The following is a 251,361-nucleotide window of genomic DNA, read 5'->3' as shown; positions in this document are numbered from 1 at the left end:
AAAATACAAAAATTAGCCAGCCATGGTGGTGGGTGCCTGTAATCCCAGCTACCTGGGAGGCCGAGGCAGGAGAATCCCTTGAACACAAGGCGGAGGTTGCAGTGAGCTGAGATTGCACCATCGCACTCCAGCCTGGGTGACAAGAGTGAAACTGCATCTCAAAAGAAAAAAAAATGATGTTGCCACCTTAATGCCATTACATGTATGATAGTGTTCAAATTTTTGTTTCATAAATGTCAGTTTTAGAAAAAATTCCCAGGATCCAAATGATGTCCTCAAATTGCAGTTGATATGTCTCGTATTTCTCAATCTATTCTCCTTTACTGGCTTTTTTTGCAACTTCTTGTTTTTGAAGAAACTAGATAATTTGCCTTGTGGACTTGCCTTCTCCAAGTCTGGTTTTTGCTGGCTGCATCTGCATGGTGTAGTTTAACATGCTCCTCTATCCCTAGTATTTCCTGTAAATTAGTAGTTGAGATTGAGAGGACTGGTCAAATTGAGGTTCTTTTTTTGTTAAGATGTATAAGTGGTTAATATTAGGAGCCATAATATTTAGGTGTTGCTCTTTTTGTGATGTTGGCAACCATTGATGTTTAATTGATAAATCTGTTCATTAGAGGTTGCAAAATGTTATTCATTCTTTCCTTATTAGCTAGAATATTCTTTGAAGAAAAACTTTCTGGCCTTGTGTGGTGGTTCACACCTGTGATCCCAGCACTTTGGGAGGCTGATGCAGGTGGATCACTTTAGGTCAGGAGTTTGAGACCATCCCGACCAACATGTGAAACCCCGTCTCTACTAAAAATACAAAATTAGCTGGGCATGGTGGCGCATGCCTGTAATCCCAGCTACTTGGGAGGCTGAGGCAGGAGGATCGCTTGAACCTGGGAGGCAGAGGTTGCAGTGAGCCGAGATCGTGCCATTGCACTCTAGCCTGGGCAACGAGTGAAACTCCATCTCAAAAAAAAAAAAAAAACTTTCCTTCAGCTACTATTTAGTAACCAATGATAAAGTAAAGAAACACAGGAGGCTGGGCGTTTTGGCTCACCCCTGTAATCCTAGCACTTAGGGAGGCCAAGGCGGGCGGATTGCATGAGCTCAGGAGTTCAAGACCACCCTGGGCAACATGGCCATCTCAACTAAAATACAAAAACTTAGCCAGGCTTGGGGGTGTGCGCCGGTAGTCCCAGCTACTCAGGAGGCTGAGTCAGGAGAATTACTTGAACCTGGGAGGCGGAGGTTGCAGTGAGCCGAAATCGCGCCACTGCACTCCAGCCTGGGCGACAGAGTGAGACTCTGTCTCAAAAAAAAAAAAAAAAAAAAAAAAAAAAAAGGAAAAAGGAAAAGAAAAGAATTGCAGGATAAATGCTTCCTTCTCTTTACTGGTTTTCATAATAATGAGTTGAGGTCAGTCAGGGTGGCTCATGCCTGTAATCTCAGCACTTTGAGAGGCCAAGGCAGGCAGATTACTTGAGGTCAGGAGTTCGAGACCAACCTGGCCAAAATGGTGAAATACTATCTCTAGTAAAAATACAAAAATTAGCCAGGTGTGGTGGTGCATGCCTGTAATCCTAGCTACTCGGGAGGCTGAGGCAGGAGAATTGCCTGAACCCAGGAGGCGGAGGTTGCAGTGAGCCGAGATCGCACCACTGCACTCCAACCTGGGTAACAAGTGTGAAACTCTGTCTCAGAAATAATAACAATAATGAATTGGCTCCCCCAGCATTCTGCCATGGTAGCTGATGCATTTAGATGCAGGTATGTGCGTGTGCGTGTGTGTGTGTGTGATGTTTAATGTGTTTCAATCCATTTAAGTTGCACCCTCAGTGATGCTCAAATGCCTCCATGTTAGGTGTGGAAGAGCCTCTTCCAGTTGGCTCCTGTGTCCTTTTGCTATGACCCAGTCGTCTTTGATCATTTGCCCCCTGTGTGCCACCACAAGATGTTCCAAGCTCATCTTGTTCATTTCCTGTCTCTCACCTTTAAGTCGCCATTTTCCAAGGAGCCCTCTTCTTTCCTTTTGGTGTTTTGGTACTTTCCCAAATGGTATTTGGAAACCACAATCAGGTTGTTAGGAGTGCTTCCTGCTCCTGGTTGGCCATTTTTAAGATGTGTATGCATTTTAAGCCATTCTATAGACATTGCTCAAGTGCCTTCAGGAAGATTATGCACCTGTGCATCTACCTACAGTAGAAGAGATCCCAAAGCCACGCTCATCCAATCCTGGAGAATCATTTATTTTGAACATAGACCATTGAATAGGTGAAAAATGGAAAAGTGACTTTTGTCTACATTTGCATTCGTTCAATAATGATTAAATTACCATTTGTTCACATATTTGTTGACCATTGGAATTGATTTTAGCACAGTGCCTAAAACATAGTAGGTGCTCAATAAATATTTGTTAATTGAATAAATTACTTGTATGTTCATATCCTCTGTTCATTTAATATGGGGAGGGGTCATATTTTTCTTAAAAGAGCTATTTTTGAAAGGATTACATGTGTATAAAGTTCCTAGCACCATGCCTGATGCATGCATTGCCATTTGTGTCTCTGGTGGGTGGCTTTTTTTTTTTTCTACTTTAAAAGAGAAGGGGCTGGGTGCGTTGACTCACACCTGTAATCCCAGCACTTTGGGAGGCCAAGGTGGGCAGATCACCTGAGGTCAGGAGTTCAAGACCAGCCTGGCCAACATGGTAAAACCCTGTCTCTACTAAAAATTCAAAATTAGCAGGGCGTGGTGGCGTGTGCCTGTAATCCTAGCTTCTTGGGAGGCTGAGGCAAGAGAATCGCTTGAACCTGGGAGGCAGAGGTTACAGTGAGCCGAGATCGCAGCACTGCACTGCAGCCTGGGTGACAGAGCGAGACTCCGTCTAAAAAAAAAAAAGAGAATAATAAGGAGGTCAGGTGCAGTGTCTCATTCCTATAATCCCAGCACTTTGGGAAGGGCCAGTGAAAGGATCGCTTGAGGCCAGGAGTTGAAACCAAGCTGGGCAACACAGCAAGACACTATCTCCAAAAAAATTAAAAATTGGCCAGGTGTAATGGCACACCTGTAGTCCCAGCTACTCAGGAGGCTGAGGAGGGAGGATCACTTGAGCCCAGGAGTTCGAAGCTGCTGTGAGCTGTGATCCTGCCTCTTGTACTCCAACCTGGGCAACAGAGTGAGACCCTGCCTCAAAAAAATAAAACAAAAAACAAAAGAAAAAAAGAAAAAGAGAGAAAGAAATAAGGACAAGGAATTTGGCCAGGTGTGATGGCTTACGTCTGTAATGCCAGCACTTTGGGAGGCTGAGGCGGGCAGATAGCTTGAGCCCAGGAGTTCAAGACCAGCCTGGGCAACACAGCAAAACCTTGTCTCTACAAAAAATACAAAAATTAGCCAGACGTGCTGGCATGCACCCGTAGTCCCAGCTACTCAGGAGGCTGAGGCGGGAGGACTGCTTGAAACCAGAAGGCTGAGATTGCACCACTGTACTCCAGCCTGGGCAATAGACCAAGACCGTGTCTCAAAAAAAAAAAAAAAAAAATGATGTGTATGTGCAGCTCTGCTTCTGCAAGAAGGGCCTAGACTCACCACCGCTTGAGAAGAGAATGGCCACTTCCTGGGGTGTAAACTTTTCGTGCTGGAGGTAACCTGTGTTTGCAGCAGGCTGGGTTTAAGAGTATCTTCCTGTCTTCCATGCATTCCATCGAGGTCAGAGCCAGGGCCTTGTATGGAATTCTGTTGGATGCAGAAAGCACTGGAACTTAAATCTATGTTTACACTTTTGTGCAGAAAACACCAGAACAGCTTCCAATTCTGGAAGGGACATTTTTGGTTCAGTGAAGCCAGGACTTTCTGCTTTGATCATTCAACCTAAGCAGCGGGCTGAGACTGTTCAAGGACTCTGAGAGGTGGCCAAAGACTCAATCCCCTGAAGTGACTGGAACAGACCCCAGTGGTCCTGAAGGCAACTGAAAGCAATGATAGACCTGTGCTTACTGCCAGAATGGAAGAGCCAGACTCTGTTCTTTGAGGTAAGGGAGAGCTTCAAGAAATCACATTTGGGCCAGATGCAGTGGCTCACATCACTAATCCCAGCACTTTGGGAGGCTGAGCCAGGCAGATCACCTGAGGTCAGGAGTTTGAGACCAGCCGGCCAACATGGCAAAACCCTGTCTCTACTAAAAATACAAAAATTAGCCGAGTGTGATGACACACACCTGTAATTCCAGCTACTCAGGATGCTAAAGCACAAGAATTGCTTGACCCAGGAGGCAGAGATTGCAGTGAGCCAAGATCGAAACACCGTGCTCCAGCCTGGGTAATGGAGTGAGACTGTCTTAAAAAAAAAAAAAAAAGAAGTCACATTTGACCAGGCACAGTGGCTCACGCCTGTAACCTCAGCACTTTGGGAGGCCAAGACAGGAGGATCACTTGAGCCTGGGAGTTTAAGACCAGCTTGGGCAACACAGTGAGACCCCCATCTCTACAAAAATAAAAATAAAAAGATTAGCTAGGCATGGTGATGTGCACCTGTAGTCCAAGTTACTAGGGAGGCTGAGGTGGAAAGATCACTTGAGCCTGGACATCAAGGCTACAGTGAGCTATTATCGCACCACTGAACTCCAGCCTGGGGAACAGAGCAAAACCCTGTCTTGGAAAAAAAAAAAAAAAAAAAGTCCTCCTGCCTCAGCCTCCTGAGCGGCTGGGACTATCGTGATGTGCCACTATGCCTGGAACAGTATTTCTTGATACTGATTTGAACAAATAATCAAATGATATATTTATGTTTTGAACAAACAAAAAATATATATGACCCAATGGAAAAAAATGGGTATTGAACCCCGACTAGATATTTAGTTGTATTAAGGAATTCATGTTAATTGTTTAGGTGTGATATGGAGTTGTCTCTTAGAGATAGAATTTGAAGTATTCATGGATGAAAGGATATGATGATGCCGTGGCTTTGATTTAAAAATCCATTGGGGGAAAAGGTGGGTGGGGTGTAGATGAGGCAAGTTTGCTGAGGCTCGGTGATAGGTACAGGGGGTTCATTATTCTACTTGCTGTGTTTTTGTGTGTTTGACATTTCCCATGATTACGAACTGAAATATATTTCCTGAGCATCTACTGTGTGTCAGGCACTGTTCCAGACACTGGAGATCAGCAGGGAACAATACTGAAAAACTCCACACATTCATGTAGCTGAGATGCTGGCAGGATCATAATAACTAACCTTTTTTTTAATTTTTAATTTTTTTTTGAGACAGAGTCTCGCTCTTTCACCCAGGCCGGAGTGCAGTGGCATGATCTCGGCTCACTGCAAGCTCCGCCTCCCGGGTTCACGCCATTCTCCTGCCTCAGCCCCCCAAGTAGCTGGGACTACAGGCACCGGCCACCACGCCCGGCTAATTTTTTGTATTTTTAGTAGAGACGGGGTTTCACCATGTTAGCCAGGATGGTCTCGATCTCCTGACCTCGTGATCCACCTGCCTCAGCCTCCCAAAGTGCTGGGATTACAGGCGTGAGCCACCGCGCCCAGCCTTATTTTTTATTTTTGAGACAGGGTCACATTCTGTCACCCAGGGTGGAGTGCAGTGGTGCAATCCTGGCTCACTACAACCTCTGCCTCTCAGGCTCAAGTGATTCCCCCACCTCAGCCTTTCCCAGTAGCTGGGACCACAGGCATGGGCCACCATGCCCAGCTAATTTTTTAATTTTTATTTTTGTTGAGAAGGGATCTCACTATGTTCCCTAGGCTGGTCTCCAATTCTTGGGCTTCAGTGGTCCTCTTATCTCAGCCTCCCAAAATGTTGGGATTACAGATGTGAGCCACGGCACCTGGCCAGGAACAAATTATCCTTTTACTACTGGGAAAGGCTGGGCATGTTTTGGGGGGTGTTCTTGTTGTTGTTGGTCATGTATGTGTGGGTTGTTTGCTTTTGTATATACATGAACTTTTCCCAGAAAGATACACAAGAAACAAGTAAGTGGCCGGGCACGGTGGCTCACGCCTATAATCCCAGCACTTTGGGAGGCCGAGGCGGGTGGATAACCTGAGGTCAGGAGTTCGAGACCAGCCTGACTAACATGGTAAAACTTCCTTCTCTACTAAAAATACAAAAAAAGAAAAAAAAAAAGCCGAGTGTGGTGGTGCACGCCTGTAATCCCAGCTGCTCAGGAGGCTGAGGCAGAAGAATCGCTTGAACCCGGGAGGCGGAGGTTGCAGTGAGCCGAGATCGCACCACTGCACTCCAGCCTGGGCAACAGAGCGAGAATCCGTCTCAAAAAAGAAAAAGAAAAAAGAAAAAAAGAAATAACATAGAATAGTTCCCCTGGAAAGAAACCTAGAGTCCCCAGGGAGAGGAAGATCCTGTTTATCCTCATGAATTTTAAATCATGTGACTTTATCATCTGTTCAGCAACTGGGAGAATAAAAGCTAAAAATTTTGAAAAGCAAGTTCTAAAATACCAAGAATGGTTAGAGTATGGGAAGGTCCATTTGGAAAGGGCGGTTGTTTCTGTGCCTGCCACAAGATGGCAGCAGAGCGGCACCAAAGTCCGCCCGAGGGCGGGTCCCGTTCCCACCCACAACCCGCAACTCCTGCGGTCTTCCCACCCGCTGTGTGATTGTGGCAGGGCTGAACCATCCACACATTCTTCACTCGCAGAAACTGAGATAATAAATACCTATTGTTCTGACCTGCGTGGCCGGGCACCGTGGCTCATGCCTGTAATCCCAGCACTTTGAGAAGGTGAGGCTGACGGATCACCTGAATTCAGGAGTTCGGGACCAGCCTGGCCAGCATGGCAAAATCCCATCTCTACTAAAAATACAAAAATTAGCAGGGTGTGGTGGCGGGCGCCTGTAATCCCAGCTAGTCGGGAGTCTGAGGCAGGAGAATCGCTTGAATCCGGGAGGCGGAGGTTGCAGTGAGCCAAGATCGTGCCTCTGCACTCCAGCCTGGGCGACAGAATGAGACTCCCTCTCAAGAGAAAGTCAGTTGAACTGCTACATTTGGGGGTAAAATTTGTTACTTAGCAATAGATAGCTAATACACTATACATTATACCATTCCACCAAAAAAAAAAAAAAAAAAAGAATATGTGTTTATGTGTTTCTAAAACATAAGGACTCTTTTTTTTTTTTTTTTTTTTTTTTTTTTGAGACACAGTTTCACTCTGTCACCCAGGCTGGAGTGAGACCTTGTCTTGAAAAAAAAAAAAAAAGGCATAAATTTTAAAATATTTGTTTATATCAAGATCCAAGTAAGACCCCTATATTGAGATCCGTTGGTATGTAAATTCTGTTTTTATTTAGTTAGTTATTTATTTATTTTGAGATGGAGTCTTATCCAGGCTGGAGTGCAGTGGCTCGATCTCACCTCACTGCAACCGCCGCCTCCCAGGTTCAAGCGATTCTCCTACCTCAGCCTCCTGAGTAGCTAGGGTTATAGGCACCCGCCACCATGCCCGGCTAATATTTTTGTATTTTTAGTAGAGACGAGATTTTACCATGTTGGCCAGGCTGATTTTGAACTCCTGACCTCAAGTGATCCATCTGCCTCAGCTTCCCAAAGTGCTGGGATTACAGGCGTGAGCCACCACGCCTGGTGATTCTGTGTTCTTTAAACCACATATGTTGGTGCTTTTTTGTTCTAGCAGCTAAGTCCTCATGTAAACCGATACAGAGCAGCAGAGATGGCATCCCCCAGCTGGCCATTTATACTGAGTTTGAGCTCATTTGTCCCGCAAGTTGACAAAACCATTCCTAAATGAGACCTGTGCTATGTATGGCAGCAGCAGTTTTTGTTTTGTTTTGAGACAAGGACTCGCTCTGTCGCCCAGGCTGGGATTACAGGTGTGAGCCACTGTGCCAGCTGCTTCATTGCTTTTGACATGGAGATATTTTTCCAGACTTCCTGGCACCTTGGAGCTTAACCCAGGAACCTTGTGCAGGCTGTAACCAAAGACTTTGTGTGGAGATAAGAGAAATTTTATTACTCTCTTGAGTCAGAGCAATTAACTAGATAATGATTACAGCTGTATACACGGAGAACAGAGAAGAGACGGGTGCAGTGAGCCAGAAGTGAGAAGATGATGGTGGGCAGGACCTGGGGAAGATGCTGGGGAGGAGAACTGGGTGGAATGAGACCGGGGATTCCCTCCCAGGAATTGGGATTGGAGGGTGATGGTAGGGAGCAGTGCTGAAGGTCCAGGCAGTTTGCCATGCCAGGCCCTATCCATGAGTGGCAAACTCAAATGCCTACAAGGACCACACAAGAAACAGGAGTAAGTGAAATAGATGGAAGGCAATAGGGGTTGGTGGAGACTTTGGTGAAGTAGAAATGCATGTCCCTATGTCAATTAGCTTTTGTTATATTAAAAAACACCCAAGGCCAGGTGCGGTGCCTCACCCCTGTAATTCCCAGCACTTTGGGAAGCCGAGGTGGGTGGATCACTGGAGGCCAGGAGTTTGAGACCAGCATGGCCAACATAGTGAAACCCCATCTCTATTAAAAATACAAAAATTAGCCGGGCATGGTGGCACATGCCTGTAATCCCAGCTGCTTGGGAGGCTGAGGCAGGAGAATTGCTTGAACCTGGGAGGAGGAGGTTGCAGTGAGCCCAGACGGCACCACTGCACTCCAGCCTGGGCGACAGAATGAAACTCTGTTTCAAAAAACAAACAAAAACAGGCCTGGCACAATGCCTTACACCTGTAATCTCTGCACTGTGGGAGGCCGAGGCAGGTGGATCACCCAAGGTCTGGCATTCAAGACCAACCTGGCCAACATGATGAAACCCTGTCTCTATTAAAAATACAAAAAATTAGCCGGGCGTGGTGGCAGGCACCTGTAATCCCAGCTACTCGAGAGGCCTGAGGCAGGAGAATCACTTGAATCTGGGAGGTGGAGGTTGCAGTGAACTGAGATTGCACCACTGCACTCCAGCCTGGGCAACAAGAGCGAAACTCCATCTCAAAAACACCACCACCCAAAACAGTGGCTTAAAATAATAAGCATCACGGCCAGGCAAGGTGGCTCTCTCCTGTAATCCCAGCACTTTGGGAGGCTGAGGTAGGCAGATCACTTTAGCTCAAGAGTTCGAGATCAGCCTGGGCAACATGGCGAAATCCCATCTCTTTAAAAATACAAAAGTTAGCCAGGTGTGGTGGCCCATGCCTGTGATCCCAGCTACTCGGGAGGCTGAGGTGGGAGGGTCACTTGAGCCCAGGAGGTGGAGGTTGCAATGAGCCAAGACTGCACCACTGCACTCCAGCCTGGACGGCAGGGCAAGACCGTGTCTTGAAAAAATGAATAAACCAATTAAAAAGTGTGTCAAAAAAGAATAACTTGAGGAATGACTGTGGGCTATCGTAAACATAATCAGATAGTTATTCTAATTGTAGCTGCTGTACCAGATGTAATATGCTTGCTGGAACAAATCAACAGAATCTGGTATTGGTATGTAGCTATTAACCTGCCTAATGCCTTTTTCTCCATATCAGTTTTCAAGGACCACCAGAAGCAGTTTGCTTTTAATTGGCAGACCCAACAGTATACCTTCAGAGTGGTATTTCCAGGCTACAGCAGTTCTCCTGCTCTTTGCCCCAATATTGTCCACTAAATCTTGATCATTTTGACACTTCACAAGCCATCACATCGGTCTGCTACAAGAGTGACATTATGCTGATTGGTCCTGATGAGCAACAAATAGCAAGTACTTTAAATGCTTTAGTAAGGTATGCACGAATGACAAAATGGGAGAAAGTCACCATCAAAATTCAGCGACCCCCCCCACCTCAGTGAAGTTTTGGGGGGTTACAGGGGAAGAAAAATATATATATATATATTTTTTTAGACAGAGTCTTGCTCTGTCGCCCAGGCTGGAGTACAGTGGCACAATCTCAGCTCACTGCAACCTCTGCCTCCCGGGTTCAAGCAATTCTCCTGCCTCAGTCTCCCAAGTAGCTCAGATTACAGGCGCCTGCCACTACGCCCATCTAATTTTTTGTAGTTTAGTAGAGACGGGGTTTCACCATGCTGGCTAGGCTGGTCTCGAAATCCTGAGCTTGTAATATGCCTGCCTCGGCCTCCCAAAGTGCTGGGATTACAGGTGTGAGCCACCATGCCTGGCTTTTTTTTTTTTTTTTTTTTTTTGAGACAGTCTCACTCTGTTGCCCAGGCTGGAGTGAAGTGGCGCAATCTCGGCTCACTGCAACCTCCGCCTCCCGGGTTCAAGCGATTCTCCTGCCTCAGCCTCCCAAGTAGTGGGACTACATGTGTGTGCCACCACACCCGGCTAATTTTTGTATTTTTAGGAGAGACGGGGTTTTGCCATGTTATCCAGGCTGGTCTGGAACTCCTGACCCCAGGTGATCCACCCGCCTCAGCCTCCCAAAGTGCTGGGATTACAGGCGTGAGCCATGGTGCCTGGCCTGAAAAATACTTTTTCTTTAATCCTCATAAGTTCCTAGTTGGAATGTACTCCTATAACAAAAGATAATAAGAGAAAAACAAACAGAAGCTTATTAACATGTATATTTCTTATACACATGGGAGACACCCAGGGAATGAGTAGTTCTCAAAGAGGTGGCTTCGAATTACAGCTTATACAGCATCTTCAACAAAAAAACAGAACATTTTTAGAGAAATTATAGAACAAAGGAAAAGGGGTAGTAACTTGTGAGAAGCCAAATAAAAGCAGAGGAAGCCTAGTTAGAAAACTTGTTGGCCCAGCATGGTGGCTCACGCCTGTAATCCCAGCACTTTGGGAGGCCGAGGTGGGCAAATCATCTGTGGTCAGGAGTTCAAGACCAGCCTGGCCAACATGGTGAAACCTGTCCCTACTAAAAATACAAAAAAAAAAAGCAAAACAAAAAAACTAGCTGAGCATGGTGGTGGCGCCTGTAATCCCAGCTACTCAGGAGGCTGAAGCAGGAGAATCACTTGAACCCGGGAGGGGAAGGTTGCAGTGAGCCGAGATTGCACCACTGCACTCCAGCCTGGGCAACAGAGTGAGACTCTGTCTCAACAAAAAAAAAGAAAACTTGTTAATGTAGATTCCTCTGGTACCATCTCCAGGCTGATAAGGATCTAAAATTATCTTCAGGCCAGGCACAGTGGCTCATGCCTACAATCTCAGCCCTTCAGAGGCTCAGGCGGGAGGATTGTTTGAGCCTAGGAGTTAGAGACCAGCCTGGACAATAGAGTAGGACCTCATCTCTATAAAATTAGCCGGGCATGGTGGTCCACAACTGTTGTCCCAGCTATTCAGGAGGCTGAGATTGGAGGATCGCTTGAGCCCAGGAGGTTGAAGCTGCTGAGCTGTGATTGTATCACTGCACTTCAGTCTGGGTGACAAAGTGAGACCCTGTCTCAAAAAGGAAGAAGAGAGGGAAAGGAGGGAGGGAGGGAAATAAAGGTATCTTTTCCACTTTTTTTTTTTGGAGACAGAGTCTCGCTCTGTCACCCAGGCTAAAGTGCAGTGGCATGATCTCGGTTTACTGCAACCTCCATCTCTGGGGTTCAAGGAATTCTGCCTCAGCCTCCCAAGTAGCTGGGACTACAGGCGCACACCACCACACCCAGCTAATTTTTTGTATTTTAGTAGAGAAGGGGTTTCACTTTGTTGCCCAGGCTGGTCTCGAACTCCTGAGCTCAGGCAATCCACCTGCCTGGGCCTCCCAAAGTGCTGGGATTTTGGGTATGAGCCACCACACCCGGCAAGAAATAAAGATATTTTTTCTTTTCTGTTTTCTTTTTTTTTTTTTTTTTTTTTTTGAGACAGAATTTCGCTCTTGTTGCCCAGGCTGGAATGCAATGGCGCCATCTCGGCTCACCGCAACCTCCGCCTCCTAGGTTCAAGCGATTCTCCTGCCTCAGCCTGCCGAGCAACTGGGATTACAGGCATGCGCCACCATGCCTTGCTAATTTTGTATTTTTAGTAGAGACCGGGGTTTCTCCATGTTGGTCAGGCTGGTCTCGAACTCCTGACCTCAGGTGATCCACCCGCCTCGGTCTCCCAAAGTGCTGGTATTACAGGCGTGAGCCACTGTGCCCGGCCAAGAAAGGTATCTTTTCTAAGGTGAAAGACAAGTTGCTGCAACTTGCAGTACCTACCACAAAGAAAGAAGTACAATGGTTGGTAGGTTTTTTTATTTGGGAGGCAACATTTGAGTATGCTGTTTTGACCCACCTGCAAAATCATCCAGAAGGCTGCATGCTTTGAGTGGAGACCAGAGCAAGAGAAGGCAATAGGGTAAGAGCAGGCTGCAGTAGAAGCTGCTTTTTTTTTTTAATTTTTTTTGAGACGAAGTCTCACTCTGTCACCCAGGCTGGAGTGCAGTGGCACGATGTCAGCTCACTGCAACCTCCCAGGCTGGAGTGCAGTGGTGTGATATCAGGTCACTGCAACCTCCGCTTCCCGGTTTCAAGAGCTTCTCCTGCCTCAGCTTCCCAAGTAGCTGGGACTACAGGCATGTGCCACCACACCCAGCTAATTTTTGATTTTTAGTAGAGACGGGGTTTCACCATGTTGGTCAGGCTGGTCTTGAACTCCTGACCTCAGGTGATCCGCCCGCCTCAGCCTCCCAAAGTGCTGGGATTACAGGAGTGAGCCACCGCACCCGGCCAATTTTTTTTTTTTTTTTTTTTTTTTTTTTTTTTTTTTTTTGAGATGGAGTCTCACTCTCTCCCCCAGGCTGGAGTGCAGTGGTGCGATCTCGGCTCACTGCAAGCTGCACCTCCCGGGTTCACGCCATTCTCCCGCCTCAGCCTCCCGAGTAGCTGGGACTACAGGCGCCCGCCACCACGCCCAGCTAATTTTTTGTATTTTTAGTAGAGAAGTGGTTTCACTGTGTTAGCCAGGATGGTCTCGATCTCCTGACCTCGTGATCCGCCCGTCTCGGCCTCCCAGAGTGCTGAGATTACAGGCGTGAGCCACCGTGCCTGGCTTTTGAAGCTGCTTTACCTTTAACAAGGTCAGAGTCCTTCAACACTAACCTCTGTTGCATTGGTTCCTAGACTTCAAGCCAAACTTGCCCTCTGGCATGTTCCTTATGCCCAATGAAATGAGAAAGAAGAAACTTGGCTGGGCGAGGTGGCTCATGCCTGTAGTCCCAACACTTTGGGAGGCTGAGGCGGGTGGATCACAAGGTCAGGAGATTGAGACCATCCTGGCCAACATGGTGAAACCCCGTCTCTACTAAAAATACAAAAATTAGCTGGGCATGGTGGCGGGCACCTATAGTACCAGCTACTCAGGAGGCTGAGGCAGGAGAATCTCTTGAACCCAGAAGGCGGAGGGTGCAGTGAGCCAAGATCACGCCACTGCACTCCAGTCTGGCAACAAAGCGAGACTCCATTTCAAAAAATAATAATAATAAACTTGAGCCTGGCTTACTTTTCATGCTGGTACCACTCGAAAGTGGACAATGGCAGCATTACAACCTCCCTTAGGGATGAACCTACACGGCAGTGGTCAGAACTTCATGTAGGTCGGGTGTGGTGGTACACACCTGTAGTCCCAGCTACTGCAGAGGCTGAGGTGGGAGAATCGCTTCAACCTGGGAGGTGGAGGTTGCAGTGAGCTGAGATTGTGCACTACAATCTGCCTGAGCAACAGAGCGAGACTCTGTCTCAAAAAAAAAAAAAAAAAAAAAAAAAGAACTTCATGCTGCACATTTAGTTGTACAGTATGTCTGGAGGGAGAAGTGGCCTGAATATAGATCTATACTAATTTATGGGCACTTGCTAATGGTTTGGGTGGATGGTAAAGTATGTGGAAGGATAGAAGATTGAAAGATTATTGACAAGGAAGCTTGGAGAAGCATATGGATGGGCCTCTCAGACTCTGCACAGACTGTGAAGATATTTATGTCCCATAGGAGTGCCCACCCAAGGGCACCCACTGAAGTGAAAATTCCTTTTTTTTTTTGAGAAGGAATCTCGCTCTGTTTCCCAGGTTGGAGTACAATGGCACGATCTCGGCTCACTGCAACCTCCGCCTCCCGGGTTGAAGTGATTCTCCCGCCTCAACCTCCCAAGTAGCTGGGATTACAGGCACCTACCACTACACCCAGCTAATTTTTGTATTTTTAGTAGAGATGGGGTTTCACCATGTTGGCCAGGCTGGTCTCGAACTCCTGACTTCAGGCAATCCACCTGCCTCAGCCTCCTCAGCCCACCTGCACCCAGGTGAAATAAACAGCCATGTTGCTCACACAAAGCCTGTTTGGTGGTCTCTTCACACAGACGTGCGTGAAATTTGGTGCCGTGACTCAGATCGGGGGACCTCCCTTGGGAGATCAATCCCCCGTCCTCCTGCTCTTTGCTCTGTGAGAAAGAGCCACCTATGACCTCAGGTCCTCAGACTGACCAGCCCAAGAAACATCTCACCAATTTCAAATCTGGTAAGCGGCCCCTTTTTACTCTCTTCTCCAACCTCTCTCACTATCCCTCAACCTCTTTCTCCTTTCAATCTTGGCGCCACACTTCAATCTCTCCCTTTTCTTAATTTCAATTCCTTTCATTTTCTGGTAGAGACAAAGGAGACAAGTTTTATCTGTGGAGACAAGTTTCATCTGTGGACCCAAAACTCCAGCGCCGGTCACGGACTGGGAAGGCAGCCTTCCCTTGGTGTTTAATCATTGCAGGGACACCTCTCTGATTATTCACCCACGTTTCAAAGGTGTCAGACCACGCAGGGACGCCTGCCTTGGTCCTTCACCCTTAGTGGTAAGTCCTGCTTTTCTGGGGGAGGGGCAAGTACCCCAACCCCTTCTCTCCATGTCTCTACCCCTTCTCTGATTTTCTGGGGCAGGGGCAAGAACCCCTCAACCCCTTCTCCTTCACCCTTAGCGGCTAGTCCCACTTTTCTAGGGGGCAAGAACCCCCAATCCCTTATTTCCATGCCCCAACCCTTTCTCTGCTTTTCTGAAGGGCAAGAAGCCCCCACCCCTTCTCCGTGTCTCTACTCTTTTCTCTGGGCTTGCCTCCTTCACTATGGGCAAGCTTCCACCTTCCATTCCTCCTTCTTCTCCCTTAGCCTGTATTCTTAAGAACTTATAAACCTCTTCAACTCTCACCTGACCTAAAATCTAAGCATCTTATTTTCTTCTGCAATGCCGCTTGACCCCAATACAAACTCGACAGTAGTTCCAAATAGCCGGAAAACAGCACTTTTAATTTTTCCATCCTACAAGATCTAAATAATTCTTGTCGTAAAATGGGCAAATGGTCTGAGGTGCCTGACATCCAGGCATTCTTTTACACATCAGTCCCTTTCTAGTCTCTGTGCCCAGTGCAACTCATCCCAAATCTTCCTTCTTTCCCTCCCACCTGTACCCTCAGTCCCAACCCCAAGCGTCGCTGAGTCTTTCTAATCTTCCTTTTCTACAGACCCATCTGACCTCTCCCCTCCTCGCCAGGCTGAGCTAGGTCCCAATTCTTCCTCAGCCTCCGCTTCTCCACCCTATAATCTTTTTATCATCTCCCCTCCTCACACCTGGTCCGGCTTACAGTTTCGTTCCGTGACTAGCCCTCCCCCACCTGCCCAGCAATTTACTCTTAAAAAGGTGGCTGGAGCCAAAGGCATAGTCAAGGTTAATGCTCCTTTTTCTTTATCCCAAATCAGAAGCGTTTAGGCTCTTTTTCATCAAATATAAAAACCCAGCCCAGTTCATGGCTCCTTCGGCAGCAACCCTGAGATGCTTTACAGCCCTAGACCCTAAAAGGTCAAAAGGCCATCTTATTCTCAATATACATTTTATTACCCAATCTGCTCCCGACATTAAATAAAACTCCAAAAATTGGAATCTGGCCCTCAAACCCCACAACAGGACTTAATTAACCTCACCTTCAAGGTGTACAATAATAAAAAAAAGTTGCAATTCCTTGCCTCCACTGTGAGACAAACCCCAGCCACATCTCCAGCACACAAGAACTTCCAAACGCCTGAACCGCAGCGGCCAGGCGTTCCTCCAGAACCTCCTCCCCCAGGAGCTTGCTACAAGTGCCAGAAATCTGACCACCAGGCCAAGGAATGCCTGCAGCCCAGGATTCCTCCTAAGCCGTGTCCCATCTGTGCAGGACCCCACTGGAAATCGGACTGTTCAACTCACCTGGCAGCCACTCCCAGAGCCCCTGGAACTCTGGCCCAAGGCTCTCTGACTGACTCCTTCTTGGCTTAGCGGCTGAAGACTGACGCTGCCCGATCGCCTCGGAAGCCCCGTAGACCATCATGGACGCCGAGCTTTAGGTAACTCTCATAGTGGAGGGTAAGTCCGTCCCCTTCTTAATCAATACAGAGGCTACTCACTCCACATTACCTTCTTTTCAAGGGCCTGTTTCCCTTGCCTCCATAACTGTTGTAGGTATTGACAGCCAGGCTTCTAAACCTCTTAAAACTCCCCAACTCTGGTGCCAACTTAGACAATACTCTTTTATGCACTCTTTTTTAGTTATCCCCACCTGCCCAGTTCCCTTATTAGGCCGAGATATTTTAACCAAATTATCTGCTTCCCTGACTATTCCTGACATCTCATTGCCGCCCTTCTTCCCAATCCAAAGCCTCCTTTGCGTCCTCCTCTTGTATCCCCCACCTTAACCCACAAGTATAAGATACCTCTACTCCCTCCTTGGCGACCGATCATGCACCCCTTACCATCTCATTAACACCTAATCACCCTTACCCCACTCAAGGCCAACATCCCATCCCACAGCATGCTTTAAAAGGATTAAAGCCTGTTATCACTCGCCTGCTACAGCATGGCCTTTTAAAGCCTATAAACTCTCCTTACCATTCCCCCATTTTACCTGTCCTAAAACCAGACAAGCCTTACAAGTTAGTTCAGGATCTATGCCTTACTAACCAAATTGTTTTGCCTATCCACCCCATGGTGCCAAACCCATATACTCTCCTATCCTCAATACCTCCCTCCACAACCCATTATTCTGTTCTGGATCTCAAACATGCTTTCTTTACTATTCCTTTGCACCCGTCATCCCAGCCTCTCTTCGTTTTCACTTGGACTGACCCTGACACCCATCAGGCTCAGCAGATTACCTGGGCTGTACTGCCGCAAGGTTTCACAGACAGACCCCATTACTTCAGTCAAGCCCAAATTTCATCCTCATCTGTTACCTATCTCGGCATAATTCTCGTAAAAACACACGTGCTCTCCCTGCTGATCGTGTCCAATTAATCTCCCAAACCTCAATCCCTTACGAAACAACAACTCCTTTCCTTCCTAGGCATGGTTAGTGCGATCAGAATTCTTACACAAGAGCCAGGACCGCACCCTGTAGCCTTTCTGTCCAAACAACTTGACCTTACTGTTTTAGCCTAGCCCTCATGTCTGCGTGCAGCGGCTGCCACTGCTTTAATACTTTTAGAGGCCCTCAAAATCACAAACTATGCTCAACTCACTCTCTACATTTCTCATAATTTCCAACATCTATTTTCTTCCTCATACCTGACACATATACTTTCTGCTCCCTGGCTCCTTCAGCTGTTCTCACTCTTTGTTAAGTCCCACAATTACCATTGTTCCTGGCCCGGACTTCAATTCAGCCTCCCACATTATTCCAGATACCACACCTGACCCTCATGACTGCATCTCTCTGATCCACCTGATGTTCATCCCATTTCCCCACATTTCCTTCTTCCCTGTTTCTCACCCTGATCACGCTTGATTTATTGATGGCAGTTCCACCAGGCCTAATCGCCACACACCAGCAAACGCAGGCTATGCTATAGTACAAGCCACTAGCCTGCCTCTTAGAACCTTTCATTTCCTTTCCATTGTAGAAATCTATCCTTAAGGAAATAACTTCTCAGTGTTCCATCTGCTATTCTATCTGCTATTCTACTACTCCTCAAGGATTATTCAGGCCCCCTCCCTTCCCTACACATCAAGCTCGAGGATTTGCCCCCACCCAGGACTGGCAAATTAGCTTTACTCAACATGCCCTGAGTCACAAAAACTAAAATACCTCTTAATCTAAGTAGACACTTTCACTAGATAGGTTGAGGCCTTTCCTACAGGGTCTGAGAAGGCCACCGCAGTCATTTCTTCCCTTCTGTCAGACATAATTCCTCAGTTTAGCCTTCCCACCTCTATACAGTCTGACAACAGACCAGCCTTTATTAGTCAAATCAGCCAAGCATTTTTTCAGGCTCTTAGTATTCAGTGACAGACTAATGGTCTATTAAAAACACACCTCACCAAGCTCAGCCACCAACTTAAAAAGGACTGGACAATACTTTTACCACTTTCCCTTCTCAGAAGTCAGACCTGTCCTCAGAATGCTACAAGGTACAGCCCATTTAAGCTCCTGTATAGACGCTCCTTTTTATTAGGTCCCAGTCTCATTCCAGACGCCAGACCAACTTACACTGTGCCCCCAAATAACTTGTCATCCTTACTGTCTTCTGTCTAGTCATACTCCTATTCACCGTTCTCAACTACTCATACATGCCCTGCTCTTGTTTACACTGTTTCTCCAAGCCATCACAGCTGATATCTCCTCGCCATCACAGCTGATATCTCCTCATGCTATCCCCAAACTGCCACTCTTAACTCTTGAAGTAAATAAATAATCTTTGCTGGCAGGACTGTGCCGAACCTCCTTAGGCACTTTCTAATTAGATGTCCTAGGTCCTCCCAATTCTTAGTCCTTTTATAACTGTTTTTCTCCTTCTTTTATTCCATTTAGTTTTTCAATTCATACAAAACCATATCCAGGCCATCACCAATCATTCTATACGACAAATGTTTCTTCTAACAACCCCACAATATCACCCCTTACCACAAGATCTCCCTTCAGCTTCATCTCTCCCACTCTAGGTTCCCACACCGCCCCTAATCCGGCTTGAAGCAGCCCTGAGAAACATCGCCCATTCTGTCTCCATACCACCCCCCAAAAATTTTCGCCACCCCAACACTTCAACACTATTTTGTTTTATTTTTCTTATTAATATAAGAAGGCAGGAATGTCAGGCCTCTGAGCCCAAGCCAAGCCATCGCATCCCTTGTGACCTGCACTTATACGCCTAGATGGCCTGAAGTAACTGAAGATCCACAAAAGAAGTGAAAAGGCCCTGCCCCGCCTTAACTGATGACATTCCACCATTGTGATTTGTTCCTGCCCCACCTTAACTGAGTGATTAACCCTGTGAATTTCCTTCTCCTGGCTCAGAAGCTCCCCCACTGAGCACTTTGTGACCCCCTGCCCCTGCCCACCAGAGAACAACCGCCTTTGACTGTAATTTTCCATTACCTTCCCAAATCCTATAAAACGGCCCCACCCCTATCTCCCTTCGCTGACTGTCTTTTCGGACTCAGCCCGCCTGCACCCAGGTGAAATAAACAGCCATGTTGCTCACACAAAGCCTGTTTGGTGGTCTCTTCACACAGACACGCATGAAATAAACAAATAAAGAAAATAAAGAAAAGAAAAAGAGGACGGGCACAGTGGCTCAGGCCTGTAATCCCAGCACTTTGGGAGGCCGAGACAGATGGATCACCTGAGGTCAGGAGTTCGAGACCATCCTGGCCAACATGGTGAAACCTCGTCTCTACTAAAATACAAAAAATTAGCCAGGCGTGGTGTCGTGCACCTAGTCCCAGCTACTTGGGAGGCTAAGGCAGGGGAATCACTTGAACCCGGGCGGCGGAGATTGCAGTGAGCGGAGATTGCGCCATCGCACTCCAGCCTGGGCGACAGAGCGAGACTTCATCTCAAAAAGAAAAAAAAGAGGCTGGGCGTGGTGGTTCACGTCTGTAATCCCGGCACTTTGGGAGGCCGAGGCGGGTGGATCACGAGGTCAGGAGATTGAGACCATCCTGGCTAACACGGTGAAACCCCGTCTCTACTAAAAATACAAAAAAAAAAAAATTAGCTGGACGTGGTGGTGGGCACCTGTAGTCCTAGCTACTGGGGAGCCTGAGGCAGGAGAATGGCGTGAACCTGGGAGGCGGAGCTTGCAGTGAGTCGAGATCGCACCACTGCACTCTAGCCTGAGTGACTGAGCAAGACTCCGTCTCAAAAAAAAAGAAAAAAGAAAAGACAGTCAAAACCATGGTATTAAATTTTTTGTTTGTTTGTTTTGTTTTGTTTTGTTTTGAGATGGAGTCTCTCTCTCTTGCCCAGGCTGGAGTGTAATGGCGTAATCTCTGCTCAGTGCAACCTCCGCCTCCCAGGTTCAAGTGATTGTCATGCCTCAGCCTCCCGAGTATCTGGGATTACAGGCACCCACCACCACGCCTGGCTAATTTTTGTATTTTTAGTAGAGACGGGGTTTCACCATGCTGGCCAGGCTGGTCTCAAACTCCTGACCCAGGTGATCCACCTGCCTCGGCCTCCCAAAGTGTTGGGATTACTGGCATGAGCCACAGTACCCGGCCCCCATGGTATTAACTTTGTGTTAGAGAATCTGTGACTACGTCTACAGCCATACCACCCTGAACGCGCCCGATCTCGTCTGATCTCGGAAGCTAAGCAGGGTCGGGCTTGGTTAGTACTTGGATGGGAGAATCTGTGAATACTTGGTATTTTAAGAATTTGTAATATTTAAGGTAAACTGGCCTATTTAAATGACAGGTCAATCTTGTAATTCCATTGTAAAATGTGGAATTCAGCTGGTGACTAAGACTTACTTGAAATCTGTTTATGTACAGTGTATGAATTTTTTATTCATAAAAGTTATTTAAGAATTGAAGAAAGAGTCATCTGTTCATCTGGTAAGTCAGCTTTTTTTTTTTCTTTTTTTCTGAGACAGAATCTCATTCTGTCACCCAAGCTGGAGTGCAGTGGTACAATCTTGGCTCACTGCAGCCTCCGCGCCTCTTGGGTTCAAACGATTTTTGTGCCTCAGTCTCACAAGCAGTTGGGATTGCAGGTGCCAATGACCACACCTGGCTAATTTTAGTATCTTTAGTAGAGACAGGGTTTTGTCATGTTGACCAGGCTGGTCTCGAACTCCCAGCCTTAAGTGATCCACCTGCCTTAGCCTCCCAAAATGCCGGGATTACAGGTGTGAGCCACCACGCCCGGCCCTACTTGTGGCTCTTAAATGGAAAAACCTAACATTAAATTTACAAGCATAGTTTGAAAGTGTTAAGGGAATTTAATAATTATAAAAGCCGTCTTTAAAAGAGACAGTGGCTGGAAGCGGTGGCTCAGGCCTGTAATTCCAGCACTTTGGAAGGCCAAAGTGGGCGGATCACCTGAGGTTGGGAGCTTGAGACCAGCCTGGCTAACATGGTGTAACCCCGTCTGTACTAAAAAATACAAAAATTAGCTGGGTGTGGTGGCAGGTGCCTGTAATCCCAGCTGCTCAGGAGGCTGAGGTACAAGAATTGCCTAAACCCAGGAGGCAGAAGGTTTCAGTGAGCCAAGATCACACCACTGCACTCCAGCGTGTACAACAGGGCAAGACTCTGTCTAAAAATATAAATTAAATAAATAAATAAAAGAGATTGTTAAAACCTTTTACAAGCTGGGTATAGTGGCTCACGCCTCTAATTCCAGCACTTTGGGTGATAGAAGTGGGAACATTACTTGGAGGAGTTGGAGACCACCCTGGGCAACATAGCAAGACGCTGCCTCAAAAATAAGCAAACAAACATTGTCTATTGGCTGGGTGCGGTGGCTCACGATGAGGCCGGCAGATTTCTTGAGCTCAGGAGTTCGACACCAACATGGGCAACATGGTGAAACCCAGCCTCTACAAAAAATACAAAAATTAGTCGAGCATGGTGGTGGGCGCCTGTAGTCCCAGCCACTCAGGAGGCTGAGGCAGGAAGATCGATGAACCCAGGAGGTCGAGGCTGCAGTAAGCTATGATCGCACCACTGCACTCCAGCCTGTGCAACAGAGCAAAACCCTGTCTAAAAAAAAAGAAAAGAAAAAGAAAACCTTGTAGACTAGGCCAGGATCTTTCCTGGTTGCTAAAACCATTAGGACAACTGTGCTGCACCCCGCTGCCTGCCAGAATTAGAGAGCTATAAATAGATATGATGTGTTTCTTAGGGTAACATAAAATACCGTTTTACTCCCAAAGACTTCAGCTTGTGTTTCCTAAAAACAAGGTCATTTAATGTCTCAACAAATCTCTGAGAAAGATCCTGCCTTAGCCCTCACGTTACAGATACGGAAACAGGCTCGGAGGTGCAAACTCTGGCTGTGTAGACAGAACAGGGAGTTGGAACTTGGCCTTATGCCTTTCCTCACTCTCACATACCAGCGGGCAGGGAGAGATCCGGGGAGGAGTTGCACTTGCCCCCGGCGGAAATCTCCAAAAATCTGCAAAAATGTATTCCCTGGTACCGCTTTGGGCTCCGCTGGGACCAACCGAAATTCCGAGACCGAAACGGATGCGCGCTGCGGCCCAGGGTGCGGGTCTGGACCGCCTCCTCTGCGGTGGACGAATCCGAGGAGCAGAACTCCCCCCAACCCAGCCCCAGCCCCAGCCCCGCTGCGTCCCCAGCTGTCACGCTGCGCGCAGCGGGTGGGGCCTGGGGTTCCTGGACAGGGGAGGACCACGCGTGTCCTTGGGCGGAGAGGGGAGGTGACTCCGGCGGAAGAGGACAGGCAGAATGCAGGCCCTGCGGGTGAGGCCCCCATGGGCTGGGCTGGAGCCCCCCACCCGGAAAACCCTGCCCTGATACGTGACTCTCCAAGTGCCCCCGCATCTGGGGCCTTGGAACGTGAGCCCCCTTCAGGGCCTGGGACTCCCCGCTAAACAGCCTGGGTCCCCTCCCCCACAATCCACTCTTGGGAGACCACTGGGGACCCCCACCCCGGCCCAAAGCCCCAGGTTTGAACTTAACATTTCGGGAACCCTTAACACTGGGAACGTAACACCCTGGCCTCACCCGGGGCTTCTCAGGTAGCCTGGACGCTCCCGGGGACCTCCATTACGGTCCCCACGTTCCCAGGACCTGGTTTCCTCCCTTTAATCCAGGAAACCCTCCCCCAACAAAAATCTCAGGACTTAGATCCCCCAGAATAAAGTCCTTCTGGGTCCTCTCCCTTCCTGGACCCTCTAGGCAGCCAGGTCACCTCCAGGCCAGACTCTAGGGCGAGTCCCCTCCCAGCCCAGGCTGGCAGCTCGCGGGTAACAGAATCCAAGCTATTACCCTCCTCGCCTTTGGGACGCCCGCTAGTGATGGGGCTGTCCCCACGTCCAGGCCTCAGAGAGCGGGGTCCCCTTTCAGGACACCCCTCCAGGTGCCTCCAATACCCCGCCCACCTCCCACTCCGCAGGTGTCCCAGGTGCTGATCCGCTCCTTTAGCTCCACCGCCCGGAACCGCTTGCAGAACCGAGTGCGCGAGAAACAGAAGCTCTTCCAGGTGGGTGGGGCGGGCGGCGGGGATCCGACGCGCCAGCCGGGAGCGCACCAAGCCGGGGCAGGCGGGGCGCGCTCTAAGGAGCAGCCAGCACCCCTTTTTCATCAGACACCCCCACATCCAGGAGGACAATGACATCCCGTTGTACCTGAAGGGCGGCATCGTTGACAACATCCTGTACCGAGTGACAATGGCGCTGTGTCTGGGCGGTGAGCGCCGGGCCCGTCGGGGCTGCGGGGGAGGCGGGGCTGGACCCAGGGTAGGAGGCGGCTGGTTTCTGGGCAGGACTGACAAGGATCTGGTTTGGGGGTTGGCGTTTAGGAAGGGGGTCGAGTACTGAGCTGGAGTCGGGCATGTAGGGAGGGGAGTAACTAAGGCTTGGGCTCCTGTCCCAGGAGGGTGGCTGGGTTAGTGGTGGGGCTGAGGCCCAGGGAGGAGTTGGGGAGAAAGCTCCCAGCCTGGTCTAAATCAAAGCCAGGGGGCTTTACAATAGGAGTCCAATCTGGGAAGGGAGCTGGAGTCCGAACTAGAGCTGGGGTCCAGGCTGGAAACCGGGGAGCCTGAAGAAGGCCTTAAAAGCCCGGGATGTCCACGGAGGGGATTAGGTCTCATTCTGTCTCCAACGCTTCCCCTTTCTAGGCACTGTCTACAGCTTGTACTCCCTTGGCTGGGCCTCCTTCCCCAGGAATTAAGACCAAGAAGCCTGAGGGGGCCTGAGGGACTTGGAAAGTGTCAATAAACGCTGGCCTCTGTGTGTGTCTGTGTGTGTGTCCACCCCTCCCCGCCAAGCCCATCCTCCCGCCAGCCAGGGATCTCTGCCCTGTGGACTGCCCACTACCCCCAGCCCTTGGTGCCTCATGCTGGACCAGGGCTACTCCTAGGATGTTGCTACCTCTGGGCCCTCTGCTGAGTACCCCAAACAGCAGCCATAGGCTGCCCCTCAGGACCCGGGGACGTGAGGTGGTGTCCTCAAGTGGGAAGGAAGACACTGAGAATGGTCCATGACACAACAGAGGCGGAGGCCAAGTGTGGATGGAGCAGCTGCAAGAGGGGCAAACATGGCCCTGGGGGACAGGGCCAGGAGTGGCACTGAGACCTCCCTCCAGCCCGGACTCTGGAAGCAGAAGCAGAGATCACTGGGGCTTCTGGGTCCTGTCTCAGCCTCCACAGCTCAGGATGAGAAAAAAAATGCAGACGAGAAAAAGACGAGGAGATCCACGGATCCAGCCCTGGGGACGAATCTACTACCTCCCCTGCTCCCCAGGACCCAGAGCCCGAGCCATCCCTCCTCTCTCAGATCAGATCAGGAGGCAGATCCCATAGAGATCAGCAACTGGGGCATCTTTATTTCCTCCTAGGCCTGGCAGGCTGGGAGCAGCATATAGACGAAGGCACTGGGGCACCTGGGTCTGGCACGGTCTGGAGCTTGGTCGCCTGGGTGGCAACTGTGAAGGGTGTGCCAGGGTGTACAGGGACTGGAGTCATCCTCCCAGAACTGACAGAGGGCCCTCGGGGCATGGAAGCATCACAAGTGCTAGGCTTGGCACAGGTACAGGGGAGAGGTTATGGAGCGGGTGTGTGCAGGGCCTGGTGGGCGTGGGGAGATCCTTGGACAGAGCTTGTTAGTGTCCTAGAGCCAGGGGGAACTCCAGGCAGGGCAAATTGGGCCCTGGATGTTGAGAAGCTGGGTAACAAGTACTGAGAGAACAAAAGCTTGTGGGTCAGCAGGCCCCACAAAGATGTGACTGCAGACAGGATCGGCCCTGGGAGAGACCGAGGCTCCAGGTGACTCCTATAGCAAGGCGGTGAGGGGGCGGGTCTGGGGCTCCAGTTCAGGAATACATAGTCAGCTGCAGCCACTGGGGAGAGGAGGGTGGAGAGTGAGGACAGGGAACCCCAGAGCACCAGCCCCTCTGCCCTCACCCAGGGACTGCTGGCAAAATAGGAGGGAGGGGACTGCAGCTCAGAGCTGGTATGGAGGGCTGAGGGGTGGGGTCCCCCCAGGCACCCATACCCCAGTATGGGGGTTCTTACCTCCTGGATGTTCACCTGGATTTGTCCAGTGCCATCTTTGTCAAGAGATTTGAAGGCACCTGGAGGAGGAGATGGGGAGGTTTGGCGGTAGGGAAGGAAGGAGACTGGTTTTTAGCATAATAACATTACACAAATATATGGGATAACAATAATAGCAGCTAGCACTTCACTGAGTATTTACTGTCTGCCCAGCATGGTGTAAAGTGCTTTCCAGTTATTAGGTTATTTAATCCAACTCTGTGAGCTAAGTGTCATTTTAAAATGAGGCACAGGCTGGGCGTGGTGGCTCACACCTATAATCCCAACACTTTGGAAGGCCAAGATGGGAGGATCACTTGAGCCCAGGAGTTCGAGACCAACCTGGGCAACAGGGACCTCATCTCTGTTTTTTAAAAAACTAAAAATTAAAAACAGGGAAAAAAAAAAAAAATGAGGCAGAGAAGGGAGGGGCCATGCCCCAGGTCACATAGCAAGAAAGTGAAGAAATCAGGATTGGAATCCAAGCTGTTACCCTCCTCAATAATGGCCTCTGTGTACTGATATCACCTCTGCCTAGCCCCAGCCTCCTACTGACATCTCTGCTCCATCCTCTCCAGTTCTAAGCCTAACAGGCTACTAGAGGGAGGCTCCGCACACTCTACTTCCTGCCCCTAGTGTCTTACTGGTAGGTCCCCACGCCTGCCCTGAAACTTGACTCCATGTTCCCCACACACAGGGAATCTAGACATGATGACTACACTATCTCCACTCAGTTACCACCACCCTCAGGTGTCCACACCCACAGCGTCCTGCACGCCCTGGCTGCCTTTCTTTTTTTTTTTTTTTTTTGAGACAGAGTCCCACCCTGTTGCCCAGGCTGGAGTGCAGTGGCACGATCTTGGCTCACTGCAACCTCTGTCTCCCAGGTTCAAGTGATTCTCCTGCCTCAGCCTCCTGAGTAGCTGGGATTACAGGCATGCACCACCATGCCCGGCTAATTTTTTTGTATTTTTAGTAGAGACGGGGTTTCACTATGTTGGCCAGGCTGGTCTCAAACTCCTGACATCAGGTGATCCACCCGCCTCGGCCTCCCAAAGTGCTGGGATTACAGGAGTGAGCCACCATGCCCAGCCCTTTTTTTTTTTTTGAGACAGTGTCTGTGTGGCCCAGGCTGGAGTCCAGTGGCAAGATCATAGCTCACTGCAGCCTCACCCTCCCGGGCTCAAGTGATCCTCCCACCTCAGCCTCCCGAGCAACTGAGACCACAGGCATGTGCCACCACGCCCGGCTATTTTTTCCTTTTTTTTTTTTGTAGAGATGGAGTCCTACTACATTGCCCAGGCTGGTCTCAAACTCCTGGACTCAAATGATCCTCCCGACTATCAGCCTTCTTGCTGGTAGATCCATTGGCTATTTCCTGGCCCCTCTTATGTGATTTGTGGCATCAACCTTGTCTGTCCACTCCCTTCACCTCCCTGCTATATCACATACCTGCTTCTTTTCCTCTGTTACTCTTCATGCATTGTGGGTTCTCTGGAGGCCAAGGGATCTTTTTTACTTTTCTTTTTCTTTTTTTTTTTTTGAGATGGAGTCTCGCTCTTGTCACCCAGGTTGGAGGCTGGAGTGCAATGGCATGACCTCTGCTCAGTGCAACCTCTGCTTCCTGGGTTCAAGCAATTCTCCCTCCCTAAGCCTCCTGAGTAGCTGGGATTACAGGCACGCCCCCATGCCTGGCTAATTTTTGTATCGTTAGTAGATACGGGGTTTCGCCATGTTGGCCAGGCTGGTCTTGAACTCCTGACCTCAGGTGATACGCCCGCCACAGCCTCCCAGAGTGCTGGGATTACAGGCGTGAGCCACTGCACCCGGCATGGAGGCCAGGGGATTTTTTTTTTTTTTTTTTCCAAGATGGAGTCTCGCTTTGTCGCCCAGGCTGGAGTGCAGTGGCGTGACCTCCGCTCACTGCAAGCTCCGCCTCCTGGGTTCACGTCATTCTCCCGCCTCAGCCTCCCGAGTAGCTGGGACTACAGGCGCCCGCCACCACACCCAGCTAATTTTTTGTATTTTTAGTAGAGACGGGGTTTCACTGTGTTAGCCAGGATGGTCTCGAACTCCTGACTTCGTGATCCGCCCTCCTCGGCCTCCCAAAGTGCTGGAATTACAGGCATGAGCCACTGTGCCCCGCCGAGGCCAAGGGATCTTTCTAAAGCCAAACCTGACCCTGTCCTCCCTCTGCCTAGAAACTGCCATGGCTCCCCAATGTCCCTGGTAGAGCCTGAGCACCCCCAAACTTGGCACCCACAATCCTGCATGACCTAATCATGCTCACTGCTCCTACCTTCTCTTACTTAGCTCAGATCTCAGATAGATCCAAGTTCAAATTCTGGCTTTACAACTTCCTAGCTGGGTGACTATGAGCATGAAAATTTGCCTCCTTGAACCCTAAGTTCCTCCTTCACAAAATAAGGACAGTACTCCCCACTTCCCAGCCATGTCTTCAGCATTCAGTACACTAACACTCAGAAGCCACATGCAATGGCTCACGCCTATAACACCAAAGCTTTGGGAGGCTGAGGTAGGAGGATTGCTGGAGCCCAGGAGTTCAAGACCAGCCTGGGCAACATAGCAAGACCCTCTCTCTACAAAAAATTTTAAAAATTAGCCAGGCATGGCGATGTGTGCCTGTACTCCCAGGTATTCGGTAAGCTGAGGCAGGAGGACTGCTGGAGCCTAGGAGTTGAGGCTGCAGTCAGCCATGATCGTGCCACTGCACTCCAGCCTGGGCAACAAAAGCAGCAAGACTCTGTCTCAAAAAGAAAGAAAGAAATCTAACAAAAAGCATCAGAAGCCCCATCTTCTTTCCCTTCTAGGCCTTTGCACAGGCTGTTCCCTCAGCCTGCAACAGTATTCCCTACCTTCTCACTAAATTCTCTCCTCATCCCTCAGGTCTCAATGTTCCCTCTCCAGTGAGCCCTCCCTGACCCCTTGGGCTGCATCAGGTTCCTCCTGGATTGGATTTGCCCTCTAGGCTTCCCCAAGCACAATCTGAGCACGCTCTGCTCACTCTTTCCCTCACCAGAGCCCTAGACCCTCGGCCTGTGCTGCCCGCATCACAACCCATCACTCTGCCCTGAGCTGCCCCTCTCCCAGCCATCACCAGTCTGAACTGTCACTGTCTGGGGACTTGTGTCTCCTCCACCAGACTGTGAGCTCCATGAGGGCAGAAACTGGAACTGATTCAGTCACCACTGTGCCCCTAGCATTGCCCACCTCAAAGTCAGGCTTAGAGGAGACCTTGGCCCATAGAGGTTGTAGGAATCCCTACCCAGGAAGATAGCTGGGGTGTCACTCACGGAACATGGCGTCCAGCCTGACCAAGCAGCTGATGAAGTTGTCAAAATCCATGTTCCCACTTTCATCTGAGTAGCGTCGGATGATCATGTTATAGAGATGCTCATTCAGGTGGAACCCTGAGACGGATTTAGTCTTTCAGTTGTGGGGGCCACATGGCCCAACCCGCTCCCATGCCCTGGAGTCAGGCCCAGACCAGCTGAGTAGAGGTTTTCTCACCCATCCCACTCCCAGCCCCAGCATGTCCCTGCCAGCCATACCTGCTGCCTCAAAGGCCCCTGGGAGTTCACTACTGCAAATGGTCCCTGATCGGTCAGTGTCGAACTGTTTGTATATGGCCTGTGGGGACAGAGAGATTGGGTCCAAGTGAGCATTGTGGGGCATGGTGTCTCCGTGGCTTGGGGGTCTGGGTGCCAGGGATTTCAGAGGTTGCTACACACCTGCCACCTTTTGATGTTGTTCCACAAGTACTTGAATTCCTCAAAGCCCAGCTTGCCTGTGGTGTCGCTCTGGTGGGAGGGTGTTAAGAAGAGTGACAGCTACACCCAGATGCACGCATCACATGCACTGTGGACACGATGGTGATACAGCAAGCAGGGCAGCCAGGGCTGAAACTCCAGCTCCCGTTTGGTCCTAGTCATATCACCTGGTGTGCGGTTTTATTTTTCATTTTATCCATACATATTGCCACTTATATTTCTAAATAAGGATTCTCTTTAAACATAACCATGAGGAATTACATTCAACTACTCTAAAGTACAAATTCCTTGCCTGAAGAGTTGTTAATTGCTCATTCAGAAAATTCTTAATAGGCCACGCACGGTGGCTCCCGCCTGTAATCCCAGCACTTTGGGAGGCCGAGGTGGGCGGATCACCTGAGGTCGGGAGTTGGAGACCAACCTGACCAACATGGAGAAACCCCGTCTCTACTAAAAATACAATAATTAGCCGGGCGTGATGGCACATGCCTGTAATCCCAGCTACTCAGGAGGCTGAGGCAGAAGAATTGCTTGAACCCAGGAGGTGGAGGTTGCGGTGAGCCGAGATCGCGCCACTGCACTCCAGCCTGGGTAACAAGAGCGAAACTCCGCCTCAAAAAATAAATAAATAAATAAATAAATAAATAAATAAAAATATGCATGTATCCAAGATCAGCTAATGGCTGGCCCATGTACAGATACACGTGTGTTCCTGTGCACACTGCCTCATACACCTTCACGTATGTGGGTGTGCTCTTAGGTGTGTGTGTGTGTATATGTGCTGTGGCTGTTATAAACATGGGTTCTCAAGCCCAAAAGACCTGAGTCCACAGGCTGGAGTGCAGTGACGAAACCTCTGCTCACTGCAACCTCCGCCTCCCAGGTTCAAGCAATTCTCCTGCTTCAGTAGCTGGAACTCCCGAGTAGCTGGGACTACAGGTGCGCACCACCACGCCCGGCTAATTTTTGTATTTTTATTTTATTTTAATATTTTATTTTATTTTATTTATTTTATTTATTTATTTTATTTTATTTTATTTTTTGAGATGGAGTCTGGCTCCGTCGCCCAGGCTGGAGTGCAGTGGCGCGATCTCAGCTCACTGCAAGCTCCACCTCCCGGGTTCATGCCATTCTCCTGCCTCAGCCTCCCGAATAGCTGGGACTACAGGCGCCTGCCACCGCGCCGGGCTAATTTTTTTTTTTTTTTAGTAGAGACAGTGTTTCACTGTGTTAGCCAGGATGGTCTCGATCTCCTGACCTCGTGATCCGCCCGCCTTGGCCTCCCAAAGTGCTGGGATTACAGGCGTGAGCCACCATGCCCGGCCAATTTTTTTATTTTTAATAGATATGGGGTTTCACCATGTTGGCCAGGCTGGTCTCAAACTCCTGACCTCAGGTGATCTGCCCACCTCAGCCTCCCAAAGTGTTGGGATTACAGGCATGAGCCACCACGCCTGACCTTTATCTATAACTTGAGACAAATGACTGCTTCTTTCAGGGAACTGAGCCTCAGTTTCCTCATCTGTAAGATGGAATATAATAATTGTGCCTGTCCAACAGGGTGGTTGTGACAGTTCGGTCACTTTATATAATTAAAGTGCCAGCTGTGACAGCTGGCATTATTATGATTTACCGCCACATGTCTGTAGGTGAGTGTGTTCTGATGAATGCATTTCCACATCTGTGGATATGAAAGCTACACGTTGGCTTCCCAAACATACTGTCAGAAAACTCCCTGTGCACCCAGGACCTCTCGCACACTGCCCCCAAGGATACATCCATCACGGCCACCATGCTGCGACATGTGTCAATGCCAAAACCATCAGTCTTCAGATCAGGGTCTGTGGGCAACAGGTTGAAAGTCAGAGGCCAGAGGTCAAATCCTCTCTGGCCCCTCTGCCTCTGAACCTACCCTATTCCTTGACCCCGGTCACTTACGTCGTGTCACAACCTTATTGAGAATGTTCATGAGTTCTGTGGCGCTGACCTCCATGTCCTGCGGGCGGAAGTTAGGGGCAGGTCACGGGTGACTGAAAGGGGTCTGAGAATGTCATGGAGAATGGGAACACTGGGATTTTCACGGTCAAGGGTGTGTATGCAAGGGCAGCCACAAGGGAAGGGATGGAAGGGTTAGGACGGGGCCAGGGACCCCAGGTTACTTACATCTCCAGCCAGCTGGGCAAAGAGTCTCCGGAACTGCCGGACCTCCTCACTCTCGTTCGCCTCAATGTTGGAGTAATGTGTGCGTGGGGGCTGCAAAGGGAGGAGAGCTCAGAGCAGGGGGAGGGGAACCCGGCCAGGACAGCTCCCCAAACCCAAGCACCCTGGGTGGGGAAGTCAGAGTGGGCTGGGCAGCTTGATGAGAAAAAGAATGAGGGGTGGTAGTGAATGGGGTGCGCGTATGTGGGGCATGGCTAAGACCCATGGAGAAGCTGCGGACACGGCATGGGAGGAACTGGCAGAGGAATTTCACAAGAAGGGGAGGAAGGTGGGGCTTCTCTACAGGGACAGGGATGGGACCTCGAAGAGGCCTTGGCAGGAGAAGGGGGTATGGTTGCAGAGGGGGCTTACCGGGGGCTCCGGGTTGTACTGCGCAGCCGCCTCGCTGCGAAGAGATAAGGGGGAGGGGTTAGTGCCAGGGGCGGGGCCTCCAACGGGCAGCACTACAGAACCATCAGCCCAAACGCTCCAGACCCCAGCCGCTATCTTCCTTACTTGGTTGCTGTGCCCTTCATTTGTTCTTGTCCTCATCTGTCCCCATCCACACTGCCCTGGTCGTGCCCCTCTTCTCCCTTCCTCAGGCCAACCCCACCCTTGAGGAAACCCAGAGACCCGTCCCCTGGGAGGCTCCCCTCCTGCCAGGCACACCTACCCAGTGGCAGATTCCAGTCATCTTGGCCACCCTCAACCTAAAAATCCCACGTAGAATCAAAAGACCCCGCCCCTTGGAGGGCTCACTTCATAGAGGCTCTGCCCCAGCTTCCCAAGGCCTCATCCTCCTCAGGTGCCATCTGCCCAAGACCCTACTCCATGGCCCCCTTCCTAAATGCCCGTCTTCCCAACATCCTACCCCAGCCATTGGTCCCCGCCCCTTCAAGGGATCACTGCTAAGTGGCCATGGCTAATTAAGCCAACCTGCTCTACCCCTACCGGGGCATTTTTCTCCGTTAATCCAGCCAGTTCCCAGCAAGCCCAGCCCATTCTGGGCCATTTCCCCTATCCCATTAGGTCCTGCTTTCTCCTGGGCTCACCTCCTCATTAACCCACCTAAAACCTCTGTCCACACTCATAAGTCAAGCCCCGTACGTAAAATGTCACTCAGACGCATTGGCTCCGCCCCTTTAACGTTCATCTCCGGGTTAGCCAATGCAGGCTGGGCCCAGACCCATAAGCCCCACCCCCCAAAACTCCACATCAGTCCCCTCAGGACCACATTGTCCCGGTCCCACACAGACTACTCCCATATCAAGCCCCGCCCCGAAGGACTGATATCCGCCTCACTGGGGTCCACCCCCTTATAGCAGGACTCTCATACCAGGCCTCTCCGGCCTGATTCAGGTACCCAGGTTAGCCTCCAGGTTAATCCTATTCTATTATTGTTAGACCACGCCCCTCCCAGACCACGCCTCATTGAGGCTCCTCCCATTCCCAGGCCCCGCCCCTCCGATAGTCTCCGCCTTACCTGATGGCGCTGATGACTCCGCCTAGGATGCGCATGGCCGTTCCACCGCCACCGCCGCCGCCGCCGCCGCCTCCACCACCACCGCCGCCGCCGCCGCCCCCGGCCCCGCTGATCAGGCCTCCAAGCACATTCCCCAGGCCCCCACCCAGGCCCCCGCCTCCCCCGCCGCCGCCGCCGCCGCCGCCCTTCAAGAATGAGTTAACCAGGAACATGGCTGCGACTCACTGCTGGGGGGAAAAAAGGGGACCAGTGGGTGCTTCGCCCCTGAGCCCCACACCCTCCCTTCAAACACGCATTTCGGCAGCTGGACGTGGAGGAGGAATCTGAGGCCTCCGGGTGGGGGTCTGAGTTTGCGAGGGCGGGTTGTCCTCGGATGGGTGGGGCAGGTATGGGGGATCAGGTTTGCAACCTCGTCGGGTCTAAAAGGCACCCGTGGGGCTTGAGGAAGCCTGGACTGGGTGCACGCGTTAAGGGGAGGGTGCAGATCTGGTGGGGGTCCTCTTGGTGGGGACCCCAAGTTGGCGTAAGGCGTGCCAAACGTGTCTGGGCGCTAGAATGTGAGATCCAGAGCCCAGCCTGAATGTAGAGGTCCTTGGCGGGTCACGGGCGCGGAGCAAACATCCAGGGCCTAAAGAGCCCTAGGGCGGGGGTTTAGGAAATCCCAAATGTGGGCTTGAGAATTTAGGTATTCTCAGCGGCAGGATTCCAGTGTCACCTCTGGCTCTGTGGGCTCGGGTCTAAGATCGTGGCTGTGAGCTCTGGGTTCCCGGACAATGGGGTTCCCCGCTGGAACTGGGGGCACAGATCTACGATCGCGGTTCAGGACACCCCAAGGAAGAATTCACAGGGTATCTCTGAAACCTATGGGCCTGTATTTTGGATCATGAGACAGAGGGTGAAGAAGGGTCCCCGGGACGGCATAAAAGGAGATCGAACAGGTCTGAGGGTTCGAATCAGACCATGGATCTGGGGGGCTCCTGAGGCCGAGACTTCACGGTTTCGCTGGGTCTGGGGGCCGCCAAAGTCGGAGTTGCGGGGTGCGGAGGGGGTACGGGCCGGGCGCTTACCACCGCACACGTCCGGAGGTCTGGGAGTCCTTTCCGCTGCCGCTCCCGGGCCTCCCGCAGCGTCCGGCTCCGGAGGGCGGGGCCGGTGACTCAGGCCGCAACTCTCGGGTCGGACACTGCACCGCGGCCCTGCTGTCGCCCGCGCGGTCCTAGAGCCGAGGCGGACACTGCGCATGCGCACCCCACACCGCCCCGCTAGCGGGATCCAGGTCTGGGCCCCGCCCTACGCGTTTCCAGCGCCGAAGGTCTTAACCCCGCCCTGACTCGGTAGGCTGGGGTCTTCCCGACACCCCTCAGGTCTGGGTGGAGGCACCCGCGGACGAGAACTCGGAGGGCACCCACCCCCCCGAGTGTCGTAGTGTGAATTTTCACCCTAGGGCCTGCCAATATCCTACCAGGGTGGCGGTTTTCGGTCCGCTCACTAAGGGACTCTGCACGGGCCCTCTCCAGGTGTTGTCGCGACAAACACCTCCTGGAGGCCTGGAGTATGGTTTGACTCACACGCTGGGGGACAATCGCCCGTGTCTGTGGCGAGGATTGAGGCTGGATTGCCTTTCCCAGTGCCTGCAGCAGCCCGGATGGCAGTCAAACCGCAGGCAGCGCCTGCGCCGCCTCCCAGGCGAACCTTACCACGCCCCCGCCCCAGTCAGGGGCCACCAGAATCATTCCTTCCTGGACTGGCTCAAAGGGTGTCCTCAGTATGCTAGCCTCTAAAGAAGGCCCCAGACACAGGAAGATTCCTTTGGCCACGGCCTGGTTTCTTTATTTACTTAAAAAATATTATTGTTTTTACATAATAGAGACGGAGGTCTCGCTATGTTGCCCAGGCTGCTCTTGAACTCCGGGCCTCAAGCCATCCTCCTGCCTCAGCCTCCCAAAGTACTGTGAGGTACTGGGATTACAGGTATGGGCTACCGGCCTTTTTCAGATTTAATTTAATTTTTAACAATAATATTTTTACATAGCCTGGTTTCTTTCTTTTTCTTTTCTTTTTTTTTTTTTTTTTTGAGACAGCATCTTGCTCTGTTGCCCAGGCTGGAGGGAGTGCAGTGGCGCCATCTCAGCTCACTGCAGTGTCTGCCTCCCAGGTTCAAGCGATTCTCCTGCCTCAGCCTCCCAAGTAGCTGGGATTACAGGCATGCACCACCACGCCCAGCTAACTTTTGTATTTTTAGTAGAGACGGGGTTTTGCCATGTTGGCCAGGCTGGTCTGGTCTCAAACTCCTGATCTTAGGTGATCCACCTGCCTCGGCCTGCCAAAGTGCTGGGATTATAGGCGTGAGCCACCGGTGTCCAGTACTTTTTCGGGACTCATCAGGGGGAGCTAAATCTGGTCCCCAGGCAGGCTGGCTGGCTCTTATCCCCTACCCTGCAGGCTGGCTAGGCTTGAGTTGAATCCTGGCTGTGCCCTGTAATAACTGCACAACCCCAAAAGAGTGGCTTGATATTCCTGAGCAGCGATTTTCTCATCTGTAAAGTGGGAACATGGGTTGCCCCATACCACTAGGCCCCCTATCAAAATTAAATGATATCTGCAGCAATACTGATTATTAAAAAAAACTTAAGTGGTGACTGGGTGTGGTGATTCATGCCTGTATTGTCTGCACTTTGGGAGGCTGAGGCAGGAGCATCTCTTGAGCCCAGGAGTTTGACTCCAGCCTGGGCAATATAGTGAGACCTTGTCTCTACAAATAATACAGAAATTAGCTGAGTGTGGTGGCATGCGCCTAGTCCCAGCTACTCTGGAGACTGAGGTGGGGGGATCACCAGAGCCCAGGAGGCGGAGGTTGCAGTGAGCCGAGATCATGCCAATGCACTACAATCTGGGTGACAGAGCGAAACTCTATCTCAAATAAATACCGGGCACAGTGGCTCACGCCTGTAACCCCAGGACTTTGGGATGCTGAGGCGGGCAGATCACCTGAGGTCGGGAGTTCGAGACCAGTCTAACATGGAGAAACCCTGTCTCTACTAAAAAATACAAAATTAGCCGGGCGTGGTGGTGCATGCCTGTAATCCCAGCTACTCGGGAGGCTGAGACAGGAGAATCGCTTGAAACCAGGAGGCAGAGGTTTCAGTGAGCCAAGATTGCGCCATTGCACTCCAGCCTGGGCAACAAGAGTGAAACTCCGTCTCCAAAAAATAAATAAATAAATAAATAGGTGATAAATGCTTTGTAAATGCCCCCTATTAGCTCTATGTCTATGCCCATGCTGTTCCCTCAGCCTGGAGGCCACCTGTATTCCTCAGCTGGTAGACTCTTAGTCTTCCTTAAATACTACAAAAACAGGCCAGGCGTGGTGGCTCACGCCTGTAATCCCAGCACTTTGGGAGGCCGAGATGGGCAGATCACCTGAGGTCAGGAGTTTGGGACCACCCCGACTAACATGGTGAAACCCCGTTTCTACTAAAAATACAAAAAATTAGCCAGGCGTGGTGGCGTGTGCCTGTAATCCCAGCTACTTGGGAGGCTGAGGCAGGAGAATCGCTTGAACCCGGGAGGCAGAGGTTGCAGTGAGTCGAGATCCTGCTATTGCACTCTAGCTTGGGCAACAAGAGCGAAACTGTCTCAAAAAAAAAAAAAAAAAAAAAAGATGCAAAAACAGGTAACCGTCAACCACTCCTCCAAGTGCTTGACGTCCATCAGTTCCCTTGTTCTCCTAACAGCCGTGTGACATACATGCTATTTATTATCCCCATTTTCCAGATAAGTAAACCGACTCTGAGCTTAAACCCAAGCAGCCACTCTCCCTAGCCTGTATCCTTAACCACTCCACTTATGCGTTAATAATATAATTAATATAATAGCTCAAAGAACAAGATCACAACAGACATAACTAGTCGCAGCTGATGTTTCCTGAGGCCTTGCTGGGGCCAGGCCAAGGTAACTGCTACACAAGCCTTGTCTGCAGGGCAGGAGAGAGAATGGAGATTCTGAAAGGCAGGGTCACGGAGGGTGGCAGAACCAGATCTGAACCCGGGCTTGGCACAGATCTTTTGGTGATGACTAATCCAGATTCCCTTCTCACCACACCCCTCCCTGCCAGACTGACTGCTCCAGCTCTCTGCCTTCTCCTGAGGCTCATTTGCTGCCAGCCCTCATGCCCTCGGCCAGGAACTCTCCTGCCACCTTTTTTTTTCTGGCCTGGTTGTGTAGCTACTCAGGCTGCAGGTGTCACCTCAGGAGTCATCTCTTCCAGAAAGCCCTCCCTGTCTCCACCCAACCTGAGACTAGGTGAGGCTTCCAGTTATATGCTTTCAAAATGACTTGTACTTTCTCATGGCACTTACTGCCAATTGTAACCATATTGTCATCTAGTTCTGGCCCCCAACCCCTTATTCCCAGCCAGCCCCAGGTGTTAGGTCTCTGTACCACTCATGCCATGGGGTGCCTCCCCTACATGCACAGCTTAAATCCCGTCTCTAGGCTATCAACGCCCAGTTTTTTGTTTTGTTTTGTTTTCGAGATGGAGTCTCGCTCTGTCGCCCAGGCTGGAGTGCAGTGGCACGATCTCGGCTCACTGCAAGCTCCGCCTCCCGATTTCACGCCATTCTCCTGCCTCAGCCTCCAGAGTAGCTGGGACTACAGGCACCTGCCACCATGCTGGCTAATTTTTTGTATTTTTAGTAGAGACGGGGTTTCACCGTGTTAACCAGGATGTTCTCGATCTCGTGACCTGTGATCCGCCCGCCTTGGCCTCCCAAAGTGCTGGGATTACAGGCGTGAGCCACCACGCCCGGCTAATGCCCAGTTTTGTGTTGTTCTTAGAGACAGGGGTTCTGTCACCCAGACTGGAATGCAGTGAAGTGATGTAGCTCACTGCAGCCTGTAACTCCTGGCCTCAAGGAATCCTCCTCCTGCCTCAACCTCCTGAATAGCTACTGCTACAGGCACAAGCTACCACACCCGGCAAACATCCAAATTTCCTTTATCTTTTTTCTTTTTTAATTATTTGTAGAGATGAGGTCTTACTGCGTTGCCCAGGCTGCTCTTGAACTCTGAGCTCAAGTGATCCTCCCACCTCAGCCTCCCAAAGTGCTAGGATTACAGGCATGAGCCACTGCACCTGGCCCTAACCCTAACCCCCAAATTTCTATCTCCAGCCCAGGCACCTCCTGCAAAGTCCAGGCTCCTACATCCTGCATCATATTCACCATTTCCATGGGAAAGGATGGAAGATCTCAGAGGCTTTTTTTTTTCTTTTTTTTTTTTTTTTTTTTGAGACGGAGTCTTGCTCTGTCACCAGGCTGGAGTGCAGTGGCGCGATCTCGGCTCACTGCATCCTCCACCTCTGAGGTTCAAGCAGTTCTCCTGCCTCAGCCTCCCCTCCCGAGTAGCTGGGACTACAGGCATGCACAACCATGCCCAGCTAATTTTTGTATTTTTTAGTAGAGACAGGGTTTCACCATGTTGGCCAGGATGGTCCCAATCCCTTGACCTCGTGATCCACCCGCCTCAGCCTCCCAAAGTGCTGGGATTGCAGGTGTGAGCCAATGTACCCGGCCGTTACAGGCATTTTAAGCTTTTACATATCCTAAACTGAGCTTCTGACCTTCCTCCAGAACCTGCTCCCTCACCACCTTCCCCACCTAGGCCAGTGGCAGCTCTGTCCTTCCAGTGACTAAGGCCAAACACTCCGGGGTGGTCCTTCACCTCTCTCCTTCACACCCACTCCAACCTGTCAGCAGATATTATTGGCTCCACCTACAGAAACTAAACTTTTCCCCTCCACTGTCCCCACCCTGCCACAGCCTCCATCCTTTCCCACCTGGACACCCCACAGCCTCCTCCCTGGTCTCCCTGCTCCCTTCTGTCTGCTCCCCGCTGTCTGCTCCTCTTGTGGAGCCAGAGGAAGCCTGAGACCACCTGAGTCAGGTCAGGGCCGTACTGGCTCAGACCCCTGCCCTGGCTGCACCCCACTCCAGGAAAGAGTCAAAAGTTCTCACAACAGGGCCAGGTGCGGTGGCTCATGCCTGGAATCCCAGCACTTTGGGAGACCGAGGCAGGAGGATCACTTGAACCTAGGAGTTTGAGACCAGCCTGGGCAACATGGCAAGACCCCATCTCTACAAAAAATACCAAAAACTAGCCAGACATGGTGGCATGTGCCTGTAGTCCCAGCTACTCGGGAAGCTGAGGTGGGAGGATCACTTGATCCCAGGAGGTAGAGGCTGCAGTGAGCCTTGATTGTACTACTGCACTCCAGCCTGGGTGGCAGAGCGAGACCCTGTCTCAAAAAAAAAAAAAAAAAAGAGTACTCATGACAGCCACCAAGTCCCTAGTGATCTGTCCTGTCACCTCCCTGTCCTCATCTCTTCGCCCTGGAGAAAATGAGAAGATGCCTGCCTGGCAAGGTCACCTGCATGTTCGCAGCTGAACACAGACAAAACTCAGCATGGAGGCCCTGCAAGCACAGCAACATCCAAACAGCCTGTCTCAGGGCAGACATGAAGACATGAGGCCGCCACTCCCTTACCAAGACCTTCTCCAGCCCCAGGTCTGGGGAGCAGATCTTTCATGTCTACACATCTAGTGATCACGGGAAGGTCCTGTCTTTTATCACCCGCTCACATACTGTGTCCTCTTTTTTTGTTTTATTATTATTATTATTATTGAGATGGAGTTTCATTTTTGTTGCTCAGGCTGGAGTGCAATGGCACGGTCTTGGCTCACTGCAACCTACACCTCCTGGGTTCAAGCGATTCTTCTGCCTCAGCCTCCCAAGTAGCTGGGATTACAGGTGTCCACCACCACACCTGGCTAATTTGTTTGTATTTTTAGTAGAGACAAGGTTTCACCATGTTGGCCAGGCTGGTCTCGAACTCCTGACCTCAGGTGATCCACCCACCTCAGCCTCCCAAAGTGCTTAGATTACAGGCATGAGCCACCACGCCCAGCCCTGTGTACTTTACATATTGATCCAGATTTCTGTCTCCTCCGCTAGAATGTGAGCTTGCCACGGACTGGGATTTCTGTTTTTTTTTTTTTTTTTTTTTGAGACGGAGTCTCACTCTGTCGCCTAGGCTGGAGTGCAGTGGCTCGATCTCGGCTCACTGCAACCTCCACCTCCTGGGTTCAAGCAATTCTCTACCTCAGCCTCTCGAGTAGCTGGGATTACAGGCGCCTGCCACCACACCCAGCTAATTTTTGTATTTTTAGTAGAGATGGGGTTTCACCATCTTGGCCAGGCTTGTCTTGAACTCCTGACCTCAGGTGATCCATCCGCTTGGCCTCCCAAAGTGCTGGGATTACAGGTGTAAGCCACTGCGCCCAGCTGGACCGGGATTTCTATATGTCTTGTTCACTGCTATGTACTCACTCATAGGTATGTATCCAGTTCGTAGAACAGTGGTTGGCACATCATAGGTGCCCAGTAAACATTTGTTGAATGAATGAATATGTTTTGTGTGTATTTCAGCACCAGCAGTGAGACAGTAGGGCAAGCATCACCAATGCCCTCCGCCATCTCCCAGGCTCTGCTGAACTCAGGAGTTATGTGACTTACTTTGGCCAATAAAATGTAAGTAGAAGTGTTGGATGTAGAACACTTTAAATGCTCCTTGTAGAAGCATTTAAAAACCAGTGCAATCATTGCACTCCAGCCCAGTGGACAGAGCAAGACCTTGTGTTTGTGGCGGGCGCAGGGGAAGGCAGTGCAGAATGCTCCATGCTCTGTTTTCTCCCGCCCGGGCCATACTAGGAGCTGAGCAAACCTGGAGGTGCCACATGAAGGAAGAGGGCTGAGCCCTGGCATCGAGCACTTCTGCCCTCGATAGTCACCCAGACCCACAGCTGACTTTGTAAGAGCAAGAAATTTTTTTCTTGGCCAGGTGCAGTGGCTCATGCCTGTAATTCCAGCACTTTGGGAGGCCAAGGCGGGTGGATCACTAGGTCAGGAGATGGAGACCAGCCTGACCAATATGGTGAAACTCCGTCTCTACTAAAAATACAAAAATTAGCTGGTGTGGTGGTGCGTGCCTGTAATCCCAGCTACTCGGGAGACTGTGGCATGAGAATCACTTGAACCCGGGAGGCAGAGGTTGCAGTGAGCCAAGATCGTACCACTGGACTCCAGCCTGGTGACAGAGCAAGACTCCATGTCAAACAAAAAAAAAGTGAGATAGGGTCTCACTTCATTACCCAGGCTGGAGTGCAGTGGCACAATTATAGCTCACTGCAACCTCAAACTCCTAGGCTCAAGGGATCCTCCTGCCTTAGCCTCCAGAGTAGCTGGGACTACGGGTGTGCACCACCACACCTGAATCATTTTTTTATTTTTTGTAAGGAACAGGTCTCACTATGTTGCCCAGGCTGGTCTTGAACTCCTGGCCTCAAGTGATCCTCCCACCTCGGCGCCCCAAAAGTGCTGGGATTACAGGCGTGAGGGACCATGCCCAGCCAGTGATTGCTTTATGGCCATGGCTTGCCAAGGCCTCTCACAACCCTCTGAGAAAGAAACTATCATGAGAGGAAGTGGATGTTCAGAGAGAGTGAGTCACTTGCCTGAGGCCACATAGTAGATGGCAGAGCATGGCTGATGCCAAGTTGTTATGTGATGACTAATCCAGGTACCTGTCCAACCTCTGCCTTCCCTTCAGCAGGTCAGCACCACTCTGTTCCCTCTCCTCTCACCAGGCTTCCTTGCGGCCAGGCTCTTGTACGGGCTGTGACCCTGCAGGATCTCCTCTCCTATTGTTTTTCTTTGGAGTCAATTCCCTGATAAAAATTATTTGCTTGGGCCGGGCGCAGTGGCTCAACACCTGTAATCCCAGCACTTTGGGAGGCTGAGGTGGGTGGATCTCTTGAGGTCAGGAGTTCGAGACCAGCCTGGCCAACATGGCAAAACCCCATCTCTACTAAAAATACACACACACACAAAAACCGGGTGTGGTGGCAGGCACCTGTAATTCCAGCTACTCCACAGGCTGAGGGAAGAGAATCGCTTGAACCCAGGAGGTGGAGGTTGCAGTGAGCCAAACAAAACAATCAGAAAAAAACAAAACAAAAAAGAAATTCTTTGCATGGTCAAACTAGTCAAGTCTCTGAATCTTCTGCTAGGCTCACCTGTGTACTTCCTTGTCAAATCCAGTTTTAGCAAAGAACCTGCTAAGTCAGTTTAGCGAGAACCCTCTCCCATCTTCAACATCTGATTAGGTTCTTCATCCTCCACCAGCCCCCATGGGATGTCTGATCACCTGGGCCTGTCTTCAGCAAGAATCCTGTTAGGTTGGTTTAGCCAGAATCCCCCCTTACCCCTGATGTTTCTTCTTAGTAACTTTCCATCCACTGCACCCCACCCTGATCCTGGGCTATGAATTCCCACTTCCCCATGCAGTATTTGGAGTTGAGCCCAACCTGTCTCCCTCACTGCAAGCCCTGGCCATTGTGGCCCCGCTCTCTATCGTAATGGCTCTGAATAAAGCCTTCCTTTCCTGTGCCTTATTTTATTTTGTATTTTTTTAATTTTTTGAGATGGAGTCTCGTTCTGTTGCCTAGGCTGGAGTGCAGTGGCGTGATCTCGGCTCACTGCAACCTCTGCCTCTCGAGTTCAAGAGATTCTCATGCCTCAGTCTCTCCAGTGGCTGGGATTACAGGTGTGGGCCACCATGCCCAGCTAATTTTTGTGTTTTTAGTAGAGACAGGGTTTCACCATTTTGGCCAGGCTGGTCTCGAACTCCTGACCTCATGTGATCCGCCTGCCTCAGCCACCCAAAGTGCTGGGATTACAGGCGGAAGCCACCGTGCCCAGCCCTTCCTGTGCTTTAACAACTGTTGTTGAATAATTTTTTTTCCTTTTTTTTTTTTTTGAGACAGGGTCATGCTCTGTCACCCAGCCAGACTGGAGTGCAGTGGTGCAATCACGGCTCACTGCAGCTCAACTTCTCGAGCTCAAGTGATTCTCATGCCTCAGCCTCCCGAGTACTGGCTAGCTTTTTGATTATTTGTAAAGATGGGGTTTTCCTGTGTTGCCCAGGCTGGTCTCAAACTCCCAGGCTCAAGCGATCCCCCTGCCTCAGCCTCTTAAGTAGCTAGGACTACAGGTGTGCATTACTAAGCACAGCTCACAAAATATATTTTAAAATTAAAAATTCAGGCCAAGCACAGTGGCACACACATTATCTCAGTGCTTTGGGAGGCTGAGAGGGGAGGATTTCTTGAGCCCAGGAATAGAGACCACTCTAGGCAACATAATGAGACCTCATCTGTACAAAAAAAAAGTTTTTTAATTAGCTGGGCATGGTGGAACACACGTGCAGTCCTAGCTACTCAGGAGGTTCAGGTTGGAAGATAGCTTGAGCTCAGAAATTCGAGGCTGCAGTGAGATATGATATATGATCACACTACGACACTCCAGCCTGGATGACAGAGCAAGACCCTGTTTCTGAAAACACACAAAAAACCCAGAAAGTAATGCCCAAGAGGATCCTTTTATACAGGTTATCATGGACTAGCATATTAACGAAAATTCCTGCAACAAAGCAGCTAATTTAACTTTAGTTCAAGGCAGCAAATTCCACATTTCTTTTATCAAGGAACTCCTTTTTTTTTGTTTGAGAGGAGGTCTCGCTCTGTAGGCTGGAGTGCATTGCTGTGATCTTGGTTCACTGCAACGTCTACCTCCCAAGTTCAAGCGATTCTCCTGCCTCAGCCTCCTGAGTAGCTGGGATTATAGGTGCCTGCCACTGTGCCAGGCTAATTTTTGTATTTTTAGAAAAACAGGGTTTCACTATATTGGCCAGGCTGGTCTTGAACTCCTGACCTTGTGATCCACTGCCTCGGCCTCCCAAAGTGGTGGGATTACAGGAATGAGCCACCTTAACCGGCCTCAAGGAACTCTTTTATCTTTAGGTATTTCATTCATGTCCCCTGGAATCTTGTCAAATGCTGGCTGAAATTTTCTTGTAAAATTTTGTGGCATGGTGGCTTATGCCTATAATCCCAGCACTTTGGGAGGCTGAAGTGGGAGAATCACTTGAGCTCAGGAGTTTGAGACCAGTCTGGGCAACATAGCAAGACTCCATCTCTACAAAAAAGTGTTTTAAAAAAATTAGCCGGGCATAGTGGCGTGCCCGTGGTCCTAGCTACTTGGGAGGCTGGGGTGGGAGGATCGCTGGATCCCAGGAGTTTGAGGTTGCAATGAGCCGAAATTGTGCCCCATACTCCAGCCTGGATGACAGACAGACCCTGTCTCAAAATAAAATAAAATAAAATAAAATAAAAATAAACATCTTTCCTGATTTGACAGGCAAAAGGTGGTGTCTCAGTATTTTATGTAACATTCTTCAAATATGAATGGGGGTGAACGTGGCTTTCATGGTTTTTTGGCTGTTGGTGTTTCTTTTATGTATTGTCTTTTCAAATATTTGCCCAGTTTCCTTTTTGGCTTTTCATGTTAATTTCACATTACTTTATTAAAATCTTTATTCTTGGCCATGCGCAGTGGCTCACAACTGGAATCCCAGCACTTTGGGAGACCGAGGTGGGAGGACTGCTTAAGCCCAGGAGCTTGAGGCTGCAGTGAGCCGAGATTGTGCCACTGCACTCCAGCCTGAGCAACATGGCGAAACTCCACCTCTACAAATAATACAGAAATTAGCTGGGTGTGGTGGCATGTGCCTATAGTCTTAGCTATTCATGGGGCTTACTGAGGTGGGAGGATCACTTGAGCCCGGGAAGTCGAGGCTACAGTGAGCTCAGATCACACCGCTGGGATCACACACAGGCTGGGTAACAGAGCAAGACGCTGTCTAAAAAACAAACAAAAAAATCAGCTCTTGTTTTTTGAAATGGAGTTTCGCTTCAGTTGCCCAGGTTGGAGTGCAATGGCGTGATCTTGGCTCGCCACAACCTCCGCCTCCTGGGTTCAAGCAATTCTCCTATCTCAGCCTCCCAAGTAGCTGGGATTATAGGTATGGGCCACCATGCCCGCCTAATTTTGTATTTTTAGTAGTTTCTCCATGTTGGTCAGGCTGGTCTTGAACTCCCAACCTCAGGTGATTTGCCCGCCTTGGCCTCCCAAAGTGCTGGGATTACAGGTGTGAGCCACCCTGCCTGGCCTGCAGCATTCTTTCTTTCGTTTTTTTTTTTTTGAGACGGAGTCTCATTCTGTCACCCAAGCTGGAATGCAGTGGCATGATGTCAGCTCACTGCAACCTCCGCCTCCGGGGTTCAAGCAATTCTCCTGCCTCAGCCTCCCAAGTAGCTGGGACTACAGACACATGCTGGCATGCCCAGCTAGTTTTTTGTTAGTAGAGATGGGGTTTCACTGTATTGCCCAGGTTGGTCTCGAACTCCTGAGCTCAGGCAATCCGCCTGCCTCGGCCTCCCAAAGTGCTGGGATTACAGGCGTGAGTGCCCGGCAGCATTCTTTCTAGTAAAACTTTTCTTTTTCAAGGCTATGCTGTCCTCAGTAAATTCTTCTTACTGTTAGAAATAAGTTCTTGGTGCCACAGAGAGAGACAAGCACTCGGAGAAAAGTTTCTTAGCAAGGCAAAGTTTACTTCTGCAGAAGCGTGCTGCCCAGACCTGTACCAAAAGCACACCTAATAAAGGAGAGCAGGGGTTTTTAACCCCCATTGGCTAGGGTTGGACCTCACAATCTAAGCTGATTCCGATTGCCTATTTCAAATAGAGGCGGGGTATGGGTTGCAGCGGCGGGGAGGGGCAGTTTCCCCGGTAAGGGCAGTTTCTGCAGGAAGGGCAGTTCATAGAGCAAAGGACAAGGAAGTTAGATTTTTGAAGAGGAACTCATTCTGTCTAACATTACCAACACTTTCGCTCCCGGGGCTCTGACATCTCGCCCGGCAAAAGAGATTTCTTTTTTTTTTTTTAGATGGAAACGCCTCGTGCTTGAACAGGCTTGGGAGCGGACCAGGAGCCCAGGGAAAGGGACCAGTAGAGATGCAGGAAAGCAGGAGGACAGGAAGGAGGCCCAGCCGGCTCCAGCCACTAAGGGAGCTCGCTCGCCTCACTTCCACAGCGGCCAGAAAGTCAGCTTCGGCGCCTCCCCCGGGACGCTGGTTCCCCGCCTCGGATTAAGCTCGGCTGTCTGTACCGGACGCCCGCGCCTGCGCTGCACCGCCCTTCGCGGAGCGCGGAGCCAAATGCCTACATCCCACAATCCCCCGCAACGCCGGGAGGGGCGAGACCTCAGCTTCCAGCTCTGGGCAAGACCAGGCTAAGATTGTCGCGTAGTTTTCTGGGAAATGCCGTTCGCGTTCCAGGATGCTTATGCCACCTTTGAGACTACGCGACCCATAATGCACCAGGGGCGCAGCGTCTGAACGGTGCGCGGCTGCCCCCTCGTGGCAGATGGGCGGTGATTGCCGAGGCTAGGCACGCTGAGGTTGCGAGATCTGGGAGGCGAGCCTAAGTCCTGGGAACCCTTGGGAATTCCCTCCCAACCCCAAACTTTGGGCAGTAAAGGTGGAGTGTTGACGGGAAACGGTGAAAGACTTGCGGACAGGGCCCGCTGTGAGGATTAAAGGAAACCAGCCCAGTAACTGTTGGCTGTATATAATCCTTAATAATGTGACACGCCACGTGCTGGTGTCGGCATGGAGTCCCGCTGTGTCACCCAGGCTGGAGTGCAGTGGTGTGAACACAGCTTACTGCAGCTTCTACCTCCCAAGGCTCAAGTGATCCTACCACCTAGCCTTCCAAGTAGCTGGGACTACAGGTGTGTGCCACCACACCCGGCTAATTTTTGTTGTTGTTGTATTTTTTGTAGAGACAGGGTTTTTGCCATGTTGCCCAGGCTGGTCTTGAAGTCCTGAACTCAAGTGGTCTGCCTTCCTCGGCCTCCCGGAGTGCTGGGATTATGGGCATGAGCCACCATGCCTGGCTTTTTATTTTTCTTTTTTTTGAGATGGAGTCTCACTCTGTCGCCAGGCTGGAGTGAAGTGGCACGATCTCAGCTCACTGCAATCTCCACCTCCTGGGTTCAAGCCATTCTCCTGCCTCAGCCTCCTGAGTAGCTGGGATTACAGGCACGCGCCACCACACCCAGCTAATTTTTGTATTTTTAGTAGAGACAGGGTTTCACAATGTTGGCCAGGATGATCTCGATCTCCCGCCTCGGCCTCCCAAAATGCTCGGATTACAGGCGTGGGCCACCGTGCTCAGCCTCTTTTCTTTTTTTTTTGGTTTTGAGACAGGGTCTTGCTCTGTCATCCAGGCTGGAATGCAGTGGTGCCATAACTCACTGTAGCCTGATTCTCCCACCTCAGCCTCCCAAGTAGCTGGGGCTACAGGCATGCACCACCATACCTGACTCATTTTTTGTATTTTTGTAGAGATGAAGTTTTACCATGTTGTCCAGGCTGATCTCAAACTCCTGGGTTTAAGCAACCTGCCAGCTCGGCCTCCCAAAGTGCTGGGATTACAGGCATGAGCCACTGTGCCTGGCTGAGTTGTACATCATTTTTTTTTTTTTTTTGAGACGGAGTCTCGCTCTGTTGCCCAGGCTGGATTACAGTGGCGTGATCTCGGCTCACTGCAAGCTCTGCCTCCCGGGTTCACACCATTCTCCTGCCTCAGCCTCGAGTAGCTGGGACTACAGGTGCCCGCCATCATGCCCGGCTAATTTTTTTTTTTTGTATTTTTAGTAGAGAGGGGGTTTCACATTAGCCAGGATGGTCTCGATCTCCTGACCTCATGATCCGCCTGCCTCGGCCTCCCCAAGTGCTGGGATTACAGGCGTGAGCCACCGCATCTAGCCAGAGTTGTACATCTTTTTTTGTTTTGAGACAGTCTCGCTCTGTCACCCAGGCTGGAGTGCAGTGGCATGATCTCGGCTCACTGCAAGCTCTGCCTCCCGGGTTCTCGCCATTCTCCTGCCTCAGCCTCCCCAGCAGCTGGGACTACAGGCGCCCACCACCATGCCCGGCTAATTTTTTTGTATTTTTAGTAGAGACAGGGTTTCACTGTGTTAGCCAGGATGGTCTCGATCTCCTGACCTCGTGATCCACCCGCCCTGGCCTCCCAAAGTGCTGGGATTACAGGCGTGAGCCACCGCGCCCGGCTGGCTGTACATCATTTTTAAAGGCAAAGAATATCCCCTCCCTTCCCTTCCCCTTCTTCCTGGTAGCTACAGCAGATAAGGTGGGAATGATGAGAAGATGGGGGAACAGCAAGATATAAGGAGACGGAGGCTGGACCCTGATACAGAAGGGCCACTATTTACCCAGTGGGTCCCCAAATCATCAAGTCCTCTAAATACTTTCTGGGTTTCTAGTTAATTTAATGCATGAGTCTCAAAAATCAATGACAAAGGAAAAAATGAATAAAATTAAACTGGGGTCAAGAGAAAAGGGCCATGGGCACACACAGGAGGGGCAGTCAGTGGCTGAGTTAGGAGCTGAAGCAGGGGAATTCCTTAGGTGTCATATCTCGTCCAACCCGTAGTCCTCCTCCGGGAAGTCCCCCACCGTCACGACTGCTGGCTTGACAAAGGCGCCATACTTGGCCTGGCATTCGAAGTAGCGTTTCCCATTCACACTGCAGGACAGGATGGGGGTGGGTGTGGTCAGAGGACCCTCACATGGCTCCACTCCAGATGCTGGCATGGGCAGCTCAGCAAGCAGCACGCATGGACTTACACACAAACGCACACACAGACACCTGAATGGGAATTCTTGGTACCTGCCATCATTTTTCCCCAGTGGCTCATCATAGCGGACACCAATCCAGTAGCCAGGCTTGAAATCTGTGAGACCTGCCAACAGAAGAGAAATCCCTGTGAAGCTTCTGGACATAGAAGAAATCCCCACGAAATTTCAGGATCACCCTGGATCCATGCCTGCCCATTGAGTAGAAGCCTGTCTTTGTGAAAACCATTTCTTGCTACCTCTATTGCTACCACTAGGACCACCTCCATCTCCTGCCCGGACTAATATGGTAGCTACTTCACTGGTGTCCCTGCTCCCAACCCTGTCCCCCATTCACTGGGTGAAGACACCAGCCAGTGAGGGCTTTGTAAAAACCTAAGGGGGATGGCACTGCTGCCCTGCCAGAGAGAGAGGCTTCAGAATAAATCCAACCTGCTGACAGCTTGATCTTGAACTTTCTGCCTCCATTACTGTGAGAAATAACTTTAAGTCACTCAGTGAGTGGTACTTTGTTAGCAAACTAATACACAACTCAGCGACAAAAGACAGCATCCCAATGAAAAACTGAGCAGAGGAATATACAAGGAACTCAAAGAACTCAACACCCATCCTGCAAAAAATAAAATCCCATTACAAAGTGGGCAACAGGAAGTTGAGGCTACGGTGAGCCACGATCATGGCCAAAGGACATGAACACACACTTCTCAAAAGATGACATACTGGCCGGGCATGGTGGCTCACTTTAGGAGTAATCCCAGCACTTTAGGAGGCCGAGGAGGGTGGATCACGAGGTCAGGAGATCGAGACCACCCTGGCTAACACAGTGAAACCCCGTCTCTACTAAAAATACAAAAAATTAGCCGGGTGTGGTGGCAGGTGCCTGTAGTCCCAGCTACTCGGGAGGCTGAGGCAGGAGAACCGTTTGAACCCGGGAGGCAGAGGTTGCAACGGGCGAGCTGAGATCATGCCACTGTATTCCAGCCTGGGCACAAAGTTAGACTACGTCTCAAAAGAAAAACAAAACAAAACAAAACCCCAACATACTGCTGGGCGCGGTGGCTCATGTTTGTAATCCTAGCACTTTGGGAGATCCACCAGCTCAGGTGGATCACTTGAGGCCAGGAGTTTGAGACCAGCCTGGCCAACATGGCAAAACCCTGTCTCTACTAAAAATACAGAAATCAGCCAGGTGTGGTGGCGCTCGCCTATAATCCCAGCTACTCGGGAGGCTGAGGCATGAGACTTGCTTGAACCAGGGAGGCAGAGGTTGCAGTGAGCTGAGAGCACCACTGCACTCCAGCCTGGGTGACAGAGTGAGACTGTGTGTCAAAAAACAAAAAACAAAAGGCAAAGGATCTGAACAGACATTCTTCCAAAGAAGATACACGAATGGCCATGAAAACATGCTCAACATCATTAGCCACCAAAGAAGCGCAAATCAAAACCATAATGATGTTCCACTTCACACCCAGTGGATGACTGTAAGCAAAAGACAGACTAAAGTGCTGGTGAGGATGAGGACAAAATGAGACCCTTGTGCACTGCTGGTGGGAATGAAAAATGCTGCAGCGGCTGTGGGAAGCAGTGTGGCAGGTCCTCAAAAGGTCAAGCACAGTGTTACCATGTGGCCAGGGATTCCATTCCTAGGCACAGAGAAATGAAAACAAATGTCCACATAAAAATGTATTTTTTATTTTTTGAGATAGAGTCTTGCATGGTCACCCAGGCTGGAGTGCAGTGGCATGATCTTGGCTCCCTGCAACCTCCGCCTCCCAGGTCAAGCAATTCTCCTGCCTCAGCCTTCCGGGTAGCTGGGATCACAGGCACCCGCCACCACGCCCAGTTAATTTTTGTACTTTTAGTAGAGATGGGGTTTCACCATGTTGGCCAGGCTGGTCTCAAAACTCCTGATCTCAGGTGATCTGCCCACCTTGGCCTCCCAAAGTGCTGGAATTACAGGCATGAGCCACCGTGCCCAGCCACACGGAAATTTATAAAAGAATGTTCAGCCCGAGCATGGTGGCTCACGCCTGTAATCCCAGCACTTTGGGAGGCTGAAGCAGGACGATCACTTGAGCGGGAGGAGTTTGAGACCAGCCTGGGCCACATGGCGAAATCCTGTCTCTACAAAAAAACCACAAAACTTTAGCCGGGGGTGGTGATGAGTACCTGTATTCCCAGCTACTCAGGAGGCCGAGGTGGGAGGATGGCTTGAGCCCAAGAGGTTAAGGCTGAAGTGGCCGAGATTGTGCCAATGCATTCCAGCCTGGGCGATAGCCAGATGCTGTCTCAAATTAGAAAAAAAAGAAGAAGAAGAAGAAGGTTCATAGCAGCATTATTCGTAATAGCCAAAAAGTGGAAATGACCCTAATGTCCACTAACTGGTGACTGGATACAATGTGGTCTATGTGCTCAATGCAGGACTATTTGACAACAGTGTGGCACTGACACAGGCGCGCCACGGCTGAAACTTGAAAGCATTCTGCTCAGTGGAAGCCGCCAGTCACAAAGGCCACAGACTGCATGATCCTATTCCTATGAAACATCCAGAATCGGCAAATTAGAGACAGAACGTAAATTAGTGGCTGCAGACGACTGGGGGATGGGTACACACAGGCATAAAGACGGAAATACCAGACAGTGGGGACGCCAGAAGCGGGAGGGTGGTGAGGGTTGAAAAATTATCTATTGGGTACGATGTTTACAATTTGGGTCATGGGTACACTAGAAGCCCTGTCCCCACCCACTAGCAGGCAACACACCCACGTAACAATACACACATGTACCCCCTGAATCTTTTTTTTTTTTTTTGAGACAGGGTCTCCCTCTGTCACCCAGGCTGCAGTGCAGTGATGCGATCGTAGCTCACTGCAGCCTCAACTCCCGGGCTCAAGCTATCCTCCCACCTCAGCCTCCTAAGTAGCTGGGGCACCTATAGATGCTCACCACCACAGCTGACTAAAGTCTCGTGGGATTTTCTTTTTGTAGAGACAGGGTCTCATTATGTTGCCCAGGCTGGTCTCAAATTCCCGGGTTCAAGTGATCCTCCTGTCTCAACCTCCCAAAGTGCTGGGATTACAGGTGTGAGCCACTGCACCCAGCCTTTTTTTTGAGACTGGGTTTTTCTCTGCTGCCCAGGCTGGGGTGTAATGACACAATCATAGCTCACTGTAACCTCCAACTCCCGGGCTCAAGCAAGCCTCCCACCTTGTTCTCCCAAAGTGCTGAGATTACAGGCGTGAGCCATCATGCCTAGCCTGTTCTTTTTAAAAAAATCCACACTGCTCTCCACTGTGACGCCGCCCTGCCCATGCCCCTGACTACACTTCTCCCCTCTCCTCCCGCTCCCCTTCCCCAGGTGGACCTCCTACGCTCTGCTCACCTGCGCCCGCTACTCCTTCTGGCGATAACTCTTCCTCCCTTTTCACCTTGCTGCTGCCTCCTTTCCTTCAGATGCTCCCAGCCTTCAGGTGCTTCCTCTGGGCTCACACAGCCCCCCCGTGTTCCCTCACTCCTGCCCTGGTCACGCCGCCCGTTTCCCCACTGCGACTGGCACTGTGCTCCACGCTTCGAAGCGCACAGTCCACGTGACTCTGGCCTCTGCTTCCTCCCTCGCTGGACAGATCACTCCGCCTGTGCCTCCCACTTCCCTCCACAAATACTCTGGGCCATCAGTGTCGGCCGATGGTTCCGCCACCTCCAAGGACTGAGATCGTTTCGAGTACCCCCCACCCCGCGCCCCAAGGCAGAGCGTGATCTCCGAGGCTCCACTGCGCCCATAACGTTTCCTCCCGGCCTTGGAGCCCTAGAGCCCGGGACGGGGCCCGCGGGCCACGCACCTACATACATGACGGTGCCCCGGCGAGGGCATTGTCCCGCCGCCCGCACCTCACAGCGGCTGCCCACGGGGATGGAGCTGGCCTGGGCCTTCTCCTCGGCGAGGCGCTGGGCGGCCTCGGCCTCCTGCTGAGCCCGCTCCTCCTCGTTGTACCGGCCGAGCTTGCTGCGCTTCAGGAAAGAGCGGACCGTGTCTGTGGGCAGAGGGGGCTGGGGTCAGTTGGGGTGTCGGCTGGGCCTAACAGGATGACGCTCCACCCACGAGGGGCCCACGTTCACGGAGGAACTCTCTCTTCCAGGTGACAAAGGGCTGTCACCCAAGCCCCAGGTCTCCCATCACAGCCTTAGCCTCTCCTAGGACTCCTAGGCCCCCCACTCCCCCACAATCAGAAATGGAAGGGGTGCCGCCTGCACCCCTCACCACAGGACCCATGGTCTCAGACCCGTGGTCTCTCACCCCTTCAGCGCACATCTGCCTTCATCATCCGCCTTCCTCCTCCGCCTTCCTCCGGCCCTGAGGCCCACGGTCTCCCCCACACTCTGATCCGTCCCAGGTGCCCTCACTGACCGCCACCCTGTCCACTCGCATTCCATCTGTCCTGCCCTTCACACCCCGTCCGACCGCCCCATGCCCCCATCTGACTCTAACAACACCCACACCTACCCCTCAACTCCCTCCACTTTCCCAGCCCTCCCCCCACCACGTCTGACTGCCCACACCCCGACATCTCCCGGCCCTCATTCCCACCCCAGGCCCCCGTCTGTCCCCACTCCCAGCCTCACCCCTATATCCTCCCAAGCTCTCGGCGCCCCCTGCCTACACCACTGGCCTCCCTGCAGGGGCCCTGTCTACCCTGCCCGCCCTCACACCTGCACATACTCCCTCTGGCCGCCACGCGCCCCTCGACGCCCACCTGCCCATACCTTGCCTCTGGTCGTAGGCTTCTTGTGAGATCGTGTACTTCTCCACTTGGGACACGTCCTCATACTCACCAAGGCGGGCGCCGCTGTGGTCAATGACCTGTGTGAGGGGAGGGGCTCCGTGGGGATCAGGGTCTGGCCAGGGAGGCCTGGGTGCTGGGTGCAGGGACTTCAGTGTCTCCCATGTGGGAAAAACGTATCTCCCTCCCTCGCCTGTACTGCAGCCTTCTCTCCTCTCCTGAGCCCGGCGGAAGGGAGAAGTAGCTACGTACACTGGCCACCTCCCCTTCCTCACCCCCATCCAAGCTCCCAGAGGCTGCCTCTGTCCCCAGAAGTTCCCCGCTTGCTGGCATCAACATCACCAAGGGCCCCAAAGTCACAGAGTCCAACTGTCAGAGCTCAGGCCTTGCCCACAGCCCTGTGCACGGCGCATCTCCTCACTGGGCCTCTGGGACTCTCCCAAGCTGGCCCCAACCTCAGGCCCCAGAGCATCTCTTCCTGTTCTGCCCCCAGTATTCATTCATTCATTGGTTTCTGAGCTCCCAGGGGCCCAGCTGGGCCTCATGCTGGGGACTCAGTGTAAACACAGACACGCTCTGCCCTCAGGCTGTGCTCATTGTGCAGGGAGAAGGCCAACCACAAACAAAGGAACAGGTACCTATGAAACACCGGAGAATGGCTATGGAGAAAAACACGACAGGGAAGAGGCTTAAGGAGCATGGGAGGGCAGGCTTCCCAAAAGAGGGGATGTTTGAGCCAAGGCCGGAAGGATGAGCAAGAATGGCAGGTGCAGACGGCCAGAGGTAGAAATGTCCTTCACGCTCTGGGGTGGGTGGCATGGGTGGGGTGGAGTGAGCCAGAGGGAGAGTGGAAGACACAAGGGACTGCTGGAGACTTTGGGTTTTCTTTTGTTTTTTTTTGACGGAGTCTCGCTCTGTTGCCCAGGCTGGAGTGTGGTGGTGTGATCTCAGCTCACTGAAACCTCTGCCTCCCCCTAAGTTCAAGTGATTCTCCTGCCTCAGCCTCCCGGGCAGCTGAAACTACAGGCAGGCACCACCGCACCCGGCTAATTTTTGTATTTTTAAGTAGAGACGACGTTTCGCCATGCTGGTCAGGCTGGTCTAGAACTCCTGACCTCAAGTGATCTTCCCGCCTCAGCCTCCCAGTGTGCTGGATGGGATTACAGGCATGAGCCACCGCACCCGGCCTAGACTTTGGTTTTTATCTGGAGCGAAGTGCCACCAGGGCAGGGCTCTGAGCTAGGAGGGCCCTGGGCTGACTCAGGTGGTCCCAGGCTCCCTTTGGCTGAGATGGGGAGTGGGGAGGCCAGGGCGGAAGCTGCCGGGATGGCAAGGTTGGGGGAAGGATGGAGGCCGGACCAGGGTCAGGGAAGTTTTTGCAGGTGGAGCCGAGAGGATTTGAGAGAGTGGATGTGGGGGTGAGGGAGACAGCGGGCCCAAGGAACACCCTGAGGTGTTTGGCCTAAGCCACTGGGCTAACATGGCAAAATAGGAATGGCCTTTATCTCCGGATCAAGCGTCACTGAGAATTTCTCTTATGTTGAGAATTTTCACAAATTTGAAGTTCTGTTATTTTAAACAATGAATATGGGTGATATTTATAAAGAGAAAAAGAATTTTAGAAAACGTAAAAATTCCCCAGTGGCTCCACTCTGGAACACCTTCCTTGAGTGGCCTGGGAGGTCTGTGTGTACTGGAACCAGCCAGTATGAAACCTGCTCAAAGATGCCACTGCCTATGAGGTGCCTATGAACACCCGCACCCCTCAGCTTCAGCTGCCCAGGGTGGCCCAAAGGCTCAGTCCTGTGCACCCAGCAGAGGCCTGACCCACAGCTCCAGGCCTTGTCCCCTCATCAGGACTCTCACAGCAGCCCCTCCTGGTCTCCCTACTCTTCCTGTCCTCCACCATCTGTTCCCCACACACAGCCAGAGGGGGCCTGTGAACACCTGAGCCAGGTCAGGGTCCTCCCCAGCTTCCACACTGTTTGGCCACAGAAGTGGCCTGTCTTAATCCCCACCGTGCTCCCTCCCACCTCAGAGTGTTTGCTGGGCTGTGCCCCACTCCTAGGGCACTCCTTCCCCATCTTCAGTTAACTTTTTTTTTTTTTTTTAAAGATAGGATCTCGCTCTATCATCCAAACTGGAGTGCAGTGGTGTGATCTCGGCTCACTGCAACTTCCAGCCCCTGGGTTCAAGTGATCCTCCTGCCTCAGCCTCCTGAATAGCTAGGATTACAGGCATCTGCCACCACGCCCAGCTAATTTCTGTATTTTTAGTAGAGACAGGGTTTCACCGTCTCGAACTCCTGACCTTAAGTGATCTGCCCACCTCAGCCTCCCAAGGCGCTGGGATTACAGGCGTGAACCACCATGCCCGACCAATTCTTTTTATTCTTCTTGTCTCTGCTCCAGCAGCACCACCTCCCAGACGTCACTGATGCATCAGGTACCCCAGGATAGGGTCTCCCAGCTTCATGATCTCCTACACAACCCTTGTCTCCCCTGACCCTTCACATTCAGTCCTCTGGCCATTTAGCCAACATCTGCCTCATACACTAGAACTTCTCAGATGCAGTCATAATGAAACCCCTGGCACAACACAGATGGGCAATGAACAGTTAATCAACGAGAGAAAAAAGAAGCAGTTCTGTCTAGAGTCATGCAGACTGGGGCCAAAATGCTACTGACAGTTCATCCTTAAGAAAGTAGATTCTGGGCTGGGTGCGGTGGCTCATGCCTGTAATCCCAGCACTTTGGGAGGCCAAGGTGGGTGGATTACCTGAGGTCAGGAGTTCGAGACCAGCCTGACTAACATGGTGAAACCCCGTCTCTACTAAAAATACAAAAATTACCCTGGTGTAGTGGCGGGCATCTGTAATCCCAGCTCCTCGGGAGGCTAAGGCAGGAGAATCGCTTGAAGCGGGGAGGCAGAGGTTGCAGTGAGCCGAGATCATGCCATTGCATGCCAGCCTGGGAGACAGAGCAAGACTCCGTCTCAAAAAAAAAATAAATAAATAAATAAATAAATAAACTCCACCCTGAAGCTAAGTTTTCTCTTCTGCAAAATGGGGATAATTACATTATCCTTGCAGTCTTACTTTATGGATTCAATTCATCATTCAACAATGATTCACAGGGCTGGGCACAGTGGCTCACGCCTGTAATTCCAGCACTTTGAGAGGCCGAGGTGGGCAGATCACTTGAGGTCAGGAGTTCAAGACCAGCCTGGCTGACATGGTGAAACCCCAACTCTACTTAAAATACAAAATTACAAATTAGCCAGGCGTGGTGGTGCACACCTGTAATCCCAGCTACTTGGGAGGCTGAGGTAGGAGAATAGCTTGAACCCAGAAGACAGAGGTTGCAGTGAGCTGAGATCACACCACTGCATTCCGGCCTGGGGAACAAGGGCAAAACTCTGTCTCGAACAAAACAAAACAAAACAAAAAACGATTCACAGACTATCCTCCCTGTCCCAGGCACTATTCCAAGTACTGGGGACACAGCAGTGAATTATAGTGATCAAAATTTCCGCCCTCAGGGCACTCGAATCCAGGGAGGCAAAGAGTAAATAAACCAGATGAGAGAAATCCAGAGTGCGTCAGAGGAGAAATACTGGTAAACACAAAAATCTAAAATAAAGCAAAGAAGGGGAAAGGAATGAGGTAAACATTAACACTGAGGCCGGTGAAGGCTTCACTAGAATACTGACACTTTAAATTAAGACAGGAAAGAAGGGTGAGGCATGCAGGCATATAACAAAAGAACCATTCAGGCCCAGGATCCAGAGGCCGAGCTCACCTGGGCTGTGCAAGGAGCAATGTGGCTGCTACAGACTGAGTGAGGTGGGGAGGGAATAAGGACAGAAAGGGGCTGGGCTTGGTGGCTCACGCCTGTAATCCCAGCACTTTGGCAGGCCAAGGTGAGCTGATCACTTGAGGTCAGGAGTTCCAGACCAGCCTGGCCAACATGGGGAAAGCCCGTCTCTACTAAAAATTCAAAAATTAGCTGGGTGGGCGCCTGTAATCCCAGCTACTCGGGAGGCTGGGGCACAAGGATCACTTGAACCCAGGAGGTGAAGGTTGCAGTGAGCCCAGATAGTGCCACTGCACTCCACTCCAGATTGGGTGACAGAGTGAGACTCTGTCTCAAAAAAAGACAGAAAGGATGTGCTGAGCGGATGCACAAAGAAATCCTCCGTGTTCTGGCTTCTCCCAAGCTGTCCAGCCTGGTTGCTCACCGTGACCTACCTCACATTCTAGGCCTCCGTACACCCTGCTCCCTCCTTTCTACCTCTTTCTCTTAAGTCATCCTTTCGTCATCCCTCAGCTCAGACATCCCTTCCTCCAGCAAGCCCTCTCTGATTCTCCCAGGTGGAGTCAGGCACCTCTTCTTGGTAGCCCCAGTCCCCTGGGATTTCCTGATCCCAGCCCAGACCACTCTAGGCTGTCCCTGTCTAATGATGGGTCTGTCTCTCGTCAGGCTGCACTGGAGGCTCCACGAAGGCAGGACCTATCTTGGGTATGACTGAGGGCAAAGCCCAGCAAGTGTCTGTTGAACAACCAAATGAAAGGTGGGGCGGGGAGTGTCCCAGGTAGAGAGTCCTCACGTGGATGCGGCAGCCATCATCTACAGGGTAGGAGCCCAGCAGTGCATCCTCCTGATCCAGCTTGCTGTAGAATTTGTCGTCAACTCCATACAGCTCCAGTTCCATGCAGGAAGCAGGGCTGCCCACCAGCAACTCCAGTTTACACTGCGAGGAGGAGGCAGGGTGAGGAGAAGGAGGCCAGGGGCCCCGCCCCTTGCATCAATGACCATCGCCACGTCCCTGTTCCTCCAAAAGACCCCCCAGTCAGGACGCACGGGGCCGCAATCCAGCCCCTCGCTTCTTGCCCCCGCCCTCTGGACCGTCGGATTTTTCGCTTGACCCGGCCCTCGTCTCTGCACTCTCGAGTTCTCTCCGGACCCGCCCCGCCGCGACCCGATCCCCAGCCTCCGCAGCCTGGGATCACCTCCGGGCCCGCCCAGTCGCTCCCCGGCCCCTCCCAGCCTCCCCCTTCCGGGAACCCCCCAATTTCTTCTCCCCGCCCCTCCGGACCCCGCCCCCATGGCCACACCTTGAACTCAGCGATGGTGAGGCTGCGGCTGTATCGCTTCTCGGAGCGGAAGGTGTTGAGGGAGCTGCTGATGAAAACGGTCACCGTGGGTGCCGACACCCCCGTCACCTCCATCTTGCCGCGCCCTGCCGAGGCCTGCAGCGCGGTCCAGCCCCCTCACACCCGCTCTGCAGCCGCGGCCACCGCTGCCGCTGGGCTATCAGCCCCGCCTCCTGCTCCGTGCCTGACCAATCCGCGCTCTCCTGCCAGGAACGTCCGCCAATAGCCGCCGTCTCTTCCCCACCGCCAGGAAGAGGGCTCTCCTTACTCTTGGGCCAGCCCAGCCAATCCAGAGAGGCCTTCCATAGTTCACGGTTCTTCCAATAGCAGCCCGGGAAAGGACCAGAACAGGCGGCGAAGACTGAAGCCCGGAGGTAGGACTGGCAAGAAGAGCTCGCTCAGTCCGCGAAGGGTAAACTCGCGCATGCGCACTGGCCTTCAGCCAAGCCAAACGCCGTGGCTTCTGTCCTGGATGCCCAGTGTTTTGCGGCTTACGATGCGCATCGTTTTCCCGGCTCTGGCACCAGATCCATACTATTCTGTAAACTGAGGCGGCGATGCCCAAAAATTAGAAGCAATTGCTCTAAGATAGCAAAAGATTGAAGCAAGCCATGAAACCCCTGCGCGGAGAGAGCCGAGCCCAAGGCCGCGGGGAGCCAGCACTTGTGCGCAGCTCCGCCCTCTTTTGGCGAAGCACCTAGGCCTGGCCCCTCCCGCGACCTGTAGCGCGGCGGAGCAAGCGCAGGAGGCTGGGAGGGCTGCGCGGGCTGCGCGTCGCCATGGAGCCCGACGGGACCTACGAGCCGGGCTTCGTGGGTATTCGCTTCTGCCAAGAATGGTGAGGCGGAGGGAGCGGGTGATGTTAGAAGGCGGGCGAGGAATGGCTCCAGGACTGACCCCTGGCACCTCCCCCTCCCCACAGTAACAACATGCTGTACCCCAAAGAAGACAAGGAGAACCGCATTCTGCTCTACGCGGTGAGCGCCGGGGTCTTCCCCGGCAGGTCTACCTGTTCCCAGCGTGGCCCCGCCCTGCCCCCTGCCTCTGTGACTGGACTCCCTGTTCGCCCCCCGCTGCACCTCAAGTGATCCTGACTCTCATGTCCTGCCCATCCCCAAAGACAGTCCTGTCGTCATATCCTCCGGGATCACCCTGCCCTCTCCTCCCAGTCTTATCTGGAATCCTTCCGTGACCCGCTTTCCCCCACACTCGCCTTCTCGCAGTGCCGGAACTGTGATTACCAGCAGGAGGCCGACAACAGCTGCATCTATGTCAACAAGATCACTCACGAAGTGGAGTGAGTGGCAGGCCCTGAGCTGGGGGCGGGGGTGTTGGCTCTGGAGGCTGGGTCTGAGCGTAATTTTGCACCCCCGCGTCCCTGCAGCGAACTGACCCAGATTATCGCCGACGTGTCCCAGGACCCCACGTTGCCGCGGACCGAGGACCACCCGTGCCAAAAGTGAGCACTCAGCTGGTACTGGGGAGGTAAAGTGAGGCTCGTCTCCTCACTGGGCGAAGGGAGGAGGGAAGGGTGTCAAGCCTCCAGTGACCGAGCCCCCACCCTCTCAGGTGCGGCCACAAGGAGGCTGTGTTCTTCCAGTCACACAGTGCGCGGGCCGAGGTAGGTGGCACGAGGGCTTCCTAAGTATCTGGGGCTTGTTTGGTCCTTTCCGGGGGCGGGGATATCAATGTGGGTGACCCTGCGCTTCTTGGAACTCTGTGCCGGGCCCTTACCTATTGGTGAAGTTCTCTTGCCTGTTCTTTTGGGGTAAGGCGTTGCTGGGTCCAAACCCTTCCTAACCATGCATCATTTCTGCCAGGACGCCATGCGCCTGTACTACGTGTGCACGGCCCCACACTGCGGCCACCGCTGGACCGAGTGACCTCCCCTCTCCCCCGAGTGTAATAAACACCAGATTCCATGCGTGAGTTTTCTGTGTTTATTTGCCTCATGGGGAGGACGCTGGCACACCGTATCAGGCTGCGCGGTGCAGGGCGCGGTGCTGTGCGTAGGTGTCGGGCCGGGAGCTGGTGAAGCCGCAGTCCTCGCATACGTGCAGCTTCTCGCGGCGCTCACGGTAAGCGTAGCTGGCCGGCTGTCCATGCACTTTAGCAAGGTGAGCTTCCAGGGAGCAGCGCTGCGTAAACGCTTTCCCGCAAGCACTGCAGCGGAAGGGCCGGATCCCTGCACAGATGGGCGCAGAGGGGAAGGCTGGACAGAGAGGGCAATGGGCTCTGAACTAAAGCGCCCCCACCCTGCTTTCCAGTGTTGAGCATTTCTGGTACCTATTCCAAGCTCTTCAGACTCTTCCACCCATGACCCACCATCTGCTACCGTCACCCAGTGCAGACATGGGCCAGACACCTGTGTCTCCACCCTCCCTCACCAGGATGCTCCCTCCCCTGGGGGATGGAGAGGGAGGCCTTCCCTTGCCTTTCGATCTGGAGCCTGAATCGTATAACCGGCATCCGTCTGCACTCTGCATTCCTTGACAGGCCCCTATTTTGGTGCCACCTTACACCCACCCACTGGGGTCCGGGAGACATCATGTCTTGATTCCCCATACCCCACATACACAAACCCTGGACACTCCACAGCCTAGCACCTCTCTCCATTTCCTTCCATCCCCACCTGGGGCCCAGCAACTTTTCCCTGTCCCTGCCACTGCTCACCAGTGTGAGTCCTCATGTGGCGCTTGAGATCGAAGGCGTCATGAAAGCCCTTGCCACAACAGCGGCACAGGTGGCGGCGCACGGGGCTGTGGCACTTGAGGTGCCTTGTCAGCATGCGCTGCAGAGGGAAGGCCTTAGGGCAGAGCGGGCAGCCCAGCGTCCCTGGGCCCCTGGGAGCAGAGGTCAGGTTGCCCTGTGTGGGCTGCTGGAGGGATGCAGGAGTTATTAGCCCCTCTGGCTGGACCCCACCCACCCTTTGTTACTCTGCAAATGAGTATTTACAGAGTGCCCTGAGCTACCACGGAGGATTAGGAAGGCAGGTGGGAGACAGTGATTAGTGTGTGTGCCTGTCACTCTCCAGGGCCTTCCCTCACTATCCCATGGTCCTTACTTTCTCTATGCCAAGTCCTATCTTCTGATGTGACATACACCTTGTTTTTTTGTTTTTTTTTTAAAGACAGAGTCTTGCTCTGTCGCCCAGGCAGGAGTGAAGTGGTATGATGCCAGCTCACTGCAACCTTCGCCTCCCGGGTTCAAGCGATTCTGGTGCCTCAGCCTCCCCATGATTACACGATTATAGGCATGCACCACATGCCCAGTTAATTTTTTTATTTTTTGTAGAGATGGGGTTTCACAATGTTGGCCAGGCTGGTCTTGAATTTCTGACCTCAAGCAATCCACCCACCTTGGCCTCACAAACTGCTGGGATTACAGGCATGAGCCACTATGCCCGGTCTACTTTTCTAATTTTATTGTTTTTTTGAGGGGGGATGGAGTCTAGGTCTGTTTCCCAGGCTGGAGCGCAGTGGCGCAGTCTCGGCTCACTGCATCCTCTGCCCTGCCTCCTAGGTTCAACTGATTCTCCTGCCTCAGCCTCCTGAGGAGCTGGGATTACAGGCGTGTGCCACCATGCCTGGCTTTTCTTTCTTTTTTTTTTTTTTCCCCAGACAGAATCTCGCTCTGTCACCCAGGCTGGAGTTCAGTGGCGCAATCTCGGCTCACTGCAACTGCCGCCTCCCGGGTTCAAGTGATTCTCCTGCCTCAGCCTCCCAGATAGCTGGGATTACAGGCACATGCCACCATGTCTGGCTCATGTTTGTAATTTTAGTAGAGACAAGGTTTCAACATGTTGGCCAGGCTGGTCTCGAACTCATGACCTCAAGTGATTCACCCACCTTGGCCTCCCAAAGTGCTGGAATTACAGGCTAATTTTATTGTCTGTACATGCAGCCCCAACCAGAATATAAGCTCCATAAAATTGTGGATTTTTGTCTTATTCCCGCTGAATATAACGGCCCATGCCTAGAACAGTGCCTAGCTTTCATGAACATATTACATTCCAGCTGGCACTTTCCTTCCTCCAATGCATGCACAGCTGAAATAGCCCTTATCTCCCATCGCACTCCTGTTGCCTTGTCCCATGTTCTGACATAAAGCAGATCATCCACATGTAGGGATGAATCTTGTTCTCCCCCGCTGGAAGAGATCCCTGTGGCTGCTGGCCCTGGTGCCTGGGGTGGGACCTAACAGTAGAGAGCTCACTACTAGGAAAGGAGAGGCATTCCTAACAGAGAAGTAGGGGCGGACAGGTCCCGAGGCTGGAGGGTGTGTGCAGATAGGTCGGGGAAGCAAGGGACTGTCAGCTTCATTAAGGCTGAGAGCAGGCAGGAGCGAAACAGCTGGCTGTGCTGGCCAGTTACACACTCACCGCTGTCCATGGATCCCTGACACTGGACGACTGTTGTGCTGGTGGCCCCCCCAGGCTGCTGCAGTCTGAGGAGAAAAGCCAGATGGTGACAATTTGCATCTCTCCTGCCCCTTACCTCCAGGCACGGTGAGGGGCCCACCTGGGATATAGGCATCTCCCCGGAGCTGGTCAGGCAGATGGCCCCAGTTGGGGGGCTGTGGACGCCGACTCCTGACCAGGAAGGTGCGGGGCATGCCCTCCGGAAGGCTGTCCACACACGGGCTGCTTCCACCTGCTGTCAGACCTCAGCCCCAGGATGACTATCCCTGGTGGAAAGGGAGGGGAAGCCTCTGAGGAACCTCATTCTCTTCATGCAAATTTCCTGACTGGCCCTGGGAGTGGACTAAGCTGGCTCGTGTTACCCCTGCCTGGGGACCTGCCCATCTTCTCCCAGGTTTTGGAGGGAACCATCCAGCCTCCAGGGGTGGACAAGCACTAGGACCACCAAGCAGGGCCAGGCAAGGGGAGATGGGCCTGGGGAGCTTTTGAGGATAGGAAGAAGAAACAAGTCCCCGGGGGACTGTCTCCCAGGGGTTGAGGGTCTGTTTGCCAGGCAAATCAGTCACCAGGAGACATCCAGCAGCCTGCCTGGTTATTCAAATCACAGCAGCTGTCTGAGGACACTGAAGGGGCCCCCTGCTGTGATTGCCCTGCTCTGTAGGGTGCAGGGAGGACAGCAGATCTGGATAAGTCAGGGCAAAATGAGGATCCAGGCTGTGCATCCTCAGGCAGGACGCCCCACCTCTCTGATCTTCAGATTCCCAGGGCTAACATTTAGCCAGAAGCACTGTTCAGATGTAGCAGGCACTAAAATACTAGTTTGTTAATAATCTAGCCCCTAGTTACTGCCTGGGACAACACTCCCTCCCTCCCACAGTCTGGAAAGTAAAAGGGGGTCTCCTATTTTTTTTTTTAGACGGAGTTTCACTCTTGTCACCCAGGCTGGAGTGCAGTGGCACCATCTTGGCTTACTGGAACCTCCACCTCCCGGGTTCAAACGATTCTCCTGCCTCAGCCTCCTGAGTAGCTGGGACTACAGGCATGCACCACCACACCGGGCTAATTTTTGTATTTTTGGTAGAGATAGAGTTTCACCATGTTGGCCAGGCTAGTCTTGAACTCCTGACCTCAAGTGATCCGCCTGCCTTGGCCTCCCAAAGTGCTGGGATTACAGGCATGAGCCACCGCACCTGGCCCAAGGGGGGTCTCTTGACACAGCCAGGGGCTCCCAGGACCCTACCCCGGCACACTGGCCAAGCTCTGTTTTACACTTGATTCTTAGCCAGAAGAATCAAGCTCTGTTTTTTAAATTTAAATTTTTTTTTTGAGGCGGAGTTTTGCTTGTTGCCCAGGCTGGAGTGCAATGGCGTGATCTTGGCTCACTGTAGCCTTCGCCTCCTGGGTTCAAGTGAGTCTCCTGCCTCAGCCTTCCGAGTAGCTGAGATTACAGGGGCACACCACTGCACCCAGCTAATTTTTTGTATTTTTTGTAGAGATGGGGTTTCACCATGTTAGCCAGGCTGGTTTCAAACTCCTAACTGCAGGTGATCCGCCTGGCTCAGCCTCCCAAAGTGCTGGGATTACAGGCGTGAGCCACTGCGCCCAGCCTGTTTTTATTTTTTTTGGTTTTTTTGGTTTGTTTTGTTTTGAGACAGATTCTCACTCTGTCGCCCAGGCTGGAGTGCAGTGGTACGATCTCCACACACTGCAGTCTCCGCCTCCTGGGTTCAAGCGATTCTGCTGCCTCAGCCCCCCAAGTAGCTGGGACTACAGGTGCGCACCACCACGCCTGGCTAATTTTTGTATTTTTAGTAGAGATGGGGTTTCACCATGTTGGGCAGGCTGGTCTCAAACTCCTGACCTAGCTCCAGACCTAGCTTATTGAAAATGATCGCATAAGTCCATGAAGGAGGCACACCAGTGACAGCCCAGAATGACCAAAACAGTGAGAGGCAAGTGAGGCAGAGACCCAGCCATGATGGGGAAAAGAGGAGTACCTGGGGACCCGAACAGGCTCCTGATCCAGGCTACGGGTACAGGGATGGCTTCCTGGATAAGCCCTGAAAGACTTCAGATGAAAGGGGAGGGTGTTCTAGTCAGAGGGGGACATCTGTACAAGGCTTGCTGGTGAGAGGAGTATTTCTTCATTTCTTCACATTGCCCGAGAGTCAGTTGTGCCAGTTCATTTGGGGAAGCAAGGGTGGCAGTGCTGAGGGTCTGCTGGCCATGCATTGCCACTTGCTCTCTGGAGGACCCAGAGCAAGTCATTTCTCATTGGGCCTCGGTTTCTTCATCTGGAAAATGAGACTAAGGAATCTCCCTCTTCCCGGTTTGTACTGAAGATCCATGTAGCCCACATGGAGAGAATGCTTAGCATGGGGCCTGGCATGTGGCAGACATAGAAGCAGGGATTGGTTAGGAAGGTTTTTTTTTTTTTGAGACAGGGCCTTGCTTTGTCACCTAGGCTGGAGTGCAGTGGAGTGAACACAGCTCACTGTAGCCTCAAGCTCCTGGGCTCAAGTGATCCTCCCATATCAACCTCCCAAGTAGCTGGGACTACAGGCGTGCACCACCACACCTAGCTAATTTTAAATTTTTTTGTAGAGGTGGAGTCTTGCAATGTTGCCTAGGGCTGGTTTCAAACTCCTGAGCTCAAACCGTCTGCCTGCCTTGGCCTCCCAAAGTGTTGGGATTACAGGAATGAGCCACTGCATCCCACCGAGGAATCCCTCCTCTGGGCAAGCATCCAGGCCTCAGCTGGGTCATCTGCAAAATGGGGTTTCAGGTGGTGTCTCCATTTTGCAATTGTTGGCTTTCCTGCAGCCCTGACTGGGATGCCTGGCACGGGCCTGGTAGCTCAGGACCCAGGAGCTGTCCTGATGGTACTGCTATGGGGAGGCCAAGGGTAGATATGGGGGTAGAAGCAGGGAGAGAGTTGCAGTGAAAGATGAACTGTTTTCCTTCCAGGGACTCAGTTCTCCAGGAACCCTCTCAGTCTTGTTCTGCCCTGCTCCATGGCCTAGGAGGTTGACTGGAGGCGGGGTCACCTGGACTTCTATGCACTCTGGCTTCCAGTAGGATTTGGACAATGGGGTGCCCTGCAGGAGGGGAGTAAGGTCAGGGTGTTGATTCTCACTCCCTCCTGTGTGGGAGTCAGGGCCGCAGCTCCCTCAGCACTACCCTCTCCCTGGGATTTGCTCTTTTGGGTTCTTGTTCCTTCTCTTTGTGCCTTGTGGCCTGGGGGTGGTAACAGCTCCAAGGGTGCCAGTCCTGGGGTTCTGCACCAGCCCCGGTGGTTTCCCAGTCCCTGCTGCTCCTTTGCAAATGATCCCTTGGTTAAACTCTTTGGAATATCCCATCTAAGCATTCTGTCATCTTCCTGCTGGGACCCTGTCAGCTCACAAACCACATGCACACACGCTGCACCACCGGCAGTGGCTTCTTAACCAGGTGGTTTGTCCAAGGAGAAAGTATGGTCCTTCCATACTTTCCATACAGGACAGAGCCTGGCATTTGGAAGAGGGAAGTGGCAGACATGCTGGATCCTCTCTTGATTATCAGCCCACTTTCCTTTCTTGTTGAGAGAACCTCTTTGTTTGAGCTGCAACATGCCCAGGACAAGAGAGGTCGTCCAAGCACATCAAAACAATCTCCATTCCTGTTGCCTGGGACTCATCTGACCCCAGATGAGTCTCCCAGGGAGCCCCCTGGAGAGATCTGCATTTCTTTTCTGCTGCCCTAGAGGGCGCCCTGCTCTTTGCCTTTGCTCCTGGTTGGACCGGGCCACCCAGCAGGTGGGACCAGTTTAACTTGGGCCTCTGACCCTGATGTCATTGTGCACCTGGCTGCTTCCTCGCCTGCTGTCACCCTCTGTGAGCCCCCTGCACTCCACATCTAACCTTGGCCTCCCCATAGCAGTACTATCGGGGCAGCTCCTAGCTCCTGCGCTTCCAGGCCTGTGCCAGGCACTCCAGTCAGGGCTGCAGGAAAGTCAACGATTGCGAAATGGAGACACCACCTGAGGGTGTGCTGCTGGGTGCCACAGCAGCCGTGTTGCAACCATGAGGTCATAAGCTGGAGACTGAAGCTTGCTCACAGAGGATGACAGAGCAGGAGAGGAAGAGGCCAGGTGCATGATGATCATCAAGGGTAACCAACATCCCTCCATCTTGGGCCCTGAAAGCCAGGTGTTTACTCCTTGGAGCAAAAGACTTTACTATGATACAGGTCGGAAGGAAAGGTAATTCCATGAATGACAGAGGCCCAAGGTGGTCTCCTGGGTGTCTGAGGCTTGGGGGGCTGAACACCAAGCTTTGCTCAGGGATGTTGGGCAAGGTTTTGGGCAATGGTGGCTGAACTAGGCAGATGGGCCTAGGCCTAGGCAGGTGGTCCAAGTTCTGGACCACCTGGACTCCCTGAGGCAAGGAGTCGTGAGAAATAAGCAACACTGGACATCCCCCAAACATTAAGAGCAGAGATTTAGAAACAAACCCCAAAAACAAAAAACTGTTCTGGATATTCCTTGGACTTAAATGTCATGAAGCAACAAGGCCTTGCCTGGTGGGGCCCTGCTCCTCCTTGCACCTCATCTCCTGCCCTCCCCTTGCTCACTCCATTCCAGCCGTCCTGGCTTCGCTCCTCTTGCTTCCACACAGATCACGTGTGGCTGCCCCGGGCCTGTGCACTGGCTGTGCTGTCGGCCTGGACGTGTTCCTGAGATGTCCTCTATCAAGCTTTGGCCCAAATGTCACCTCGAAAGGCCTTCCCTGACCCTTCACCAGCAATGGATCTCCCCAACCTATCTAGAATTACACAGAGCTCTAATTCCTGCATCTGTTTGACTGTATAGAAGCTGAGTGGCCATGAGGGCAGGTAAGTTGCCTGATGTTCCTTCTGCTACAGTGTCCGGCACCTGGGTGGGAACTGGCAGGATTTTTTTTTTTTTGAGACTTGCTCTGTCACCCAGGCTGGAGTACAATGATGGCGTGATCTCAGCTCACTGAAACCTCTGCCTCCTGGGTTTGAGCGATTCTCCTGCCTCAACCTCCTGAGTAGCTGGGACTACAGGTGTGCACCACCACACCCCAGCCAAGAGTGGCTTTTTTAGCAGACACCCCATGTGGCCAGATGCATGTTGCCTGGGGTAGCTGGTACCAGTGCTGGGAGCTCATAGAATGTAGAACTTCTGAAGGGGAAGCAGTTGTTGGTCCCAGCTGCTGGTAGCCTGGGCCTGCTGCCAGGATCATACAGTGGGCAAGCCTGCCTGGGTTTCTTGTTTTATTTTGTTTTGTTTAAAGAGACGGGGTTTTGGCCAGGTGCGGTGGTTCATGCCTGTAATCCCAGCACTTTGGGAGGCCGAGGTGGGCGGATCTCCCAAGGTCAGGAGTTTGAGACCAGCCTGGCCAACATGGCAAAACCCCGTTTCTACTAAAAATATAAAAATCAGCTGAGTATGGTGGTGGGCGCCTGTAATCCCAGCTACTCAGGAGGCTGAAGCAGGAGAATCACTTGAACCCGGGAGGCGGAGGTTGCAGTGAGCCGAGATTGCACCACTGTACTCTAGCCTGGGTGACAGAGCAAGATTCCATCTCAAAAACAAAAATAAATAAATAAATAAAATAAAGAGATGGGGTTTCACCAAGTTGCCCAGGCTGGTCTCAAACTCCTGGCCTCAAGCAATCCTCCCACCTCAGCCTCCTGAGTAGCTGGGATTATAGGTGCAGGCCACCATACCCAGCTTGGGCAAGCCTGTTCATGGGTCCTCAGTTTCCCCTGTTGCGGATGGGGACACCACCACCGTGGACTTTGTGGGATCTAGTGTGGCCTTGGCCCAGAGGCCCTGAGCCATGATATGGCAAAGCGTGGACTGCTGGGCAAGGTAGGCACATGGTGATCACAGAAGCCCCAGTGAGTTCTCAGGCACTGGCAGGGGGCAGGTAAGAGGGGCTGGCTCCTCCCTGGGGCACAAATGGGCCCCACTGGGTAAGCACCTCACACTGGTCTGCGGCAGCTCTGTGGGCAGTGTGGGAGGACTGGCCCTGAGGTCATGGCTGCAGTTCCTGAACTTCTTGGGAGCGCTGGTCCCATGCTCTCCACTGACAGACACGAGTCCTCTTGGCATCACCTTCTACCCTCCCTCCCCACTTCCACTTGAAGAGGGCTTTGTGGATAGGCCCAAACAGACACCAGGAACCATTCCTCCAAGCTGTCAGTTTATTCGCTTAAAATACCTAAGTCCTCAGAAGCAGCAGAGCTGCGGTGGAGGGGCTGCGCCCTCAGTGCCCCCGTGCCTTCCTCCGCACGGCCTGCACCAGCAGCTCCGAGTAGTGTTCCAGCAGGGCCTGCAGGTCTGGGCTGGCCAGGGGGCACAGCGTCGGTGGGGACGGGGGTCCTGGGCTGGGGATGGCCTGGGCTGGGGCCACACTAGTCCCCACCAGGCATTCAGCCTCCAGCTGGCTGTGGATCCACAGGAAGGTGGAGACCAGCTCAGTCCGTGCCTGCTGCTGCCTGGTGTCCACCTGGCCACGGGAGACCAACTGCAAGGGATGCCAGCCTTGTCAGGGGCCACCAAGGCCGGGCGGTCTCGAGAGACCCCTCAACCCTTTCCCGACTCTGGGGCTTAGCTCACCACATGGTAAAGGTCGAGGGCTTCTTGGAAGGTGGTCTGCAGCCTGTGCAAGATGTTCCCCACCCTGCTCAGCTCAAGGGGGGATGGGGGCAGGGCTTCAGCCGGCACCCAGGGCTCACTCCAGCGGGCAGGGCTGCCCTGGAACAGACCGAGTGCACCTGGGGTAGAGAGGCGGGAATGAGCAAGATGAGCTGCATTCCATTGGTGTGAGCGGCCAGGGCGACTGGGTGGACTCCATGCTGTCCTTCTGTCTGGAACACTTCTCTGGGTCCCCAAGCCTCCCTCCCCTTCACTCCTACAGGTCTCTGTTCCAATGCAGCCTCCTCCCTGAAGCCTCTTCTTATCTTCTGGTTTGTAATCCTAACCCCTGTCCCCACCCTGCACTCCCTCGCCCTCCTCTGTCCCTCCTAAGCATGTGTCACTTCGTGATACATATGACGGGTTCCTTAAAGGTTTAGTCTGGGCATTGCCTGCACTGAAGCTGTCAGTTCTCTGTGTTGTTTACCACCATGTCCCATGTCCCAGGGTTTAGCACAAAGCCCAACATGTAATGCTCATTAAATATTTAAGTTAATGCACGAATGAATGAATGGCACAGTCCCTGTGGCCAGGTCAAGTATCCATCTTTGGAGCTGAGCCAACTAGCACACAGGATGAGCTTAGGGGACAGTCCTTGCTCCAGAGCTGTACTCACCAGAGGTGGGCTCCAGGAGGGAGGCAGTGCCGCCAGGGACGCCAGGCCCGGCCTCTGGAAGCTGGGGGTTACTGGGGTGGGCAGGAAGGCCAGGGGACTCAGGAGCTGGGAGACTTGGGCGAAAGGCAGAGCCATGGAGCCTCAGGGCGCTCTCTTCCACGGGGCTAGGGGCTGGGAAACTCACTGCCGGGACAGTGACGCCAGGCTGGGCATCCATGGGGGGCAGCAGGAGCCCATCACAGACACTTGACAGGGTCAGTCTCAGGTTGGCCCGGGCCTCGTGGTTGCCCCAGGAATGCAGGGCAGGCTCTTGGCCCTCGCTGCCCAAATTAGGTGTTGCCGCGGTGGTGATGGCCTGAAGCTCCTGGCCCAAGGAGGCCAGCTCCCCAACGGACGATGGCCTACGGAGGGGCTGAGCCAGCGTGGCCACGATAGGGCCCTTGCTGTCACCAAGGGAGATGCTGCGTGATATCCTGGCACGGGAGCTGGCAGTGGCCTCCATGTAGGAACAGGTGGAGGGGGCGTGGATACCCTGAGCCAGGCCTGGGGTGGGTGCAGATGTGGGCGTTGGGAGCTTCCTGTCTGTGGGCAGCACAGAGGAAGCAGGGACACAGGACGCCAGGCTCGTAAGGCAGGGAGCTGTAACGAAAGCAGATGGCACTGACTCCACCACACAGAACTGATGGCTAGGGCTCCCATGCCCCACAGCTAGGCTGGACATCCAGCCACTTGCCGAGAAACCCAGGGCTGTCCGTCTGGGACTGGGGCACTCACGTGGTGGGTGCCAGGTCTCCAGGGTCTCTTCAGCCTTCCCTGCAGCGAGGACCTGCAGGCACAGCTCTGAGGTGAGGACAAGGCCTCGGGGTTCCCAGCCCCGTGCCCTGACGGAGGTGGCCCCAATACTCACGTGGGTCCTGTCTGGGGAGGCGTAGCCAGTACCTGCTCTGGGCTGGCTTCCGCCTCGGTCCATGAGCTTGACCTCTGGAGACTTCACAAGGCGCTGGGTTGCCCGGGGAGGGAAGGTATGGGTGAACCTGTGGGGAGGAGAGCAGTGGGGATGATTCTCATTCAGCCTGCCCTGGGGCACTGTTGAGGAGCCGGAGGGTGGGCAGTGCTTGGCCAGCTTCTACCTGGATGCCTTCTGGAGGCTTGAGAGGAACTGCGTGGAGATGCTCAGGCGTGGGTTGAAGAAGTAGTCTTCAGCTTCAGAGGCCTCCACGTCTCCCAGAGCTGCGGGGAAGAGCTCTAGGGGAAGATCCCGAGGGGACCCTCATAACCCTTCCCGCCGAGCAGCCCTGGCCCCAGGCCGGCCCACAGCCCAGCGGGGCAATCCCCAGAAACCCTTATGTACAGACACAGGGTACGAGCAGGGGCAGTGGGCAAGGAGGCATCGTGAGGCTCAAGTCAAGAGTGAAGCAGTGGGCTGGGCACAGTGGCTCACGCCTGTAATCTCAGCACTTTGGGAGGCCAAGGCGGGCAGATCACCTGAGGCCAGGAGTTTGAGACCAGTCTGGCCAACATGGCGAAACCTCGTCTCTACTAAAAATACAAAAAATTAGCAGGGCGTGGTGGTGGATGCCTATAATCCCAGCTACTCAGGAGGCTGAGGCAGGAGAATTGCTTGAACCAGGGAGTCGGAGGTTGCAGTAAGCCAAGACTGGGCCACTGCACTCCTGCCTGGCAACAGAGCGAGACTCCGTCTCAAAAAAAAAACGAAGCAGGTGCTCTCCACTCACCCTCCTGGCCCTGCTGGGGAGCCAACTCCAGGGACGCCAATGCTGTGCCCAGGCTGCACAGACGGCCTCAGCAGGTGTGGGTGAGGCAGGGCCCTACCTCTGCAGGGGGACTCAGTCAGTGTCTCAAAGTGGTGGCGGAGGAACTTCTCCTGCTCCGGAGTCTGGGGTAGGGAGCTGCTGGGGACGCTGGGTCCCTCTGGCAGGGACAGCTCATCTTCTGTGGGACCTGCACATCCTGACAGGGAAGGAGGGGAGGGACAAGAGGAGCCAACACCATGAGTCACAGCAGACGCCACCTGAAATGGAGAAAGTGGGCCCCACCCATCCCTGCCCTGTTGCCCGCAGGCTGAGAAGCAGGGATCCCCGTCTTCCAGGCTCAGTGGGCTCCAAGTGCAGGGCCTGTGCTTAGACATTGACTGGCTCTAAGCCAGGCCCGAGCAGCGAGTCCCCTGCGTGTCTGGCCCCTGCTTACCTGGGAAATGGGGCAGCGACGTGGCAAATCGAGGGGCGGGGTCAGGAGGCGGAGCTGGGGAGTGGATGGCTGTGAAGCTGCACTCCAGGTCGGCCTCTGACTCCCCCGAGTCTGAAGGACAGAGTCGGGGTCAGGAGCCCACAGCCTGACCATTCTGGTGATCCAGGGCCAGGGCTACCCTTCCCTGGGCTCAGTTTCCCCATCTTGAGGAGGGATGGTAAGAGCACCTGCCCCCCATTTTATGAATAAGGGAAGTTCCACATCAAGGAGGTGGCAGAGCTGGGCTCTCAGCTGTAGGCAGCTGGGCCCAGAATCCTCAGGCAGCAGCAGGGACCACATGTGTCTTCCTCGAGCTTCAGTACTGGGTCAAAGTCACCATCGGTGCCCAGAAAGGGGCCTGGCTGAACGCACAGACTGTCACAGGGTCCCTGCCTGCCCTGCACTCACCCTCAGGCGGGCTCTGGTCCTTTGGGCTGTCGGAGGACACCCTGAGGTAGGAGTCACCCTGCTGGTCTCCAGGCCCGGCCTCCACCTCCTTCCCGCAATACTGGCTGCAGTGCCAGTGGGGGCAGAGAGGGAACAAGGACTTCAGCTGGAGACTCAACAGCCAGCCCCACCCGGAGCCTCTAGGCACCTGTACCCACTGCTCCTGCAGGAGCACTGCCACAGCCTCCCCGCCTCCTCCAAATGTCCCCTCCTTCCCCCAGGTCAGGCCCTCCTGTACCCCACCTGGCACCAGGGAACTAAGGCTGGGCTCCTGCCCCATCCAGGCCTCAACTGTCCCCACTCCCACAAGCCCACTGGGAAGGCAGAGAGCAGTTCTTCCAGGATGCAGCTATCAGCTGGGGGTTCCTCCAACTAAGGCTCCCTTGGTGGAAAGGACACCCACCTGTCTGTCCCTGTGACTGTCACTTCTGCCTCCAGAGAGTAGAGGATGAGCTCGCTGGACTCAGATGATTCCTTCTGCTGGGGCAGGAAGGAGGGGTGCCCGTGGCCAGCTTCCTGGGGATTCTCTGACTATGGGGAAGACAGCACAGCCATTCTGAGGCAGCCATGGCTGGGGCCACCAACGGTGCGCCAGGAACCATGCCAGCAGCCCCACTGCTGGAGGCTGTGACCCAGGGCCTGTGCCATGCATGCACTCCACTCGCAACCAGCTTGTCCTGGTCTGCCCCTGCATTATCAGTCACTTTATAGATGAGGAAGAGGTATGGCACCAAAAATAGGAGGCCCAACCCTCTACATGTCTATTTATATGAAGTTCAAGAATAGGAAACCCAGTCCTTGGTGAGAGGTCAGAACACTGGTTATCCTGGTGCGGGGACCTGACTGGGAAGGGCAGAAGGGGGTTTCTAGGAGGTAGAAAACACTCCAGATTTTGCCCAGGGTAGTGGACACATATGAATTACACAGATAGTTCATCAAGCTGTATACCTAAAATCTGTGCATGTTACTGGATGTATATTATACCACAATAAAGATGACAAATTATAGGATAGGATAAAAATGAATTTTGTTTGGAAAATAGTACAGAAAGAGCTAAAGTTGCATGGGTGCCTCTAAGAGCCCAGGCCCTATACTTAAGCATGGATTCCTGTAAAAGCTCTCTGGGGCAGAAGAGATTGTTATTACCATTTAAAAGTTTTTTTTTTTAAATAAGAAAACAAAACAAAACAAAAAAATTTAAAAAATATTTTTGTAGAGGTGGGAACTTGCTATGTTGCCTAGGCTGGCCTTGAACTCCTCAAGTGATCGTTAAGTAATCCTCCTGCCTTAGCCTCCCCAAATGCTGGGATTACAGGTGTTAGCCACTGCCCCTGACCCCATTATGACTACTTTTTAGAAGACTGAAGCCCAGAGAGGTAAGCCTCTTACTCCAGGTCACACAACAGGAATGGGTAGGGTCAGGGCTCAGTCTACCCAAATGTCCCCCACTTGGGTACAAGCTTGCTCTAGCATCCAAGCTCTTAACCCCCAAGTGACCCACTTTCCAAAGACTCCCTGTCTGCCTTGGGAAGTCTTGCTGTGCAACAGACCTGGGGCTCACCCTCCTGCCCTTCACCATCTCATGTAATCCTCCCTGCCCCCATGGAGTGGGAATCAGCCTAAGGCGCCAGGCCCTGGGGCCGTCACGGTGCTGGGGCTACGGGCCAGGCTGGGGTGGAAGTGTGTACCTCACTCAGCAGGCTGGCCAGGCTCTGTGGCTCCAGTGAATCCAGAATGGAGTTCTCCAGACTCTCGGGCTTCATGGGGGTAAAGTAGCAATCCAGGTCCTGGGCATCCAGGATGGTCTTGAGGGGCTCTTGGCCGGCCCGCTCTGCCCAGCGGCCGTGGGGCTGGTAGCTGCGCTTGGCATGGAAGGTCGAGCCATCTGCCACATCATCGTCCCCTAGCTTGAAGGATATGGGACAGTCAGGCACCTGGCTGAGTGCTCACTCACTGCAGGGAGCGACACGGACATTTCACACAGCCCATCTGGACTCCTGGCTTTCAATTATCATTCAGAAACAACTTCCAGGTATGTATCTCCAGCATGAACCTTTCTGGTTTTTTTTTTTGAGACGAAGTCTTGCTCTGTCTCCCAGGCTGGAGTGCAGTGGCGTGACCTTGGCTCACTGCAACCTCCACCTCTCAGTTTCAAGCAATTCTCCTGTCTCAGCCTCCAGAGTAGCTAGGATTACAGATGCCCACCACCACACCTGGCTAATTTTTGTATTTTTAGTAGAGATGGGGTTTTGCCATGTTGGCCAGGCTGGTCTCAAACTGCTGACCTCAAGTGATCCGCCCGCCTCGGCCTCCCAAAGTACTGGGATTACAGGCATCAGCCACTGCACCCAGCCCATTTTGTTGGTTTTTGGTAGAGGTGGACTCTCACTATGTTGCTCAGGCTGGTCTCAAACCCTTGGGCTCAAGCAATCCTGTTTCGGCCTCCCAAAGTGCTGGGAATGCCCAGCTGGGATTCATGAACTTTTCTCTGAAACTTCAGAATTGCATATGTGACTTCTCTACATTTCTGTATGGATGTCTGGTAGGTATTTCAAAGTTAACATGCTGACAACTCAACTCATTTCCTCCGCACAAACCTGCTCCTCCTAAAGATTCCCTGTTTCAGTTGTTTTTTCCAGTTGCTCAGTCCCCAACCTTCGGATCACCCTTCATTCACCTCTTATTCCTGTTTCTTATAATCCACATTGTCTTTCTCTTTTTCTTTTTTTTTTTTTTGAGAGGGAGTCTCACTCTGTCGCCAGGCTGGAGTGCAGTGGCGCGATCTCGGTTCACTGTAACCTCTGCCTCCTGGGTTCAAGTGATTCTCCTGCCTCAGCCTTACCAGGAGTTGGGACTATAGGCATGCACCACCATGCCCAGCTAATTTTTGTATTTTTAGTAGAGACGGGGTTTTATCATGTTGACCAGGATGATCTTGATCTCTTGACCTCGGATTACACCCGCCTCAGCCTCCCAAAGTGCTGGGATTACAAGCGTGAGCCACTGCACTCGGTCTCATTTTCTTTTTTTTTTAAGAGACAAGGTCTCGCTCTGCCATCCAAGCTAGAGTGCAGTAGCACGATCACTGCAGCCTCCAACTCCTGGGCTGAAGTGATCCTCCTGCCTCAGGCCCCTGAGTAGCTGGGACTATGGGTGTACACCACCATGCCTGGCTATTTTTAATCTTTTGTAGAGATGGGGGTCTCATTATGTTGCCTAAGCTGGTCTCAAGCTCCTGGCCTCGTGGCCTTTACACGTATAGGCTGTTATGACTAGAACATTCGTCCCAGTATCTGCCTGTCTCACTTGCTTCAACTCTGCTCAAATATCATTTTCCCAATGAGGCCTTTCCTGTTTACTTAAAACTGACACCCCCCAACACTCCTTATTTTCTCTCTTTTTATTTTTTTTTTATGAGACAAGGTGTTGGCTCTGTTGCTCAGGCTGGAGTGCTGTGGTGCCATCTCAGCTCCCTGCATCCTCGACCTCCCTGGCCCAAACAATCCTCCCACTTCAGCCTCCTGAGTACCTGGGACTACAGGTATGCACCACCACGCCTGGCTAATTTTTTTATTTTTTGTAGAGATGGGGTCTCACTATGTTGCTCAGGCTGATCTTGAACTCCTGGGCTCAGGCGATCCACCTGCCTTGGCCTCCCAAAGTGCTGGGATCACAGGCGTGAACCACTGTGCTGGGCTCCTGTTCTTTTTCTCTTTTTTGAGACAGGATCTCACTCTGTTGCCCACACTGGAGTGCAGTAGTGGTGCCTTCTCAGTTCCCTACAGCCTCAACCTCCTGGGCTCAAGTGATCCTCCCACTTCAGCCTCCTGAGTAGCTGGGACCACAGACATGTATCACTGCACCTGGCTGACGTAGTTTCCTTCTTGATTCTTTTCCCTCCACAGCACTTATCAGCACCCAACATACTACGTCATTTACTTATTTAATGGGGATATTGTTCCTCGCCCACAAATGCAAGTGAGCCTGTGAAGGGAGAGACTTTTGTTGCCCTTGCTCACTGTTGTGTCCCTGACATCCAGAACAATGCCTGGCAGAGAGCACTGATCATGAACAAAGGGCTGTCTCACTGAGCCTGGAAGGATGACAGGGCTTCTCCAGGGAAAAGAAGGACATGGAAATGAAAAAGGGCTTCTAGAAGGCAGAGCTGGGAAGGCGTTTCCTCTGCCAGTCCCTGAGCAACCCTCTCCCTGAAGACTTACTAGCCGCTTTGCCCACAGTGGCAGCTTGCCGTTGGTTAGCAGGCACCGAGGATCTGGAAAGACACACACAGAATCCATGAAAAGAGGACAAACAACCCAACAAACAGGCCACATACATAACCGGGCAGTCCCCAAAGAGGCAACACCACAACCCAGAGGTCAGAAGGCTCAACAGCACCGGGGGTCAGGGAAATGCAAACTTAAACCGTGGGATGCGATATTTGACTCACAAGACTGACCGAGGTGAAAAAGCTTAATACTACCAAAGGATGGCAGGAAAAGTGTGGGGACAACAGAGAGCCTAATGCAATGCAGGGTGGGGCAGTAACTGGGTTTGGAGAACTCTTGGGGTTCTCTTTTTTTTCTTTTTTGAGATGGAGTCTCGCTGTGTTGTCCAGGCTGGAGTGCAGTGGCGCGATCTCGGCTCACTGCAAGCTCCGCCTCCCGGGTTCACACCATTCTCCTGCCTCAGCCTCCGAAGTAGCTGGGACTACAGGTGCCTGCCACCATGCCCGCCTAATTTTTTTTTTGTATTTTTAGTAGAGACGGGGTTTCACCATGTTAGCCAGGATGGTCTCGATCTCCTGAACTCGTGATCCGCTCGCCTCGGCCTCCCAAAGTGCTGGGATTACAGGTGTGAGCCACTGCACCCAGCGGGGGTTCTCTTTTAAAATAAAGGCCAGACATACTGGCTCAAGACTGTAATCCCAGCACTTTGAGAGGTTGAGGTGGGAGGATACTTCAGGCCAGGGGTTTGAGACCAGCCTGGGCAACACAGTGAGACCTTGTCTCTACACGCACCATCCCCTGACACACACATATTTAGCTGGGTGTGGGAGCTTGAGCCTGTGGTCCCAGCTACTCCACAGGCTGAGGAGGGAAAATCGCTTGAGCCCAGGAGGTCAAGGCTACAGTGAGCTACGATTGTGCTATTGCACTCCAGCCTGGGCAACAAAAAAAATGAAATAAAATAATAAAACAACTTTTTTAAAGTAAAATAAAATAACTCCAGGATCCAGTGGTGCTACTCCTCAGACTCTGTCCTGGAGAAATCCTCACATTTCGAGGAGGCCTAGGAGTGGTCTCCGTCTCCATAGCCTCATTAACAGTGATGTGCAATCAGGAAAAACCTAAATGGCCACCTGGAGGGGAATAACTTAAAATTTCAGAGGCCTCTGCTTTGTATTCACCAACATACAGGTAGATGAGAGACTTTGGAGAGGAAAGAGATTCCGGACAATATCCGCAACATAATTCAATTTATTTTTACTTATTCATTTATTTTTTGAGACGGAGTCTTGCTTTGTCACCCAGGCTGGAGTGCAGTGGCGCAGTCTCAGCTCACTGCAACCTCTGTCTCCCAGGTTCAAGCAATTCTCCTGTCTCAGCTTCCCAAGTAGCTGCTATTACAGGCGCACGCCATCATGCCCAGCTAATTTTTGTGTTTTTAGCAGACACAGGGTTTCACCATGTTGGCCAGGCTGGTCTCGAACTCCTGACCTCAGGTGATCCACCCGCCTCGGCCTCCCAGAGTGCTGGGATTACAGGTGTGAGCTACCGCACCCGGCCTCAAACACATCTTTGATGCCTCGTCAGGTGGTGTGAGTGGATGGAGCTGACTACAGTCTCTGCCCTCAGAAGTGATCACATGCTGAGACGTGGACAGCTACAGCAACTGGCTCAGAAGTGGGTACAGCAGATACCAGAAACATGAGCCACACAACCCTAAGACTCTGCTTGAGCTACTATAGGAAAGAGGTGTTCTATTCTCTATGGAGTTTTATCAGCCTATAGTTGCTGGGGGTATCTTTTCCCCTAGTAAAGGGACAGTCTGTCCATCAGCAAAGCCAACATGAAGAAAAGCAGAGCCAAAAGATACAAAAAAAAAAAGTCTTCCTTTTAACATCATCTGTCTATCTGGATCTAGCCATGCTGAAAACTAATCCTCTCCAATTTTCAGGCACCAAAAAATCCTCTTCCTGACTTAAGCCTGGTTGCTTTTATACTGAAAGAGTCTTGACTGATATGATTATTGAGTTTCCTCTTTTTCTACAGACAGGATCTCACTCTATTGTTCAGGCTGGAGTGCAGTGATGCAATCATAGCTCACTATAATGTGGAATTCCTGGGCTCAAGCGATCTTCCTGCCTCAGCCTTCCAGGTAGCTGGGTCTATAGGTGTGCACCACCAGGCCTGGCTAATTTTTTTCTTTTTGTAGGAACGGGGTCTTGGTACGTGCCAGGCTGGTCTCGAACTCCTGGCCTCAAGTGATCCTCCTGCCTCAGCCTCCCATGTAGTTGGGACTACAGATGTCTGCCACTATGCCCGGCTAATTTCTTTAAAAAAAATTTTTTTTGCATAGATGGGCTCTCGCTATGTTGCCCAGGCTGGTCTCGATCTCCTGGCCTCAAGTGACCCTCCCATTTCAGTCTCCCAAAGTGCTAAAATTCCAGGTGTGAGCCACCACGCTAAGCCTGATTACTGAGTTTTATTTATTTTATTTATATTATTATTATTATTATTTCTGAGATGGAGTCTTGCTCTGTCGCCCAGGCTGGAGTGCAGTGGCGCGATCTCGGCTCACTGCAACCTCTGCCTCTCAGGTTCAAGCAATTTTCCTGTCTCAGCCTCCCTAGTAGCTGGGACTACAGTTGCACGCCACCACGCCCGGCTAATTTTTGTATTTTTAGTTGAGACAGGGTTTCACCATATTGGTCAGGCTGGTCTCGAACTCCTGACCTCAGGTGATCCACCCACCTCAGCCTCCCAAACTGCTGGGATTACAGGCATCAGCCACCGCACCCGGTCGACTCCTGAGTTTTAATATGTGCCAGGCCCTGTAAACAAGGTCATGGGCAAAACCCAGCAATGATTCCCTACACTGACATAGTTCAAAATAGGGCCCTTGTTCCAACCTGGATCCAAGCTGTCTTTGGATGGTGTCTTCAGCATCTCTTCTGGCTCAAACTCTTCCTCCAGATCATCCTCTGTTTGCTCTCCAGGGCTCAGGGAGCGAATCTCACTAGGTGTGGACACATATGTATCCTGCCTAAAGCCAGGAATGAGGATGGTAAGGAGAGAATACAGGCAAATGGGATGGTGGTGGGGACTTGCCTAGGGCCGGGCCCTGTGCTAAGCTCCATGTGAACATATTCTTGGCTGCTGGTCAAGATGGTGCTGGCAAGTCTCTCACTTGATGCCGCCTCCCCACTAGAAACACATCACCACAATAGATGAGATTAACAAAGGCCGGGCTACAAACGAACGCGAACTCTCAGGGCCACAGCAATGGGATGGAAAGCCAAGCAGACAGCGGGGCAGCAGTCCTGTGCTGGGCTCTCTGTAGGTGGTAGCAATGATGGTGGCTCTTCCCGAGTACAAGAAACTAAAACACCCTTGGCATGAGGCAGGCACTGAAGCCAGGGCCCTGGTTCATAGCTTGGGGGTGGAGTGGGAGCCTCAAAACCAAGATGATATCTCTAATACCACCTCAGGACCTCAGGACCAGTGGCCCATGTCAAGGCCTGGTCTCCACAGTGCCCTGGGAGCCACATGGAGCCAATGGCAAAAACAGACACACCCAGCAGCAGGAGAGAAGAAAACCAAAAAACCTCCCACTCCAAATGAGCAACACCCAAACCAAAACCTCAAATCAAAAACTAGAACATGAGTTCCCTGCAAATAAAACTGGCTTTGCTACATAAAGACTTGAAAGAAATATATTTAGAAGATTCAAAGAAGTAAGTGAAGCTACAGCTTTCACGTGGGAGTAAGAGGACACGTGGCCCCACTGCAGCCCTCCCCTCAGATCCCCTCCCTACCCACCCCTCCCCTTGGCTGGCCGGTCAGGGACTGCTCTGTTCCCACAGCCGCTTGGGGCATCCCCCATCAGAGTGCTGAGAGGCTCGCCAAACACTTTGCTTTTCCACTTCAATACCCTTCTCATGGCCGGGTGCAGTGGCTCACACCTGTGATCCCAGCACTTTGTGAGGCCAAGGTGGGATGATCACTTGGGTCCAGGAGTTCAAGACAAGCCTGGGCAACACAGCAAGACTCTGTCTCTATTATTTACGAAAATTAAAAAAAACCACAAAACCTTTTTGTATCTATTACTGTAACTGCATATTCAAAGTCTGTCTCCCCTACCCAGCTGTGAGTGTGCTAAGGGCAGGGCTCAGGGCTGTCTTGGCCACCACTGTGTCCCCATCATCACTCCATGGGGCCCCGGCAGGGACTCATCCCTCTGGTGGACAGGCAGGGGCTGCCAGAACCTGGGGTGGCTACTCCGCTTCTTGTCCTTTGTGTGCTGCTGCTGCTGCCGGTGGTCAATCTCCAGCAAGTGCTGCTTCATGCAGTTGGTGATCTCTGGGCCCAGGTGCCAGATGAACACGCAGCTGCGGAGGCCAAAGAGACACACAAGGCAGAGGAAGAGTAAGCATGGGAGCCGCTGCCGTGGCTGACCCTGAAGCCACCCACACCACAGCCTGGACCCCATTCTCCAGATGCTCCTGGAAAACACACCCCTATCTGCCTAGTGCAGGGGTGCTGGACTCGCCACATCCACACCCTGGGCCCAGGTCTGGGGCATCCCAGCAAACCAGGGCCTGTTCTGGAGGCCTCAAGACCTGAGGAAGGGGGCTGTGGGGAAGAACTGGGGTAAATCAAAGGGAGTGACAAAAGGAACTTCCTTGAGTACTACCCATGTGCTAAAAGAATGTATGTATATCATCTCATTCATTTCTCACCGTACAATTTTCTTTTTTTTTTTTTTTTTTTTGAGAGAGTCTTGCTCTATCACCCAGGCTAGGGTGCAGTGACGCGATCTCAGCTCACTGCAACTTCTACCTCCCAGGTTCAAGTCATTCTCATGCCTCAGCCTCCCAAGCAGCTAGGACTACAGGCGCCTGCCACCACACACAGCTAATTTTTGTATTTTTAGTAGAGACGCAGTTTCTCCACGTTGACCAGGCTGGTCTTGAACTCCGAACTCAGATGATCCACCCACCTAGGCCTCCCAAAGTGCTGGGATTACAGGCGTGAGCCACTGCGCCCGGCCTCATCACACCATTTTTAAGGCAAACGTAAACGGTGTTGTCTTTTACAGGGGAGCAAACTGAGGCTCAGGGGAAATAACCTGCTCAAGGTGACAAGAAAATAAATGGCAGAGCTGGGATGTTTTGTTTTTTTAGTGTTTTTTTTTTTTTTTTTTTTTTTTTGAGACGGGGTCTCGCTCTGTCACCAAGGCTGGAGAGCACAAGCGTGATCTATGCTCCCTGCAACCTCTACCTACCAGGTTCAAGCCATCTTCCCCCTCCTGAGTAGCTGGGACTACAGGTGTACATGACCACACCCGGCTAATTTTTTGTAGAGATGGGGTTTTGCTATGTTGCCCAGGCTGGTCTCCAACTCCTGAGCTCAAGTGATCCACCCGCCTCAGCCTCCCAAAGTGCTGGGGTTACAGGCGTGAGCCATCATGCCCAGCTTAGAGCTGGGATTTGAACTCAGGGCTGGGTGTGACACCAAGACTCCCACAATCCAAACTGGGCAGCTTAGAAATGCTCTCTACACAGGCAGGCTGAGTGCAGTGCTCATGGTATCTGAGCCACAACTCTCCCAAAGGTCCATGTCCCACCTGTCTCCGGATACTGTGATCAAGTGATGACAGTCATAGGTGAACTTCATGCTGGTAACAATTTCTGCAAACAAAGCAGAGAGGCTGCACTTGCCTTCGAAGTCAGAGGCTGTGGGCGGGTGGGGAGGTGTCCCAAGCAGAGAGGCACACCCACCTGAATGGCCAAACATCTTGGCAATGCACTCGCCCGAGTAAAAGTCAATCACTGAGATGCTTTTGTCAGAGCAGCTGGTGGCCAGGAAGGTGCCTGAGGGGTCCACATGGACCTGCCAGGAAAGGGACCCACATGTCACTCCAGCTGCCTGCTTCTTCCTTATGATGAGGCCTGGGCCCCTCCCTCCCCCGTGCTGCATGCACAGCACATGGGACTCTGGCAGGGCAGGAGCTCCTGCTCCCATTCGACAGGTGAAGAAATTAACAACCACCGCAGCAGTAACAACAGTAGCCAGGCCCTGTGCTAAGCACTGAACATGTGCAAACTGAACTCCTCCAGAGAACAAGTCTATGAGACAAGCTGTCTATGTGCATTTCAAGAGATGATGCTTGCCCAAGGTCACACAGTCAGCCTGAGGCAGAGCCTGAACCCATAACTGTCCTAGACCAGAGGCTCTGAGAAGGTCCCCCCTTGTCCTGAGTAACCCATGGCTGGTGTGGGCAAACCAGGAGGGGAGTCCATGCCTCTGATTCTTCCCACCATACCCTGCTGCCACTCAAAATGGAACCCACTTAGATGCCCCACTTGGGGAAGGGCTCTGTAAATAAAGGAAACACAGCTGGGGTCACCCTCCCCACCCTCTCGCAAGCATCCTTGTTTAACCATGCCTGAGAAGGTGCTGGGCAGCGTGGTGCACTGAGGAAGGACCAAGGGCACAGGTCTCAGGTGTGGGCCGTCACAATAGGTGGCCCATCAGGGCAGCAGACAGACAGGGGTCTCCAACTCCTCACCTTCAGCAAGGACCCTTCGTCACCCTGGGAGCCCTTGTAGCACTTCTTCTGCTTCCCGTTCACAGTGTTGTAGACTCTGGGGAAGTAGGGGCATGTTGCGGCCAACAGGGCCCCGCCTACCCCACCACCTCATTCTCTGGCTCTTGCTGTCCTCCCCTCCCCTGGAAGCCCCCTGCTACCTCTTGTCCCCATCTGATGCCTAGACTGAAACTGAAACCCCATCTCAAGCTGAGGTTGTGTCCTGGGGTATCCACTGAGTTAATGTTCATCTCCCCCACACACTGCAAGCTCAGTGCTTGGCACCGCATGAGAAAGAACCGGGAAGGGGTGCAGAGCCTCTTTGCACTGCTTTGCCCTCTGCACACTCACTCTCTGCCTCTCCCTGGCTCGCTCCTCCACATCCTCCCCAGGCTAAGGTGTCTCTTCCTCCAGGAAGTCCTGCTTGATCCCCAGGTGGGGTCAGGTGTCTCTGCAGGGCCCCTGGGCTCCCCCATCTCTGACCACTCTGTCACTATCTGTGGCTGTGAGGTGGCTGTGTCCGTTCTACTGGACTGTGAGCTCCATGAAGGAGGGCCTGGGGCTATCCTGGCCACTGCCATGATCCCAGCACCATCCAGCCCAGTTAGGTGCTCAGGGAATAGGGGTGAATGAGGGAGTTTATGTGCCACATCAGCACCTTAGTCATCCCACACCGGCTCTAGGGAGAGCCAGAAGAAAGCCCTCTGCTGACCTGGAGGCCAGGCTTGGGAGAGCCCAGCTTCTAAGAAATACCTGCTGGTGGCCGGGCACGGTGGCTCACGCCTGTAATCCCAGCACTTTGGGAGGCTGAGGTGGGCGAATCACCTGAGGTCAGGAGTTCGAGACCAGCCTGACCAACATGGCGAAACCTCATCTCCACTAAAAATACAAAAAATTAGCTAGGCGTGGTGGCAGACGCCTATAATTCCAGCTACTTGGGAGGCTGAGGCAGGAGAATCACTTGAACCCAGGAGGTGGAGGTTGCAGTGAGCTAAAATGGTGCCACTGCACTCTAGCATGGGCGACAGAGCGAGACTCTGCCTCAAAAACAAAAACAAAAAAAAACAAAAAAACCAAAAAAAACCAAGAAGGAACACCTGCTGGGTCCCTCAATTCCTTCCCAGCTTCTTGGGGACCAGAGGAACAGAGGGAGGAAAGCAGACAGCCTAGGACAAGGCAGACCAGGCCAGCTAAGGGTCCAGGGCCACCCCTTACCTCACATTGCGGTCCTGGCAGGCCACGGCCACGTACTTCTGGGTGATGTCAATGTCCATGTCATACAAGGTGGTTTTCTCTGCTACGTGGTGGGTACGGACAAAGTGTAGTCCATCCGAACCCTGGCAGGGTCAGCAGGACCTTCAGAGAATGCCCCGACAACCCCCCACCCCAGCCCCCAAGGAGGCCATGCCACCCTACCTGCTGGGCACTGCGAAAGTAGATGCTCTTGTCAGCCCCACAGCTGATCATCTGGATGTCTCTGTTGCCTGGGGGAGGACGCTGTGTGTTAGGCAGGGCTGGGCCACATGGGCAGGGGACCCTAGCTAGGGAACTCCACTGCAAGAGTCATCAATCAACTGTGCTGGGATCAAGGAAGGCTTCTTAAAGGTGGTGAAGCGGGTGCTGGGTCTGGGTGGGACTCTGTAAGATATGAGCTGTGTGTGTGAGGGGGCACAGGTGGAGCTGTGGGCAAGGCAGGCTCTGCAGAGCAAGGGCATATAGAGAAACAAAGGCTGGGGACAAAGAAGGGACACCCTCTCCAGTCTGGGATTGAGATAGGTGACTTGAGTAGCAGAGTAGAGGCAGGACTGTAGCAGGGACCAGTGGAGACAGGCTAGGAGGCTCGTGCCATCAAGATCAATTGCAAGATCCACACGAGCCTTGGGCCAGGCCCCATGCATGTAGCGGGTCTTCCTGAATGCTCACCACCCATCCCACTGGACAAGCGTGAACACAGAGGTTCACAGAGTCCTTGTCCCAAGGCACACAGAGAGAACAGGGGCAGGACTGAACCCAGGCATTCTCTGGTGCCAAGGTCAAAGCTGTTAAACACCACTCTGAACCTGGGCCTCCCCTTTGAGCCTCAGCTTCCGGTCCGTACAATGGGCATGGTGACAGTCCCTTCCCTGGAGAGTGGTGTGAAGCCCTTGGAACAGGGACTGCCACATGGTAAGCACTAGAAACATTCTTGCTTTTATTATTCTCATTTCTTATTTTTGAGACAGAGTTTCGCTCTTGTTGCCCAGGCTGGAGTGCAATGGCGTGAGATGCCCCCGGCCGTCTCATTTCTTTACAGAATAACAGTTTGGTGAGGATGAAACGACAGAACAAATATAAAACTCTCAGAGTCTGGGCACATCACACATGCTCCTTCATGACAGGACATTTGAAAGGGTCCAGGCCTGACATACAAGTATTAGATGTTGCTCAAGGAGGAGTCATTGGCTCACAGAAGGGAGTGAGCCCCATATAAGCGAGGAAGCCTAACCCGGGAGGGACCCAGAGAAGGCCTGCAAGCCTCTGGTAATGTTCTGCTTCTTAACCTGCACGTGGTGAATCCAAGTACCGTATTTAACAATATTACGACCATGAGCAATTAGAACAGTCTCTGCTATCAACAATGTCCTAGTTCAAACCTCACTCTTAAGAACTGTGAAGTGGATACTCACTTTGGCCACCACGCACGGCCTATTTTTTATTTTTTTATTTTTATTTTTTTAAGAAGGAGTTTTGCTCGTTACCCAGACTGGAGTGCAGTGGCACAATTTTGGCTCACTGCAACCTCGGCCTCCCGGATTCAAGCTATTCTCCTGCCTCAGCCTCCCAAGTAGCTGGGATTACAGGTGTGTACCACCACGCCCGGTTACTTTTTTTGAATTTTTAGTAGAGACGGGGTTTCACTATGTTGGCCAGGCTGGTCTCAAACTCCTGGCCTCAGGTGATCTGCCTGCCTCAGCCTCCCAAAGTGCTGGGATGACAAGCGTGAGCCACCACGCCCAGCCTATATTCTTCTTTTTTTTTTTTTTGAGACAAAGTCTCGCATTGTCACAAAAGCTGGAGTGCAGTCACTGGCGCAATCTTGGCTCGCTGCAATCTCTGCCTCCCGGGTTCACACAATTCTCCTGCCTCAGCCTCCCGAGTAGCTGGGATTATAGGCGCACACCACCATGCCTGGCTAATTTTTTTGTATTTTTAGTAGAGATGGGGTTTCACTATGTTGGCTAGACTGGTCTCGAACTCCTGACCTCATGATCTACCTGCCTTGACCTCCCAAAGTGCTGAGATTACAGGTGTGAGCCATGGCACCTGGCCATTATTCTTTTTTTTTTGAGACGGGGTCTCACTCTGTTGCCTAGGCTGGAGTGCAGCCTCCACCTCCCAGGTTCAAACAATTCTCCCACCTCAGCCTCCTGAGTAGCTGGGATTACAGAAACAACACCACGCCCAGCAAATTTTTGTATTTTTAGTAGAGATGGGGTTTCACCATGTTGTCTAGGAAGGTCCCGAACTCCTGACCTCAGATGATCCACCCTCCTCGGCCTCCCAAAGTGTTGGGATTACAGGTGTGAGCCATTACACCCGGCCCCAGTCATTATTCTTTATACTGTACACAGATACTGTATTCACTTGTTTGGATATATATTTTACAGGAGAGTTGAAAGAATGAATCCTTTTTAGCAGGGTAGCTAGCAAGGCGCAGGGAGCGGGAAGAAAGGGGCTCACCAGCGAACTTGATGGCAGTGATGGAGGAGGAGTGGTCATCCAGCGTCTGCTCCAGGTTGTAGTTCTTCTCCACGTTCAGCACATGGATCAGCCGGTCCCGACTGGCTGAGGCCAGCAAGGTCAGCCCTGTGAGAGGAGAGAATGAGACTGGTTCCTGAAGGCTGCGTGGGTGCCCTGGCCTCCCAGAAGGGCAGTGTGACCAAGCTGCCCAGTCCTCGGAGAAGGGGTCTTTGGTTCTTCAACTGTAGCCAACTTGGCCCAAGCCTGGCAAGGGCCACTCCCTCAGCTCTGTGTGGTCTTTCCCAGAGCCCCCACACCCTGGCATTTCACCTCTTCACCACCAGCTCAGGGAGGATGAGTCTCGATGGGCACATGGACGCTCCTCCAGGGACATCCACAGCAGACGCCCCAGCAGAGCCCAGCGCTCTTGCCTGCTGGTTTCCGACTTCTTGGCGTGCTGGGTAAAGCCCTGGCAACCTCTCAGCCTCTTCCAAAACCAGTGTCCTCTCACCCTCTGAGGTCTGGCTACCTGGGCCTTGTTCAGGTCCTATTGACTGCCTGTGGCCAGACTCCCATCTGCCACCAGCCTTCCCTACTCTAGTCACTTGCTATGTCTGAGGCCTAATAACATGACCTGAGGCAGACGGGAGATCAGGAGAGGCGAACCGAGTGAAAAGATGTTTAAAGACAAGTTGGTGGGGCACACAGCATGGGGGATGGGAGAATGAAAGAGCATGGGGAAAATCACATCAGGATATAACTCCACCAACTCCGTAACTCCCAAAGTGCTGGGATTACAGGCATGAGCCACCGTGCCCAGCCTAGAAAAAATCTTGAGGAGCCGGACACGTTGGTTCACGCTTGTAATCCCAGCATTTTGGGAGGCCAAGGCGGGTGGATCACCTGAGGTCAGGAGTTTGAGACCAGCATCGTGCAATACCTTCTATGCTAAAAATAAACAAGAAAACGGACACAAAATGCTACCATATATCATCCATATATCATCTGGGTGACAGAGCAAGACTCTGTCTTGAAACAAACGAAATCTTCACTTGGAAATCTTCTCCTATCTCATGATCTCATCTGATGGCCCAGAAGGAATTTTCTGTTGTTTTAATGAAGAGGACCATGAGGTCTGGAGACCCTACTATGGTCCTAGCCTTCAGCCTAGGCTAACATGGTGAAACCCCGTCTCTACTAAAAATACAAAAATTAGCCGGGTGTGGTGGGGGCATGCCTGTAATCCCAGCTACTCTCAAGAGGCTGAGGCAGGAGAATCACTTGAATGCAGGAGAATCGCTTGAACCCGGGAGGCAGAAGTTGCAGTGAGCTGAGATCGCGTCATTGCCCTCCAGTCTGGGTGACAAAGTGAGACTCTCGTCTCAAAAAAGAAAAATGACCAGGTGTGGTGGCTCATGCCCTAATCCCAGCACTTTGGGAGGCCAAGGCGGGCGGATCACCTGAGGTCAGGAGTTTGAGACCAACCTGGCCAACATGGTGAAACCCCATCTCTACTAAAAATACAAAAATTGGCCAGGCGTGGCAGCAGGCACCTGTAATCCCAGCTACATGGGAGATTGAGGCACGAGAATCACTTTGAGGCATGAGAATCACTTGAACCGGGGAGGTGGAGGTTGCAGTTAGCGGAGATGGTGCTACTCCCCTCTAGCCTGGGTGACAGCGAGACTCCATCTCAAAAAAAAAAAAAAATCATGAGGAATTTGGGTGAAACCTATGGGGTGTTCATTATAATATTCTCCCAATATTTCTATAGGCTTCAAACTTTTTGAAAATAATGCCTAACAATCAATCTATCTTCTCCAGTAGAAGAGGAGCTCATTCACAATTCACTCATTCATACATCCACCACTTTGGCTTGGGTGCTGGCACCAGCAGCGGGCAAGTCAAGCTGAGTCCTGCCTGCAGGTGTCTTGCTTTCTGGAGTCCCAGCCGCTCTGGTCTCAGGGTCCAGCTACAGGGGCCCTTACCGAACACAAAACTCCCAGCTGTCATCCACAGTCCCACCAGACACCAACTACCCCTTTCTGTGGCCCTGCCAGGGGGGCTGCCTCCCTGCCTGACCCCCATTCCACCCCTGCTGCGGGCTCACCTGTCTCTGGCTTGGAGTACTCCAGGCACAGCACCTCAGCATCATGGGCCTCCACCTTGACCAGCTCGTCCATGAAGTGCAGCTCGTGGATCCTGGGAGACACACACCGCCCGCTAAAGCCCCACACCCCAGCCCCATGTGCTCTACCACTTCTAGAACAGGTCAGAATGGCCAGGCTGGCAACAATGAGAACCCCTTATCATGGCCAAATACTCTAGAGATGCACAAACACTTTTCCCATTTAGAAACCTGCCATCGTAAAGGGAGCCGTGTTGAGCCAGGGAGCAACCTCAGCAGGCAGCAGCCCCTTGTGGTGCATGGGCCAGAATATAGCCCCAGGGATCCAGGACAGTCTTCTAGAGGGGCAGGTTTTTACGCAGGGCTGCATCAGAGGTGGTCCCTGGGGTAGGACAGGGGCCAGGGGTTAGGGGCCAGAGGTCATAGTCCAGGATAGGAGCTATGGATGACAACATTTGATTCCAGTCTCTCATTGTTAAGAGTCTCAAATCTAGACCTTCCTCATTCTCCCCAAATGAAATCAGTCATCAAGTCACCCCAGCTTCTTCATTCTACCTGTGTGATCTTACTCCAGACACCTTGTGCCAATAACATCACTTACATCAGAGGGTCAGTGAGAGGATTAAATCAGTCAACACAGTGCTCAGGCCAGCGCCCAGCAAGGGAGAAGACCACTATCCCCATGTTAGCTCTTGGTACCGTTTTGCCACTCCAGACAGTGCCATGTCAATGTGAGCGGCTCACTGACACACTGAGCTGGCCTCATACAGTGACTGATATCGAAACAGGTGCCAATATTTAAAAATTATAGAATTTCACAGAAAAAAAATCAGCATTTTCTGCTCTTCTTGACAACAGGAAGGTGTGAAAACTTGTTGCCTACTCTCCTGGGGCTGCCTGGTGGCTGCTGCCCCTTTATGTCCCTCTAGTTTCCCCCAACTCTCCTCCATTCCCCAGTGGCTCCAATACCCAGGTGGTCACAGCTGTCATTTGTCATCTTAAACCTGGTCCCAGCAACAATGCCTATGTCCCACTAGCACCTACTGGGTTGGTAACATCTTGCCAAACCTCAACAGGGCACAGAAGCAGCCTGAACTCTCAGCTATCCCACCCTCAGCTATCCCAGCTAGCCCCTCTCCCAGAGCCACCAGGACCCTCTTCCAGCTGGCATCTTTGGTGACAGTTCAACACTGGTACCATGTGGCTGGTGAAAGTGTCACTCTGCCCTAGAGTCATGTGAGCTTGCCTGTACACTCTATAGGAAAAATCTGCACACCCCAGCTGCTGAGGTCCTGGTAGTTATCCTGCTCTCAGCCCTTCTGGAAGCCTCTTACGAGCTTAAGTTTCCAATGGGAGATGTTTTTGGGATTACTATTCACAGCCCCACATTCCCAATGGGCAGCAGGAGGTGCCAAGGCCAGGGCTCCCACCCACTGCCCTGAGAACCTGAGCTGGAGCTGGGAGGTGTACACCGGACACTGCCAGGGCCCACTTGCCTCAGATTTCCACTTCGGTCGCCTGAAGCCAAATGCTGGCCGTCAGGACTGACCTGCATGACCCGCACCCCGGCTTTCACGTCCATGGGCGTCCCATTCTCGCTCCCCCGGTCTGGGAAGTGTGACATGTCCTGCAGGTGCTGGATGTCATTCTCCACATACACGACCTTCAGCAGGGTCTATAGGAAGGACAGGGCTGAGGTCAGCATGAGCAGCTCAGAAGCACCTCTGAAATCGTGTCCCTCCATAGCCAGTCTCTTCTTCGTTAGTAATACAACTCTAATTTTGAGCTGGGAGTTTCACCAATCAGAATAATTATTTCCTTGCCTCCCCTGCAGCTAGATAAGAACATGTGAATAAATTCTGAACTATTAAATATAAAGCAAGCACGTATTCTTCTGCTGTCTTTTCTCCATCCTGCAGCCTGGAACTCAGATATGACAGCAGGAGCCCCCATAGCCACATTGGGTCATGAGGACATAGCCTACTCCCTCAAATGACAGAGTAGAGAGCTGGAAGGCCCCTGGATCCCTAAGGGCTTCCTGCAGAACGGTCTAAACTGGTTACCTCCAGATTACTTTTATGAATCAGAAGCCTAACTTTTACCTCTTGTTTTGAGTTTTTCTATTGCGTGCAGCCAAAAACAGCATGTATGTCATAGGTACAGAGGAGACGATGGTAGCACTGGGTGGGGAATGAGGGGAGTAATAAAGATGCACCTGCGGGGGGCACCTGCTACAGCTTCCTGCATGGAGGGTCTTTTTAGTTCCAATCACACTGGCCTCTTTCAGGTTTTCCAATTCACCCAGCTGTTTCCCACCCCAGGGCCTTCATACAGGCTATTCCCTAAGTATAGACCCTCTCCCCTTCCCCCTTTACTCTTTCCAGTCTCAACTTAGCTGTCCCTTCTGCGGGAAGCTGCTCCGGATGTCCCAGATAAGTTCACATGCTGCTGCTCTATGTCCTACTAGCACCCTGCACATTTTCCTTCACGGTGCTTGTCGCACTTGTGATTGTGCATTAACATGGACGGTTGTCAGTTCACCGTCTGCCCTCACTAGATTGTGTGTGCCACAGAACAGAAGAGTCTTAGTCACTGTTGTGTCCCTAGCATGTAGCAAAGCACCTGGCATGGACCTTAATAAGTGTCTGCAGAATAAATGAATGCATGACTCAGGTCTCAGCTCCCCAGAGACACCCTCTCGCTGGGCTCGCAATACTAACCAAAATTTCTTCAGCAAACTTTTCTTCCCAGCCTCCCATCATGGCTCTCGTCAGCATTCTGCCCACACCCCCCTGAGGCCTCACTGTGTGGCAGCTGAATGGCCTGGCTCATCAGGTGCTCTCCCAGGGAATTCCATCTCAAGACTTAGGAAGCAATTTCACCTCTGCTGGGTGTATTGGGCTGCTGGGAGTGGCCATGTCCACACATCTGCAGAGCAGGAGCCAACTGGCAAAGAATCAGAGAGGATAGACCGTGCCACCTCAGAGAGGGAGCAGGAGAAAGAGAAACAAGAGGCAGCGACGCAGAGAGGGACCTGCCTTGGTTGCCGGCTCTTGCCCTCATGGAACCTAACATCTAGGGCCCGTCAGACTCCCTCCTGCCCCTGCATTCAAGCTTACAGTAGGTCTTTGTTCCTCCCGAAAGATGGTTCACAAAGGAAGCCACTCACATTGCTGAAGATGTTTTTCTGCCAGTGAGAATCAGGGCTGCTTTCCAAGTTCCAGAAGCGAATGGTGTTGTCTGAAGAACAAGTCAGAAAGGATCCTGATGGCAAACAAGCTCTCTGGTCTTCAAACTCAGGATACACCTACAGTTCCCAGAGGACAAGGCAAAGGATGACTCAATGACAGCACTATGACTTACTGTTCCATTTTCATGGAAAAAAAAAAGTAAGTTAAAGAAAAACAGGTATCGTGCAATACCTTCTATGCTAAAAATAAACAAGAAAAAAAAAGGACACAAAATGCTACCATATATCGTCCATGTCCCACCTTCAGCCTAGGCCTTAACACATACCCTCAAATAAACTTCCAAGGGAAATGTGGAACTCAGTCAAACATCACTAAGCACAAAAGAAAACAATGTACCATCAGCAAGAAGCACCAGAAGCAACAGAGTCTAGCAAGACTTTAAATACTGGAATTATTAAATCAGGGGAGGTGGTGCATGCCTGTAGTCCCAGCTACCTGGGAAGCTGAGGCAGGAGGACTGCCTGAGACCAGCAGTTCAAGTCCAGTCTGGCCAACATATGAGACTGTGTCTCAAAACAAACAAACAGACAGACAAACCAAAAACAAAATAAAAACACCCAAATTGGAATTATCAGACAGAATATAAAATAACTATGTTCAATATGTTTGAAGAACTAAAAGATAATTTTGACAAGATTAAAAGTGTGCAGCCAACCAGAAATTATAAAGATTAACCAAGCACGGCTGAAAAAGAGCAAAAGAGAACAGCTTCTAGAAATGAATAATAAAAACATATTGGCCAGGCGCAGTGGCTCACGCTTGTAATCCCAGCACTTTGGGAGGCTGAGGTGGGCGGATCACCTTAGGTCAGGAGTTTGAGACCAGCCTCAACATGGAGAAACCCCGTCTCTACTAAAAATACACAATTAGTCGGGCGTGGTGTTGCACACCTGTAATCCCAGCTACCTGGGAGGCTGAGGCAGCAGAATTGCTTGAACCTGGGAGGCGGAGGTTGCGGTGAGCCAAGATCGCGCCATTGCACTCCAGTCTGGGTAACAAGAGCGAAACTCAATCTCAAAAAAATAAAAATAAAAACATAAAAAATAGGCCGGGCATGGTGGCTCACGCCTGTAATCCCAGCACTTTGGGAGGCTGAGGCGGGAAGATCACGAGGTCAGGAGATCGAGACCATCTTGACTAATACAGTGAAACCCCATCTCTACTAAAAAAACAAAAAACAAAAAACAAAAAATTAGCCGGGCGTGGTGGCAGGCACCTATAGTCCCAGCTACTCAGGAGGCTGAGGCAGGAGAATGGCGTGAACCTGGGAGGCGGAGCTTGCAGTGAGCTGAGATTGCGCCACTGCACTCCAGCCTGGGCGGCAGAGCGAGACTCCGTCTCAAAAAATAATAATAATAAAATAAAAACATATTAAAAACCAAAGATTAGATATAATTGAGGAGAAAATTAAGTGAACTGAAAGACAGAACTAAAGATATTTTGAATGAAGCTGAGAAGGACAAGGAGCCACCATATAAAGAGATTTCAAAATATGGAAGACTGAGAACTGGGAAGATGATACTAGCAGCATTAATTTTTTTAATCTCCCAAAATCTCGACATAAGAAAAACATCAACCAGATAGCAAAACCCAAACCTACAGACAACATTTATAGCAAAACTCAGTGACAAAATACTCCCATAACTCCCAAAATACAAGTGAGTGGGACAAACCACCACCAGTCACAATACCTACATATCATCAGCATGCATGTGGGAGACAGAGAAGTAATGAGGCATCTGACAGACCCAGCAACAGGATAATTCCAAAGTAGCCAACAGGTGTTCATTGGAAAGCACACTGGGCCAAACTGAACAGCAGCTGAAACTGGGAGGGTTTCATCCACCCCAGCAGCAGTTGAGTGCAAGGGGTAAGGCCTAAAGGGACTGGAGAAGATACTGTGAACTCTCAAAACTGAGCTGCCAGGGCTCCCTTCCAGGACAAAGCTCCACACTGAAGAGAAACTGCTGAGAGTAGAAACAAAATTGATCAATCACAACAGGGACAGAAGGCCGGGCGCATTGGCTCAAGCCTGTAATCCCAGCACTTTGGGAGGCCGAGGCGGGTGGATCACGAGGTCAGGAGATCGAGACCATCCTGGCTAACACGGTGAAATCCCGTCTCTACTAAAAATACAAAAATTTAGCCAGGCATAGAGGCGGGCGCCTGTAGTCCCAGCTACTCGGGAGGCTGAGGCAGGAGAATGGCGTGAACCCGGGAGGTAGAGCTTGCAGTGAGCCAAGATTGCGCCACTGCACTCCAGCCTGGGTGACAGAGCCAGACTCCATCTCAAAAAAAAAAAAAAACAACAACAGGGACAGAAGAAATAAAGTAAAGAGGAGATTGAGATGAAAGAAGAGACATAACAGATAAAGAGGACTACAAAAAGGAAGTATCAGAAAGCGGGCTGCCATATTTTAACACAGTATAAAAATAACAGAAGCCTGTAATCCCAGCACTTTGGGAGGCTGAGGCAGGAGGATTGCTTGAGCCCAAGTTTGAAACAAGTCTGGGCAACATAGTGAGACCCCATCTCTACCAAAAATAAAAAATTAGCCGGGCATGGTAGTGCATGCCTGTGGTCCCAGCTACTCGGGAGGCTGAAGCAGGAGGACTGCTTGTGCCTACGAGGTTGAGGTTCCGTGAGCTGTGATTGTGCCACTGCACTCCAGCCTAGGCAACAGAGTGAGACTCCTTCTCGAAAACAAACAAAACAAAACAAAACATGCCACTCCACCCCCACAAAAAAAAGAGAAGACAGAGTTCTTCTTGTGAAGTTGGAAAATCTGTCCTGAAGCACACCAACTTCTAAAATTTCAGAAAAACCGGTATCACATAAAAATGAACAACAGGAAAGGACCAAGGCCAAATCCAATAGTTACTCTTAAAAAAGAAAAAAAAAAAGCACACCAGAACATATTTTCACAAAAAAAGATAAAAACCATAACGTACTTTCTTTTTTTTTTTGGCAGAGTCTCGCCCTGTCGCCCAGGCTGGAGTGCAATGGCGCGATCTTGGCCCACTGCAACCTCTGCCTCCCAGGTTCAAGCAATTCTCCTGCCTCAGCCCCCCAAGTAGCTGGGATTACAGGCGCCCGCCACCACGCCCAGCTAATTTTTTGTATTTTTAGCAGAGACGGGGTTTTGCCATGTTGGCCAGGCTGGTCTCAAACTCCTGACCTCAGGTGATCCACCTGCCTCGGCCTCCCAAAGTGTTGGGATTACCGGCGTGAGCCACCACGCCAGGCCTACTGTTTCAAAAGAAGGTAAAAGATATTTAAAAAATGATCCAAGATATGAAAAACACCCTAGAAAAACTCAGAAACAAAGTGATGTAACTGAAAGAAAGAACTAGGTCAGGAGCAGTGGCTCACACCTGTAATCCCTGCACTTTGGGGGGCCGAGGTGGGCAAATCACTTGAGGTGAGGAGTTCGAGACCAACCCGGCCAACATGGCGAAACCTTGTCTCCACTAAAAAACCAAAAATTAGCCAGGCATGGTTGTGTGCGCCTGTAATCCCAGCTACTCAGGAGTCTGAGGCAGGAGAATCGCTTGAACCTGGGAGCCTGAGGTTGCAGTGAGCGGAGATCATGCCACTGCACCCCAGTCTGGGCGACAGAGTGAGACTCCGTTTCAAAAAAAAAAAACAAAAAAACTTGTACTTACATGTTCATAGCAGTGGTATTCGCAATAGCCATAAGGTAGAAACAACCCAAGTGGCCATCAACTGATAACAGAGAATAAAATGTGTTCTATCCATACAATGAAATATTATTCCACCATAAAAAGGAATGAAGTACTGACACATGCTACAACATGGATAAATCTTGAAAACATTATGCTAAGTGAAAGCCAGGCACAAAAGCCCACATATTCTATGATTTCACTTATAAGAAATATTCAGGTCAGGCATGGTGGCTCACGCCTGTAATCCTAGCACTTTGGGAGGCCGAGGTGGGCAGATCACCTGAGCTCAGGAGTTTGAAACCAGCCTGGGCAACATGGTGAAACCCTGTCTCTACTAAAATTCAAAAAATTCATCAGGCATGGTGGCATGTGCCTGTAATCCCAGCTGCTCTAGAGACTGAAGCATGGGAATAGCTTAACTCGGGAGGTGGAGGTTGCAGTGAGCCGAGATTTTGCCTCTGCATTCCAGTCTGGGTGACAGAGCGAGACTCCATCTAAAAAAAAAAAAAAAGAAAGAGGAAAAGAAAGGAAACAGCCGGGCGCGGTGGCTCACGCCTGTAATCCCACCACTTTGGGAGGCTGAGGTGGGCGGATCATGAGGTCAGGAGATCGAGACCATCCTGGCTAACACGGTGAAACCTCGTCTCTACTAAAAATACAAAAAATTAGCTGAGTGTGGTGGCGGGTGCCTGTAGTCTCAGCTGCTCGGGAGGCTGAGGCAGAAGAATGGTGTGAACCCGGGAGGTGGAGCTTGCAGTGAGACGAGATCGTGCCACTGCACCACTCCAGCCTGGGCAACAGAGCAAGACTCAGTCTCAAAAAAAAAAAAAAAAAGGAAGGAAAGAAGGAGAGAAAAGAAAAGATTCAGAACAGGCAAATCCATAAAGACAGAAGCAGATTAGTCATTTCCATGGATGGGGGGAGTGGGGAATGGGGAGGACTGCTTAACAGATAACAGGATTTTTTGGGGTGGATGGGTGATGAAAATGTTCTGAAACTAGAGAGTAATGATGGCTGCATGACACTGTAAGTGTACTAAATGCCACCAAATGGTACAATTTAAAATAGTTGAAATGGTAAACTTCATGTCATGTATATTTTATCATTATATATATATACACACACACATACATATATACACACATATATAATTCCCCATTCCAAAATAAACAGGGGTCAAAAGGGAGACACTGTAGTATATAATGGCTACATATTCAGATCCTGTAAATATAGTATAACTATTTTAAAAATTGGAGAGAATAGAGAGAACATATGCATTACAATTGTTTTAACTATCTTCAGAATTGAAGAGCTGTCCATTCTCAGACTGTTGCATGTATAATGTGGGAAAAAGCAAATGAGTTACTGGGGATATTCTAATTCCACCATTCCCTGTGTCCTTAAGAACTAGGCTTCTGGAAGCATCAACCCAATAGCTATGAGCATCCCTAACACCCAACCTGTGATTCTGAAGTCCCAATTTATACCAAAAAAAAAAAACCCTGGCCTTTTATTTCTCTTTTTTCTTTTTTCTTTTTTTGAGATAGGCTCTCACTCTGTCACCCAGATTGGAGTGCAGTGGCTTGATCTCGGCTTACTGCAACCTCTGCCTCCTGGGTTCAAGCAATTCTCACGCCTCAGACTCCCAAGTAGCTGGGACTACAGGCACCCACCACCATGCCTGACTAATTTTTTGTATTTTAGTGGAGACAAGGTTTCACCATGTTGGCCAGGTTGGTCTCAAACTCCTGGGCTCGGGTAATTCTCCTGCCCCAGTCTTCCAAAGTGCAGGGATTACAGGCATGAGCCACTGCACCCAGCCCAAAAAAATAAACATGGTCTTTTCAAGAAATGGTTGATTCCTGATGTGGGACAGGAAATGTACAAGATGAGAGTGGAACATATTGGCATTCCAGGCAGCAAGGTGGCTATCAAGAAATACTAGGGTCATGTCCAAAGGACTCAGGAGCCAATGTTAAGAGGCTCTCACTGGCCAAAGATGGGATGATATGAGCTCCAATAAAGTTAATAATTACAATAGATTAAAACATATCTGATATATTTAAATATATATGAGTTTATAATGATATTAAATAAAACTAGTTACCTTTAGAGGATAGGGAACCAATTCATTACCTTGAAAACTGGTAAATAAAGGGAAAGAATCAAGTATTTCTCCTGCCTTTCCTATATGAAGTATAGCACTGGGTGACCAAATGGCAGATGAGAGCAAATATCTCTTCATGTAAGTAGTTCAACTGATAAAAATAAATTATAGAATTAGAATATCACCATATTACAACCCTCAATAAATAAATGGGTCCAGGCATTGAGCATCAATAGCTGCTAACAGGCCAGGCACAGTGGCTCACGCCTGTAATCCCAGCACTTTGGGAGGCCGAGGCGGGCAGATCACTTGAGGTCAGGAGTTTGAAACCAGCCTGGCCAACATGGTTAAACCCCATCTCTACTAAAAACACAAAAATTAGCCAGGCATGGTGACGGCTGCCTGTAATCCCAGCTACTCGGGAGGCTGAGGCAGGAGAATTGTTTGAACCCAGGAGGTGGAGGTTGCAGTGAGCTTAGATTGTGCCACTGCACTCTAGACTGGGCAACAGAGCAAGATTCCGTCTTGCGGGGGATAAAAAGCTGCTAACAATAATTGATAAACTCTACATATCTTTTGTGTGATTTTTATGTTTATTTTCAGAAACATGAAGAATACAGATAGAACCTTAGAGTTATAGAAGAGAGAGAATAGGCTGGGCATGGTGGCTCATGCCTGTAATCCCAGCACTTTGGTAGGCCGAGGCGGGTGGATCACCTGAAGTCGGGAGTTCAAGACCAGCCTGACCAACATGGAGAAACCCTGTCTCTACTAAAAATACAAAATTAGCCAGGCGTGGTGGCACATGCCTGTAATCCCAGCTACTCGGGAGGCCGAGGCAGGAGAATCTCTTGAACCTGGGAGGCAGAGGATGCGGTGAACCGAGATCACACCATTGCACTCCAGCCTGGGCAACAAGAGCGAAACTCCGTCTCAAAAAAAAAAAAAGAAAAGAGAGAGAAAAGGGTAGAAGCAGTATTGGCTGAGAATTTTCTAGAACTGATGAAAAGATCTATCCACAGATACTGTTGTTGAACAACTATACACATAAACAATAAGGAGATGCAAAGAAAATCAACTGAAGACACCCATAATAAAATTGATAATGGTGAGGGCAAGAGAGAGCAGAACTGGGGGCAGGGAAGTCATCAATGTAGACTGTAGCCTTATCTGTAATATTTCACCTATTATCCCAAATTTTTAAAAATTTCATATATAAATTTTAAAAGTTATTAAAAAACATTCTTTGAGTGGAAAAAAAGTGCTGTCAACAAAAAACGTCAGCTCCATGAAGGCAGACAGATTCAACCAGAGTCATAAGGCTGAATGCTGCCTATTCAAAAGGACAAAGTTCTTTCTCACCATCCTGAATCTGGCCACTAAAAACACAATTTCTCTAGGACAAACATTCCCAGTAAGAAATTTTCAGCCCCTCTGCCGCAGCTCCTGCCGAGTAGCTGCAACTATAGGCGCGCCTGGCTAATTTTTATGTATTTTTTGTAAAGCCGGGGTTTCCTCATGTTGCCCAGGCTGATCTCGAACCCCTGGACTCAAGCAATCTGCCCACTTTGATTTCCCAAAGTGCTGGGACTACAGGCATGAGCCACCGTGCCTGGCTAACTTTAGAGAATTTTTAAAAACCCACAAACTCATTCTCAGAAAATAAAAACTTCCAACCTTTTTTTTTTCTAGACAGGGTCTCACTCTGTTACCCAGGCTGGAGTGTGGGAGTGTGGTGGCACAATCACAGCTCACTGCAGCCTTGACATCCTAGGTTCAAGTGATCTTCCTGCCTCCACCTCTCGAGTAGCTGGGACCACACGTGTGTGCCACCATGCCTAGCTAATTTTTAAAAATTATTTGTAGAGACAGGATCTTGTGTTGCCCAGGCTGGTCTCAAACTCCTGGGCTCAAGTGATCCTCCCGCCTCAGACTCCCAAAGTGTTGGAATTACAGGCGTGAGCCACCATGCTCCGTCTTCAACTACTTTTTAAAAAAAGCAGTGAAATACATAAACGACCTCCACAGCAAAGCTCTCTGCGGAGTGCATGTTCCTGCTGCAGGGCCTCTGTGCTTGTGGTTCTCCCCAGCAGTTGCAGGTCTCACTCCCCGATTTCCTGCAGGTCTCTGCTCATATGTCCTCAGGGAGGCCTTCCCTGACCCCTCTCCTCTCTAGAATACCACCTGGATTCCCCTTCCCCTTCCCCGCCTCGTTTTTCTTCAGAGGGTTACTGCTGCTTGGCGTGTTATTCGCTGATGATGTTTCCAGGTTTCCTTTCCCATCCAAATGTGAGCTCGTTAAGGGCAGGGTTTTTGTGTCTGTGTCCTCAGCACCTAGGACAGGGCCTGATGCATAGGAGGCAGTCAGTGAGTATCTTCTGAAGGAATTACTGAATGGGTTCCCAAACTGTGGGGAACTGTGCAGAGGCTGAGCAGCGGCAAGGGGTAGGGCGGGGGCTCACCTCCACATTCCAAACGTAGGAGCTGTGGAAGAGCTCTGACCACACCTTGCCCACTCTGTTGATGTCCTTGACATCCCAGATGTAGATGCTGTGGTCCTTATACACGCAGGACAGCCACTGGTGGATGGGGTCGAAGGTCAGTGCCACTGTATCTGGGTAGACTGCTTCCGCCTTCCTGTGGAAGAGGAAGCTAACAAGGCCACATGGGTAATCAATCACCATCAATGTCACTGAGTAGTGACAGCCACCTCTAGTGACAGTGGAGATGCCTCCCCGGCAATGCCATCCTTCATGGTATTTGTGGCCATCCATCTCTCCTGCTCCAATTCTACTTCTCCCTCTTCCCTCTTCCTCTGCTTTGCTTCTCATATAGAGGATACAAACTGGAAATTTTTGCCTGGCCTTGAGAGCAATTGAGTTTTTGATTCCTATGAACATTTATCGCCCATCATTTCACCCAACCCAAGCTCCTGCTCTCTCTCTGAGCATAGAAAGATAATAGGCATGTATCTCAGGTCCCACCTCTTCTTGGCCTCACCAACGCATGATCAAAAAGCCTCTGTGTCCTAAGGAGGCTGGGGAGCTGTCCCTTGGCCTGGGGTCTCCCTATGAAGGCTACAGTTTACTGAGCATTTACACTGTGCCAGGCCGAGAGTTTTACCTGCAATAAATTCTCACAACCACGGTAAGAGCTAGGTACTGTATTTTACACATGAGAAAACAGAAGCACAGGGAGGTATAGTCACCTTCCCAAGGTCACACAGCACAACAGAAGACAGCAGAGCTGTGAGCCCGGCTACTACAACACAACACTGCCTGTGGGTTGCTCACCCCCTCCTTTTCTTCATGACACCCAGTTCCCCTGTTCAGGCCCTGCCGTGGAAAAGGCACCCAGGAGCTAATATCCAGAAATCCACAGAGGCAGCCCTAGACACCCGGCACCCCCTGGTTAGGTAGCCCCCGATTTCATAAAACAGACTTGCAACAAAGGAGAAGAAAGCCACAGCCTAGCGCTTCTATCCACTCTCAACACAGCAGCAGAGGGACCTAACATGTAAGACCTGGTCATTTACCCCAACGCCCGAAATCCCCAGCAACTGCCCACTGACCTGAGGATAGACTACAGGCGCCCCACACTGGCCTCATCTCCCACCATCCTCCCCAGGCACACTGGGCTCTGGCCACACAGTCCCTTACTATTCCTGCAACATGACAAGCCCAGTGTGCTGTCCCCTCAACTGCTGGGACCCAGCTCTCCACACAGCGGCTCCTTCTCACCAGACATCCAATCAGCACAGCCCACCCTGGGCACTCTCCTTCCCGAGTCCCTGCTGTGTTCCCCAAAGCACTGATGCCTATCTGAAATTATCTTTTTTGTGTACTTGCTTATCATCAAGCCCCCTTGCTATACTGCACAGAGGCAGAGATTTTGCTGCTTCATTATAGGTGTGTCCTACTTCCAGCCCAGGGCTGGCACTTAGCAGCCGCTTAGTAGGGGTCAGCCACGTGGATGGAAACACCCCACCACATTCACACCTGCTAAGCACTGTTCTTCACCATGCTGACCGCTATCTGAAATGATATTGTTTATTCCTTTGTTTTCTTGCTGTTTCTTCCCCCTACCCAGCCTCACTTCTCACTGTGAGGCTTGCCTCAGAAGGCAAGGACTTTTCTGCTTTGTAATGCCCAGGGCTGAGAGTCATGATGGGTATTTGTGGAATGGACAGACAGATAGATGGATCTGGAAGCATGGATGAATGCCAGTGGACAGACTCTGGGTGGGCCCCTCCCATTCCCTCTCCCCACAAGGCAGTACCTGGGCTCCAGGCCCTGTGCCACGTCTACCCCAAGGTAGTGTGGCTTGGGCAGGTTGGCGAGGTAGTGCAGGCTGTGGGCCTGGAAGATGCGGACTATCCCATCTGTGCAGCCACAGAAGATGAGCTCCTGGCTGACACAGAGGCAGGAAGACAGGGAGACCTGTAGGGGCAAAAGGGACCCCAGTGGATTTGGTGCTTCACGTGGCCTGGCCCAGGGATATGGGGACTGACAGAGCAGCTTTAGGCCTCCAGAGAAGACTTACAGTTCCTTGGGTCTAAGACACCCATTTTAGCATATTTTAAGATTTGTGAAATCAGGATATAGTATACTGCTGCTGTTGAAAGACATGTGCCAGCAGGTAGGCAGAGGCATGAACGGAAACAGAATTGTCACTGCTGTCTACAGACAAATGTAGCTGTGTATGGAAAATACCTGTTCAACAGACTGCAACTTCAGGTAAGTCACTTGTAGTAACAGGGTTGAATTTTAGGCTTAAATTTTTTTTTTTTTTGAGATGGAGTTGTTTTTTTTTTTTTTTTTTTGTCATCGCCCAGGCTGGAGTACAATGGCACAATCTTGGCTCACTGCAACTTCCACCTCCTGGGTTCAAGCGATTCTCCTGCCTCAGACTCTAGAGTAGCTGGGATTACAGGCGCCCGCCAACACACCCAGCTAATTTTTTGTATTTTGAGATGGGGTTTCACCATGTTGGTCAGGCTGGTCTTGAACTCCTGACCTTAGGTGATCCACCTGCCTCGGCCTCCCAAAGCGTTGGGATTACAGATGTGAGCCACCGCGCCCAGCCTTTAGGTTTAAATTTTATTCTCTTTTGCTTACAAACAACTTCATAAAGACTGTACTCCAAAGCGGTACAGAAAAAAGTTACAGTATCTAGAAAAGACTGTCTATCCTACTAGGAAGTGCTAGACCTCTAGACACAGTTTAAGGAGTTTTTCCAAATCTACAGAGACTTAATTTATGAGTCATTTAGTGCTTAGGAAATAAACATCTATCTATTGAAAGCTTTTCACTTGCTTGAAAAAGAGAAAATGATGTTTAACCAACTAGGACAGAGATAAAACTTGGAACTCTTCCACATGCCATTAACCTCGAAGGTGATCTCCGGAGTGAGTCACAAAGGCAGGCCAGGAACAGGAGAGAAAACCACAACGCTCAGGCGGATAGCCAAATGGGCAACTGATTCCAGATGGGAAAACAGCCTGGACTCAAACCTTCAGATACTAAAGGAAAGAAGCTCTGCAATGTATCGATAGATCATGTTTTAGTTTAAAAGTTTACGGCCGGGCACAGTGGGAGGCCAAGACGGGTGGATCACTAAAGGTCAGGAGTTCGAGACCAGCCAGGCCAACATGGTAAAACCCTGTCTCTACTAAAAATACCAAAATTAGCTGTGCGTGGTGGCAGGCGCCTGTAATCCCAGCTACTTGGGAGGCTGAGGCAGGAGAATCGCTTGAACTTGGGAGGCGGAACTTGTAGTGAGCCGATATTGCGCCACTGCACTCCAGCCCGGGCAACAGAGACTCCATCTCAAAAAAAAAAAAAAAAAAGTAAAAATAAATAAAAATTAATAAAAGTTTATGTATTTTGTGTAGTCTTTTTTGACTGAAAAGTTATTAAATCAATGGTACCTCTGATTTTTAAAAAATGCAATCCTCTACCAGCCAGAGTACTCAAAGGAGAAAAGAAATGTGAAGTAGATCAAATAGTCATGGGAAAACAACTGTCACCTTGAGCCCATTTCAGGGTACCAAGCACCGTGCTCACTGCCTTGCCTATATTATCTCACGTGACTTCCTTATCAACTCTGCGGGGAGGGCAGCAGTAGTCCCATCTTACGGATGGGGAACCTTAAGCTCAGAGAGGGGGAGTCATTCACCACTAGTCACACAAGCAGAACCTGTGTAGTTCATGTTGATGAGCACCCCTGCAAACACATATCATGAGAAAGAGTCTGTCCAACGGATGGCAGAGAGGGAGGTGGTACCTTCAGGTTGATCCACTTCTCCAGCACCCTCTTCTCATTGAACTGGCAGAGGAGGCCCGAGTAGGACACACAGAAGGTACTGCCCGCCATCTGGCCCCGACCGCAGGCCACACCACAGAAGATGTTGTTGTGCAGCTCGCCCAGGATGCCCGAGCGCCCTATAAGGGGCACTGTGCTTGTCACCTGGAGACACAGAGGGCATAGAGAGATACTGTCCACACAGCTGGGCCCTGCATGACCAGATGATAGGACACAATGAAACAGGAGAACTCTAAGAAGCTCTTCCAAATGGAGGAGAAGGGAAGAAAACACTAGAACCCTGCCACTCTGGACAGAGGAGCTGGACAGCAGCAGTCCAAGAATGAGAGCTGGTCCTAGGGTCAGGGGGTTCCTGGCAGGGCCTGTGCATCAGCACCCTGAGAGTAGGCCCAGAAGCAGCAGCTGGGCCCCTGAGAGGCCAAATGGCCCGAGACCGCTGCCCTCAAATCTCAGGGAGAAACAGGAGCCCATGCTGCCACCGATGGTGACTCCCTCAGGGCCTGGCTGAAGGGGCAGGGACAGAAACTCACCTTTGTCTCAGTGGAGACTTCCAAGAACCAGAACCTCACATGCCGGTTCCCAACAGTGACAAAATAGCTGCTGTCCTCTGAGAAGGAGAGGGCGATGACTCTACAAGATACCTTGTTGGAGGCCACTACAATGTCTTTCTGGAAGAATAAGTGCAGAGAAGCTCATGCCAGCACTCATTCCATTGGACGGTCTGTGCCTTTGCCCTCAGGCTGGAACTCCCTGCTCGTCCCTGCTCCAAGTCTGTCTTTCTGGGACCCTCCAGGGAGCTGCTGTATGGGGAAACCTATGTGGGGCACCCTGCTCATTCCTCACTGACAGAGGAGGGGACAGAGGCTTGGAATGGTCCCCATGGGACAGTATGTTCCAGAGCTCTCTCCAAAGGTCTAAGCTCTGCAGCCCACACATGGTATTGGGAACAGTCACGGCTGGGATGTAAGGACAACACAACCTATGGCTGTCACAGATGGGGCTCCTGCTCTGGGCCCTGCCCTGAGCCCTTCACAGGATAACCCATGAAATTCCCTCAATCCCTCAATAGCCCCATGAGGGAGGCGCTTCTCCCCAACCTACCAGGCTCAGAGGGGGAGATGTCAAGTGCTCAAAGTCACATAGTGGGTTATGGGCAGAGCCAGGACTTGGTACCCACTTCTGCCAGCTCCACAGCTGTTCCAAAGCCCAGCCTTCCAGTGCTTATCAACTCATTGAAGTCTCACAACTCAACAAGATAAGTACTACTATATCCATCTAACAGAGGAGGAGGAAACAGACTCACAGAGATGTTAAGTCACTTGCCTAAGGTCACAGCAGGTCAATATAAAAATATTTATAATTCTTCTAGCTGGGAGCCTGTCTTGTGCCCTACAATAAGGGATCAGCATGTCACAGGTGCTCAATAGCTGTTATCTGTTGGGTGAGTGAGCACTTTACTGCGTCCTCTCATGTAGCTCTCCCTGTGCCCAAGACACAGGATGCTCTGGCAGCTGGCTGCCTGCCACAGGCCTGCTGGTTGGCTCTTACCTTCCAGTCCCAGACGTTGAGCACCATGTCATGTTGGTAGCCCATGGACACGATGTGCTTCATATTGGGTGAGAAGGCCACACATGCCACACCATACTTGTGGCCTAGCATCTCTGCCACCTGATTCTTCTCCTCCACATCCCAGATGCGTACGGCAGGCCTATGCCCATTCTAGGGAAGGTGGGGTCGTTACTGCTGCTGGGCTCTGTACCGGGCAGGGCTAGAGGGGTTGTCAAGGCCAAAGATGGCATTGCCACAGGATGTGCCCAAAAGCCACCTCCCCCATCTGCTACAGGGCTGTTCTGGCCCAGGACGGAGCTATTCCAGGGACTCCCAGGCCTGCCGGGAGCAGAAGGAATGGCTTCCAAGACCCCCCAGCCCCCGACTCCCACTCAGTCACGATCATGACTCACCTCCCCTGTCACTATGTACTTCCCATCAGGGGAGAAGGCCAGAGCACTCAGAGACTTCCTGGGGATAAAGAAAAGAGCTGATCACTGGTTCCGCTGAGGGTGGCCAGCCAGACCCCATCCTGGTGACTCTGATAGGACTCCGCCCTCTCGTGCCTCCCAAGCCTCGGAAGAGGCCAGGAGAGGTGAGCTCAAGCAGTTCCCACAGAGCCAGTGCTGCTGGTGTGCCCAGCAAAGCACAGAGAGAAATAGGGGTAAATGCAAAGGCCCCTTCCACCCTGAGACACCAAACCCAAATGGAGTAGACACTGTATGCGGACCCTGCTTTCTTCTCCCTCTGCCACAGTGGGTACCATAAGACCCTATCCACCCTATAACACTGAGAAATAGAGATGCAGGAAATGGTACAGGCCTGGCCTAACTAAACGGGTGGTGCTGATGGGAGGATCCTGGCAGGCATCACATCAAGGTAGCCTGCAGCGTGTGCTCCACTGCTAAATACTCAAGGTGTTCTGGAAAATCCATAAACAGCCAAAATGTTTCTGATACTCCTAGCTAGCCTGCACAAGGACTGAATGAACAGGCTAGCTCGCAGGTTTCTGGCAGCAAGATTCACTGTTCCCAGATTGTATGGTTTCCTTCTTCTCCCCTCTCTCTTTTAATCTTGTTTTTACCTTTGTTCCTTAACAATCTAATAATTGTCTCCCTATGTGAGATGGTAAATTGGTGTGCAGATAACTAAGTAAATGTCGCTAAGTGAGACTTTGGCAACTTCATGGAATATTCATCATCAAGTCAACCTGCTTCCCAGGCTTCCCATGGCTCCTTACTGCAACAAACAGGGCAAGCTGCCTCCTGGATATCCACTCGCCTCTCTTTCCTCACTGACATAACCCCAGTTTTATGCTTGCGACTATGCAGCCACAGCTACATGACTTAGTCTGGCCAAGGAGAAGTAAACTGACATGCTGTGTGGGACTTCCTGAAATACTCGTCAAAGGGAACCCTTTGCCCTGCTTCCCACCAGTTCCCCTCCTGAAATATGCACACGATAGCCAGAACTCCATCTTGGGCCATGAAGTGACTTCAAGACCAGAAGCCTCACGATAAATGGGGTGGAACATGAGAGAAGGAATGGGTGCCAGGTGCGGTGCCTCATGCCTGTAATCCCAGCACTTTGGGAGGCAGAGGTGGGTGGTTCACTTGAGGTCAGGAGTTCACAACCAGCCTGGCCAACATGACGAAACCCCACCTCTACTAAAAATACAAAAAATAGCCAGGTGTGGTGGCAGGAGCCTGTAATCCCGGCTACTCAGGAGGCTGAGGCAGGAGAATTGCTTGAACCCAGGAGGCAGAGGTTGCAGTAAGTCAAGATCGCGCCACTGCACTCCAGCCTGGGCAACAGATCAAGACCCTGTCTCGAAAAAAAAAGAAGTGGGGCTGGGTGCTGTGGCTCAGGCCTGTAATCCCAGCACTTTGGGAGGCCGAGGTGGGCGGATCACAAGGTCAGGAGATCGAGACCACCCTGGCTAACACGGTGAAACCCTGTCTCTACTAAAAATACAAAAACAAAATTAGCCGGGCATGGTGGCGGGCACCTGTAGTCCCAGCTACTTGGGAGGCTGAGGCGGGAGAATGGTGTGAACTCGGGAGGCGGAGCTTGCAGTGAGCCGAGATCGCACCACTGCACTACAGCCTGGGCAACGGAGTGAGACTCTGTCTCAAAAAGAGAGAGAGAAAAAAAAAATGTGGTGTTCAGAGACAGCCCCTGGGCTGCCCACCTCCGGACTTATGACACGCAGGAAGAGCATGCCCTTGGGTTTTAAGCCACGCTGTGGAGGGGTTTCTGTTGTCTGTAGCCACCTCTAACCTGTCGCATGCCCTGACCTTGTGCCTGGCCCTCTGGCAAATGCTGTGTGGCCATCAGTGCAATGATTCCTCAAGCATGCTTCATGGAGTCAGGGCTCTCATGAACCAACTTTGCAGATGACGTGACTGCAACACAGGGAAGTCCCCTGCCTGCGGTTACCTAACCAGACAGGGCAGAGCCCTGACCTCTAAGCCAGTAGTTCTCAGTCCTGGCTGTACATTAGAATTCCCTGGGGAGCGTCTGAAAAGTGTCAAAGCCTAAGATTAATTGAGTGAAAGTTTGGTGAGGAACAGGTTAATATTTGCACAGTCTCAGAAAAGATGTCTCCAGGATACTTGCTAATCACAAAGGTGAAAAGAGAGGCTTTGAAGTGGAGGAATCTGGCCGGTAACACCTTGGCCAAGTGCTCCCAGTGAACACCACCAGTCATGGGAGACCTCCTGAGAGGAGGCACCAGGAAGAACACAGCACCCCTTCTGGTCTGTTCCTGCCAAAGATGCAGAACCTGAGTCTGCCCGTGAGGAAGCATCGGACAAACCCAAATGCTGGGACACTCTACAAAATACCTCATCTACAATCCTCAAAGTATCAAGATAGGCCAGGCGCAGTGGCTCATGCCTGTAATCCCAGCACTTCGGGAGAATGAGGCGGGTGGATCACGAGGTCAGGAGTTCGTGACCAGCCTGACCAACATAGTGAAACCCCGTCTCTACTAAAAAATATATAAAAATTAGCCAGGCATGGTGGCGCATGCCTGTAGTCCCAGCTACTCGGGAGGCTGAGGTAGAGAATCGCTTGAACCCAGGAGGTGGAGGCTGCAGCGAGCCAAGATCGCCCCACTGCACTCCAGCCCGGGCGACAGTGTGAGACTTCGTCTCAAAAAACAAAAAAAAGTGGCCGGGTGCTGTGGCTCACGCCTGTAATCCCAGCACTTTGGGAGGCCAAAGCGGGCGGATCATGAGGTCAGGAGATGGAGACCATCCTGGCCAACATGGTAAAACCCTGGCTCTACTAAAAATACAAAAATTAGCTGGACGTGGTGGCATATGCCTGTAATCCCAGCGACTCGGGAGGCTGAGGCAGGAGAATCACTTGAACCGGGGAGTCAGAGGTTTGCAGTGAGCCAGGATCGCGCCACTGCACTCCAGCCTGACAACAGAGACAGACTCCGTCTCAAAAAGGAAAAAAAAAAGTGTCAAGATCCTGAAAGTCAAGAAAAGACAGAGGAGCCACGTCAGCCTGAAAGAGACTGAGGGAACAACTCAATGCAATGTGTGATTCTAGACAGAATCCTTTGGCCATAAAGGACATTCATGGGACAAAGGCTGACTCCTGAATGGAGCCCTCTGGGGAGTAGATGAGAGTGATGTACCAATTTTCATTTCCTGATTTTGCTGGATGTATTACAGTTTAAAAGGATTGCCATTTTTTTTTTTTTGTAGGAAATATACACTGAAGTGTTTATTTTATTTTATTAAATTTTTTTTTTTTTTTTGAGACGGAGTCTTGCTCTGTCACCCAGGCTGGAGTGCAGTGGCGTGATCTTGGCTCACTGCAACCTCTGCCTCCTGGGTTCAAGCGATTCTCCTGCCTCAGCCTCCCGAGTAGCTGGGATTACAGGCACCCACCATCACGCCCAGCTAATGTTTGTATTTCACCATGTTGTCCAGGCTGGTCTCAAACTCGTGACCTCAGGTGATCCACCCGCCTAGGCCTCCCAAAGTGTATTTATTTTATTTTAGTTTATTTTTCTTGAGACTAAGTCTTGCTCTGTTGCCCAGGCTAGAGTGCAGTGGCACAATCTTGGCTCACTGCAATTTCCGCCTCCCAGGCTCAAGCAATTCTCCTGCCTTAGCCTCCCGAGTAGCTGGGATTACAGGTGCCTGCCACCAGGCCTGGCTAATTTTTGTATTTTTAGTAGAGACAGGGTTTTGCCATGTTGCCCAGGCTGGTCTCAAACTCTTGACCTCAAGTGATCTTCCTGCCTCCAAGGCCTCCCACAGTGCTGAGATTACAGGAGTGAATCACCGTGCCTGGCGTGAAATATTTAGAGATATAGGGGCATCATGTCTACAACTGATTCTCAAATAGTTCAGAACAAATTAATATGTATATAGACAAAAAATGATAAAGCAAATGTGGTAAAATGCTAACATTTGGCCAAGTGTAGTGGCTCACACCTGTAATCCTAGCACTTTGGGAGGCTGAGGCAGGCAGACTGTCTGAGCTCAGGAGTTTGAGACCACCTTGGGCAACATGATGAACCCCGCCTCCACTAAAACACAAAAAATTAGCTGGGCATGGTGGCGCACGCCTGTGGTCCCAACTACCTGGGAGGCTGAGGCATGAGAATCACTTGAACTCGGGAGGTGGAGGTTGCAGTGAGCTGAGATTGTGCCACTGCACTCCAGCCTGGGTGACAGAGCAAGACTCTGTGTCCAAAAAAAAAAAAAGCTAACATTTGTGAAATATGTGAAAGGTACATGGGTATATAGGAGCTCTTTGTACAATTCTAAGTCTGAAATTATTTCAATATAAAAAGTCTCAAAATTGCCAATGCCCAAGTTTCATCCCAGATCAACTGATTTGGCTTTCTCTTGGGGTGAGGCACAGGGACCAGGTGATTCTGATATGCAGTCGGAGTGAAAATCCCCATACTGGCCACACCACCTCCTAATGCACACCCACTGGTGGCCAAGGGCGGGCACCTGCATGCCATCTACTACAGATCCAGGCCACCCACTCCACTGCCTACAGGGATTAGGGAGGCAACACAGGTGTGAGGAACTGGCCACAACGGGCCTGACAAATTTCACTAAGCTCAGCCCATCACTGCCACAGGGGAATTTGGGCCCCAGAGGCCAGAGAATTTCTCACTTCTCCAAACAAGAGGTACATTTGGATTTTTGTGTTAAAAAACTTGAAATGTTGTCCACTTATCCAACCTTTAAAACACACTGTATTGGGCAAGTCTATGTGACTCTGGTTTGTAGCTGCTACCTTACGAATGTTCTCCCAGTTGGAGGCAGCTATTTTATTTTCAGAGGAGACCAAGACTCTAAAAGAAGTGTCTCACCTGAGATTCCACAGTGAATAGACGCTTGAGCCAGGAATGGAACCCAGCTCTGACCTTATCACCAGTAACAGAACCCACAGTAAGGAGCAAAAGGTCCAAAAAGCCACTTTCAAGAGGGAATGCACTTCTGCCAGATAACAAGAACCTGCCGTAGCTTAAGGACCATATCTTAGGGACCATAAGGGCAGGAGAAAACCCACTCCTTATCCATCCACCTGGGGAACTGGGCCAAAGGAGCTGAGCCTGAGCTATGCCAAGGTGGGACATGGTATGCCTTCCAAAGGTCACAGCCCTATTGGGACCACATCCCCAGGGTAACAGTGATCAGTTAGCCCCAAGGCAGAGGAGCGGATCCTTCTCCAATAAACTTACAGCTGAAGGGATCTTTCTAAAACCCAAATCATGTTCAGTCTTTCTCTTAGAAAATAGCCATCAATGTGCCAGATACTGCTCTTTGGTGCTAGGGACACAGAAATGAACTCAGAGAAAGTCCCTGCTCTCAGAGTGCTCACACTGAGGAAGGGAGACCTACAGTGAATACCATCAATGAAGAAACTGGACAGCACATCAGCGATGGGAGCAAATTTTGTGGAGAAAAGCAAAGCAGGGAATAGAGCTGCTGGAGGGCTGGGGGTGAAAAGCACATCCCTGGCCTGTGGTGCCCTCCTGTGGCTGCTCTCTGCACTCAGCATGCTATGCAGTCCCTCTCCAAGGCGGCAAGGCCTATGGGATGTGGCTTCTGCCTGTTCCAGCCTCATTTCCCCTGCTCCCTTTCTCCAGGCACCCAGATCCCTGGCTGCTTCTAAAGTGCCCGAGATTCTTAACCACTGCAGGGCCTTTGCCCTTGCTGTGCCCCCTGCCTGAAGCGCTCTCCCTACAGCTTCTTATGGGTCACCCTCTTGCTTCCTTCAGGTTTCAGAGTCAAGGCGGTGTTCCCTGAGCCTTCTGATAAGGTTTTCCTCCTATTCTCTGCCCACAAACCTGCCCAAAGACATCCTCCATCATTTCCTCCATAGCACTGATCATGATCAGCCAGTAATTTGCTGACTAGTTTACAGTCTGTCTCGCTCTAGCCAGCAGAGATTCTCATCTCCTCTGGTCACTGCTGTGTCCTCAGCACATGGAACAGCACCCAGTACAGGCGAATGCTGCTGAGCCAAGATGTGAGTGAATGAGTGAGCACCTACCCATGAGTACCTCCAGGCTGTGTGGGGCAGGGGCGGCGTGCTGAGCCCCCGGTTCCACCCCTGCCCCTGGGCCCAGGCATCAGCTTACCTGGCGGTGTTAAAGATGTGCTGCTGCTTGTTCTCCTTGGGGTCCAAAATCACCACCACACAGCTGGGAAGAAAGAGGAAAATGTGCCTCAACTTGGGGGACTGTTGGGGTCCTGGGATGATTCTATTTCCACCAGAAAAGCCCACAAATAAACAAGCTCCCTCCGTTCTCTCTGGTCTCCTCCTCCTCCCCCTCCTCCAGATGTTTACGCTGAGAATTCTAGGGCACTTTAACATTACTATGTTCTTAAATAGAAACCAACACTTCCTCTGAGGTAATGTCTATCAGGCCCTAGGCTAATTAAGACCTTAAGCTGGCTATAATCCCAGCACTTTGGGAGTAGGGGGCAGTGGTCGGGGGGGTCACTTGAGCTCAGGAGTTTGAGAGCAGCCTGGGCAACAGAGTGAGATCTCATTTCCACTAAAAAAAATTAGCTGGCCGTGGTGGCATGTGCCTGTAGTCCCAGCTACGTGGGAGGTGGAGATGGGAGGATCGCTTGAGCACAGGAGGTTGGGGCCATAGTGAGCTATTACTCACACTATTGCATTCTAGCCTGGGCAACACAGCCAGACTCTATCTCAAAAAAACAAAACAAAACAAAAAGAGAGAGAGAGAGATGTAATTATTCTAAATCCTCACAACTGCCAGGTCAGGTCAGGACTCTTTAGGCCCATTTATAGATAAGGAAACAAACCCAGAGAGGGGACGTCCTTAGCACAGTGCCAGGCTACATGAGTATTTATGGAATGAACAGCTGTAGCATCTTCTTCAGTCTTCTCAACTATGCAAGCAGAGGGGGTCACTAGCACTGTTTTACAGAGGCAGAGGAAGAAGCTCAGAAAGCAGCACACATGGCAGAGCTGGGACACAAATCCAGGTTACCTGGCACCACATCGTGGACTTTAATCACCTGTCTTTCCCAGAATCGCTGTCACCTCCCCCATATAGTCATAATAAAGGCTTTCATTGCACTCACTACATGCCAGGAACTGTTCCAGACAGAGAGGGGGCTATGGAATCCTCTCCACAGCTCTGAGAGGCAGGCCCCATTATCCACATTCTACAGGTGAAAAAGATGAGGCTCAAAGCGATTTACGGATGGCTTCAGGTTCCAAGCTCCAAATTCCCTAACAATGACTAGACGTCAAGGCCCTTATCTGCTTACCCTGCCAGGTAGGCCACATGGCCTGTGCCGGGGTCACAGGTTAGGCCACTGCTGTTCTGGGCTGTGATGCCAAGCACCTTCTCGAGTGACACCTGCAAAGAAAAAGCCCAAGTCAGAGGCACCCGCCCCAGCCAGCACCACATGGTGCAGTCGCCTTGGCCACCCATTCAGGTCCTGCTACATTCAACACCCACTCACTGAGCTTCTGTGGCCACGCCATCCACCAGCAGCTAACACTTGTTCTCTCAACGTTCCTTTGACAAATACAATGCTAGGTGAAAAGCACAGAGTGGTGAGGAAGAGACAAATCCTTGCCCTCGTGGGGCTAATGTTCTACTGGTTATGGGTATATAGAACATAGAAAAGGAGCAGAACAAATATGTGAAACAGATGCCAAGTAATGATGGGTGCAAGAGAGAAGAAAGCAGATAAGGAGGTTAGGAGTGCAGGGGAAGGGGGAGAATGCCGCAGTGAGAAAGTGACCTGTGAATAAGTTTCTAAGTACTTTTTTTTGTTTGTTTTTGAGATGGAGTCTTGCTCTGTCACCCAGGCTAGAGTCAGTGGTGAGATCTCGGCTCATTGCAACCTCCGCCTTCCAGGTTCAAGTGATTCTCCTGCCTCAGCCTCCTGAGTAGCTAGGATTACAGGCACATGCCACCATGCCCGGCTAATTTTTGTATTTTTAGTAGAGATGGGGTTTCACCATGTTGGCCAGGCTGGCCTCGAACTCCTGACCTCAGGTGATCTACCCTCTTCGGCCTCCCAAAGTGCTAGGATTACAGGCATGAGCCATTGCGCCCGGCCTCTTAGTACTTTTATATGTATAAAAGACTTGAATCCCCACAACAAGCCACGAAGAAGGCACTATTATCACCCCTGTTTTACAGGTAAGAAGTCTGAGGCCCAAGATCCTATATCTGCGAGTGGCAATGTTGATATACAAACCCAGGCAGTCTGGCTCTAAAGCTAGCACTTTGGGCTGTACAGGAGAGACACAGTAGTGACCAAAGGTAGACAGTTTCACCACATTAGATTCACAGTCCAGAAATTTGAGCGGTTTCAAGTAAAAAAACACATGAACAGTAATATTTAAAATTTAAACAAGGCTGGGTGTGGTGGCTCAGTCAGGAGTTTGAGACCATCCTGGCCAAGATGGTGAAACCCTGTCTCTACTAAAAATACAAAAAAATTAGTCAGGTGTGGTGGCCCATGCCTATAATCCCAGGTACTCAGGAGGCTGAGGCAGGAAAATTGCTTGAGCCCAGAAGGCGGAGGTTGCAGTGGGCTGAGATGGCACCATTGCCCTCCAGCCTGGGCGACAGAGTGAGACTCTCTCTCAAAAAAAAAAAAAAAAAAAAAAAAGGAACAAAAAAGACGAGGAAAACAGAGGCCAAGAGGGGTCACCCATCCAGGAAGGGGTAGTGCCAGGATTCCAACACAAACAACCAAGCCATGGCACTCATGTTGTCTTATCTGTCGATCAGCATTACTGGGTACTGGTATGAATAGTCACTTTTAGACTAGGTCTTTGCAAGACAGATCAACTCTGTGCTGCCAAACAAAAAATAAATAAATAAATATTACCCCAAATACACAGTCATAATATCAGTATTAGCTAACATGAATAGAGTACTTCCCATGTGCCAGTGTTGTTCTAAGTACCTAGGATATGTAACCTCATTGAATCCTCACAAACACCCTATGAGAGATTTCTACATCATTATTCTCATTTTACAGATAAGAAAACTGAGGCACAGCTAAGTTCACAACTTGGCGGGGCACAGTGGCTCACGCCTGTAATCCTAGCACTTTGGGAGGCCGAAGCAGGCAGATCGCTTGAGCTCAGTAGTTCAAGACCAGCCTGGCCAACACAGCAAGACCCTGTCTCTACCAAAAAACACAAAAAAAATTAGTCAGGTATGGTGGCATGTGCCTGTACTCCCAGCTACTCAGGAGGCTTGAGGTAGGAAGATCACCTGAGCCCAGGGAGGCTGAGACTGCAGTGAGCCAAGATCACCCCAGTGCACTACAGCCTGGATGACAGAGTAAGACCCCATCTCACCAAAAAAAAAAAAGGAAAGAAAAAGCAAAGTTCATAACCTGCCAGGAAGAACAGGACTAAAGTTTAAGCTCAGGCTGCCTGGGTCCAACCATACCATCAACAGCAGTCTGTGCTGTTAGCCACCTTGCTATAACACCTCTCTGAATTTGCTATTGTTATATGTAGTTTAATAGCTCAAAGGGCACTTTCAGGAACATGTAAGATAAAGGCTATGAAGTATAGGGTGCTGGGTGAGAGATGAAGGTGGCTGTTTGCTTTTAGAATGGGGTTCGAGAAGGCCTTTCAAGATAGCGACATTCAGGCTGAGACTTGAAGGATGGGAAGGAGCCAGCCAGGTAGATTGCAGCAAAAAGCCCAGGCTGAGGAGTCACCAATCACAAAGGCCAGGAGGCAGAAAAGAATATGGAGGCTCAGGAAAAACAAAAGCAGGCCAGTGTGACTGAACCTGGTGACAGAGAGGACACGGGAGGTACAGCCAGAGCCCTGTAGCCAGGAGTGGGCGGTATAATCACAGTGCAGGAGAAAGTCATGGGGCAGGAACAAGCTCCACCAGCAGCTACCAGGTATCCTCCCTTTATCTGGACTCTGTGCCAAGAAGATCACAATTAAAATTTCATTTCCCTCCAATGCAATAGTATAATTTATTTATTTATTTATTTATTTTGAGACAGAGTCTCACTCTGTCGCCCAGGCTGGAGTGCAGTGACATGACCTCAGCTCACTGCAACCTCCACCTCCCGAGTTCAAGCGATTTCTCCCGCCTCAGCCTCCCAAGTAGCTGGGATTCCAGGCGCGCGCTACCACGCCAGGCTAATTTTTCTACTTTTTTTAGAGACGGGGTTTCACCATGTTGGCCAGGCTGGTCTTGAACTGATCTCAGGTGAACAGCCCACCTCGGCCTCCCAAAGTGCTGGGATAACAGGCGTGAGCCACCGCGCCCTACCAGTAGTATTGTTCTTATCATCTCCATTTTATAAAAACAGATTTTGTGCCCACAGAGCTGGAAAACAATTTTTTTTAAAATTGCCGCTGTGCTAATGGAATTCCTTCTACCTACTGTGAAATCATTTCCTTCCGTGTTTCTGTCTCAGGATTTAGGGAACTGTTCTGTACGCCCTCCTCCCCAGGCAGCACTGCAGAGATTTTATAAATAACTTCTCACGTCTTTTTCATAGTTTTGAGTGACAATATGGATTAAGAATCCCACCTTGGTGAGGAAAAAGGATAGAGACCGCAGAAGGTGAGAGAAGGCGGGGTAGAAGCGAGGAAGAGTTGGGGCAGGTAACACTGGATCGAACCCTCAAAGGGACCTTAATGACTCCCAGGCCAGGACCTTAATGACTCAGCTATGATCGTGACGTCTAAAGGCGATAGAACGGGGGTTAAAATATAGCAGGACTAGGCTGTGATTTGCAGAAGCAAAATGCATTTCCACGGGTGGGAACCAGGGAGGAACCCCGGAATTGCTCCAACGCTGAGGGTGGAGCCGGGAAGGCAGCGATGAGAAAGTGGGAGGGGCCGTGGCTAAAGAGGCGGGGATTAGGAGAAAAGGCATTACAGGGAACAACCTGAGGGGACTGGCCGGGGGCTGATGTCGGGGCCACAGTTCTCAGGACGGGACTAGGGGGAAACCTAGGAAGCCTGGAACTGGGGTAGACATGGCGAGCAGCTTCTCACCCGGTTCTGCACCGTCTCCTCGGAGGCCGTCGAGAGTCGCGTCCGCCGCCGGAGGCAGAGCGGTGGGGCGGGGGGCGGGGAGGACTGGCCCCTCCGCGCCGGAACTCCCGCCATGACAGAGGGCAGCTTCTCCCCTGCATCGTTCCGCGCATAGCCTCCGGACCCTACGGCCGCCATCGTCACGCCGCAGCCGGGCGACCGTTACATCCCCTAACCGCCGCTGCCGCCACCGCCACGACCCACAGGAACAGCGAACAGCCGCGGGAAAGCCGGCGCTTCCGCCTATTGGACGCGACGGGCCCGGCCTAGCCAATCGCAGGGATGCCGGGCGGCGCTTAGGACCAATGGGGGCGAAGAGGCGGAGCGAGTGCCTGGCGGGGCGGGGCCACGGCTAGTGTACGAGAAGCCTGATCAAACGTCGTGGGGTCTTTCATCCAGACTGCGTTTTCATTATTCGCTGAAACATACAGGTTTTAATTTTTACGAGGCTAAGGCCACGGCCGCCTCACCTCGGTTTTTGCCGCCACCCAGAGGAACTACGTGCGCCCCAACGGTCGCCCGGATGTAGGCGTAGGGTGGAGCCGTAAGAGATTGACTAGCCAGTTGATTTGGTTGGCGCAGGCTCAGAAACGCCGTGACGCCGCCCTTTCCCCCAACACGTGATGAAAGTCGGGGGTGACGAAGGGCCGGCTTTGCGCAGGTGCACAGTACTCGCTATGGCCCATTCGTCACGTGACGAGGGCGTGACTGTGACACTGTGGAGGGGCGCCTACTAGGCAGGCGCTCTCAGGTGTCTCCCCGGCACGTGACGAGACTCCACGGACGTCACGTGAGGCAGGCGGCGAGCGCGCGGGCGGGGCGGGGTTAGGCGGCGCTCCGCGAGAACCAAAGTGCAGCCGCTGACCCGGCAAAACTCAGCGGGGGCTGGACAGCCATGCCCAAGTACTGCAGGGCGCCGAACTGCTCCAACACTGCGGGCCGCCTGGGCGCGGACAACCGCCCTGTGAGCTTCTACAAGTGAGCGCAGCGCGGGGCGGGGCTTGAGGGAGGCGGGACCCTGGGAGGGGCGGGGCCCGAGCATTAGTGCTGCTATGCGGGGCTTCTGGTCTTGCTTGAGAGTGTTAGGAAGTGGGGTTAAACCGTAAGGAGATGGCCTTCCCGGCAGTGTCCACTGCACATACAAAGGTGCAGGCGTGGGAAACAGCAGGAGTAGACGATTAACTACAGATAGCGAGCGAAGCGAGCCGAAGAGTGAAAGGGATGTAAGAAGTGAAGTCGGTGCAGGCTCTTATAGAGCCTGCAGATGCCCACTTGCCCTCCCCACGCATTTGAGCCATCTGAAACTCAGAGCATCCGAAACTGAGCTTGCGATCGTGTCTCCCCCAAAACCTTCCAGTCTGTCCTATCTTAGTAGCGTACTTCATTCTTCTTGTTGCTTAGGTTTAAAAAATGTTATCCTTACCTCTTCTCTTTCGTCATACTTGGGAAAGTCAGAATTAGCTTCGACTGTAAAAGATCTGTCTCCTTATTTATCTGGCTGACATAAGCCAGTTGGTGGAAGAATTACTAGGAAAAAAAATTCTTTGCTTTTTTTTTTTTTTTTTTTTGAGACCAGATCGCTTTGTCGCCCAGGCTGGAATGCAGTGGAACGATCACAGCTCACTGCAACCTCGACCTCCTGGGCTCAAGTGATCCTCCCACCTCACCCTACCAAGTAGCTGGGACCAGAGGCATGCGCCACCATGCCTGGATAATTTAATTTTTTTTTTTTTTTTTTTGGCCAGGCGCGGTGGCTCACGCCTGTAATCCCAGTAGTTTGGGAGGCCGAGGCAGGCGGATCACCTGAGGTCAGGAGTTCGAGACCAGCCTGGCCAACATGGTGAAACCCCGTGTTTACTAAAAATACAAAAATTAGCTGGGCGTGGTGGCTCATGCCTGTAATTCCAGCTACTCCGTGGGCTGAGGCAGGAAAACTGCATGAACCCGGAAGGCGGAGGTTGCAGTGAGCCAAGATCAGGCCACTGCACTCCAGCGTGGGCGACAAGAGTGAGACTCCGTCTCAAAAAAAAAAATTTGTTTTTAAAGAGAGAGATGGGATCACCCTATGTTGTCCAGTCTAGTCTCAAACTCCTGGGCACAAGCAATCCTCCTGCCTCGGCCTCCCAAAGTACTTGGATTACAGGCGTGAGCCGCTGCACCCAGCCAGGAAAAAATATTTCTCTTGGACATACTGCAGATGTAAAGTGGCAGAATTCCCATCCTTTGAGTGTCTACTGCTTTCTTAGTAGGAAACTTTGGTTGTCTAAAGTCAGAGATGATCACAAACTTTGCTGTTTGAAATCACGTCAAGTAAGAATGAAACATCTCACTTTTGCTTGGAGGAGCTAAGTCACTTTGACATAGAAAAGCAGTCCCTATTTACAATCCAGGTTTGGAGCTTCAGATAAGGACACAATATTCTACATCTATGTAAACTTTATTGCTTCTGAGAAGACAAACCCTGGGCCCACTTCACCATCCAGACCTGATATTGATCCCTTTACACACAGTTCTGATTTGCTTTGAGGCAATCTGAACACTGCTTAGTTTACATTTCACCTAAAAAATAACTCTATGTTTGTTGAGACTCCCTCACCAAACAAAGGCCCATAGGGCCTATGACAGCAGTCCCCAACCCTTATGGCACCAGGGACTGGTTTTGGGGAAGACACTTTTTCCACGGATGGGATAGGGTTGGGGGAATGGTTTTGGGATGAAACTCTTCAGATCATCAGGCATTAGATTCTCACAAAAAGCGGGCAACTGGCCAGGTGCAGTGGCTCATGCCTGTAATCCCAGCACTTCGGGAGGCCAAGGCGGGTGGATCACGAGGTCAGGAGATCGAGACCATCCTGGCCAACATGGTGAAACCCTGTCTCTATTAAAAATACAAAAGTTAGCTAGGTGTGGTGGCGCATGCCTGTAATCCCAGCTACTTGGGAGGCTGAGGCAGGAGGATCACTTGAACCCAGGAGGTGGAGGTTGCAGTGAGCCGAGATTGCGCCGCTGCATGCCAGCCTGCCAGCCTGGCGAAAGAGTGAGACTTTATCTAAAAAAAAAAAAAAAAAAAAAAAAACCCAAAAAACAAACAAACAAACAAAATGGAGGGCAACCTAGATCCCTCACATGCCCAGTTCAGAATAGGATTCACACTCCTGTGAGAATCTAATGCTGCTGCTGCTCTGACAGGAGGCGGAACTCAGGTGGTAATGCGAGCAGTGGGGAGTGGCTGTAAATACAGATGAAGCTTCTCTCACTGGCTCACCTGCCTGCCGCTCACCTCCTGCTGTGCCGCCCTGTTCCTAACAGGCCATAGACTGGTACTGGTCTGTAGCCTGGGGGTTGGGGACCCCTGGCCTACGGTATTTCTGGTGTGCAGACTCCTCCATTGCCATTGTAAATAAATCTGACTGTGTTGGACTACAGGTTTGTCCCTGGTGGTCTTAGCCTAAGTGGGCTAGGACACATTCCTCATCCAATCCCTCAGCAAATCCAGTTGGCTCTCCCTTTACAAACTGTCCAGAATTTGATCACTTCTAACCTTCTCCTCTTCCTGCATCCTGCTCCTGGCAATTATCACCTCCAGACTGGACTATTTTAGCAGCCTCTTCATTGGTCTCCCTGCTCCGTCACCCCCAGTCTGTTCCCTGCTTGCAGCCAGAGGGAGCCTGTGAACACCTGAGTCAGATCGGCGCCCTCCTCTGCCCAGATCCCTTCCGTGACTCCCACCTCACTATAAAAAATAAAGTGAGGCTGGAACAGGTAGAAAGCAGGCCTGCAAAGTCCTACAGAGCTGGTTCCCTGATACCAGTGTGACCTCAACTCTTTTCTCCTGCCCTTCACACCAGTGACACTGGCCTACTTCATGTTCCTGTAGTGTGGCAGGCATGTTGCTGCCCTGGGGACTTTGCCTGTGCCATTCCCTCTGATTTTAAAGTACTTGCCTTTATGACTACCACCCTATGGAAAACTGTAACTGACACCCAAACACACACACGATTCTCTCTGTCTCCTGCTTTATTTTTCTCTTTAACACATCACTGTCTGCATGTCGCGTTTTCGATGTATTCATTCATTATCTCCCCCACTAGATGTCAGTTCAGTCAAGCCAGAGGTTTTGTCTTTGTCTTTCTTGTTTCCTCCTGTTTGTGTCTCCAACCTCTAGAATATTGCCTGGCACATAGTAGGTGCTTAGTAAAGATTCGTTGGGTCGATTTGATGAATGCGTTTCAGATGGGCTCTCCAGGAAAGCCAGCAGGAAAGCCGTGATGTCTCACGGATCCTTTGAGGGACCCTGGTGTAGGGCCAAAGGGATTCAGGGGGGACTTTAAGCCTGTATATGACTCTGGCAACTGTTGATTAATTCAGCAACTTTTTGAGTATTTCTTGGAGAAGCAAGTAAGCCCCTGCTGGACACAAAGAACCCTGACAGATCTTGTTTCTGCCATGACAGAGCTCATGGATAGGTGAGGGGTCAAACATTGAGGAACTGAGTACGTGACCTGGGAGTTACCCATGATCCTTCCTTTTCGTCCACCACTAGTCCATTAACCTGCCCTTTGGCTCTACCCTCAAGACATGTCTCCCTCCTGCAACAACCACAACAAAATCTCTAACACCTTGACAAGACAGTTATAAACACAAATGAGAAAGTCCTAAATAAATCATTAAGAAATAAGGAAAGATAGGCTGGGCATGGTGGCTCACACCTGTAATCCCAGCACTTTGGGAAGTCGAGGCAGGAGGATCACTTGAGCCCAGCAATTTGAGACCAGCCTGGGCAACGTGGCAAAACCCATCTCTACAAAATGTAAAAAATTAGCTGGATGTGGTGGTACACGCCTGTAGTTCCAGCTACACGGGACAGTGAGGTGAGAGAATCACTGGAGCCCAGGAACTGAGGCTGCAGTGAGCTGTGATTGCGCCACTGTACTCTAGCCTGGGCAACCGTGTGAGACCTTGTCTCAAAATAAATAAATAAGAAATAAGGAAAACACATTCCCCAGACTACTTCTCATCACATCCACTGTCATCACGTAGTCCAGGCTGCCATCATCTTTTTTTTTTTTTTTTGAGACAGGGTCTTGCTCTACCACCCAGGCTGGAGTGCAGTGGTATGATCTCGGCTCACTGCAACCTCTGCCTCCCAGGTTCAAGCAATTCTCCTACCTCAGCCTCCTGAGTAGCTGGGACCACAGGTGCACACCACCACACCCAGCCAATTCTTTGTATTTTTAGTAGAGGTGGAGTTTCACCATGTTGGCCAGGTGGGTCTTGAACTCCTGACCACAGGTGATCCACCCACCTTGGCCTCCCAAAGTACTGGGATTACAGGTGTGAGCAACCGTGCCCGGCCCATTTCCACTCTTACCTCCCTCATAACAACAACAATAGTTACTTAGTATTTACCTTATGCCAGGCACTGTTCTAAGTGCTTTGTATGTAATAATAAGGAGGAAAATGATGACGACTGTATATAGCAGCCAGATGACTGTATAAAAATCACTTCATGTCTTCATTGGCACCCACTAGTGACTAGCCCATTTCCACCTTAGGGCCTACCCCTGAGTCAGTCTTGCAGAAGCCACTTAGTTAAGAGTTAGATGAGAAGCAGTTTCCAAAAGAGGCTTAGGAGAGGGCATGGATGCCAGGTGAGAGATAAGATGAGACACGTTGAGGGAATTGGCTGCCAGGAAATAGCTTGAAATCCTGCTTGGCAGCCAATGGGAACACTCATTAGTTCACTCTCTCTCTCTTTTTTGAAACGTGATCTTGCTTTGTCACCCAGGCTGGAGTACAGTGGTGCGATCATGGCTCAATGCAGCTTCAGCCTCCCGGGCTCAAGCAGTTCTCCCATCTCAGCCTCCTTTTTTTTTTCATTTTTCATTTTATTTTTATGCTAGTCAAGCATGGTTGTGTGGGGAGACAATGTTAAATCAGCTTAACAATAACCCACAATACTCGGACCAGCTCCATCTCAGCCTCCTGAGCAGCTGGGACTACAGGCATGTGCCACCATGCCTGGCTAGCTTTCATTAGCTCTGTCTTAGGCCCTTTCAGGGACAGTGGCAATGGGGTCATCTCTTATGGGGGACCTATCACTTAGAATTGTATCTGCTTGGTAGTGACAAAGTCCTGCAATAAGAGTTGCTTAAACAAATTATGGGGTCTATAGGAATCAGTGTGGTTAAGTTATGCTGCACAAACAAACTTCTCAAATCTCAGTGGCTTACTACAACAAAGGTGGTTTTTTGTTTTTTTTTTTTTTTAGAAGGGGTCTCTATCACCTGGGCTAGAGTGCAACACCATGATGGTTCACTGCAGCCTCAAACTCCTGGGCTCAAGCAGACCTCCCGCCTCAGCCTCCTGAGTAGCTGTGACTATAGGCAGACACCACCTTGTCAGGCAAATTTTTCTAATGAAAGGCAAATTTTCTAATGAAATTTCAGATTTTCTAATGAAAGGCAAATTTTTCTAATGAAGTCCCATTGGGCTGGGCGCGGTGGCTCACGCCTGTAATCCGAGCACTTTGGAAGGCCGAGGCAAGTGGGTCACCTGAGGTCAGGAGTTCGAGACCAGCCTGGCCAACATGGTGAAACCCCATTTCTACTAAAAATACAAAAATTGCCAGGTGTGGTGGCACGCGCCTGTAATCTCAGCTACTCAGGAGGCTGAGATGGGAGAATCGCTTGAACCTGGGAGGCAGAGGTTGCAGTCAGCCAAGATCGCGCCACTGCTCTCCAAGCTGGGTGACAGAGCGACTCTGTCTCAAAAAAGAAAGAAAGAAAGAAGCCCTGTTTATACTAAAAATACAAAAAATTAGCCAAGCGTGGTGGTAGGTGCCTGTAATCCCAGCTACTCGGGAGGCTGAGGCAGGAGAATTGCTTGAACCTGGGAGGCAGAGGTTGCAGTGAGCCAAGATCGTGCCACTTCACTCCAGCCTAGGCAACAAGGATGAAACTTCGTCTAAGAAAAGAAATGAAGTCCCACTATGTTGCCCAGGCTGGAACTCCTGGGCTCAATCAGTCCTCCTGCTTTAGCCTCCCAAAGTGCTGGGATTACAGGCATGAATCACCACACGTGGCCCAAAGGTGTATTTCATGCTCACACTATGTCCTTTGCTGGTCATTTGTGGTCCTATTCTACAGTATCTTAATTGGGGTCTCAGGCTGAAGAAACTATCCCTATTTGGAATATTGCTGGTCTTGCAGGAGGAGGAAAAGAGAAAGTTGAGTGAATCACCCAGTGGCTCTTGGTCAATTTCATATTTAGAAGTGGCCTGTGTCACTTTCACTGGCATTCTTTTGGCTGGAGCAAGTATATAGCAAGCCTCAAGTCAATGGAGTGGGCATGTGTAATCCTCATGTGGAGAGAGAGAGCAGACGTTCTATTACAGGGTTTATTTTCCCTCATATAGAGCAAGTACAGAGGTTGGCAAACCAGCACTGGGATAGTAGCTCCACAGTCATGAGAAATGAGGGTCCTATCTCTATTTTTCTTTCTTTCTTTCTTTTTTTGAAAGTCTCATTCTGTCACCCAAGCTGGAATGCAGTGGCACAGTCTCAGCTCACTGCAACTTCCACCTCCTGGGTTCTAGGGATAATGCCTCAGCTACCCAAGTAGCTGGAATTACAGAATTACAGGCGCATGTCACCATACCCAGCTAATTTTTGTATTTTTAGTAGAGACAGGGTTTTGCCATGTTGGCCAGGCTGGTCTCAAACACCTGGCCTTAAATGATTCTCCCACCTTGGCCTCCAAAGTGCTGGGATTACAGGTGTGAGCCACCGTGCCTGGCCTCTTTCTGCTCTGTCATCCTTAGCCTGTGGCTTCCATCCAAGGTGGCTGCCAGTGCCCCAGCCACCACTGCCACCATTCCTTACAGGAGGAAAAGGGAAGGGAGGAAGAACAAAAAGCGTTCAGGTCTAAACTGAATCATCTCCCTTTATAAGGCCTTCCCAGAAACCCCGTTTAATGGCACCTTTTCATCATTGGTCACCCCCAACTGGAAAAGAGGCTGGGAATTGTGGTCTTTAAAAGCTGGGCATTTAATCAGCCTGAAGAAATTTTGAGTTACGTTAGTAAGAAAGAAAAAAAGGACTTCTAGCGGTATATGCCACCCCATGCTCTGGACAAGATGACCAGCAAGACTAAAATAGTTTATACAAAGGGGAACATGGGGGTATAGCTCAGTGGTAGAGCATTTGACTGCATACAAAGGGGAACACTTGTTGTCTGCTTAAGGTAGTTTTTTAGAAAGCAATATTGCCCATTACAAATGCTGCTATCCAGAGGAACAAGAGAGAGTAAGACCAATTAAGGAGACCTTTCTTAGGATATTGACTTTTTTCCTTTGCTCTTTGAGCTGCTGAATCCTGTTGATCGTCCCTTCCATTTAAGACACCATCCCAGAGATCCCACACAACACTAAAGCATTCCTTGGCCAGAAGGTAGTCACATGGCCCCACCCAGCTGCAAAGGATCCTGGGAAACGTAGTCTTTTAGCAGGACACATTGTGGCCTCAAAGAAAGTTGGAGTTCTGTTAGTAAGGAAAAGGCAGAGAATAGATACGAGTAGTCCATTGGCAGATTCTGCCTGGGAGATGGTGGCAATAAGAATGGGGAATGCTGTTGCAATAGATCTTGTGTTTGTGTCCCGGAAGAATGGGGCCGCTGAGAACATTGGGATCTTAGAGGGAGGCTGACTACAGCAGCCAGACTCCCTGGCTGTGTGCCCTGGGGTTCTGCTCTCTGGGTGCCATTGCTGTTCTCTGAGTCAGCCTTTCTGTGCTCTTTCACCAGCTACCCGCCACCTCCACCTCCATGTGCCTTTGTCTGAGAAGTCTTGGCTCTCCCCATCTCCGTTCATCCCATCCACCTCCTCCCCACTGGTAGCCTCTTTAGTTTCTTGTGTGTCCTTCCTATGTGTCTTAGTCTGTTCTCACACTACTATAAACAACTACCTGAGACTGAGTAACTCATAAAGGAAAAAGATTTAATGGACTTACCATTCTGAATGGCTGGGGAGGCCTCAGGAAACTTACAATCATGGTGGAAGGCGAAGGGAAAGCAAACATCTTACATGGGGGCAGGAGAGAGAGAGAGCAAGAGGGGAACTGCCACTTTTAAACCATCAGATCTCATGAGAACTCACTCACTATCATGGGAACAGCATGGGGGAAACATCCCCCATGATCCAGTCACCTCCCATCGTGTCCCTCCCTTGACACATGGGGATTACAGTTCGAGATGAGATTTGAGTGGGGACAGAGAGCCAAACCACATCACCATAGTTTCTTTATATAAATACCAGCAAATGTGAAAGACGTTCTTATTTCTCCCTTTATTACGCTATTAGTTTCCCATGCTGCTCTAACAAACTTGGTGGCTTAAAACAAGACAAATTATTTTCTAACAGTTCTAGAGGCCAGGAGTCCAAATCGGCTTTCCTGGGCCAAAACCAAGGTGTCGGCAGGGCTGTACTCCTCTGGAGGTTCTGGGGGAGAATCTCTTCTTTGCCTGTTCCGGTTTCTGGTGGCTGCAGGCAGTGCTTGGCTTGTGGCCACATCTCTCCAGTCTCTGCCTCCATGGTTGCATTGCCCTCTCTTCTTTTCTGTGGTAATATATTCTCCTCCCTCTTATTAAAAGGATACTTGTAGTGGCATTTAGGGCCAACCCGGATGACCCAGGATAATCTCCCCATCTCAAGATCCTTAACTTAGTCACATCTTTTGTCATATAAGGTAATATTCAGGCCTGGCACGGTGGTTCACGCCTGTAATTTCAGCACGTTGGGAGGCCGAAGTGGGAGGATTGCTTGAGCCCAGGAGTTTGAGACCAGCCTGGGCAACAAGGCAAAACCCCATCTCTACAAAAAATATAAAAATTAGCTCGGCATGTGGCACATGCCTGTAGTCCCAGCTACTTGGGAGGCTGAAGTGGGAGGACTGCCTGAACCTGGGGAGTTTGATGCCGCAGGGAGCCAAGATCACACCACAGAACTCCAACCTGAGTGACAGAGCAAAACCCTGTCTCTAAATAAATAAATAAATATATAAAAATTAACCAAACGTGGTGGCAGGCGCCTGTAGTCCCAGCTACTCGGGAGGCTGAGGCAGGAGAATGGCGTGAACCTGGGAGGCGGAGCTTGCAGTGAGCCAAGATTGCGCCGCTGCACTCCAGCCTGGGCGACAGAGCGAGATTCCATCTCAAAAAAAATAAAATAAATAAATAAATAAAATAATAGTCACAATTTCCAGGAATTAGGACATGGATAGCTTTTGGGGGCTACCACAATGACTAAAAGCTGAGATAGTCTATTTAGAACCTTGCTTTTTTTCACATAATACTGCCTGACAATAGCTTGTCAGTTCACAGAGTACCTCTACATTCTGTTTTATAGCTGCATCGTATTCTTTTGTGTGGATGTGCCTATGTTTATTTACCCTCTCTCCTGTAGGAATTTTGTCCCTAATTCTCTAGCACTCACTAGTCTTTCTTTTCAACAAAGAGAGAGCAGGGGTGGGGTGCGGTGCCTCATGCCTATAATCGCAGCACTTTGGGAGGCCAAGGTGGGAGGATCACTTCAGCCCAGGAGTTCAAGACCAGTCTGGACAACACAGTGAGACCTCTGTCTCTACAAAAATAATTTTTAAATTAGCCAGGTGTGGTGGCACATGCCTGTGGTCCCAGGTACTCGGGAGGCTGAGGTGGGAGGATCACTTGGGCCTAGCAATTCAGGGCTACAGTGAGCCATGATCGTGCCTCTGCACTTTAGCCTGGGCAACAGAACAAGACCCTGTCTCAAAACAAAGAAAGAAAAGGAAAGAAAGAGAGCAGGCCTCAGGCTCATAGCCCTCAGTAGGTAATAGCATCTGATGTTTTTATGGTTAGCTTTTGTTTATGGAATTGATACTAATTTTCCATTTTCAATTGTGATGTAAAGTTTCTCTTTTAAGTATCTTTGTTTAATAGTTAAAATTGGTTAGTTTTAAGAAAAATATGAAATAAGTAATATCACAGATATGGAAAACATTGTGAAGATGGGATATGCATGAGATGTGTCTTAGTTATCTAATGCTATATAACAAACTATCCCCAAATTTAGCAGCTTGAAATAAACATTTACAGTCTCAGTTTCTGGCAGCTGCTAAGGACAAACTGGCCAGCACTTGATCATGTGGCCACCCCGGCTGCAAATAAGGCTGGAAAAGGAGGTCTTTATTATGGGTAGCCTTGAGCCCAGGTCTAAATAGAGAGTAGATTACCATCTAAGAGGGTAAGAGCAGATGCTGGGAATAAGTGGCACCCGGAAACCAGAGAAGTGGGGCACCTTTAGAGGGTCCCTCATCAGATAATCCCCACCCACAACCACTGAGAAAGCTTTTATTTTTTAAAACTTAAAACAAAAATTTTTTTTTTTTTTTGAGTTGGAGTCTTGCTCTGTCGCCCAGGTTGTAGTGCAGTGGTGTGATCTTGGCTCACTGCAACCTCCACCTCCCAGGTTCAAGTAATTCTTCTGCCTCAGCCTCCCGAGTAGCTGGGATTACAGGGACATGCCACCAGGCCTGGCTAATTTTTGTAATTTTCATAGAGATGAGGTTTCACCATGTTGGCCAGGCTGGTCTTGAACTTGAATTCAAAATCACTTGAGGTCTGACCGCAAGTGATCCGCCCACCTCGGCCTCCCAAAGTGCTGGGTTTACAGGCGTGAGCCACCGTGCCTGGCCTATTAAAATTATTTTTAATTGTGGCAAAATACACATAAAATCTACCATTTTGACCATTTTTAAGTGTACAGTTCACTAATGTTAAGTGTTGTATAACCAATATCCAGAACTTTTTCCTGTCCTAAAACACTCTATCCCCATTGGACAATTCCCTCTTTCCCTCTCCCCCAGGCTCTTGGCAACCACCATTCCACTGTCTGTCTCTAGAAATTTGACTTTTCTGCCTCATATAAGTGGAATCGTCAGTATTTGACTGGCTTATTTCACTTACCCTAATGGCCCTCAGAGTTCATCTGTGTTGTTGCATGTGTCAGATCAAGACTAAATAAAATTCCACGCCAGGTGCAGTGGCTCACGCCTGTCATCCCAGCACTTTGGGAGGCCGAGGCGGGTGGATCACCTGAGGTCAGGAGTTTGACACCAGCCTGGCCAACATGGTGAAACCCCATCTCTACTAAAAATACAAAAATAGCCAGGTGTGGTGGCAGGCACCTGTAATCCCAGCTACTTGGGAAGCTGAGGCGGGAGAGTCGCTTGAACCCAGGGGGCGGAGGTTGCAGTGAGCTGAGATCACACCACTGCATTCCATCCTGGGCGACAGAGTGAGACTCCATCGCGAAAATAAATAAATAAGCCGGGCATGGTGGCGGGAGCCTGTAATCCCAGCTACCCACGAGGCTGAGGCAGGAGAATCACTTGAACCCAGGAGGCAGAGGTTGCAGTGTGCCGAGATTGCACCATGGCACTCCAGCCTGGGTGACAGAGTGAGATTGTATCTCCCCCTGCCCAAAAAAAAAAAAGACTAAATAAAATAAAATTCCATTGCATGTATATGCAACATTTTTCTTATCCATGTATCTGTTGATAGACACTTCCACCTTTTGGCTGTTGTGATTTATGCTGCTGTGTTTCTGTCTGTCTGTCTGTCTGTCTGTTTGTTTGTTTTTGAGACAGCATGTCACTCTGTTGCCCAGGCTAGAGTGCAGTAATGTGATCATGGCTCACTGTAGCCTTAACCTCCTGGGCTCAAGCAGTCCTCCCACCTCAGCCTCCTGAGTAGCTGTGCCTCTAGGCACACGCCACCACATCTGGCTAATTTTTGTATTTTTTGTAGAGACAAGATTTCACCTGTTGCTCAGGCTGGTCTTGAACACCTGGGCTCAAGTGATCCGCCTGCCTCAGCCTCCCAAAGTGCTGGGATTACAGGCATGAGCCACCATGCCAGGCCTGATTTATGTTGCTATGAACGCAGGTGTGCAAATATCTCTGCGAGACCCGGTTTTCGGTTCTTTCGGGTATATAAGCAGAAGTGGATTGCTGGGTCATATGGTAATTCTATTTTTCAGTGTTTGAGGAACTGCCATATTGTTTTCCACAGTGGCAGCACCGTTTTACATTCCCAGCAGTGTACCAGCGTTCCAGCAGTTTTTCCACATCCTCACACACACTGTTCTTCTCCTTCTCTTCCTCCCCCCTCTTACTCCGTTCCCCTTCCCCTTCCCCTCCTCCTCCATCACCCAGGCTGGAATGCAGTAGTGTGATCATAGCTCACTGCAGCGCTCAAACTCCTGAGCTTAAGCAGTCCTCCCACATTGCCTCCTAAGTAGATAGGACTATAGATGCACATCGCCACACCCAGCTAATTTAAAAAATATTTTTTCGTAGAGACAAGGTCTTGCTACATTGCCCAGGATGGTCTTGGACTACTGCCTTCAGGAGATCCTCCCGCCTCAGCCTCCCAAAGTGCTGGGATTACAGACATGAGCCACCATGCCCGGCGTCTTTTTTGTTGTTCAATAGTAGCTGTTCTGGTGTTTGTCAGATGATATTTCATCAGGGTTCTGATACTGCGTTTTCCTAATGATTGGAGATGTCAAGTATCTTTTCATGTGCTTATTGGCCATTTGTATGTCTTTGGAGAAATGTTTGTTCAAGTCCTTTGCCCATTTTTGAATCAGGTTATTTGTGTTTTATTGTTATTGTTGAGTTGTTTAAAGACTTGTTAGTGGGTGTTTTCAAGCATACACAAAAAGTAGAGCCCTCAGTATCCATCACTGTGTCACTAGTTATCAACTTCACTATCTTCTTCACTGCCCTGCCCACACCTCTAAGTTTTTGTCCTGCACTATTTTAAAGTAAATCCCAGACATCAGATCTTTTATCCGTAATTATTTCAGACTGATTTCTAACAGAAGACTTGTTTCAGAAGCATAAACCAATACAGTTATCACACCTAGCAAAATGAAAAAAAATTTTTTTTTTGAGACAGGGTCTGGCTCTGACACCCAGGCTGGAGTACAGTTGTGCAATCTCGGCTCACTGCAACCTCTGCCTCCCAGGCTCAGGTGACCCTCCCACTTCAGCCTCCCGAGTATCTGGGACCACAGGCATGTACCACCACACGTGGCTAATTTTTTTTTTTTTTTTTTGTAGAGTCGAGGTCTCCCTATGTTGCCCAGGCTGGTCTTGAACTCCTGGGCTCAAGCGATCCTCCCACCTTGTCTTCCCAAAGTGCTGGGATTACAGGCATGAACCGCCATGCCTGACCAGTTTCTTACACATACCTTATACCCAGTTCATGTTCAGTTTTCCCCAGTTGTCTTAAAATGTCTTTTTACTGAATTGTTTGTTGTAGGCAAGGTCCACATCCTGCCTTTGTGCTAATGTTTCTTAAATCTCTCTTAATCCAGAAACCTCACACCCCCATTTATATGGTTGTGGAAGAAACGTTTTCGCTTGGCTGCACGATCTCCCACATCGTAAATGTCTGATTTTATAAACTGCTCCAACAGGTTGATGTGGAAGAAGAAATTGGGAGTGGAGGGGCAGGACTGTGGGCAGGAAGACCAGGAAGGAGGCTGGAAGGAGGGGCAGTGGAGGGGGCAGAGTTGGGCTGATGCTGGGTGTTTAAAAGGTCGAGCTTTCAAATTAATAATAATAATAAAAAAGGCCAGGCATGGTGGCTCATGCCTATAATCCCAGCACTTTGGGAGGCCAAGGTGGGTGGATCACCTGAGGTCAGGAGTTCAAGACCAGCCTGGCCAACATGGTGCGACCTCGTCTCTACTAAAAATACAAAAATTAGCCAGGCATGGTGGCGTGTGCCTGTAGTCCCAGCTACTCGGGAGGCTGAAGCAGAAGAATCTCTTGAACCCAGGAGGCGGAGGTTGTAGTGAGCCAAGATCGTGCCATTGCACTCCAGCCTGGGTGACAAGTGCGAAACCCCGTCTCACAAAATACTACTACTAAAAGATGAAGCTGAAGAAAGGGTTGTGGTTGTGTGTATGAGATAGAGAAAGACTGGGCACAAGACAGGTCTACTTCCTGGCCCTAGGGAGGCACAGGCTTGGAGCCGAGAGACCTCCAGGGTGGGTATCCTCTGGGAGGGATAAGTCTGAACCTCATAGCACTGACCCAACCCCCCAACCACCCATGCAGGTTTCCACTGAAGGATGGTCCCCGGCTGCAGGCCTGGCTGCGGCACATGGGCCGTGAGCACTGGGTGCCCAGCTGCCACCAGCACTTGTGCAGCGAGCACTTCACACCCTCCTGCTTCCAGTGGCGCTGGGGTGTGCGCTACCTGCGGCCTGATGCAGTGCCCTCCATCTTCTCCCGGGCACCACCTGCCAAGGTGAGCGCCGGGAGGTCCTGCTGCTGGAATCCAACCCCTAGACCTCCCCTCCTAAGGGAAGTCCCTCCTTGAGTCTGAACTTTGGTCCTCCCCTCCTGACGACACTTCCTCCCTGAGGTCTGGCCTTACCTAGGCAAGTCCCCCTTGGAAACATACCCTCCATCCCTTTCTTCCTGAGTCGAAGTCTGGCCACGGCACCCCTGCACCCCATGCCTTGTCTTCTAGAGTCAGCGGAGGACCCGATGCACCCAGAAGCCAGTCTCGCCGCCGCCTCCCCTACAGGAGAATACACCCCTGCCCCAGGTCCCTGCCATCCCAGTCTCTGGCCCAGTGCGCCTAGTGGTGCTGGGCCCCACATCGGGGAGCCCCGAGACTGCGGCCACTGTGCTCCTGACCCCCCTGGCCCCTGCGCCAACTCCCGAGGGGTCACAACCTGAAGTCCCTGTCCAACAGGCCCAGACCGGGCTGGGCGCAGTGCTGGGAGCACTGCAACACCGGGTGCAGAGGCTGCAACGGTGCCAGGAGCGGCACCAGGCACAGCTGCAGGCCCTGGAACGGCTGGCACAGCAGCTGCATGGGGAGAGCCTGCTGGCACGGGCACGCCGGGGTCTGCAGCGCCTGGTGAGTGGCACCCCAGCCTGGCAGCCCCATCCATGGGTGGTGGCCTGGCCTGCAGTGTGTTTTCATTTTGTCTAGGATCCCCTATTCAAAAATCAGAACATTCACCCGTGTTTCCGGATTTCTGGCTTTCCCGGGCTCAGTGGCTCATGCCTGTAATCCCAACACTTTGGGAGGCCAAGGCAGGAGGATTGCTGGAGGCCAGGAGTTCGAGACCAGCCTGGGCAACATAGCAAGCACTGTCTCTACAGAAAATTAAAACAAATTTCTAGGTTTTCCTGAAAAACAAAATCTGGCAATGCCAAGCAACTGTTGGTTGGAGCTGAGTAATGATTGCTCCATTTACTAATACTAAATACTTAATATTTGAGAAGCTCTTATTGTCTGCCAGACACAGAATTATAACATAGTGAGTTGAAAATTCACTATGATCCTTTGAGCTGGAGCTACAAGGTTAATTTTTTTTTTTTTTTTGAGACGGAGTCTCGCTCTGTTGCCCAGGCTGGAGTGCAGTAGTGCAATCTCGGCTCACTGCAGCCTCTGCCTCCCGGGTTCAAGCGATTGTCCTGCCTCAGCCTCCCAAGTAGCTGGGACTACAGGTGCCTGCCACCATGCCCAGCTAATTTTTTGTATTTTTAGTAGAGACAGGGTTTCACCGGTTAGCCAGGATGGTCTCGATCTCCTCACCTCGTGATCTGCCTGCCTTGGCCTCCCAAAATGCTGGTATTACAGGTGTGAGCCACCGTGCCCGACCACTACAAGGTTAACTTTAAAAAAATGCAGTGGCTCACATCTGTAATCCTAGCACTTTGGGAGGCCAAGGTGGGCAGATCGCTTGAACCTAGGAGTTCAAGACCAGCCTGGACAACATGGTAAGACTGTGTCTCACTAAAACACAAAAATTAACATTGTGGTAGGCACCTGTGGTCCCACCTACTTGGGAGCCTGAGGCAGGAAGATCCCTTGAGCCCAGGAGGCAGAGACTGCAGTGAGCCAAGATCGCACCACTGCACTTTAGCCCGGGTGACCAAGCAAGACCTTGTCTCAAAAAAAACACAAAAACCACAACCAAACAAAAAACTTACTATGGTCTGGGTGTGGTGGCTCATGCCCGTAATCCCAGCACTTTGGGAGGCCAAGGCAGGCAGATTGCTTGAGTTCAGGAGTTTGAGACCAGCCTGGGTAACATACAGAAACCCTGTCTCTACTAAAAATACAAAAATTAGTTGGGCATGGTGGCGCGTGCCTGTAATCCCAGCTATTTGGGAGGCTGAGGCATGAGAATCGCTTGAACCCTGGAGGTGGAGGCTGCAGTGAGCTGAGATGGCGCCACTGCACTCAAGCCTGGGCAACAGAGCGAGACGCCATCTCAAAAACAAAAACAAAAACAAGGCTGGGTGCGGTGGCTCACGCCTGTAATCTCAGCACTTCGGGAGGCTGAGGTGGGCAGATCACGAGGTCAGGAGTTCGAGACCAGCCTGGCCAACATGGTGAAACTCCATCTCTACTAAACATATAAAAATTAGTCAGGCGTGGTGGCACACGTCTGCAATCCTAGCTACTCGGGAGGCTGAGGGAGGAGAATTGCTTGAACCCGGGAGGCAGAGGTTGCAGTGAGCCAAGATTGTGCACTCCAGCATGGGCAACAAGAGCAAGACTCCATCTCAAAAAACAAACAAAAAAAACTCATTATAATCTTAATACTGCTGTTGTCTCCATCTTCCAGATGAAAAAATGGAGGCACAGAGCAGTCCACTAGTGTGCCCACAGTCAGGCAGCCAACACGTTTCAGGGCCAGGATTCAAACCCAGGTGTCTGGCTGCAGAAGAGGCCTGTGAGAGCTTCCTGCCTGGCCCCTGTAGAGCTGAAGTTTGCAATCTCTGTAATAGTGTCCCCCAGGCCCTATCTGAATCCCTTTTGCCTCTATATTTTACTGCTGGGTGTGTGTGTGTGTGTGTGTGTGTGTGTGTGTGTGTAGGGGAGGAAGTTGAAGGTGTGTGTGTGTAGGGGAGGAAGTTGAGGTAGGGTGTTATGTCTGTGTGTGTGTGGGGTGGCGGGGGAGGGGGAGGAAGATGAGGAATGGTGTTATGTCTTTGAAAATCACAGTTTGACCAAGGCTTTCTCCTGTCTAAAACCCTAGGGCCAAGCTTGAGGTGCCCAGCCTAGCCCCCATGGTTTTCAGAGCCCTGCTTGGATGAGAGAGCTGCCCACACAGAGCTCTGAATGCTAGACTCACTGAAGGGGCTCAGGAAGGAGCCCCCACAGTACCTCTGGAGTTAAGGGGTATCAGATTTTTTTTTTCTTTTTTTTTTTTTTGAGACGGAGTCTCGCTCTGTTGCCCAGGCTGGAGTGGAGTGGCGTGATCTCAGCTCACTGCAACCTCTGCCTCTCTGGTTCAAGCAATTCTCCTGTCTCAGCCTCCCAAGCAGCTGGGATTACAGGCATGTGCCACCATGCCCAGCTGAGTTTTGTGTTTTTAGTAGAGACAGGGTTTTGCCATGTTGGCCAGGCTGGTCTTGAGCTCCTGACCTCAGGTAATCAGCCCACCTCGGCCTCCTATAGTGCTGGGATTACAGGTATGAGCCACATACCCGGCCAGGAGTCTCAGATTGTTAGTCAGTGGTTTGGACATGACCCACAGATACAATTTGTTTGGCCTCCGCAGTGCTTTAAAATAATTTATAATGGCCAAGTGCAGTGGCTCACGCCTGTAATCCCAGCACTTTGGGAGGCTGAGGCAGGTAGATCGTTTGAGACCAGACTGGACAACATGGTGAAACCCTGTGTCTACAAGAAATACAAAAAATTAGCCAAGTGTTGCACCTATAGTTCTAGCTATTCGAGAGGCTGAAGTGGGAGTATTGCTTGAGCCCAGAAGGTCAAGGCTTCAATGAGTTGTGATTGTGCTACTGCACTCCAGCCTGGGTGACACTGTGAGACTCTGTCTCAAAAAAAAAAAAAAAAAAAAAAAGTCTTGTTTTTCCTGAAGGCTCTGCAGATCTAGCAGCACTGGGCTTGGATTCTCAGGTAATAGCTGTCGGCTGGAGCTACAGTGTGGCTGCCTCTGGGGGCTTGAAGTTTGAGACTGTGGCCTGGGGCACAGAGGGACAGTGGGGCAGGGACAGAGCTCAGACTCGGGCCTGGGGCTCTTTGTGGAGCCTGCCAGATCCCCTGAGCTGACTGCCTGTCTCTGCCTCCCCTCCCGTCATTCAATCTCTGTCTCCTACTCATCTATCCCTACCTCACAATCTCCTCCCTCCCCAACATTCATTGTCTTTCTCCCCATCATCTCTGTCTGCCACCTGTTTCCCCACCTCCCTATGTCTCTCTTCATCTGCATATTTTCTGTCTCCCCCATATCTCTGACCCTGTCTGTACATCTGTCTGCCTGCACATCTCTTTCCCCCACGTGTCTGTGTCTGTGCCCCCGCACTTCTCTTCCCATTTCCCCACCCTTCTTTCCTTTCCCATGAATGTCTCTCTGGCCCTCACATCTGCTTTCCTCTCTCCTCATATCTCTGCCCACATCTCTCTCTGTTTCCTGACACGCCCTCCTCCCACCTTTGCCTCCCTGTTCCTCACCGTATCTGTCTGTCTCTCCCGCAACTTGCTCCCTAATGTTCCCCATCTCTACCACTTCTTTGCCTTAGACAACAGCCCAGACCCTTGGACCTGAGGAATCTCAAACCTTCACCATCATCTGTGGAGGGCCTGACATAGCTGTGGTCCTTGCCCAGGACCCTGCACCTGCCACAGTGGATGCCAAGCCGGAGCTCCTGGACACTCAGACCCCCAGTGCATAAGGATCAAGACAGACAGTGTTGAGGGACAGAAAGAAGATGGAAGAGGAAAGACATTACACATGGGCTTGGCCCAGCCCCACCGCCCACTCCTGGGTAGTAGCAGTGCCTCCCTCAAGGGCCTGGGTTCTACCACCCCACTCCTAGGGATCTCTTGAACCTTAGGGGTGACCTGGGCCTAAGTCTCTCATCAGCCCCCAATACCCTGGGTACCAGGCTTCTGCCATCCCCCACTCAGATCTTTGCAAATCAGTACGACAGCCTCAGAGCAGAGCAAGGGTTGTTTGGGAGAATCATACCTGGTTCTAAGGAGCCCCACGCTTTTTGTCAAGCCTGGTACTGAGTTCATGATACCATGGTGGACACAGCTGAGAAAATCCCTGCCCTCATGGTGCTCATTCTACTTGAGTAGACGATGAACTAGTAAACAAATAAACAAGAACACTGCAGACATGAGCGATGAGTGCTATAAAGATAACAAAAATTTGGTTTGGGCCTGGGGGAGGGCTCTCTAAGGCCATGTTTTAGCAGAAACCTGGGTGATCAGAAGGAGCCGGCCTGGAGGGCTACAGGCTCAGGTTCCAAAGGACGAACAACCCCTGCAGAGAGGGCCTCCTGTCTGGGGTGTGTCAGGTCTGGGAGGCAGTGTTGCTATGGAGAAAACCATAGTAGGGAAGGGAGGAAGGGGTGCAGTTTTAGAGCAGAGAAGGTGAAAAGACACCAACAAGTAAGATCCTAAAACAGGGCAGAGAGGGAGCCATGTAGGGATTTGGAGGAAGAGCATTCCAGGCATCACAAAGAGCCGTTGCAGGCCAGGCATGGTGGCTCACGCCTGTCATCCCAGCACTTTGGGAAGCTGAGGCGGGCACATCACCTGAGGCCAGGAGTTAGAGACCAGTCTGGCCAACATTGCGAAACCCCGTCTCTACTAAAAATACAAAAATTAGCTGGGTGTGGTGGCACAGGCCCATAATCCCAGCTATTCGGGAGGCTGAGGCAGGAGAATCGCTTGAACCTGGAAGACAGAGGTTGCAGTGAGCAGAGATCATGCCACTGCACTCCAGCCTGGGGAACAGAGTGAGACTCCCATCTCAAAAACAAACAAACAAAAAAAAACAGAGCCAGTGCAAAGGTCCTGGGGTGGGGAGAAGCAAGGAGGCCAGTGTGGCTGGGGTGGAGTGAACAAAAGGGTGAGAGGAGGTGAGTGCAGAGATGATGGGGCAGGTTCACATAGGCCCTTGTGGGCCACAGCTGAGAGCCTTGGCTTCTACCTGGAGTGAGGTGCAGCAGGCAGACCCCTCTGAGGGAAGGAGGGCTCCAAAGTGACAGGTGTTCATGGGTCCCTGTGGCTGCATGTTGGAGGAGGACAGGGACAGCAGGGAAGAGGCTGCTGCCATAGTGCTGGTGGCAGAAGATGAAGGATGGACCAAGATGAGGGCCCAGGGTAGCGGTGGGGAGAGTGAGATCCTGGAAATCTTTTGGAGGTGGAGCTACTGGACCTGTGCATTAGAAGGATGAGGTGTTCAAGGCTGTCACTCAGCCCCATCCAGGCTGGGATGATTTGAGGCAGAGCAGGCTACAGCTCCAGGTGGGAAGCCAAGCCATGACAATGGAGCCAGGACCCTGGGCTGGCTTCAGGAGGCCTCCGTGGGGGAGATTGGAGGGGTCAATCGGCAGATCTGTTTCCCAGACACTGCTACAGGCATGTAGCATGGTGATTAAGAATCAATGTTGGGCACGGTGACTCGTGCCTGTAATCTCAGCGCTTTGGGTGGCTGGGGCAGGAGGATCCCTTGAGGTCAGGAGTTCAAGACCAGCTTGGGCAACATGGCAAAACCGTGTCTCAAAAAAAATTCTCCAGACGTGGTGGCATGCACCTGTGGTCTCAGCTACTCAGGAGGTTGAGGTGGGAGGATGGCTTGAGCCCAGGAGTTTGACGCTGCAGTGAGCCAAGATCGCAACACTGCACTGTAGCCTGGGCGACAGAGTGAGACCCTATCTAGGAAAAAAATAAAAATAAAAATAGACTTTACAGACTGTCTGGTTTCAAATGTTCGCTCCATCACCTACTCATGTACTTTTGGGCAAGCTACTTAACCTCTGTGGGCCCCAGTGTGTGAGCCTCGCATTATGATGGTAAGGATGAGATGATCATGATAGGAGTCTCTAGGAAATCACCCCTCTGAGGCACCCATTATGAATGGTGAGCTTGGAGAAGGGGTCTGGTCTAGGGTCCTAGAGAGAGAGAACAACCATCGTCACCACGCCCCAAGACCACTGCCCTCACCGGCCTGGTTTGCAGTCGTGGGGGAAGGGGATGGATAAGATCTGTGCCCGTTCTCTCAGCCCTCTCTTTTGCCGTTGTATCTGCTCATCTCGCTCCTTTCCGTAGCCATCTCTTCCTCTCCCTGTGCTCGGAGGCTCTCCCCTTTCAGTCGCCGCCTCTGGCCCCTCCATCAATGCGAGCGCCTCCCGGTCCCTCCTCCTGGTTCCTCCTCCCCCGCCGCCGGTAGGGGGGCAGCAGGCGCATGCGCAGTCGCGCCCCTCCCTCTCCGCCCCCACCCCCTGTCGGCGTCTGGGCCTCGTCCCCTTCTCTGTCTCCCTCGCCTCCCCCATCACGTCCCCTGACACCGACACCCCATTGCTCCCACAGTCTCCACAGTCTCCACTTTGGTCCCCAGCGCTGTCCGCCAGAGGTAAGATGGGGAGGGGGCGGCCCGCGGAGAAGGGGAGGGGCGAAGCATCCTGCATCCCGAGATAAACAAACCCTGGGAGGGGGCGGCCGCGACTGAGGGGCCTGACGCGGGAAGAGAATAATGGGGGGCTGGGCCTGGGGGAGGTGGCAGGCGCTGGGCGCACACACCGGGGCCCTCTATGGGTAACGGGGGTCCCTATGGTTGCCCAAGATCCAGTTGCGCGGAGGCCACCCGGGGCCCTGGAAGCTCCTAGGGGCTTGGACCCTGGAGCCTGCGGGGCACCCTCTCCAGCTGACCTCTGCCTCCAGGATTTGCCTGAAGGCTGCCCCCAACTCTACACCCGCCCCCCGAGGGCCACCGAGGACCATGACTAAGACAGATCCTGCCCCGATGGCCCCGCCGCCCCGAGGAGAGGAGGAAGAAGAGGAGGAGGAGGATGAACCCGTCCCCGAGGCCCCCAGCCCCACCCAGGAGCGCCGGCAGAAGCCTGTTGTGCACCCCTCGGCACCTGCCCCCCTCCCTAAGGACTACGGTAACCACTGTCCCCACCCTGGAATCTGGCTTGGAGCGTTGGGTGGCCGGGGAGGGTGGGCTGTGCTCTGCTGGTGGTGATGGTGGGAGAATTCTAGGGAATTTGAAGGTGGTCCAGAGGAATCTTGGCTGCAGAGCACCCCTCGCTAATTCATTCATTCACCCGTTGGAGAATGGAATTGTAATACTCCTAGTCTTTGATTCATGACACATCATTCCATCATTTAGTCATTCAACAATCATTTATTGAAAGCGGCTGTGGACCTGGCTTTATGCTAGGGGCTGGGGCCACAGCAAGGGGCAAGAGAGACCCAGTCTTTGCCCTGAGACAACTCACAGGCCTCAGTAACAGCCACACAAATAGGTATTAAACCATAATGTAGTTTAGTTCACATTTAGGTTTATATTCAAGAAAGAAAAATATAATGTAATATAAATATGTAATTACAAGACATTATGAAAATTGTATTTACCATAAACAAGCTGCTGAAAGAGTTTTTAAAGACATTGTTTCCCTGAGGAGGTTACATTTGAGAAGACTGGAGGGTGAGTTGGGGTTAACTAAGAGAAGGGTCAGGGGAAAGGGGTCCCAGGAGAGGTAACCGCTGGGTAAAGGATCTGAGGTAGGAGGGTATGGAGCTGAGAGGGCGGCCTCTTGGAGAAACTGAAAGTGTCTAATCATTGACCGAGCGATATTTATCGAGTGCTGCTACTCTGTGACAAGCCTTATGCTGGGTGCTGGAGATTTAATCCTAAGTGATCCAGGCATGATCCTCCCTTGCAGGAGAGAAGGAGAGACTAAACAAGTGAACAGATAAATAAATCAGAAATCAGATAAATTCAGATTGGAGTGAGTGCTATGAAAGAAAGAAAAGGTGGGCCGGGCATGGTGTCTCACGCCTGTAATCCCAGCACTTTGGGAGGCTGAGGCCAGTGGATCACCTGAGGTCAGGAGTTTGAGACCAGCCATGGCCAACATGGTGAAACCCCATCTCTACTAAAAATACAAAAATTAGCTGGGCATGGTGGCATATGTCTGTAATCCCAGCCACTCAGGAGGCCGAGACAGTAGAATCGCTTGAACCTGGGAGGCAGAGGTTGCAGTGAGCCAAGATCGAGCCACTACACTCCAGCCTGGGTGACAGAGTAAGACTGTCTCAAAAAAAAAAAAAAAGAAAGAAAAGAAAAGAAAAAAAGAAAAAGAAATTAAAGTTGGAGATACGGTAATGACTAGGGGGCAGCTACCTGCAGCGGTAGTCAGGGCTGGTCTTTCTGAGTAGGTGACATTTAGTTTGGGACCCAGAGCATGGGGAGGAATCAGCCATAAGAGAGCTGGAAAAAGAGTGTTCTAGGCAGACAACAGCAAGTGCGAAGGCCCTGAGGCAGAATTGAACTTGGAACAGAAAGATCCTGGAGCTGCATTCAGGGAATGATCAAGGTTGAGGTGAGAGGTTGGCATAGGCCAGATCTGGAAGGGCCTTCAAGGCTACAGTGAGGACTTTGGTTATATTCTAAGTGGGACGGGGGAGAAGAGTGGCAAGGGGAGGGTGTTTAAAAGCAGAGGAATGGCAGGTCTGATTTATAGTTTGAAAGCTCCTTCTGGGTACTGGGTAGAAGGGGATGGAGTGCAGCCAGAGTTGGATGTAGGAGGGGAATTTGGAAGATATGCAGGCTGGGAATCCCCGGCAGCTGTGAGGTTCAGAAACCAAGTTCAGAGAGTCAGTGTTGCCAGGATAGAGCAAGACAGATGGCATCCATGGACATGTCACCCACTAGAGGTGGATCAGGGAGACTACAAGTTGACTTCAGTCTAATAGAAAAATAAGAAAGTTGGCCAGGCACGGTGGTTCTGGCTTATAATCCTAGCACTCTAGGAGGCCGAGGCAAGAGGATTGCTTGAGGCCAAGAGTTTGAGATCTGCCTGGGCAATGGAGCAAGACCCCATCTGTACAGAAAATTTAGAAATTAGCCAGGCATGGTGAGTACCTGTAGTCCCAGCTACTCCAGAGGCTGAGGTGGGAGGATCACTTGAGCCTGAGAATTCGACGCTGCAGTAAGCTAGGATTGTACCACTGCACTCCAGCTTGGGTGACACAGTGAGACCCTGTCTCAAAAAAAGAAAAAAGAAAAAGAAAGTTATCTGGGGCCTGAGGTGTTGGGGGGGCTGTACCTCAGAAAACTGGAAAATCTCCTTTGGAAATGCGGCTGGAGGTGGCTGGGGCCTGTGACTCAGTGGGAGGTCGAAGGGTATAGGCTGAGCCCTCCAAGCAGTCTTGCTTGTAGAGCGGGAGAGGGTTTTGTCCCAGAATGGGAAGAAATCTGGAAATGTGGTCGAGGACAGGGAGAAGGCTAAAGTGGACTCAAAGAGGAAATCGTGTATCTGTTAAATTTATACATTAATTCAACAGAGATTGACTGAGCACCTACTGTGTGCCATGTGCTGTGCCTGGCCTTGGGGATAAAGGAGTGAATAAGGCAGAATGGAATCATAGCATTTAGATCCTAGTGAGGGAAGAAGAGAGGAAATGAAGGAGGAAGAAAGAGGAGTAAACATGTCAAGTAGTGATATGAGCTATGATAAAAATAAATAAATAAATAAAGGGCTGGGCATGGTGGCTCACACCTGTAATTTCAGTGCTTAGGGAAGCCAAGGTGGGAAGATCGCTTGAGCCCAGGAGTTCAAGACCAGCCTGGGCAACATAGCAAAACCCTGTCACTACAAAAAAAAAAAAATTGCTGGGCATGGTGGTGTATACTGTAGTCCTAGCTACCAGGGAGGGTGAGGCAGGAGGATCACTTGAACCCAGGAGTTCAAGGATATAGCGACCTATGATCATACTATTGCATTCCAACAGACCCTATTTTTTTTTTTTTGAGACGGACTCCAGGCTAGAGTGCAATGGTGCAATCTAAGCTCACTGCAATCTCTGCCTTCTGAGGTTAAGCAATTCTCCTGCCTCAGCCTCCTGAGTAACTGGGATTACAGGCACCCACCACCATGCCCAGCTAATTTTTGTATTTTTAGTAGAGATGGAGTTTCACCATGTTGGTCAGGCCGGTCTCAAACTGTTGACCTCGTGATCTGCCAGCCTTGGCCTCCCAAAGTGCTGGGATTCCAGGCGTGAGCCACCATGCCCAGCCAAGACCCTATCTCAAAAAAAAAAAAAAAAAAAAAAGAGTAGGAGATGGAGAAGGGCGGGTGCTGATTTAGACAGTGTGGTTTGGGAAGGCCTCTCTGAGGAGATGACATTTGAGCAAAGATTTATAAAGCTTTGTGAAGATGTGTGGGAAGTCTATCCCGAGTGAGAAAAACAGCAAGTGCCAAGACCCTGAGACAAGAATTTGCTTGGCACGTGGGAGGGACAGAGGGAGCCCAGTGTGGGAAATGAGGGAAGGGGAATAAGTGAGGGGAGAGGGCTGAGAACTGAGGGGCTGGATGTGCAGAGCCCTGAGGGCCGTGGGGAAGACTTTGGTCTGTACTCTGGATGGGATGGGAGCTGGAGGAGGGTTCTAAGCCAAGAAGGGCTATGATGTGACTGCAGTTCTAAAAGGAGCATGCCAGCTGATTCCTGGAGACACCTTCTATGTGGCACTTCCCTGGGCTGTGTATAATCTGATCATTCATGTACTCGTTCATTCACCACGCACTGAGTTCCTGCCACGTGCCAGGGCCCTGTGCTGGGTGCTGACGTCACAGAGAGCAGTACTCCTTAGAGTTGAGTGGGAAGAGACAGAAGTGCCTCTAGGCACCACCCTGGCTGGGCACAGGTTGATTCCTGCTCATGGATACATTTTATTTTATTTTTATTTTTATTTATTTATTTACTTTTTTTGAGACGGAGTCTCACTCTCTGTCACCCAGGCTGGAGTGCAGTGGCGCCATCTCGGCTCACTGCAGCCTTTGCCTCCCAAGTTCAAGTGATTCTCCTGCCTCAGCTTCCTGAGTAGCTGGGATTACAGGCGCCCACTACCATGCCTGGCTAATTTTTGTACTTTTAGTAGAGTCAGGGTTTCACCATGTTGGACCAGGCTGGTCTCGAACTCCTGACCTGAGGTGATCCACCCGCCTCGGCCTCCAAAAGTGCTGGGATTACAGGCGTGAGCCACCACGCACAGCCTCTATTTTTATTTTTTATATTTCCACAGACAGGGTCTTGCTCTGTTGCCCAGGCTGGCGTGCAGTGGCACAATCATGGCTCACTGCAGCCTTGAACTCCTGGGCTCAAGCAATCCTCCTGTCTCAATCTCCTTGAGTAGCTCCAATGCGCACCACCACACCTGGCTAATTTTAAAACTTTTTGTAAAGACAGGGGTCTTGCTATGTTGCCCAGGCTGGTCTTGAACTTATGGGCTCAAGCAATCCTCCTGCCTCGGCCTCCCAAAGCATTGGGATTACAGATGTGAACCACTGTGCCCAGTCATGGATACATTTTATGTAGACTGAGAGAGTTTTATTAAAATTTTATAAAACAATTGAGAGAGTTTTATTAAAAACCAGGACTTCTGGCTTTATTTATTTTTGCTCTGGAGATTCAGCCAAACTTCATTCATACTCTCACAGGGCAACAGTGGGTGAGGTCAGTAGCGGTCCCCCTGGAGGTGCAGACTCCAAGGTACTGCACTCTCTGTCAGGCTTTTGTTTCAGGGGGTGGAGTTTGCTGCTATATGGGAATTGCCTGATCTTCCCATTTTTCAAGACACACTGGGCATCGAGATTTTTATGTGAACCCACCTGAGTTTGAAACCTCATGCTGGCCACACAGAAAATGCCTGTGGGTTGAGTGTGGCCCATGTGCCACCAGCTTGAGACCCTGCATTAGAGGCTCTAAAAGGCAAAGACCTACAGCTCCCCTACTGAGGCTGGAAGGAGGGGGTCAGTTGCGTGGGGTGACCTTGGACCTCTTCCCACCCCAGCTTTCACCTTCTTCGATCCCAATGACCCGGCGTGCCAGGAGATCCTGTTTGACCCTCAGACCACCATCCCCGAGCTGTTTGCCATTGTGCGCCAGTGGGTGCCCCAAGTCCAGCACAAGATAGACGTCATCGGCAATGAGGTGAGAACACTGGGGAAACCAGGGAGAGAGGGGATGTGGTTCCCCACATGTGTGGGTGACCCTCCCTGCTCCTCTGGTACTCACAGATTCTGCGCCGAGGCTGCCATGTGAACGATCGTGACGGGCTGACCGACATGACACTGCTCCACTATGCGTGCAAGGCTGGGGCCCACGGAGTCGGTGAGGGCCCCCCACCCCCAAGTCATAAGTCCCAAAGCCTAGGCCCCCAGACCCAACACACTGAAAACCACCCAGAACTCAGGCCCCATCTGGAACCCGAAGCTTCGGATCCCAAAGTATAGTCCCTGAAGCCCAGGGTCCTCCCCGTGCACTGGGCCCATGCTCTGGAATGGGGGTTCCAAGCTGACCCGGCCTATCGCGCAGGGGACCCCGCGGCAGCAGTGCGCCTCTCGCAGCAGCTGCTGGCGCTGGGCGCAGATGTGACCCTGCGCAGCCGCTGGACCAACATGAACGCGCTTCACTACGCGGCCTATTTTGATGTGCCCGACCTCGTGCGTGTGCTGCTGAAAGGCGCGAGGCCGCGAGGTGAGGAGGAGAGCCCTGGCTGGGAGGGGGCAAGGACCTGGGTGAGGGACGCGGAGACCCAGGTGAGGCCAGGCTGCGAGGGGGAGGAGATAGCGGGAGGTTGGAGGCGTGGGAGGGGGGCTCAGGGGACTACCACTCTAGGGAGGGTCGGGGCCGCGAAGGGAGAGGGGGGCTCCGAGGCGGGGGCGGGGCTCTGCGTCGGAGGCTCTGGGACCTGCAAGTTAAGAGATGAGCCCCGAGGTGGGAGGAGGGCTGGGGTCCCACAGGCGCTCACCCGGAACCCCTCCTCTTGCCCGCTTCCAGTGGTGAACTCCACGTGCAGTGACTTCAACCACGGCTCAGCCCTGCACATCGCTGCTTCCAGCCTGTGCCTGGGCGCCGCCAAATGTTTGCTGGAGCACGGCGCCAACCCTGCGCTGAGGGTACTGCCACCCTTGCCCAGAACCCATTACCCTCCTGCTGCCTTCCTCCCCTACTTCCCTCCAGCAGGTCTCTGCGTTTCCTGTGACTCCCCAGATACTACAAATGCCGTCTGTACATTCAGCAAATGCAATAACAGCTGAAATATGCCTAGTGTTCATTACATGTCAGGTGAAGTCTATTATAAGCCTTGTCTTACAATGGGGAAACTGAGGCAGAGATTAAGGGATCTGCCCAGGGTCATCCAGCCTACCCCGTGGCAGTGCATAACAGTATTTCAAGGTCATGAGGAAAGTCGGGCTAGGCCCTCTGTGAATGAGAGGGTTGGTCCTCTCCTAAGCCCTCAGTATGATCTTTGACCTCCGACCCATGCATTACCAGGCTCCATCCACAATGCTAATTACCGTGCAGCCGTCCAGGCACATGTATGTTGGGGTAACATGGCCTGTGCCCCTGAGACCCTGCCTCTCCCCATTTCCCACTGGCCCAGAGTTTGACTCCTGACTCTATACCACAGGAGCCCACTTTCACTCTAATTTTTTTTTTTTTTTTTTTTTTTTTTGAGACAGAGACTGGCTCTGTCATCCAGGCTGGAGTGCAGTGGTGCAATCTCAGCTCACTGCAACCTCTGCCTACCAGGTTCAAACGATTCTCCTGCCTCAGCCTCCCGAGTAGGTAGAATTATAGGCATGCGCCACCACACCCGGCTAATTTTTGTATTTTTAGTAGAGATGGAGTTTCACCATGTTGGCCAGGCTGGTCTCGAACTCCTGACCTCAGATGATCTGCCCATCTCGGCCTCACAAAGTGCTAAGATTATAGGCATGAGCCACTGCACCCAGCCCACAAGAGCCCATTCTCAATGTTCATCTCCCACATGTCCTCATTACAGGCTTGGGGTCTCCAGAGATTGCCTTCCTGGGGGCATGACCTACAGCACTGAAGTGTCGCCCTCATCCCTACTGCCTACACCCCCAGGCCCACCCTCAATTACTTGACACACCCCCAGCCCTGGGTCTCAGGCGTGGGTTTCCCTGGGGATGTGGTCTGCACCTTTCTGCGCTGCCCCTTCTTTTTTTTTTTTGAGACGGAATCTCGCTCTGTCACCCAGGCTGGAGTGCAGTAGCATGATCTCGGCTCACTGCAACCTCTGCTTCCTGGATTCAAGCGATTCTCCTGCCTCAGCCTCCCAAGTAGCTGGGATTTCAGGCACATGCCACCACACCCGGCTAATTTTTGTATTTTTAGTAGAGAGGCGGTTTCACCATGTTGGCCAGGCTGGTCTTGAACTCCTGACCTCAAACGATCTGCCTGCCTCGGCCTCACAACGTACTGGGATTACAGGCATGAGCCACCTTACCCGGCCTTGCCCTGACCCTTCTTATTCCCAGGTTGGCCCAGGGTATGACCTAGTCCTAACCCTGCATCACCCAGACTGGTGGTCTCTAGGGACAGGGCCTCCATGGGGGTGTGACCAGTGCCACTGAGTCCCTGCCTCCTCTTCCCATTGGCCCCCAGAATCGAAAAGGACAGGTGCCGGCGGAGGTGGTCCCAGATCCTATGGACATGTCCCTGGACAAGGCAGAGGCGGCGCTGGTGGCCAAGGAGCTGCGGACGCTTCTGGAAGAGGCAGTGCCACTATCTTGCGCCCTCCCCAAGGTCACGCTACCCAACTATGACAACGTCCCAGGCAATCTCATGCTTAGCGCACTGGGCTTGCGCCTGGGAGACCGTGTGCTGCTGGATGGCCAGAAGGTCAGGGGCTGGGGTGTGTGTTTGCGTGGTGGGTGGGGGTGGGACTCAGCCCCTTAATCCCTCAGAGCTGTGTCCTTGGGCAGAGTGCAGTCCCTCCCCTTTGTCTGCTTGCCGCCCTAACTATCCACCCAGTACTTGATTTAATCTCAGTTGTTCCATGGGTGTCTCCTTTGAGCCTCATCCTGTGCTGAGCTCTCCATCCAGGGGGGGAAACAACCCATTATCTGACAGTGACAGCCGAGAGCGGTCATGGCTGCCATGGGGAGGGGCGAGCAGAGTGATCTGCGCAGCTCTGTGCACCTGTGGCTCCCCCGGGTCTTGTGGTCCTCGATCAGGCCCCTCTGCTCGCAGAGGCAAGTCTAGCTAGGCAAGTCCAGGCCAGAGTGATTGGGGTGTGATGGGGAATGCACCCAAATTGCAGATGTGGAGGAGCAAGCCAGGGAAAGAAAGAGAGAAAGGAGTCTCAGCTTGGGGGAGTGGGTATCACAGCCCAGAGGGCAGAGAGAATCTTCATTTATCCAGGGACTCCAACTTAATTCATTTCCCGGTGTCCCTCGGGCTCCATATGGGACCCAGTCTGTCCTTAGGGAGGGAGGGCTGTGTCTGTCCCCACCCTGCTCTCATGGAGCTCCACTTGTAATGAAGGGGAGAGTCAAGAAAGTAAACCTATGGTTGAGATGATTTTTGGGCTGGGCACGGTGGTTCACACCTGTAATCCCGGCATTTTGGGAGGCCAAGGTGGGAGGATCACTTGAGGTCAGGAGTTGTTAGAGACCAGCCTGGGCAACATAGTGAGATCCCGCCTCTACTGAAAAAAAAAAAAAAAAAAAAAAAAAGGTAATTTCTGGTAGCCACAAGGGCTGTGAACACCATTACATGTTTGGATTTAGTAAATTGCCCCTGGCTGAATGCTGGAGTGGTTTTAGCTGGGGTGTTCTGAGAAGGCTTCTCTGAGGAGGTGATGTCCAAACTGAGATAGGAAAGAACTTCTTCTGCAAATATAAGGAAGCAGAGGATGCAGTAGGTATGGAGACCCAGAGGCAGGAAGGGGCAGTGTGATGAGGGGGTTATGGGAAGGGCGGTGAAGTGGAGAGGTCAGCAAGGCTGGGTCACAGCAGACCTGTAGGCTACTGGAAGGAGTCTGAATTTTGTTTTTGTTTTTTTGAGACAGGGTCTTGCTCTGTCACCCAGGCCGGAGTGCAGTGGCGTGATCTTGGCTCACAGCAACCTCCGCCTCCCGGATTCAAGCTATTTTCATGTCTTAGCCTCCCGAGTAGCTAGGATTACAAGTGTGTGCCAATAAGCCTGGCTAATTTTTTTATTTTTATTTTTAGTAGCAGCGGGTTTCGCCATGTTGGCCAGGCTGGTTTCAAACTCTTGCCCTCAAGCGATCCGCCTGCCTTGGCTCCCAAAGTGCTGGGATTATAGGCATAAGCCACTGTGCCCGGCCCCATCCAGAAAGCATTCTGCTGTCACGATCTAATCATATCCATTGCACAATTCTGAAAGAAGGTTGGGTTGACTCTTCCCATTTTACAAGCCAGACTATAAGAGGCTCCAACAGGTGAAAACCTTTATCTGAAGACATGGAATACCAATCACGGCCCCTTAGAGAAGCAGCATAGCACAGCGTCATGAGCTCAGGCTCAGGGACTTACCCAGGTAAATCTCAGCTTTGCAACTTCCCAGCTGTGGGACCTGGAGCCAGTGATTCTGCCTCTCTGGGCATCAGTGTCTTCATTTGTAAATGGAGATAATAATAGTACCCGCCTTAGGGGACTGGTTGAGGTTTAAATTAATTAAAATGAACAGAGTCCAGTGCATACTAAATGCTCTTTGTGTGTGCCAGGCACTGTTCTAGTCCCTCCACCAACCCTTTAAGATCAGCACTAATTAATTAGCCCTTTATATGGACAAGGAACTGAGGCATGGAGAGGTGAATGAGCCTCCCATAACGATAATAACCACACTCACTAAAGGCTCACTGCAGCTAAGCAACTTTACATGTATTAAAAATGTTTCTGCCGTTGGCCAGGCGCGGTGGCTCATGTCTGTAATCCCAGCACTTTGGGAGGCCGAGGCAGGAGGATCACCTAAGGTCAGAGTTCGAGACCAGCCTGGCCAACATGGTGAAACTCTGTCTCTACTAAAAATACAAAATTAGCAGGGTGTGGTGGCGTGTGCCTGTAATCCCAGCTACTTGGGAGGCTGAGGCAGGAGAATCGCTTGAACCCGGGAGGCGGAGGTTGCAGTGAGCCGAGATCGTGCCATTGCACTCCAACCTGGGCAACAAGAGCGAAAACTCCATCTCAAAAAAAAAAAAAAAAAAATGTTTCCGCCAATGCGGTGGTTTATGCCCATAATCCCAGCACTTTGGGAGGCTGAGGCAGAAGGATCACTTGAGCTCAGGAGTTCGAGACCAGCCTGGGCAACATAGTGAGGCCTCATCTCTACTAAAAATGAAAAAATTAACCAGGCATGGTGGCACACACCTGTAGTCCTAGCTACTCAGGAGGCTGAAGTGAGAGAATCGCTTGTGCCCAGGAGTTTGAGGCTGCACTGTGCCAGGATCATGCCACTGCAACCCCGGCCTAGGTGACAAAGCGAGACCCTGTCTCAAAAAAAAAAAAAAAATGTCTCCACCAGACAATCACTCCATGAGGTGGCTTACTGTCTCTATTTTACAGATGAAACTAAGGCTCAAGAAGTCCCCTGACCAAAGTTACAGCATGATAATAGCTAACAGGCTGGGCACAGTGGCTTCGCACCTGTAATCCCAGCACTTTGGGAGGCCAAGATGGGGAGGATCGCTTGAGGCCAGGAGTTTGAGACCAACCTGGGCAACATAGGGATACTCCATTTCTATTTTTAGAAAAAGTTTGTTGTTGTTGTTTTAATTAGCCAGGCTTCGGTGGTGTGCGCCTGTAGTCCCAGCTACTCAGGAGACTGAGGAGGGAAGATTGCTTGAACCCAGGAGTTCAAGGTTACACTGAGCTATGATTGCAGCACTGCACTCCAGCCTGGGCCACAGAGTGAGACCCTGTCTCTAAAATAGAAAAAAAAAATTTTTCAATAATGAATACTTGCTGATCGTTTACTTAATATCAAGCCCTGTTCTGAGGGTTTTAATGTGTCTATGACAGCCCTGTAGCTACAAGCCACATGTGACAATTGAGCACTTGAAATATGGCTAGTGTGACTGGGGAAATGCATTTTTAATTTAGTTTAAATTTATTGATTTTCATTTTTATTTATTTATGTTTTTTCTTGAGACAGAGTCTTGCTCTGTTGCCCAGGCTGGAGTGCAGTGGCGCTGTCTGGGCTCACTGCAACCCTCCTGGGTTCAAGCAATTCTCCTGCCTCAGCCTCCAGAGTAGCTGAGATTACAGGCGTGTGCCATCACACCTGGCTACTTTTTGTATTTTTAGTAGAGATGGGGGTTTCACCATGTTGGCCAGGCTGGTCTTGAACTCCTGACTTCAGGTGATCCTCCCACCTCGGCCTCCCAAAGTGCTAGGATTACAAGTGTGAGCCACTGCGCCCAGACTAAATTTATTTATTTTTAAATTAAAAAATTATCTGAATCTTCTTCCTAAAGTATGTATTTATTTATTTTTGAGACACGGTCTTGCTCTGTTGCCCAGGTTGGAGTGCAGTGGCACGATCATAGCTCACTGCAGCGCTGAACTCCTGGGCTCAAGCAATCCTTCCACCTCAGCCTCCCGAGTAAGTGGGACTACAGGCTTGAGCTACCACATCTGGCTACCTTTTTTCTTTCCTTTATAGAGAATAGGGTCTTGCTGCCTTTGTTTTTTGGAACAGATTAAGATGAGAGGGTCTCGCCATTTTCACCCAGGCTGGTCTGAAATGCCTGGCCTCAAGTGATCCTCCAGCCTTGGCCTCCCAAAGTGCTGGGATTACAGGCGTGAGCCGCCGCACCCGGCCTTAGTTTAAATTTAAATTGTTGGCCAGGCACGGTGGCTCACGCCTGGTATCCCAGCACTTTTGGAGGCTGAGGCAGGTGGATCACCTGAGGTCAGGTGTTCCAGACCAGCCTAACCAATATGGTGAAACCCCGTCTCTACTAAAAATACAAAAATTAGCCAGGCATGGCAGCATGCACCTGTAGTCCCAGCTACCTGGGAGGCTGAGATGGGAGAATTGCTTGAACCCAGGAAGTGGTGTTTTCAGTGAGCCAAGATCGTGCCACTGCACTCCAGCCTGGCAAAAGAGCAAGACTCTGTCTCAAATAATAATAATAATAATGATAATAATAATAATAATAATAAATAAATTTAAATTGTCCTATGTGGCTAGTCATTATTCACTATATGAGACAGGGCAACTCTTTAACAATCCTATAAGGTGAGTATAATTTCTGTTCCTATTTCACAGCAAAGGAAGTTGAGGCACAGAAAGGTTAAGTCATGTAGCCAGCAAATGGTGATGTGTGAACTGGGGTTTGGGCCCAGGGCGGCCTCATGCACCCCACCTTGCTGCCCCTGTGGGGGCACTCCACGTTGGCCTCCCAGCATTCCTTCCTCAGCCATCACCTCCCTTCTCTCCCCAGACGGGCACACTGCGGTTCTGTGGGACCACCGAGTTTGCCAGCGGCCAGTGGGTGGGCGTGGAGCTGGACGAGCCTGAGGGCAAGAACGATGGCAGCGTTGGGGGCGTTCGGTACTTCATCTGCCCCCCTAAGCAGGGTTAGTCCCACCTCGGGCCCAAGAGGGTTGCGGCCGGCGGTCCACTCAGCAGTTCTGATGCTGCTGACTGGGAAACGGGATGGGGGATGGGGGCCGAGGGCAGAGGCTTGGACAACACCAGGCTCGGACTCTGTACCCCTAGGTCTCTTTGCCTCCGTGTCCAAGATCTCCAAGGCAGTGGACGCACCCCCGTCCTCTGTCACCTCCACACCCCGGACCCCCCGGATGGACTTCTCCCGTGTCACCGGCAAAGGCCGCAGGGAACACAAAGGTCAGAGGGGGGATCCCTGCTGTGGGAAGAGCCAGTTTGGGGATGTTGTGTGGGTAGCTCAGCTTCTGTGACTCAGTTTCTCCTCAGGCCCAAACTCCAGTTTTGGAAGACAAGCTCTGAGTTCCTGACTTCTGTGACTCAGTTTCCCCTTTGGCTCAGTACTGCCCTCCCCTAGTTCTTAGAAGGACCTGTGGGTTCCCTGCCCTCTGTGACTTAGTTTCCTCTCAGGCCCAAAGGTCTCCCCCAGTTTTAGGGAAGAATCCTTGGAGATCCTGTCTTTTGTCATTTGATTTACTTTTTTTTTTTTTTTTTTTTTTTGAGACAAGAGTCTCGCCCTATTGCCCAGGCTGGAGTGTAGTGGCACCATCTTGGCTCACTGCAACCTCCGCCTCCCGGGTTCAAGTGATTCTCGTGCCTCAGTCTCCCGAGTAGCTGGGACTACAGGCGCCCACCACCACATCCGGCTAATGTTTGTATTTTTTTTGTAGAGACAAGGTTTTGCCATGTTGGCCAGGCTGGTCTCAAACTCCTGACCTCAAGTGATACGCCCGCCTCGGCCTCTCAAAATGCTGGGATTACAGGCCTGCGCCTCTGCACCCGGCCTGATTTACTCTCGGACCCAATTCTCCCTTCATTTTAAAAGGACAGTTTCTGGGTTCCTGACTTCTGACTCAGCTTTTCCTTATCCAACGTATCCTCAGCTTTGAGAAAGGATTTTGGGATTCTTCAGGTTGTCTGACTCAGTTTCCCTTCAGGCCTAAAGCCCCTTCCTAATTCTCTGGCATCTGGGATTCAGTTTTGCTTCAAACGAAGAACAGGGTTTCTACCTTGGGGTTTTCCAGGTGGCACGGGGTTCCCAAAGCTGGCCTCACCTCCCCTACCCACCTCTTGCACCTTCTACCCTTAGGCAAGAAGAAGACCCCATCATCCCCATCTCTGGGCAGCTTGCAGCAGCGTGACGGGGCCAAGGCTGAGGTTGGAGACCAGGTCCTTGTCGCGGGCCAGAAGCAGGGGATCGTGCGCTTCTACGGGAAGACAGACTTTGCCCCAGGTGAGGATGGGGACTCTGGGCCAGGAGGCAGGCAGGGCCTTGAGAAATCCTGACACCCTCATGCTGCAGGTTACTGGTATGGCATTGAGCTGGACCAGCCCACAGGCAAGCATGATGGCTCCGTCTTTGGCGTCCGGTACTTCACTTGCCCCCCGAGGCATGGGGTCTTCGCACCAGCATCCCGTATTCAGAGGTGAGCCCAAACTTCCAGCCCAAACCCAGGGCACCACCTGGAGCCCTGATTCCCCACTCAGATGGCCTCCTCCTCCCAGACCAGTGGTACAATGTGGACACCCCCACGCCCCCAGCCCTTTCCTCATAGATCCCTGGGGCCCAGCTCTCAGTCAGACCTTGGCCTCTTGTGGCTCTGACCTCTCCCCTTCCCTGTGTCTCCTCAGGATTGGCGGATCCACTGATTCCCCCGGGGACAGTGTTGGAGCCAAAAAAGTGCATCAAGTGACAAGTGAGTTGGGGGATGATATGTTGGGGGGAGTGTAAGTTTGGGGATGGGAGGAAGGGTCATGGGTTGTCAGGTATATACTGGTGACAGTCTCTGGTATTTAATTGGGGATACAGGGTCCAGGAAAATGATGAGACAAGGTCCCCAAAAAGATAGGTGCTAGAGGGTATGAGGAAGTTAGCAACAAGGCTCTTTGGGGACATGAGGTTGAGCAGATACTGGGGACAGGGATAGTCACTGGGGGACATGGTGGGAATTATGGACAAGGGGCCCAGATGGGTATTGGGAATGTGGGATCCAGGTGGGGACTAGAGACATGGGGAAGTATTAATGAGAAGGGGTCTGGATGGGTATTGAGGACACAGGTGGTCTGTCATCCCCTCACTTGACATCCTGCCCTCCTCTTCAGTGACGCAGCCCAAACGCACCTTCACCACAGTCCGGACCCCAAAGGACATTGCATCAGAGAACTCCATTTCCAGGTGTGTGGCCAACCCCTGTCTCCTCTCCTATGCGACATTCAGGGAGAGGGATCCACAAGGCAGTTGGACCCAGAGGTCTGGAGCTCTGGTCAGGGCTGGAAAGAGAGGTTAGGAAAACTTGTGACTTGTAAGCATACCCAGAAACAGCCTTTAGGGTGTAGGGCCCCGCACTGAATTCTAGTGACTTCCACTTTCGGGGGCGCCGGTAAAGGAAGCAGAACACCCTTCACTCCACACGAGCCTCAGAACAACAGCTAGAGACCGGGCGGGGTGGCTCATGCCTGTAATCCCAGCACTTTGGGAGGCCAAGGCAGGCGGATCACCTGAGGTCAGGAGTTCAAGCGCAGCCTGGCCAACATGGTGAAACCCCGTCCCTACCGAAAACACAAAAGTTAGCCGGACACGATGGCTTACACCTCTAGTCCCAGCTACTCGGGAGGCTGAGATAGAAGAATTGCTTGAACCTGGGAGGCAGATGTTGCAGTGAGCCGAGATCGTGCCACGGCACTCCAGCCTAGGTGAGAGTGAGACTCCATTTCAGAAAACAAACAAACAAACCACAGCCAGAGAGGTAGAGGCAGAATCCAGAAAGGCCTGATAGCAAACACTGGGGGAAAGGCTGGGGGTGATGGGTGCAGATGTCCCCGCTGCCTGCCTAAGGGCGTGACCCTGTCATCCTCCTTTCCAGGTTGCTGTTCTGCTGCTGGTTCCCCTGGATGCTGAGGGCGGAGATGCAGTCTTAGAGGCCCTGGACACCGGACAAAGAGACAGAGTCCCCACTAGCATCTCCTGACACCCAAGGAGCCCTGAGTCACCCTGAGATAGAGATTCCCAGTAACACATCCAGAGTAGAGACCCCCGTTAGCCAGCCCTCGATCATTGAGGCCCCATTATTAACAGATACTCCCATAACCCCTAAATACAGACCCCATGTCACCCAGAAAGAGATTCCCTGAGTAGCACCTTCAGGCTCGTCCCTATCCCCAACCCCTCAGAGCAGATTCCCAGATTAACAGATTTCCATATCACCCCAAATGATGGTGACCCTCTCCACATAATGCATTACAACAGAACATTCTTGAATCACCCAACCCTGGATCAGAAACCTCCCCATTAACAAACACTGCCCCTTAAGTCCTCTTGAAATAAACATAGGTCACACCCCCAAAGCAAAAGAGTAACAGGCATTCATGTCATTGTTCCCTATTTAACATCAGTCCCCTCAAGATGTCGTGACACCATGGTCACCCTGAAGCCCTTAGATTCCAACCCCTCAATCAGAGACTTCCTTCATTAACAAAGACCCTTGTCCTTACCCCTCAAGAAGAAACCCACCATAACCAGCCCACTGTCACCCGTAATTTACAGACACCAAAACAGTCCTGGAAGTGCTAATTACAGGACCCCCCAAGTCTTCCTACCCTCTGTACCCTCAAGAAACCCCCAGTGCCTTGTATGAAGCCCACCCCACATGGCCCACAGCTCCTGTGCTGGCCAGGCTCCCAGAAAATTCTCTATTTTTTAAGTAACGACTTCCCCCTTTGGGGGACCCCAAAATTTGGAGGCCCCATTCTAGGACTCTGGGGATCCCAAACCCTAGAGTACACACATCCCAAACTCCCCTGTGCCCTCAAGTCCTACAGCCCCTAGAAGACCCCAATGCCCTAACTCCTAGGACCCCCAAATCATGGAATCCCAAATCCCCAGGGAATCCCAAACTTGAAAATCCAATCCCAAGCCCCCAGGAAACCCAATCATGAGGTCCTTGTGCCTGGTATGGAGGAGACTACAGTCAGCATATGCATTCCAGGCTCCCAGGGACCTCAAGCCCTATTCACAGGCACCAGGAAACCCCACACAGGAATTCCCATCCCTGGAAACTGGAGAATTTCAATGCCCCGAGTCCACGGATATCAAGACACCAAATTCCAAGAGCCCCAGCCCTAAGGGAACCCCAAATCCTAAAGCCTCCATCTCTAATAAATGGAAGGCCCCAAGGCCCTGAGGGGATCCCAAATCCTGGAACCCCGATTTCAATCTACGTTCTAGTCACTGGCCTCAAAGGACCCCACAGCACCTGGGCCAGACCAACAGCTCGAGGGAGAAGCTGAAGGCCCAGGAGGTCCAGGGCGGACCTGGGGCCCCGACCACCAAGGACAGCTCACGACTGCCCCTTCACTGCATGTCCCCAAACTCAGCATGACTCCTGTCCTCTTCAGTAAAGACGTTTCTATGGCCTCTCTGTGTCGGGTCATTGGGGGTTTCCCTTGCTGGGAGAAGACGGGAAAGGAAGTGCTTCCTTCAGTCTCACCTCCCTGCGGCGTGGGCATGTGATGGCGCTGGCCGCGGGAAGTCCTTCTAGCAGCCTCTCGTGTCTTCCCGCGGCTGTCACGGCTGCCGCCCCCGTCCCACCCATCGGGGTCCACTCAGCCAATGGCCAGGTTCAGTTCCTAAGTTCTGAGTGGCCAGTGCCAGACGACGATGCCCCGCCCACGCCCTCCTGCCAATGGCTCAGAGGCCAAGAGGCGCGGCCTATCCTTAGGCGAGGATGAAGGGGGCGGGCGAATACTGAGTGAGAGCGCCGATTGGGTGGAAGGCGGGCCCTTGAGGCCTCTGGGAGCTCCCATTGGCCTGCGGACTCTGCGTCTGTAATGTGGGGCGGAAATGGCTGGAGGGGGATGGGGATGTTGAATTTGGAAATTCGAGGGGACGCTGTTGGACGGTCAGTTTTGGGGAGTGCTGGGGTAGAGATGGATGTCAAGAGGGCTGAAAGTGGGGATCCGGGGGAGCCCAGAGTAGGAGTCCGAGGAGGCTCAGAGCTTGAAGTCCTAAAGGGCTCGGAGTCGGGGATCTGAAGGGTTCAGGGAGGGAAGAAGATTTAGGAGTCAGCCTCAGAGCTAAAGATCCCAGGGTGCTGGAGTGAAGGGGCGCTCAGGAAGGGAAATCCGAGGGGCGTCCAAATGGGGGGATCCGAGGAGGCTGAGGGTGGACATGTCTGAGGAGGCTCAGATTGGGGTCACAGGGGTGCACAGAATGGGATTCGGTGGGGGGCGGGTGTCGCTGAGTGTTGATAGCCGGGCTCACAGTTGCAGGTCTGAAGCGGGGTCTCAAGGTGTTTAAAGGGGCTCTGGAGTGCAGCCCTGGGGGCTATGTGTAGAGCTTTTGAGAAAGGCTCCCTGTGTGTGGGGCCAGAGAATGTTCTCTGTGGGAGGATTGAGAAGGCATATGTGTAGTTGGATGGGCCCTTAGTGGACAGAGTAATGGGGGATTATTCTTGGGGCTGATTGTGTCCGGACATGGAACCTAGGGGCTCTCTGTGTGGCTTGTAAGATGCTGAAGACTCAGCTTTTAGAGACCAAGTGAGTTTCAGAAGAGGGCTGAGGTGAGGCCTGGCCTGTGATGGGGTGGAAGGCTGCATCATGGTGTTAGGGTGGGAGGCCTAGTGACTTCAGTATGTCCTTCCCTCCCTACAGGATTGGGTGCAAGGAGTTGGTGTTGATGGAGGAGCAGGACGCCAGAGTCCCAGCCCTGGAACCATTCAGAGTGGAGCAGGTTGTCAGAACTCAGGGTGCAGAGGGTGAAGGAGGCAGGCTGATTCCTGAGTTCTTGGGTTGGGACTGCCCCCTTCCACCAAATTCATTCTTACTGTCAGAGTCCATTCTGGAATGGCACTGGTCCATTAACTTCAGACCCTGACCTGTCTGAGGACATCCTGAGCCTGTCTTCAGGCATAGGGGTTGCTCTGTGATGATATGTCCTCTGTGTGGGTTGAAGGACCACACCTTCAGGGGGTCTTTCTATCCTAGGCACCACCTGTAATCTACTATGTCCCTGACTTCATCTCCAAAGAAGAGGAGGAGTATTTGCTTCGACAGGTGACCTCAGTGCCCTTCTGGTCTGTTTTCCCACTCTTCCCATATTCCTCCCCAATGCCTATCCTCTGTATGAGAGCCCCCAAGGCTGCAGTGAAGACCCCGACAGAAGGAACAAGGAAGTTACAGAGCTCATACTCCCTCTACCGAGATAGCCCAATCCTGCTAGCTTAGAGAATAGGGGGTTATAAACATAGGCTGAGATAGCCCAGTTCAGATCATTGAGACTGGGGAGTAAAGAATTTTGTATTCAGATTTCTGTGCTGAGATAGCCCAGTAAACTCTTTCCTGTGCTAAAATAGCTCAGCATAGACCCAGAGCCTTAGGAATAAGGTTACCAAATACAGACCATCTACGCTGAGATGGCCCAGTCTGCATTCTGTTCTTAAGGTTTGGGGGAAGAAGAATTTTCAAAGCTCAGAGTTCCTGCCCTTTGCAGCCCCAGTGCCTAAGTTACAGAGCACAGATCTTCCCTGTGTTGGAGTAACCCACTGATCTTGAGTCCAGGAAAAAATTAGCTACAGAACACAGACTTTTTTGCTGAGATAGCCCATTCCAGACCTTTGCGTTCTTGGCATTGAAAAATCTATATATTATAGAATTCCTCGGCTGAAATAGCCCAGTACAGCTCCATAACCATGAAGGGAATGAGTAGATTATCAACTAGAGCATAGACTTGTTGGACTGAGATAGCCCATTCTAGATCATTAGGATCTTGGCAGTGGAAGATTTTCAAAGTACTTTCTTTGCTGTGCTGAGATAGCCCAGCTTTGCATACTCCCTCCCCCAGGCAATAGGAACAAGGAGGTTGCAGAACTCAAACTGTCCTCAGAGAGCCCAGGAATCAGGAATTTTTGTTTGTTTGTTTTTTGAGACAATCTTGCTCTGTCGCCCAGGCTGGACTGCAGTGGCGTGATCTCGGTTCACTGTAGCCTCTGCCTCTTGGGTTCAACTGATTCTTGTGTCTCAGTCTCCTGAGTAGCTTGGATTGCAGGCGTGTGCCACCACACTGCCTCCCAGGTTCAAGCGATTCTCCTGCCTCAGCCTCCCAAGTAGCTGGGATTACAGGTGCATGCCACCATGACCAGCTAAGTTTTGTATTTTTAGTAGAGACGGGGTTTCCCCATGTTGGCCAGGCTGGTCTCGAACTCCTGACCTCAAGTGATCTGCCCGCCTCGGCCTCCCAAAGTGCTGGGATTACAGGCGTGAGGGACCGGGTTTGGCACGGAATCAGGAAATTAGAATGCAGACTATTTGCTGGGCTGAAAGAGCCCTGTCCAGCCCCAGAACTGAGTAGACTGTGAGACCCACAACTCTCAGACCACGGTTGTGCAGCCCTGATTCCTAAATCCTGGTAGACACGGGTGGGCTTTGGGGCCAAAGGCATTCCCAGGAAAAAAGGCAAACCACAAAATCCTAGGAACCCACCGCCCCAGGGAATGGTCCCACAGACACAGATGACCCATTTCCACCCCGGAGGTAAAGGCCCCTATGTTGGCCTAGGTGGGAGGATCATAGAGGGGTGATCATGAGAAAGGAGTGACCCCCTTCCCACCTCTTAGGTTTTTAATGCCCCAAAGCCAAAGTGGACCCAGCTCTCTGGGAGAAAGTTACAGAACTGGGGTAAGTATCCCTGGCTGGGGGCATGAGTGATTCTGGGATGTAGGCTGGGGCAGGGGACTCAGGTCCAATAGACTTAAGACATCAGAGGGTCCCTGACAGCTCAAGGGGCCCCAAGAGCCAGGAGGATTCTGAAGGGGTCAGTGGAGGTCCTGAGGGATTAGGGATTTCCTGATGAGTTGGGAGTATCTGAAAGGGGCCCGTGGTCTGGAGAAGTGAGGAAACCTCTGAAGGACCCAGTGGCTATCTCCAAAGGGTCAGGGGTCCCTGAGGGGATCAGGGTGCTTCCAGCCACTGTGGAATCCCTAGTGGGGGATCTATTGCTATAGGGGAGCCCTCAGGACCCCATTGCCTTCCCCAGGTGGGCTTCCTCATCCCCGGGGGATGGTTCCTGAGCGGCTGCCCCCATGGCTCCAGCGCTACGTGGACAAAGTGTCAGACCTCAGCCTCTTTGGAGGCCTCCCAGCTAACCATGTCCTCGTGAACCAGTATCTGCCTGGGGAGGGCATCATGGTAACCACACACCCTCGGCCAGTGTCCCCCCACTCAGACTTCTGAGCTGTGCTGGGGCAGGGGACCCTGTGCCCACCCTCACTCATTAGGCAGCCACATCTCCCAACAGGCATTCACCTCCCTGTCCCTGGCTTGGGAAGCCCCACTTTGACCCAGAGGGTGGGGGTTGTGGACTCCTGCCCTGCCCAGCCCTGGTGCCCACTCCTCAGCCCCACGAGGACGGACCACTGTACTACCCGACTGTCAGCACCATCAGCCTGGGCTCCCACACCGTGCTAGACTTCTACGAGCCACGGCGGCCAGAGGACGATGACCCTACAGAACAGGTGGGCCCCAGACACTGCCCCAACTGCTTGTAGGCACTTCAACCTCGCACATCCTCCAAGATGACCTGGTCCCACATGCCTTCGGGGTACTCCTGGCACTCTCCCAGATACCTTCCCTTGTCCCCTCACGGGGTATACCTTCTTCCTCCCAGACAGCCCATCTGCTTACAGGGTGCCCCACATGCCATGATTTCCACAGGCTCCCCGATGCCCCAACCTGCTAAGTGGATGCCCCTGACTCCCCAGCAGACACTGATATCCTAAGATACCCCACCGCCATTAACTCAGGAGGGCCTCGCCTCCTCCCAAATGCCCTATCTGCCCCTGCTCAGGGTGCCCCAGACGTCCTGCTACTCTAGGAATGTGATTTGGGGTGCAAGACACCCCCAGATTCTCCTTGGCCCCTTGACACATGATTTCTCTGAGTGATGCATTTCTAGTACTCCAGTGTTCACAGAAACGCCCCTGAACACGCTGACCCACTCCTTGAGGCTTGCCCTCGAGCCCTGCATGCTCCTGGATGCTCTGACACTCCCTCAGCTGTGTGGTTGTCCTCTAATGTCCTGATGTCCTTGGGGACCCCCACTGCCTCTAACCTCTGCCTCACTCTGTCCTTACCTGGTCCTGGCTTCAGCCATGCTCTCTCAACCCAGCTCTACCTGTATTTCCTGGGGACTGCCGATTCCTGGGTCCCAGCTCCAGCCCCAGCCCCTTGGAGATCCCAGCTGCAGCTCCCACTGTCCGCTGACCCTTTGACACCCCCATCTGCCGCCTAGAGAGACTGCAGAGCCCTCGCCCTCTCTTCCCAGCAGCCCCAGCCCAGGCCCCAGCAATTTTCACTCCTGAACCACCAAAGCCTCCATCATTGTGAGCACACTTGCTCTTCAGCTTTTGCCCCTGGGGACTCGCTGATCCCCGGAGCCTACCGACCTCTCGCCCACCCCCCGACTTCTTGAGCCCTGCTGACCCTCAACTCGCCCTGCAGCCTCGGCCTCCGCCCCGGCCCACCACCTCGCTACTGCTGGAACCGCGCAGCCTGCTGGTGCTCCGCGGCACCGCCTACACGCGCTTCCTCCACGGCATCACCGCCGCCCGCGTAGACGCGCTGGACACCGCCTCCCCGCCGCCCAATGCGGCAGCCTGCCCGTCGGCGCGGCCGGGAGCCTGCCTGGTGCGCGGCACCCGGGTCTCACTGACCATCCGCCGCGTGCCCCGCGTGCTGCGCGCCGGCCTCCTGCTGGGCAAGTGACCGCCAGGGCCGGGACCCCTCGGATTCCCAGGTTCCTGCCCCCTTGAGGCTGCTGTGACTCTGCGACCTAGGAACCGTGGGCGGAGGGGGCTCCCCTGGGTTATTTATTTTCCCAATAATTTTGTGTGAGCTACAGAAGACCCCATACCAAATAAACAAAAAATCTTTCCTTGGTTTTATATTTTTATTTTTTAGGGGCCAGATGCTTGGTTTCCGGAGGGGTGCAGCATCTAGGGTCTTAAATGAATGGGGTAGGCCCTGGAGGTCAGATGTCTGGGTTCTCAGTGGGGCAGAATCCAGGGCTCTTGAGGAGGTGGGGCAGGGGTTCTATCTGGAACCCTCTTGGATGGTGTGGAGTGATGCTGGGAGATTTAGCTACTGGCATGCTAGGGAGGAAGGAGTTAAGTGGCTTTTCTGTCACCTGAGCTGGGCATCAAATGGCCGGGTCCAGGTTCCTCTTGGAAGGGGCGGAGCCAGACCTGTCCTGGGCCTCTCCTGCAGCCTCAGGCCCGGGTGACTCCAGCGGAGGAGCTCTGGGACACCCTTGTCTAGGGAAGAGGTCTTACCGGCTGCCCTCACCTGACTTTGTGTTCCCAGGCCCCCAGCCATGGCCCTGTCCCTGCCTCTGGGCCCTAGACTTGGCTCAGAGCCCCTCAACCACCCACCGGGAGCACCTAGGGAGCCGGACATTGTTGGATGCACCGTTTGCCCCGCATCCGGAGAGGAGAGCACAAGGTGGGGGCCGGGGCTTTGGAAGCTTGTTCCCAAAAGGGTAGGCGTGGTGGCAGGGCCCATGTGAGGGTAGGAGGTGCCATGGCTGTGATCGCCTGGGGACAGAGGAGAGGCCGCCAGGGTTGGGGTGAGGGTAAGCTGAAAAGTGAGGTGTCGAGACTCACCCAGTCACCGCCCCCTGCCTCCTAGCCCAGAGCAGGCCCAGACCCTGGGACAGGACTCCTTGGGCCCTCCTGAGCACTTCCACGGTGGGCCTAGGGGCAATGAGCCTGCCGCTTGCCCCCCAAGATGGTCAACACCCTCTTCCTACGAGGACCCAGCTGGGGGCAAACACTGTGAGGTGAGCTGAGGTGACCCAGACCCCTTGTACCAGCCCCACCTCCTCTCTGTCCCCTGGAGTCTGGCCTCCATACTGAGGACTGGGTGATGATTCTGGAAAGGTATTGGGTGTCTGTAGGGGGAGGGATGCTCTGGAAAAGTGTTTCAATATCTGACCAACTGGGGAGACATATTTCTTTCTTTCTTTCTTTTTTTTTTTTTTTTTTTGAGATGGAGTCTCTCTGTCGCCTAGGCTGGAATGCAGTGGTGAGATCTCTGCTCACTGCAACCTCCGCCTCCCAGGTCCCAGTGATTCTCCTGCCTCAGCCACCTGAGTAGCTGGGATTACAGGCACATGCCACCATACCTGGCTAATTTTTTGTATTTTTAGTAGAGATAGGTTTTCAACTTGTTGCCCAGGCTAGTCTTGAACTCCCGACCTCAGGTGATTCACCCGCCTCAGCCTCCCAAAGTGCTGGGATTACAGGCGTGAATCACCGTGTCCAGCCATATCTCTTTTTTATTAAAAAAAAAAAAAAAAAGAGACGATGTCTCACCATGTTGCCCAGGCTGGTCTTGAACTCCTGGGCTCAAGCGATCCTTGGGCCTTGGCCTCCCAAAGTGCTGGGATTACAGGTGTGAACCACTGCGCCCAGCTGAGAAGCATTTCATCATTGCTCCTGGTGTAGCCCCATTCTTCTTGGGGGGTACCCAGCCCCACTCCCTGTCCAGACCCCCCAGGCCTCACACATCCAAGTTTCCAGGAGCTTTGAAAACCTGAAGACCTTGAACTAGATATCTGTCCTCAGGCCTGGCTCCACTGGGAAGGCCCCCCAGTGGGAGCGACCCTGGTGCAGACGGACCCGGAGATGGACCATGCCGCAGAGAAGTTTCCAGAAGCTTACAGAAGAGGGGTGGGGATGGGAGCAGGGGTGATATCTTGATTGGCCCACTGTCCCTGACCTGGCTCCTGTGTTCCCCAGCACCCCATCTCTGGCCTGGAGGTACTAGAGGCTGAGCAGAACAGCCTGCACCTGTGCCTGCTGGGGCTGGGCCGCCGGCTGCAGGACCTGGTGCAAGGCCCGGGGCGCTGGGCATTGGCCCAGAGTGGGATGGTGCAGCTGCAGGTAGGCAGGAGAGGCCAGGATGTGGGGGTGGGCAGGGCCCCAGCAGTGGTTGCCAGCTTTCCGGGATGGGAAATGGGTTGAGTGCATGTTCCAGGCCTTTGGATAGGAAACGGGGGAGGGGGTAACTCCAGGTTTTGGGTCCCTGGTGTGTGTGTGGGGTGATGTCCAACCATGTGTCCCCAGGCCCTCCAGGCGGAGCTCCGAGGGGCAGCTGAGCGTGTGGAGGCGCTGCTAGCATTTGGTGAGGGGCTGGCACAGCGGAGTGAGCCCAGGGCCTGGGCAGCCCTGGAGCAGATCCTGCGGGCCCTGGGAGCTTACCGAGACTCCATCTTCCGGTGGCTCTGGCAGCTGCAGGCCCAGCTGGTCAGCTACAGCCTGGTAGGGCCCATCCTGATACCCCCCACCCAACCCAGGCCCCAACCTCATAGCCTCCATGACCTCTGTCCTTTGACCCAGGTGCTCGAGGAGGCCAACACGCTGGACAAGGACTTGGAGGTTGAGGGAGACTCGGACTGGCCAGGACCTGGTGGGGTCTGGGGGCCCTGGGCACCCAGTAGCCTCCCCACTTCCGCAGAGTTGGAGTGGGATCCAGCGGGGGACATTGGGGGCCTTGGGCCCTTGGGACAAAAGACAGTCCGGACACTAGGAGTGCCCTGTGAGCTGTGTGGCCACAGGGGCCCCCAGGGCAGGGGACAAGGCCTTGAGGTGAGAGCAGACCCCCTCGAGGGACCTTCTGCCAGGCACCCTGGGGACATCTCTGCGCACCTTCTAGCAAGATCCTGCCCTTCCAAGGAGGTGTCAGTGGTTCTGTCTCTCCCTCTATCTCTGTCTCTCGGTGTCTCCTTCTATCTCTCTGTTTCTCTCTCTCCTGTCTGTCTCTGTCTACATCCTCAAGCCCCATCTCAAATTCACTCCTATCCTGAGGCCCCCAGATGGTGCCTCGCTCACCTCCTGACTGTCCCAGTCTCTCCTGAAGTGCCGCCTCTTCAGGGAGGCCTGTCCTGACCTCCAAACATTAGCACTCCTATCTTCTTACTTTATTTCCTAACAGCACTCACCACAGCTTGACTTTGTACATTTACTTATTTTTAAAAATTTTTATTTATTTTTTGAGACGGAGTCTCACTCTGTCGCCCAGGCTGGAGTGTAGTGGTGTGATCTTGGCTCACTGCAAACTCTGCCTCCCAGGTTCAAGAGATTCTCCTACCTCGGCCTCCCGAGTAGCTGGGATTACAGATGTGCACCACCATTCCTGGCTAATTTTTGTATTTCTAGTAGAGATGGGGTTTCAACATGTTGGCCAGGCTAGTCTCAAACTCCTGACCTCAGGTGATCTGCCCGCCTCGGCCTCCCAAAGTGCTGGGATTACAGGCGTGAGCCACTGTACCAGGCCTCATTTACTTATTAATTGATAGTCTCTCTCCTGTCAAATATAAGCTCCACGGAGGCCAGGTATTTGTCTATTTCCATCCCCACTGTGTCCTCAGCCTAGAACAGTTCGTGGCTTGTAATAGAAACTCATTACACATTTATTGAATGAATGAATAAATAATGTCTCTCCTCTCTTGGTTTCTTTGGCTCTGCCCTTGTCTGTCCCGTGAGATCTCTCTGTTCCCCTAGAATCTCATCTCTATGACACCCCTATCCTGGCTCTCCCCCAACCACGTTTCTCTTTGTTGCTGGTTCTCCAGGAAGCACACACCTCTCACTCCCGACAGGACATGCTGGAGTCTGGCCTCAGCCACCAGAAACGCTTAGCAGGTCACCAAAGACGCTCCCTGCTCCGGAAGCCTCAGGTGAGCCAGTTCTCAACCAGGTGTAGCACTCAGGAATCTTGATGGCAAGTGACAGAAACCCAAGAAATCAAAAGGCACAAAAAAGGGAATGCTATTAAAAAAAAAAAAAAAAGGGAATGCTATTAAAAAAAAAAAAAAAAAGTAACGGAAAGGTCCAGGCACTGTTGAATTCAGAGCCTGAAATAACACCAGGGCCGGGCCAGGCGCGGTGGCTCACGCCTGTAATCCCAGCACTTTGGGAGGCTGAGGTGGGTGGATTACCTGAGATCAGGAGTTCGAGACCAGCCTGGCCAACATGGTGAAACCCCGTCTCTACTAAAACTACAAAAATTAGCCAGGAGTGGTGGCACATGCCTGTAAGCCCAGCTACTCGGGAGGAGAATCGCTTGAGCCCGGGAGGCGGAGGTTGTGGTGAGCCGAGAACGCACCACTGCACTCCAGTCTGAGCAACAGAGTGAGACCCTGTCTCAAAAAAAAATAATAAAAAAAATAAAAAAAGAAAGAAAGAAATAACATCAGGGCTCAGTCCCTCCCTTTCTTGGGCTCTAAGTCCCCAAGGTGGCTTCCTTCTTAGCAAAATGGGTGCGCCAGTGGCTACACGGTCACTCCCAGTGGTTTACCCACACCAGGGGAGGGAGCGTGCCTCCAACCCTACTGACAGCTGCCAAAGTCCCAGGGCTGACTCCCACTTACCGGCTGGGGTCATGGGCTGCACCTTGAATAAACCAGAGTGCTCGGATTGGCCAGGTCTGGGTCACACCAATCATGGAAGTTGGGGAGGTGGGTGTCAGCTTCACTTGAACCTGAAGGTCTGGAAGTGGAAGGCATGACAGCTGCCCACCTCCAATTAAGGCACTGTTATCAGAAAAAGGGGGATTGTATTGGATAAAGGACAGACACAACCAGACATCCACTACACTTGGAGATATTCCAAGTCTGTGTGGGTCCTGGGGATAAGGAGGTGCCAGGAAAGGAAAAGAAATAAGACCAGCTTTGTAGGTCTACAATAGTAGGGTAAAGGCGACACAAAATGTCACTTGTGGCTGGGCACCGTGGATCACGCCTGTGATCCCAACACTTTGGGAGGTCAAGGCAGGAGGATTGCTTAAGGCCAGGAGTTCAAGACCAGCCTGAGCAACATAGTGAGACCTGCCCCCTCCCCCCATCTCTACAAATCATTAAACAAAAGTAAATTGTTGTAGTGGCATGTGCCTGTGGTCCCAGCTATTAGGGAGGCTGAGGTAAGAGGATCACCTGAGCCCAGGAGGTTGGGGCTGCCATGAGTCGTGACTGTGAAACTGCACTCCAGCCTGGGTGACTAAGCGAGACCCTGTCTCAAAAAATAATGTGTCGGCCAGGCGTGGTGGCTCATGCCTGTAATCCCAGCACTTTGGGAGGCCGAGGTGGGCGGATCACTTGAGGTCAGGAGTTTGGGACCAGCCTGGCCAACATGGTGAAACCCCATCTCTACTAAAAATACAAAAATGAGCTGGGCGTAGTGGCACCTGTAGTCCCAGCTACTCGGGAGGCTGAGGCAGGAAAATCGCCTGAACCTGGGAGGTGGAGGTTGCAGTGAGCTGAGATGGAGCCATTGCAGTCCAGCGCGGGTGACAACAGTGAGACTGTGTCTCAAAATAAATAAATAAATAAAGTGTCATTTCTATCCATTCTGCTGCTGGCTGCTCTCCCTCCTTAGGACAAGAAGAGGCAAGCATCTCCTCATCTCCAGGATGTGAGGCTGGAGGGGAATCCGGGGTGAGGTGCCTGAGAGATGGGACTAGGGTGCGGGGGACAGAACTCCTAGCGGCAGCCCACCTGTATGTTTAACACTGCATTTCCCTTCACAGGGTCCCTGATCCTGCATCCAGGCGGCCCCTGACCTTCCTCCTTATCCTCTTCCTCCTCTTCCTCCTCCTGGTGGGTGCCATGTTTCTCCTGCCAGTGTCAGGAGGCCCCTGCTGCTCTAACGCCCGAATACCCAGGACACCCTACCTGGTGCTCAGCTATGTCAATGGTCTTCCCCCAGTCTGATGTGTGTAATAAATGGTCACTGTCAAAGGATGTGTGAGGATACTAGGTGCCTTCATACCCGGAATCTAGGATGTGGCCTGGATATGTCTGGATGGACCCTTTTGCCTTGAGAACAGAACACAGAACTGCATCAGCCCATCTTGGGTGGGGCTGCCCCAGACCCTGACACAGAGTCAAGCACCAGTTCTTTATTTAGGCGTGGCAGGGGAGCCAGGACGTGAGCTCAGGAAGGGAGAAAGCCAATACTGGGTGAGTTACTGGTTGCTGCACTGGGCACCTGGGGTTTCATCCCATTGCTGGTTGTACCCTAGGAACAAAGAAGTTGTGGCTTTTTTTTTTTTTTTTTTGAGATAGAGTCTCACTCTTGCCTAGGCTAGAGTGCAATGGCACAATCTCAGCTCACTGCAAACTGTGCCTCCAGGATCCAAGCGATTCTCCTGCCTTAGACTCCCGAGTCACTGGGATTATAGGGCGTGTGCCACCACGCCAGACTAGTTTTTTTTTTTTTTTTTTGAGACAGGGTCTTGCTCTGTTGCCCAGGCTTGAGTGCAGTGGCGCGATCTCAGCTCACTGCAACCTCTGCCTCCTGGGTTCAAGTGATTCTCTGGCCTCAGCCTCCCAAGTAGCTGGTACTACAGGCATGCACCACCACACCCGGCTAATGTTTGTATTTTTACAAATCCTTTGAACCTGGGAGGTGGAGGGTGCAGTGAGCCGAGATCATGTCACTGCACTCCAGCCTGGGGCACAGAGCAAGACTCCATCTCAAAAAAAAAAAAAAAAAAAAAAAAAAGCAAGCAACTTCATTTGGAGAGACAGCAAACCAAGAAGATGGCAGACTAGTGTCCTAAAGAACCATCTCGGCCGGGCGCGGTGACTCACACCTGTAATCCCAGCACTTTAGGAGGCCGAGGTGGGCGGATCACGAAGTCAGGAGATCGAGACCATCCTGGCTAACACAGTGAAACCCCATCTCTACGAAAAATACAAAAAATTAGCCGGGTGTGGTGGCGGGCACCTGTAGTCCCAGCTACTTGGGAGGCTGAGGCAGGAGAATGGCGTGAGCCCGGGAGGCGGAGCTTGCAGTGAGCCAAGATTGCGCCACTGAACTCCAGCCTGGGTGACAGAGCGAGACTCCGTCTCAAAAAAAAAAAAAAAAAAAAAAAGAACCATCTCAAGTTAGTATAAATTTTAGGTTTCTTTTTATGCTAAGGGAAGGGGGTTGAGGTTAGGTGACCAATGACTGCAGACATCTGGTCGCCAGCAAGAGTCCAGAAGAAAACTTCTTTGATGATATAGGTCAGGTCACAATATTCTTGTACATCTCTAGTATAACACTGTTACTTGTGTGTACAGTTTCCTGATCTCTGGAGTGGTTAGTTTTGGGAAAGGGACTGTTATTTTTTCTAAAATTGAGCTATAAACTAAATTCCTCCTGTAATTAGCTGATCTACACACAAAACTAAGCAGAAGCTTTTAACCTAAAGGACATTACTGCAGGGTTTCAGGGGCAAAATGGAGTCAGTCATGCTAAGCCTCCCTCCACTGTGACACACACCCCCCCACCAATTTAGCAGCCAATAATAGAGTCACTGTTCCTTTGTAGTTCCAACCAAAGTCGCAAGATTGGCTCCTCAGGCTTCCGTCACATGCTCTACCTTTGCTGGGGGCTGCGGTCAGCCCCACCTAAACCACCTGGACTGAAAATGGCAGAAGGGTGGGTCTCCAAAGAGTATCAAGTTGTTGCTACTAGAAGAGGGGAACAGACACTGATGGGGTGGGGGAAGCTGCAGATTCTGGGAGAGACTCCAGGTTCAGGGAAAAGTCAGGATGCAAACCGGATTTGTCCTGTTTCAAAGGCCAGGCTGAGACTCTGGCATCAACCAAAGAGGAGGCATGGTCCCCCTGAGATCACCAGCAAATAGGGGGAGCAGTCTTGGCAATATTGACCCAACAGGCCTGGTAATGGAGCAGAGACAGGACAGTGAACAAGACAGTGCCTCTGGAGCTGACATTCTACTTGGGGAAATTGACAATAACCAGAATAAATAAGTGAAATATGTAGTGGGTCACAGGGTGGTAAGTGCTGAGGAGAAAAATAAAGTGAGCAAGAGGAAGGGGACACAACTCAAACAATGTGGTGGAAGAAGGCATCAGGGAGTCAGTAGAATGGAGCCACTGTGTTAAAATTTTGCCATGAAAGCAGATTGTAGCGAGGAAACAGGCCATGGGAACTCCTAGAATAGTACTGTCCAATGGAAATTGAATGTGAGGCTGGGCGTGGTGGCTCACGCCTGTAATTGTAGCACTTTGGGAGGCCAAGGCAGGCGGATCACTTGAGGTCAGGAGTTCAAGACCAGCCTGGTCAACATGATGAAACTCCGTCTCTACTAAAGATACAAAAATTAGCCAGGCATGGTGGCAGGTGCCTGTCATCCCAGCTACTCAGGGGGCTGAGGCAGGAGGATCACTTGAACCCGGGAGGCGGAGGTTGCAGTGAGCCAAGATCACGCCACTGCACTCCAGCCTGGGTGACAGAAGGAGACTGTCTCAAAAAAAAAAAAAAAGAAAAAAAAGAATAGAATGTGAGCCACAAATGTAGTTACAAATTTTCTAGCAGTCACATTAAAACAGTAAAAATGGATTAATTTTAATAATTTAACTTACATTCTATTTAACCTGACATATCTAAAATATTATCACTTCACTATGTAGTCAATATAAAAATAATGAGATCTTTTACAATCTGTTTTTCTTACTAAGTCTTTGAAATCTAGTGTGTATTTCACACTTACAGCACATCTTAATTCAGATGCCAAATTTTTAACAGGTAAAATGCAATACAGTCCTACTAAAACAATGAAGTCGTGTAACAAAAAATATTTTACATTCAAAATACTTTCACATTACATTTACATTTAAAAAACCTCAATTTTAAAATTTAGGCCGAGCATGGCAGCTCAAGCCCTATGTTGCCCAGGCTGGTCTCAAACTCCTGGGCTTAAGTGATCGGCCCATCTCAGCCTCCCCAAGTGTTGGGAAACCTTTTAAAACTAGAACAAACTCCCATATGCCCTTACCCAGATTCAAAGTGGTTAACACTTTGCTTCATATGATTTACCATCCATACCCTTGCTAATATATTTATATCAGTGCATATGTTTTGGAACCATTTGAGAGTAAGTTGCGGACACGAGGCCTTTTTACTCCTACATTCTTCAGCATGTATGTCTTAAGAACAAGGCCATTCTCTCACACAATTCTAGTAGTTATCAAAATCAGAAAATTTAACAACTCAGTTCTATTTTTAACTCAATCTGTAGTCTAAATTACTCTAATCCCTGTATGTCTTTTATAGCCATTTTCTTAGATCAGGAGATTTCTTGTTTAACAGATGGGTCAAGGGATTGAGAAACATTGACCCTGTGCCTTAGCAGAGTAAAAAACAGAACAGCAGCCCAGGCGCGGTGCTTCACACATATAATCCCAGCAGTCTGGGAGGCCGGGGTGAGCAGATCGCTTCAAGAGTTCGAGACCAGCCTGGCCAACATGGTGAAACCCCATGTCTACTAAAAATACAAAACAAAACAAAACAAATAGCCGGGTATGGTGGCGGGTGCCTATAATCCCAGCTACTCGAGGTGGGCGGGGTTGGGGGGGCGGCTGAGGCAGGAGGAATGCTTGAACCTGGGAGGCAGAGGTTGCAGTGAGCCAAGATTGCGCCACTGCACTCCAGCCTGGGCAACAGAGTTACACTCTGTCTCAAAAAACAAACAAAAAACAGAGCAGCAGATGCACACAGAGGATCAGCAGAGAACTGGGCACTGTTCCATGCTTGACACATAAGCATCCTTGGAGCCAAGGACTCGGGTGATGATTTATCTGGGATGTGATCCCAGGAAGCGGGAGTGGGGAAGAGTGAGACAGGGCAGGGGAAAAGCCAAAAAAGGTGCTCACGGAGTGGACACCGCTGTGGGCAACTGAGGCTCCACCCCATGGGATGCCCCTGAGGAACCCTGCAGAACACATGTCCCACCAGATGAGAGGTGGGCCAGGGTGCTCATCCAGTGACTGCTGCCCCCCACAGGCTGAGGGTTGCCTCTGCGGACATTAACCCACCTTCCAGGACTCCCAGGAAGCCCTCAGGCAGAGCAACAGAGATGCAGGGGCTCAGGGGAGGAGGCTGCAGCCTCCTGAGAACCTGCTTCTACAGCTGCAAGTGAACCCAAGAGGGCAGGAGGGCCATGGGTGGGGGTCAGGCCTCATCATCTCCTGTCACAACAGGTTTTTTTTTGTTTGTTTTTTTTTTTGAGATGGAGTCTCACTCTCGTTGCCCAGACTGGAGTACAATGGCACCATCTTGGCTCACTGCAACCTCTGCCTCCCGGGTTCAAGTGATTCTCCTGCCTCAGCCTCCTGAGTAGCTGGGCTTACAGGCATGTGCCACTATGCCTGGCTAATTTTGTAGTTTTTAGTAGAGACAGGGTTTCTCCATGTTGGTCAGGCTGGTCTCGAACTCCCGACCTCAGGTGATCTGCCCATCTCAGCCTCCCAAAGTGCTGGGATTACAGGCGTGAGCCACCGCCCCTGGCCTCCCAACAGGTATTTAATTCACTGTACCATCATAATGGCCACATCAGGGAGGCTCTTATTCAGCCCATTTCACTGATAAGGGCATTCAGGCAAAAAGGTTAAATCAGGCTGGGCATGGTGGCTCATGACTGTGATCTCAGCACTTTGGGAGGCTGAGGTGGGAGGACCACTTCAGCTCAAGAGTTTGAGACCAGCCTGGACAACATAGTGAGACCCTGTCTCTAAAAAATAAAGAATAGGCCAGGCGTGCTGGCTCCCACCTGTAATCCCAGCACTCTGGAAAGCCGAGGTGGGCAGATCACCTGAGGTCAGGAGTTGAAGACCAGCCTGTTCAACATGATGAAACCCCATCTTAACTAAAAATACAAAAATTAGCCAGGCATGGTGGCTTATGCCTGTAATCCCAGGTAATCGGGAGGCTGAGGCAGGAGAATGGCTTGAACCTGGGAAGTGGAGGTTGTGGTGAGCCGAGATTGCGCCATTGCACTCCAGCCTGGGCAACAAGAGCGAAACTCTGTGTCAAAAATAAATAAATAAATAAAATAAAATAAACAATAAAAATATTAGCTGGGTGTGGTGGTGCATGCCTGTAGTCCCAGCTACCCAGAAGTCTGAAGTGGGAGGATCACTTGAGCCCGGGAAGTCGAGGATGCAGTGAGCTGTGCCACTGTACTCCAGCCTGGGTGACAGAGACCCTGTCTCAAAAAAAAAAAAAAAGAAGTTAAATCACTCGTCTGTGATCACATAATCAGTAAGTATGGGAGCTGGGATTCAAACCCTGCCTTCCCATTCCCGGGTCCGTGCTCTTAGCCACTGCTCACCTGCACAGCTCCTCCCTCAAATCAGGCATTCCTCCATCCTCTCCGGGAAAATCTCACCCATCTGTTAACACCCAGGTTAATGTGTCTTCTCTCCTGACCCAGGATGCCGGGCCCCATTGGAAACTCGATCCCTGCCTGCAGCCCTGCCAGGAGCTCCAATCCTGGGGCTTGCCAGGGCTCAAGATCATGGAGCCAGGAGTGAGGGGGTGGCAGGAGATGCAGCTGAAGATGTAATGGGGGAGCTGGATGGGTAGAACCCCATTGGTCTTTGGCTTCTGAGATGGAGCCAGGAAATGACTAACATGATCACCCTGATGGAAGAAATTGAGGCTGAGAGAGACGAATGAGGTGGCTGAAGTCCCATGGTGAGGACAAACCCGAGACAAAGCCGAAGTAGAAGCCACAATCAAGTAAACCCACAGCCTTGTGCCTGGGGCACCCCAGGCCCCAGCTGAGACCCTGCATTTCTTCCCTTTGCCCCCTCCAGGCCTTTCCCCACACTGGTCCTTTTTTTTTTTTTGAGACATAGTCTCGCTCTGTCGCCCAGGCTGGAGTGCAATGGCGTGATCTTGGCTCACTGCAACCTCTGCCTCCAGGGTTCAAGTGATTCTCCTGCCTTAGCCTCCTGAGTAGCTGGGATTACAGGTGCCCGCCACCACACCTGGCTAATTTTTGTATTTTTAGTAGAGACGGGGTTTCACCATATTGGCCAGGCTGGTCTGGAACTCCTGACCTCATGATCCGCCCATCTTGGCCTCCAAAAATGCTGGGATTACAGGAGTGAGCCACCGCGCCCAGCCTTGGTCTTCTTGCCTAGAAGCCTATCCTGGCAATTAATTCTTCAAACTGCAATTCCACTTTATAACCATTTGGGCATGTGGCTCCCCCACCGGGATTAGGGCAGTGACTGTTTCTCTTCCGTCCATCCTCCCTTTGGTCTGAGGTCTATGCTTCTTACCTGTGGTCCTCCTCCCCACAGCTACATCCATAAGAACTCATTTCCACTTATTTAACTGACATGGGTGCAAATACAGCTCAGTGATGCAAAATGCATCCCTCCACAGAATGTCTAGGGCATGCCCATATGGGGACACAGGAGGGAGTATACCTGTGATCTATGGGGTTCATCTCCCCTCTCCTGCCCCAGGGCCTTGTCGTTCATTGTAGCTGAGGCTGGACCCTTCAGCCAGGTTTGGGAAATTTCCAGGTCTGAGACCCTCACTACTGCCTCAGGGGCTCCGAGCCAGTTCTCAGCTCTACCATTTCCTCTTCCACACAAAGATGTTAAATCACTTGCCCTCCATTAGGGAGCCAACTGGGGTATCTTTGGGGGTTAAGCCAGGATGAGCCCCCTCCACAGATCTGCCCAGGGGAGAAAACTATGCCGCTTCAATCAATGTGCCAGTCTACAGGGCTCCGGAAGGAGTCAGATCCCCATACCTATCACCTCCCAGATGGTCCCTTCCAGCTGTCTGTGTGCGTGTGTGTGTGGTGGCAGGGGGCCCGGGGGTGTTTCAAAAATCCCCAAATATATAAAAGCTTTAAGACCACCAACAGGGAAGTAGACATATCCCCAATTTTATTCCCTTTGTCCAATATTCCGAGAGGGAAGGGGCAAAGAGTCAATGTTGCCCCTCAAAACCATCAAGTAGGGGCCTTTAGGGTCTTCAGTTGATCAACCAGGGTGATAGAACCCTAGGCTTGTCACAATTAATGGGGGAAAGTTTTCCAAAAGGGGATTCCGGGCTTCTCACCGCTCATCAGGGCACCTTCCCAAAACGTTCTCAGCAAAAAGTCTGCACTTCTCAGAGTTAAATACAGGAGAGGGGAAACTCCTTGAGGAGCCAGAGGTGGGTATGTTCTCAGGGGTCAAAAGAAGGGTGTCTCAGGCTTTCCCTGTCCACCGGGGGGCGTCCTGGCTCCCCGTACCTTCAGGCAAGTAGTTCTCGGCTTGACACTGTCCATCCAGCCCGCCAGCGTCCCAGGCCGCCCCAAGCCCTCATGGGGGAGGAGCGCCGACCTGTCTCCAAGCATCGGAAAAGGTGGGCCTCTCTTGCCGTCCATCACGGGGCTCTCTAGGCCCCCCGCGTCGCCAAGGGGGCGTCTCTGACATCCCCAATTCGTCGAGCTAGTCTCTTAAGACCTCTCACCTTAGGCGGGTTCCCCAGTACCCCCATGCAGTCAGGCGAGCCTCCTGGCTCCACCACGCCATCGAGCGAGTTCGGCTCTTCGCCTGTCACCGTCCGTCGGGCCGGGTCTCCGGTGCCCCCGTGCTGTCGTGGGGGTTCCTTGGACCGTCGCCGTCGTCAGGCTGGGAACCCACGCCGCCAGGCTCCTCGGTCGGGGCCCGCGGGCGTACGAAGGCGCCCATGGCGGTGGCGTGGCCCGAGCGTAGCAGCTGCAGCTGGCGCCGCCCGCGGCGGTACAGGTACTCGATGCGCAGCACGTCGGAGCGCGGCAGGCCCGCGTGCTGCCGGAACTCTGCCCGCACTCGCGCCTCGGCGCCCGGCTTCCCGCGCCCGGCGCGCAGCAGATCGCGGTACAGGCTCAGAACCTGCCTCTGCAGCCGGCTGTGCCGGCTCATGACCGCGGCTAAGCAGAGACGCTCAGCGAACGCCCTGCGAACTGCGGAGCCGCCACACAGCCAGCAAAGGCCAAAGGGCAAAGCCACAGCCACTTCCGCCCAGCGCTTCCCTGGGCCTCCAACTCCCGCCTCCCGCCATCCGGCGCTGCCGCGTCTGATTGGCTGTCGTTGCAGTTACGTCACAGCCGGCTGGGCGAAGTGGACGGAGTCGCTGGTCGCGCCCTCTCCCGTAGGGAACGTGTGTTCTTGAGGGGACAGCAGTTCTGGGGATCCTGGCACCTGCGTCTCATAGGAGGAGGGCGTTATGTGTTCGGACTCCTAGGTCTTGAGTCGGAGAGAATAGAGGGTCCTCACCTAACTTCTGCATCCTGGGAGAAGCAGCAGCTAGGGTTTTTGTGTGTGTGTGTGTGTGACGGGGTCTCGCTCTGTCGCCCAGGCTGGAGAGCAGTGGTGCGATCTTGGCTCACTGCAGCCTCGAACTCCTGGGCCCAAGCGATCCTCCCACCTCAACTCCCCGAGTAGCTGGAACCACAGACGCGCGCAACGACGCCCGCTATTTATTTATTTATTTATTATTATTGTTTGCAGAGATGGGTCTCCCTATGTTGCCCAGAATGGCCTCGAACTCCTGGGCTCAAACGATTCTCAGCCTCCCAGAGTGTTGGGATTCCAGGCGTGAGCCACCGCGCCCGGCTACGGGTTCGGACTTTGGGTCCCAAGGGCACGGGGCACTGGGAGAGACGCTGGGCACAAGCGTGCTTTTGCCGTCAGTTACTGATTCAAGCCATCTTGGGAAGCTCCGTGCATTCCCTCGTCCGGGGCAGGTCTGTGTCTGGGGTCCCAGCCCTGGGCACGTGCAGAGGGACGAGACCCCGTAGGGAAATGGCTCGGCCGGTTGCACAGGCTTCTCCGTGCTAGGGGAAGAGAAGCAGAGAGGGTGTGGGCGCCAAGCCCCCAGAGGCAGCGTGTGGCTCTAGGAGCTGGGTTGGTCGCGCCCTCTGCGGGTGGGAGTCGGGGCACTGGGCAGCGGTGTTTGGGTCCTTACCGACTGTTAAAGCCCGGAGTCCGGGACGCCCTGAACAGTCGACTAGACTGGAACCCCGTTGTCCTCCCAGGAGCTTCAGGTCATAGGCCACAATGCCGTTGTTGTCCCCGCGGGCCGCCTGGAGGCGTCCTCGTAGCGCTAGGGAGGCCCGCAAGGACGCGGCATCCTCGGGCCCCACCAGCACCGGAGCTTGGGGGACCGCTCGGTGACAACCCCGGACCCCCTCCACCCAGCGCGCAACCGCGGCTCCGCACACTTGGGCCGGCAACCAGCTGGGGGTCCATTCCCCTTCAGAGACGAGAAGCTGGTCAGGGGCGGAGTTTAGGCTTGGAGTCTCGGAGTCAGGGGAGAATCACAAACCACTGTGAATCCTGCCTGGCAGGTGTATGTATCTATCAAAAATACATGTCCTAGAACGAGCGCGGTGGCTCACACCTGTAATTCCAGCACTTTCGGAGGCCGAGGCGGGCGGACCACCTGAGATCGGGAGTTCGACACGAGCCTGATCGACATGGTGAAACTTCTGCCTCTAGGTTCAAGTGATTCTCCGTATCTCAGCTTCCCCAGTAGCTGGAATTACAGGTGTGTGCCAGCACACCAGGCTAATTTTTGTATTTTTAGTAGAGACGGGGTTTCACCGTGTTGGTGAAACTACAGCCTTGATCTCCTGGGATCAAGCAATCCTCTCGCCTCAACATGTCCAGTAGTTAGGATTACATGAACATCCCACCACACCTGGCTAATTCTTCTTTTATTGTTTTTTGTAGAGACAGAGTCTCGCTATGTTGCCCAGGCTTCGCTCTGGAATTTTAAATATTTGTTTTTTGTTTTGTTTTTAGAGACAGGGTCTTGCTGTGTTGCCCCAGATTGGTCTTGAACTCCGGCCTTGTCCTCCCAAGTAGCTGGGATAACAGGGATGAGCCACCATGCCGGCTTGTACTCTGGAATTTAAACATCTATCTTTTTCCTGTCAAGTGACCCTTAATCTCCAAGACAACTATGTCAATCAGCCTAGGGGGACTTTCTTTACCTTCCAGTGGACTCAAGGAGCTGCAAAACCTCAAAGGGAATACTATTGCCTCCTGCCCAGGGCCTGTCAATGGTTTTCTGATTACAGTCTCTCAGTTTGTCTTTGGGGAACTGGCCCACGCTCATTCTAGGGGGTTTCCTAGGTAAATCCCTGCCCTCTGGCTCTGGTTCCAGCTCTGTTACATGCTCAGGCCTGGCTACTTAGAGACAAATCAGAATATCCCATCCCCTGACCCCTGTAATTGTTTAAGGATGGGCAAATGACCTCCACTGGGACAATAAACATCAGACTCGGGACTTCTGTTGAAACTGAAGAAAGAAGTGCTGTCTCCCCACTGGGACTGCTAGACTGTACATCATCAACCTGGAGCAGTGGGAGATCACTCTGCCCGCAGACAGAGGGGTGGTTTGAAAATGAAGCTGTGGCAGTCCCAGATACCCATTCTCCATTTCTTTCCTAGAATTAGCATTTTTTTGATATGGAGTCTCGCTCTGTCACCCAGGCTGGAGTGCAGTGGCGCGATCTCCATTCACTGCAACCTCTGCCTCCCGAGTTCAAGCAATTCTCCTGCCTTAGCCTTCTGAGTAGCTGGGACTACAGGGGTGCGCCACCACATCCGGCTAATTTTTGTATTTTTAGTAGAGACAAGGTTTCGCCATATTGGCCAGGCTAGTCTAGAACTCCTGACCTCAAGTGATCCACCCGCTTCGGCCTCCCAAAGTGCTGGGATTACAGGTGTGAGCCACCACGCCTGGCCTTTTTTCTTTGTCTTCTCCTTTTTTTTTTTGAGATAGAGTCTTGCTCTGTTGCCCAGGCTGGAGTGCAGGGGCATGCTTGTGACTGACTGCAGCCTCAAATTCCCAGGATCAGGCGATCTTCCCACCTCAGTGGCCTAGGACTATAGGCGCTCACCACCATGCCTGGCTAATTTTTGTATTTCTTATAAAAACAAGGTTTCACCATGTTGCCCAGGATGTTCTCAAATTCCTAGGCTCAAGTGATCCTCCCACCTTGGCTTCCCAGAGTGCTGGAATTACAGGCATGAGCCACCGCACTTGGCCAAATTAGAATCTTTAGCTGCACACGTGGCCACTTAGCTAAAGATACATCTTCCAGCCCCCTTTGCAGCCAGATGGGGCCCTTCCATAAAGTTTGGCCACTGGGAAGTGAATGGATGTGATGTGTGCGATTTCTGGGTTTTGTCCTTAAAGGGAGGAGGCCTGGCCTCTTTGTGCCCTCTTTTCTCCTTCCAACTTGCAAGAATGTAGCTGCGGTGAGGAAGAGATGAGGGCAATACCACAGGGGAGGCAGAGCCACATGACAGATGGAGCCTGTGTTGGAGGAAGCAAACTGGTTATACTTGGACTGCCTGTGAGAGATAATTAAGCTTCTATCAAGTTTAAGCCACTGTAGGCTGAGCGTATTGGCTCACGCCTGTAATCCTAGCACACTGGGAGGCTGAGGTGGGAGGATTGCTTGCACCCAGGAGTTCAGGACCAGCTGGGACAACACAACAAGACCTTGTCTCTACAAAAAAAAAAATAATAATAAAAATAAATAAAAAATTGGCCAGGCATGGTGGCACATAACTGTAGTCCTAGCTACTTGGGAGGCTGAGGTGTCAGGATTGCTTGAGTCCAGGAGGTCAAGGCTGTAGTGAGCTATGATCACACCACTGCATTCCAGCCTGGGTGACAGAGTGAGACCCTCTCTCTAAAAACAAACAAAAAGCTTAAGCCACTGTAATTTTGAGCTTTTGTTCTACCATATGGACCTGGAGCCTAACTACTATAGAAGCTAACGCAGAAAAAGGAAAAGGCAAGGATGAAGGATGGAAAGAAACTAAGTTCTTAGCAACATCATTTGAGTCCTTGAACCAGCCAGACCTGAAGGCCTCATCTTTACAGATAAGTAAAAGTAGACAAATTCTCGTCTGTATTTAAGACAGCTGGCATCATTTTCTGTCATTTACAACTGAAAATGTTGACTGATATCCTGGTGATTCAGGGAACATCTTATGATGAGGTTTGGGAGACTTGTCCTCACCTTCCAGGCCTGGAGATCCCTCTCACCAGAAGGTAGCATTCATTGTGGAAGCAGCCACAGTGGTTCTGGGACACACAGTCTGTGCCATCAATGGTGAGGCCACGCTCATAGCTCTCATAGCATCGGGAGGAAGAGTGAGCGGGGTTGGCAGGCAGGACACACCCCCAATCATAGCTCTGTGCACAGATGCTGTAATGGCCTTGGGGTGGGCAGGTATGTGCTGCAGGCAGTTGGCAAAGATAAATGCCTGGGGCTCAAATTTCTTTTCTTCTTCTTCCTTCTTCTTCCCCCTTCCTCCTTCCTCCTCCTTCTCCTACTCCTCCTCCTCCTCCTTCTTCTTCTTCCTTCTTCCTTCTTCTTCCTTCTTCCTTCTTCTTCCTTCTTCCTTCTTCTTCCTTTCTTCTTCTTTTTTTTTTTTTTTTTGAGATGGAGTCTCCCTCTGTCTCCCAGGCTCGAGTGCAGTGGCGTGATCTCCATTCACTGCAACCTCCGCCTCCAGATTCAAGCAATTCTCCACCCTCAGCCTCTCGAGTAGCTGGGACTACAGGTGTGTGCCACCACACCCGGCTAATTTTTGTATTTTTAGTAGAGACACTGTTTCACTATGTTGGCCAGGCTGGTTTTGAACTCCTGACCTCAGGTGATCCACCCACCTCAGCCTCCCAAAGTGCTGGGATTACAGGCAGGAACCACAGCACCCAGCCTCAAATTCCTCTTTCTAATCTCATCACCTCTGCCCTTAGTCAGCCTGGCTTCCCATTGGTATTTCCCCACCTCCACGCCTTTGTAGCTGCAGTTCCCTTTCCCTTGGATCCTCTTGCCACACATTCTCCTCCACCAGTTCCACCTATGCCAGGAATTCTTCCTGGACTCCCACCAGGGGAGGAAGCTCTTCCAGCCAACCCATAGTCTGCCCTGCCTGCATTCCAGACCAAGCCAGAGCACCTATGGCAATGCTTGGGGCCCCTCCAGGGCATCACAGGGTTCCCAGGCTCCTGGCTGCTGCAGTATGGGCTGTGAGAGTGTCACAGAGACCACAGTGCTGGCCACTGGGATGACACGCATCCTGCAGGCGTATCCTAAGGAAGGGCTTGTTGATGTGGGCCACACGGTGGTCAAAGGGGCCATCCGGCACCTGCAGGAGGCCACACAGTTTGGGAGCCTTGAAGATCTGGGCAAGTCATGTGGGTAGCTGACATGAAAGCCATGGTTGGGCTGGGTCAGTGGGCAGTGGATAGCGACCAGGCCCTTGGACCAAGACATGGTATGCAGAGGCAGGTCAAGTAGGCCAACATTGCTTCCAAAGGACCCACGGAGCCCCGCCAGCTGGCCTTAGAATGCAGAAGGCACCATGAGCTTCCCCAGGTATACATGAGATACAGCCCACAGGCCATGTGCACCACGGCATGGTGGCCCTCCAAGGCGGCCAACCCCAGCCCCCTGGCAGTGCCCAGGGCAGCCAGTAGTGCTCACCATCCACCTGCAGGGGAGGTAAGGGGTCAGGACTGGGACTGAGGAGGCTGAACCTGCTCCCGTGCCTCCCCGAAACCCGGATGTCCCTCCTCATTGTGCCACAAATGAGGGTGAGACTTGGACAAGGGACTTAGCCTTTCTGAACTTCAGTTTCTGTGTTTGTAACATGGAAGGACAAGAGTACCTACTTCAGGCTGGGTGCAGTGGCTCATGCCCGTAATCCCAGCACTCTGGGAGGTTGAGGTGGACGGGTCATTTGAGGCCAGGAGTTCGAGACCATCTTGGCCAACATGGTGAAACCCCATCTCTACTAAAAACTCAAAAATTAGCCAGGTGTGGTGGTGCAGGCCTGTAGTCCCAGCTTCTCAGGAGGCTGAGGCAGAAGAATCACTTGAACCTGGGAGGCAGAGGTTGCAGTGAGCCAAGATGGTGCCATTGTACTGCCTGGGTGACAGAGTGAGACTCCATCTCAAAAAAAAAGCGTACCTATGCTAGGCATCTGGTAAGTGCTTCATGACCCCTGCTAAGATCAGCCAATGCCAAACAACCCACAGACACATAAGTTAGGAAGCTGCCTGGGGTTAAGTCACTAAGATTTTGAGATTGTTTGTTATGCAGCATTAGCTGACTCATACAGTTGCAATAAGGATTAGATGAGATGATTCACGAAAAATGCTCAGAACAGTGCTGGGCACATGAAAAGCACTAAATAAAACACTAAATTGGCCGGGCATGGTGGCTCACATCTGTAATCCCAGCACTTTGGGAGGCTGAGGCAGGAGGATCCCTTGAGCCCAGAAGTTTGAGACCAGCCTGAGCAACATACTGAGACCCCATCTCTACAAAAATTAGCATGACATGGTCGGGCACACCTGTAGTCGCGGCTACTCCAGAAACTGAAGCGGGGGGATCACTTGAGCCCAGGAATTTGAGGCTGCAGTGAGCTGTGATCACATGACTACACTCCAGCCTGGGTGACAGAGTAAGATTCTGTCTCCAAAAATAAAACAAAACAAAAACCAACCAAACAAAAAACATCATAGCCAGTCACTAGCACATTGGTAATATGTGTCCAACATTCTAGGTGAGGAAAGGAATGACTTGCCAAAGTATCAATTCCACCTTCTCTCTATTGCTTAAATGACCACTTATCTCTGCTTTGTAACCATCAAGAGTCTAGATTACCATCATTCATTTCCCAACCCCGCTAATAACCTCTTATCTTCTTTTTTTTTTTTTTTTTGAGAGTCTCGCTCTGTCGCCCAGGCTGGAGTGCAGTGGTGCAATCTTGGCTCACTGCTACCTCCGCCTCCCAGGTTCAAGCAGTTCTCTGCCTCAGCCTCCCAAGTAGCTGGGGTTACAGGCACGCGCCACCACGCCCGGCTAATTTTTGTATTTTTAGTAGAGATGGGGTTTCACCATCTTGGCCAGTCTGGTCTTGAATGCCTGACCTCATGATCCACCTGCCTCAGCCTCCCAAAGTGCTGGGATTAGAGGCGTGGGCCACAGCACCAGGCCATAACCTCTTATCTTGTCTCTACTCAGTCATGTCTGTCCTTCCTATACTCCATCCCCGCCATCTAGCTAACTCTGCTAAACACCCTTATCTTTTTTTTTTGTCTTTTCTTTCTTTTTTCTTATTTTTTTTTAAGACAGACTCTTTTTCTGTTGCCCAGGCTAGAGTGCAGTGGCACGATCTCGGCTCACTGCAACCTCCACCTCCTGGGCTCAAGCAATTCTCCTGCCTCAGCCTCCTGAATAGCTAGTACTACAAGCATGCACCACCACTCTCAGCTAAATTTTGTATTTTTAATAGAGACGGGGTTTCACCATGTTGGCCCAGGCTGTCCTTGAACTCCTGAACTCAAGTGATTCGCCTGCCTCAGCCTCCCAAAGTGTTGGGATCACTGGCGTGAGCCACCGTGCCTGGCCTAAACACCCTTATCTTTTAAAGACATACACTTTTAAATTTTATTTAATTTTTTTAGAGACGAGGTCTGGCTCTGTTGCCTAGGCTGGAGTGCAGTGGCGCCACCATGGCTCACTGCAGCCTCGACCTCCTGGGCTTAAGGATCTTCCTACCTCAGTCTCTTGAGCAGATGGGAACACAGGCGCGCACCACCACGCCCCCTAATTTTTAATTTTTTTTTTTTTTTTTTTTTGAGCCCGGGAATGGTGCGGGCCAGCAAGTCCAGGGAGAGCACAGGAGCAGAGGGGAGGGGGGAGGCGCAGGGGCAGGGTACCAGACGGTGCCCAGTGGTTGGTGTCCGCCTGCAAGGAGGCAGCCGCACTCGGCTGCGGGCACTCAGAGGCGCCGCTCAGCGGGAAGCCCTGGCCACATACTCGGCGCTCCCGGCAGGGCTGTCACCCGCGCATGTGGCCAGGCAGCGCGCAGCTCAGCGCGAACGCAGCGGGCACCGCAACGCTGGGGCGGGCCGCGGGGGTGGGAGGGTCAGGGACAGAGACAGAGAGAGGCAGGGGAGACATAGCCAGGGTCGGATGGGGGAGGCGGAGATGGAGGATGCCGGCAGAAAGCAGCATGGGGGTGCCTGGGGAAGAAACAACGAGGAACCGAGAGAAGGGGAACCGGAACGGGGAAGGGGCGGGGCAGAAGGAGGTCCAGAAAGAGAGACATGCAGAGAGCCAGCGGCACGGAGGAGATATAGAGACACTGAAAAAAGAGGCATAAAAGACAGAAATACCTTGTTAATCAGGCGGGGCGCTGTGGCTCACGCCTGTAATCCCAGCACTTTAAGAGGCTGAGGAGGGAGAGCCGCTTGCGCCCAAGGGTTCGAGACAAGCTTGGGCAACATAGTGAGACCTCTGTCTCTACAAAAATTGTTAAAAATTTTAAAAAGACCTTGTTAATCAAACCGGACCAATCAAATCAAGTCATACCCCTGCCTGTCTTGCCGCATCTAATCTGGTCCTAACTGTTCTCCAGTACCCACCCTTCCTCGCCAGGCCCCACTGCCCAGGCCCGAACTTCTGTTGATCCTGACGCGACCGTCCCCTGGTGGCCCAAGTCAGGGCTCTTCAGAGCTTACCCCTCTCTCGAAAGCACACTCGCGACAGAAGGCAGACGCTCAGAGCCCTGCAAGCCACAGTGTAGGCAGCCAGGGCCCAGTATATGGTTCAGTGGGCGCTGTGATGGTGGCACACAGTGGGCCAGGCACTTGCTGAGGAATGGGCCTGGTCACAGTGCTGCATAGCCGGTCTCCAGGGGATCCACCGCCACTGCCAGCCACACTCACTGCCCATTCCTGGTGAATAGGGCATGCACGGCCATCTGGCAAAATCCAGGGCAGACGGGCCCACAGACCTGGCTGCAACCTGGCAACTTAGCAACCTTCCGGACATTGGGCAAGGATGTAATAGGGTCACTGGGGCCGGAGTCTACACAGGTAGGGTCCATATGGCCATGGCAGCATCACAAGTGCCAGGTTGTCCCAGTCATAGCAAGAGGCCAAAGTCTGTGTCCATGTACAGCTGGCAGCCCCAAAGTTGGGTGTGGAGGTGGTGGCCATAAGAGAAGGGCAGCGATTCCCAAATTCCGTCTAGCTACACAGAGGGCATGCAGGCAGGTTGAACAGCAGCAGGAGATGGTCACTGAGTAGTGGGGGAGTCAGCAGAAAGGATCAGAGAGGGGTCAAAGACAACCTTAGTGGCTGGTTAATGGGGGGAGTCATTAGGGATCATAGGAGGATTTGGTGGGAGGTAAGCTTGGGGCTTGATGGGGGGTCAGTATAGGATTCAAAGGGGGATCCATGGCAGAGTAGTTGGATGGCCAGAGTTGATGAGAGGTCAGTGGAAGTTCAATGAGGGGCAATAAGAGAATGGATGAGTCAGTGAAGAGGGGCCAGCAGCGGGGGGCAAGGGGAGGATCTAGAAAAGGGCAATGGAGGAAGGGATGGACAACTCCGTGGATCACTGAGGACCAAGGCTTAGTGGCTTTGGGCGACAACTGGGGCTCCCCTGGAGAGTAAATGGGGGTGGAGTCAGAAGGGTAATCAGTGACTGACAAACACTGCTGGGTTTATGGATGGCAGTTCAAGGTTAATTGGCAACATCCTACTGGGAAGGATGCCTCTATGATCAATGAGGGCCTAGTGAGACTTGGACAGTACTCTAGGAGAAGGTGTGCCAATGAATGAATGGGACACTATAGAAAACTCAACAGGGTGAGAACATGAGTCAAAGAGAGGCTCAATTAGAGGGATAATAGAAAAGCAGGGGAATGCAGTGCAGGAGTTAGCCATATCCAGTATAGGAAGCTCAGTAGAGAATCAGTAGATGGCAGGGGTGGGGGCTTGATGGGCAGGTCCACAGGGGGTAAATGAGGACATTAATGGGCCAGTCAATGGATCACTGGGAAGGTCAACAGACTGCTCGGAAAGCATCAGTGTGGGAGGTCGGGACGGTGGTGAGTGGGGTCAATAGGATAGTAAATGGGATTAATGGGCAAGTCAATATAACAGCAGTAGGATTGGTCAGGTATGGTGACTCATGCCTCTAATCTCAGCACTTTGGGAGGCCAAGGCAGGAAGATCATTTGAGCCCAGGAATTCAAGACCAGACTGGGCCACATAGCGAGACCCCCTGTCTACAAAAAATTTTAAAAATTAGCCAGGTGTGGTGGCGTGTGCTTATAGTCCCAACTACTCAGGAGGCTGAGGTGAGAGGATTGCTTGAGCCCAGAAGGTTGAGACTGCAGTGAGCCGGGATCATGCCACTGGACTCCAGCCTGGACAACAGAGAGACTTTGTCTCAACAAACAAACAAACAAGCGTAGTAGGATCAGCTGGGGGAGGGCAATGGATGACTCAATAAAATAATTAATGGGATGTCCAATGACAGGGAGGTCAATTCGGAGATGAGGGCTGAGCCTGTGGGTTGAGGGGATTCAATTAGGGAGTTAATAGGATGACTATTGAGGACTCAATGGAGAGTCAATGGGAGGGTAAGTGGAATCTCAATGGCGGTTAATAATGACAAGTGGATGCTGGGCATGGTGGCCCCCTGTAATTCCAGCACTTTAGGAGGCTGAAGCAGGTGGATCACTTGACGTCAGGAGTTAGAGACCAACCTGGGCTGTATGGTGAAACCCCGTCTCTACTAAAAATACAAAAATTCCCAGGCGTGGTGGCACATGCCTGTAGTCCCAGCTACTTGGGAGGCTGAGGCAGGAGAATCACTTGAACCCGGGAGGTGGAGGTTGCAGTGAGCTGAGATCACACCATTGCACTCCAGCCTGGGCAGCAGAATGAGACTCTGTCTCAAGAATAATAATAATGACAAGTGGAGGGTCGTGGGGAGGGGTCAACAAGCAAGTCAAGGGGAAGGGGGTGAGTAGACACTGGTGCCTAGTGAGCAGGGCCACTAGGAAATTGGAGTAGATATCTTTAAGGGCCAGAGGCAGAGCTACTAGAGGGGGCATCAGTAGGAAAAGAGGAGTCATCATGGGTGACCGGGGAGTAGATGGGTCAGTGAGGAAGAGTGGGTCAGTGTGGGGCCTTTGGAGCCTCACCTGGTTGCGGTTGAGGTCTTTCGGGCTCATGTCCTCGGGCCACAGGCTGAGAGGGTCAGGGCCTTGGGGCAGCTGTGTGGCCACAGAGTTGGGAGCAGATCCAGGCTGAAGGCTCAAGGTTGGCATGGGCTGCGCCACAGAGACACGCCAGGTGGTGGACACAAGAGATGAGGAATTCATAGTAAGCTCCTCCAAATGTGTGGAAACAGAAAGCTCCCATGGCAGTGCAGACCAGTGATTCCTCCAGGACAATGGGGCTGGACGGGGACTGGGTTGATAGGCAGCTGTGCCAGCTACCTGTGGAGGCCTTGCAGTGACCTTGGCACTTGTCAGGCCAGCACTGGGGCACCCTGGTTACCAGGGCCCCAAGGGCTGGGCAGCGGCCCTCCTGCAGCAGGCAGCCAGTCAGGCTTTGAAAGTAGCGGTACTGCAGTGGCTGCAGTGCACTGGGGCTGATGAGGTTGGCACATGTGGCTGGACATGCAAAGCCATGTGCGACAAAGCAGGAGTATTCTGGGCACTGGGGACTGGGGCTGGGACACAATGGTGGGAAAACAAGTGGTGGGGTCACAGGACTCAGGGCAGGGGTCGAGATGGGGAGGTGTCGGAGGAAGAGGGATCAGGGACCCATGAAGACAAGGTCCCCAGTCCCTTCTTTCTCAGGATCCAGAAGTCACGCCCCAATCTGTGTGTGTGTGTGTGTGTGTGCACGCGCATGAGTGTGTGTGTGTGAGAGAGAGAGAGAGAGACTCGCTCTTTCACCCAGACTGGAGTGCAATGGCGCGATCTCGGCTCACTGCAACCTCTGCCTCCTGAGTTCAAGTGATTCTCCAGTCTCAGCTTCCCGAATAGCTGGGATTACAGGCACCCACCACCATGTCTAACCAATTTTTGTATTTTTAGTAGAGACAGGGTTTCACCATGTTGACCAGGCTGGTCTTGAACTCCTGACCTTAAGTGATCCACCTGCCTTGGCCTCCCAAAGTGCTGGTATTACAGGTGTGAGCCACCATGCCCGGCCTCATGCCCCAATCTTTGACCCTACTTCTGTGACCACACAACTGCACCAAAGCCACAGCCATGGACACCTCAGAACTGACAGCCTAGGACTCCATCTGTGATGCCGCATACCTGCCCTCTAGGGCAGCCGACGGGGACATGGGTCATAGCCTCTCCTAGCCAGCAGGTACAGGAGGAGGAAGGGACCTTGATGAGGATGGTCTGGCCAGGCTGGGGAGGAAGGGGGGTTGGGGGTGGTGTGGGGATGGTGAGGTGGTCACGGAGGGAGGGTGCGGCTATGAGTTCTGAGATAAGACCCGTATAAGGATGAGTATGGGGGATCAGTGGGATGACCCAAGTGAGACTCTTAACAAAGACCGGAGAGAATGCTTGCAGGGAAGTACTGGCCATTGCAGAAGCAGGAACAGGGATGCGGTCACCCCCAGCCAGGAAGACTCCATCCTTACACTTGTAGCCCTCAGCATGGGGAGTGGGGAGCCCTACCACCTCTTGCACACCTGGGTTCACACACAGGCTGTGGTGGCTGTGCCAGGAACACAGCCTGGCTTTGGAGAGGTGGCTTGAGAGGCTCAGGCAAGCCAGGGACCCACCCTGTATTCAACCAGCACCCCCAGATGGCATCCTCACAGGAACCCTCCCCCTTGGATTAATTATAGCAGCAATAATAACAACTGTCATTGACTGGGCAGTGTCTGCATACTATGCAGTGTGCTAGCTACTTTCATGTGCCCTGGATATGACAAACATGGCTTCCTTGCTCTTTTTTTGGAGGGGTCTTGCCTACTATTCCCAGCCTCTGTTGACAGGGAGCCACGTGGTCCCACCCAGCATCATGGGTCTGTGGGGAACCTGTCAGGGATCTCTAGTAATGAATGCCTTTTTTGCCTTCCCCACCTCTTTTTTTTTTTTTTTGAGACGGAGTCTTGCTCTGTCACCCAGGCTGGAGTGCAGTGGCTCGATCTCAGCTCATTGCAACCTCCTCCTCCTGGGTTCATGCGATTCTTCTGCCTCAGCCTCCCAGGTAACTGGGATTACAGGTGCACACAACCATGCCAGCTGTTTTGTTGTTGTTGTGGTTGTTGTTTTTCACATTTTTACTAGAGACGGGGGTCTCACCATGTTTGCCAGGCTGGTCTCGAACTCCTGGCCTTGGGTGATCCACCCGCCTCAGCCTCCCAAAGTGTTGGGATTACAGGAGTGAGCCACCACACCTGTCCCTCACCCTTCTAATAGTAATACTTGCACCTCCTTTTTGGCAGCTGCCCGTACTTTCAGCATGTGCACTGAAAGGATTCCATATCCAGGATCCAGTGATGTGTACAGGACCCAGGGCTGCCTAATCAGCTTATTTCTCACGCCTCTGGGCCCCAATCATTGGCCAAGCAAAGCCTATCAGAGGCAACCCTGGGACCTTTGCAGGAACCGATGGCAAAGGGTGTTAAATTTTCTCCAGGGGCTGTGCATAGTGGCTTATACCTGTAATCCCAGCAATTTGGGAGGCCGAGGTAGGTGGATCGCTTGAGCCCAGGAGTTCAAGACCAGCCTGGGCAACATGGCAAAAGCCCATCACTACAAAAAGCACAAAAATTATCTGGACATGGTAGCGTGTGCCTGTAGTTCCAGCTACTTAGGAGGCAAGGATGGGAGGATCGCTTGAGCCCAGGAGGTTGAGGCTGCAGTGAGCTGAGATCACACCACTGCATTCCAGCCTGGGCAACAGAGCAAGACTCTGTCTCAAAAAAAAAAAGAAAAGAAAAGAAAAGAATCCTTCCTGTTAGAGTGGCCACATTGTGTTCACATGACCCTACCTCTTGCCATAGATGGTTAGGTCAGAGCTGGACAAAAAGTGTGTGTGTTCGGTGGGGCAAGAGGTCACCAATCTATAGCAAAAGGCAAGACAGATTCCCTCCACAAGCACGTCAACCTAGAGGCAAAAAGAGATGGAGGGAGTGGAGGATGGTGACCCAAAAAGGGTAAGTCAGGGTGGGGCCAGGAATCCGTGAGGCACATGAAGGAGACGTGGATGTAGAGACTCCAAGTTGGCGAGAATCTGTTAAATCCATGAACAAATGTTCAGATGCCAGCTATGCCATGTTTTAGGTATGTGACATTGGGCACATTCCTTAATCATCCATGCCTTGGTTTCCTTCATCCATAAAATGTAAATGGGAGGATTGATTGAGGGAGAACAGGGCTTAGAACCGAGAGAGCACTCAGTAAAGGTCAGCCGTTCTTTTTTTTTTTTTTTTTTGAGGTGGAGTCTTGCTCTGTCACCCAGACTGGAGTGCAGTCACGTGATCTCGGCTCACTGCAAGCTCCGCCTCTGGGTTCATGCCATTCTCCTGCCTCAGCCTCCCAAGTAGCTGGAACTACAGGCACCCGCCACCACTCCCAGCTAATTTTTTGTATTTTTAGTAGAGACGGGGTTTCACCGTGGTCTTGATCTCCTGACCTCATGATCCGCCCGCCTCTGCCTCCCAAAGTGCTGGGATTATAGGCATGAGCCACTGTGCCCGGCCTCCGGCTAATTTTTGTCTTTCTAGTAGGGACAGGGTTTTGCCATGTTGTCCAGGCTGGGACTCCTGGCCCCCTGTGATCCACCCGCCTTGGCCTCCCAAAGTGCTGGGATCACAGTGTGAGCCACTGTGCCTGGCCTTTTTTTTTGAGACAGGGTCTCACTTTGTCATCCAGGCTGGAGTGCAGTAGTGCCATAATAACTCACTGCAGCCTCCAAATCCTGGGCTCCGGTGATCCTCCCTATTCAGCCTCCAGAGCTGTGGTTGGGACCACAGGCACACGCCACCACACCTGGCTAATTGTTTAACTTTTTTTGCAGAGACAGGGTCTTGCCATGTTGCCCAGGCTGGTCTTGAACTCCTGGGTTCAAGCGATTCCCAAAGTGTTGGGATTACAGGCGTGAGCCATTGCACCTGGCCAGATTTTGCATTTTCAATAAGCTCTGGGTGTTGCTAATGCTGCTGGGGGGCTTTAAGAACTGCTGTCTTCAAATAGCCCCTGATGTAGGTTGTATGCCCTGTAAGTGTTAGCTAAGAAAGAAAATCAAATCTGTCTCCCCACAAGAATATGTGCAGTACTTAGCTGGGCGCAGTGGCTCACGCCTGTAATCCCAGCACTTTGGGAAGCTGAGGCAGGCAGATCACCTGAGGTCAGGAGTTTGAGACCAGCCTGGCCACCATGGTGAAACCCCATCTCTACTAAAAATACAAAAATTAGCCAGACGTGGTGGTGAGTGCCTGTAGTCCCAGCTACTCGGGAGGCTGAGGCTGGAGAATCGCTTGAACCCAGGAGGTGGCGGTTGCAGTGAGCCGAGATTGCACCACTGCACTCCAGCCTGGGCGACAGAGCAAGAATGTCTCAAAAAAAAAAAAAAAAAAAAAAGATACGTGCAGGACTCTATCTGTTGGTGCTCTATCTCCAGCCTATGCCCAGCACTTAGTAGGTCCTCAACCCATACCTATGGAGTCACTACAGACCAGACCCAGGTCTCTTGTGGGCCCTGCCTCATGCTGGCTCTGTCCGCTCTTGGGTGGAGACTCATGGCAGAGGCCCAGGCCCTCCAGGACAGCACACTGGTACCAGCCATCAGCTCACAGGCAGGCATAGGGCACTTTATGGTCCCCAGGGATGCGGTCCACTTCGGCCACGCAGGCCTGGAAGAAGAGCTCTCTGGTGACAGGTGTGTGTGACAGGGTGCCAGTGGGTCCCTGGCTAGGCAAGAGGCTGCAGGCACTGGACCACATCGTGTCCGTGCCAGGGTCCTCGGTGGCCGCCGGACAGCCTGACCTTGGGCAAAGACACGGCAGGGCGCAGGGCTCGGGCCTCAGCAGCTGCCAAGTCATCCACCTGCTGTCTTACCTTTGCAGTTGCCATGGAAGCCACAGGGAATCAGAGGTCAGAGGCAGTGTGCCAGGACTGGTGCGGGAAGAGTGGAGGGGGATCAGATGCATGTGAGAAGGAACATGGGGGTGAGGTATGAAGAAACACGGGACTGCGGGGGAGGGGAGAGCCGAGGCGAGGGGGTTGTAGGCAACACTCAGGATGGGCATTGTGGAGTACGACCAGCACCACGACAGGAAGTCAGGGGAGGGCCGTGGAGACAAAGGGAGGAGGAGAGAGAGTAGTAGGGTGGGCAGGGCGGTGCGGGGAGAAACAGGGATTAGCATTAGGGACAGGGGAGGGATCTAGAGCCAGGGAGGAGTCTAGAGAGACTAAGAAGACAAGGGGCTATTCTGAGAGGAAGGGTTGGTGGTGAGGGAGGGGCAGGCAGGGAAGGGGTTTGGGGAGGAGCCAATGGCAGCTGTTGGGGAGAGGGGTCACTTCTAGATGTAAGAGGAGGAGAAAGAACGGGGAGATGAAGACTTGGGGCAGGAGAGAGTGGTGGGGCGTTCTGGCGTGGTGAAACGAGGGAGGAGGGGAGTGGGGGAGACACAGCGAGACTGGCCTGCATGGAGCAGAAGGTGCGGCCAGCAGGGGACTGGCTTTAATCAGAGCAGGGCTGGCACTTTAGGATGGGTTAAGGTCCAATGTGGACCATGAGGGCCAGGCACGGCAGCTCATGCCTGTAATCCCAGCACTTTGGGAGGCCAGTGGATGAGCTGTGGTCAGGAGTTTGAGACCAACCTGGCCAATATGGTGAAACCCCATCTCTACTAAAAATATAAAACTTAGCTGGGTGTGGTGGTGCACACCTGTAATCCCAGCTACTCAGGAGGCTGAAGCAGGAGAATTGCTTGATCCCAGTAGGCGGAGGTTGCAGTGAGCCGAGATCGTGCCATTGCACTCCAGTCTGGGCAACAGAGTGAGACTCCATCAAGAAAAAAAGAGAAAGAAAGAAAGAAATAAGGAAAGGGAAAGGGAAGGAGAGAGATACAGAAGTGCAGACGGGAGAAGGGAGGAGAAGAGTGGAAATTAGGGTGTTAGCAAGGGGAAGGGAAGGAGTGCATCAGAGAGCCATACCCAGAGATCCTGTCCACCAGAACAGAGCCGCGAAGGTGCTAAAATGAGGTAAATGACAGGACAAGGGCTATCTTGACTGTCCCTGGTTACTGAGGTCCACACCAAAGTAGTGGCCATGCACACACAGCAGCAGCACATGGCAGAGGCCGGACAGTACCAGGTCTCTCACCAGCACCACCTCGAAGGGCCGCACACCCCACAGGCAGCCCAAAACCGTGCAGACACCCAGGAGCCCAAATGTAGTGCTCCCAAAGGCGTGGTCATGGAGTTGCCTGAGGCTGTGCAGAGGCCTGGGGCCTCCTAAGGGATGTGGCAGGGTTTGCAAGCCACCAACATTGGCAGGCAGCAGCACCAGATGGTGGGCAAGTGGCTGCCATGGGCCCACCCTCCATGCAGGGGGTGCTAGGATCTGTCATCTGGTGCCCCGCAGGGGTGGGACTGGAGAGCTCAGCTTAGACAGAACTGAAGCTGGAACCTCAGATCAGTAAAGCCCAGGTGGCTAACCGTGGTTCAGAGGCACTGATGGGTCTCTGGGATGGGTGAGGGCTTGGGGGCTGGGCCATGATCAGGTTCTGAGTCCCTGAAGAGATAAGGGCTGAAGGGCTGGGCCATAATCAGGGCTGAGATTGGGGAAGCATATGAGCTGGGGGCTGACTTTAATCAGAGTAGGGCTGACACTTTAGGATAGGCAATGGTCGAGGTCAAGTCTGGACCATGACTGGGGAGGGGGTGAAGCCGGCATCATGGGAAGTACAAGGTCTCAGGGATTAAATGGTGCAGTGAGGGTCTGCCATCCTGGGATAGGCAACAGCTGAGGAGCTGAACTCCAGTCGGGAGTGGAGCCAGGCTCCCCAGATGAGCAAACCCAGATGAGCATGTGGCAGGGTCCAGCACCCAGACACATCTCCACCACTCCGTGTTGGAAATAGGGACCTGGTGCCAGCAACTCATGACACAGCTGGAAGGGCCCCAGGGCATCCAGGAGGATGCCATAGATGTGAAGAAAGTGGGCCAGGGTGCTAGTGGTTGGCAGGCTGGCACAGGATGGTGGTCATGATGGCATCTTGCCAGAAGCATTTGGACACCCAGACAGCCCACCAAGCAGCCAGAGGCCCAAGCCAATATGTCCTCAGGCAGCTTGGTGCTTGCCTCAACTCTGGGCACCCAGGGACCCCCCCAGTGTAGTCAGCACCTAACCCTACCCCTATTGCTGCTGGTAGCATCAGTGTCGCATGGATCCCCGGGTGTAGGTCCCACACAGGCCAAAGGGGCAGCTGGCCATGGTGTCCCAGCTCTGGCAGAAGATGAGTGCACTGTTGCCTGGAGCCCAGAAGTGCAGATTCTTGCAGTCACCATTCACCTGTGGGGAGAGGGCAGGTCAAGCTAGAGCTTGGGGGCCCAGTGTCAGTACCAAGGATGCCTGGATCCCTGCTTTTAGCAGGGTTCTGGGGGGCCGGTTGAGGCGCTAGGGGTCTGTCCACAACACCTAGAAATGCTTGGACTGATGTTCATGATCCTGACCACCCTTTTCAACAAATCTTGAGAGGAGAGAATTATGGATTCTGGAGGTTGGGGCTCTAGTATTCCTCAATTCGAATTGATATAATTTATGTACAAAATAGGCTGGGTGCAGTAGGTGATGCTTTAATCTCAGCAATTTGGGAAGCCAAGGCGGGCCAATTGCTTGAATCCTGGAGTTCGAGGCCAGCCTGGACAACACAGTAACACCCTGTCTTTCCAAAAAACAAACATACATATTGACTTGCACCTGTAGTCCCAGCTACTAGAGAGGCTACAGGGGCAAGAGGTGAGAGGATTGCTTAAGTCTAAGTGGTCGAGGCTACAGTGAGCCGCGGTCCCACCACTGCATTCCAGCCTGGGCAAGAGTGAGACTCTGTCTCAAATACATACATACATACATACACACATACATACACACACACACACGCATATAAAATAGAACAGTTCTCAGCACATAGTTGGTGCTCAATAAATATTTGTCGAACTAATGCATGAATGAATAAATGAATGAGGTTCATAGGTGATGCTGGTCTATAAGCATTCCAAGAATGCTGGACTTTCTAAGTAATGGCAGGAGTTCTAGGGTGCTGTGATGACTGGTACTGGGCAGGGGGTGGGCCCACAGCAGCTACAAATGCCTGAACTGCTGTCCATGGTTCTGATCGTTGTTGTCCACAGCAGTTGTGTTTGGCATCTAGGATTTGTGGGGGTGTGAGGGTTTGTAAATATTGGGGATTGGGACTTTAGAACTCCTGGATCCTATATGGGGGTGCCCAGGACCTGGACTGAGAGTGTGGTCTGAAATTCAGTTAACATACTTAAAGAAGCACTTCAAATAGTGCCTGGAACACTGTAGATACTCAATATATGGTTGTTGAATGAGGAAATGGAATTATTGGCTCAGAACTGGGTTCCAAGATCCCAGAGTCTGACACCTCTGGTACACTGGGGCTTGCCCTTGAGATTCTAGGATTTTGTTTTTGACAGAGTCTTGCTCTGTCGCCCAGGCTGGAGTGCAGTGGCACAATCTCGGCTCACTCCAATCTCCATCTCCCGGGTTCAAGCGATTCTCCTGCCTCAGCCTCCCTAGATTCCGGGATTACAGGCACCTGCCACCACACCCAACTAATTTTTGTATTTTTAGTAGACACGAGGTTTCACCATGTTAGCCAGGATGGTCTCAAACTCCTGAACCGGTGATCCACCCGCCTCGGCCTCCCAAAGTGCTGGGATTACAGGCATGAGCCACCTTGCCTGGCAGGACCCTGTCTCTTAAAAAAGGAAGAAGCAGCCTGTGTCGCAGGCACAAGTATGCCCGCAGGACAGTGGTGACCCCCAGTGGGCCTGCCTGTGGGGGGTCTCTGGACAGGATAAGCCACATGGCTCATAGTGACTGTTTTCGGGGCACTCAATAGCTGCAGGGGCAGGAGTGGGGATGGAGAAAGACAGGAAGGAGAAGGTATTCACATCAGGACTCCCAGGTCTGGTTTCCGAGACCCAAGCATTTGGCCACCCCTATAGTGCAAATGTCCCTGCTCTCAGCTTCCAGGAATCCCTACCAATATCCTGTGGTCCTCACCCCCTAGAATGGAGCTCTCTAGGTAACAGACCCAGCAATCCCCACCTCAGAGTAAAGAAATCTCTGTGCTAAGAAACCAGAAGTCCACTCCCCAGAACATAGAAGTCTGGCTCTGGGACAGGTGTAGTGGCTCACATCTGTAATCCCAGCATTTTGGGAGGCCAAGGTGGGAGGATCACTTGATCTCAGGAATTAGAGACGAGCCTGGGCAACATAGGAAGACCTCATCTTTACAAAAAAATATTAAAAAATTATCTGGGCATAGTGGCACATGCCCGTGGTCCCAGATACTTGGGAAGCTGAGGAGGGAGGATGGCTTGAGCCTGGGAGGTTGAGGCTGCAGTGAGCTATGATACTACCACTGCACTCCAGCCTTGGCAACAGAGTGATACCCTGTCTAAATAAATAAATAAGTCTGGCTCTGGGACTCAGAGCGCTCACCCCAGATACTGGAGTTGTCACCACCTAGAATGGACCTAGGTGTTCTAGTCTCTAGAACCTGAGAACCCAGCAGTCCCAGCCCTATAGCCAAGTTGTTCCCATGCCCAGGACCCAGAAGCCCTGGCCCCAGACCCAAAGAGCCCTGTCTCCGGGCCCTAGAATTATTTCCCCCGCACCCCCCAACTCAGCAGTCCTGTCCCCAGGACCCAGAGGCTGTCCCACTCCAGGGACCCTACACCCTTGCCCCAGGAATCAGCCTCCAGAACTAAGGAGTGTCATTCCTAAGTCCCAGAATCCCCTTTACCCAGCAGCCTATAACCCTTTCCCTTGAAGGGTCACTCACGGCAGCCAGCCCAGAAGCTCGAGGGCTCAGTGTTGACACTGAGGCCTGACAGGGTGCACACGGGCATGGAAGCACTCCCAAAGCGTAGGCAGGGAGCTGGGGAAGAGGCATATCCAGGCACGGCGCTGGCCTCGAAGGGTGTAGGTGTCACAGTTGGTGGCAGTGGCTAACGGGCCCTTTTGGGGCTACAGGGACAGCACAGGGCCGCCAGTCTCCTGTGGGGACTCAGGCTTGGCCCAGGGTATCAGGTGGCTGCGCGGCCCAAATGCACGAAGACCAGTGGATCTGGACTGCCTATGTCATGGTCCTGCCTGACTGAAGTCACTGCACAGTCTGCCTTGTGTGAGTGGCAACCTTCAGTCACGTGCAGTGACGTGTGTGCTGCCGGTTGTAAAAGAGATGCAGTGTGGGCAGTTCTTGCTCCAGACCTGCCTCTGCCCATGTTTCTGAGGTGTGGAAGTACAACCACAGCCATCTGTTGCCCAGGATAACTGACAGCCCCAGCTGCTGTGGGTTCCCCTGCAGGAGTGACCAAGAGCTGGGGTCTTCAGAGGGGCTGAATTCCTGAGCATCTGGGGAGGGGTGGATGATAAGGAGGTTGAGGGGGTTGGATTCTGGGATATTGAGAGTGGGGCCTTTGCAGATCTAGGATGCCCCACCCTTGTCTACTAACCAAGAATCTTTCTTTTTCTTCTTTTTTTTTTTTTTTTTTTTTTTTTTTTTTGAGACAGTCTCACTCTGCCGCCCAGGCTGGAGTGCAGTGGCATGGTCTCGACTCACTGCAAGCTCCGCCTCCCGGGTTCATGCCATTCTCCTGCCTCAACCACCCCAGTAGCTGGGACTACAGGCGCCTGCCGCCACGCCCGGCTAATTTTTTGTATTTTTAGTAGAGACAGGGTTTCACCGTGTTAGCCAGGATGGTCTCGATCTCCTGACCTCGTGATCTGCCCACCTCAGCCTCCCAAAGTGCTGTGATTACAGGCGTGAGCCACCGCGCCCAGCTAACCAAGAATCTTTGTGTGTGTGTGTGTGTTTAAGTAGAGATGAGGTTTCGCCATGTTGCCCAGGCTGGTCTGGAACTCCTGAGCTCAAGCAATCTGCCCACCTTGGCCCCCTAAAGTGCTGGGATTGTAGGTATGACCCACCATGCTCAGCCTCTAACCAGGAATCTTTTTTTTTTTTTTTGAGACAGTGTCTCACTCTGTCTCCCAGGCTGGAGTGCAGTGGCAAGATCTTGGCTCACTGCAACCTCCACCTCCCAGGTTCAAGCGATTCTCCTGCCTCAGCCTCCTGAGTAGCTGGGATTACAGGTGTGCACCACCACGCCAAGCTAATTTTTGTATTTTTAGTAGAGACAGGGTTTCACCATGTTGGTCAGGCTGGTTTTGAACTCTTGACCTCGTGATCTGCCCGCCTGAGCGGGATTACAGGTGTGAGCCACCATGCCTGGGCTTTTTTTTTTTTTTTTTAAACTGGGAGTCTTGATTCCAATATCCAGATTTGTCCTCACACAGTACTTGCAAGTCCTCTTCTCAGGAATCTAGATGAGTAATCCTACCAAGGAGCCAGGTGTGCCCACCTCATCCAGTAAGCAGGAGAGCCTTCAGACAGGACCCAGGGTCTTCCCCCATTACCAAGAGCCTCCACCTGTCCTTCCAGATCAAGGGGTACCTCCTCTCTCCCAGTCGATTTCCTTATTTTGCCTCACTTGGTGGTTCCCAGCCCACATTTCTCCTGCGTTCACTTCCCCCACCCTGGTCCAAGCCCCATCATCTCCTGCCGGGACTACTGCAGCAGCCTCCTCACTGTTCCTCCAGGCCTCATTCCTTCACAAGCCCTGTAATCTGTTCTCCACTGGCAGCCACAGGGATCTTGTTAGTGTCTGATATAGTTTGGCTATTTGTCGCTGCCCAAATCTTGGCCGGGCGCGGTGGCTCATGCCTGTAATCCCAGCACTTTGGGAGGCTGAGGCAGGTGGATCACCTGAGGTCAGGAGTTCGAGACCAGCCTGGCCAACATAGTGAAACTCCGTGTCTACTAAAAACACAAAAATTATCCGAGTGTGGTGGCATGCGCCTGTAGTCCCAGCTACTTGGGAGGCTGAGGCAGGACAACTGCTTGAACCTGGGAGGCAGAGGTTGTAGTGAGCCAAGATCTCACCACTGTACTCCAGCCTGGGCAACAGAGCGAGACTCAGTTTCAAAAAAAAAAAAAAAAATTATAAAATTCCAATTAATTGAGGAAGGAACACAGGAATGTCAAGTCCTTGGGAAAAGAGGAATCATGTTGGTGAGAGTGTAAGTCTGGAGCCCTGAGAATCTGAAGGCTCTGGATACCTGGGGTGGGGGCTGCTGGATGCTGGGGAGCCTTAAGAGCACTGGGGGGCGTCCTGACCCCTGAGTGGCAGGGTGAGCTCCCAGGAGGTGTGGAGGCGGGTATGCAGCATCATGGCTTCATGTCTCGGGTCCTAGCTTCGCATATTTTCTGTGCTTTCCATATATTAGCTCATCTAATCCTCACTATAGCCCTATGAATCAGATCTTTTCATCATTCTCATTTCACATATGAAGAAACTGAGGCCCAGAGAGGTTAAATAATTTATCCAAGGTCACATAGATATCAAGTGCCGAACCGGAATTTGAACCCAGGCCACCATTGTTTTTCTATAGTGGTGCTGAGGGGTGGCCTAGTGTGGCAAGCCATGTCTCATGAACGCAGGCCTCCATAACAACTGTTTTAGCACTGACTGTGTGGTTGGGTTAAATACTAAAAGCTGATAGAGGCCAGGAGCGGTGGCTCATGCCTATAAGCCCAGCACTTTGGGAGGCTGAGGCAGGAGGATCATCTGAGGTCAGGAGTTCGAGACCAGCTTGGCCAATATAGTGAAGCCCCGTCTCTACTAGAAATACAAAAAAAATTAGCTGGGCATGGTGGCGCACACCTGTAATCCCAGCTACTTGGGAGAGTGAATCTGGGAGGAGGAGGTTGCGGTGAGTTGAGATGGCGCCACTGTGCTCCAGCCTGGACAGCAGAGTGAGACTCCATCTCAAAAAAGAAAAAAAAAAAAAAAACACTGGTAGAGCCAGCGTCTATACAAAGGCTGGAATGTAACAAAAGCCCACCAAGAGTTTAGGTCAGGCCTTTCCTGGCCCTTGAGGCATGACAAGATCATGAAGGAATTCCTTTTTTTTTTGAGACAGAGTTTCACTCTTGTTGCCCAGGCTGGAGTGCAATGGCGCGATCTCAGCTCACCACAACCTCCACCTCCCAGGTTCAAGCGATTCTCTTGCCTCAGCCTCCCGAGTAGCTGGGATTACAGACATGTGCCACCATGCCCGGCTAATTTTGTATTTTTAGTAGAGATGGGGTTTCTCCATGTTGGTCGGGCTGGTCTCGAACTCCCGACCTCAGGTGATCCTCCCGCCTTGGCCTCCCAAAGTGCTGGTATTACAGGCATGAGCCACCACGCCCAGCCTCATGAAGGAATTCTTAACAGGACCCATTTGAGATTAAACAAGTTTTATTGGGGGTCTGAAGGAACTCCCCAGACCTTCACAAACAAGCTTTATTGGAGACTAAAGGAACTCCCCAAGCCTCCATGATTTAGCAGGAGACAAGATAAGGGTAATCAGCCCAGCACCTGGACCCATTTAGATGAAGTAAATTTACTCATGTAAGTGTGCGTTCATCTAAAAACATAAGTGATTAATTTCTTCTAATATAGCCTAGAAGGTATATAAGCTCTGGAAAACTTCATAATTTTGAGTTGATCTGGGGATAATTTCCGGGCCTTCTCCCTGTAATCAGTTACAGACATAAAAATTCTCTTCTTTCCCAGTTTATTTGCATCTCATTATTAGGCTGTGAGAATAAGCAGCCCAACCCTCGGTTTGGTCCGGGTACACTAGTACATCATAACCTTCATCAGGTCCCCCCAACCAGCAACCCGAATTCAACATACTGTAGCCCCCACAACCTTCTAACCAGAGCAGAGCCCCTAAACCTTCCTGGAGGAGAGATTTGGGACATGCTAGTGGCTGCATGTGGTCCTAGGATATGTTCACAGCTCGGGAAATTTGGAAGCTTCAGATGCCTGTGTCAGGAAACGATAAACACAGCAAACACCCCCTCATATGACACTTACCATGAGTTGGACTCTGTTCCAAGTGCTTTTCCTGTGTTAACTCATTCTCACCTCACAGGAACCTGCTGAGGGAGGAGCTAGAGAGCCACAATCCCTTATCTACCATCTACAAATGCAAACAACAACAACAACAACAAAAAGACCTGAAGACTGAAGAAGTTTTGTGTGTTTGATGTTAAAACTCAATTATCAGCAAAAGCTAACCTGAACTCATGTGTGGCTGCTATAGTCTTAATTTATCCTGCTTTGTGTGACTATTCAGACATTTCACTGCAAAGATATTAATGTTTGTGATTATGTAACACATACTGGGAGTATTATATAATATGTGGCATTTGCCTGGTATGACCATTCTAAATTCCAAAATCTGAAATGCACCTGGCCCCAGACATTTTAGATAAGGGACTTTGGACCTGTGTAATTGCATCTTTTTTTTTTTTTTTTTTTTTTTTTGAGACAGACTCTCACTGTGCTCCCCAGGCTGGAGTTCGGTAGCGCGATCTCAGCTCACTGCAACTTCTGCCTCCCAGGTTCAAGTGATTCTCCTTCTTTAGCATCCCCAGTAGTTGGGATTACAGGCGCCCACCACCACGCCCAGCTAATTTTTGTATTTTTAGTAGGGATGGGATTTCACCATGTTGGCCAGGCTGGTCTCGAACTCCTGACCTCAGGTGATCCGCCCGCCTTGGCCTCCCAAGGTGCTGGGATTACGGGCATGAGCTGCTATGCCCGGTAAACAATTTTTTTTTTCTTTGAGACAGAGTCTTGCTCTGTCACTCAGGCTGGAGTGCAGTGGCACACTCTGCTCACTGCAACCTCTGCCTCTTGGGTTCAGGTGATCCTCCCACCTCAGCCTCCCTAGTAGCTGAAACTACAGGTGAGCGCCACCAGGCCCAGCTAATTTTTGTATTTTTAGTAGAGACAGGGTTTCACCATGTTGGCCAGGCTGGTCTTGAACTCCTGACCTCAGGTGATCCACCTGCCTCGGCCTCCCAAAGTGCTAGGATTACAGATGTGAGCCACTGCCCTGGCCTATATCATTGCTTCTATTTTAGAGGTGACAAAAATGACCTGCCAGGCATGGTGGCTCACATGCCTGTGATTCTAGTGCTTTGGGAGGCAAAGGACGGAAGATTGCTTGAGGCCAGGAGTTTGAGACCAGCCTGGACAACATAGCAAGACCCTGTCTCTACAAAAAAATTTAAAGAGCCAGGCATGGTAGTGTGTGCCTGTGGTCCTAGCTACTTGGGAGGCTGAGGTGGGAGGATCACTTGAGCCCAGGAGGTTGAGGCTACAGTGAGCTATGATGGCACCACTGCACTCCAGCCTGGGTGACTAAACAAGACCCTGTCTCGAAAAAGAAAAAAGCTCCCAAAATTGATGGACAGAGAAGGATGGGGTCTCCCAAGATCCCATACATTGTGATTTTTATCTGGATAGAGCCACACTCGTGCTTGACAGCAGAGATGGTAATACCAAAGATGCACCCTGTGACAAAGCACATGGGCTGCCTCCCTTCAGGACAGGGGACCCACAGTTAGGAGGCAGGGAGGCTGCTGAGGAGGGACTGGGGGCATCAGCTCAGCATGTAGGTGCAGATCCCTGGCATGGGGAACAAGTGGTCATTGAAAATCTAGATGTATACTGGCCAGGCATGATGGCTCACGTCTGTGATCCCGGCACTTTAAGGAGGCTGAGGTGAGCAGATCGCTTGAGGCCAGGAGTTTGAGACCAGCCTGGCTAACATGGTGACACCCAGTCTCTAAAAATACAGAAATTAGCCAGGCATGGTGGTGCATACCTGTAATCCCAGGTACTCGGGAAGTTGAGGCAAGAGAATTGCTTGAGTTTGGGAGGCAGAGGCTGCAGGGAGCTGAGACTGCGACATTGTACTCCAGTGTAGGTGACAGCAAGACCCTGTCTTTTTTTTTTTTTTAAATGGAGTCTTGCTCTGTCGCCCAGGCTGGAGTGCAGTGGTGCGATCTTGGCTCACTGCAACCTCTGCCTCCCAGGTTCAAGCAATTCTCCTGCCTCAGCCTCCCGAGTAGCTGGGATTACAGGGACCCGCCACCATGCCCGGCTAATTTTTTTGTATTTTTAGTAGAAACAGGGTTTCACCATTATTGGCCAGGCTGGTCTCAAACTCCTAACCTTGTGATCCGCCCGCCTCGGCCTCCCAAAGTGCTGGGATTACAGACATGAGCCACTGCGCCAGGCCCGACCCTGTCTTTAAAAAAAAAAAAAAAAAATCAGGCCGGGTGCGGTGGCTCATGCCTGTAATCCCAGCACTTTGGAAGGCTGAGGTGGGCGGATCACCTGAGATTGGGAGTTCAAGACCACTCTGACCAACATGGAGAAACCCCATCTCTACTAAAAATACAAAATTAGCCTGGTGTAATGGCACATGCCTGTAATCCCAGCTACTCAGGAGGCTGAGGCACGAGAATCGCTTGAACCCGGGAGGTGGAGGTTGCAATGAGCCGAGATCGCGCCATTGCACTCCAGCCTGGGCAACAAGAGCAAAACTCCTTCTCAAAAAAAAAAAAAAAAAAGAAAGAAAGAAAGAAAAAAAAAAAGTCTCGATGTATGGTAGCCCAGAGGCTCAGCTGGTGGCCCCTGTGATGGCCCCCTGTCCTTTGCTACAGACAAGTCCTAATTTTGCCACAGCCAGAGTCTTTAAGCTTGGTTTAGTCACTGTCACCACCTTGAGCCCCAGCTTGGCCATGAGACAGTTCTGACCCAGACACAGATACTGTCTTGGTTTTGGACATGGTTGTAGACAATGGTTAGCTATGGGTTTGGTAGGTGGTATAGGTGCTGGTTCAGCCACAGCCAGAGCTGCAGGAAGTGGTTCTTTCACAGTCACAAGTCGAGGCACTGGTGCAGCTGCAGCTACAGGTTCAGGGCAGGGTTCATTTACGGTCACTTGTGCAAGCCCCAGATGAGCCATGGCCACAGGTTCAGGCTCAGGTCCCCCCAGGAGCACAGCCACAAGCCTTGGCTCAGCTTCAGGTGTGTTGTTTGGTCCTGTTGCAGCCACTGCCATGGTCTTAGAGCTGAAGATGGACGCTGTTTTGGAGTCCTGCCATCTTGGAACTGGACGAGGTCTCAGACTCACATGTGACCTGAGTGGTGGGCACACATTTAGACTTTTTCCATTTATTTATTTACTTATTTATATTTTAAATTAGTTTTTTGTTTTTTTCTTTTTTCTTTTTCTTTTTTATTTTGAGGCAGGGTCTGGCTCTGTTGCCCAGGCTGAGGTGCAGTGGTGCGATCTCAGCTCACTGCAACCTCCACCTCCTGGACTCAAGCCATCTTCCCACTTCAGCCTCCTAAGTAGCTGGCACTACAGGTGCATGCCACCTGGCTAATTTTTGTATTTCTTTTAGAGTCAGGGTTTTGCCATTTTGCCCATGGTGGTCTCCAACTCCTGAGCTTAAGCAATCCGCCCATCTCTGCCTTCCAAAGTGCTGGGATTACAAGTGTGAGCCACTGTGCCCAGCCACACTCTTAAGTCTGTGCTTCACAAGCTGACATGTGGTCCCATCAGAGCATGTACGGCCCTCACAGGAGACCTGGAACTGGAGTGGCATCACCAGGGAAGACTAGGAGGGGATGGGACTCTATGAAAGGGCTCACTTCCTCCTCAGTCAGAATATTTGGAGATGAGGTGAGGGAAGGATGCAATATAATTGGATCCTGGAATTTAGCCTCATCCCCGACCTGCCTTCATACCCAAGGCCTCCAGGGTCCCTGGCACTGGAAACTCAACATTCAGAAGCTATCAGTGTTCCCAATTTAAAATAAACTGGGTCTGTATGTATCAGCATATAGAAAAGAGTGGGACTGAGGGACAAAATGATCAGCACAGCCTGGGTGTAGAATAGGTCTGCAGGGAGCTCGAGAGCACAGGCTGCATCTGAAGACAGCCAGATGCAATTATGTGAGAGCATCTCTATGCCAGTGCAAATGTACCGTGCATTGATTCTGGCCATCGAGGACTTCAACTTGCCACACTAAGCAGACTTGAGGGTAGGATGTGAGAGTGTGTGTGTGTACGTGTGTGTGTGTGTGTGTGTGTGTGTATGCTGTGGGGAACTGGAGACATATATTCCTTCCTTCTTCCCAGGAAGAGATGTTATTTATTCACTGCTATCAGTGCACGAAGCTAGCCACCTACAAAGTGAACTTTTTTTTTTTTTTTTTTGAGAGAGAGTCTCACTCTGTCACCCAGGCTGGAGTGTAGTGGTGTGATCTCAGCTCACTGCAGACTCCACCTCCCGGATTCAAGAGATTCTCATGCCTCAGCCTCCTAAGTAGCTGGGATTACAGACATGCACCACCACACCTGGCTAATTTTTGTATTTTTAGTAGAAATGAGGTTTTTCCATGTTGCTCAGGTTGGTCTGGAACTCTGACCTCCGGTGATCTGCCCACCTCGACCTCCCAAAGTGCTGGGATTACAGGCATGAGCCGCCGCGCCTGAACCTAAAGTGAACTTTCAAGAATAATCTTGTGTTCTGTAGAACTTTGCATATTTTCTATCACAATGGAATATAGAAAAAAAAAAAGACAGAATATAGAGTTTTCGTATGGACTGAGCTAGAGTGTCAGCTCCCTGAGAGCAGGGATGTTGTCTGTGTTGTTCACTGTTGCATCTGCATTGCCTAGAACAGGCCTAGCCTGAAGAAAATGAAAAAAAAATTGTTGCAAAATAATACTGGCAAATATTTACTGCATGCCAGACATTGTTCTATTAAGTCATTTAAAAAATGCTGGCAGGGTGCAGTGGCTCACCCCTGTACTCCCAGCACTTTCTGAGGTCAAGACAGGAGGATCACTCAAGCCCAGGAGTTCGAGACCAGCCTGGGCAAGATGGTGAGGCCCCATCTCTACTTTTTTTTTTTTTAATTAAAAAAAAAAAAGGCTGAGTGTGGTGGCTCATGCCTGTAATCCCAGCACTCTAGGAGGCCGAGGTGGGCGGATCACCTGAGGTCAGGAGTTCAAGACCATCCTGGCCAACATGGGGAAACCCCATTTCTACTAAAAATACAAAAATTAGGTGGGTGTGCTGGCATGTGCCTGTAGTCCCAGCTACTTGGGAGGCTGAGGCAGGAGAATCACTTGAACCCGGGAGGTGGAGGTGTAGTGAGCCAAGGTCTTGCCATTGTACTCCAGCCTGGGCAACAAGAGTGAAACTCCATCTCAAAATAAATAAATAAATAAATAAAAATAAGGCCAGGTGCGGTTGCTCATGCCTGTGACCCCAGCACTTTGGGAGGCTGAGGCAGGTGGGTTACTTGAGGTCAGGAGTTCAAGACCAGCCTGGCCAACATGATGAAACCCCATCTCTACTGAGAATACAAAAATTAGCCAGGAGTGATGGCAGGCACCTGTAGTTCCAGCTACTAGAGAAGCTGAAGTGGAAAGATTGCTTGAACCTGGGAGGCGGAGGTTGCAGTGAGCCGAGGTTGCGCCACTGCACTACAGCCTAGGCAACAGAGTGAGACTCCATATCAAAAATAATAATAATGATAAAATAAATAAATAAATAAAAATAAAAAATTAGAGCCAGGTGTGGTGGCTCATGCCTGTAATCCAAGTGTGTTGGTAGGCCAAGGTGGGTGGATTGCTTAAGCCCAGGAGTTTGAGACCAGCCTGGCAACATAGCAAGACCCCATCTCTATTTCTATTAAATAATAGGAATAATAAATAATTTAATTTGAAATGCCACAACAACCTTATGATGTTCATACTATTATCCACCTTTAATAGAGGGGAAGTAGATAGTCAGAGAAATGAAGTGACTTGTGCAGAATCACACAGCTTGGAGCAGGATTTGCATCCAGGACTCTTGGCTCCAGAGTCCAGCTCTGAGCTGTTATAAATAAATGAATTGAAGTCCTTGTCTTCATTTCTAAGAAACCCAGCCTCTCTCTCTGAGCATTCCCTCACTTTTCTCTCATCTCCCTGGTCTCCTGCTGTTTCTCAGGACCGGAAGAGGTTGAATGGGATTTTAGGGTTACAGGAAAAGCCCAGGTCCCGTGGCACAGTGTGTTCAGAACCGTGGTCAGCGTCCAGTCTCACTGAGTCTTCGCCCAGCGCAGCGCCCTCTGAGACAACACGCCTGTTTCCCAGCAGCCCAAGCACGCTTGGGGTTCACAGCTGACATCTGTTCAGGGTGTGGCCTTGGGCAGTGATTTCACGCCTTAAACCTTCAACTGCCTTCTCTATGAAATGAGGATAACAAAAAGACCTATCTCTAGGATGACTGTAAGGAGAACATTATATAACGTATGTACATTATTTATAAAAGCACTTGCCACTTAGCACATAAGTCTAGACTACTTTATAAGTCTTTGTAAGGTGGTACAAAACACAAAACAAAACAAAACCTCCCACAACCAAAAAGGTGGTTAAAAGCTTGCACTGTGGACACAGACAGACCTGGGTTCAAATCCAGACGCTGCCACTTTCTAGCTGTGTGAGCTTGGCAAGAGACTTGATCTCTGGTCTCGGCCCCTCTCCCCAGGGAAAAGCAATCATTACAATATTATTATAGGCCGGGGGTGGTGGTTTTCACTTGTAATCCCAACAGTCTGGGAGGCTGAGGCAGGTGAATTGCTTGATCCCAGGAATTTGAGGCCAGCCTGGGCAACATAGCAAGACCCTGTCTGTACAAAAAATAAAAATTAGCCAGGCATGGTGGTGCACACCTGTAGTCCCAGGTATTTGGGAGGCTGAGGCTAGAGGATCATTTGAGCCCACAGGTCAAGGCTGTAGTGAACCACGGTTATGCCACTGCACAGCAGCCTGGGTGAAAGAAAAGGACCCTGTCTCAAACAAAACAAAATAAATTGGCCGGGCAGAGTGGCTCACACCTATAATCCCAGCACTTTGGGAGGCTGAGGTGGACAGATCATCTGAGGTCAGGAGTTCGAGACCAGCCTGGCCAACATGGTGAAACCCTGTCTCTACTAAAAAAAAAAAACAAAAATATTAGCCAGGAGTGGTGGTGCTGCACGTCTGTAATCCCAGCTACTCAGGAGGTGAGGCACAAGAATCGCTTGAACCTGGGAGATGGAGGTTGCAGTAAGCCTAGATCACGCCACTGCACTCCAGCCTAGGCAAGAAAGCGAGACTCTGTCTTAAAAAGAAAAGGAAAAAAAAAACAGGCCAGGCGCAGTGGCTCATGCCTGTAATTCCAGCACTTTGGGAGGCCAAGGTGGGCGGATCACCTGAGGTCAGGAGTTCGAGACCAGCCTGGCTAACATGGCAAAACCCTGTTTGTACTAAAACTACAAAAATTAGCCGGGCGTAGTGGCATGCGCCTGTAATCCCAGCTACTCGGGAGGCGGAGGCGGGAGAATCGCTTGAATCTGGGAGGCTGAGGTTGCAGTGAGCCAAGATAGTGCAACTGCACTCCAGACTGGGCGACAGAGGGAGACTCCTTCTCAGAAAAAAAAAAAAAAAAAAAGAACAAAAAAACCCACAATATTATTAGACAGTCAACCTCAAAGACAAGCGGGAAGGTCAAAAGAAATAATGCACAGAGTTATGCACTCAGTACTAGCTATTATTATTTTATCCCTTCTCCCACCCCACTGTTCACATTTTACACTGTAATAAAAAGGTGTGACTTTGGGCAATAATTTCCTCTCTGAGCCCAGTGCCTGGCATATGATGTGGTACACATTTAACAAATTACAACCATTACTATTCCTTCCGCGAATGTTTGCTGAGAGCTGGGCACTGTCACAGGTGCTGGAGATTTAATAGTGCACAAAATCTTTTTGTAAGAATCTGACCTCACGAAGCTATGTGGGGTGATAGAAGTGTTCTAACAGCTTCATTTAAGTGAGGGTTACACAGGGGAACATATGTGAAAATTCATTCAGGTTGGAAACTTTAAATTGTTCAGTTAACTGTGTATCTTAAAACTTACAACATGCCAGGTCAGGCACAGTGGCTCACGCCTGTAATCCCAGGACTTTGGGAGGCCGAGGCAGGTGGATCACCTGAGGTTAGGAGTTCGAGACTAGCCCGACTAACATGGTGAAGCCCCATCTCTACTAAATACAAAAAATTAGCCGGGCATGGTGACGCATGCCTGTAACCCCAGCTACTTGGGAGGCTGAGGCAGGAGAATTGCTTGAACCTGGGAGGTGGAGGTTGCAGTGAGCCGAGATTACGCCATTGCACTCCAGCCTGGGCAACAAGAGCAAAACTCCATCACAAAATAACAACAAACAAACAAACAAAAACTTGACAACAGGCCAAACACCGTGGCTCACACCTGAAATTCTAGCACTTTGGGGGGCTGAGGCGGAAGGATCCCTTGAGCCCAGGAGTTCAAAATCAGCCTGGGCAGGGAGACTCTGCCTCAGTTTTTTTTTTTTAAAGGTTATTAAACGGTTAAAAAAAATCATTGCCCTTAAGGAATGTATGTGTTGTAGACAGATAATAGAAAAAGTAATTATACAGAAAGTGATATATTCTGTGAAAAAATTCTGGGAAAGGGCTAGGTAATGTTGGGGGTGGGGGATTACAACTTTATTTTATTTTTGAGACGGAGTCTCACTCTGTCGCCTAGGCTGGAATGCAGTGGCACCATCTCTGCTCACTGCAACCTCCGCCTCCCGGGTTCAAGTGATTCTTCTGCTTCAGCCTCCTGAGTAGCTGGGATTACAGGCACGCGCCACCACGCCTGGCTAATTTTTATATTTTTTGGTAGAGATGAGGTTTCTCCATGTTGACCAGGCTGGTTTTGAACTCCTGACCTTGTCAAGTGATTCACCCACCTCGGCATCCCAAAGTGGTGGGATTACAGGCATGAACCACCTGGGGATTGCAATTTTAAATTGGGCAGTCAGGTTGGCCTCAGTGAGGAGATGACATTTGAGCAAAGGCTTGAAGGAGGTGAGAGAGTGATCCACAGGGATATCATGGGGACAGCCAGTGCAAAGGCCCTGGGGTAGGAAGAAGAAAGTAAGGCAACCAGTGTGGCTGGAGTACAGTGAGGCAAGGGAGAGAGATGAGTTGAGCAGTGTGCTGGGAACACATCATGTAGGAACTCTTAAACCACTGTAAGGACTGCTTTTGCTGGGAGATGGGATAATTGCCTAGGAGATTTTGAGTGGAGGAGGGACAGACTTGTATTTTAAAACTACCTCTTTGGGCCGGGCGCGGTGGCTCAGGCCTGTAATCCCAGCACTTTGGGAAGCCGAGGCGGGTGGATCACCTAAGGTCAGAAGCTCAAGACCAGCCTGGCCAACATGCTGATACCCAGTCTCTAGTAAAAATACAAAAATTGAGGGTCGGGTGGGGTGCAAAGCAAAAACAAAACAAACAACAACAACAAAAAACCACCAAACAACAACAACAACAACAAAAAAAAACCAACTACCTCTCTTATATAAGCAATGGAATGTAGTGTTATGATTTTCTCCAATCCTAATATCCACGAATCCCATTGCCGGTTCACCTACCCAAACCTTTGGGCCCTCAGGGCTGCTCATCTGCCGCCGGCTGCCCTACGGCCTGGGTCCTGAAGCTTGCGCCTTGGGCGATGCCGAAGCTAAACATGCCCACGGGCGCCCCGCTCCTCTCCAGGTCTTGCACTGCCCTGCATCTGCGCCCCTAGGCCACCTCAGTCCAGGCGAAGCCCTGAGCCGGGACCAGCCTTTGGTAAGAATGCTGCTCATGACGGGGCTCGGGGTCAGCAGGGACTGGGCGCCAGTGCAGGCCGGGTAGTGGCCGGCAGTCCAGGAGAACCGGGGCAGGTGCAAATTCCACGTTGGAAAAGTTTGGCTGAGCCATGCTTGCGAAGCTGCAGCTGAACGCGCCCACCAGGGCATAAGCGCGAAGGAGGGATCGTAGGTGTCAAACCCCGCAAGCCGCGGCGGCCTCGGCGGGGGTTGGAAAAACACCTCCACGCCAGCCGAAGAGCGCAAAGCCAGAGGGTGCACTGGTCCACCACAGAGCGCGGCACCGTGCCAGGGCGCAGAGCCCACGCACGCCCCATCGGCGTCGCAGCACCAGAAGCACAGGATACCCGGGCCACTAGCCTCCAGGAACACGCAGTCTCGGCGCCCGGGACGCTCTGGGGCAAAGTGGGGCACGGTGTGGAGACCACTCCAGCGATCCTGGGGCGGCGGTTGTCCGAACGCGTGGCCACAGGCCTTGCTTCTCGCTTGCAGACAACTAAGGCCAGCCAGCGGCGTGACAGGATGGGCGGCCACGACGCGGGTGCCGGATAGGTCTGCTCTCTGCAACTGCAGCGCCTCTGGAAGCCTTCAAGGCTCAATAGATGGGGCCAGCGGGCAGGGTGGTCTACGCAGTCCAGCAGAACAGGCTCAGGGGGCGTGAGGCGCCTCAAGAGCGTGGGCCCAGCGCCCGTTACCACTGCAAACTCCTCGTGCCGGTCGCCGGGCGGCAGCGACGGCGTCACCATTGAGTAGGGAGTGCTCAGCAGGTAGCGCCGCAGAGCCAGCGCCGTGTCCCGGGAGGCGCGCCCACGCGCGTTCACAGCCTCCACTCCCTCGGGCTGCGACGTCGCTGCTTGCACAGCGCCGCCTGCCGCGAGCCCTGCAGCTCCTCTGCCCCGGGCGGGCGCACCCACACCGTCGTGCCTGGCTGCAGGCGCGGGCGCACGGGGAGAGTGGCGCCCACGCAGGGAGCGCTGTCACCAGCATCGCCGTCGGGGGCCCCGTGGGTGGTGGCGACACATATATAGCTGGAAGTTGGGCTTCTCAGCGCCCCCGTTTTCCGAGAAAGCCGTGATGAAGCGGCAGCCCTGGAAACATAAAACACAGACGTCCGTCGGGCTTGAGGGAACCAGGAGCCCAGAGGAGGCAGTCAAGAATAATCCGGTGGATTTGGAAGCTAAATGCGTCAGACTCTAATTCTGACTCTGCCACTTTCTCTCCCTCTCTCCCTCCCTCCTTCTCTCCCTCCCTCTCTTCCTCCCTTCCTTCCTCTTCTTTTTCTGTTTTAGAGAGGAGACTCAATCTGTTGCCCAAGCTGGTCTCCCAGGCTCACACGATCCTCCCACCTTGGCCTCCGAAAGTGCTGGGATTACTTACAGGCGTGAGCCACCTTGCCCAGCCGACTCGGCCACTTTCTAGCCAAGTGAACTTGGGCAAGTCACCTCCTTTCTTGGGGCTTCAGCTGCTGTGTCTGTAAAGCAGGTATTGGTGCACACTTCACAGAACGATGGGGGAGCTTGATGTCAAAGCCATGGCATGAAGTCAGCTATATCAATATTAGCTTAAACTTGCTTCTTTTGCACCATCTGTCCCCAAAAGGCCTGCCCAGCCTCCTCAGAACCAGTTTTGCCAATCTCCTGGCACACAGCCTGCCCAAATAGCCCCTTGTCCCAGCTGGCCAGGGCCCTGTCCCAAGAAGTTCCACTGTGGCCAATCCCCTGTCACAGAGCCATGCCAGACAGCCTCCCAACCTGAGCCAGCACAACCAGCCCCTCCCTACCCCACACTCTGCTGCAAATCCAGACCAACTCACCAGCTTTCTGTGTTCCTTCTGGGGCACTCACCCTGTAGGAAACCCAAGGCACCGAGGCACAGCTGGGGGTGGAGGGAGATAGACTAATTAGTGTGGTTCCTCCTGCCAGCCTTCCCTCCAGGCCTCCCGCTGCAAGGGCAGTAGGGGCACAAGGGAGACCTCAGAGAAGGGCTCGGCCTCAGAGCCCAGGGCCCGGGGTTCACCTGCCAGAGCAGGGCTGAGGCCAACCACATTGCAGGGGCATTTATAGTCCTAGGTGCCTGGGCCTGGCCCTCAGCACCCACCCTGGGTCTGCACACAGATGTGCCCATTAGTACTGGCTCCAGCCTGACCTGGTGCCACTGATCATACAGAGGCCTAAGTATGGGGGTGCTGGGTGGGGAAAAGAGGGCAGATGGAGGGACAGAGAAAGGAAAGACAGATATGGGGAGGTGGGGACAGAGATCAGCATAGAGAGTAAAAGTGGGAGAGGGAAAGATACACAAAAGTTACAGTGAAGGCCAGGCGCAGTGGCTCACGCCTGTAATCCCAGCATTTAGGAAGGCCGAGGCAAGTGGATCATCTGAGGTCAGGAGTTTGAGACTAGCCTGGCCAACATGGTAAAACCCCATCTCTACTAAGGACACAAAAATTAGCCAGGCGTGGTGGCGTGCGCCTGTAATCCCAGCTACTCCAGCTACTCTGGAGGGTGAGGCAGGAGAATTGCTTGAACCGGGGAGGTGGAGGTTGCAGTGAGCTGAGATCACGCCATTGCACTCCAGCCTGAGCGAAATCTGTTTCAAAAAAAAAGGGGTTATGGTGAGATGAAGAGATGGACGAGGGGGGAGGGACAGATCGTGTAAGGAATGGAGAGGGAGAGAAAGAAAAAGACCAGCTGAGGCTCCGGCGGACTGCTGGCAGACATGGCCACTTCCTGCTTACCCCAGCAACACTAACGTTAAAGCAGTTCATCAGAAGGCAAGTTCTTCTCCTCTACAGAAGGATTTTCCAAACAATTCAGCAAGTTGCAAATGATTCTGATCGCAAATACCTGAAGGATTGGGCAAGGGAAGAATTCAAAAGAAACAAAAGTGCCACCGAAGAGGATACAATTCGGATGATTACTCAAGGCAATATGCAGCTCAAGGAGTTAGAAAAAACACTTGCTTTAGCAAAATCTTAACTATAGCATTATTCTGAAGGATTTTCAAAGTCTCCATGTGTTTTGTTGCATTTAGGATTAACAATGGACAACACAAAGCCCAGTCTTACTATTTGTATGTACAGTATTTGGTGATAGAGAGCAAAGGAAAACACATCAAAACAGTTGCCTTAACACTGAAAAACATACCCTGCATTTTGAAAATGTTTATGGATGGCTCAGCAGTTTTTAAAAGAAGCAAAAACCACTAACAAATGGCCAGTTCACACATGAAAAGATGCTGGACACAATCATTAGGGAAGTGTAAATCAAAACTACTATGAGGCCGGGCACAATGGCTCACGCTTGTAATGCCAGTACTTTAGGAGGCCAAGGTAGGTGGATCACTTGAGGTCAGGAGTTAGAGACCAGCCTGGCCAACATGGCGAAACCTCATCTCTACTAAAAATGCAAAAATTAACCAGGTGTGGTGGTGCATGCCTGTAGCCTCAGCTACTCGGGAGGCTGAGGCAGGAGAATCACTTGAACCCAGGAAGTGGAGGTTGCAGTGAGCTGTGATTGTGCCTACTGCACTCCAGCCTGGATGACAGAGTGAGACTCTGTCTCTAAAAAACAACAACAACAAACAAGCAAACAAAAAACTATGAGATACCACTTCACATTCGCTAGAATGGCTGTAATTAAAAAGAGAAACAATAACAAGTGTTGGTGAAGATGTGCAGAAATTGGAACCCTCATATGTTGTTGGTGGGAATGTAAAATGGTGCAGCCACTTCAGGAAACAGACTGTCAGTTCCTCAAAAGATGAAACACAGCTGCCACGTGATTTAGCAATTCTACCCCAGGCCCATAGCCATTATTTGGCAGTGAAAAGAAAGAAGGACTGATATACTGATAAATGCTAAACATTGATAAACCTTGAAAACGTTAAGTGAAAGAAGCCAGTCACAAAAGATCACGTGATGATTCCATTCATATGAAGTGTCCAGAATAGGCAGAAAGATTAGTGGTTGCCTAGGCTGGCTGTAGGTGGAATGGATTAACTGTTAATGGGTGTAGGATTTCTTTTCAGGGTGATGAAAATATCCTGCAGTTAGCTTGTGGTGTTAGGTTGCATGACTCTGAATATACTCAAATCCATTGAATTGTATCTCAATAAAGCTGAAAAAAAAAAAAAGACCAAAGACAGACAAGAAAGTAATTTATTCTAGGAAAGCTTTTTTTTTTTTTTTAGACGGAGTTTCGCCTTGTTGACCTGGCTGGAGTGTGCAATGGTGCAATCTCAGCTCACCCCAACCTCTGCCTCCCGGGTTCAAACGATTCTCCTGCCTCAGCCTCCCAAGTAGCTGGAATTACAGGCATGCACCACAACGCTGGGCTAATTTTGTATTTTTAGTAGAGATGGGGTTTCTCCAATATTGGTCAGGCTGGTCTTGAACTCCTAACCTCAGGTGATCCACCCGCCTCGGCCTCCCAAAGTGCTAGGAATACAGGTGTGAGCCACTGCGCCTGGACCTTTTTTTTTTTTTTTTTTTTTGAGATGAAATCTCGCTCTGTTGCCCAGGCTGAACTGCAGTGGCGCAATCTCGGCTTACTGCAACCTCCGCCTCCCAGATTCAAGCAATTCTCCTGCCTCAGCTTTCCAAGTAGCTGAGACTACAGGCAGGTGCCACCATGCCCAGCTAATTTTTGTATTTTCAGTAGAGACGGGGTTTCACATGTTGGCCAGGCTAGTCTCGAACTCCTGACTTCAGGTGATCCACCCTCCTCCTCAGCCTCCCAAAGTGCTGCGATTACAGGCGTGAGCCACCGCGCCCAGCATCGGAAGAAGCTCTTTGAATATTGAGGAAGTGGTTGTGTTTGGAGAGAGTGAGGGATCTAAGTTTCTCAGACAGAATAAGGGATTGAAGGCGCAAGGTGGAGAAGCTGAGACCTGAAGACCATCCTAAGACAAGAGGAGCACAGCTGGGTGTGGTGGCACACACCTGTGGTCCCAGCTACTCGGGAGGCTGAGGTGGGAGGATCGCTTGACCCAGGGAGATCAAGGCTGCAGTGAACTGAGATGGTGCCACTGGACTTTGGTCTGGGTGACAGCGTGAGGCCCAGTCTCTAAAAATAAAAGAGTAAGCCAGGCACGGTGGCTCACGCCTGTAATCCTAGCACTTTGGGAGGCCGAGGCAGGTGGATCACGAGGTCAGGAGATCGAGACCATCCTGGCTAAGACGGTGAAACCCCGTCTCTACTAAAAATACAAAAAAATTAGCCGGACGTGGTAGCGGGTGCCTGTAGTCCCAGCTACTCGGAAGGCTGAGGCAGGAGAATTGCTTGAACCTGGCAGAGGTTGCAGTGAGCTGAGATTGTGCCACTGCATTCCAGCCTGGGTGACAGAGCGAGACTCTGCCTCAAAACAAAATAAAAAATAAATAGATAAATTAGAAAAGAGGCGGCAGGGACAGTGGGGGGAGGGGCAGGACTCCTGAGCCTGCTGAGAGAGAAGTTTTTTTTTTTTTTGAGACAGAGTCTCGCTCTGTCGCCCAGGCTGGAGTGCAGTGGCGTGATCTCCGCTCACTGCAAGCTCCGCCTCCCGGGTTCATGCCATTCTCCTGCCTCAGCCTCCCGAGTAGCTGGGACTACAGGCGCCCGTCACCACGCCCAGCTAATTTTTTGGTGTTTTTAGTAGAGACAGGGTTTCACTGTGTTAGCCGGACGGTCTCGATCTCCTGACCTCGTGATCCGCCCGCCTCGGCCTCCCAAAGTGCTGGGATTACAGGCGTGAGCCACCACGCCTGGGCGAGAGAAAAGTTTTCAGTCTCTTTCGAACTTGAGGATCCTAGGAAGGGGGCCGGGAGCCTGTGTTCTGAGGATGGAGGGGAGTGGAGATGGGGCTTCTGTGCCTGAGGAAGGAGGAGACTGCAGACCTGAACTCCTGAGTTTGGGGAAGGAGGAAGCTAGAGGCCTGGGCTCCTGGATTGTGGAAATGACCAGAGACAGAGGCAGGAGAGGGCACCAGGTGCCCGGATGTGGAGGTCTGGAGGATTTGGGGACAGAGGTTCCCGTGGGAAAACAAAGGCCTATACATCACTTTCTTCTTCCCAGAATGTCCTCTCAGCTTCCCAGAAGCTGAGAACAATGGAGCTACAGCCTTCTAGGAGGATCTCGGAGAGGAGGGCAAGGCTGGATCTCCAGAAATGGAGAAGCAAGGGACCCTGGGTACAGTTACCAACTGCCTCTCCCCTAGATGCTAGGAGCTGCACCCAGGCCTCCTTCTCCCCCAGAATGTTACCTTTGGTGGGGGGAATAAGGGGAGCATTCAGGAAGGAACCCATGTTCTTTCTTTTTTTTTCTCTTGAGACAGAGTCTCACTCTGTTGCCCAGGCTGGAGTGCAATGGGGAGATCTCGGCTCACTACAACCTCCGCCTCCTGGGTTCAAGCGATTCTCCTGCTTCAGCCTCCTGAGTAGCTGGAACCACAGGCACGTGCCACCACGCCCGGCTACTTTTTGTATTTTTAGTAGAGACAGAGTTTCACCATGTTGGCCAGGCTGGTCTCAAACTCCTGGCCTCAAGTGATCTGTCCAACTCGGCCTCCCAAAGTGCAGGGATTACAGGCATGAGCCACCACGCCCAGCCAGAACCCACTTTCCTTCAATAGCTTCATCTGTCACTTGCTTAAGATCCTCCTTCATCACAAGCAGAGGACGTGGTTAGTGTTTCCTTCCTGCCTGAGGTGGGGAACAAACATATGTGCTAGAAACAGAGCTGGGGAAGAGGGATGGCGTGGGAAGGGCTGGGATGCTAGAGGCTGAGGAGCTCAGACTGTCCCAGGGACCCTGGGGAGCCATGGGGGTGTCTATACAGAGGAGGGTTTGGCTTTAGGAAGATCCTGGACCAGAGAAAAGACTGAGGCCAGGAGCCCAGTGCAAGGACCCAGATGGGTGAGGCCAGAGCTAGCCCAGGATGGGGCCCGGGTAAGGAGGAAGGGGAGGTGGGGGACATTCAAGAGGCTGAATGGGGGTTGCTCTCCCAGACAAGACCTAGGAGGAGGCATGGGTCCGGGAAGAAGCTGAGGCGGGTGTGGGATCCAGTGGGTGTGAGGGGCCCCAGGGGATGTCTGGGAAGAGGGGTCCGGGAAGCTGAGGTAAGCCAGGTCTGGACTTAGGAGAGATGCTGGGGTTGAGGATGGAAATATGGAGGTTATAGCCTGGTGAGGTGGCACAGGCCTGTAATTGCAACACTTTAGGAGGCTGAGGTGGGCAGATCACAAGGTCAGGAGTTTGAGACCAGCCTGGCCAACATGGTGAAACCCCGTCTCTACCAAAAATACAAAAATTAGCCAGGCATGGTGGCACACGTCTGTAGTCCCACCTACTCCGGAGGCTGAGGCAGGAGAATCACTTGAACCAGGGAGGCGGAAGTTGTGGTGAGCCGAGATCTTGCCATTGCAATCCAGCCTGGACAACAGAGCAAGACTTCATCTCAAAAAAAAAAAAAAAAAAAAAAGAAAAGAAATATGAAGGTTATCAACAGAGAAGAAAAACAGGTGTTAGGGGTCGATGTCCCTGAATGTGAGTAGAGAGGCAGGAAGGGGCTCGTTCCCAGCTCCCTGAGGCCACAACATTTAGGGGGAAGCTGAAGAGGAAGTTCCCAAGGAACTGCCATTTTACCCAGAGGGCTGGGGAGAGTGAAGTGCGCCCCGGGGGTCTATGGAGTTGAAGCCAGAACATACCCAGAAGAAAGTCCTTTGAAATCTCACATTTTATACTCGAAATTCTTGCCAATTTTGCATTCACCTCCATCAGTCTATCCATGCGAGTTTTCATATAAAAAGATTTTCAAGTACTTACCAGTGAGTAACATTCTGTAACCTACCCTTCTGCATCCCCCACCACCCACGGTAAAAATTTGCAAGTGAAAATAAGGCTCTGGGTTCCTTCCGTGGTTTTGGGGTCTCCCAGCCCGTCTCCTGCATTGGGATGTCTATTACTCAAGCATTTAAGGTTCTGGTAAACGTGCCCATGCTGGTCTCTCCTCAGAATCACCGACACTCCCAGCCCCATCCACAAGCAGCTGAGTCCCCCATCTTCTCCCTGGCCATGTGCCCCCATCCACCCTCCCCATGATAGCTAGATGGATCTTTCTTTCTTTTCTTTTCTTTTTTTTTTTTTTTTGAGATGGAGTTTCACTTTTGTTGCCCAGGCTGGAGTGCAATGGTGCAATCTTGGCTCACCGCAACCTCTGCCTCCCGGGTTCAAGCGATTCTCCTGCCTCAGCCTCCCGAGTAGCTGGGATTACGGGTATGTGCCACCACGCCCAGCTAATTTTGTGTTTTTAGTAGAGACAAGGTTTCTCCATGTTGGTCAGGCTGGTCTCGAACTCCCGACCTCGGGTGATCCGCCCGTCTCCGCCTCCCAGAGTGCTGGGATTACACGTGTGAGCCACTGTGCCCAGCTGCCAGATGGATTTTTCTAAAGTGCAAACCTGACCCTGTCCCTCCACCTTATCACCCTCCACCCTCCATGGCCCCACAGTGCCCTTCTCCCATGGTGCTCCAGCCACACTGAACTCTGGTTCATTCTTTGAGCGTGCAGTCCTCTCCCTTCCTCTGGCTTTTCTTTTCTTTTTTTTTTCTTTTTTTGAGATGGAGTCTCGCTCTGTCAGCCAGGCTAGAGTGTGGTGGCAGGATCTGGGCTCACTGCAACTTCCACCTTCTGAGTTCAAGCAATTCTCCTGCCTCAGCCTCCCAAGTAGCTGGGATTACAGGTTCCTGCCACCACATCCAGGTAATTTTTTGTATTTTTAGTAGAGATGTGTTTTTGCCATGTTTGCCAGGCTGGTTTCGAACTCCTGACCTCAGGTGATTCGCCCGCTTCAGCCTCCCAAAGTGTTGGGATTACAGGCATGAGCCACTGCGCCTGGCCCTCTTGGCTTTTGTACCCAATGCTCTCTCTCCTGGGAAGACCCTCTCTGCCTCGGCTCTCTCTGTAAATCCCTCAAGTGTTCGCTCCTCCAGGCAGGACTGGCTACATAATTTGCAGGGCGCAGTGCAAAATCAAAATGTGGGGCCCTTGTTCAAAAATTATTAATAATTTCAAGATAGTGACAGCAGGGCATTAAAGCAAGCATAGGGTCCTTCTAAGTTTGGGGCATGGTGTGACCCCACAGTCACACTGTCATAAAGCTGGCCCTGCCTCAGGAAATCTTGGACTGTCTCCCCACCTCCCATCCCAGGCCCAGTTAGAAACCTCAGATTGCTTCTTGGACTTTTGGCTAAGATCAAGTGTAGAACTCTCTGGCTCTGGGAGTCCCCTGGGCTTCTGCAAAAGCCCTGATCATTTTTGCCTGTTCTTTCCCTATCCCCAACCACTCTGGGATGCCATTGTTTGGTGATTATCTATCTCCTCCTCCACTAGAAAGAGAACTCTTTTTTGTTGGTTTGTTTTGGGACGGAGTCTCGCTCTGTTGCCCAAGCTGGAGTACAGTGGCCCAATCTTGGCTCACTGCAACCTCTGCCTCCCGGGTTCAAGCGATTCTCCTGCCTCAGCCTCCCAGGTAGCTGGGATTATAGGTGCCCGCCATCACACTCGGCTAATTTTTGTATTTTTAGTAGAGTTGGGGTTTCACCATGTCAGCCAGGCTGGTTGTGAACTCCTGACCTCAAGTGACCCGCCTGCCTCGGCCTCCCAAAGTGTTGGGATTACAGGCGCGAGCCACTGCTCCCAGCCTTGAACTAGAACTCTGAGGGCAAGGGCTAGGGCTGTGTTGGTCACCACAATGTTCCCAGCGTCACTCCGCACAGGTCAGGACAACAGGAAGCACTGATACCTATCCTTGCTTTTGCGAGGTATGAGAGGGCACAGCCATCAGGGAGGACCCAAAGGCAGGAGGTAGGCCCAGGTTCCACCCTGAACAGAAACATCCTTTTTGGGAACACCTTTTATCTGATTGTCTCACATCCCATGCAAAGAGCTGCAAAAGCGTGGCATTAGCCTCAGCCTTGCAGGAGATCACAGGTGTCCCCAGACACTCAGGGCCTTTGTCAGATTTAGCCACCCCAAGACACATGGGTTGGATCTGGCAGTACACAGACAGGGCAGAATCCTGGTATTGGGACTATAGTCACTTCAAGAAAATGCTCCAGCAGCCGGAGCTTTGCTCTAAAAAATGTGCGGGGCCAAAGGCAGATGAGGAATTGATGAGGAATTGAAAGTAGAAGTAGTCGTACTCCCTGAGCTCAGGAAATTGATGGACTTAGCTGGGGAGCTGGACAAGCTAATTATTATTATTATTATTATTTGTAGAGATGGGGTATGGCTATGTTGCCTGGGAGGCCGCAGCATTTTGGGGGAAGTTAAAATTCCTAAGGAACTGCTATTTTATCCAGAGGGCTGGGGAGAGTGAAGTGTGCCTCAGAGGGTCCACGGAATTGAAAACAGGCTGGTCTTGAACTCCTGCACTCAAGCAATCCTCCTGAGGGTGGCCTCTCAAAGCACTGGGATTACAGGCATGAGCCACTGTGCCTGGCTGACAAGCAAAATTTTAACTTTAAATCCTAGACACATGTGATTGTTTCTGCAGGCGGGTGGGGGTGGTTCAGGCATGCTGTGGGGGAACATGGGGGACCCATGCTAGAGGGACCAGTCTGCCCTCCTCCCATCCTTCCTGCTTCCAAATTTGTAATAAGCTACTACCAAGTGTGTGTCCTCCTTCCAGCCCTGCATTTCCTGTGTCCACATTCCCCCTGACCACCCACTGCCTCTCAGCCTCCATCCACTGTCTGCCTGCTACTTGAGCCTGGAAAAGGTCCGTCATTCCCATGCTACACAGAAGTCCCTCCCCCATCTAAGGGGTGGAGCCGTGGATATCAGAGCCCAGTGTCTTACAACACTTCTTCCTGTCTCTGCAATCTTGCTGGAGAACTGCGTAGCTGCACAGTAGAGCACTGTCTGCTGGGTGGGGGGCGGAGGCCTCTGGTAAGGTCGTCTCAAACCTTTCTTCAACCACTTCAGGCCCCAACTTGGTCCGGATCACCCTTCTGCTTGGACTATTGCAGTATCCTCCTCCCCCAGGAGCTTCCTTGAGATCAGGGACTGCTACTCTCATTAGACCTCAAAACCCTTCAATGGGCCAGGCGGGGTGGGCTCACGCCGCCTGTAATCCCAACACTGAGAGACCAAGGCAGGTAGATCACGAGGTCAGGAGTTCGAGACCAGCCTGGCCAACATGGTGAAGCAGTCTCTACTAAAAATACAAAAATTAGCTGGGCGTCGTGGTGGGGCACCTGTAATCTCAGCTACTCGGGAAGCTGAGGCAGGAGAATCACTTGAACCCGGGTAGCGGAGGTTGCAGTGAGCCAAGATTGTGCCACTGCACTCCAGCCTGGGCGACAGCGAGACTCCATCTCAAAAAAAAAACAAAAAACCAAAAACCCCTTCAACGGCTTCTCATGCCACTTAGAGGACAATCCAGACTCCTCCCAGCAGCCTACGGGGTCCTGCGTCATTGGCTCCCTTCCTGCTTTCCAGCCCTAACCCAAGATCACTCTCTTCCCTTCCTTCCCCTACTTCAGTCCCCTGGCCTCGGCTCTTTCACTCATGCTTCCCTCAGCACAGGCTGTTCCATTTGCAAGGAATACCCTTCCCACCCCTTTCGTGGTTAACTCCAACCTGCACATCCTTCAGGTCTCCGCCAGGCCTCCCCTCCTCCAGGAAGCCTTCCTTAATCGCTCTTGTTGGGTCAGGGCCCCTGGTTACAGGGTCGCGCACTTCTGTATGTGTCTCCTGCATGGCACCCCTTGGTCACTGCAGGTGCTTACACTTGCTGGTGTGATTATTTAACATCTATGGTCAGATCTGTAATCCCAGCACTGTGGGAGGCCAAGGCGGGAGGACCATTTGAGGTCAGGAGTTCAAGACCAGTATGGGAACACAGTGAGACCCCCATCTCTACAAAAATTAGCTGGGTGTGGTGGCACATGCCTGTAATCCCAGCTACTTGGGAGGCTGAGGTGGGAGGACCACTTGAGGCTGGGAGGTGGAGGCTGCAGTGAGCCATGATTGCGCCACTGCACTACAGCCTGGGCGACATCGAGACTGTGTCCAAAAAAAAAAAAAAAACTCAGAAAACATTTGTGTCCCCACCAAATGGTGAGTGCCGCGAAGGCAGCACCTGTGCTGTATTTGTTCCGCAATGAATCCCCAGCACACTGCACACAGCAAGGATTGCTCACATTTAAAAACGAGGGTTTAGGGCCGGGCGCGGTGGCTCACACCTGTAATCCCAGCACTTTGGGAGGCTGAGGTGGGCGGATCACGAGGTCAGGAGATCAAGACCATCCTGGCCAACATGGAGAAATAAAAAAATTAGTCGGGCGTGGTGGCAGGCACCTGTAATCCCAGCTACTCAAGAGGCTGAGGCAGGAGAATCGCTTGAACCCAGGAGGCGGGGGTTGCAGTGAGCCGAGATCGCGCCATTGCACTCCAGCCTAGGCGACAAGAGCGAGACTTCGTCTTAAAAAAAAAAAAAAAAAAAAAAAAAAAAAAAGATTTAGGAACAGTGCCCTCTGGCTCCCCCTCATGGGAGCAACTGGTAATTGTAGCCAGCACTAGGCCCCCAGTATCCTCACTTCCTAGGCTCCTTTTCTATTTTTTTGGAGACAGGGTGTCGCTGTGTGGCCCAGGCTGGAGTGCAGTGGCGCAATCCTAGCTCACTGCAGCCTTGAACTCCTGGGCTCAAGCGATCCTCCCGCCTTAGCCTCTCGAGTAGCCGGGACCACAGGCTCGAGCCACTATGCCCCTGCTCCTAGGTGCCTTTCTCCAAGACTCATGCCCTCACTCTTCTTGATGATCTCACCTGACTTCAGCTGCCCAAGGCTAACGAACAACAAGAAGGACCTCGTGATGCTGCTGGGGACTTGGGGAATGGGGTGTGGTCAGATCAGGTCCCCCAGGACTCAGGCTGGTCCCATGATTCATGGCATACCTTGTTCAAGGCCTAGACCCCCCAGAAAAGCTGTGGCAGAATCTAGGATTTGTCATCCCATGAGGTCACAGACATGTGCCCCAGGTCATGAAAAGGGCCAGTTCAGTCTTGGGCTCTCTTTACCATGCCCTGACACCAGTGTCCCTCCAAGTGACAGGACCCAGGTTCCCTCCACTCTCCAGCCTCTGGGGACATCATTAGTGAAGCCCTGAGTTCAGGGGGTGCTATTCCTCTTACTGCCAACCCCGTTCCTGGATCTCCAAGGAGGCTCAACATCTCCTAGACCGGGGTTTGGCTCTACAAACCTCCAGGCTTGGTGTCTCATGGGGCCTAGGGCAGCCCAAGACAGAGTAAGGACCCACCCTGCAGAGACATGGGGCCGAAAGTTCCAGATCAGCCCAGACTCCAGGCCCACAGGTTGACAGGGACTGCACCCTCTAGCTACACTTTCTTACCCCCTCCTCTCAAATCAGCTGAATCTGCCATCTGCCCCAACTGACCCCCTAACACTGCTCTCCGGGGGGTCACCGCAGCCTTTATTTATATCATTGAACACAAGAGTCTCTTGGGTCTGAATTGCTTGGTCTTCTTCCCCCTGCCCCTCTGCCTGCTCTTCCTGTTTAGTCTTCGTTAGGTTTTTCTTTGTGTCACCCTTAAATATGGAAAGTCCCTAGCCAGGGGCAGTGGCTCACACCTGTAATCCCAGCAATTCAGGAGGCTGAGACGGGAAGATCACTTGAGGCCAGTTTGGGATCAGCCTAGGCAATATAGCGAGACCCCATCTCTAAAAAAAAAAGAAAAAAGAAAAAATGTCCCACAGTGGGGACTTGGAACCACCCCCCACAAGAAGCCATCTTAACCCTAGCAGCGTCTGTTCCCATCTCTGCTGACAAAGCCCTCATTTCTATTCCCAGCTTCAGCCTCAGACCAGGGGTCCTGCAGCCTCCTGAATGCCACATCCTGGACATCCTCAGGGCCCCCTACATCTACCAAGTTCCCCATTGGCCATATCATCTTTCCCAAACCTGCTCCTCCTCTCTGGTCCTATATCAGGGCAGTCCCCACCATCTCCCTGCCCCACCCCACGGCCCCGCAGCTCCATAACCCACCGCCTCAGCTTCCCACAGCTTCCCAAGTGTCTCTATCAACCCACTCCCTTTTCTTGTCCCCTAGCGCAGCTGGTCCAACTTTGTCCTCACCCACCCAGGTCCCTGCCCCAGCTTCCCCTGGGGCTCCCAGCTTCGGTCTTCCCCTTGGGTCCACCCTACTCATAGCACTAGAAGGATCTTCCTAAAGCCCCAACCTGACCCCATTGCATACAACCCTCCATGGCTCCCCAGTACCATCAGGCCAGAGTCTGAGCTCCTCAGCCTAGAGGTCCTAGACCCTGCTCAACCCTCCTGCCTCACCTCTACCATAGCACCCCCAGTGCCCAGGGCACACCACCACCTTGCTTGTGCTGTGCCCTCTGCCTGAAAGAGCTTTCCTTCTGCTCTTTGCCCAGTTATCTCCTTCATATGTCATTCTCAGATCACATGTGTCCTCCTCCAGGAAGCCCTCCCTGACCGTACCTGGGGCTGAGCAGGGTACCTCTTCTGGACTGTCACAATCCCCCAGGATTCCCTCATCCCCACATCCCTGGTCATTCTGTGCTATCACTGTCTGAGGATGTGTCTGTCTCCCATTTGACTTTAGGCCCCTGCGGGCAGGGCTCAGGGCTATCTGGATCACCACAGCATCCCCCAACCCAGGGCATGCCCAGAGCCGACACGCAGGGAACATCTATTGTCTGAATGGATCGCCATCCTCAGCCTCCTCCAGGGTCCTCAGACTGAACTGGGCGGGGAGGGGCTGTCTCCCCAAAGGAGGCATTCCCCAGCTCCAGACCCCTGCTCCGTCCCCCAACCCCCATAGACAGAGACGAGGGCAAGGGTCTAGGCCCAAGCTTAGAAAAATAGGACTTTCTTGTTGTGCCCTGGTGTCCCCGACACCCTCCCCATCAGAGTTTTAAAAACCATGAGCAATTTGGTGAGTCTGAGGCCAGGTCCCACAGGGTGTCCGGGTCCTGCTGTCCGTGGGGCCAGAGGACCCTTAGAGGGGGGGCGCCTGGCTAGGGTCCCACAGGTTCGTGGCTGGGCCCCCAGGGCTCGCAGTCCAGCTGGACCACGGTGTGGGCCCTGAGCGCCGCGGGCTCTGGGGCGGGCGGGGCGGGCGTGGGCGTGGGGCCCAGGGCGCCGTTGGTCTGGGAGCAAACGCTGCTAACAGGCGCGGGAGTCTTGGCCTTGCCGGGGGGCTGGCCGCCGTGCACCTTGTAGCGCATTAGCAGCACGAAGATGAAGACCAGTACCGAGGCCACGATGACGCCGCCCAGCGCGATGATCATCGTGCCGCCCAGGAAGGGAGCGTGCGGCGCCCCGCATGGCCGCAGCGCAGGTTCGGTGGAGAAGCGGGCGCAGCCCACAGGCCGTGTGGCCGTAAGCCCCGTGGCGCTGTCCTCGTACACGGCAAGCACGCACAGATCGTAGGTCCGGCCTGACGCCAGGTCCGTCAGCAGGAACGAGCGGCTCTCTGCTGGGATCATCCTGCAGGGCAGGCAGGTGGGGGTCAGGTCTCAGGCTGCCCAGCCCCCATCCTGTGCTTCCCCCACCAAACTCCCTGCGGAGCTAGACTTCCCACCAGTCCATGCTTCATTTCATTCTACCCAATGAGCTCCCTCTCACCAACATCCCAATTCCCTTTGGTCTGACATCCCATTCAGCCACCTGACTGATACCCCTCCAGTCTGTTGGTCAATTTTACTCTAGCCCACCCTCTCACACGTCCTCATAGTCTGCTGCCCAATTTCACTCTAGTCCCACCACCCAATTTCTCTAACAGCTCACCACGTGAGTTCTTCCGATCCATCCTGTTTCTTTTCTTTCTTTCTTTCTGTTTTCTTAGAGACAGGGTCTTGCTCTGTTGCCCAAGCTGGAGTGCAGTGGCATGATCACAGCTCACTGCAGCCTCTAACTCCTGGACTCAAGCCATCCTCTCACCTCAGCCTCCTGAGTAGCTGGAACTACAGGCGTGCATTACCATGCCCAGCTAATTTTTAAATTTTTTGTAGAGACAGGCTCTTGCTATATTGCCCAGGCTGGTCTCAAACTCCTGGCCTCAAGGCAGTCCAGCCTCCTGCCTTGGCCTCCTTAAGTGTTGGGATTACAGGCGTAAGTCACCACATCTTGCCGGTTTCATTTTATACCCAACTGCCCAATTTCCCTTTTGCACTGCCCACTCAATTTCCGTCCAGCCTGCAGCCCAGCTCTGCTGTAGCCTCCCTCCCCAATTTTGCCCCAGTCCTCTGCCTGATTTCACTCTGGCCCCACTGCCAGTCATCTCTCCAGTTTGCCACCCAATTCTGCTCTAACCCTGTCCAATTTCCCTCTAATTTAATCCTTTTGTCTTCTAGCCACCCCCATCCAATTTCCCCCACATTTTACCTCCCAGTCTCCTCCAGACCCTTGCCAATTTCCCTCTGGTTCCCCTATTTCCTGCAGGCTGTGCCAAATTTCCTTTTTCCAGCTGCCTGATTTTCCTCTAGTGTACAGCTAGGATTCTTTCCAATCAAACCACCTGATCTCCCTGTACCCCTGTTGCCCAATTTCCTTGTAACCTGCCAATAAATGTCCCCCTAGCCCTATTGCCTTATTATTATGACTGTATCGATAGCCTGTTTTCCAATGAGTCCTGTCGTCTGATTCCCTTTTCATTAAACTAATGTGCCTCTGTCACTACTGCTTTCTTTTTCTCCCTGTTGCCTTATTTCTTTCCAGCTCTGTCACCTGCTTCTCTTTTATCTCTGTTGGCTGGTTTCTATTTATCTTTTTCTTTCTTGTTTCCTTTTAATCCTTACCACCCAATTTCACTATAGTTTCTTTTGTAGTTGGGCACCCTGTTGGAGAGTTGACTTGTCTTATCACCTGTTTTATTCCTAGGCTATTCTAATGAGAGAGGTACAGGGAACTCCGTGGCCGCCTGGGGCAGGGTGACTGTCTAGGACAGCATTCATCCCATTCCCCACCTGGCAAGGTGGCCAGGACTTGTGTGACTTTTTTTTTTTTTTTGAGACGGAGTCTCACTCTGTCACCCAGGCTGGAGTGCAGTGGTGCAGCCTCAGCTCATTGCAACCTCCTCCTCCCAGGTTCAAGCAATTCTCCTGCCTCAGCCTCCTGAGTAGCTGGGACTACAGGCGCGTGCCACCACACTCGGCTAACTTTTTGTATTTTTAGTAGACACGACGTTTCACTGTGTTAGCCAGGATGGTCTCAAACTCCTGAACTGGTGATCCACCCGCCTCGGCCTCCCAAAGTGCTGGGATTACAGGCGTGAGCCACCGCGCCCGGCCGACTTGTGTGATTATCAGGGGCAGGACTTCCATGGAATCTTCTGAGTCATGTGTGAGAAAGGGAGTAGAATGAGCTCAATGGGTTGCCAGGACTGAAATGGAAATCAAGTGGCCTTTTCTTGAGGTGTTGGCCCCAAGGGAGGGAAAGGACATCCAGGTACTACTAGGTCCCCAAGGCACAGTCCTCAGCCCTGGGGAGGTCCAGTCTTTACAGTCAGCCTTGGGACTGCACCCTTGGCCCAGCCTGGCGGTGAGGACAGGGACTCACCCACAGCCGCAGTCCATCCATGCAAGGTTGGACTTTGGTAAGAGGTGTCAACAGCACCTGGGTCAGCAGCCACCACTGCTGACCACATGCGGTCACCGCAGATGTGCTGAGTGCTCTCCAGCTTGGGGGGACAAGTTGGACTGAGCCACCTCTTGGAGTGTGTAAATCCCAGGTTCTGTGTTTGCAACAACAGGAGAGAGAAGAGAATCCCCCACAAGTGTGGCAAACTGGATATTTCTGTTTACCTGGCAAAAGGAACTTGAACTAGGTTTGATTTGATTTAGAAAATAAAAAATCTGCCGGGTGCAGTGGCTCAGGCCTGTAATCCCAGCACTTTGGGAGGCCGAGGTGGGCGGATCACGAGGTCAGGAGATCAAGACCATCCTGGCTAACATGGTGAAACCCCATCTCTACTAAAAACACAACAAATTAGCCGGGCATGGTGACGGGCACCTGTAGTCCCAGCTACTTGGGAGGCTGAGGCAGGAGAATGGTGTGAACCCAGGAGGCGGAGCTTGGAGTTAGTCAAGATCACGCCACTGCACTCCAGCCTGGGCAACAGAGCGAGACTCCATCTCAAAAAAAAAAAAAAAAAAAAGAAAAGAAAAAATCTATGCTGGGTGCCAGTGGTTCACGCCTGTAATCCCAGCACTTTGGGAGGCTGAGGCAGGTGGATCACCTGAAGTCAAGACTTCCAGACCAGCCTGGCCAACATGGCAAAACCCCGTCTCTACTAAAAATAAAAGGCAAACATTAGCTGGGCGTGGTGGTGCACGCCTGTAATCCCAGCTACTCGGGAGGCTGAGGCACAAGAATTGCTTGAACCCGGGAAGCGGACGTTGTAGTGAGCTGAGATTGCACCACTGCACTCCGGCCTGGGCGACAAAGTGAGACCCTGTCTCAAAAAAAAAAAAAAAAAAATCTGGATGTCACTATATTAGAACTTGAAATGTGGAATAGTTCACACCACACACACCCAAAGCCCAGTCTCTATCGAACCTCCTCCCTGCAATTTTCCTTCTAACCTCTGGTCTGATTTCTTTTTCTAACAGAGCTGCTTATTTCATTTTTTCTGGGCTCCCTGTGCTTTCCTGTTTGATCTCCTTTTCTTCCTGCAGCCCAGCTAGTATCTAGTCCTGTCATCTGGAAAACCTGGTGTTTCTCTCTTTATCTTTACAACTTAAATTTATTTTTATACCCTTATCTCCCCCACCCACCCTTGCCCATTAACATTTTATTCTTCTGCCCTGATCACTTTCTCCTCCCGCTGCCTGGTTTCCTTTTTATGTTTGCTACTACTATTTATTCTTGCTGCCTAATTTCTTTTTACCCATGCAGTCTGATTTCTTTTATCTTTATTGCTTGATCTTTTTTAGCCCTGTAGCCTGACATATTTTAACATTTGGTGTCGCATTTACTTCGTCCTTCTTGTCTGACTTCTTTTTATCACTGCTGTCAGATTTCATTGACCCTTTCTGCCAGATTCTTGTTATCCTTGCTGCCTGATTTCTTTTACTTTTGCTCTCTGATTTCTTATGGAAACTTCCAGCATCACTTATCAGTTGTGCTTCGGTGTACGGTATTAGTAGGTGTACCCTCAACCCTCCCCTTGCCTCACTCCCCCACCCAAGCTACCCCAGTGCCTGGACCCTGCACCTGTAGACGAGGATGTCATCAGCTGAGCTGTTGTACTGGATCTGGTACATGCGGATGCCCGGGATAGGCCGCTGATCCGGCCACTGGACGAGAGCAGCTGTGGCCCCGTGCTCAGTCACCTGGACGCCACGGTCGGTAGGGGGCCCAGTGTCGGCCACCTTGGCAGAAGCAGAGGCAGCGGAGGGTGGGGTGAGAACATCAGGATCCCCGTCCCGCGGGGGGTCACAGCTGGTGCTGTTGGCTAGCTGAGGAGGTGGTGGGGGACCCACAGTCAGCTCCACAGCAGCTGTGGCCTCTCCAGCTGCATTGGCCGCAATGCAGGTGAAGATGCCACCATCACCCGGCTCGGTGACCAGCAGCTCCAGCGTCCCATTTGGGAAGGCGCGGGCACGGCTTGAGTTGCCCAGCAGCCGGCCCTGGGGTGACACCCAACGCACACGGGGCTCTGGGTCCCCCACTGCCCGGCAGCGCAGGGCAGCTGGCCGACCTGCGGGCACAGCCAGAGGCGGCGAGCGGTGAGTCACCACGGGCGGCTCGCAGACAAACTCCTCCTCGCCCACCGCCCAGAAGTAGCGGCCGCCCAGAGCAGGTGGGGACGCGCAGGCCTCGAGGTCGTCCTCCCGTGCCAGGCGACGCAGCCACACCAGCTCGCAGTTGCAGTGCAGGGGGTTCCCGCCAAAGGCCAGCACCAGGGCAGAGGCGGGCGAGCCCCGGGGCCTGGCGAGCAGGGGCAGGCGGGAGAAGAGTGGGTCGGGTGGGATTGTGGTCAAGCGGTTGGAGGTCATGTCCAGCCGGGCCAGCTTGTGCAGGCGGGAAAAGGCGCCGGCGGGCACAGAAGCCAGCAGGTTGTGGTCGAGGCCCAACGTGTTGACGTTGCCTAGGCGGCCCAGGGCCTCCCAGGGCAGCTGCTCGAGGTTGTTGTAGGAGAGGTCGAGGTCCTCCAGCGTCTCGGCACAATCATCCAGGGCGCCGGCCGCCAGCGCTGCCAGCTGGTTGTTGCTGAGGATGAGGTGGCGCAAGTTGACCAGGCCACGCAGCTGGCCCTCGCCCAGTGAAGTCAGCCGGTTGCCATCCAGGTGCAGGGCACGCAGGGCCCGCAGGTCGGCGAAGGCGCCGGCAGCCACGTGGCGGATGGTGTTCCGCGACAGGCTCAGATGCAGCAGGCCCGTCATGTTGGCCAGGTCGCGGCGGCGCACGGAGGCGATGAAGTTGTCTGCCAGCCGCAGCTCGGCTGCCCGGCGGTCCAGCGAGGGCGGTACGAACAGGAGGCCTGCCCCTGGGCACAGCACGCTTAGGGGCAGCGACTGTGTCTGGCAGCGGCAGCGGCGGGGACATGGGCTGGGTGTGGCTGACTGGGGTGGAGATGAGGCAGGGGCCAGCGGCAGCAGGCACAGGAGCAACGGGAGGATGGCCATCGCGGGCAGGGGTGTCCTGCGGAGAAGAGGGGAGGTGTGAGGGCAGAAGAGGGGTTCTACAGGGGCTGGGGGTGGTCTGAGACCAGGAGAGAAGGTCACAGTGGGCTGAGGGCAGAAGAGCTGGTCAAAGACCATCAGATGTGACCAAAAGCCAGAGGAAGGCCAGGCGCGGTGGCTCACACATGTAATCCCAGCATTTGGGGAGGCTGAGGCAGGAGGATGGCTTGAGGCCAGGAGTTCAAGACCAGCCTGGACAACAAAGTGAGACCGTGTATCTATTATACAAAAATTTTTAAAAATTAGCTGGGCACGGTGGCACCCACCTGTGGTCCTAGCTACGTGGGACACTGAGGTGGGAGGATCAATTTGAGCCCAAGAATTTGAGGCTGCAGTGAGCTATGATTGCACCACCACACTCCAGCCTGGGCAACAGAGCGTGACTCTGTCTCTCCAAAAGAAAAAGGAAAAGAAATGGTCAGAGAAATGACAGCTGGTCTGGGTGAGTGGCAGGAAAACCAGAGGGCTTTAGACGTGGTCAGAGATGGTCAAAGCTGGCTATGGGGAGACGGGGCAGCCAGGGTGGCAACAATGATCAGAAGTGGTCAGATATGACCAGAGAAGAGAAGGGGTTACAGATGGTCAGGAAGATGAGCGGTGGACAAAGAGAAGGGAGGGCATGGGTTGGGCTCAGATCTGGGGGAGATGACCATGTCAGAGACACGTGGTCAGAAACGGCCCAAAGCCAGCAAGGCGGTCAGACAGGAGGAAAAGGACAGACATGGCAGAGTCAGTGGGAGCCCAAGACAGCTGCTCAGGAGGACGGTGCGGGGAGAGGTCATCGGAGAGAGGAAAGGCAGCAGAGATGTTCGAGATGATCAGAGAGCGTCAGCGAGTGAGAGAGAGGAGAGGTGGCCAGAGATGATCAGAGGGCATCAATGAGTGAGAGAGAGAGAAGAGGTGGCCGGAGATGATCAGAGGGCATCAGCGAGCGAGAGAAAAGAGGTGGCCAGAGATGATCAAGAGGGCATCAGTGAGTGAGAGAGAGAGAAGAGGTGGCCAGAGATGATCAAGAGGGCATCAGTGAGTGAGAGAGAGAGAAGAGGTGGCCAGAGATGATCAAGAGGGCATCAGTGAGTGAGAGAGAGAGAAGAGGTGGCCAGAGATGATCAGAGGGCATCAGTGAATGAGAGAGAGAGAAGAGGTGGCCAGAGATGATCAGAGGGCATCAGTGAGTGAGAGAGAGAGGAGAGGTGGCCAGAGATGGTCAGACAGTTGCAGACTGGGAGTTAGGGTCAGGGGTGGGAGGAGGGCAAAAGCAGTGGGAGAGATGGCCAGAGAAAGGGAAAGGTGGCCAGAGGAAGCTAGAGAGGAGAGATGGACAGAGGCTGCTGGAGAGAAGAGTGGTGGACAGCAATGTCAAAGATGGATGGGGACGGTCACAGATCCAGGCTTAGATTCAGGGGTGGAGAAAGAGCAAGAGAGCTGGTGAATGATGATTAGAGAGAGGCACCGTGGACACAGATATCAGCGATGGTCACTGAGAAGCAGCAGGCAGAGGCGACTGGAGAGAGGACCTGTGGACAGGGGTGTCACAAAGATGGTCAGAGAGAGAAAAAGGGAACAGAGATGGCCATTGAGAGGACAGGTGGAGAAAGGAGACCAGAGAGAGGAGTGGTGGACAAGAGAGGTGGCGGAGACGGTCGGACAGGATAGACAGCGAGAGGCTGTAAGGGTTGCAGGGGTCAGAGACCTGGAGTTCCCATCAACTGGGGCAGGGGAGGTCAGAGAGGGGCAGGGCTGGCCAGTGTCCAGAGAGTGTTTGGAGCAGAGCAGGAGCTGAAGGCAGACCCATGGGGGAATGTCTTTTTTTCTGGAGAAACCCCAAGAGTGCCAAAGGGTACCTGGTACCGTAACCCGCAGCCACAATGCTCCTCCCAGCCCCTCCCCACCTTGAGGTTTCAGCAGCCTTACCTGAGCTAGAAGCAGCCCCAGGGAGCAGAGTTCTAGCTCCAGGGGAGTCAGAGGTCAGGGCTCTGGAGGGAGCATCTGGTCATGCCTTTCCTGTCCCCAAGGCTTCTGTAGAGGGACTGTGTCCTGACTCGGCTCAAGTCTGTGGCAACGGAGTCTCCAGACCTTAATACTCGGGGTTCCAGACCCCTAAATATTGGGCCTCTAGGGTCCAGTTTTAGGGGTCCAGTTTGGGTTGTTCAGGGTCAGGGTCTCCCAGGTCCAGTTTTGGGATGGTAAGCAGCCAAACGGTGGGGTTTGGAGTCTGAGATTCGATCCCGGGGTTCTGCATTCAGATATTGGGGTGCTGAGTCAAGATTGGGAGGTCTCAAGCCCCAGATTTAAGCATTCAGGTCTGCAGCAAGGACTTCAGGCCCAAACTCGGGTTCAGGCCCCTTGGAATCCCACAGTCCAGATCTTGGAATTTGAGGTCTGAATCCCAGGGTTCAGGTCCCCAAGAGTGGGTTCCAGGGTACAGTACTGGAAATCCAGTCCCAGATTTCAAGGTCCCAGGCCCAGAATTCAGAGTTCAGCTCCAGGCTTGAGGTTTTAGATGTCAAATCTTGGGGTTGTGCTCCAAATATTGGGGTCTGTGTTCCAAATTGTGAGGTTCCGGCTCCAAATATTGAGGTCCCAGTGACCGATATTGAGATTCCAGCCCCATATATTGGGGTTCAGGCTCCAGATCCTGGGGTTCCACGGCCGGATCTCGGGGTGCTGGTCCCAGATCAGGGTTCCAGGCTCGGGTTTCCGGAATTCCCGATTCAATCTCGGGGTGCAGACTCCCGAGGTGTAGGTTAGGGCGCGGGGTCCGGGGCGGCGGCGTCCCGGCTGGCTTCCTGGGCTGCGGCGGAGGCTCACTGGGAGGGAGGGGACCGGCTGCGGTGGGGAGGGGGGCGACCGGGCAGCCCCAGGGCCGGGTGGGGCGAGGCCTGGGAGCGGAGGGACGGTCAGACAGACTGGGACACGCGGGATGGGGGCACCGCAGCGCAGGCGGGGGCGCAGGGGGGAGGGGCCGCGCTCAGAGACCCCTCCCCCGCCGGGGCCGAGGCGGGGGCCGGGCGGGGGCCGGGCTGGCTTGCCGGGTCCAGGCGCTCCCGCGGCCTCCTCACCGGGAACCCAGGGCAGCGCGCGCACCCGCGCTTAAAGGCGCAGGCTCCTCGCGCACCCGCGCTTAAAGGCGTAGGCACCCGCCCCTTCTCTCAAAGACGCGCCCCGGCCCCACCTCCCATGGAGTCGCCCTGGCGCTGCTGGGAACGAGAATCCCTGGATATAGAGAGACTGAGACAGAGAGACAGAGAAGAACGGAGATACAGAGAGGCAGACAAAAAGATGGGCAGGCTTAGATTGATGGACAGAGAGGAGTAAATGGAAAGAGGCAGAGATTGAAAGACACACATATTCGAGACATTGAAATGCACAGAGACAGCGAGACACAGAGAGAGATGGAGAGACAAGAGATAAGGACAAGTCAGAGAAAGACAGAAACAGAGATAGAGACGTGCGTGCGCGCGCACACACACACTCACACGCTCTAAGACGCAGCACCTGGGCTGTGAGAATGGTATGTGTGTATGTGCATTCAGTAACCATTCCTAGCCTTGAGTGTAGCGCTTCATTCCAGAGCCACCGGCCCCCCAAACCTGTCTCTTTCCGCCGCCCTATCTCAGCACCACCTCCCTGGAATGTCCTTTCCACTGTTGGAGTTTCCTTACCTGGCCATGCCCAGCAACAGGCTTGATCTTTCAGGCCAGAGGGGCTCCTTCCCAAGGCTCCTTTCTCTGGCTGCAAGAGGGAAAACTTGTGCCATCTGGGATTAGGGAAAGACCTCAAGACACACTGACAGCCGGGGGCGGTGGCTTACGCCTGTAATCCTGGCTCTTTGGGAGGCCAAGGCGGGCGGATCACTTGAGGTCAGGCGTTGGAGACCAGCCTGGCCAACATGGAGAAACCCCGTCTGTACTAAAATACAAAAATTAGCCGGGTGTGGTGGCGGGCGCCCGTAATCCCAGCTACTCGGGAGGCTGAGGCAAGAGAATTGCTTGAACCCGGGAGGTGGAGATTGTAGTGATCTGAGATCCAGACATTGCACTCCAGCCTGGGTGACAGAGTGAGATTCTGTCTTTAAAAGAAAGAAAGAAAGAAAGAAAGAAAGAAAGAAAAGCAGAGAGGGATGCCTTGCCTTGCAGGAGCCAGGCCAGGTGTCCTTGCAGTGCAGCCCACCAGGATCACCCTGGGGCACCACAGATCTCCAGGTCCCAACCTCAGAGTTTCTGGTTCAGTGGGTCTGAGGTGGGACCCGAACATTTGCATTTTTAACAAGTACCCAGGTGATGCTAATGTGACGTTTCAAAGACCACACTTTTTTTTTGAGACAGGGTCTTGCTTTGTCACCCAGGCTGGAGTACATTGGTGCAATCATAACTGACTGCAACCTCAAATTCCTGGGCTCAAGCAATCCTCCCACCTCAGGCTCCAGAGTAACGGGGACTACAGGCATGCATCGCCATATCCAGCTAATTTTTAAAATTTGTTGTAGAGACAGGGTCTCAAATATGCTGCCCAGGCTGGTCTTGAACTCTTGGCCTCAGGCGATCCTCCCTCCCAGGCCTCCCAAAGTGTTGTGATTACAGGCATGAGCCACTACACCTGGTCAGGGACCATATTTTGAGAACAGCTGGGCTAAACCAGGGCTATCTGCACTGCACATGGAACTGTCTACCACAACAGCTATGCTAAAACCTGGTGGGTTGAGGGGATGTAGCACCCCAGATGTGTACCAAAGAGACAAACGTATTTAGAGACATAAAGAGGAATTCAGTCTATAAGGGACTTAAACAATGCAACAAGCAAAAAACAAATAACCCCATTTTATTATTATTTTATTTATTTATTTATTTTTGAGACGGAGTCTAGCTCTGTTGCCCAGGCTGGAGTGCAGTGGCGTGATCTTGGCTCACTGCAAGCTCCACCTCCCGGGTTCACGCCATTCTCCTGCGTCAGCCCCCCGAGTAGCTGGGACTACAGGCATCTGCCACCATGCCCAGCTAATTTTTTTTGTATTTTTATTAGAGACAGTGTTTCACCATGTTAGCCAGGATGGTCTTGATCTGACCTCGTGATCCGCTCCCCTCGGTCTCCCAAAGTGCTGGGATTACAGGTGTGAGCCACAGTGCCCGGCCTATTTATTTATTTTTTTGAGACAGAGTCTTACTTTGTTGCCCAGGTTGTAGTGCAGTGACATAATCTTGGCTCACTGCAACCTCTGCCTCCTCGGTTCAAGAGATTCTCCTGCCTCAGCCTCCCAAGTAGCTGGGATAACAGGCGCCTCCCACCATGCCTGGCTAATTTTTATATTTTTAGTAGAGATGGGGTTTCGCCATGTTGGCAAGGCTGGTCTTGAACTCCTGACCTCAGGTGATCCCCTCACCTCAGCCTCCCAAAGTGCTGGGATTACAGGTGTGAGCCACTGCGCCCGGCCCCCATCTCTTTTTTTTTAAGACAGAGTCCTGCTCTGTTGCCCAGGCTGGAGTGCAGTGGCATGATCTCGGCTCACTGCAACCTCCACCTCTTGGGTTCAAGCTATTCTCCTGCCTCAGCCTCCCGAGTAGCTGGGATTACAGGCATGCACCACCACGCTTGGCTAATTTTTTTTTTTAGATGGAGTCTCGCTCTGTCACCCAAGCTGGAGTGCAGTGGCGTGATCTTGGCTCACTGCAACCTCCACCTCCCGGATTCAAGCGATTCTTCTGCCTCAGCCTCCTGAGTAGCTGGGATTACAGGCACGTGCCACCATGCCTGGCTAATTTTTGTATTTTTAGTAGAGACGGGGTTTCACCATGTAGGCCAGGCTGGTCTCAAACTCCTGACCTCAGATGATCCACCCATCCCAGCCTCCCAAAGTGCTGGGATTACAGGCGTGAGCCACTGTGCCTGGCCATTTAAAAAAATTTTTTTAGTACAGATGGGGTTTCACCGTGTTGGCCAGACTGGTCTCAAACTCCTGACCTCAGTTAATCTGCCCCCCTCAGCCTGGGATTACAGTGCTGGGATTACAGGCATGAACCACTGTGCCCGCCCATTTTTTTTTTCTTTAAGAGAAATGGTCTTGCTTTGTCGCTGAGGCTGCCATGCAGTGGCATGATCATAGCTCCCTGAAGCCTCAAACTCCTGGGCTCAACGGATCCTCCCACCTCAGCCTCTCAAGTAGCTGGGACTACAGGAGCATGCCACCATGCCAGGCTAATAGTCTTATTTTTCATGGAGACACGGGGTCTCACTATGTTGCCCAGGTTGGTCTCAAACTCCTGGACCCAAGCAATCTTCCTGCCTCAGCCTCCCAAAGTGTTGGGATTACAGGCGTGAGCCACTGCACCCAGCTGGGACAACATTTGAGGAGAAGGTCACCTGGACATAAAGGAACAGGCCTATTTAGGCAAGAAAATAATCCCTGGGTGGAGATCCCTGTGCAAATCTGGAACCTAAAGACTCCAGCTGTTGACACAAACCACTGCTGATTCAAGTGCTAATCAGAAATCTGATCCCTGTGAACAGAAACCTGTGCTGATTCATGTGCTAACTATAAATCTATGTTGATTGTCAACTTTGTCCTGAAGCAGGTCTAAGTCACAAATTTGGGCAGGAACAAACGCTGGTAATCAGCGACTCAAAGAGATTCACATGTTAATGACCATCTTGACTTGATTCATGTGCTAATTACAATTTTAGGATAACTGAATAGGGTGATCAGATATTCCTATGAAGAAGAGCACAGACTTGGTAGCCCGACAGCCTAGTTCAAATCCCAGCTCTGCCATTGACATATTGAATAACTTTGAGCAAGTGATTCGCTTTTCTGGGCTTCAGCTTCACTCCTAGAAAGGAGGGCTGATAATATCTCGAATGGTGGCTGGGAGGATTGAATGGGCTAAGATACCTGAAGCGCAGGGAGCGGTACGTGGCCTAGAAAGTGCCTACTGTGTGAGTCTTAGGTGTAACAGTAGCCTGATTATCATATGCAGCCAACAGGTGCTGTTCTGTCATTCAGTCCTCATAGCGGGCTCCACCTCCAATTTCTTCATTACTTCTACCCTTTCGTGGGCCAGGTCCAGGGGACTTGCCCTCTGGAAAATCTTCCCAGAGGTTTCCAGGGCGACCCTCAGCATCCCCAGCACCGTCCCCGCCCCTAACTCTACCCTTCTGGGCTCCATTCCCAAACCGGAGCATGATCGCTCAGCCACCACGTGGAGGCAGCAACGCATCGCTTAGCCGCTGCGCGCGCGGCGCATTGTGGGGTGCATAGTCTCGCGAGCCGGTTGAGCGGTGGTTCCGGCCTGGCAGACGAACTACATTTCCCAGAAGACCACGCGACACCCTCTGCCTCACCTTGTTCCAATGCGGAGGCAGAGGCCACACCCACTCCTAGCGCGCCTCCGGAACGGCGCGAGGGATTGTGGGGTGTAGGGACTGGGCGCCGCGCCCGAAAAGGGCGGTGCTGCGCAGGCGCGGGAGGCCGCTGAGCACGCCCGATCTCAGCGCGTGGGTGTGGACCCAAGTCCAGGTCCAGGACTAGAAGCTGCAGCCACCAGGGCTGCAGAGAAGGCAGCCGCGGGAGCAAGAGCTAGACCGACTATTGAATGTGCCCTGCAGCCACCCTGGCGCCTTCTCACTCTCTTGCATCCCAACGTCCTTGTCAGCTCTGGAGTCTGTTAAAGGCGCTTCGATCTTGGGGGTAAAAAACACACAATTTCCCTACTTTTTTCTCTTTTTCACAGCAGTCCCCCTTTTAAAGCCTTATTAATGTTCAGTCGTACACAGAAATAGAATAATATAATGATCCTCTAAGTACCCATCACCCAGCTTTAACAATTATCAACATATAGCCAATCTTGTTTCATTTATTCCACCTCCCCCAAAGTTAGTTTAAAGCAAATCCCAGACATCACATGATTTCATCCATTATGTATCTCTAAAATATAAGGTTCTTAAAAAAAACATTACTATAACATTTTTATTGCACCTAAAAAACCAACAAATCCTTAGTAGCGTCTTAACATTCATCCTGTTTCCAAATTTCCCTAAGTGTCATAGAAATGCCTTTAAACTGTCGGCTTGTTCAAATTAGAATCCGACCACGGTGCCTGCATTGTACATTGTATTTGTTTGTTATCTCTTTAAGTCTTTTCTTTTATAACTGTTCCCTCTCCCTCTCATTCATCTCAGTCTAATTTTTAAATTTTTTTATTTTATACTTTTTTTTTTAAGATGGAGTCTGGCTTTTGTCACCCAGGCTGGAGTGCAATGGCACGATCTCGGCTCACTGCAACCTCCTCCTCCCAGGTTCAAGCGATTCTCCTGCCTCAGCCTCCTGAGTAGCTGGGATTACAGGCATGCGCCACCACACCAGGGTTTCACCATGTTGGCCAGGCTGGTCTCGAACTCCTGACCTCGAACTCCTGATTCTCTGGCTTTGACCTCCCAAAGTGCTAGGATTACAGGTGTGAGCCACCGCACCTGGCCAAAATTTTATACTTTTTTTTTTTTTTTTTTTTTTAAATAGAGACAGGGTCTCACTGTGTTGCCCAGGCTGGTCTCAAACTCTTGAGCTCAAGTGATCTTCCTGCCGTGGCCTCCCAAAGTGTGATTTTTTTTTTTTTTTTTTTTTTTTTTTTTACAAATTTTAATTTTTTCCTTTCTTTTTGACACTATCCACCTGTAAATAATCTCTTCTCAGTCTGATTTGACTGGTTTCCCCTCTTGGTGTCCTTTAATATGTTCTGCCATCCTCTGTATGTCTTGCAAACTGGTAAATCTAGAGGCTGAGTCAGATACACATTCAGTTTGGGGTTAAGTATACTTTAGGGATAATCTTAAGATCTCCTATCAGAAGGGACATAATATGTGGTTGTCTTTTTTTGTGCTGCTAATATCTGGTGTTGGTTTTGAGTTTTGTTAGCCAGATCTCTCTATTGGTGTTAAAACCACAGCCAAACTTCAGAAAGGAAGTGTTCATATGCTCTCTCTCCATTCCTCTCCCTCTACTTCACAAAAATGAAACTTTTTATTGCCAAAGCTCATCCTCGTTGCTAAATTCAAGAGGCAAGTCTCCACCTTCAACTCACTATCCCCACAACAGCGGCCACCATTGCAGGCCTGTCCTGTGCTGTCCAGTATGGTAGCCACTAGCCACACAGGTGGCTATTGAAGACAAGTCCTAATTGTGACGTGTTGCAAATATAAAATATACACAGGGATTTCGAAGACTTAGTAGGAAAAAGGAATGTAGGCCGGGTGGAGCGGCTCATGCCTGTGATCCTAGCACTTTGGGAGGCCAAGGCGGGTGGATCATTTGAGGTCAGGAGTTCGAGACTAGCCTGGCCAACATGGTGAAACCCTGACTCTACTGAAAATACAAAAATTAGCTGGGTGTGATGGGATGTACGTGTAATCCCAGCTACTCAGGACGCTGAGGCAGGAGAATAACTTGAACCCGGGAGGCAGAGGTTGCAGTGAGCCGAGATCATGCGACTGCACTCCAGCCTGGGCTACAGAGAAACTCGGTCTCAAATAAAAAGAAAAAAATAATAAAAAGTAGCTCATTAGTCATTTATAAAATATTGATAACATGTTGAAATAGTATTTTGGATATGTTTATATAAATATTATCTATTTATTATTATTATTATTATTATTTTGAGACAGAGTTTCACTCTTGTTGCCCAGGCTGGAGTGCAATGGCACAATCTCGGCTCACTGCAACCTCCACCTCCTGGGTTCAAGCGATTCTTCTGCCTCAGCCTCCCGAATAGCTGGGATTACAGGCATGTGCCACCACGCCCAGCTAATTTTTTGTATTTTTAGTAGAGACGAGGTTTCTCCATGTTGGTCAGGCTGGTCTCCAGCTCCCAGCCTCAGGTGATCCGCCCGGCTCGGCCTCCCAAAGTGCTGGGATTACAGGTGTGAGCCACCGTGCCCGGCATATCTCTTAATTATTAACAAAATAATTAAATTCAAGTGAAATATTTTATTAAATTACTTTCACTTGTGGCTGGACACAGTGGCTCACAACTGTAATCCTAGCACTTTGGGAGTCTCAGACAGGAGGATCGCTTGAGTCTAGGAGTTTGACACTAGACTGGACAACTTAGTGAGACCCCATATATAAAAAAAAAAATCTAAGAAATTAGCCAGGTGGGATGGTGCACCCTGTAGTCCCAGCTACTCAGAAGGGTGAAGCAGGATGATCACTTGAGCCCAGGAGATTGAGGCTACAGTGAGCCGTGATTGCACCACTGCACTGCAGCGTGGGTGAGACAACAAGACTCTGTCCCAAAAAAAAAAGGTGTTTTTCTAGACCAGTGGTTTTCAAAGTGTGACCTCTGCCGGCAGCATTAGCATCACATGACAATTTGTCAGAAATTCAAATTATCGGTTGTTCTAGACCTACTGATCCAGAATCTCTGGGGGACCCAGCAGTCTGCATGTTAACAAGCCGACCACACCTGTCTTTTTTTTTTTTGAGTCTCACTCTGTCACCCAGGCTGGAGTGCAGTAGTGCGATCTCCGCTTACTGCAACCTCCAACTCCCGGGTACAAGTGATCCTCCTGCTTCAGTCTCCTGAGTAGCTGGGATTACAGGTGCCCACCACCACGCCTGGCTAATTTTTGTATTTTTAGTAGAGACGGGGTTTCACCATGTTGGCCAGGCTGGTCTCAAACTCCTGACCTCAAAAGATCCGCCCGCCTCAGCCTCCCGAAGTGCTGGGATTACAGGCGTGAGCCATGGAACCCCAGAAATGTAGTTATAATTAAACATAATCAGGCTGCACTTTGGTCCACTTCCTTGTTGCTAAAAGTCAGGTGGTACTAGACCCCCATTGTTCCTATAGATAGGATTTCTTTCTTTCTCTTTCTTTTCGTTTCTTCCTTCCTTCCTTCCTTCCTTCCTTCCTTCCTTTCTTTCTTTCTTTCTTTCTTTCTTTTCTTTCCTTCTTTCCTTCTTGCTTTCTTTCTTTCTCTCTTTCTCTCTTTCTTTTTTGACAGAGTTTTGCTCTTGTTGCCTAGGCTGGAGTGAAATGGCATGATGTTGGCTCACTACAGCCTCCCCCTCCCAAGTTCAAGCGATTCTCCTGCCTCAGCCTCCTGAGTAGCTGACATTACAGGCGTCTGCCACCATGCCCAGCTAATTTTTGTATTTTTAGTAGAGACGGGGTTTCACCATGTTGTCCAGGCTGGTCTCAAACTCCTGACCTCAGGTGATCCACCTGCCTCGGCCTCCCAAAGTGCTGGGATTACAGGGGTGAGCCACTGTGCCTGGCCTATAGATAGGATTTCTGACGCTAGGGCCATAAGATCATTTAATTGACTTGCATCTCCGTTGTTCCCACAGACAGGATCTCTGACATTAGAATCTTAAGGCTTTTTAAAAAAAGATCACTTGAGTTGTTTTTCAGACCCCCAAATTCCAGCAACCAATGTGAAGACCCACACAGAGGACTGCGAGTAGTATGAGAATACTGCTTCTTCCTCTCCATGTCCTGAAACTTCACCCTGCAGTCTTCCAACAACAATATCCATACTTTGTCTCATCCCAAAATCCTTAAAAATCCTTGCCCCACGTGGTGGCTCACGCCTGTAATCCCAGCACTTTGGGAGGCCGAGACGGGCGGATCACGAGGTCAGGAGATCGAGACCATCCTGGCTAACACGGTGAAACCCCATCTCTACTAAAAATACAAAAAAATTAGCCGGGCGTGGTGGCAGGTGCCTGTGGTCCCAGCTGCTCGGGAGGCTGAGGCAGGAGAATGGTGTGAACCCAGGAGGCGGAGCTTGCAGTGAGCGGAGATGGCACCACTGCACTCCAGCCTTGGTGACAAAGCGAGACTCCATCTCAAAAAAAAAAAAAAAAAAAAATCCTTGCTCCAGATTCCTGAGGGAGATGAATTTGAGCTTCTCTCCCAAGTTTTTATTTGTTGACCCTACAACTAATCCTCTTTCTCAGCTGCAGCTGGCTGTCTTGATTTGCTGTGTGCATTGGGTAATGGACAAACTGGTTGCACAAACTCCTGCCCGTGGTTCCCGTGGCCCCCGTGGCCCTCCATCGTGTGACCACAGCAACTTCTCCATCCTCATATCATCTCCCCATGATCCTGCTCTTTTTGCCCCAGCCCCGTCAACCTTCTCCCTGTTCCTCAGGCACTCCCAGCTCTTTCCTGCCTTGGGTCTTTGTGATAGCCGTTCCTCTTCTGGGAACACGGTTCTCCCAGATCTTTGCAGGGCAGGCTCCCTCTTTTCCTTCTCTTTTGCTCTGATGCCTTCGCCTCAGAGCTGCCATTGTGCCACCCCAATGAAAGCCCAACTTCCCTGTACCCACGTTCACACAGCACCCACCTTTCATTCTCTGCATGGCAAGTCCCGCATCCTGTTCTTCCTCTTCATTGGGATTTGCATCCTGGGCACGGTGGCTCATGCCTGTAATCCCAGCACTTTGGGAGGCCGAGGTGGGAGGATCCCTTGAGGCCAGGAGTTGGAGACCAGCCGGGGCAACATAGTGAAACCCCATCTCTACAAAATAAATAAATAAATAAAATAAATAGAAATACCTGGGTGTGGTGGCCGGTGCCTGTATTCCCAGCTACTCAGGAGGCTGAGGCAGGAGGATCACTTGAGCCTAGGAGTTAGAGGCTGCAGTGAGCTATGATTGCACCACTGCACTCCAACCTGGGTAACTGAAGGAAACCGTCTGTAATAAATAAATAAATAAACAACAACAACGACAAAAACACAGGGGGACATGAACACCTGGAGATGGAGATGGTTAAGTAGGGAAGGAGGAACTGAGGGGCCCAGCAGAAGTCAGTGAATAAACTGGAAATTAGCAGCAGAGTGAAGCTGCCTCCACCGTAGGTTGGAAGAACAAAGGGAGGAGGTGGTGTCACCAGAGCCCAGAGATAAGGTTTCCTAGTAGAAGCTGGGAACACAGTGGGATTGTCTGGCTGGCAGGAGCTGGGGCTCTAGAGGAGGCATAACTACCAGGAGAAGGGGGAGAATGACCCTTGGGGAGTGGAATGACCCTGGCTGCTTGTTCTGGTCCTCCAGCCTCCTACCTGAGCTTCCCGTTGGTCGAATCCCAGCTGGAGGGAAGACTGGAAATAGCAGCCTAGGATGCAGGAAGAAAGGGAAGGGCAAGGAACAAATCTGGGGACACATACAGCTCAGGGCAGTGCAGCATGGGCTGGGTGCCTCAGGGCTCCCACCGCACCTGCTCACCCACACCAGGCCCAACTCACTCTTTACATTAAACATCTGGATGCTGTAGGGTTAGAGTGAGGGTTGAGTTTGCAAACCCAGTGTTTCAGTTATCTATTACTAACTGATTATCCCCAAGTTAAGTGGCTTAAAACAACTATTTTAGTTTCCCTCTGAGTTTTTGGGTCAGGAATTTAGGAATTTAGGGTGGTTCTTGCTTGGTGTTACTCATGTGGTGAAGTCAGATGTTGGAGGGAGCTGTAGTCATGTGAAGATTCAACCAGGCTGATGTCCAACGTGGCTGATGTCCAAGGTGGCTGATGTCCATGGTTGGCAATGTCACTGGCTGTTGGTTTCGAGCTCAGCTGGGCTGTTGACCAGGGCCAGAACTGGCTGAGCAATCCTCCTGCCTTGGCCTCCCAAAGTGCTGGGATTACAGGTGTGAGCCACCACGCCCAGCTGCATATTGTATTTATTCATTTATTTTCCCACTTATTCATTCACTAATTCATTCTTTTGCCAGATATTTCTTGAGATCCTGCCATGTGCCGGGCTCTAGGTGCTGTGGTTAGAGCCTGGTGACAAGATAGTAACATCATGAAGCTCACATAATTTAAAGTGTGTTTCAGTGTAAGAACAATCTTGATGGGTAATGTACCAGAATGACTGGCCAAAGACAGAGCAGAAGAGCAAGAATGCATTATAGAACAGAAGCATAATGTCACAGCAGTTGGATTTCTGTCTTAGCCATTTGAGATACAAATGTTAATTTGGAGACTGATAAATGAAAATAAATTCCAGATGGACTAGAGTAAAATGTGGGAAGAGGCTGGGTGTGGTGGCTCACACCTGTAATTCCAGCACTTTGGGAAGCCAAGGCAAGAGGATCACTTGAGCTCAGGAGTTCAAGACCAGCCTGGGCAACATGGTGAAACCCTGTCTCTAAAAAAAAAATATGAAAATTAGCCGGGTGTGGTGGTGCATGCTTGTAGTCCCAGCTACTCCGGGGGCTGGGGCAGGAAGATCTCTTGTGCCCAGGAGATTACAGCGAGCTGTGATCTGTCACTGCACTCCAGCCTGGAATGTAGGGTGAGACTGTGTCTCTTTAAAAAAAAATTTTTTTAAAGGAAAACAAGAAAAATAATTAACATCCTTAAGGTAGTGAAAACATTAATAAATTTAATGAGAAGCCAATCAGCCAAAAGAGAAATGGGCAAATGAGGAAAAGACAATTCACAAAAGAAATACAAATAGCTGAAATTGATCAAAGCCAAATTTACCCCCAGTAATAACTGAACTTGAAGTACTGAAACCCTCCTCTTTGCCTGTCAAATCAGCAGACATATTAGAAATCTGGTTCCCTATAGCCAAGGAGAGCACAGGGACATGGGAGACCCCACTCCCATTGCTGGCTGCAAACGAGGATGACCTTTCTGAAGAAGAACTGGGCAGCCTGCATTGAAAGCCTGAAAATGTGCACATCTGTTGATCCATTATTTCTACTTCTAGGAATTTACTTCCTGGAAGTACTCCAGCAAGTGGGAAAAGATTTCACTACAAGGATTTTTATTGCGCCATAAATTATTTATTTAAGTATTTTTTTGAGACAGGGTCTCACTCTGTCACCCAGGCTGGAGTGCAGTGGCGTGATCTCCGCTTACTGCAACCTCCACTTCCCAGTTTCAAGCAATTCTCCCGCTTCAGCGTCCTGAGTAGCTGGGATTACAGGCGTGCGCCACCATGCCCGGCTAATTTTTGTATTTTTGTAGAGATGGGGTTTCACCATATTGACCAGGCTTGTTTCGAACTCCTGACCCCAGATGATCCACCCACCTCGTAATTTTTTTATTTCATGTATGTGGAGATGGGGGTCTTGTTATATTGCCCAGGCTGGTCTTGAACTCTTGGCCTCAAGTGATTCTCTTGCCTTGGCCTTCCACTGAACCCAGCCTCAAGACTGGAGTTTCTAAAGAGATTCAGGAATATGAGAAATGGATCATATTTCACGAGCACTGTTTGTTAGACAAGACACAGGAATGGTAGGATATGAGCCCTGAAACAGAACTCAATATAATAGTGGCTTAAGCAAAATCGAACTTTATTTCTCTCCTACAAATTGACCAAACATAAAGAATGCAGAATTGGTGTGAAGGCTTCATGGAGTCAGAGATCCAAGTGGCTTCCACTTTTGTGCTACTATCCCTGGGAGAGCACTGGCCTGAAAGATCCAGGATGGCTCCCAGGCAGGGGGAAGAGGAAAAGGGAAACAGATTCGCCCCCACAGCTCTTTCTAAATACAAGTGAACTGAGAAATGAAATCTAAGCTTTAATGTTTAATTTATTCTGGGCCAGGCATGGTGGCTCACGCCTGTAATCCCGAGACTTAGGAAGGCCAAGGTGGGCAGATCACGAGGTCAAGAGATCGAGACCATCCTGGCCAACATGGTGAAACCCCGTCTCTACTAAAAATACAAAAATTAGCTGGGCATGGTGGCGCACACCTGTAGTCCCAGCTACTCGGGAGGCCGAGGCAGGAGAATCGCTTCAACCCGGGAGGCAGAGGTTGCAGTGAGCCGAGATTGTGCCACTGCACTCCAGCCTGGCGACGGAGTGAGACTCTGTCTCAAAAAAAAAAAAAAAAAAAAAAAAAAAAAAAAAAAAAAAAAGCCAGGTGCAGTGGCTCACGCCTGTAATGCCAGCACTTTGGGAGGCTGAGGTGGGTGGATCACCTGAGGTCAGGAGTTTGAGACCAGCCTGGCCAACATGGCAAAACCCTGTCTCTACTAAAAATACAAAAATTAGCCAGACACAGTGGTGTGTGCCTGTAATCCCAGCTACTAGTGGGGCTGAGGCAGGAGGATCATTTGAACCTGGGAGGTGGAGGTTGCAGTGAGCCAAGATCACACCATTGCATTCCAGCCTGGGCAACAGAGCGATACTGCGTCTCAAAAAAACAAAAAATAAAATAAAACAAAACAAATAAAAAAATGTATTGTGTCCTGGCCAGGTGTGGTGACTCACACCTGCAATTCCAGCACTTTGGGAGGCTGAGGCAGGTGGATCACTTGAGTCCAGGGATTTGAGATCAGCCTGGGCAACATGGCGAAACCCCGTCTCTACTAAAAATACAAAAATTAGCCAGGTGTGGTGGCACACGCCTATAACCACAGCTACTGGGGAGACTGAGGCAGAAGAATCACTTGAACCTGGGAGTGAGAGGTTGCAGTGAGCCAAGATCGCGCCACTGTACTCCAGCGTGGGCAACAGAGTGAAAAAAAAGAAAAAGAAAAAACATAATTTATTCTGCCCTAAGGACTGTGAGGATCATCTCTTTGGTTACTTTCCAGAGCAAAAATGTGGTGTACAACAGTGAGGTCAGGTCATATTTGAGCAGTTGAAGGAAATATAGCTGTTCATTCCAAGTTAATAAAAATTGTTTGCAAAAATGTGCCGGATGCAAATTTGCATATAGAGTATGGTCAGGATGCAAATTTGCATATAGAGGATGGTCAGAATACATACAAATATGCCAGTAAAAGACAGGAAATATAAACATTAATAGAAGCTGTCTCTTAGAGGTAGGTGAATTTTCTTTTTCTTTTTTTTTATTTTGCTGCATTTTTCAAATTTTTTATAATGAGCAAGCATTATTAGTTAGTTTTTTTTTTTTTTTTTTTTTTTTTTGAGATGGAGTCTCTCTGTTGCCCAGGCTGAAGTGCAATGGCACAATCTTGGCTTATTGCAACCTCCGCCTCCCAGGTTCAAGCGATTCTCCTACCTCAGCCTCCCAAGTAGCTGGGATTACAGGTGCGCGCCACCACACTCAGCTAATTTTTGCGTAGCGTTTTTTTTTTTAGACAGGGTCTCACTCTGTCACCCAGATTGGAGTGCAGTGGCACAAACATGGCTCACTGCAGCCTCAACCTTTTGGGCTCAAGGGATCCTCCTGCCTCAGCCTCCTGTGTAGCTGATATCTCAGGTGCACATCACCATGCTTGGCTAATTTTTAAATTTTTTTGTAGAGACAGGGTCTCACTATGTTGCCCAGGCTGGTCTTGAACTTGTGGGCTTAAGTGACCCTCCTGCCTCAGCCTCCGAAAGTGCTGGGATCACAGGCATGAGCCACCATGCCTGGCTAGATCTTTTAAACTTTATCTGTTGTGACATACAGAATGCCTGTAGATGAAGGCAAATGCACAGCACAGTGAATCATTGAGTAAAATTATTCAGGCATCTACTTCCACATGAAGAAAGAGGTCAGAGGTGGGCAGATCACGTGAGCTCAGGAGTTTGAGACCAGCCTGGGCAATGTGATGAAACCCCGTCTCTACCGAAAATACAAAAAATTAGCTGGGCGTGGTAGCACACGCCTGTAGTCCCAGCTACTTGGAAAGCTGAGGTGGGAGGATCACTTGAGCCCCAGAGGTCGAGGCTGCAGTGAGCTGAGATTGTGTCATCGCACTCCAGCCTGGGTGACAGAGGGGGACCCTGTCTTAAAAATAAATAAATAAATGTAATTGATGTATTCTAGAATATTCCTCTTTTGTTCCTTTTTATTCACAAAGTGTACTGTCCCCTGAAAGGCAACCACCATGTTGGTTCTGATGGAACACTTCTGATTTTCTTAATTATTTTGCCACCTATTGGCGGGGCAAGGTGACTCACGCCTGTTACTCCAGCACTTGGGGAGGCTGAAGCAAGAAGATCCCTTGAGCACAGAAGTTCAAGACCAGCCTGGGCAACATAGTGAGAACCTCATCTCTACAAAAAATAAAAAAGAAAATTACCCAGAAGTGGTGGCATGCACCTGTAGTACAAGCTACTCGGGAGGCTGAGGTGGGAGGATTGCTGGAGCCTGGGAGTTTGAGGCTGCAGTGATTGTGCCATTGCACTCCAGCCTGGGTGACAGAGCCAGACCCTGTCTACAATAATAATAATAATAATAATAATAATAATAGGCCAGGCGCGGTGGCTCACGCCTGTAATCCCAGCACTTTGGGAGGCTGAGGCGGGCAGATCACGAGGTCAGGAGATCAAGACCATCCTGGCTAACACAGTGAAACCCTGTCTCTACTAAAAAATACAAAAAATATTAGCCGGGCGTGGTGGCGGGCGCCTGTAGTCTCAGCTACTCGGGAGGCTGAGGCAGGAGAATGGCGTGAACCCAGGAGGCGGAGCTTGCAGTGAGCCG

General features: G+C 51.6%; 13 protein-coding genes, 1 long non-coding RNA gene and 1 pseudogene across 37 annotated transcripts; 8 read left to right on the top strand and 7 right to left on the bottom strand.

The window, feature by feature from the left end:
• The first annotated feature begins 20,440 nt into the window (after positions 1–20,440).
• On the top strand, positions 20,441–20,557 carry LOC129021259 (5S ribosomal RNA; annotated as a pseudogene).
• Positions 20,558–22,281: 1,724 nt separating this feature from the next.
• LOC129019547 (cytochrome c oxidase subunit 7A1, mitochondrial) lies at positions 22,282–24,100 on the top strand. The gene is made up of 4 exons (XM_054462319.2): positions 22,282–22,609; positions 23,265–23,351; positions 23,473–23,557; positions 23,988–24,100. Exons 1-4 carry the CDS (start codon positions 22,595–22,597, stop codon positions 24,038–24,040), a joined length of 240 nt encoding a protein of 79 aa, XP_054318294.1. The 5' UTR covers positions 22,282–22,594; the 3' UTR covers positions 24,041–24,100.
• Positions 24,101–24,668: 568 nt separating this feature from the next.
• Positions 24,669–34,078, bottom strand: CAPNS1 (calpain small subunit 1). Of its 3 annotated transcripts, none has more exons than XM_054462317.1 (11): positions 33,941–34,078; positions 32,874–33,100; positions 31,763–31,796; positions 31,355–31,444; positions 31,130–31,187; positions 30,968–31,032; positions 29,153–29,221; positions 28,973–29,051; positions 28,715–28,831; positions 25,383–25,441; positions 24,669–25,207 (listed from the first exon to the last, which is right to left on the bottom strand). In XM_054462317.1, exons 2-11 carry the CDS (start codon positions 33,083–33,085, stop codon positions 25,181–25,183), a joined length of 810 nt encoding a protein of 269 aa, XP_054318292.1. In that variant the 5' UTR covers positions 33,086–33,100; positions 33,941–34,078; the 3' UTR covers positions 24,669–25,180. The 3 variants fall into 3 exon arrangements, with proteins under 3 accessions (XP_054318292.1, XP_054318293.1, XP_063514758.1); XM_054462318.2 differs by having other exon boundaries at positions 32,874–33,097; positions 33,941–34,076; XM_063658688.1 differs by having other exon boundaries at positions 32,874–33,097; positions 33,833–34,035.
• A 5-nt stretch (positions 34,079–34,083) lies between these two features.
• Positions 34,084–46,442, top strand: LOC134738867 (uncharacterized). Its single transcript, XR_010125042.1, has 3 exons — positions 34,084–34,207; positions 40,360–40,461; positions 45,775–46,442. It is a non-coding gene; the product is annotated as an uncharacterized LOC134738867 (long non-coding RNA).
• Positions 46,443–48,162: 1,720 nt separating this feature from the next.
• TBCB (tubulin folding cofactor B) lies at positions 48,163–59,170 on the bottom strand. 2 transcript variants are annotated; one of them, XM_054462312.2, is made up of 6 exons: positions 58,445–59,170; positions 57,937–58,080; positions 53,312–53,408; positions 52,390–52,581; positions 48,585–48,657; positions 48,163–48,440 (listed from the first exon to the last, which is right to left on the bottom strand). In XM_054462312.2, exons 1-6 carry the CDS (start codon positions 58,556–58,558, stop codon positions 48,326–48,328), a joined length of 735 nt encoding a protein of 244 aa, XP_054318287.1. In that variant the 5' UTR covers positions 58,559–59,170; the 3' UTR covers positions 48,163–48,325. The 2 variants fall into 2 exon arrangements, 1 of the variants encoding a protein (XP_054318287.1); XR_008495650.2 differs by lacking the exons at positions 48,163–48,440; positions 48,585–48,657 and adding an exon at positions 50,725–50,834 and having other exon boundaries at positions 51,933–52,581; positions 58,445–58,579.
• POLR2I (RNA polymerase II subunit I) lies at positions 58,750–60,412 on the top strand. Its single transcript, XM_054462316.2, has 6 exons — positions 58,750–59,321; positions 59,406–59,460; positions 59,707–59,780; positions 59,868–59,942; positions 60,053–60,104; positions 60,304–60,412. The coding sequence occupies exons 1-6, from the start codon at positions 59,263–59,265 to the stop codon at positions 60,364–60,366; spliced, it is 378 nt and encodes a 125-aa protein (XP_054318291.1). The 5' UTR covers positions 58,750–59,262; the 3' UTR covers positions 60,367–60,412.
• On the bottom strand, positions 60,398–63,377 carry OVOL3 (ovo like zinc finger 3). Of its 3 annotated transcripts, none has more exons than XM_054462314.1 (4): positions 63,004–63,377; positions 62,865–62,929; positions 61,157–61,361; positions 60,398–60,668 (listed from the first exon to the last, which is right to left on the bottom strand). In XM_054462314.1, the coding sequence occupies exons 1-4, from the start codon at positions 63,095–63,097 to the stop codon at positions 60,460–60,462; spliced, it is 573 nt and encodes a 190-aa protein (XP_054318289.1). In that variant the 5' UTR covers positions 63,098–63,377; the 3' UTR covers positions 60,398–60,459. The 3 variants fall into 3 exon arrangements, with proteins under 3 accessions (XP_054318289.1, XP_054318290.1, XP_054318288.1); XM_054462315.1 differs by having other exon boundaries at positions 60,398–60,695; positions 61,157–61,326; XM_054462313.1 differs by having other exon boundaries at positions 60,398–60,695; positions 61,157–61,326; positions 62,865–63,377.
• A 5,725-nt stretch (positions 63,378–69,102) lies between these two features.
• On the bottom strand, positions 69,103–118,294 carry WDR62 (WD repeat domain 62). Of its 12 annotated transcripts, none has more exons than XM_054462297.2 (32): positions 118,035–118,294; positions 114,296–114,387; positions 113,131–113,193; positions 106,913–106,970; positions 106,500–106,670; positions 105,482–105,619; positions 104,913–105,095; positions 102,906–103,066; positions 101,090–101,279; positions 92,752–92,889; positions 91,079–91,257; positions 89,565–89,656; positions 87,455–87,580; positions 85,151–85,218; positions 84,950–85,071; positions 83,717–83,792; positions 82,926–83,037; positions 82,772–82,835; positions 81,411–81,533; positions 80,055–80,188; positions 77,140–77,192; positions 74,608–74,826; positions 73,323–73,450; positions 72,881–72,984; positions 72,434–72,544; positions 72,059–72,196; positions 71,356–71,470; positions 71,133–71,259; positions 71,000–71,051; positions 70,226–70,864; positions 69,532–69,689; positions 69,103–69,439 (listed from the first exon to the last, which is right to left on the bottom strand). In XM_054462297.2, the coding sequence occupies exons 1-32, from the start codon at positions 118,209–118,211 to the stop codon at positions 69,179–69,181; spliced, it is 4,572 nt and encodes a 1,523-aa protein (XP_054318272.1). In that variant the 5' UTR covers positions 118,212–118,294; the 3' UTR covers positions 69,103–69,178. The 12 variants fall into 12 exon arrangements, with proteins under 12 accessions (XP_054318272.1, XP_054318274.1, XP_054318273.1 ...); XM_054462299.2 differs by having other exon boundaries at positions 71,356–71,455; positions 118,035–118,211; XM_054462298.2 differs by having other exon boundaries at positions 101,090–101,264; positions 118,035–118,211.
• A 304-nt stretch (positions 118,295–118,598) lies between these two features.
• THAP8 (THAP domain containing 8) lies at positions 118,599–138,300 on the top strand. Its single transcript, XM_054462310.2, has 4 exons — positions 118,599–119,051; positions 133,241–133,433; positions 133,659–134,054; positions 137,702–138,300. The coding sequence occupies exons 1-4, from the start codon at positions 118,969–118,971 to the stop codon at positions 137,852–137,854; spliced, it is 825 nt and encodes a 274-aa protein (XP_054318285.1). The 5' UTR covers positions 118,599–118,968; the 3' UTR covers positions 137,855–138,300.
• A 1,841-nt stretch (positions 138,301–140,141) lies between these two features.
• On the top strand, positions 140,142–158,061 carry CLIP3 (CAP-Gly domain containing linker protein 3). The gene is made up of 14 exons (XM_054462309.2): positions 140,142–140,547; positions 140,856–141,079; positions 145,993–146,132; positions 146,219–146,312; positions 146,517–146,678; positions 146,982–147,100; positions 148,617–148,853; positions 153,424–153,559; positions 153,702–153,830; positions 154,738–154,881; positions 154,951–155,074; positions 155,280–155,344; positions 155,751–155,823; positions 156,512–158,061. The coding sequence occupies exons 2-14, from the start codon at positions 140,914–140,916 to the stop codon at positions 156,564–156,566; spliced, it is 1,644 nt and encodes a 547-aa protein (XP_054318284.1). The 5' UTR covers positions 140,142–140,547; positions 140,856–140,913; the 3' UTR covers positions 156,567–158,061.
• Positions 158,062–158,441: 380 nt separating this feature from the next.
• Positions 158,442–163,571, top strand: ALKBH6 (alkB homolog 6). 5 transcript variants are annotated; one of them, XM_054462291.2, is made up of 7 exons: positions 158,442–158,545; positions 159,297–159,375; positions 159,630–159,698; positions 161,258–161,318; positions 161,677–161,828; positions 162,038–162,154; positions 163,140–163,571. In XM_054462291.2, the coding sequence occupies exons 1-7, from the start codon at positions 158,475–158,477 to the stop codon at positions 163,401–163,403; spliced, it is 813 nt and encodes a 270-aa protein (XP_054318266.1). In that variant the 5' UTR covers positions 158,442–158,474; the 3' UTR covers positions 163,404–163,571. The 5 variants fall into 5 exon arrangements, with proteins under 5 accessions (XP_054318266.1, XP_054318271.1, XP_054318270.1 ...); XM_054462296.2 differs by having other exon boundaries at positions 162,076–162,154; positions 163,140–163,178; XM_054462295.2 differs by having other exon boundaries at positions 162,076–162,154; positions 163,043–163,162.
• Positions 163,539–169,434, top strand: SYNE4 (spectrin repeat containing nuclear envelope family member 4). Of its 4 annotated transcripts, none has more exons than XM_063657554.1 (9): positions 163,539–163,654; positions 164,001–164,138; positions 164,325–164,475; positions 165,437–165,580; positions 165,764–165,958; positions 166,037–166,375; positions 167,272–167,376; positions 169,073–169,131; positions 169,224–169,434. In XM_063657554.1, the coding sequence occupies exons 1-9, from the start codon at positions 163,650–163,652 to the stop codon at positions 169,405–169,407; spliced, it is 1,320 nt and encodes a 439-aa protein (XP_063513624.1). In that variant the 5' UTR covers positions 163,539–163,649; the 3' UTR covers positions 169,408–169,434. The 4 variants fall into 4 exon arrangements, with proteins under 4 accessions (XP_063513624.1, XP_054318263.2, XP_054318262.2 ...); XM_054462288.2 differs by having other exon boundaries at positions 163,576–163,667; positions 166,037–166,285; XM_054462287.2 differs by having other exon boundaries at positions 163,576–163,667.
• Positions 169,435–176,379: 6,945 nt separating this feature from the next.
• On the bottom strand, positions 176,380–177,532 carry SDHAF1 (succinate dehydrogenase complex assembly factor 1). Its single transcript, XM_054462286.2, has one exon. It carries the CDS (start codon positions 177,403–177,405, stop codon positions 177,058–177,060), a length of 348 nt encoding a protein of 115 aa, XP_054318261.1. The 5' UTR covers positions 177,406–177,532; the 3' UTR covers positions 176,380–177,057.
• Positions 177,533–212,272: 34,740 nt separating this feature from the next.
• On the bottom strand, positions 212,273–214,184 carry LOC134738802 (uncharacterized). The gene is made up of 2 exons (XM_063657389.1): positions 214,075–214,184; positions 212,273–213,349 (listed from the first exon to the last, which is right to left on the bottom strand). The coding sequence occupies exon 2, from the start codon at positions 213,005–213,007 to the stop codon at positions 212,273–212,275; it is 735 nt and encodes a 244-aa protein (XP_063513459.1). The 5' UTR covers positions 213,008–213,349; positions 214,075–214,184.
• Positions 214,185–227,139: 12,955 nt separating this feature from the next.
• Positions 227,140–236,069, bottom strand: LRFN3 (leucine rich repeat and fibronectin type III domain containing 3). Its single transcript, XM_054462285.2, has 3 exons — positions 234,888–236,069; positions 231,502–232,932; positions 227,140–227,775 (listed from the first exon to the last, which is right to left on the bottom strand). Exons 2-3 carry the CDS (start codon positions 232,914–232,916, stop codon positions 227,304–227,306), a joined length of 1,887 nt encoding a protein of 628 aa, XP_054318260.2. The 5' UTR covers positions 232,917–232,932; positions 234,888–236,069; the 3' UTR covers positions 227,140–227,303.
• Positions 236,070–251,361: the final 15,292 nt, after the last annotated feature.

Source organism: Pongo pygmaeus, chromosome 20, assembly GCF_028885625.2.
Source record: "Pongo pygmaeus isolate AG05252 chromosome 20, NHGRI_mPonPyg2-v2.0_pri, whole genome shotgun sequence".
Taxonomy (NCBI): Eukaryota; Metazoa; Chordata; class Mammalia; order Primates; family Hominidae; genus Pongo; species Pongo pygmaeus.
The sequence above is the reverse complement of the archived record's forward strand: the minus strand, read 5'-3'. Positions and strand labels throughout refer to the sequence as shown.

Coding starts and splice junctions, on each gene's coding strand:
- LOC129019547 (XM_054462319.2), top strand. Junction 23,352..23,472: donor AGAAACAGAAGCTCTTCCAG/GTGGGTGGGGCG, acceptor CCCCACATCCAG/GAGGACAATGACATCCCGTT. Junction 23,558..23,987: donor AATGGCGCTGTGTCTGGGCG/GTGAGCGCCGGG, acceptor TCCCCTTTCTAG/GCACTGTCTACAGCTTGTAC.
- CAPNS1 (XM_054462317.1), bottom strand. CDS start 33,085: ATGTTCCTGGTTAACTCATTCTTGAAGGGCGGCGGCGGCGGCGGCGGC. Junction 31,188..31,354: donor TTGCCCAGCTGGCTGGAGAT/GTAAGTAACCTG, acceptor TTCCGCCCGCAG/GACATGGAGGTCAGCGCCAC. Junction 25,208..25,382: donor TCCAGGTGAACATCCAGGAG/GTAAGAACCCCC, acceptor TCCTCTCCCCAG/TGGCTGCAGCTGACTATGTA.
- TBCB (XM_054462312.2), bottom strand. CDS start 58,558: ATGGAGGTGACGGGGGTGTCGGCACCCACGGTGACCGTTTTCATCAGC. Junction 58,081..58,444: donor TCACCATCGCTGAGTTCAAG/GTGTGGCCATGG, acceptor TCCTCCTCGCAG/TGTAAACTGGAGTTGCTGGT. Junction 48,441..48,584: donor CTGGGGAAAAATGATGGCAG/GTACCAAGAATT, acceptor CCTGTCCTGCAG/TGTGAATGGGAAACGCTACT.
- POLR2I (XM_054462316.2), top strand. CDS start 59,263: ATGGAGCCCGACGGGACCTACGAGCCGGGCTTCGTGGGTATTCGCTTC. Junction 59,461..59,706: donor ACCGCATTCTGCTCTACGCG/GTGAGCGCCGGG, acceptor GCCTTCTCGCAG/TGCCGGAACTGTGATTACCA. Junction 60,105..60,303: donor CACACAGTGCGCGGGCCGAG/GTAGGTGGCACG, acceptor CATTTCTGCCAG/GACGCCATGCGCCTGTACTA.
- OVOL3 (XM_054462313.1), bottom strand. CDS start 63,097: ATGCCCCGCACCTTCCTGGTCAGGAGTCGGCGTCCACAGCCCCCCAAC. Junction 61,327..62,864: donor TCAGGGATCCATGGACAGCG/GTGAGTGTGTAA, acceptor CTCTGCTCCCAG/GGGCCCAGGGACGCTGGGCT. Junction 60,696..61,156: donor CCACATGAGGACTCACACTG/GTGAGCAGTGGC, acceptor CTCTCTGTCCAG/CCTTCCCCTCTGCGCCCATC.
- WDR62 (XM_054462297.2), bottom strand. CDS start 118,211: ATGGCGGCCGTAGGGTCCGGAGGCTATGCGCGGAACGATGCAGGGGAG. Junction 113,194..114,295: donor CATGTGGCCTACCTGGCAGG/GTAAGCAGATAA, acceptor CTTTCTTCCCAG/CTGTGTGGTGGTGATTTTGG. Junction 82,836..82,925: donor CAAGATGTTTGGCCATTCAG/GTGGGTGTGCCT, acceptor CTTTGTTTGCAG/AAATTGTTACCAGCATGAAG.
- THAP8 (XM_054462310.2), top strand. CDS start 118,969: ATGCCCAAGTACTGCAGGGCGCCGAACTGCTCCAACACTGCGGGCCGC. Junction 119,052..133,240: donor CGCCCTGTGAGCTTCTACAA/GTGAGCGCAGCG, acceptor CCACCCATGCAG/GTTTCCACTGAAGGATGGTC. Junction 133,434..133,658: donor CCCGGGCACCACCTGCCAAG/GTGAGCGCCGGG, acceptor CTTGTCTTCTAG/AGTCAGCGGAGGACCCGATG.
- CLIP3 (XM_054462309.2), top strand. CDS start 140,914: ATGACTAAGACAGATCCTGCCCCGATGGCCCCGCCGCCCCGAGGAGAG. Junction 147,101..148,616: donor GCGCCAACCCTGCGCTGAGG/GTACTGCCACCC, acceptor ATTGGCCCCCAG/AATCGAAAAGGACAGGTGCC. Junction 148,854..153,423: donor TGCTGCTGGATGGCCAGAAG/GTCAGGGGCTGG, acceptor TTCTCTCCCCAG/ACGGGCACACTGCGGTTCTG.
- ALKBH6 (XM_054462291.2), top strand. CDS start 158,475: ATGTGGGGCGGAAATGGCTGGAGGGGGATGGGGATGTTGAATTTGGAA. Junction 158,546..159,296: donor CGAGGGGACGCTGTTGGACG/GTCAGTTTTGGG, acceptor CCCTCCCTACAG/GATTGGGTGCAAGGAGTTGG. Junction 159,376..159,629: donor AACCATTCAGAGTGGAGCAG/GTTGTCAGAACT, acceptor TTTCTATCCTAG/GCACCACCTGTAATCTACTA.
- SYNE4 (XM_054462287.2), top strand. CDS start 163,606: ATGCTTGGTTTCCGGAGGGGTGCAGCATCTAGGGTCTTAAATGAATGG. Junction 165,959..166,036: donor AGCTGGTCAGCTACAGCCTG/GTAGGGCCCATC, acceptor CCTTTGACCCAG/GTGCTCGAGGAGGCCAACAC. Junction 169,132..169,223: donor AGGCTGGAGGGGAATCCGGG/GTGAGGTGCCTG, acceptor TTCCCTTCACAG/GGTCCCTGATCCTGCATCCA.
- SDHAF1 (XM_054462286.2), bottom strand. CDS start 177,405: ATGAGCCGGCACAGCCGGCTGCAGAGGCAGGTTCTGAGCCTGTACCGC.
- LOC134738802 (XM_063657389.1), bottom strand. CDS start 213,007: ATGGTGACGCCGTCGCTGCCGCCCGGCGACCGGCACGAGGAGTTTGCA.
- LRFN3 (XM_054462285.2), bottom strand. CDS start 232,916: ATGGCCATCCTCCCGTTGCTCCTGTGCCTGCTGCCGCTGGCCCCTGCC. Junction 227,776..231,501: donor GATGACATCCTCGTCTACAG/GTGCAGGGTCCA, acceptor CCTGCCCTGCAG/GATGATCCCAGCAGAGAGCC.